This window comes from Aquila chrysaetos, chromosome 24 (genome assembly GCF_900496995.4).
Source record: "Aquila chrysaetos chrysaetos chromosome 24, bAquChr1.4, whole genome shotgun sequence".
Taxonomy (NCBI): domain Eukaryota; kingdom Metazoa; phylum Chordata; class Aves; order Accipitriformes; family Accipitridae; genus Aquila; species Aquila chrysaetos.
This window is the reverse complement of record NC_044027.1, coordinates 1848686-2131794: the sequence shown is the minus strand read 5'-3', so window position 1 is coordinate 2131794 and position 283109 is coordinate 1848686. Positions and strand designations below refer to the sequence as shown.

The following is a 283109-nucleotide window of genomic DNA, read 5'->3' as shown; positions in this document are numbered from 1 at the left end:
CAGATAATCTCATTTACATCTGTTACGACAAATCAAAACACCAGCAAATTAAATGGATCTGAAGGCTAAGATTAAAGACTTAGAATTAAAACACCTGTGAAGTGCCGGTAATGCAAATAGTTGTAAAAATAATTTTTTCTGGGGGATGGAAAAGCCCTACACAGATCCTGCTCCAGACTGGTACGGCACAGGACTTCAGCGGGACTGGCTGGAGGAAGCCGAGGGCACTGCCAGTTCCCAGGCTCGGGTGGCAGGGATGTGCCCTGGCTCCACCGACACTGCTTTGCCAGCTTCTTCTCCATCAGCCACCTGAAGCGTAACACAGGACGTTATCAGAGCCTGCCTGGGTTTCTGCGTTCCCTGTGCTTGGATCGAAAAGCCTGAGTGGCCTTGCAGCAGATGGTGCAGCAAATATTGTAGAACTCCCACACGAGTTTTGCAGGATCAGGCATCGAACAAGCAGATGGGAAGCGGATTGATGGGAAATTCATTTTAGAAATTTCATTTTAGATGTTCCCCATTCCTAGAATATGAGCTTCAAAGCCCACTGTACGTATTAGTTCTTTCATAATTTCATGTTACTGTGTTAGCCTCTTGGCTGGATTGCCGGCCCCCCGGGGTGCAGCAGGGGACTGTGGTGGAGCAGGATGCTTCTTCAGGTGCTGCTTCTGACTGGGCACCATTACCTGAGTACCAGCTGCCCTCTAGAGCAAAGTATTAAATGTTTTAGCAAAGCACAGCCAGCAGATAGCAGCATTGTTATGTATAATATACCCTAGACTATTTCTGCTGTGGTTTCAAAAGTCCTGCAGAAACCTTGGTGCATCTAAGTGTGAGGCCATGACCCCCCCCCATTTTTGTGCAGCGGGCGGTGGGTACGCTGGGCACCGAGCTCCCGCTCAGCTGGGCTGCAGCCTGTGCTGCAGAGGTGAACACTTACCTCTTATAATTAAAGAGAAGTAGTATTTCTGTAGCCTCTAAGCTAAACTGCATCAAGCAAAATTTCACAGGGGGTGAAAATTCCACAGCACAACACGGCATGCAAGGCATCTACCCTTAAACTGAAATTTTAGCACAATGCTTAAGTAAATCTGTCCCAGCAGATCTGGAGCACGGCGAGCACCAGGCGAGCTCATCTTTTTCTTGAGGGGCTCCAAGGCACAGCACAATGCAAAACGCTGGTATTGTCGAAGGGCCACGAGCAGGAATTGGGTGTCTTGCTGCTTGTGCAAGACTGATCCTGCTGCTGAGGGATCTTGGGCATCGGAGCCGCTCTTCCCAGCGCTAAATCAATGAAAAAGAAATTAACAACCAGCAAACAGAGAAAGGAGCTACTTTTCTCTGACCTGGGACGTGCTGTTTTACTGTGAAGGGCTTGTGATATTGCAGGGCGGGAGTTTTCTCACCTGGAAGGGTTGTGCTGGTTTTATTATGAAAAGGATGGAAGATCCACTGAGGGACATAGTTAATAAGACTTAATTAAAACTTGTTTGTTCTGATAAATTTGATTGGTTTCAGCAATGTGCAGAGCAAGCCGCCTTTAACTCACAGTAGCATTTTATGGCTGTTCAGACAGGAAGGTATTCCTTCATTTCTGAAAAAGTCTTTGATTTCAACCTGCAGAAGGATTCGGGGGCTGCCTGGATGGGTGTCAGAGCTCCTGCTTCTGTTTCAGGCTGGGACATGGACATGTTATTTAATGGCTGTGTCACATTTACATTTATATTTAACACCTGGTATATGTATTTGCCACCATTCTTCCCCAGAGGATGCTTTCATGCCGATTATTTTCATCAGGGCATTTCACGCCGCTGTAAGCGTCCTCACCAGCTAAACAGACTATATACGCACTGTATGCGAGCAGGACATGAGATCATGAACCAGGCAAGAGCCCTTGCATGAACCTTGAACCATGTTTATAGGAAAGCAGGTCGCTGTTGGAAGCTGAGATGGATTTAGCCCCCCAAAATCCCCCAAAAGTGGCCCAAAAGCAGCTGCAAGCCCGCAGGCAGCACAGGATGGCGAGAGGGGGAGGCTGCCTGGCAGACGCTGGGGCCGGCAAGGAAGGAATGCAAGGCGTTTGATAAGGAAGGAATAATAAAATAACCTTTTTGGCTGGGCCAGAGCTGAGCCTGCCTGTGTTTACACACAGGCAAAAAACTTCCTGAGCTGGAAGCGCAGCCTTTTCCGCTGGCTCGGCACTGTCCCTGCTCGGCCACTGCCGCTCTCGGCATTTCCCTCCATCAGGATGTTTTAGAGAAAGCTTTTGTTTTGCCAAAGCAGTTGACTGTAACTTTATTGTCTCTGCTTGGCTGTAGGACATACCCTGAGCTGTGAAAAATGCACCTGATGTTTGATTAGATCTCCTACTTTTGACACAGCGAGTAGTGCTGATTAGATAAACAACTGCCAAAAAAAAAAAAGCCAACCCCAGCTCCCTGGCCTACCCGGCAGTGCAAATCAAGCCTCTGGGAGAGCTTCCTCTGCGCTCTCCAGCGGCCAGAGCTCTTGGGAGAGAAAGTAATTCCATTTTCCTGCATCTGTTCCCCTTGCAGCCAGGCTTTTGGAGGTCAGATTTACCCCAACTACAACCAAACTGGCAGCAGTGGTCTCTTGCCGTACTCAGCACCCCTCAAGAAGTACCGGCTGTGCCTCTCTCCAGGAAAAAAGCACTAGGAAGGGTCGGGCATCCCAGAGAGGAGGGGGCCGGGTCAGTAAAGATCCCCAGCCCCAAACCTCCTGCTTTCAGTAGAGCTCGAGCATCTCCACAAGAACAGGCACTAAAGGACTGCCGTGCATTGCCCTGCAAATTCTTTGAGGCAGGAACTGTTGCTGGTTATTGCGCAGTGCACAGCGTGAGGAAGCCTTCATCTTCGTCTTCATCTTCATGCACACGTGCACACACCACCCCCCCCCCCCCCCCCCCCCCCCCGCTGTCGGGTCAGACCCCAGCCCTGCGGATCACTCCATGAGACTGGAGTCTCATTTATTTATGCAGGAATTAGCTGGGCATCTTAAACATCAGAAAATCAAACAAACGAGGTTTAACAGTGTGCTGTACGTCACTTGTCTTGCAAATGTGTTTGTTGAAAGACAGGGAAAATGTGCTCAGAACAAGCAACAGCATTTAGTCATAGCATTTCTGCTGGGAAACAACCTCTCTGCGAGGCGTTGTCCTCTCATCGCGCTGGCACATGGTGCTGCAGCCAGAGCCACGCGTCCCGGTGGGATAAACACACTGTTGTTCCAAGGACACTACAGAGAAGTTGATTTTTAATACTCAATTTTTTTTCAACTGGGATTATTTACAATGAGATTTGGGAGAAGCAGTTCACACCAAAACAAACAAAACCTGAAATACTTTAAACCGTGTTTAAATGACTCTTGCACCCATGAAAACAGCCCCAGATCATGATGGGCGTTGCTATCATTCCTTCAAGCATTGTACCAAAAAAAAAGCCTTCCCCTCAGGTGTTCAGCACCAAGAAAAGGTTGCAATAAATTCACTAGTGAGAGGGTAGATTAGCTTCAAGGGCCATTTTTGTCCTTATCTGGGATGTGGAGGTCACTGCTGGTGCCTGCAGAGACTGTGGTATGAGTAACGTCTGCTGAACTGCAGCTTCTCGTGGTCTTACACCATCAGCACCGGGCTTGCATGACAACAGCTTTGGCTCCCTAAAAATGAGCTGCACTTGCTGGGGACTGAGCACAAACCCGCCCCGGTCCCTGGCTCTCACCGAGCTGCACGTAGCTCGTCCTCAGCGATGCAGCTTGCAGCACCGCTTGCCTCGGGGGCAGGATGAGTGCAGAGCTAGGCAAGACCTGCTCCTGCTGTTGGGATTTTGGTGTTGGCCTTCACTTAACCAAAGCGAAAATACTTCTTTTTGTTCATGTACCCACTGCTGATGCAGAGGAAGAAACACCCGTAGCAGAGCCAGGTTTCTGTCCAGCACTTGTCCCACTGGGAGCCCTTTGGCATCTTTTATTCGCAAAGTCCTACCCCAGGCACGAGCCCCCGCGTGTCGGGAGGGAGGGTGGTGGGACTGCCAGCCCCAGGCGTCTGCAGAGCCATCTACAGCCGTATCAAGTGTTCTCCATCTCACTCGGGTGACTGATTGATGGCTCTGCCTCGTCAAACACCATCTCCAGTCCCTGACATGAAGAGACTGGGGAAGATTTTTTACTCTAAAACAACTACCTGCGTACTGGTAGGGTTGAAAAAGAAACAAGTCTGAGGTCTATTCACATTTCAGCCTTCGGTTCCATGTGGAAAGTTTTACACAGCTTCAGCAAATTCTGCTGGAGTAGGAAATACTAAAGACGACCTAAAGCACAAGAAGGGGGATTAAATACCTGTTGTTCTTAAAAGAGGAAGAAATCCTGCACTTAAACATGAAGATGGGATAAAAAACAACTCTGTTAACCAAAATTATCTGAAACCTGAGAGGTTTTTGTCACTGAAATCCCAACTTAACTATTTTAATCAGCCTAACACAGTGCCACCAAAAATTTGGCCTGTTTGGAGTCTGGCTCAAGGCTTCTGTAGCTTCAGTCTGCCGCTGCTTAAAAGTTGTTCAGGGCTAAGGGCACTTGCATTTCTCATTATGTTCTTCTAACAACAAAAGCAGAGAACAGCTGCGAAAAAGTGTCTTGTGTGGTCAATGGGAGAAGTAGGAGGAGGCAGAGAAGCAGGTCTTTGGCAGCTCTGGTGCTTAATGTGCTTTAGGCTGATTTTGAAGTTCTTCACAGAAATAATAATAACAAAAAAAAAAGGTCTGCAATTCCCTAACTGTCCATAGAAAACTCTCGCCCTCCCTTGTCTCTCCGCTCCCCTCTTAGTTCGCGCTAAGGATGCATTTCTCTGCCCGGTTCACATTTCGGTGTCGGCGGGGCTGTGCTGCTTGGCTGAGTGGCCGTTTTTGGAGGACGCTTGGCCAGTCCCGTTCTCCTGAGTCCCACCGTTGAGGTTTGGCTTCTCCTGCAGCTCAGGTTGCTCTTGGGGGGACATCATCAACATCGTGTTTCCCTGGCTACCGTTTTCTGTGTAATATGGGTCTTCAGCCTAAACAGGTACATAAATAACAAAGGCAGAGTTAGGGAAGGGAAAGGGCTGACAGCAACCGGCTTTGATTGCAGGCAGCGGCTTGGCGGGCTGCCTGCGCTTCCTGGACAGGAGGTACAAACAACTGCAGGCATGGGAACCTGCTCTCGCTGATGAGAAGGGGAACAGGGGGCCTGAACCATGCCGTGGCAAGATGAAGCAAGGAAACCAGCCAGGAACGGCATTTTTTTTCCCCTGGACCTGAAAAGAGAAGTCGTCAGGTTTTGTGGTTTTTCTCATAACCAGGTTTTGGAGCTGACCCTGCCTTGGGTTTGCAAAGCTACCCCGTGACAGGCCACCTCTGCTTTCCACTTTGGCCCAGTAAGAAGCACCATTGAATGAAAGGTATGGAAATTGCCTCTTTCTTTCCCTGTCCTTCTTTCTTTCAGCCTGTAAATAGATATACAGCTCGCAGCCAGGTAGCGGAAATGCAGGACTGCACTCCGGCAAATGCAAACCCATGCTGTGTGGCTTGTTACCGCTATTGCTATAAGGAGCAGATGCCTCTGGAGGACCCAGAGCAATAGCAGAGCTGCCTCCATCCCCTGCCACGATAACCCCACCGACGTGTCGGACCGTGGCAGGTCTGACAGCAATGCAACGGGTGCTGGTGGTCCCGGGCTGCGGGCGGAGATCACCAGCCGGTACCAGATACGAGAGCAGGGAGGCAGGCGCCAGCCCCGCTCCTTGTTTGCCCAGTGGCATCCAGCAGCACAGCAGGCTGCTGAGCATCCAGCCTGCCCCATCGTTTCATTAATTCCTCGTCTCTTCCCCAGCCAGGTTAAACACAGCACCCGGGCACCGCTCGGCCCCTTTGCTGACACCCTTGTCTGCACTGGACACATCTCACCTAGAAACTGGATTGACACTGCCATGCATTTACATGGGCAGCTCCCAGCCACGCATTTACATTGCCTTTCACTCGCTGCCAGCATCCAGGAGACGGTACCCGGAGGCAGCAGGCTCGACAGCCCAAGCTGCAATGTCCCTGCCTCCAACACATGCACCTGACTTCCCATCTGCATGTTTTGAGAGCATCCTTTCTGGCAGTGAAATAATCTAATGGCTTCCCAGGACACAACTGTTCACGTGCCCACGAGCAGCGATAGGGGAAAGCATGGCCCGTCCTCACTTTACAGAGGGCTCACGTCCCTGAAAGGGATGTCACTGGTAGGGAAGAGTCCTCAGTGGTCAGCCTGCCTGGAAAGGGGAAAATGGAAATAGGAAATTTCTTTCTCTTTCTTTCTTGATATATTTTATTACCATCACTTGTTAAGTGAGGGGAGAAATAGCCTTTATTACAGCATCGGTACAAGACAGACATATAACTCAAATGCAGCGAATGGAAAGTTAAAGTGTGTCACTTTTAATGACAAATTCATAAGGTTTCGGGGTCTCTGGAGGGGTCTTGCTGGATGAGTTCTTACTGCTGAGCAAAAATAAGTGTTAGACCTAGAAGCACGAGCGAGAAAGGGGCGGTTTTCCCATGGGAGCAATCAGCTAAGAGTTAATTTTAGAAGGCAAGAGAGGTTTCCCTTCACCCTGTACCATCTGGCCTCCCTCGCTCCTGCCCTTCGCCTTGCCCAGGCGGACCCAGCCCCGGGTCACAACGCCCCGCGTGCCGGCCGAGCCGTCCCGTCGACCTGGGGACACACACACACAGGCTGAGGGTACCGAGCCCCAGGGTGCGGAGCAGCCCCCTCCTCTCCCACCCGGGCACCCCCCAGCTCCTCTCTACCTGCTCTTCTGCCATCTATAAGCACTGACCAGCCTCTCTCCCGCGGGGCTCCAGCTCCGCCGCTTCATCAGGAAATATCCAGCCAAGCCCAGGAACGCCAGCATGAGTCCAGATGTGACCAAGGCGATCAGGGTCTTCTGAGAAAAGTCCTGGTGGTTCCTCACTCTCCCCCGTTTAAGGGATTTTATTCCAAACTGGAAAAAACACCAAAGAGAGCCGGGAGTCCGACAAACAGGAAACATGTGCATCTGCTGAACAGGCACCAGGCTTAAAACAATGCTGCTCTTCACCTCCTTGTTAGACTTCGCGTAAACAAAGCTGGGCTTTGCTAGCCCAGCTCCTGAGCTTTGCACGTGCCCTGTGAGCTCTCGTTGTCTCATTTCCATCCTAGCATCTTCTGTGGCACAGGGCAATTTTCTCCCTTGGAGCGGAGTGCTCAGGCCCTGAGATTTAGAGCGTGCATCTGCACGGCTGAAATATCTCTGTGCGCTGCTGTTGCAGCTCTGTTGGCTGCCATTTATATAGGCACCTGGAGCTCAGCTTTATAAGCTGACGGCAGCCTCACTGGAGTGTTGAGAGGAGGAATTAATTAATGTCAGCGTGGTACTTTGAAGAAGCAGAGTGCCAATTACATCCTAAGAGTTATTGTTGGGATCTAGGCCTTTTTAAAGAAAATACTACAGAATTTTACAGTAACTTTTTCAAGATTTTCTGCCTCCAGTGGTTGTATTGGTTCTCTTACGGTGCACCGCCGCCTCGCTGCATGTCTGGTGGTTGGCTCCAACCACCTCATGTGCCAAGGCTCAGCAAGCACCTCCGAGACGGATGCAGGTTCAGGTCTCAGCCACCTGCCCCAGCCTCAACTGACCGTCTAAAAATCTCCTTTCTCCAGCCACTCAGGCCACCCATTTTTTCCAGCTGAGTTTGCTTAAGGAATTTACCTTTTCCCAGTGAGACTCCTGTAGTATATCTGTAGCAGGATCTGCAAGGTTTAAAACAGAAGAGGCACATTACATAGAGGGTCACGCTGCAGCTAATGTCAGCATCGAAGAGCCTGGCCGTTGCTGAACACGGAGGATCCGTGAGCCCCTTTGCTGCTCTGGAGGCAACGTCCTGGCTCCGTGGATCGAGCAAGACCCCAGAGAAAAGAGCAGTAGTTGGAGAGAGGAGTGTCCTCCCAGGTTGTATCCGAAGATTTGTGTCCCACAGCCTCTCCCCACAAATAGTCCCCTCTCCCGTTGCCCACATCAAGGTCATTATCCAGCGGTATCAATGACAGCCAAAAAGGAATTAGCTCAACTGACCTGTCTCACCGACGAGGATGAGGAGCATGCAGTCATGGTCCACCTCAGATTTAGCAAGTTTAATTTGGCAGGGGGAGGAAATGGGGCGGGTTTTTTCTTCACATATTGCACTCCACAAGTCCGATCCCTTCATCTCTAAAAAATGTTTCTGCAAAATTTAAAAAAAACCAGCCATTGAACAAACCAAACCAGCTAATTGTCCATCATCTCCGCTATGCTGATGATACTACTGGTAGCGTTGTGCATTCACCCTTTGTGTTCTGGTGGCTTATCTGTGGCGTGCAAAGCTGAGCAGAAGCAACAAGAAGTGACAAACAGCGCTGGGCCGGGTGTCAGCCCTTCACCTCCCACTTCACCACTGCTTTGGGCCCCAATACCAACACCTAGAAAAAGGAGATGCTTATTTCTTGTTTCTTCACTTAATGAGAATAAATTAAATGAAGATATTATTAGCAACTCTTGCAAATGGCATTTAAACAAAGCTAAATTTAGGATCTGAACTGCATTGCAAGTCTCTCCAATTTTTGGACTGAAACAGCCGCCTGAAGAGCCCTATTGTTTCGGAGTCCCAGGCAGGGGCTGGGAAAGGAGGGAAATAACAAAGAAGCATTGAGCCTTCCTGTTTAGGAAATGTCTTCAATGTTTTTGCTAAGTTGCTGATCAAAGGCTAGGCAAAAAAATACAAATTTCTCACATTTTAGAGCTGAACCGACTCTCGGGTGGAAGAGGAAGAGGAGTGAGGAGCTGCAGCCTTTCCCTTCTGCAGGCCAATTTCTGTATCAGACAGGATAGGCTTTCTCCTCAGGTCTATTTTCAGCCACAGTCAGGCTTGGAGACAGAGCCCACAGTTGCTAAAAGACGTTATCAGCTTCCCTAACATCCTCCCAGCTGGGAACATCATCTGAGCTGTGGCCGTGCCCACCCCCTCGAGACAGAGACCGGCTCCAGCTGAATCCCCCGTCCTGCCCCTGCCCTCCACTCGCTCCCTGGGACGTGCCCACCGACGTGGGGCTGCGAAAGAGGAGAAAACCCTCTTGTCCTGCAGTGCTGTGTGGAGCCGGGCAGCTCAGTGCCTTCCTCTCTTTGCCTTAGAATTTCCTCCGTATTGCACTCGGGTCACCACATCCTCTTAGCATAAAAAAATGCAGAAACTTATCCATGAGAGAATAACAAACAAATCATTTTCAGCTGTTTCTGTAGAGCTTGGCTTGGGGTGAGAAAGGCCAAGATGGAACAAGAGACCCAAGTGTGTATTTTCCTTTCTCTGCTGTGGAAAGAACTCATCGGAGTGTCAGAATTTCCCTTTGCAATTAGCAGCACTGGGTGCCAGCTTATTGCTCATTTGCTTTGGGAAAGGCCAGCAGGAAAGCGAGACACAGCCCGGTCCCTCCTATCTGCTCTCCTCGCAGACGTTCTTATCTGGTTCCCAGGTTCAGCAGCTGCTGAGCCTGAGCTGGTTTTTCCCTCTCGATGATGCTGAGGTGGAGGCACGGGAGAGGTCTGCTGTGGGCTGAGAGCTCCCAGAAAACCACGGTTGGAAGTGGGGCGGTTTGACTCGTTTCACATGGAGGGAGGGCTAAGAGTATGTGCAATTAGATACAACTCTCTAGGATGTTCTGTATGCTATATATGCATCCATTTCTGTATGGGCAGGTATGTAATGTGTGCGTAATGTGTATAAACGCTGGGCCCAGGAGGTGCCGGTCCCCACTAGATGGCATCTGGGATCAGAATCGCTCCCTCCCGGAGGAGTTTCCATGTGAATTCTCGCTAAAGTGCAGTCCTTGTAAACAGGAGCGAGTCTAAACGCCATTTAATGGCCAATTTGCAGAGAAAAGCCAAGTAAGAATTCACTCATCCAAAGCGGTGGCAGTATGGCTGACCAGCAGAAGTAAAATTTGTCGTTGTCATCTTATACCCAGGGCATTGCCAAGTCTGCTGTCCCACAAGGTCCAGCACCATCTGCTCCCTGTCGCAGGTTGTACCTCCAGTGTGAAAGGTTTCTTGCCTCCCACCCACAATAGTGTCTCAGCCGGACCCTCTTCTGCTTTTATAAATGCTTCATTTTTGGTGCACAAGGCCAAGGGCGGTTACAGAGAGCCTGGGATTCCCTTAGGAGTTGGTACAGATGGGGACACTGAGCAGCACCCGTGCTCCTTCAGATGCCCTGATTTCTTTCCTAGGGCAGCTGGCAAGACAAAAAAAGGCGCTCGCATTTCCAACAGGGAAGAGGAAGAACAAAGGCAATTTCCCGTTAAACATGGTGGGAGATACTTTAGAAGTTAACTGACCCCAGATCTTAATTATGAAAAGGGAGGTTTTATGAAACCAGGAGGTTGCATTTCCCCTGCGACTGCTGTGATCATCCCTTTGGGATCCTCCTGGGACTTCTGTGATCATCCCCACCTCTGCCAGTTTGGCACAGCTCAGATGCTCTGCCCTAGGGATAACGGTGTGAGCTCCCCACCCTAAAGTGACTCCCCAGCTATGGTGGGTGACCCAGTTGCTGCAAGCCTGAGAGCGCTGCAGAACCTGCCCTTGGCTGTTTTCTTGCAGCCCCCCTCCTTCTGCATGTCCCCCCCCTTGGAGACGTGCGGCCACCCAGGGCTGCAACTCACGCAAGTGCTGGACTCGTTGAGCTGCAAGCAGATGGCTCCGGTGTCACTCACTTCTTTGACATTGTGGCATGTGATGTTCTGGAAGGGAAAAAACACAGCGGTGGTATCAGTGAACTGTCAGGGGGTTGTGAGACAAGTCCAGCCTCCTCGTGGTCCCACAGCCCGCCGTGCCCAGCCAAATCCTCACCTTCGGGCTATCCCTGACTGTGGGCAGTGGCGTGGTGGTAGCCGGGACAGAAGGATGCCCCGCAGTGACAGGAGAGCTCGTCATAGCCGGCGTGGATCCTGGGGTTTCTTCCATCGTCCTGGGTTGTGTGGCTGGGCTCTTGGTTGTGGGGACCCCTTGGCTCGTGTGGTCTGGGTCCGAGGTGCCCGAGGGGATGCCCAGCGTCGGCGTGGGGTCTCGGCTGAGCTGCGGGCTCGTCCGCTCGCTGCTGAGCCCCGGGGAGGTGGGGCTGGCTTCTGGGGACCTGGCTGCAGCTTCAGTTTTGAAGAAATGCAATGAAAAGGATACATGAGAAAGCTTAAGTCCTCTAAAATCAATGCGTGGCATTGCGATGACTGAAGTACAATATTGATTTGTCATAGCCAGTAGTACCAGAACATGTTATTGGCTGTATAAGAAATGCCCATTAGGCTTGCTTCAGTTACCTAATTGTTACATGCGCTTCATAATCTGTTGACAATGGACTAACTTCCTGGGCACACACTGCACCACAGCAAGGATGCCATTGCCTGACCTCCCCTCCATCACCCTGATCTCTCCCTTGACCCAGAGTCTTCAAAAAGATGTACGGATTTCAAACAGCATAAGAGAAAGGCACCGTACATCTGTGCAAGGGTCCCTGCTTCAAAGCTCTTTGGAGCCTCGGCCTCTTACCAGAAAGGCTGGCAGACCTCTTATGGGTGCCATTTGCTGAGCAAAGAACAGGTATGCTGAGATAAAAGATTAATGAGCATTTTGTCCCATCATCACTTGGCTGTTTTGAAAAGGATGGGTCTAAGCTGCCTGTCCTGAAGACAGCAGTGTTAGGTTGCCCCAGGTGGCATTTTTTGGCCAGGATTAAAGCTTTTGACCATACTATCAGGCTCTTTTCTGAGAGCACGACCCAGGCACCAACTGTGTGGTTTCTTAGGGCAAGCCTGTGCACTTAATAAATCTGATTATTAATGCAAATGCTACCAGGAATCAGGGGGGAGCGATTACCGGACGTCTCTGGCGTTGGCTTGGCACTGCTGGGGGCTCCGGTGGCTCCGGTGGCTGCCGTGCTGCTGATGCCTTTCATTCCCGTGGCCACGGCTGTCGGTGGGGTGGGGGATGTTGGGCTCCCAGAAGCGTTGCCTGGGGGGCAGAGGAAGGTGTTAGGGGCTGCCGTCCCCCCACCCCAGCCCCGAGCCCCGAGGGTCCCTGCGGGCAGGGCAGGGAAGGGTTAGCTGCTTTCACAAATTCACTTTCTTCTCGCCCCCAAATAGCAGGCTGCCTTAGAGTTCAGATGGGAGAAGCTCAGAGGCTGAACGGTTCAGCTGGGTGAGTACCGAACTTTGGTGCAGCCCTTGCGGAGGGTCCTGGAGCGGCGCTGGAGGCGGACAGGCTCGTTTCTGCCCTCATCCTGCCCGATCCTCGGGCTTAACGAGGGATGCACAAAGCTCTGCACAAAGCTGGATTTCATAGTAGTTTGGGTTTATAATCCTTGGAGGAAAGACTCGGGCCTTGGAAGAGATCACTTATGCGCCTCAGGAAAAATAAGCTGGATTTGCATTTGCAGGCACAATCTCAAAGTAAATAGAAACATTCCCACTGGCTTGGGATCAGGTCTGACTCATGAGCAAAAACAGCTTTGGAGGTAAAACTGAATGTTTGGAGAATGGTTTGCTGTTCTAACTTAAAGTTTATATATCGCTTCCTGGTATGTTACGAAGATGACACTTCCAGCTTTTCCTTCTGAAATGAACTATATGAGTCAATGCAAATGCATTTCTTCCCATTTCTTAACCTTTTCTATTCTTAAGATCTATTTCCACTTTTAACAAACAGCTTCAGTCTCTACTCCAGGGCTGTTGCTGTTTAAGATTCTTATCCAGACACTAAAGAGAAAATCATACAAAATACATTTTTTCTTTTGTATTTCTGCCCAGGGGACCCTGAGCTCCAAGAAAAGTTACTTCATCCTTCCAAACAACCCTTGGAGATGGAGCAGCACTGACAGGTCCTGAGCAGCCGCCCGGCGCCAGCATCAGGGCAGCATCCGCTGCCAGTTAAACATGCATTTATGTACTGTGCACCGCAGTATCGTGCACTTCAGTATTGTCCCGGCAGGAATTTTTCTATGATGTCGGGATGTCAGTACTTTGCTGGATCAGGTCCAGAGAACCTGGATGGTTTATGAAAAGCAAAGACCGAGACCACTGAAGTTTATTTTGGCAATGGCTGGCAGCAGGCAGAGCTGCTCGGCTGTTCCTGCAGCCGGTGGGTGGCTGTACCGGAGGGTGCTGAGGGGGGAGCGCACCCCAGCCTGGCCCCACAGGGCCACCCGTGCTGGCGCATCCCATCCCATCCCATCCCGTCCCGTCCCGTCCCGTCCCGTCCCGGCTGCAGCTGCTCTGGGCGCGGGAGCACCGGGGGAGGCAGGGGCCCTGCCGAGGGCTCGGCGCAGGTGTCTGGAGCTGGGATTTAGGTTCTGGCACAGCTTTTATTTAAGGGAGAAGTTTCTTCTCTCCAAGACAATTCAGTTCCAACTGGTTAAATCACCAAGTTTTTCTGATGAATTTTAACAAATCAAAAGCAGGAGGCATGACTGCGTGCCCAGAATAATGAGTAGCACAAAGTTAAATCCACGCTTTGCATACAGCTTTGTATTTGCACGGACATTAGCAGGAAACTTTACATCACTAGAACAATGTAGCGCCTGGACTTGACCTCCCCAAGTGCCACAGCCACCCAAGCACCTTTGAACTATTCCAGATGTTTGTAAAGCACCAGAGGTATTTCTAATCAAAGTCTTTTCACCACTGAATGTCATAAATTGAAGCCTGGCTTATTGCTCAGTGTAATTTGCAAGAAGACCTGTCATGTAGTATTTCTTTTTCTTCCCTTTATTGTAGCGTATGCAGGCGCGTTTATAGAAAACATGGCTAAGTTTTTTGAAACCTTAGGACTCATGAGATAAATAATGATCCAGATGTGAGATGGATAATCCACATGGTGCTCAGCTAAAGTGGGTCATTTATTGCACCATACATTTTTACTAGCTTTGCTAAACTTTGTCAATTTGTTAGTATTAAGGGCCTGAGAGTTTAAGCCAAGCCATTTATTAACCTTGGAGAAATCTTCACCTGGCAGCGCTAGCACATGCAAGAGCAAAAGCATTCAGATATGTGAACGAAAACTGTATTTCACAGTACCTACTGTATTTACCTATCTAGCTTTTCAAAAGTAAACGCCTCTGATTTTTAAAGATATTTTAATAATGGGGCTTAGGAAGTAGCTCAGCTCATGTCAAATAAAAAAAGCAACAATATAAATGTTAAAGTAGTGACTTGGTCCAACGCTCATCCCTGAGCACTACACCAGGACCACAGAAGGCAAAACTCTGCAGTGGCAAAGGCTCAGGAACCAGGAGAAAAGTTTACGTAATTTGTGCCCTACTCTGCACCCGCAGCAAATTAAACACGGGGGTTTCTCCCCTGCTCGTCCATCCCTGCATGGTGGAAGGTGCAACCCACAGGGGATTCCCAGACAGTAATTGCACCTCCTATGCTGATACACGAATCTCTTGGCAAACCTTTTGCTAAGTGGGTGCCTACTTGAGTGCTCTGACACAGAAACCCTGTGCCAGGATAGTTTCTCGAACTCTTCTGTGTGTTTAACAAAGTCTTTTTCCAAGCTCGGCTAGCACTCTAGAAGCTGCAAGGGCTGCGGCTGAGCTATGGCAAAGCGCTGCAAGTGAGCCGGCACTCATGGTACCGCCGGCACGCACGGTACCGCCGGCACTCACGGTACCGCCAGAACTCACGGTACCGCCAGAACTCACGGTACCGCCGGCACGCACGGTACCGCCGGCACGCACGGTACCGCCAGCGCTCGTGGTCCCGCCGGTACCGGCGGCTGCAGAAGCAGCGGGTGAGGCACCGTGGGACACGGAGCCGTGGAGCTGCAGCCAGCCCAGGCTTCCCGCAGCAGCTCCTCCGAGGGCTCCAGCCTGCATTACTCACGCCTTTCCACTTTTACTGCTCTCAGCCATGTGGCAGGAATTCAAGCGGGTGGAGCCCTCTTCCCTCTGGAAATATCTGATAAAAACCCCTTCCCTCCCCCTTTTCCTCCTCCCAGACAGGATACGGGTGTGGGGCCGCAGTCACGCAGGGGGCAGGGGGCTGCGGGACCCCCCCGAGCCGCCTTCCCAAAGCCCAGCTGCTGGACCAAGGGTTTCCTTGGGCTTGGGGCCTCTCCGGCAGCCGGGTGCTGCTTGGGAGCCCGGCACCTTCCCAGGGACCGAGATTGCTGCTGGCTTGAGCAGTTATGATGTGCAGCCCTTTAAAAGACATTAAACCCAAGTGGCTGTGGGTTTTAAAGCTCCTTTTTCCTTCCCTGATTTTTAGAACTTTTCTAGGTCTTGCAAGAAGAATGAAGGAAAGGAAGAATGCTTTAAAATGACAAGAGATTTTTTTTAAAAATCAGGTTTGGCAGAGATGAATAAAAAAGATATAAAAAGGAAACATAAAAGATTAAAAAAAAAAAGAAAGCGTTTGTATTAGGTACAAATAGAACATATGCTCTCTTCTCTATGTACGTTCTGAGACAAGCACAGGACAGCTCTCCACGTAGTTTATCAATAACCAATTTTGTCACCATGAACCTCTCGCAGCATCGTACTGCTGTGCCGGCAGAGTGTTCCCGAGCGGCCCCGGAGCACCGGCCTGCTCTGCAGACCAGGGATGGGCATAAACCTCTCCCACGCTCATTGCAACTCAGCGGTTCCCCAAAGGATCGGGCAAAGCCCAGAACTGAACATTGCATATGGGATTGGCTCCCCGCGAGGCTGCACGAGGCTGCTCGTTGCTCTGGAGTCAGGCTGCGGTTTGCAGATACTTGGTACCCGGCCTCCATCCTCCCCACACCGCATCCACATGTGGCATTTGTAGAAGACCTGCGCCTGGCCCAGCATGGCGTGGGGCTTTTTTTTCCCCCTGCAAATCATGTGGCTTTAGCTGAAGGGTGTCCTGGGGGGCACGTGGAGGCCGGTCATCCCACCCTTGGCAGTGCTGCCAGGAGCCAACGTGAGCACAACCCCCCCCGAATTGGGATTTCCATCGGGAGCTGCACAACTAAAACCTTTGCTTAATTTACTCGGCCTCCCCAAAGAGATGAAGAGCACGCAGAGCCCCAAGGGTGAGCTCCCTAGTTTTTCTCCCCTCTGCCCAGCAGCTACATTGAACAGAAATAATCGCCCTCTACCTTCCAGCAAGAGCTGATAAAGCACTGTAATATCCTGCAGAAATGTGGAGCAGTGGCTGTGCCAGCAAAAGGAATGACATTTTGCAGCATTAAACCCCCTGTCGCCCGGTAGCTTTGTCTTTACAAAGGCAAAGCTTTTTATCACTTTTGTATCATTTTTGCTTTGTACTACAAGGAACTCAGGTTTCGCATTTCAGATAAACACTTTTGTCTTACACCCTCGCTCGCCGCTCACTTCAGCCCAACCAGACAGTCCTGAATTTTATTTCTCTCAAATAAAATTGTCTTTTTTTCCTTCCTGTTAAATTAACATAGACTGGAGGGTCAGGCACAACGGCTCGCGTGAGCAATATGCCTTGGCAGCAAAGGGAAAATGAAAGGAGCACCATGAAACAGAAGAACAAAATACAGCAAATTCTTTCAATAGATCTAGTTGCTCACATTCATGTGAGTAAGGAAAAATTACATTTGAGGAGACACCCGCAGGTTCCTGGCTCCTGTCCCAGCATACTATGCAGCACACAGAATGCTTCTTCACTGTTTTTTAATCCCTTTTTGTTACTTCATGGTTGTTGGGTTTGGGACAAAAATGATAATATTTCCCTAAACTACAACCCTTTAAAAAGTACTACCTAGAGAAAATCTCTGTATTATTATTCACTTTCTCATGTGATGAATATTTGAAGAGCTGGAATAGTAGATTTTAATATTTATGGACATTCATTTGATTTTCGGAAAATGTTTAGTTCCTACCACAAAACAAAAGTAAGGCTAATTTACCCCAATGCAGACTGAGAAACGACTTGAACTGTGGCTGCACTCTACAGCCTTGCATGCTGCAATGCATGCCCTTGTGTTATCTGTAATATTATAGGGAGCTCTCATATCCTGATTCCCTTCCTTTTCAAACCAGCAGCATTTTCTGTTTGCAGCACATCGCTGCAAATATGTTGGCCAAGGTGCCTGATGCAGTGCTGTTCTGTAAAATGTTCTTTACGTGAAATTGCAATCTCCACTAAACGCTCATTACAATGCATCCCCCCAAGCTGCTCTTTCAGAAGTTGTAACGAAGTTGCCCCATGCACTAGTCTCACGCTGCTTTATTGCTCAGTGCGTGTAACCCTGGTATTTGCTGCAGTCAATACTCACCAGACAACTCCACAACACAGAGCGCAATCCAGAAAAGCTGCCTCCACTTCATTATTTTTAAACTTCCCAAGCACAGCATTCCTGCTCGCAGCTCCCACTAAAACTGGATCTGGCTGTGACAGCTCTTGGGTTTTCAGTCCTGCAGCAGCTCTGAGCTCATGTAGTTTGGTTTTAGTTCAAGCCTTTGAGATCACTCAGTTGTGGGGTGGGTTTCTCTTCAGGGGTTGTGCTTATGGTTCAAGACTGCGAGGTGGAGTTTCTCCGATTTGATTTCACAGTTTTATATAGTTCGTGGCAACTTCACTATCACTTAGGTAATTTTCTCCTCCCCACTTTCCTGCCAGCGCTTCAAAACAAACAAAAGAGCAACCCTCTCCCCAGCAAAGGATCCCAAAGCCTCGCTGGGCTTAACTCTTTCCTGAGAGCTGCTTGCTTTCCCGTTAAAGTGAAGGCAGGGATACAACGTGCTCCAGCTGGAAGGAAGGATTACAGTGAAGCCTGCTGCTAAACTTCCCTCAAAGCAAAGTAAACGCAATGCGATGAGAGCAGAGAAGTGGAGAAACCTCAGGTCCAGCCACCGCCGGCGAGCCCCCTGCACGGTCCCAGGGCTGTGCTGTGGCCAGTGCCGTGGAAAGGTGCGAAACTCTGAAAACTGACTTCAGAATCGGAAATTTTCCCAGCAAATTAAGCAAGGAACTCAAGGATGTGAAATCATCACTGACCTGAAGAGAAGTGACTCCATTAGCTTCACTAAATTGACTTTGGTCAAACACAGAGGACGAATGAAATGGTTTAAAGAAGGTCTGGGGGAGAGAAAAACCCACAGGCAAAGACTTCGGCATAAAACCTGGAGCAGAAGAGGAACTCGAGACTAATAAATAACTTCCTGGAGCTCACTTCCATTAATAACGCATTATAGAAATATTAAAAACTGTCAGAAATACTGACTTCAGTTTTATTACCAGGCTGAACTTTACCAAGTGGGAATGGTTGGCCCTGGCTCTCTGGTTCTCCAGTGGCTGCACCAGAGGCGCATGTGGGACCAGCTCTGGAACCGGCAGCACGAGGGATGCTCTGCAGCAGGCAGCAAGCAGGACTGAGTCAATGCATCCTAACATGGCCTTAAAGAAACATGAGTATCGCCAAAAGTATTGATTTTTAAAAAATAAAAATTAAATTTAAATTTTAAAATAAATATGTATTTATATTTTATAATATTATACTATTATATATAATTTATTATTTATAATATAATTTTTATAATTTAAAATAAAAATTAAATTAAATTGAAAAATACTTTGGTGTTTCCATTTCTTGATTTTTATGTTGGGGACACCAAAGACAACAGAAAAGTCTTAGTAATAATTTTGGCCTTTGGGGATAAAACAAAAAAAGATACGATCACTTGGGAAGCTAAACTCCAGTTAAGTCTGGGTTCTTCCTTTCCTTTTACAGCTACATGATGCAGTCACTAAAGGAGTCATTGCTAACAGGAAATCAAAAATGAGGTGGCCAGGAAAATATCCATGGAGGGAAGGACAATGAAGTACCTGCTCAACGTGGTGTCTTTTTGGGGATGCTCCCATTACACTTCCACAGCCATATGGCCACAGTCAGCAGAAGGATTAAAAGGCAGAAAAAAAGATAGGGTAGTATTATGTGCAAAGAAATCCCCAAATGGCATTTCCAGTATACACATTTATTGGTATGACAGAATTCCAGTAGCTTTTGGTTTTAGCATAGGACAGGGATTGGACGAGATGATGTTTAAAGGTCCCTTCCAACCCAAACCATTCTGTGATTCTATGACAGGAAAATGTCTCTTGGAAGGAAATATCTGTAGCTAAGAAATGTGCTCCAACATCTATATAAAGATTTCTATTATGTTCACTAATCTATTACTGAATGACAGAGCTATACAGCTCTATTAAAGACCAGAATGTCCCGGTAAAATATGGCCTACAACCTGGTATAAAACCTGAGTGTGGACACAGCCCGGCTGTCTCCAACAGCTCCCACCAAGCATTTTCTCTTTTTTTCCTCTCTCAAACACATGCACATACACTGGGAAACGCATGACTAAGTACATCACACAGGTTTGCATGCCTATCAGTTTAGAAAATATATTCAAAAGATGAAATGAGAAAAGTAGAGTGAGACAAAGGTCCTATTTAAATAACAGATTTTATTTTTTTTTCTATTGAAGTGAGAATTTGGGCTGAATAACACAACTAAAAATAAAAAGTTGAAATTTTGAAGTACCAGCCACTAGGAAGAGAGACCATCTGGTGAGGACCAGCATCCCATCACACTGAAAGGCATCAAGCAAAGCTGCTGAACTCCCTCTGGCAGGGCAGGGCTCGGGACCACTCTTGGACAGTGAAGGCAAAAAAAATCTTCGAAATGCTTAGAAATTTCATTTCGGTCCTAAAAACAAGTGAACTGTGGGAAAAGAATAAAACAAAGCAGCTCATGCCGAGCCCCTTGTTCGCACGGGAGTTGCGGGGGAGCTCTGCGCCATGAGCTGGTGCAGCCCCATGGGGGGGTCCCTGATGGCAGCCGGTCCCCCGGCCCCCAGCCCCCCGGGGGTCTCGCCCCTCCGCCCTGCCGGGTTTCCTGCCATTCTCCTCCAGCGCTGCTCCGGGCTCCTGAATGAAAGAAACCAACAGAATCATCCGGGTTTGGCTGCCGGTTTTGCTTCACCTTTCAAAAACAGACTAAAAATAGAGAGCTGGGCTAAAAATAGACAATGACCGGGTCTGCCAGACACTGAGCATGGGAAGCTCGTGGGTTTGGTTTCCAGTGGAAGTCAGGCTGCATTTAAATGACATTCCGTGTCAAAGATGTAGGGTTTCATTAACACTTATGCCCACTGTGTGCACTGTCTGAGTATGTCGGACCAAGCCTTACAACTCATTTTAGGGTAGTGACTCAGCTAAGCATGGCACAACAGGTAAATCTAACATAACCTCAAAAGAAGAACCAAAAAAATCCCCCAATCAGTTGCTTATTAAAATCATCCTTCAATCGAAAGCGCTGCCTTCAGAGGATTTTTGGAGAGAGACCTAGAGATGCTTCTACCCATCCAACCGCTCCGCTTTTCGAGCCTCAGCCGTTCCTCGAGCGCAGGCATCGCCGCGCTCCCCACCGGGGGACGCGTGGGAGGGGGTGGTGGCAGTGGGACCCTGCCTGCCCCCCCCACAGCCCCACCAGCGACGGGGCTTAAACAAGGCTGACCCAGCCTAACCGGGAGCAGGTCGGGCTCTGGTGTCCGACGTCCATTCGCAATCAGGTTTCAGAGGTGCTGTGAAGTGGGCAAGCTCTTCGGTTGGGGGGGCTGGGTGTATATGTGTGCATACACACCTCCAAGCATATTCCAAATATTCAGAATATCCAGCTGGAACCAGGTTCTTCACTTATTTCCGTATGTTTATTCAATGAGCGGAAGATAAGACCTTTTCTCATTGATATGACTCTCCATTTAAACCTCTGTTTAAAGTGACTTGAGCACATTGCCAATGAATGCTGTAGAATTCTTTCCTCCTTTCAGACCCCTACCAGGTTTTTATAGTTCAAAATTTAAAGACCAAAATAAGAAACATGCACTTGAATTATCTCAAAGCAGTCTGTATCAGCTGTATAAGGTTAACAACGGCTGAGCCAATTTCAACTAACCATTTACAGGATCAAGTGTCCAAATTCAAACAGCACAGTGATGAAGGCTTGTTCGCATAGACTGGGAATTTGTCCAAGTATTTAAGGGTGATTTAATTTAATTGTGAATGATGCAATAGACATATGGCTAGGAAGTTATATGCCAGGAAACATGTTTTCTATAAGTATTTTAGCAGGCAGATGGCATACAATAGTTTTGGTGTAGTCATTTCCTCACCTCTTAAAAGTTGCTATTTTGAAGAGATGAAATAATTAGATTCCCACCATCCTCCCAAGACACCACCACTGCTGACCCAGAGGATGTGCAACATTAGAGGACTATTTCTGTACAAAATCCCATCAAGTAAATCAAACCTTACACTCACCTATCAATTGCCATTCAAGAGTTTCAAAGCATTTTAATAACTTGCCCACTTAAATCGAAAGTGAGTGAGTATTAATGCTTTACAGCACTCTCATGGCACAGGCGGGAACAGAGGCACGTGGAAGCGCTTGGAGCAATGCCACACCACAACTGAATCCCAAAAGCCAAAAGTTTTGTGTCTCAATCCTCAGCCTTAGCAACCAAACCCCACCACTTCCCAGACAGACCAATGCTTTCTGGAAATTACAACCGATCTCTTGCGTCCACCGCGCTCGGGCCTCCGAAGAACTGCTGATCCAGAGATCCAGCTTTCGGGAGCAGTACGAGCATCCTTACGCCTGTACGGAGTGGGACAGCCAGAGCAGAGCATGAAGCTGCAAATGAAATGGCATGTGAGTGAAGCTTGGGTTATTTCTCCTGGTCAAGCTTCTAAGATGCTGTTGGGACGACATCTCCTTTGTGTTAACAGGAGGCACAGGGCCAAATCCTGACCGGGGCTGAGCGAGGGGAACTCCGGTGCACTGCTAACGCAGGACACACGCTGTCTGCTCCGAGCAGACGGCTCCTGAGGAATGGACTGATCGTGATTCATCTAAGAAAGGGCAAAGAGCTCAAAAGCTTCCCTAATATTATCATCCTTGTCGCGATTTCCTTAAGAACTTGTCACCTATCTGTTTTATTGTGTTTGGTTTTGCATGTTATTACATTTATATTGTAACTCTTGGGGCAGGAAATGCTTCCTTTATTAATGCTTCAGAAACTACATCCTGAGACTCCTATCAAGGCATCCTTTGTGCGAAGGCTGTTCTGGAGAGATTACTGCCCTGATAATTTCTACATCAGAGCTTCTCCGAAGCCGCCTGCTTCTCCCAGCCCTGGGAGAGCCGCTCACCCCTGAAGGAACATCCCTGCGTGTGCGGTGGGCACCCTGCCCGCCATTTCAGGAGGATGCTGGATGAGACCTCTCTTGGCCCTTCACCTCACCTTTACCCACCACTTTAAATGAAGGTTCTCCCTCTCCTCCCTTCTTTGTGATCTCAGAGGAAAACCTCCTGCTTCAGCAAGAAGTATGCAACTTGTCTGGGTTCTTAAATTTACTTCCAAACTGAGTGCACAGAGCCTTTAATAACCATCATTTATGAAAGAACGCTGCCTTTCTACACCACTATTTATCTAGGTGTTTGTATTCTTTTTCTAAGTCTTATTTAAATATAGTTCTCAGAATTAAAGACCAAATATATATATATTTTTTTTTAACTTGGGCAAAGTTTTGCCTCTTCATAATCCTTGCAACTCCATTTAACTGGTGCTTGCTATTTATTACGCCCTTGCACAGCTACTGCTTATTCATTTACACTCAGCAGAGTCATTCCTGAGAGAGAAACAGCTGAAAAAACCCAAGAATATCAGACTTTTGATCTGTAGATCATATATTTTATTTTAAAAAGCTTTTGGAACTCTTAAAAAAAAGATGCATGGTTGTTGCAACTATAACATTCTGTTAATAAAAGTGGTATATTAAAACAAATTGCTTAGTATGATTATTCCACTAAAATCAATATCTTCAAATAATAAAGCAAATATGAAGCATACACATGACTACATTCAAGCAAACCATATGGTGGATAGATTGCTGAACAGTTTCACGCTTTAAACTTTTACTTCAAGATTGTTGGTTCAAATCTAATCAAGGCTGTGCTCATTTACTACCTTCTGTCTGTTCAGTGCTTTGTGGGATATTACTAGGTCTTTAATCTAGTTTTAAGGGGCAGGCTACAATGTAAATCAAGTCACTTAAGCATTTTTCCATGAAACTGTTCCCCAGATGCATATTTTCCGCAGCAATACCGGAGGTTGAACGAGTCAGACGGAATTGCCTTGAAAAACAAGGCAAGAATTGGCAAAACGAGAAGCCTACAAAAAGCAGTAGAAGTTGCAAGAAACGGGGCTAAAATGTGAAGAAAGAAACTCTGGCACAGGACAGGCAAAAAGCCAGAAGATGCTCGGCCGGAGCTGCTGGTGTGACCTGGAAACAGTTTGCAGCACATTGAACACCGCAGGCAGGAAACCGCGCCAACCGCCCCAGCACAAGTGCTAAATAAAAACCTTTGTTGTCTTTGAAAGTAATTCCTCCTGGCTTTGTGACGGAAAGAATGAGATCCATGGAGATGATATCTCACCACCGACCGGACAGAGACAGCAATGTCAGGGAGCTCTGCAGCACCGGGGCATCCATCGCACCTTCCCTTCACAGGAAAAGGGCCGGCGGCTAGGGAGCCTACAGCTCACGTCAGAGGGAACAAGAAAAGCCAGCAACAGCAGTGAAACCTAGCTGAAAACTCTTTCAAATAGTGTTTTGGTCAGCGTGAGAGAACTGGCGCTCACTAAAGTCATGATAATGCTTCGGAAAGAGCAAGCAAGCTAATCACACGCCTCTGTCGGATGCGGCCGTATCACTTCTGTCTGCACTAGGTCCAGTTGAACACACAGAAGTGTGATTTTAGATGGCGACTGTTGGTGCGTGGAGGTGATGAGATGCCCTCACAATCTGTTTTTTTGTTTTTTCTGGAATTCTGCACATTTGGTTGAACATACAGAGAATGACAAGTAGCTGCAGCAATGTAAGAAAATGAACAGGAGAGGACAGAGATGAACTAGTCATATTTCTGCTACTATCCATCAGTACTTTTGGACTGTATCAGAGTCTCATTAACCTGGCTGATTTCATTGACTGCTTTTCATTGCTGCACCGTCCAAAGTACTTAACTGTAATAAACAGCAGCACCACAAAACACCAATAAAAATCATTAAAGCATAAGTCTCGTAATTTAGTACAAAGATTAGCTTTCTCCATCCAGATCTGCAGACTGCTGATTGCAATTTATTTCTCCCATTTATGGATGTCATATGAACATGCAAGCTGGATTCATTGCCTGGGCTTTCCATCCATCACCAGGACTGCAGCAAGTCCATCTTGTTGCTACACCAAGCGAACAGTACCTGAGATATACGAGATGCTTAATTTGAACTTTAATTCCAAATAAATGCTATTTGCAATACTATGCATTTTAAATGTGATGGAATCATAGAATCATTTAGGTGGGAGAAGAGCTTTAAGATCAGTGAGTCCACCTGTAAAAGGTAGCACTGCCAAGTCCACCACTAAAGGGTGTTGTCCCTAAGCGCCATGCCTACATGTCTTTTAAACACCTCCAGGGATGGGCACTCCACCGGTTCCAGTGCTCCACAGCCCTTTCGGCGAAGACCTTTTTCCTGCCGGCTGTTCCTTCTATTTTCAATTTGTTGTGTTCGCAAATAACGCTTTCAATAGAGCCACCTAATTGGGGTGCCCTGTCTATTCCAAGTTCACACGCCGTGGGCTGGGCACGGTCCTTGCCAAAATCCTGACGGGCTCCAGCCCAGCATCGCCCCCGCCCGGGGGGCTGCGGGAGCAGCGCGGAGGAGCAGCGCGGAGGAGCAGCGCGGAGGAGCAGCGCGGAGCGCGGAGCAGCGCGGAGGAGCAGCGCGGAGGAGCAGCGCGGAGCGTGGAGCAGCGCGGAGGAGCAGCGCGGAGGACCGCGGAGCGCGGAGCGCGGAGCAGCGCGGAGGAGCGCGGAGGAGCAGCGCCCCTGGGCAGCCCCGCTCGCCCCCCCCCCGCAGCCCCGCTGGCGGCCCAGGCAAGGGGCTGAAGGAGAAAACATCCCGAAAGCTGAGCAGCCGCGGGTGGTAGGAGCTGCTGCCGGTAGGTGCAAGGGGTCGTTGGTGAAGCAACACTGACCAAGATTAGGGGGGGAAAAAAAAAAAAAAGAAAAAAGAAAAAAAAAAAAAATCTACATTGCCTTTATTTCCAGGGAGAACACCCCCTTCAGCTGTAATTTACGTAAAGTAAGTACCGCCTAAAAACTATGGAGGGATTTCTCAGAGAGAAACCAAAACTGTAATTAGGAAATAAAGGAATGGCTTTCTCTCTGAGTAAATATCAGGTTAGCACCAGGTGTTACTGAAGCATCAGATGAGATGTAAAACTCATCAGTGGCAGCAGTGAAAGGCGTCTTTAAAAGCACCAGGGGAAAAGGACTGGAAAGGGCTCTCATCTCCACCCTGGCAATTGCTGATAATAAAGTGCTGCTGTTTTCTACCTGGGAAATGAGGTCCCAGAGGTACGAGTCTTTCCATTTTTTCAAAGGAGGGTTTGTTCAAATACACAGACAAGAGCATCCTCAGTCATTAGCAACTCCTGCTGCTACTGACCCACTGCACTGGAAACTGTAACGGCCTGCATTCGAAATATCCTCTTGTTTTGAGTTTAAAGTCATGTCCTTGGTCTTAGAGCATAAATAAAATGAAATCAAAATCTAAGAGCCACTTCTTTGGTTGTCTTCTGAAGAGAAGGATGCAACAGCAAAACTATTTCAACTGCAGTGCTAGATGACCTGAAAAAATGACAGGGCTCTGCTAACAGTTATGAGCACACAGCTAAATTCAGACACCACTTATTTATTGATGTGTTTGTACAATAGGAGTGGCTGGGAAGGCTGCAGACTCCCAGGTACCTTCTGATGGCACATAATAAGCACAGACAACACAGACCTACAGTGAATAATAGAACAAAACCTTCTGGTATCACTGAAAATCAAAGTGCATATGCAAGCAGATGATATCCAGTTAAACCTCCTGGGAAGGGGAGTGAGGGGCATCTCACAAGCCTCACTCTTGCCATGAAGGAGGCAGGTATTACAGGACAGTTGCATTAAAATATAAACATCCAACAGTATTAGTGTTTAAAATTATAGTGCTCTTTTATCATGCAAATTATAATGTATCATCTCATATAGTGCTATTGATAAGGTCCAGCTAAAGAAGCAGCATAAGACAGACATCCAAATTGTGGACACAATCCCAAACCTATATTCTCAGTACTATGAGGATCTGGGGGGGGGGGGGATGATATCTATTTATGACATAATAAAAGATGCATTAGAAATGACCAAGATGAATAAACTAACCACAGCGACAGAGAATTAATGATTCTGGTTTTTCCCAGAGCTGCAGGAAGGATTTCAGGCCCCAGCAGAGCTTTCCAGGCAGAGCACCTTTGTCCTCGCCGTGCTCAGGATGGCACCTCCTCAGCCACAGCAGGGTCACGGGCAGCCCACGGGCCCAGGCGCAGCGGGGATGGACCCAACACTGCCGGGCCTCTCTGCCCTGTCCCCTCCAAGGGGTGCAGCCAGACCAGGCACCGCGCTGTGGTTAAACCCTCCCATTTCTGATCTGGAAATACAAGCAATTATTTTACACAGAGGGAATCCAAAGCTGACGAGAAAAAAAAAAAAGCTTGTTATTTCCAGTCCCTCTGCAGACTCCAGACCTCCACGTACCCACATTACTCTCTCCATTTCCATGTACGAGCGGTGTTCCAGCAGGTCCACGTGCTCGCTGCATGGCGGCTGCACTGCGACCTGGCGCGCTCGCTGTGAGCCCGGGCACGGGGTGCCTGCCTCCCAGCGCCGGCATCCCCAGGCAGCAGCCCTGAGACACGGCCACCCTTCCACCGCTCCCCTTTGCCCACTATTAATAAACACTCCGGTTTCTCCAATTACAGTTTTCTTTCAGATATTTTTCTTCTTAGCTCCATCAAATGCATTTTCCCCCTGCGGTACCACACCAGAATTACAGCTGCGGAAGGTCCTGACACGATGCAGAACAGCCTCCCTCAGCTGTTTTCCAAAGAGCAGAACTCTCCGATATGGGAATGTTTCTGGCTTGTGCTTTTAGAAAAATCTTTTCTGCAAGGATCTCAAGCAATTACGATGAACAAAGAGCACCTTAATTTTATACAGACAGAACCCAGGGATCCATTAAGAGGGGAATAAGGGGAGGCCCAGGGGGATGCTGCAGAATGGAGCTGGGACAGATGCCGCAATGGGGATTGAGGGGAGCAGCTCCATACATGCGCGCACATGGGTGCACAAGAGCAAACAGCAGCTGCCTGAGAAGGCTGGCAGTGTGCAGCCTTTGCTGTAACAGGAGTTGTGTCTTCCCATGATATCCCACGCAGAAGGAGAATTGCAGTGGACACAGCTTTTAGTGCTGCTCAGGTGACTTTGGCCGGGGCAGTCAGAGGACTGAGGGAATTTGCACTGTAAGTTTGGGATGAAGAACAGTACAAACTGACTGTTTTTTCCACCTCCAGGAACTTTTTCCTCTGACCTTTTGGGACACATCCCTTCTCAGCAGCATTTGTAATCTCAGGGAGAGCTCGGTGATGAGAAGTGACGCTGCATCATTTAGCTAAAGCGCTCTGGTGACACAGGGCACACAATCGATACGTGGAGGCTGAGGCTCCATTACTTATAAGAAGTGCTTCAGAGAGCGCTTTGGAAACGCAAGCCCTCTCCTGGGACCTCTCCTAGATGGTTTCAGATTAATTGTTGCAGGTTTGTTGGTTTGTTTTTATGGAAGAAAGAAGATTTGTTTGCTTTTTTTCCCTCTGGAGTTTTACCATCATCTTTTCTCATTAGGATGGTGGCAGGAGGTCAATAGAGTCCCCTGTCTGAGCGAGATTCCTCCATAATTCGGAAAGGAAACTTTCAGAGCTGCAGCGTTCAGGGTACCTTCCCCGGTGTGTTGCTCTGTGTTTCAGAGCAAACTATGGAACACACAACCACCTCCCCACTACCAGCTTCTTCATTAAACACTAAAGCTTTATAATTACTACCAAGCCATCAGAGACAAGTTGTGGCTCTGCTATTCTCCAGGCTCAGACTTGCTGGCTCAGTGGTCTCCCAGCCATGCTTCTGGTGGCATTTTATTACCACGCACAGGAACAAAGCAGAGCAGAAAATCGCTGCAGCCCGGGCTGCTTTGCTGAGGTTAGTCAGTCCTTCCTACCCAGAGGACAGGTCGAGAGCTGCCTCCCCTCCCTCTGCCCATCCTCCTTGTCACCATTCTCTCTGGTTTTTGGTTTTCTTAATTATTTTGGAATCTAGAGAATAATCTGTCGTCAAATCCTGCAGAACAAATTGAACATCAGGTTTTTCAAACCATTCTAATAAAGCAGATGGTATCACAAGCCTGTAAATCTCCTCCCAACTTCAATGCATCTAAACGCTGACAGATTATCCATTAATGGGCAGATTAATCCTGAACAGCAAAAACAGTAGGAAGGAAAATACATGCTTTTGTCTCCATAACAGGGAAAATGAACACGCTAATATGTACAACTCACAGGAGAGGTGCAGTTACATCCATTACAAGCACATGGAGTGACTGGCAGAGCCCAGAGGCGCTGGAAGACGCGCGCAGCCGCTGAGCACAAGGCGACGGCTTCCTCCGGCTGCCCAGTGCCTCGCTGGGACCAGGAAAAGAAAAATAACTTGACGATGGAAGGGGCAGGGCTGACTGTCCTCGTGTTTGAGTCTACTTCTCAAACAGACCAAGTTATTCTCAGCACTTCTGATTATTTCCCTTCCTTTCCTTTCCTGCCGGGCTGGGACAGAGCCTTCCCGCAGACCCTCTCCCTAACAAGAGCTATTTTGCTGATGTCCCTTTTGGCCAACTCCTCTTTGTCAGGCTCAACCATAGCAAGTGCTACTTCCCTGGACGTTGTACAGCCAAGTAAAGGATTTTTGGTTTTCTGTGCTGCAAGCGGCGGCCCCCCCAGCGCAGCATCCCCTTTTCAATGCCATCCTCTCCTCTCCCCGCTGCTGATTTGCTTGGCAGGTGTGAAATATTAATTGCCTCACATGGGAGCTTGGCTCACTGTCTGTCGCATTTGACTGAAATATCATTCTCTGCTGCAAATATAATTACTGGGGGTCTGCATTTTTAAAAATAGCCTCTTGCCTGTCTGTTAATTAGGAGCCATGCTCTGCTACACAACGAGATATTTTGGTTAATTATAAAAGAGAAAAGGACAAATTTGTCACGTCTTTTGTTTTCGTTCCACTGTGTCTCCCGGTGACAGCAGTGCCGAGCCGTGATGGACTGCTCAGCTGACAGCACCAGATGCTCCCTCCCAAAACGGGGAGGGGGTCAGCGCTGGCTGGGATCTCAGCGCTGGGGGGGGGGGGGGTGCTCCCGCCTCCCCTCACCATGGAGAAGTTTAAACAAAGGAAGGAAAATTTCAGTCAAAACCTAGATCTTCACTCCAGTGCTTCCCCCGTCAAATGTTTAAGGATTCCCTGATTCGAAGCACCGATACATTCTTATGAACTCTGCCAGCGGTGCTGACTGGAGGCATCCTGGGCTGCCGCTCCAGCATCCAGTAGACCCTCTCCTGTCCGTCCTCTGCTTGGGCTGGCAACAGGGCAGACGTGGCACTAGCACATCCTTCCCTCACCATTCCCAAATTAAGACCACCTATCTTTTCAGGCTTGCTGAATGCTCACACCGATATTCATACACATTTCGGGTTTGTTTCTTACAGAGAAGAAAAGAGCCATTTAATAGGTGCCAGTGCAAATAGAGGAGAGTGATGACAAGTTTGGAAATGGCAGATGAAAGTGCTAACCAACCTCCCCTTGGCCTCATGTGCTAATTAATAATGTGTTAATAAACCTCCAGAAGAACAAAGATCAATAGAGCTGTTGCATTCCCAAGCCCTGCTTGAAACCTGCCAGGCAGCAGCAGCAGATGCAGCCCAGGAGCGTGAAGGGCCAAGCGTGGCTTTATCGGTCATGAGATTCCTGGTTGTGGAAAGCAGCACCTACCCTTGGCACACACCAGATACAAGACACTGTTCTGATTAAGCAAACTCATTTTAACAGGAGTCATGGAAATAACCAGACGATCCCGTGGTTTTAAGGATGCGCTGTGCCATCGGGGCATGAGGAGGATGCGGAGGAGCCGACCGGCGCCCGGAGCGCCCAGCCAGCGCCCCAGCCTGCGGACGGGGACCCGCACAGCCTGCCACATCCCTGCCACATCCCTGCCACATCCCTGCCACATCCCTGCCAGCCACATCCCTGCCGCGTTCCTGCCACCCAGGATGCCCGGCCATCGCTAGCAGAGCTCTCTACATTGCAGTAAGGGGTTTGGTACGCTGCTCTGAATCCTCATCCTCATGGCCAGCTTCAGAGAAAAGTACCAGATCACCCCAATTAATGGTTCGATTCGATGCCCAAGAACCTCTGCAGCTGAAAAGAAATTTTCAGCAACCTGCAGGTGAAGGAGCCTCAGCCAGCTCTTGTCCATGGACCTGGGCAGCAGCAAGTAAGAAACCAAAAGGAGAGAGAAGGGAAGCAAGAGAGGTGGTGACAGTTTATTTCTTTGTCTGACAGTTGAATTGCCTGATATTCAGGTACGTGCATAGGGAAACAACCTATTCACCATGGTGCCATGGATTCCCTCTTCCTTTCACAAATGCAATTTTTAGCTCTGTGTTCATAAAAGATCAGCAGCAATACTTTGCACTAAGATGCATTGATAGAATGTTTCATATTTATTCATGTAATTATCCAGCATTTCAAAGAACCCATGATAACAGCTTAAACTGATGTATTAAACAGGCATAACAATTATTCCAACAATACTGAATGCTGTTCTGTCAAATAATCATTTCATATATATGAAGAAAGCTTTCAGAAATAGCACCATAATTCAAGATGTTACCAGATTAATGACACAAAAATTCCATATCCTTTTCCTGAAGACAGACAGAACTTTGTATATGGAAAATTAAATATATATGTACAGAGCATATATGGAAGTATCATACATCAGAACCAGTAAGAAACAATAGAAAAGGGAGAGAAAAACATGTCATTTCTTTAGCCTACAATAATTGTGCAAGGATTACACTGCTTCACAAATTTCTCCAGGTAACAAAGTAATCAGGAATAGAAAATGTTGTCTCTAAACTAACAACCTGGATGGTATGTTTGTGGCCTAAATTCCATCCCAAGCCAAGTCCATATTGTCCTCCTAGTCTTAGTCTTCCCCCAGTGGTAGCTACTGCTACTACTACTACTACTACTACTACTACTACTACTAATAATAATAATAATTTAGAAAGTTTCCAGTACAGGATAAGAAAATCCCACTAAATGGACTGCAGCAAATCTGTGCTTGCCTTGTCCTTCTGCTGATACTTCAGTAACACTTAGAAGAGAGTGGCACAAATTTTATAACCTTGTGATAAAGATTAAAAAATAAAGCCCAGTAAAAATCTTTGTGAATTATTGAAACTGTAGCTCATTATAATGGAAGAAGTGAGCTTTTATTTTCAGTAAGTGACATGGGAGCAGAAAAATGGCAGGATAATGATGCCGAGGCAGAACAATTATTTCATTGTGATAGAGAAACATAAAGTTCATCACTTCGATTACTACCCTGATTTTTTTGCGCACCCAATTTAGAGACCAACAAATCAGGAGGGCATCTGATGCTCCATGTCTGCTGCTGGAACCTGCTCCCTGCTCAGGCACAGAAAGCTGACCTGCTGGGGCGGGTGCTTGGTGCTCCATCACATTGCTGCATCCTCTGCCCGGCATCTTGTGCCCTTTCCTGCCTAAAGCACTGAATTTGTAGCAGCTCCTGTTCCTCATTTCGCAATACAGAACTTTGACACAAAAATTTTGAGCTTGGACAAAAGGCAAGCTCAGGATCTACAAGGGTCCCACCCTTGGACACATCCAAGCTGAGGGTGTGATACTGTTGATAATGATCAAAACCAGCTGGTAACTGCCTAAGGCAGAGCAGAAAAAGGAATTTGTTTTTTCTTGCTTGTGGGAAAATGGACAAAAAAAAACCCTGCAGCAGGCACAAGCTTTCTCCCCAGACCTCTGACGAGCACCTTTCAGGAGGAACCTACCGCAGTGGCCATCACCCAGGAAGCAGGAGGGGCTTGCACTGGCGAGAGCTGCAAGCCCTGAGCAGGGAGCTGGTTACACCCCGCCTGCTGCTCCTGCAGCACTGCTGTTTACGCTGGCATTTCTGCTCTCCTTTGGGTATGTTTGCGTGACACTTTGCCCATAAAACATGTCACTGTGATGCACTGTGTAAGAGTGACATAACTTTTATCAAGGGGAAATTTAAGGCTTAAGTGCCTTTAAAATGCTGGCATCACTCACCATATGTGCTAGCTCTTTTTGAATATTACACCCATTATATGTAATTCTTTTTCCTCTTGGAGAAATATTAGCATGTACTTTTCTCCTCGTCAATCACTTTTTTTTGACCTTTGCATCATCAGCCGTCTTTAAGAGGGTCACATTTCTTCTGATGTCTGTGCCTTCCAGAGCCTCTGCTAACAACACCACAAAGCCAGACTGGAAATAAGATTCTTGTACATTTATACAGCATGTTCCCTTCAGGGAATTCAAGCTGTTTTCAACTCAATGCGGAAGGTCCCGTCACTCACTAGAGAAAAGCAGCCATCGCGAGGGCAGAGACAAGCTGAACGATCCCTGTGCTCATGCGTGCGCAGAGCGGCCCATGGAGACCCTCTTGCTGAAAAACACTTTTATCCCACTCACTTAACAAGTCTCACTTCTGCTCAGTCCTTGCAGAGTCATGGCTATAGCCCTGTGCTCCGGAGGGGCTCCCAGCCCGTCTGGAGCAGGGTCATCTCTCACAGCACTCCAATATTCTCAGCAGGGGCTGCCCCTTGCGGGTTATATGCCCAGCTCCTGATATTGCAGGGTGCAGAGCATCAGGGTGACTGAAAGGACCGATCGAAAGTCTCTAGAGCGTTTTGGGGTAAGGACCACACCGCAGAACCTCTAAACTGGGCACTGAGTTTGTAAGTTCTCACTTCTCTTTGCACTTTTTTCAAATGAGGCAATAACCCCAAAGCTCAGAAGCAGAAAAACACAGAGCTATGTCCCAGCCCCCAGTTTAGCATTACAACCAGGACAAGCTTTTCAGATACTTTTAAAGCCAGCCCATTTACAATCCACTGCCTCTACATATAGATTGGGATTTTTTTGTTGTTGTTTACCATTTGCCCTGCTTCATAGCTACAAATCAGCATACTGGATCACAACCATCTTGCAAAGACAGGACATCATCTCAGATAATTAGTCGGGCTAGACTCCTTGTTCTTGAGTTCATCACTGACATCTTAACTGGAAAAGATTGCATTTCATTGTCTGTGTGCACAGGGTCAGGAACATATTCAAGGCACGAACAACGAAAAGCTGAACCAGACGAGATACAGAAAAGTGCTTCACAAATAAAGGTCCGATCTCACTCCCCACCAAGTGCTAATCCTGTGCAATCTGCTGTTGCCTTATGTCCCTCTGATCCCTCCAAGCCCTGGCCAGCACTTCACTTCTACCCCATCTCGGAAGTGATCTGCAGCGCCGGAGGAACTGCGCCGGGAGCTGGGCATCCAGCAAAAAAAAAAAAAAAAAAAAAAAAAAAAAAAAAGAGCTGGAAAAGCCACTAGATGGCAGACAGACCGCCGGGAGCTGGAGCATCCCCCCCCGCCCCAGCAACCCCGCACGGAGCATCCCCCCCTCCACCCCCCAGCCCCGCACCTCTCCTGCTCTGCCTTGCTCCCCTGTTCCCTCGCATGAACACTCTCCCGGTGGCGGTGCCCGGTGGGTGTCCGTGTCCCCCCCCACCTTCCCCCGAGCTCTGGTTCTGCCCCTCGGGGCGATGGGGAACCGGGGACCAGCAGCAAGCAAGCTCCGCTATCATCAATTGCGTGCATAAATTATCCCCGTAATTACACCATATGCACAAATTGTACCATATTAATCGCTATAGAATGCTAATGACGCTGCCCCGGGGGGAGCCTCCCCCCCCCCGAGGTTTCACCGCTGAATGAGCCGGGGCTGCTCCGTCCCCCGGGTTTGCCGCGGGGACGGGCCGGGTGCGAGGGAGCCGCGCTCTCCCCCCCGGCGGTAATTAACCCAGCCGCAGGGGGTTGTTAACTGAGCAATCCCCGTCATTTCCCTGACGGGGAGGCGTCGGGGCGAGCCATTTGTTTCAATAAGGCTTTTCTGTGCGGGTGCGTGCGCGTTCGGTGACTGTTGCTGTGGGTTTGGGGTTGTAATTGTGGTAACAGATGCTGGAGGAGAGAAGTTTCAGTCCTGGACCTCTTGTCCTGCTCATTACTGCCTCGGTGAGCTGCCAGTTACACCCCAAAGCTGCTGTTTAATGAGCCTCACTCAGCAGCAAGAATCAATTAATACTCAAGCACCTTGGCTCAGTCTTGGTAAACGCTAAGCCATTGAGTTAAAGCAAAAATAAGTGGAGAGCAAACCCTCGCGTAATCCTGCGCCGCGGGGCAGCTGCAACAAACCTGGGCTCTGCCGTTAGGCGAAACGTGTGTTATCCATGTTGCAGGCTCGGCTCCATCCTCCCCCCAGTATCCCACACCCCGCTCCCCGTCCCAGACATCTGCAATATTTCAGATGGTTTATTCGCGAAACATGCGGTGAGAAGGAAATTAAAAGCCCTACTGTATGTAAATGGGAACCTGCACAAATGTGCTCGGGAGCTCTGAGGAAGGAGCAGCTGCGGTTTGCCAAGCCAACCAGAAAATGAAAAAGATTGTTTTACAAACGCGCAGAGGGCACATGCATGTGCGCCCACACGTGTGCAAGGGTGGCCCCGGCTTCGGGCAGAGCCGTGGGTCCCCTTCGCTCCTCGCAGGGTGGGAGCGGTGCTTGCCTGCACCGGAGCGAGGGCAGCGGCGGCAGGAAAGGCTTTGCAGTCCCTCGCTTCTCAAATCGCCTCTGCCGAAGACCGCTTTCATCCTGAGAGCAGTGAAAGGCAATTGAGAGGGACGCGATCTGTAGCTTTGAGCTGCAGGGGAGGTAATAAGGCAGTTGAAAGTCTCCTTCCCTTCTAGGTCAGTGCTTTCCAGACAGGTCAGGGATCCATCTTTATGTTTAACCCCCTTTTGAAGTGAGGAGGACACCCTTGTTTTCAGGGCTCAGCAGAGATGGGAAAACTCAGTCCACTTCAGAACATCGCAGGAACCCCACACCTGAGGTGCACAGTAGATGCTTTTGCTCGAGGCTCATTCTGCAGCTGAACTGAGTTCACTGAAGGTAACACAGCTGCAGAGAAGTGACTCGTGTCTGCGTGACCACAGTTAGGAGCTGTGCTGGAGGGCGGCAGCTCCGAAGACGGCGGTGAAGGAGATGGCAGCGAAACGCCTGCGAGCAGTGCCTGGGTGCAGGGTTACGTGCCAGGCTGGGCTGGCCCATGGCAGCTGTAAGACACATTCCCAGAGGCTCTCCGGGGATCTTCTTGCATTCTTCACCCACTAGGCCTGAATATATTTCTTGCTGTGGGTTATAAGAATTCACTCTTACAGTCTAATTTAATGAGGTGTCTTAAATGTGGATTTAATCACAGCATTAAGGTAACGGTCACTGCATTCAAACTGGTGAGTGCGAACATCTTTCCTGAGCAGACAGCTCTGCTGCATCCTTATTAATCCAAAAATCATATCCATATTAATCACTCCACAGATTATTACTCAACCCATATTCATTACCAACCTGCTAATCCTCCAGCCCATGCACTGGGGTATCAGCTTCCCCACCAGCCGGCTCCTCGCTGCTCCTCTGCAGATGGAGAAAGAGATTCTGCCTTGTTTCAGAGGTGCATCCTTGGGAGCGAGAGCCCCGCAGAGCTCCCCACTTAACAGCTCCGTATCAAAAGGCAGTCAATTTATTAGAGTGTGTGTGTAAATGAGGTATTTGTTTGAGACCTGCAATTAGTACAGTGCTGAGACCACTGTGGATGCATTCTCTACAGCTTTGCCATGCCAGCATGCACTGAGCCCCCACAGTGCCCTGCCGCTCCGGCTCCTGCTTCGGTGGGAGGAATACTGCTCTTGTGTACCAGACAAGGAATTACAGCATCTCCGGAAGGTGATTTAGCTGAGCTGGGGTGACTTAGCTTCTAGAAACACTGATCTCTTTTATATATCTGTAGTGGGAGAGGTGAAGCTCACCCATTAGCATGATAGGAGCTGCTGGCCAGGGCCATTATTTTGCTGCTAGCGTCACAGCCAGCAGAGCATATAATCCTTCTGGAAGTATTGGGCCATCCTCCCGCTTGTACCTGTATAGGCAAAAAGGTCAGGCCATGCACAGAGCAATACTTTGAGTTCCCTCCCAAAGTGGATTTGAGTTTTTTTCTGGTGCTTGATCTATTTGTTTGGTGTATTTGTTCTGTGTGACTAGCCTTGAGCCACTTCCCTCCCGGGCAGGGTGCTGGCGCTCTGACCTGTGCTTGTCAAAGGCTAAAATGCTATTTGAGCACATATAAAATATGCGTGAGGTCTGTGACCTAGTCTATAAACTCCTGTACAGCCTGAGGCAATGCCTTTGTGGCGAGCTCAGAGAGATTGCAGGTTCCCGCTGCAAAAATCAAATGAACGTCAAAAGGATGCTTAAAAACTCATGCAAGAGCAACTCTCCCCCCTGAGATCATCCCAACACTTCCCTTTGTGGAAGCTGAACACGGCAAAAAAAAAAAAAAAAGAACTTTTAGGCATTTATATCTTCTCCTCAAAGCTCAGCCTAATTGAGTGCTAACAAAAGAGAAAATGCTTTCTCCTCTCCAGGCGGGCAGCAGCGGCTGGAGCAGAATGACAATGTGGCGGCGCAGAGCCAGCCGGCTCGGTGCAGCCCTGCCCTGCATCCCGGCGGCTCCTCGGCCGCCCGCTGCCGCCTTAGCACGAAGGGTGCATGTGTCCAGAGCCAACCCCGGCGCTCAGCGGGGACTCGGCTAATGAATGTATTAGTCTCCGGTGTTTGTGCAGTGCCTTTCATCTGAGGCTCTCAAAATATAATTAAATCTCCCAACAACTGCGTAAGGGATGGGGAGTGGCTCTGTTGTATTCTTCAGAGGGGAAAGAGGCAGGCAGGCAGGTTGCTCACATGGCAAGGCAGCAGCAAAGCTGGGAGCGAACCACAGGGGAGAATAATTCTCCCCACTGCAGGAGTAAATGGAGGATATTTATTGCTTTGAAACACTGGGAGGCTGCGGTTTCTCCAGCTTTTTTGTCTATGGAGCTGGAGGACCCGGTACTGGGCTCTTTGCTTTAGCCGGTAGCTGCCGGCGGTGGCCCGCCGAAGGTGGCAGGGAGCCGGGGGGGCTGGAGGGGGTCTGCAGCCCCAGGGCAACCCCCCCTTCCCCTCCCCGCGGGGCCGGTGCTGCCGGGGAGCCAGCTCTGCGCACCAGGGGATGGAGGTGAGCTCCTGGTCATCGCGAGGAGAACGGCAAATCCCCGTGCCTCTTGGTGAGGGCTGAGCAAAGCAAAGCAACCATGGCAAAGGATAGTTTCCAAATTATAATTATCATTGCTGATTTTGCTTTAAGGGAGCTACAAAGCAGAAACCCCATGTTTTGTATTTCATACTGCTAAGAGAGCCTCCTGCTCCCTTCCCAGCCTCCTCCAAAACAGAGATGGTATGAGATAAGCTCGAAGCATCGAGGAAGGACACATGCACAACCCCATGTGGACCCAATTACGGAGCTCCAAAATTTGCCTTGAAGAAAGTCTGGACGAACGGGATCTATTTATAAACCCGCAAACATTATTCCTGGTGCTCAGGCCATAGACAAGCTTATTTCCAGGAGCAATAAGGGCGAAATGGCAGTCATAAAGCTCCAGTAATCAAATGTGAAAAGAACAGCCCAATTCATTAATACCCAGACAAGCTGATAGAGACATTCTTAATTATCAAATATTACCATAGAGTTAATTTTTACCTGAGTTATTTAAGCCTGGCTATCCTCCTTCCATTTTCTCAGACATTTTGCCATAGGGCAGCATTGAACATTTGTAATTAGATTCCTTCACTGGAGTTAATTATGAAGCGACAATAAAGCCTGAGTGCTTTCCATTTTCATAAGTATTATTTTGAACTAAAACCAAATCCTTTGTTTTGGCATCAATATTTGTAATTTTAAGTTTAACATGAACCCTGGGGTGTACTCTTGATACAAATAGATATAGACACATTCACGTTGTATTATGCTGTACATCTATTTTATATTGTGTTATAATACTTTCACATTATTTTATATACACTTGTCTGCACAAACATATCTATATACTGGAGCAGATACAAGATTTCTCTTCTGGAAGAGCTCTAAATTAATTAGCTACTTTTCATCCCATTAATGTCAGATCAGTAGCCCCCGCTAGCAACATTAATACCCGGCACCTGGGGAAATGTGCCACCATAGCAGGCATGGTGAGGGGGCCTGAGTGTCCCACGAAACAATTCGGGATTAGGGAGGAGGAGTTTTAGCATGGTTATTAGTGATGTGCTCCATTTTAAGCAGTGAAGTGTCCACTCAACACTAAGCTAAATTTCCATTACAAATGAGTTAGCCACTTACATGTAACAAGACCATGCGTGCTTATCGGAATAAAAAGCAAGAGATTTTTGTGGTTTTTATTGCCAGTTTAAGATAACTGTCTGATCACATACAATTATATGTCACCCTCTAGCCAAGCATTCACTAGAATTCTCTAAGAAGAGAAAAGATGCTGGAATTTAAACAGGTCAAAATTAATGCCATGATTGTATTTGATAATTGAAAGTGTCACCTCCATTAGCTCACCCTGATGACCAGGCTTGAAAAGCCAGCACCAGGATGTCCAAAACTCTTTCCACTATTTACAGAGCGATGGTGATTAAGCAACCAGGCAATCTCATATATTCAGAAGGTGAAATAAAAGCTGACCTAGGGGATGCAGAGGGTGAGCGCAGACAAAGCTAAAATGGGGGGATGGAGGGTAAACTCAAAGCTGTTTTGCCGCTGTTTCAGAGAGAAAAATTGCCCCAGGTGGTCTGCAGAGCTGCGGTACCGCAGCTCAACGCCGTTACAGCAGCCTTTTGGAGGGACATTTGCCGGGACCCACAACCTTACCCAAGTAAGGTCCAAACCTGCTGTTTTAGTGATGCCTTCCGAAGCGTGTTTGTGCCTCTTCACTCTTCTGCACTGGACATCGGAAATGATAGAGGAATCTAAGCCATCTGCATTTTATATAACCATTATTAAGCATCACTTGACCTTGTCAGTGCCAATAAAGCCCTGTGAAGTGCATGCCAGATAAAATGTAATTTTTAGTTGAGTATACTTATTATATTAAATATATTAACAAGGTGCAGATGAATACAAATGACCCCATGGTCAATGCTGTCAATTCACGTTGAAATTTCTTTTCCCTTTACTGAGCTGGAGGAGTCAATAACCTCTCAAAGGTGGCACATGGAGTACAAATGCTTCCTGCCAGCAGCTGTCCTGCTGCCTGACTCCAGCATCTCTACTACAACTCAATGGCCACAAGCAAGTCAGCACAGGGATCAGCATCTCCGGAGGTCCCTTGTAAAATACCATACCCTCTCCTCCAGCCCTCAGGAAACCTCTGGGAACCTCAGTTCAGTTCATATTTTATTCTTGGTATAAATTTAGGCTAACCCAAGGCACAAGTGAAAAACAATCACCTCCTCTTCTGTTCCCTAACTTCACAAATCATGTGAAAATTCACTCAATATTGGGTTGACACACCCCGGTTCAGCACTGGAATGATTACAGGACCGCCAGCAACAGAGCTGAGAGAGCCCATGGGATCGATCTGCCAGGGTTAAAATCTACTGGTTTAAAGTGGGAGATGGCAGGATGTGGCCCAACTGCCTTTCTAAGGTTCATGTCAAGCTTTGCTCTCAATTTGAGGAAAATAAGATAAAATGACCTGCCGGAGGAGCAGACTGCCGCACTGACATGATATATTTGCATTAGCTTCAAACAGGAGTAGCTTCCCATCACCCTATTAGCACTACACTAAAACAAGCGAACTTGGTGTCAAATGTCTGTATAAAAACTACATCTTGGGGCAGCACTGAACTCCCTGCTGTGATCCACAGTGTGCCATGCCTTCCCCTTCTGGGTTAGATTTATCCTTTTTAGTACCTCATTTAGAAAGAAAAAAACCCTAAGATCTGTCAGAAAAAGCAGTAAGACCTCTTGTTCCAGATCCCCATGTTTCTTTTTTAATGCTTCCTTAAGGGTCTCCATTTTTCTGTCACTTATCATCATCCAGAGTAATTTTGGGCTGTTAGAGAAAGTTCATTGCTGTAATTGCAACCATATTGGTCATTAAAGTTGACAGACAGCTGCTGAAGAAGTCACTTGCTGATTCCTACTACTCAGCAGATGCCTCTCAGCGTTTGCTAAAATGTTAGCTTGAATTTATGAAATGGAAGCAAATGCATTTTACCTTAAGGACTGATAATTTCAAGGAGGGAAAACCATGAAGAACTCTTCCAGGCTTTTTATTTGTAAACAGCATTTGCCTGCTCCTTCCCTAACTGGAGTGGAAGTGCCCAGTATTTCCCGCAGCCGGTAAGGCTGCCTGCGTGCCCTCTCCTGCCTGCAAGGACCGCTGCTCCTCGGAGAGACAGCTCAGCCCTTCGACCCCTTTGTCTGAGATGATGAACTAGCACATCTCACGGGACATTTCTGAGCTTGAGGCCATTTAGCAACGATGCTAAAACTCTGCACTGACAGCTCTCGAAGAGCAGAGGCCAGCGAGGACGGCAACAGCCTCACCTGCCCCGCTCTGCAGGAGAGGTAGCCGAGGAGCAGCATCGCTCACTCCCTCAGAGCTTCCCTGCATCCACCGCATTTTGCTTTTCATTTACTACTGGAAAAACTTTCCCTGCTGCAAAGGTAGAAGTTGCTTTTCAAAGGCTGGAGGCCAGGGGCAATCCCAGACCCCCATCCAGCCCAGCTGCACCCCTGGCTTTGCTAGGCAGGCGTTATTTCCAGATTTCCACTTACCCATTTATTGCTGGTGTGATTCAGTGAGTAAATATTTCTCACCAGTATACTCAGCTTCTACAATAAATGCCACACACCACTTGTTAGAAAATAAGGACCCACACAGGAGGGCTTTTTTAACCAGTAAACTTTATTTATATATAACAACAGTACAAAGTGAGTCCTTGGCTTGCAAAATAGGAGTGTTTCATATTTACAATAGGTACACAATAATATATTAGAATAATAACAAAACCCCCTTTTTCCTTGGAACATTTTTAAATACTTAAACTTTCTTACATTTTTTCCACAACACTTGTAAAAACAACAAAAAACAGACAATCATCTTAAAAAAAAATATAATACAGAACTCCAGTGTGTCAAGTATAACGGGGAGGAGCCAGAGAACGATACGGTGGAATGGGTACGGATACAAATCAATTCATTATTCCTGCCAATACACAAATCCCCTAAAACTGGCATGTGTTTATTTTAAGGAGAGGGGCAGAAGAAATCAGAATCTGTTTCATGGCTGATACCTCTACATTCTGTGACATTTTTGGGGACTCCAGAAGCTTTAGTACCTGTACATTCTCTTCCCCTTGTTGCTTCCCACCGCTTCTCGTAACGGCCCCCAAAGTGCCATTAACACAGAAACACTCATCAATAAGAGAAGGACATCCTACCGCAGTATCTTCTGAAGCTATGAAATAATGTGGCAAAATCAGCTCATCAGCTAATTTCCTTTCTGACAGCTCCTCTTGCAGGTGCACCTTTCTGCTGCTCAGTCCATGAGATGGGAACATCTGATGGAGAAGCTGTTGCATAAACTTCCAAGCTTATTTAAAATAGAGGTATTAAAAATCTCAAAGGAAAGGCCATACGGGAGATCTCGTATTTGATTCAGCAGCCTCAGGAGGCCCAGAGAGTTTGGGATATTGTCCGTGCAATTGGATGGACCCTGCAGGTCTTTTGAGCATGTTCTCATGCGCTGCAGGAACAGTATTATATTCCACTTTTACAAAGAAAGGAGGAGAGGAATGGGTAACACAGGGGCAAACGGAGATCTGAAAGAACAAGCACACAGACACCGCCGTGCTCACTGCACGGCCAAAACACCTCCAGCTGCATTTGAGCCGCTCCCGGTGCAACCGCAGCGGCAACGTCAGCGCAGACGCCCAGGCGAGACGAGGAGCTGCTTTTCCAGCACGGGAGCAGTCGGTCTCTGCTGTCCCGTGCTGCCCCGCTGCCTTCGCCTCCCCACCTCCCACCCCCCGGCACGGCCCCCGGCACCCAGCGAAGCACCCCGGGCTGCAGGATGCGTGCCGGAGACCCAGAGTTTTCTGCTAGGAGCCAGGAAGGCAATAGGTACCGCCTGCGGCTGGGATGCTGGCCTCTGTGCCGTGCCTTACCCAGAACAGGACCTCCGCCTGAAGCTGGGGATTTTTCATAGTGAACAGAGGCTTTGCGCAAAGCCTTCCAGGCAGCAAAAATTGGTTCGAAGACTCCCATCCTCTTCCCCTTCAAAACTAATCTGGCTGACCTACATTTAAATTGCACATTCAGGGTTGCTCAGCTCAGCGGCTCCTGAATGGCACCTTCTTCGCAGTGCGCATTGGCATCTTTTACTCTGATTATTTCCCACAGAATGTCTAATTAAAAAAAAAAAAAACACCATCCCATCCATAGGGGTGTTGGGTGGCCTCATAGCTGTCACCAGTGCTTTGCCTCCAGCCTCTGACCCACCGGTCTCAGTGGCCTCGGGCGAAGGCTGGGAGGAGGCTGGGGCGATGCGGGCGTTTTCACCGAAGACACATTCACTAAACAGACGGGACTGCTCACCTAGCTCTACCTAGTACGCAACTATATACAACGTCGCAGCTCCCTGCGTTATTGGCTTGCGGTTTATGGTACAAATGCGATTCTGAAATAGGATGGCTGAATGCTTTGTGGCATTTTAATGCATCTTTGATGTCAGTTATTTATCCTTCTCTGAACACTTTTTCTTCTCTCCAGGGTACAGTCTCTCGTGAGCTTTCCCTGATGTCCCAGCTTATTCAAGTCAGTCTATTTTAGTTTCATTTAGTTTGGCGAGCTGAGTCCCCGTGACAGGTGAGCTCTGACAGCACTGCAAACTGGATGGAGAAGAGCCAGCGACCGGCGAGAACGTGGCTGGGCTGCTGCCAGGGAACAGGTTCGAGGCACAGGCTGGGACAGGAGCTTCACAGGGACCGTGCTGGGAGCTGCTCTGCCCTTTGCCAACCTGCTGCCCGGGGGACAGCGAGGGCAGCGGGCAGGTCGGCGCTCCTCATCCCCGCTGGCTGCGTGGGACTTCTGGAAAGAAGACAAGACCTCATTTGTAGGTCGTGCCCACCGGAGGAGGGAAGCGCTCCGACCCTTTCCAGGCAGACTTAGACGACTCACACCGAGGCGCTCAGAGTCAGCAGCGTGCAGGAACGCAACCCCAGAGCTTTAAGCCCTCTTGCTTTTGTCCTCCACGCGCCCACCCAACTTGTTTCCTACATTACGACATTTTTGGTGAAGTCCAGTTGAAGGTAGGAGAGAGAACTTACGTGGGGACGGGCCGTGAGGATTTTAAGACAGTGTGTTGAAGGCACTGCTGTGATGAAGGTCTCTGTTGCCACCGCGTCGAGCGGCTGCCCTCGCCGTCCCCACTGTGTCACAGCACCGAGACTCTGCGGGAAGGCACTGCCGTCCGGCACGGCCACGTCCAGCCGCTTTTGGGGAGAAACCTCCCCGCCACGCGTGCTGCCGGCGATGCTGCTGCCCACCAGCAGCGAGGCCGTGGCTGCGGTTTTATTTCTCAGCGCTGGTTCCTGTGGTGGGTCTTCATGCAGTTGCGGACTGGTCCGTGCTGGATCCCACTGGGGCTCCAGCACTTTGGCCGTGCTGATCTCTCCTGCCTTCCTTTAAACATAAATTCATCCTTTATGGCAAAGCGTGGACCACTTGACGTCCACACCCTCTGTACTTTGGTGGGCTGCAGCGTTGTGGTGCTCCACAGCAGGGCTCATGCGGAGACAAGCTTGCCTATAAGTTAGACTCTTGTATATGGGTTTTTAATAAAGGCTTTCAAGGTGGAGAAGCGTTTGATTAGCACCTTGCTCCCCCTTGGAGTGGGTGCTTTGATAGCTCATGAGCAGAAGATTAAATGGAATTATTTAAGCAGTGACACCAGGCAGAGAGATTCCGGGAAGTGACGTCTCCCACTTTGATGTCAAAATACCTGAAACAAAGTGAACCGGAGAATCAAAACACCAACTGGCCTTGCAGGAGGAAGGGGGCAATGAGAGGGATGTGAAATCGTTTCATCTAAGGCAAAGTCACTGCCCCCTCCTGACCAAACCTTGAGTCCAGTTTGCTGCAAGTGCGAAGAAAATGCCATTTTGAGATCTGAGGCTTCCTCTTCCCAAAGGAGTAACTGAAAAGTTGGATGCAAACAGGGCAATAGATTACAAGCACTTTGCCCCAAGGGGATATGTTGCTTCATTCTGTATAATTGCCTGTAAAGATCCGTAATTCATGTTGACCACCACAAGTAGACGCTTGGCAGATTATTTATAGGCCACCCCTTCCAGTCAGCACCATGCTGTTCCCTATGCCATCCTCCTAAAGCCTTTTCAGATGATGGCAGAAGAGATGTTTCTGCTGCTTCGCTCAGAAGTCAGTCAAAAGTGTAATAGCTTACTGCTTTGCAAAGTGCTCCTGCTGCTTTCCCTTTTCTCCTCTGCTCACCTTCCTTCCACAGCACAGAAAATAAACTGTTGTCCCCTTCTCCCCTTGGCGCGCTGGTGTATTCATGGAATACAGACCCCGCGTTTAGCCAGCATGGACACGTTGGATTCTTTTAATCCTTGCTCACAGACCAATCCCTCTGGGCTCTGCAATCCTTTTTCTTTTCCCCCCTCATCTTTATCTTCCAGGATAATCCCAGTTTACGGGCCCTTTCCCAGGCTCCTGCCAGGGGAAGGGGGAGAGGCTGTTAAAGGGCAAACCAGCCAAGCAGCCAAGACGTGGAAGAGACTGGTCACCGGCATCGCTGGCATCGCGGCTGGGTCGCTGCAGCACCCACCCTCAGCACTGCTCGGCAAACCCCTTGCCAGGGTACCCAGGGGATGCTTGGGGACCTCCGTCTTTGCTGAGAAAATACTGGGGAGGGGGGAGTGACAAAATGTTTGTTTATGGGATGCTCCTGGCCAGAAGGTAGAGAGCAGGAGGAGGAAAGTAGGCTTAAAAGCAGCTACGCAAAAGCCTCTCCAATAGATGTGAAGAAAAGAGGACCACGAGGGCCTGACGCGGGCTGTAGGGCAAGCACACATTCACCAGCACCCAGGTGATGAAAAGCCAGGTCTTTGCTTTGGGCAGCACTCATATTTTGTGAATCCTGCAGACATAACTATTCAGACTAATATTTAGAAGTGTTTGGAAACCATCTCGAAGCCATTTGGAATGCTTTCTTTGGGTTTCAGAGTACCATAAGAATTTGGTGAACGATCTGAATACCCAAAACAATGACCACAACTAGAATATAGATCTGGAAATCACCCACATAAGCTTCATGCCGGATCACTGTGAAAAGCAGTAACAGAAACCCGTAAAAAATGAGCCCTGGAGGATTTCAAAACCTGACACTCTGCAATCCCCTGTAAGACCAGCAGCAAAGAGCAGGGCAGGCTGGCGGCTGCCACAATGACGGCTCATTCACCACGTCCGCGGCGCTGGGCTCCGGGATGCCAGACTTTAATAGGACAACGCGGACATTTGCACATTTTCTGTCTGTGAAATTAGATTCACTGCACAGGAGAAGGATCCCTGGGAAGGGAACTCTCCCGACAACAGGCAGTACGAATCCTGCTCTGCTTTCAGTTTCTCTGTTTCTGCCAGCTCTCTCCATGTCTCAGTAAATCCAAGCCCTCCAGTTAAAAGGCTCAGGCTGTTGTAAATGTCAAGAACTTATTGCACAATGTTGATCATTATCATTAGTATTTTCTTCCAGAGTATTAATAGGGCCCAGTGAAACTCACAAAAGTGGATTACCAAAAGAAAGCGGACTCGGCATGGCTTTTACTGAACGGTCATTAAAACAACAAGTTTCCTGAGTATTTCTCTACATGCTTCTCCCCTCCCCTGTTGCTGGCTCCCCTTAGAACTGTGTCTTGAGACCAAAAGCCAGCAGCTCTCCCGGTGCACGGGGAGCCCGCGGTGACCCTCCCGGGCTCCTCTGGGCAGGAACGGTGGAGGAAGGGGATGGATATGAAAATGGATTTTCCTTCGACACACACCAGCTGCAAACTAAGGTCCCAGGCCGGCATGGCACTGCCCGGGCAGGGCTGAGCAGAAGCTGGGAGCTATTTTGCTGCCACTGCCAAGCTCATGCAGTCAATACTTGTATTTCCATTAGACCTAACCACCCTGTCCTCCCCACTGCAGCCTGCACAAATATCAATATTTATTACAGAGAGAAATATTTACAGCATTCCTTCCCCTCCTGGCACTCTACAAAGGGACACACATAAGCTTTGGTGTCTTTGAAAGAAATAACACTCACAAACATTTGCCTGTCACTGGCCACAAGAACATGTGCCTGTCGGGGCCAGCAAGGAACCAAATATCACAACGAGACGCCGAGACAGAGACAAGACGACAGCGCTAGCTGGCCTGTGGAGTGCTGGTTAAGGTCTTCCCTTGCCTAGAGCAAAGATTTCTTTCCCCTCCCCAGTGGAAATACAAGTCCTGCGCCTGACCCCGGGCAACACCACGAATGCTGGCAGAGAAACTCAAAGGGATCCTGTGCTGATCAACTCTGCAAGCCAAACAGAAAAGCAATAAATATCTCATCTCGCTACGTCGAGTCTTTTCAAGTATCGCTCACTGTAAACATTGGGGGTTTGTTGGTTTTTACTGCAAGAAATCAGAGGCGGCTGCCAGAAACTACCACCAAAACGCAACCAAGGAGGCTTCACCCCAGCTCTGCCCGATGGGGAGAGGGCAGCCGGTCGCTTCTGCGCAAATTGTACCTGCAGAAACCGGCAACGCGCCGACGGCGGCCGGGCACCACCGCGGCCACACCGCCGCGCGGGGTGCTGCCGGATCACCGCAGCGGCACCGGCGTCCGGCGAGGCGGAATGGGGGTGGAAAAGGGGAAAGCATTTAAAACCAGATCTTTCCTTGTTCAACAGTAAATGGGATTTAAAAAAAATATAGATATATTGACACTATATAAATACATAGATAAAGCTGGATTTCAAGACAGGTCGGATGATCTGATGGTTTTGCAATTCAGGTAAAGTTCCTTCTAGTGCCTATAAGTTACTCAGCCACTGAACTATTTTCTGGCTAAACTGCTATTTTACTTGTGTAAAAAGGTGTGGTGCAAACTTGTGCTCATATTCTTTATAAGATCCCAAAAAGAAGAAAATTTCGGTTTTCCAAACTTTCCAATTGGTGTAAGAGTCCGTTCGCAGAATGCTTGAGCCGCGTCCTCAGGAGTCTCTTGAGGACAGGATTCAGAGCTGAACCTTGTTGCCAGGATTATCTCTGTGGCCTCTGTGGTTTTTGCTCTATTTCTTTTTTTTTTTTTCCTTTTTTTTTTTCCTTTTTTTTTAAAAAAACCCTTTAAATAAAGTTTTATTTTCTAATATACATCAAACAATTTTCATGCAAAGCAGCAGTCATGGAGACATCCAGACTTTCCAGGTTCCTTCTTTCTATGTATGCTCGAAAAAATGATCCATCTTGATTTGACTTTGATTGAGATGCTTTCTCTTTTTCTCTTCCTGCCTTTTCAAACCAGATCCTATACGATTTTGAACACAGTCAGTCCTTGGGCCAGTCTCTGCTCCCCCGAGAAGAGCCTTGGTATTTATATGTGTCCAGTGCCTTTCTTGCTTGTTCTCCCTCTTAATTCCCGAGAGTCCGTGCAATCCTCTGCCCTTTGCCGTCCGTGAGCACCGCAACCTTTCTTCAGCTCTCAATAGACATGGCACCAATAAGTTGCTCTACTTTGTATGCCAGACGCTGCCTACGTGCCTGTTCATCCTGCTCCAAAGCCCCAATGAGCTGGTATAGAAAAAATAAAAAGGGAGAAAAAAAGAGAAAGAAGTCAGTGTGCGAGAGGGGGTGGTAGAGGTGGGTGGGCAGCAAGATGTGAGCAACTTGAAATGCGGATGTGTGAAACTTAAATAACAAATGGCAACGCAACGCGACGAGCGCTTCGCCATGCCGCAGCCGTGCTCATTGATTTGTTGGACCGCTCAGTGCACGTTACCCACACAACACAATCATTCCCGCTCTTGTACCTTGGACTCCACATTTCTTGTCTCATTTAGCATGAAAGTTATGAGATTTTTAAGCCCTAATCGGAAAATAGCTGTAGCATTGTATCACAAATGCATACATGCAATTAAATGACAAAACCCTTCCTTTTAACGGACATAATTGCAAAATAGGTTCTTCTTACACTGAAATGAAGGGGTGGAACAGATGGCGAGAACTTGGTTTCAAGTGATGCATTCATTAAAGGAGCTCACGCTGCCAGGGATTCTTTGCAAACAGGAGTCTGCGTCACTGCAACATGGGATTTGTACCGCACTGTTCCCAAAAGACAGGGATGTTTCTGGGGAGCTTCACTGGGTCATGATGATTTTCCACTGCATTTAGGAGTGGGCTGCACTGGGCGTATGCCAAGGCTGAGGAATCCAGTTGCTTCCACAATATTTTAGCTCTCAATCCTCCTGGGAAGTATGCTACGGGCACGGCCAGGACCTGAACCTCTTTGTGCGTGAACAGAACAGAGCGGGACAGCAGCGGCGCGAGCTACGGTCGTGCCGCGTCGAGGACAAGGGAGGAGGAAGGAGCTCTGGGTGGCAGCGAGGGGGAAAAGGCTGCGTGACCCGCTGCCGCACAGAAGCGCGGCTCCTCTCCCGCGCCGCACGTGCGGCGGGCCGGCATCGCCTCCGCGCCCGCCCCAGGGGACACCCACCTCCTCGCTGTACTTGCTGACGTAGGAGTAGATCTCGTTGAGCGCGCTCAGCATGTTGAACTCGACGGAGTGCAGGCGCGACTGCTCGGCGAGGTAGGCGTTCATGTCCTGGTCGCTGATGGCGGGGAGCTTGGCGATGTCTGCGTAATACCTGCGGGAAGGAGAGGCCAAGGGAGGCCATGAGAAACACCGAGGCTCAAAATGCCCCTCTTCTCCTTGGGATTTAAACAAAGCTCTGCAGGTGATGTCAGATAGAGAAAATCCTGTTTTAAATTAAGTTAGTTAATCATTTTCAACTTCAGACAATTTTAATAATACCTAGAGAAGTAGCCAAGATCATTCTGGTTCTTTCTATTCTTCCTGATTGATGGTGCGTTCCTATTGGCAGGAAAAGGAACCATTGACCCAATACAGAGCGACTTAGCGGTCAAGGTGAGGAGGGGATACCTCCCCAAACGACCACCGAAGACCACCCGAGACCCCCGCGCATGCAGAGGAGGCGTTTGATGTGTCGTGGTTATATAATCCTATGCATACGCATTAGATAGTTTGAATATGTACTAGGTAGGAGTAGTTCAATAAATTAGATGCAATTGTTACTGTACAAAAGGGACACACCTGATGAATCTGGTGTGCTTGAATTTGTGGAAAGTCCACCGAGCACCCAGGCCCGAATAAAAAGCAGTATCTTTCCTGAGTGTGTGAGATTGGTCTATTGCACTCCGGGTAATGAATCCGCTTTTAGGACAACAAAGGGAAAAGGACATCATTTCGCTTTATGCTTACATCTAGCAAAACAGGATCCTGGTCTGTAACAAGTTGAAAATAAGAGCAGAGATGCTGAGTAGGGCTGAGCTGTGCCACCAGCTCGCTGCAAGAGCCACCCTGCTGCATCATCGGCTGCCGAGAGCAAAACTGCTCGGCGCAGGAGGTCGGGCAGGACCGGAGCACCCAGACCAGCCCGGCACCCACGCTGCTGCCGCTCACCTCTCCACCCAGCTCTTGTAGCTGGGGATGTCCTTGGCATACAGCAGCTTGTTGGAGGGGGAATCCTTGCCCAGGCGGTGCTCCGAGGTGGAGCAGGAATCCATGAAGGTCTGAGCCACAACAGAGAGGCAGGCGTCCGTGATGCTGCCTTTGTGGATATCAAACACGAACTGGGGGTTTTTGATTACGTTCACCCAGAATCGGAGAGGGAGGCTGGAGGGAAATCAAGAAACAAAATTACATGTTAGACAAAGGCTAGGAAAGGACACTTGCTGCGGTTTGTGTTCCCAAGCAGAATACAAATGGTGGGAAGCAGCAATAATCTGACTAGGAGCTGGGCCAGGTCCCTCAAACACCAGTTAGCCCAGTCCTGCCTGGATTGCTTGTGACGGGTCCCGCGACGCCTGGGCTGGACGCCGCTGCCCTGCGCGCCCCGGGAGCCGCTCTGGGGTCTGATCCTGCACGGAAAGGCAAAGGTGGCGGCAGCCAGGCGGGCAGCAGGCGCCGAGGGCAGGCTGTCTGTGCCAGGGCAGAGCTAGGCAGCGTTCGGCGGTGCTGGGCGAGCAGCTCCGCGAGGAGCCCATTAAACTGAGTTCGTTAGAGTGGGAGTCTGCGGCACGGGGCTGAGCCCGGGGCAGCGGCACTGCCGCCCCCGCGCTAATCAGCCGCTGCCCGGCCACTCCGCAGTCCATCATCTGCGAGCGGTGCAGCAGGCATCAGAGGCTTTGTCCCCAAATCCTGAGGCCTTTGCAATCAAAGGGGAATTATTATTCCTTTTTTCTTCGGCTGTATAGCAGGATCAAAAAAACAGCTGCTGCTTTCTATTACCTTTCAAGTCTCAGCTCTCTCTGTCTATCCAGCTAGCTGCACTGAAGACTTCAGCCTTAACTCTTGCTGCACTGCAGGCAAGCAGCTCAGCCGCGTCCCTGGCAGTGCCAGCTCCCCATTACCCCAGCTCTCCCTTCCAAGCCCCTGTTTGCTTTGACCTGCTCCAGTGGCACAAGCCTTCTCCCATCTCCCCACAAAAATCCGCTTTCTGGGAATGCTGCAGCCAAATAAAGTGCTCAGCAGAGCTGTTAGTTCAAGAGACCGAATTTTCGCCCTTCTCCCGAGCCCCCCAAGCCCTGGGGCAGAAGGAAGGACCAGGGCTCGTGTGGTCTGATGGCTCTGGCAGAGCAAACTCTGCTGGTCAGCACTTTCTTTTTTATTGCTTTAAGAAGTCTCATCTTTTTTTGTGATTCTAGAGTTTTTATCCTAATAACTCCTTTTTCTAAAGGCTTTCAATAAATTGTTTTTAGCTTCCCACAGCCTTAGCGGGGAACCCAGCTTTGGCAGCCGTGATGATTAGAGGCCTTTGAAACCACGAGGGAGTCGGGGGAAAATACAAAGTCTTCAGGGAGCAACCATTTGTTGTGCTTTTTTTTCCTTCCTCAGAGAGGTAAATTTCTAACCCACGGAGCTTTTAATCCTAAAATAACAGCAGAGGCAGAGACGTGAGAGTTCCCATTGTTCGGAGAAAGCTGAACCCGGCTGCAGTCCATGTTGGCCTCATGCGGGGCTGGTTCCTTCCCCCCTTGTCCCCTTCTCCCGCTGCCCAGCTGCTCCAGCTGCTGCCCAAAGCGATGGGGAAGGTGCAGCCGCTCGCCGAGCTCTCCCCTCCCGGCCTGCGCCGACATTCGTGCCACAGCACGGTTGCACGGGCAGGGTGGTGCAAGCACGGAGCCCTGCTTCCAGCTACCAGACCGGCTCTGCAAAGCCAGCGATTTCCAAAGTCCAGATGTGTGGATCTACGGCCTGAGGCTAGTGCCCAGCTCCCACCCGGGTAGGGGACTCGCAGATAGCCAGGGTCGTGGTTTAACACTGCACCGGGGTTTCAGCTCGCGTGTGCTCGGGGGTCAGCACGAACCAGGATCAAACCCGACTGCCACATCTGCACGGGGCGCTGGGGCGGCAGCCGAGCTGGTTGAAAAGCATCAGCGTGGCTTCGTGGTACACCTCATGCTTTGGAGCTACGGGACTTGGTTGTTCCCAGCCTTCCCAAAGCTCTTCCCCATCTCTGTTTTTCCCCAGGATGCGGAAAATTGCTCAATACTGAGGTTTGCCCCCCTTCCACCCTCCTCCTCCATTCTTACCAATTGCTCTTCCATGTGTGCCTCACATCTGTGTCATGGATGCCGTGCTTATCTGCCTGCTCATCCAAGAAATCGAACATATACTTGATGGCCAGTGGGAGCGCGCTGCCGCGGTGCACGGTGCTGAACAGCGTCTCAAACAAGTCGTCCACAAATTTCTGCAGCGTACCCTAATGGGAGCAGCAACCGAGAAGGTGAAGGGAGGGACGGGGACACGCTTGGCTAAGCAGCGGTGGTAGGAGGGGATGCCAGATGGTATTGCCAGCTCTGCACAGCCCCGCAAAGCGCTGCCACGGACCCCGCAGGAATAAGTCAGGTCGGGGTCTTTACGAACACTGACTGCGCTGCTGGAGGACCCCAGGGGAACGCTCCAGCCTGCAGCTACTCACGCCCGCGCTTACTCTTTATTACTAACCTGAAACAATTTCTTTTGCTTTCAAAAGCAAATCTGCATTATCTACAGTGATGAACACATGGTGAAAGGCAGGAAAACTCTCTCTGGCCAAGGAAACCAGTTAAGTATTTACAGGCAGTGCTGCGTCTCTCCAACTCTTTGTGTTTTAAAACCATGCAGAAGAATCAAGTATTGCAGCAATCACCTTGCAGTGTCAGGAAATCTGGGCTCTGCTTCTGTTGCTGCTCCAGGAGCCACCCAACCCCTGGGGCCCAGGAAAGCCTGGCAGGGACAGTCCCCTCACGCCCTGGGAGCTGAGCATCATTAGGGACTGCACAGGACACCCGGCAAGTGTGTCTAAAGGGACCTCCCCATGCATTTCCCAAGGGAATTTCATGCATGGCAGTTACCTTTGTAGCTAATAGCCTCGTCAGGTAGATCTCAGACACCATCTTACTGCCCCGGTCTCCTTCCTTCTGGTCTCCATGGTCATGGTTTTTGACCAAGTGCCAGACCTTGACTCCGCTCTCCAGGTCGGGGGTGATCATGGGGGCCCGGGAGCGCAGGCTGTCGGGGCTGCCGGTGTAGCGGAAGGTGGAGTCTGTATGATGGGAAGAGAAGTCGGTCACGCTCAAAGCAAACCCCTTTTTCATTTCCCTGTCTCTTCTGAGTGATGCCGCTGTGTTCACTAATGCCAAAATCATCTGCACTGGCTTTTTTATGGAGTAATGAAATGTAATACAACCTAGGCACCAACAAAATTTGGCGTTTGCCAAAGATATGTGTTGGTCTTCTCTGAATACAGTTCCTCAGACTCAAGCCTTTCTGTTTTCACACTCAGACATGGGACTGTTCTGCTCCATTCACCTCTTTTACTTATGTGAACTCAGTAATGTAGGTCGATACAAGATTTCTCCATGAGTTACAGCTCACGCACATTAACCCTGGGCACCAATTCCTGCAGCACTGGAGCCCCGATATCAGTATTTTGTAAATAATAACAAGCTGTCTGGCAGAACTAGCACAAAGGGCAGAAGAAACTGCTGTTCTTGTTCTTGAGGTTTTCATTAGAGCAGAAAGGGCTTGAGCTGAGCACCGACTGCAGAGCCCGAGGCCAATCCTGCATCCCGGCCGTGCCGCCCGCGGGGCTGAGCGGGTCCGGCCTCCCTGCTGTCCCTGCTGCTGCCCTCCTCCCGGCAGGGAAAGGGGAGCTCGAAGGGGAGCAGACAAAGGTTTTTCCCTTAATTGCTTGGAAACCACGGAGGGATATATTTAACTTCCCAAAGAATGTGCCTCCCTGGATCCCATCCACGGTGTCTTCAAGCCGAGATATGGGGCTGAATAGCACAACCATGTGTTGTTGGGTTTTTCTTCCTCTTACTTAATTTCTTTGTTCTCTGGGAACCTTGTGCATTTTCTCAAGTTTAGCCTCTGATTCACAGCTCACCCTCCTCATCGAGAGTAAGGGGATCAATCATAAATCAGCCGAAGGAAATACGCAAGTCATTACCAAACTAGCTAGATTTTCATCCCTGATTAAGGCTTAGATAAATGAGTACTCCAACTGATATAATTAAGGAGACAGACAGGGGGACAGCTAGGAAAGCATCTAGTAATTCTATTTTTAAATATAGCTCTGTACTGATATATAATGGGGGAAGTAAATAAGTATCTCATTTAAATTCTGTCTGCACAATTAGAAGTATTAATCTTAACATGAGCAATGATAGTTCATATTGGTAGTTTGCAAAAGCTTTTCCATCTGACATAGATCAATGAGCACTGAGGACTCAGGCTGTGTGACCCAGCCTCGGTTTTTCCATCACGTGAAGCACAGGAAGTCAGGTGGACTACATCTCACCAGGAAAAATGCCTTTTCTCCTGGCTTTTGCCTAAGGACTCTCCTGTGGACAGCTCCTCAGAACCTTTGCTCGAGAAAAAACCCCATTATTTTGGCAGCTATAAACAAGAGAAGGAGATGGGCTTGTCAGGAGACCTCTCGTTTGTAAAACACTCTGTAAAATGAAAGATAACGAAAGATCAGTGCACTAGAGATTTTGCCACTGTTGCCTTTTATGGAAGTATATTATTACCATTATTGTGGATTTAGTGCTATAAACGCACACCTGGCACCTCGCAGACTCATTTACTCAGGCTGCAGTGTCTTCAGGGACCCTCTGTAAAGTGCCGAGCCCTGCTATTATGCAAATAATGAATTCCCAGGTGTGCACATCCAAGCACGCCGAGTTAAGATTGCCGTTACCCATTTTTGACCCATTAGCTAAGAATTCAGGATCCTCCACTTAAAGAAGAAATAGATGAACGAATCAGGCTTTTCTCTTGTGCAGTCTTGCTTGCAGGCAAGGGGCACAAAGCTGCTTTCCTGCAGCAGGAGCCCCATGGGTGCTCTGCAGCATCCAGCCCCTCTGAGCCAAAAGCCTTTCCCTGGGCTTTTCCAAGACCCACATTTCCAAAGGCTGCTCATGTGCTTGGCATTTCCTTTTCCCTCCTCTCAGCTTCTCTGGTCTTTTTGCTGTTCTGCTCATAGACGGAAAAGCCTTTGCAAAAAAACCAGCAGCCAAGGACATTTTTCTGTTTGGCACATGAACGTACTTTCATTTTGGCTGAGGTGGTGTGGTTCTTCGGGGGAAGATGCTGCTTTGTCCCCACCTAATTCCCTTAAGGTGTTGCCCTCCTGCAACAAAGGCAGCTTCAATACCAGCCCCATCAAGATACTTTCCTCAAGGAAAGCTGCAAGCTCCAGGCTGGCTCTAAAATGTTCAGTGCAGCAGGAGCAATGCCCAGTCACTATCTGTGAGCCATCGTTTCCCGGCCCTTAACTCTCCTTCTTACCGTATCTACTAATAGATGTCCGGGATATACTGGCAGAGGCAGGAATATTGTAGGAAGAGGTCTGTTTGGGAACGAGAGCCACAACTGAGCGGTCTGATACCTGGGGAGGCAAAGGAAGAGAAGAAAAGATCAGCGAGATCCACCGTCCACACTGCGATCACCAGCTGCTGATCCAGCAAACGCAGGTAACAGAAATCCCAGCCTGGGCAGGGAGCTGTCGGCACGGCACGGGGCTCCCGAGGGCACCGGGAGCAATCCTGCCGGCCAGCCCTTGCAGAGACGCGCTCCTGGTCGGGCTGAGCTCTGTGCTGGGTCGGCAGCAGCTCTACAGCAAGGGACTGAAGGAAAGGAGTGATAAATCAAAAGACGTATTGAAGATGTTTTTGGTTGTTCTGATTTAAGATTACGTTTTATCCAATAAAAATGAGAATCTCAAGAATTGTTGTGATCCAATTAAAGTAACAATGGAGACGGAATAAAACGGCTATAATAACGTTATGGACCATAAAACATTCCTATTAAACCATTTTTTATTTTAGCAATTTTTACGAACTTTAAAAGTTTGATTTACAGCTGAGCAAGTCATAAAGCCATCTTTCAGGGTGTTAAATTGTCAGTCCCTCTACTGCACCAGAGAAGGAATTAAATGCTGGGAAGTCAAACTATAAATGAACATTAGTGCTAACAAGATTTTGTTATAGCAGATTTTAGTAGCCATGTTTAATTTTATCCTCCCCATAAATCTAGTAGTCACTGGAAGTTTTTTAACTTATTTCCCTTAATTAAGAATCTGCAGGTTCCCAGGGAACGGGCCCGAGTGTCTTTTAATTTTGAACTCGTGGCCCATGGTGCAGCATGGCAAGGGAGCAGAGAGCGGACTCACCGCATCTCGCAGGCTGACGGACCCGCCGGGGCTCAGCCAACACATCCTTTAGAGGAGCTGCACAAAAGAAACGCCTCTTCATGCTGGAGAAATTGCTTTTGGGGCTAAGCCCTCCCTTATTTGCCCGGAGTCCTGTGAGGGACTCGGGACTGTCTCTACGCACAGGGAAGCTCCAGGGCAGCAGCTGGATTTTGCTCCCCCGGCGTCTCCCTGCACTGTCAGCAGAAGGGGTGTCTGTGCCTCGTCTGCCGCTGCGAGCTGAGCCGCACACAGCGATCTTCGCTGCCTTCAAGGCTTTGGGTTCCATTCAGATGAAAGGTTTCATGTAAATGCGAGTTGTTATTATTGCTAGTGACGGTGGAAATAATAGTCACTTGTGTTTCACAGTACAAAAGTGAGGTATTTCTAAGCAAAACACTTCAAACACCTCTGTTATTTCCTATTCTGCTCCTGCCTCCCTTCATCGAATTTATTAAGTCAATGGAAGGAACAATCAGTGGTGATATTATTTTCTCAGGCTGTTATTAGCTGCCACTTCAGTTCAATTCCACTAGGGAGAAACCTGAGTGTGCCGGCAGCCCCGGGTGCTCCCACGGAGGCAGCAGCTCCCCAGCCCCTGTGCCGGGATCTGTTTTCACCAGAGCTGTGGTTAACTGGGAAAGAGGCATTAAAAATTCCACACACACAGAGGACTCTCACTCTCTAAATTTTGGGTCGAATGGCTCTTGTCAGCTAAAAAATACCAGCGTGCAAATTAACATCAGATGTAACACACATTCATTTCCCATCTCGCTCTGCTGTTGCCACACTACTATAAAACCCCAGAGATGCCTGCAAAGCTGGCTGGCTGTTTTACAACTTTATAAATATTCTGAGTCTTCTACGAGCTGGAAACATGCTGCACAAAACACCTTAAAGAAAAGAAAAATAAAGCCTCGAGCAGGGAGAGCAGCTGTGCAGAAGCCCAGACAATAATACTGTGTTTGCTTGGGGTAGTGAGGTTGCAGTGAGGACGCTGGCTCCACATCCATGCCACCCATAGCTCCTGGGTCTCATTTTCCACACAAATCTTCCCTCTTTGCTTCTAATTTTTCATTTAAAATAGTTTTCTAGTCTCTCAGCCCTTCCAGACTCACAGTGGCTGACAGGTATTCATGCTCTGCTGCCTCAGAGTTAACCCTGCATGAGCCACTGTAAATCATTTGATATTAAATTCAGTGTTTCATTTTTCCTGAGTAAAGCCACACAGGGTGAGACTCTCCCATGGATTTTAATAGGCATGAAACCAAAAGGATACTACACAAATGTAATACAATTCCTTACAATATAGTTTAAAAGCTCCAGAGAATTTAACAAAGAATTATGCCTATTTAACCTATACATCTATTTTTATAAATGAAGAAATAAGCAGCAGGCATACAGTTCTCTATACAATTCTATAAAGTGGTTCAAAAATATTACAGAAAGATGAAAATTTCTTTTAAAATCCAATCTGGCTTTTACATGCAAAGGCTTCCCATGAAAAATACATTTTATCCGTTGATGCAGATATATACATTGTCTTTTTATCATCCTAAACATGTAGAAAACAAATGTAATGGTGTCAAAATCCAGCAGCCAAGTGCAGAGCTGAGAAACTCTTGGAATTAAATAACTGTCCCCTGCAGAGCCTCCCCACCCTGCCCCAGAGCACGGTGAGCAGGAGGCTGGTTTGGTCCCTGGCCGGAGTCCGCGTCCAGGAGCTGCAGGGAACGGGGCCCTGGAGCAAACGGACCCCAGGAATCAGGAGCAGGGGCAAGGCTGCGGGGAGCGGGCAGGTTCTGGTCCCTGCTTCAGCGCTTACTCCCAGGTAACAGCACCTCCGCAAAAGACCACAAAATGCCCGGTGTTATCGGATGGAAACAGGGGCTGTGCATCTCCAATTACTGTGTGCAAATCCAGAGATCACTTTGCCTTCAGATCAGAATGAAGACAGCACAGCTCTGAATAAAAGATGGAGAGAGCTTTACAGAGCTAGCTTTTGTTTTTTCTAGAAATTTAGAAATCGTCTTCACTAGTTCTCCAGAAGCTGGAGAAATCTAGATTTCATTTTTATGGCTTGAACCACACCTGTTTTATATGTAACACTCCTGTTAAAATGGTGAGACAGCAGCACTTGAAACTCAAATGATTTTATACCCTCTTCTAAGCTGTGCCTTTGCCCACATATTTGTTTTACTGTGTAGTCCTGGAGCATCTGTATTTTTGATACCTAATAAAAACATTTATTACTCAAACAGAAAAAAAACCTGGTAGGAATAAAAAAAAAAAAATATTGCTGTTTGTTTTTGGCAAAAGCCCTGCCTTGACAAGATTTCTGTTGCAGTGCAGAGAACTTGGCTTCTTTTTATGGCTGAAACAGCTCTGTCGGGCTGTGCAGAGCTTAGGCCAGAGCAGGGAGAGACATGTGCAATTGCTACCTGTTTGGATGTTTGGCAGCAAAATTCTACTTTGTTCCAGAACAAAACTGACATTCGAATGGCAGGAATAGCTGCAGCGTCTTGAGCGTTGCAAAGATTTTGTTTATTTTAAGGGTAAACTTGTGGCTCAGATTTTCCCACAGGCACTAAAACTGAAGTACTCCCTCCCCTCACACCCAACACACATCAGACAAACACGGATTTCACTTGTGACTTCCTTAAGATGACTTTTAAAGATCAAGGCATAATAAAGTCTTGCTGCTTCCCTGAGTATTGGTTAATCCCTTGCAACTGTCAGGTAAAACAGATTTTAGAAACAATGGAATTCATCTGCACAACTCTTATGACATTTTACAGTAATCTGTGTTTAAATCCTTCAGGCTGCTTGGAAAAGTTGACCCTCGAGGTGCTTTTTCACATGCACTTTGCATATTTATGCCATTCTCTCTGCCTCGCTCCTTGATTATATGGCTCCTGTCAATACTGGCTCACATTCAACTTACACAGCACGAGTCACGCTGATGGACTTGAGATGGTGTATAAACAGGGAAAGATGCCAGATTAAATACTAAACACTTCTGTGTAGGTAGTGATGGACAGTAGTAGGTTACAGGTCCCAATTAATGCAGTTACCCTCTGCTGCAGACAGGCTTTGAGTAAAAGCTTTTGATTCTCTTCAACCAAACCTTCCTCAGCTCCATCTTTACCTCTCTTTCCACCTTTCACATGCCATAAGAAGCCCCTTCCAACAGATGCATGCCTATCCAGGGAAGCCTGGGCTGGGCTGGAGCACGCAAGCTGCAAAAGCTAAAGATGGCAACAATTTCTTAGGTCACCTTGCCCACCCTGGCTGATGCACAATAGAGCATCTTCGCTGTCTAGCTTTGTTTTATGTGACTTTAGTGGCAGAACTCCTGTTACTTGGCTTGGAAGACTAGGTCTGGGATAAGGAGATTTGATGTCACTCTCTCAAGACGTAGCTCCTGATATTCACCTTTTCTTAATGTGGCCTCATCCTGTACCTTCCCACAGCACTCCCTCAACCCTCCCATGTCACAGTATTTTAAGTATTTGCTCTGTTTCCCTTCTTCACTCCTTGCACGATGCTCAAGAGTCAACATGTAGAAAGATCACGGATATGAGATGAGCTGCCGCAGCCCCCGCAATGGCAGCTCAGCCGTCTCCACTGTTCCCTCTATCTCACAAGCACGGCTGGTGGTTTTAATTTAGCCAATTTTCAACTCTGCTAGTTTCTTTAAGATCCATGTCAAGGTTGCTTTCCCGTCTAATGCGTAAGCACATTGAACCCTTCTGGTTTATCGTACAAATGTGACCTCCCTGTCTGTCTTGGTAGATGAGATACTTGGGAATTAAATTTCTGCTTTTCTTTTCTTCCCTCCTGGCAGCTTTCTGGGAGCTGTCTGCTGGGGCTGTTTTCCTACCTGATAATGCATCAAGGTGTTCAAGCGCTTCCAATCTCCTTCAATCTTGGTGGTGATGTCTTCATCTTGCAGGACCACACGAGCTATCCGGCCCTGCCGCCACTCTGCGGGAGAGGCAAAAACCAGGCAGACACGATGGTCAGAAAGAGAAAAGGTACTAACAGGCTCTACCCACTTCTGGCCCAAGTAACTACTGGACAGATGAGCCTGTAGAAAAGCCCATCTCCCAGGAAGAGGCACCCAGAGAAAGCTGAATTCTCAGCAGAGTGAAGGAGGCTTCAGGAATCATTTGGTCTGTGGTCAACGGACAATTAGCTGATCCCACAGAGCTCAAAACCCATCTGACAGGAGCAATGCCCATGCTTTCTAGGGGCAGAAACACGTACGGTGTTGTGTAGCCTCAGCTCTAGTTTTCGAGCTCTGCAAAACCCACCAAGAATCACTGATCAACCTCTCTGATCTTCCCCCTCCTATGAGGCCGGGAAGATCCTACCCAAGTCCATGTCAACAGCTCTTGGTCTTTGAGAATATGGGACGTTTTTGTATACTGCATCGAGGATCTTCTCTTTGACTTGAGTGATGGTATCACAGTTCAGCACCTTCACGGGGATCTCTGGACTGTTCTCATTATCCGGGTTCACACAGTTTAGGATCTGGAAGGGAAGGAGAACCACACCATGCTCCAAAGGGCTTCAGAAAAGCATCTGGGAGAACTGTAACCACATGTGTCACAACAACCCGTTCTCATAAAAAAACCACTGCATCCCTAATTGCATCATTGCTACTGCATCTAGTATATCTTTATAATGATTACTAAGATAGGAGTCCTGGATGTCCATTTTCATTTGCTAGATGGAGGGCAATGCTCAACGCACAGGGAGATAAAACACTCCCCTCAAACGCTGCTTTTCAAAATCTTAGCTCAGGCTATTTGTACCTGCAAATTAGGGACACACCTGACTTAGGCATGGGTCTAGCAGCACAAGGCTTTATTGCACTGGCAACACTTATTCTTCACGGTAGTGTCCTAATCACTGGTCACAAGGTCAGAACAGCTCACGTCCAGGTGGGGAGGACAGAAGCGATTCAGTGGCAGCTTCTACAGTGATCACTCACCAGAGTCTTGTACTCAATTTGCTGTCGGATCAGCTTGTCCTCACTGAGGGAGTAACGGGCTTCTCCTGTGATGGCATCAATTGGACCTTTCTCCATCTGTTGCTTGATGGCACAGTAGAGCATGAAGAGCGGCTCTCCAGCACATTCCTACACAACGAGACAGACAGCAAAACTAACACAGAGGTGAAGGTGCATCTCCTCCAGGACCGCTGGCCTGCACACAGGTTTTGCACATGGTCCATTTCAGCAGAGGCATAGTCCCATTGACTCAATCTTTAGCACACGTGCAATCCAGGCTCAGCTCCCAGCAGCTCCCGGAGAAAACAGCCAAAACCATGAGCTCCATTGCTCGATGGGCATGTTGTCTTTGGCTTGGTAAATCTCTACTGAATCTATATGGCTGTAAAAAAAGGAATTTGAAATCTTGATCTCATCATCCACGCCCATGAAGCACATTTTGTGGGGCTTCCAAAACCACAAATAAAGCTAAAAAATATGGAAGTCCAGGCACGGAGATGTAAGTGAGAATTTCTCCTAAGTACTAAGGAGTGCAACAGAAACTCTAGTACATGAGAACTACACCAGGCGATCTGAGGGTTGAAGGAAGCTGTGACAGCTTGACTCAGCCCATGTAACAGCAGCCCCACGTGTAGGCATCTCTGAGCAAATTTCTGCCTCCCCTGCCTCGCTACTACATCTTTTGACTTGTTTCAAGCCCAGATTTACCCCGGGGATGGCTGGCCGGTGAGACAGCAAAGCGGCAGCGGGGTCTCAGCTCCATCCCTCCTTACCTTGAGGAACTTGTGGAGGAGGAAGGCAAACCAGTTAGTCAGCATCTTCTCGGCCACCGACTCGGTCCTAGGGAAGCCAGGAGGACACGTATGTTACATACAAACCCAAACCACGCATCGAAGGCCCCCAAATGTCCCTGGGTGGCACCACCCGGCTGCACCCTGGCACAGCTCCCGCGGTGCTTTGAGCCGAGCCGTGGCCCCGGACCAGGCAGGCAGCAGGATTTGGCCAGCACTGTCCCCCCCAGCCCCCCCTGCACCGAGCTGACAGCAGCTTGCCCAGCTGACAGCCCGTCACAGCCCTGACGGGGCTGGTGACAGGGAGCCTGGTGACACTCGGCTCCTTGCACGTGGCGCAAATTACAGCCTGGCTCAGTAAATCACTGGGATTTGCAGCAGTTCCTGGCAATCAGGGACAGCAGAGCGACAATGGCAGGGAAATTGCAGCTTTCTCCCCAGTCCCACCCAGTGTCCTCTCCCCACATTGTGCCCAAGATTATCTCTAATTTAAATACAATGGCTCCTAATGATAGTTTTTAATGCTGGCTCTGCAGGACCGGGAGGCTTTCCTTAAAGCACCACAATCCCTTTTCCTGGGACAGGGACAGGATGGCGGTGCTGGTGGCGGGGTGTCTCACAGTCCACGCCTGAGCCCCGACCACGCAGCTCACGCTGGGGGGGCCGGCGAGGCTGCCAGCCTGCCCGTGACGCCGTGCGGGCGAGAGCTGCTCCGCCGCAGCCCAGCCAGCTGCCGACGTGACCCTGGGCAACGTGGCTCTCCGCACTACCAGCCTTCCCGTCGTGCCACATGCGCTACCAGGATCTGGTCCAAATTTCAGCAAGCGAAGAGGGATGGATCCGATACCTCGCCTTCTGCAGCACCCTTTCCTCTGGGAACCATCTGCCTTCACCGTGAGCCTGCAGCAAGGCAGCAGTCCCACCAGGTCTGGGCATCTCTCTGCGCCTTCAGCCCCTTGGCCAGCAGCTCTGCTCCCGGTGCTATTCCTGGCAACCGCCTTTTCGAGCACTGGGCCGCTCAGGAGATGCCCGGCGGGCACGGCAATGCACCGACCCTCTGCTTCCGCCCGTATCCTGACCTGGAGCGAGTCACCATCCCGCTCCGGACCCATTTTTCCCTATTCTCCTCCATCTGCTCTGCTGCCTTGAATTAGGAACTGCCTCTTGGTATGTATTCATACAGCATCCCGCATGTTTGAAAACCCTGGCATTTAATGAAAAACACACACTATAGAAGCAACAGGGTTGGATCCCAAAGTCAAGCAGATCAAGTATAAACCACAGATTTCAGCAAACAAAAACTGATGCCAGTCAGCAAGCAGACCTGGGGTCACGTTATCCATCATCTCTTAGGATCGCAACATCTGCCAGGAATTTGTGAAAATGTCTGCAGATCCCCAAAGAATTTAAGCCTGAATTGATTAAGTGCCTAAAAATTCATCCTACAAATTGACACACACATTGTTCTCCTGCTTAAAATATTTCAGTCACCCAATTAAGGAGGAGAAGCACTAGCACACTCCCACACCAGTGACTTACGGAAAATGGAGAGTCAGTGATACAAACTAAAGAATAGGTGAAAAACTCAGAAAATTATACATTCAGGACTTCAGGGTGAATATTAATTTAATAAACTACTTTGTTAATAGAATATTAAATTAAGAATTGGCAAGCCTCCCGATTAGCCCTACCAGTGAAGTAATGCTGTGTCCTGTCCCTGCTGGCTGCTCATGCCCTGACACCGACACCAGCAGCGTAAAAATAACTGAAATATGCAGTGACAGAGAAGTTGGGGCATGTTGTGTGGGAGAAGGGTATCGGATACTCCTGTGCCTAGCTGTTCCCTTTTATTTCTTTATCAGAAATACAAGATCAGCTGAATGGAACAGCAAAAAGAAACACCTCGGAGCATCTCTGTCAAACCCCATTTATCCTTACCTTCAAGCACTGAATCTCACTCTCATCTCAACACAGACTGACACCGTGAGATATTTGCAGCGCATCAGTCCCGGGGACGGCCAACAATTGAGTTAATCATCGCTGTCCTACCCTGGCTGAGGAAAGAGGCTGCTCATAGCCTTCATCGCTGCTGGGTGCAGCAGGAGCACTGTAGGCTCCTTGCAAACAAGTCTGCTGTGTATACTTTCCCTGGCCTCCTCTGCCTTTGAAATCGGATCGGTGGTGGATGGCTGGGTAAGCCATCCCTTAAACTCCCTCTGCCACCACGGGGCCTGACCCCTCTTTCTCTGCGCTATGCGGGGGGGGCTCTGCCGAGCCACAGCGATAGCTGCTGCCGGGCTTTGTGCTGCCCCTCGGCAGGCATCGCTCTTACGCCGTCGCTGGGCTGGTATCTGAAATGCTGTTATAGATCTGCCTTTAAAATAAAAAATAAGCTCCCGAAGATTAACGTGGCAGGGAAGGATCCCTAGACCTGGAGAAAAACCTTTGCATATTGACCACATAACAAGGGCAAAGCACGATCCAGAGATGACTTTCCAAAGGAGTCTGACGCCAGCAACCAGCGCCTTGGCTGCCCCTCCGACTTTCTGAGGCACCAGGAATAAAACAAAACTAAACAAAAAGAGCTGAGAGAACCCAAAAAATAAATATGTATTTTATTAATTTTCCCTGCTATATCTAGGTCTCTGAACTGCTGCGTGCTGCGCTCTGTGCCAGGAACCAGAGCAGCTATTTGATTTAATGTCAACTTTCTTGCTGTCTCCCGTGAGGGGTAGTCATGGAAGAAAGAGAGAGGGGGAAACAAGGAAGAAAGAGAGAAAGAACTGAGTGCCAATTATCAACTGCTGCCACCAGAGAGCTCAAAAAATAAAAAAAACGTATCTCACTTTGTGGCTGATCGCTCTTTATTAAGTCAGAGCAAGACGTTCCAGCCCAGACTGTTTTGTGCACCAACACCACCCGAGAGCCCACGGGGCACAGGGCTGGGACAGGGCTCCAGCCGTAGGTTTAATAGGGCCTGTAGCGATAGGACAAGGGGAAACGGTTTTAAACTAAAAGAGGGGAGATTCAGACTGGATATAAGGAAGACATTTTTTACAATGAGGGTGGTGAAACACTGGACCAGAGAGGTGGTAGATGCCCCATCCCTGGAAACATTCAAGGTCAGGTTTCCCGTGAAATGGCTAAATCCTGGCACAGGACAGCCAGCCTCGACGCTGCTGGTGTTGCCCATAGCCCTGTCTCTTTGCTGGGTGCTGCGGGGAGGAGGGGGCATGACTCTGATCACCAGCCGTGTATTTTTTGGAGCACCACGAAAAGTCATTATTGATGGCTGAGGCAGAAGATGCCTTCCCAGCAACTCGTCAAACCACGGGGGAAATTAAGACGGCTTCCTTTTCCGAGATGAGTTATTGCCTCCGCAAACACAGCCAGATTTAAAGCAATTTCCTGTCAAGTATATTCATTACGGCTGGAGGAATCCCTGCAATTTTCCTAGAGCTGTGAAATCCTCTCCTCTCCTTCATCCTCCCGCTCCAGCAAGATGCCGGTGGAGCCGCAGGCGCAGCCAACGGGGCAGCCACGTTCCTGCCGCCGGCCAAGGCTCTGCAGCACAGCCAGGACCCAAAGGGACGTGGGACAGAGATGGCTCAGGACATGGAGAACAGGAGTAGTCTTTTACTTGTGGCTGCTGATCTGGCCTTCATTAATGGGCTCTTTTCCCCTTTTTCTTTCTCCCATTTCCCAACATGATCTTGGGCGAGTTGCTTAATCCATTCTTGAGCTCCTTCCCCCAGCTGTGAAACACAAACGCTGCTGCTCCATCCAGGCAGACATGGATCCCGCGAGGATAAAGCCCACAAATACCTGCGAGGTAGCTCAGACGCATGAGGGTGAAGGACACAGAAGCAGCCTGGCTGCAGAGGATGGGCTGCCATCAGGAGGGAGACCTAGCCTTGCTGGGCAGCCTGCTTTTCCCTGATGGCTCCCGGGGCAATTCATGGCATTGCCCATCTGAGAGGTACTTTTCTTCACTAGGTCTTTAATGCTCTACTCATCAGGATAATACCACAGCTCGTGGGAGACAAGGACCCTAAGGACTCTACAGAGATGTAAGAAATCAGGCTCCTGTCCTTAAGAGCCTGAAGCCCAGTAAGACGGCTGAAAGAGCTGCATCTCTGCTCCTCCAGACCCTGCTGTACCTGAGCTAGCGTCTCCTTTTCCCTGCCCGGAGGCACAGGGCACTGCTTGGTACCAGCAACGTGCAGGTGAGGGTGAGCTCCAGATTTTGTGCCATTCACCTCCCTGCCACGATGCTGCCCTGAGGACCGGCAGTGGGGGCTAAACCCCTTTGCTGAACTGCTCGGACATCTCCACACACACAGGCGAGAGAGGCAGGAGCTCGCTCAGGCGGGTGCAGGCAGGGCAGGGCAGGCAGGAGGCAGCTGGATGGCAGAGGTGACAGTGCTGGCATCATCACCTGCTCTCAGCCAAGCCAGGGTAGGCGGGACTGCGGGGGCAAGGTAGGAGATTATGAGTGAGAGAGACACGCAGCAGAGGTAATAGCTCTCTTGGATCCAATTTAAGACCCTGTTCAGCCATCTGTGAAATCACGGAATAGAGTTAACCCCGTGTCCTGGAGACAGGTGAAGAAATGGACCGGTCACCCAAAGTCCCCCATGAAGAGCAGCGTTTTCCTTCTGACACCAGCACCCTGGTCCCGCAGATCCACCAGATGCCACCAGCGGTGTGGCTGTGCCAGCCCGGCGAACCACGCTGACCTGCCCGCAGCCCCGTCCCCTCCCCGTCCCCCTGCGTTACCTGCGCAGGAGCAGTTTGGGGTGGTTCTTGTTTTCCAGGTTCTTCTCGATGAGGTCGGAGAGCAGCTGCTTCAGCACGTCAGTGGCGTACTCCAGCTTGCCCTGCAGACCCGTCATGATGAGCGAGGCCACGTTGCCGCGATCGCGCATGGAGAAGCTGCGCTGCAGCTCCAGCGTTCGGATGAAGGTCAGCAGGAAGACTTTGTTGTTGATCAACTGAGCAAAGAGCTTCAAGGCCTTCTCCACGCTCTGCTGCCCGTTCCCTTGGACCTGTGGTGGAGGAGAGGATGCCATCAGTCAAGGCACGGGAGGACAAGGGACCGGTGGGCAGCCCTGCACCACTGCGGGGTCACTCTGCCATCACTAGGGTTGGGGTGAATGGTTTAACCCTGGGTGCAAAAGCCAGCACCCCACCTCTCAAGGCCTCAGCATCCCCGAACATGGTCTCTGGCCAGTCCTGAACAAGCGTCACCCTTTCTGTCCTCCCCCAGCACTTCAGGACGGCTCGCCTTAATCGTTGCTCCAAGCTGCACCCTCTGCATGCCATATAGCTCTTGCTTTAAGGCTAACGGCCCTATAAATGACACACAGTTTTGCTTGTTGTGCACAAAAAGTGACACTCTTGTAAGTAAATTAAATACTAATTCAGACTATTGCTTTACTATGGGACAAGTGTAAAAGTTAATTGAGGCTTTCAGCCAGTTGCAGATTCAAGTAATTCATTACAAGTGAAAATGATGAACTACATTAAGCAACTCTTTACCAAACATCTTGGAGACTTATGTATTGGTTTTACTAACGTTACATAATTAAGCAACTGTGTAATTGGCAACACATTTATCACTTCTGCAATTCTGTTTTTCATGAGTAAAACAAATAAAAAGCATTCATATTTGTTTGCTAGAGCATCAGCTTATTTGGCAATTTAAACAGTGAACATAATGTGTGGGAGTGGAAAACTCAGGGCATGGGAATGGGCTGGGAGAGGCTGGTACAAAGCCTGTGTGAGTTTTACCAACACCACGGCAACTGCTCAGTGCTGGTGGCCCACTGGAGAGGAATCTAAATTGATGCACTAATGCTAAGTAGTGCTTGCCTGGAAAAGCAATGCAGCCGTATGGAGCACAAGCAATCAAGAATTCTTCCTCTTACATCTCTGGCTGAAGATTTGGGCCACCCCCTGGTCTGTGTGAAGGCAATAGGACTTTCAGGATTTACTGGAGCAATGCCAGTCTCCGAGAGGGAGCGCTGAGCCCGGTACCTCTGGGCATCCCTGATGAAGGACGGCAGCCCCAAGCTCGGTAGCCGATAATGTTTCTTGAAGCATCATCACTTTTTTTTTTGGCACTCTCACAGGTGAGCAGGGCCCATCTGCAGGGTGATCTGATGGACCCTTTTATGTTACCAATTTTTCTGAATCCTCAGTGAAAATCTTCTACATATATATATATATATGGGTTTTTTGTTTGGTTTTTTTTTTTTTTTTTGCACATACTGGTAAAAACCAGGGAGATGCGAGTGCTTGCTCCCAGCCGGGCAGGAGGCCGGCCGTGCCTGGGCACGGCGCTTGCCCTCCTGTGGACACGCCATGCAACAGCAGCAGCAGCAGCAGGATGCTCCAGGCAGGATGCTCCCAGGCGCACTGCCTTCCCCTGCACCGTAAGGTGATTAAGGGGACTTTAAAAGGACACCGATAACTTATCTGGCATGCTTTGCTGCCGGCCTGTAGCAATATAAAAACCCATAAAATAAAACTAAAGCAACACCCGGGAGAAGAAACCGAAAGGAATCAAGCAATGTGCAATGGAGATAAACCACCAGCTTCTTAGTTAAAACTAACTCGGGGCTCATCCTGCTAACCTCAGTGCCTCTAATAAGAAATGTATATATATGTGTGTGTGTATATATATATATATAAGGCATAAAGGGGCTTCGGGGTTTCATGCTGGCTTCCCTGAGGGCTCAGGGAAACTTCGAAGGGCTGGAGCACAGACTTCTCCTTACCTCCAGCTCCCGCAAGACAGGATGGTCCTCGATGCCGGGGAAAAGGACCCTCATGGCATACGTCCGATAGTCGAGGTACGGGATCCCGGAGCGATCCAGGTCGCTGGTTAATTCATTTATGTCTGTCTGCAGCTCTGCAAAAGCTATTTGGGGAGAAGAGAACAAGACAGAGAAACACACGTGAGCTCTGGGAGCCAAGGCTGAGGCTTTGGGGAGGGCTGGCTGGCTGCTCTCCTTGGGCGCACGGCAGCAACCGTAAATGGTCCGGCTCAGGAAACCGATTCGGAGGAGACCTTGCCACATAGCTCAGACAGACCCTCACCCTTGGAGGCTCTGTCTCAGCAGCTGAGAGCAAGAGAGTACAGACTGCACAGAACAGATGCCGAGAACAAAAGATGCTTATTAATTTGTATGCAGTTCACACCTGTGTATACACACCTAAAACACCTTTAAAGGCTGCAGATAGAAATGAGGATCTATTTTCATAACTTGGTGCCTCCCATATTTTCCTTTCTTCTTCTCCTCCTCCTCTATCAACAGTTGCCAAAATAATCAAATCTGATGCAGATCAAATCCAAGCAAGAACTGCTTGCTGCAGGAGTCAGGAAGGAATTCTTCCTCTCACAACATAACATCACCATGTTATACAGCTGTATGTGTGTCCCTGTGTTCATTCTCCAAAGTATGAAATGCTGGCTCAGAAAGGTCTCTGTACCCCAGCTAGGCTGTGCCCGTGACGAAGCTGTGGTCTCTCCTGAACATATCTCATTCTTTGTCCTGTGCTTTCAAGGCTATCCTTTAAAAATCAGCTGAACAAATCCAATGCAACTCCCTACATATACAGAGGTCACACTATGAAATTTGCAGCTTTCTATTTATTTTTCTTTGATTCACTAAGCTCCCTTCCAGCTGGAAGGATGTATGAAACAAGACTGCTTCTTGTCTCAACCCACCAGCTACAGAAAGGACTGCCCACGTCCACCTTCGCTCCCCTGCGGAGAGTCCAGGCTCAGCCACCTCATTGCAAGGGACAAGACTCGTCTGTGTTGAAATCCGCAAGCGGCAGGTCTAGCTAGTCCAAATAACACACAAGATTTCCCAGAAGCAAATGCTTGAGGAGCTTCCTCCTATCCCTCAGACCTACTCTTGCTGCTCTGGGCTCACATCTTATAGACTGGAGGAAGGACTGGACCAGCTTTCCAGCCCTCCTGCCTTCCACTTGGCATACACGCTGTTTCTTGGGGGTCTGAATCTCCTCTGCTCCTTATCTCTGTGCCTTTTTACTTTTAAAAGCCCTTCACTAAAAGGTCATTAGACAAGGGGGCATATTGTGCTGGGCACCCTGGGGCTCGCGCCGTCCTCGCAATGCGATCCAGGCATGTCGCTTAAGCAGGATCAAGCTCTAATCCTATTCTCTGCACATCAGGCAGCAGAGCCGTGTCTGCCGCTGACACACTTGTTGCTGCCCACCCTCCCGCAGCGGGGCAGGCGTGCAAACCTCGCGGGGGCACGCACCCCGCTCCTCGCTGCAAAAATCAGGTGACTGGGGTGGCTCCGGTGGGGAAAGCTGGGGACAAGAGCGTGGGGCCGCAGCACACGGAGAGAGCCCGGTCCCGGGCAGTACTGACCCTCCTTGCACTCCAGGGCCACCCGGGACTCCAGATTGTCCATCTGCATCTGCAGCCTCTTGAGAGTCAGGTCGTTCTCTCGGGATTTGCGCTTGTAGGCGATGAGGACGATGATGACGATGATAAGGAGCAGGCTGCCTCCGGCGGCGATGCTGACGATGGCCGGCAGGGTCAGGAGGCTGTCTGAGATGATGCTCACCGAACCAGGGGAGAAGATGATACCACCAACACGCACCTACAAAGCACAACGGAGGTAACCAGCAGGTTCGGGTAAGGGTGTCAGCCTGTCCCAAAGCCCCGTCCTTCCTGGCCAGGGTACACACCACATGGGCTGTACAGACCCCTGAGGAAGCCCTGAAGTGCCTCTGATTCAGCCAAGACTATAGCAACTCCGATCGCCTTCAAACACAGAGGGTGCAGCTTATGCGAGCACAAGGAGGCTTCAAGTCATGATAAATGTGCCAGCCCTTCACTATCTGGGCTTTGTTCTTATTATCTGATGGCTCCATTTGACTTTCATTTTATAAGCTTTCAACTCCCTTTTGTAAGCCATGGACATTAGCAACCCAGTGATAATTTCCCTGACAAGAAACCAGAGCGACTGGAAAGAGAGAACAGAGAAGGGAAGAGAAAGCCCGATGTGAAAGCTACAGAGCAAACACGCTGGAGGTTAATGCTGGGACAGGCTTTTCTTGGATGTGCCCTGGCCACAGATGCAAGCAGCTCTCAGCCAGGCTGCGCTTCTGTGAATCACACTGTGATAATCTGAATATGTTTTGGAGGCTAAACTTAAAGGGAAATAAATCACAGTTACAATCTCATTTGGGCTCTACTCAAGCACTTCAGCAGCTGCGTGCTTGGTCTGCGAGTGGATTTGAGGAAGCAGCAATGCCCAAAACCAAAGCAGAGGAAGACACCAACTGTTATCCTGGATGAGGCTGTTGATCCAACCCGTCCAGTGTTCAGATGCCCCTGGCTGCTTCTGCTTCGGGAAAAAGCAAAACCTTTCCATCCGCTTAGCAGATCAGATATGGTACAAGGACTGATAAAATCCCTACAGGAGGGAGAACACAGCCCACTGAAAACAGTCTCACCTACTGAAGGAAGAACAAGCAGCACCAGAGAAAGGATGGTACCGGGTGCTGAAGGCACTGCTAGAAAGATTTGTTCTTTCTAGAAGGCTCTGATAGTAGATGGTGAATCTCAGGGAGGGAATAAGAAGTTTCTCTGTGCTAATCCACATCAATATTTTAAGCTTCCAATTAGACAGCCATAAAGATCTGAAATCCTACCGATCCTTGGACATGAAATTGCACTCAATATCTGAGCAAGTCAGGGAGCTGGAGGAGGAGGAGAAAGGATGGGGAGGGAGGGAAGGGATGCTGACAGCAGCGTTTGGTCCCTCACCATCACTTTGTGCTGTCCGGTGAGATTTGGTGGCTCACACAGCAGCTGGGTCTCAGAGATGGTGACAGCGCAGGGTGTTTCTCCGATCAGCACGGTGTAGTTGAGCTTTGCTCCTCCAGGAGCGGGTGGGCACAGGTTTCTGCCCTAGGGATAAGGGGAGAGAAGACTGTACAAAGATGCAGTGCATTTCTCCAGTTTTCATCTCATTCCTAGATTGTGCAAATGATGGGACTCTGCCTAGTGTACCCCATTCTCCAAAGGGGGTATAAAACTCCTCTCTCTGGGATTTTTTTTGCCTCTTCCCACAGGGCAAGTAAGGGTCTCCTTACCTTCAGGATGATGGGTGACCCCGGCTTCTGCTCCAGCACCCCAGTCGGGCTCAGGAGTTCAAACGTCGGGTTGGGGTAGTATATGAACTTGGTGTCGTTGTAGACCAAGAGGGACTGCACGTTGTTAAAGATAAACCCAAACTCGTCTGGCCGCTCGACGGCGTCCAGGCCAGGCCGGTACTCGGGGGTGAGGGGGGGTGCGAGGCAGGCCAGCGCCGTGGCGTTCACCACCTTGCAGACCTGCGGGGAAGGCAATGCTTTGAAAGACGGCAGGGAAAAACTTATCCCAACCTGGACAATGATGTTCTGATTCCTTAAATACTCCCTGAAAAGCCCAGCGGATTCAAGTTTAGCTGGCAATATTTAATCCAGGCTTCATGCATTGCAGCCATAGTTTGGGGGAATTTGCTTCCCCTCCTGCCAGTGCAAAGGCACTGGTGCAGAGATGGAGAGTGAGCTTCAAAATGAGCAGTGTTTTAAAGGAGCTAGAGGCTTGCATAGTGGATCACTAAGCCCTTTCTCTTTATTTTTTTTTTTCTTTCCAGTTGCATCCTCTTCCGCAATGCTAGCTTTGAAACACACCCATAGCGAATACCTGGTCCCTGCTACAAATGGGTGATTAGAGGCAATTCCCAAATGCCAGCGAGGGAGAGGAACGATCATCTGACACTCATGGGCTGGAGGTAACACGAAGGTCATCTCCTGCCAGGCTGAGGACACCCACAGCTCCTCCAGCCCTGGAAGCGGGAAGCTGGCTGATTTATGAGACTCTTGCCTTATAAAGCAGCAAGAGCCCAGCCATTTGGCCTCCCTCCGTAAGTGGAAGATTTAATTTCACTCAATTTTGTGTCTTCAGAATTATTTTTGTAGCACTATAACTGCAACTGCTAGCAACAAAATTAGATGTCTTTTTAAAAAGAGCTCAGATGAAAAAGGTCTTCAGAGGGGAAGGAAGAAAGGGAATAGGAAAAGGCTGCGAAGTGATTTGCCCTTTCCAAGATAATACAGATTCAGTCAGAAAGATCACTGCATAGAAACAATATATTTCAGTTTTACGTGGTCAAAATAATTCCTGCGGGTCCTGGAGGTACAATTCTTATTTGTAGCATACAAGAACATCTTAGTTCCTGTTTAGCTGAGGATTCATTTCAGTTTCTCACTCTTGGACTGAAAAAATACAGATAGGGGAAGGAGGTGGCATTTCAGATCAACCCCAAACTCTGCTACCAACTCCTTGCTTTGGGAACATCAGGGTGATAGATGGGAGGAGGGGAAGGAGGCAGAAAAACAACACCCAGCTTCACCAAAATACCCAAAGCCCCACGGCCAGCATCCTTTGCATGGCGAGGAGGGCACAGGGAAGCAGCACCTGGCCCTACCGTGGTGATCTAGCTGCAAAAGTGGCCTGAAAGCTTCTTGTTCAGAAGCGGTTCCCCTCTCTCCTTCCCTCCCTGGGCTGGTACAGGCTTGCGGGGCCCAGAGCTGCAGCAATAGGAGGTTTATTTATAGAGAGGCAGCTAGGGAGAGCCTAGTTAAACATAGCAGCCTCGTAGCTGGCAGGTCTCAGCGCCTAGCTCTGGGCTTTTACAGAAAGAGCAGGACTAAAATGGGAAGTGTGGAGCAGCTGGGAATGATGGGGACAGCTACACTTGGACTTTCCATTGTAATGTGCCGGTAGAGCTGAGCTAGGTACTGGAAATGGAAGGATGCTGGGGAGAGGAGGGCTCCTGGGGCTCAGGGGCTCTGACAAAAGGGGGAATTTCAGGAGTGAAACAAGTTTATCAGACCCAAGACAGAAACTTAGGAGATGACCTAAACTGGAGTCCTCCACTTCTAGCTTTAAAAACTCCTTGGCAGTTACTGTGTTGCTGACGAAGTAATTTCCCATTTCTGTGTGTCAGAACCCCTCTTGCCAGGGTCCCCAATTTGGATAAGTCTAGGGAAATACCCCCAGAGCAGCTTTTGCCACGGCAAGTCTCACCACGCAGAGAGCACTGGCACCATTAACCGCACGCGTGCATCTGGTTGGGGGGGACCCGCCGTGCGGCAGCGTACGGGGATGCTCCCAGCCACAGCCCGGCACCACTGCGCTGACAGCAGCTACTTACGTTGACGAACTCCTTGCCGTTGTACTTGACGCGGATCCTCGGCTCCTGGATCACGTCCAGGTTGGAGCCGGTGATGGTCAGAGGCGTGTATCCGCTGCGGAGAACAAGGAGACACCTGATTAACGCATCTGGCAGGAGGGGCTGGGGCTGTGCAGAGAGACTGTGCTTGACAATAAGGATGCTCGTTGATCTCAGAAAGATGTTTTCTGCAGACACTTCAGGCATCAGGTGACAGCATGGATTAATACCCGCTCCCTGAGTCACTGAGGAGTGGTGTCTCAAGTTAGCTAGATTTTCTACTCTCAGCTGCACCCTCTCCCACCTAACAGCACTGCAAGGCAGCAGGATGAGAAATGGGACCAAAGAAATCAACTGAGCTGAGACTAAATACATAAGACAATAAATTAGTCACAGTGTTTAATGATTTACATAGTGATGTTTTTAAGGAACACGACAAATGGTACGTGCAGTGAAGGAACTGACGTGCACTTGCATCTGGACTGCAGACACAGCAAGTTGTCTCACGGAGCAGGGGAGGGATGAAGAGCACCCGGTGCCATCAGGGCCAGGGAGGACACAGCCCCCCGGGCTACAGTACCCCCATTCTCCTACAGCCAGTGCCCCTGAGCAAAGTCTTTCACTCTTGGCTTCTTCTCTCATGTGTTAACTGGAGCAGCACAGCCCAGATTCACCCGAGTCTCCAGCACCTCTACAGCAGAGCCCAGCTGTTCCCTTTAGAGCACCTCTGTTAGCAGTCCTGACCGTCAAACCCATCTCACCCGAAACCAGACACGATCTTGAATTTGGACACAAAGCAAACATCTTGCAGAGCCTGCTGCGAGACACTTATTTCTTTCAAGGGCAATTTTAAAAAATAATTGGAATTTGAAATGAATAGCTGTGTTACAGCGCTTGTGAGCACAACCATTAAAGTAACACCAGGGGACAAGTATGGCCCAGGGTTTTCAGCAGCGACAACGTCACGGTGATGTGACAGTGCTGGCTGCCCCTTTCCTAGCAGTGAAGCTGGTATAAACAGTACATTTTGATTAGCATCAGCTTTTTCCTTTCTTGGTGGTTGCTGGTTTTGTTTTATTCCAGGACTACAAGAAGGAGCCTTTAATGAGCAATTGTGCACTTCTTCAGCAGATGGAAGTGATCTTGGCTTTATTCGTGCTTCCAGTATCTCAGTGCAGACTGCTACTGCTGTAATTGCCTGGGTAATCACAACTACTGTAGTAACTCTGGACCTGATTTTCGGTAAATGCTAATGCCGCAGACGCCCAGCCCTGACAAATCCAGTACGCTGGGTGCGACGTGCATTTCCAAATAGACCCTCTTTTGGCCTCACTGAGCGTATGCTGAGAGACAAGACCCAGACCAGGCGAGCTGGCTTCTCTCGCGCTGCCAAGGACCCGCTGCCAGAGCCTTGCCGTTACCTGGCGATGCTCCACTCGGGTTCGATGTGCTGCACCTTCGGATCGTCGATGTACTCAAACAGCAAGGTCCGCTCCAGCTGAGCCCGGTCGACGCTGACGGAGACGTGAACAGCCCCCAGGCCGTGGGCTGACGGGGCAGACATGCAGACGATCTCGTTCATGGACCGCCTGTGCAAGAGAGAAGCCGGGGAAGCGTTAACGGGCGGTCGCAGCGTGGGGGCAAAAAATGACCCTTTGTCCTGGGGCTGTCCCGCAGCTGCAGCGAAGCAGCTCACTAAAAGGCTGAGCCGTCAGTCAGCCCCGGACTCTGACACCTGCGAAGGGGATGAGCTCCCGAGACGGGCAGGAGGGCTTCGCTGGCACGGGAGGGAGGGAACGGAGCTCTGTGCGGGAGGGGACTCAGCCTACCCACCAAAAGCGAAGCGCAGGCTCCCTGAAATTACTCTTTGTGCCAAACTGCAGCCTCCCACATCCCTCTGTGAACCCGCTGCCTTCTGTTGGGCGTGTGAAAACAGATGGCTGCTTTTTAAATGGGACGCATAAGCTCACTCAAAAGCCAAATTCTTCCCCTCCCCACCCCACCGCACACACGGGCCCTTGTGAGCAGCATAATGGAGCCCGCGAAGCCCCCGCCTGGGAAGGCCGATGCCACCGTCGCCGCTGCCTTCCAGCTTTGTCTCCCCGTCAGAGCAGGGGTGACCTCGGCCTCGGCGCTGGCTGGCCGGACACAACAGACCATCTGCTTCCACCGGAGCCCCGGAGAAGGTCGAGGCGGCAGGGTAGCGAGGCGCTGTCAAAGCACAAAGGGGCCGGTGGATGGATGGATGGATGGATGGATGGAGAAGGGGAACGAGATCCGAGCGGTGCCGCTCCTGCTGCCGGGGCAGAGCTGCCAGGAACCGCACAGCTCTGCGGCAAGCCGGGATGCTGCTCCCAAGAGAAGGGCCAGACTGATGTCCCTGGATGGCCAGTGCCCCTGCGTGGCCACCCGTGGGCTGTCCCGCTTGCCCAAACCTGCCCCCGGCTCGCCAAAAAGGCCGTGCTGCTTCCGCGGCTCATTTATTTTCGGTTTCTCACAAGGGAGAGGGCAGGCAGGTCTTCAGCACCTCGCTGCCGGTTTAGCACTTAAATCAAAAACTCCTCAACGTCCAGCCTTTGCTGCCCTGGTCCTCCTCAGAGGCTGTGCAACTCGTGGAGGTGCCTGAACGGCTGAGGCTCCAGCGCAGCCGTGCCCCTGCTCTGCTTCCAGCAAAGCTCCCGTTTCTCTGCCTGGGCAAGGGGACGCTGTGTGGTCCCCTTTTCGGGGCCCTTACAGACACCCGCTCTCCCTAAGGAGCGTGGGCACATCATTCGGAACGGGGCATTTCAGTGGGGTATGGAACAGCGGGTACCACAATGTTCCCAGCTCACACCTTGGCACGCTCATCCACCACAACCGAGGGAACAGAAACAACCTCCTAAAATACCTGAAACAAATTGGACTTGACTGTTTCTATTGATGCAATTGCACGTCTACCCCTTCCCACTCTCCTCCTCCCTCCCTCATCTTATTCTCAGTCTCCACCTAGGTTTAATTTAACCATGAAGGCATCCTTGTGCGAGGAGCGCATTTCTCCACCCTCCTTGCTGATTCTCAGAGTGTTTCCGTGCACAACCGTGCAGCTGAAGAGCTGCCTGCCTGCTGCCTGCTCTGCTGCCCTGCGCCGGCGCAGCCGCCCAGACTCCACCGCGCCTGCTTAGCTCTGGCGTGAGATCCAGAGTGACGCATCGCTGCTGGCAGAGCTGCTCTCAGCTCCCTGTGATCAGTTAATTAGCTTTCTGTGCTATTATTATGTCGTCATGGTGAATCTACCCACTCCTCCGATCAGAGAGGGGAGAATGGGGGAAGCTGTAATTAGAGTGAATCTCATTAGAAACTGCTTCATCTAATCAGGCTCCCCCACACCCTCGAGTACAATTGAAGTTCATTGCCTCAAAACAGTCCAAGCAAAACAAAGTGCACAGCGTGACCCCACATGAAGGATGGTGCCATTCATGTACTGCCGCTTGCTTTGTTTAAGTTTCTGCTTGCCTGCTGTAATTAGAACATACAGAGAATTCAAAACTCTTCCAGGTTTTGCAGGTCAGTATCTGCAGGTTGCCTGAATATAATCATATATTTAAGGAATTATATTACAGGGCTGATCCTGCTCTCAGGCCAGCTTGCAGGCTGCTTCTGCTGGTGGTAACGCCATTACCCGTGTGCATCTGAGGATGCAATCTGGCATCTCTGCTTCGGATATGGGAAGAAATGTTGATGGATCGGTTACAGTGCTTAGCACTTGGAGAATTGATCTGCACTTGAAGGTCCAGACCTCCTGAAGCACCACTCTAGGATGGACATAGAATAAGCACTGCTAATATCCCAACATGGTCCCACGTCTGAACGCCCACAGCTCCCGTATTGGAGAACCTCTCAGTCTTCTAGATGAGAAATTCACCTCCACGGGTCTTTACTTTCCCAGAAACTTCCTTGGTTCCTCCTGGGAAGCCTGAGCGAGGATCTGGCAGGCAGAATCCCTTTGCACATCACACCACTTTGCTTAGGTTCCCGCATAGGCTGCACCCACGCTATGAAATGCATACTGCCAGCTGCCTCAGGGCACCTATGTACGTTTGGTACGGGGCACGGATGTGTACGTGATGCACACAGATGTATACTGCATGTATCTTTTTTTAACTAAGCCCCAAGAAAACCCATTAAACCCTGCAAATGTCAACTCTGTGTTTACACTGCTGGGTAAAAAGCAAATTTGCCATAGAAATCCCAGAGGAGATTGACGGCTGCACAAGTTTCTCAGCAGAAGGCGTGTGCAGATCCTGGCTTTGCTTTGCCACGCAGAAGCCCACCCCTCGCTCAGGCCATTTCTAGGAGTTTGAGGTACCTGCAGCAGTGGCTGCAATAAAAGTAATGCAAGCTGTTGATCTGTGAAAAGAGAAACTAGACGTTTCTTATAAATGTTACATTTTCTTCAGATCAGCTGGGCTGGGGGCAGGTACTGATGACTACTATGAACATCTTACAATCGCAGTGATGTGTGCCTCAGATTTTTGGACCAGTTAACATTGTAACGGCATTAAAATGAAATAACGGACAGCGCTAATACTGATGCAATCCCTCCCTTGCCAAGCAAGGCTCAGTCACAGTAAGAGAGAAGATGGTTTCCTGTAATAAAAGAGGGAATGAGAGCCTTCAGGTGTTCCCAGGTGAATTTTTGCCATGGCTGCATGTTCAGCTACAGCAGATAGACGGTGGTGCAGCCCTGATAACCGGGACATGCATGGCAGGAGCCTGCGCTGGCCCAGCTCGGTCCCTTACCCATAGAATTCGCAGGTCTGGTTTCCCAGGAGCACCGACACACGGCTGCCGGCTCCCAGGTAGTGCCCAGAGATGGTCACCATCGTCCCTCCTGACTCTGGACCGCGACTGGGATTCAGGAAACTCACCGCTGGAGTCTGGAGAAAGAAAAGGACAAACTCAGCGCTCCTGCCTGCTGCGAGGGGAGCTGTCAGCAAGCCGTGCCAGCCGGAGAACCACCGTCCCCAGAGCATCTTCATGCTTTGGCTGAGTGGGGATATCCTTTTTAAAATGGAAAAGCAAAACAGGGATGTGTCCTGGACATCTGACAAATCTCCTGCTAAACTTTCAAACCCAGCTCTGAAAGAGACATGTCCCTTAACAAAACAATCGCAAATTTAGCCTCGGCAAAATTATGTATTTACCTTCAGCTTTGTTCTTAAACAAAGGTAAGCTGTTTGCACCGCAGTTTCAAAAAACCAAATATATCCCAAGCCAAGCAAACTGCCACAATGGAAATTCGAACCCAAATGTTTAAAGTTTGCCAATGTGTTAAAGCATCAAAAAACCCCACCAGGGTCTGGTATGGGGAAATACTGCACAACTTTAACAAAAGGCACTACCATCAGCTCCAGCTTAATATGAACCACGAGCGATAGTATTGTGGGGGCAGACCCTGTTTCCCGTTGCTGATGGAAAGACATCCTTGGTGGGCAAACTTAGATCCCACTTGACATTTTATTGGTGATATTATTGCAGCAATATCATGTCTTTATCCTGCCTTCCACCAGGATAGCTATTTATCCCCCTTAATAGAATTTGCAGAAAGCAGGTACCTTTTTATTTGTTTTCAATCAGTGGATATTACCAAATTGTTTTACTAATGCTTTCACATTACCCTCTTTATGACTCTCATCTGCAAAGGCTGGCAGCCTCCCAGCTTCACTCCCCTGGTACCACCTGCTTGGCAGCTCGGTGCGTTTGTCCTGTTTTCTCTACTGTTTTCACAATGCAATATGTGTTTTCTGGGTGCCACAGCATTTGCCAAAGCAGCTTAGACCAAAAGCCTGTTTGACCCTGCTTTCTGAATAGACCAGAGAAAAAACCACAATCCAGCCTGTTGTGGGTAATTATGGAATAATATTACAGGAGGGAAGGACTTGTACTTCAACTGCTCATGGTCAGCTCACAGCTCTTATTCTAGCTGGGGTCAGGAGTCGGACTCGATGATCCTCATGGGTCCCTTCCAACTCAGGATATTCTATCATTACCCCAGCTAGTGACAATACTAGACAATCTGAATGGTAATAGCAATGGTTACGCTAAGTAGGCTTGGGAGCATTTCACACAACCAAGAGGAGCGATTCCAAAGTGCAAAAAAACCTCCAAAGCACGTTCAATGTGTGATTGCCCATCAAAAACCTCCTTCAGTCTCCAGCCCAACCCTGGCGGCTGTTCCCAAGGTGTATTAGGAGCAAGCTGCACCGCTGTGAACACTCCAGATGGCGAGAGCCCACTATCAGCCACCCTCCTCCTCCAGCCCCATCCCCGGTGCCAGCCTGCTCGTGGAAGCCCGGGGACAGAAAGGAGCAGTTATTTAGCACGTCCGTGAGGTCCAGCAGTTCCCATACACACACCAGTGACAGAGCTGCATGCATACTGGAAGGCACAGCACTCCTCTGCATTCAAAATCAATTATAAGCACCTCCTGGCTACGAGCATCTGACGTTTCTGGTGCGAGCACCACCTTGTCTAAGCATTGCAATCCTTGGAAATTCAAACCATTGCCAAAAATAGAAACTCAGGCTGTAGCCCCCAGCAGTCATTCTTGTAAACAAGGAGAAGACAGGAGAGCTGAGGGTCCATCCTAGAGACCTGCAAAAACTCCCAAGGCTAGGGTGAGGCCAGCCTTGGATGAGGGCCTGAAAGCTGAATAAGAATTTTCCATCTTCAACTCATGATTTGGTGATAATTATGACAGATTTACAGATCCAAAGTAGCTCCAAGGTTTCACCTCCCCAGATAAAACGGGTGTAATTAAGGTGACAGCATCGCTCCTGCATGGTGTCAGGCACCAGATGAGCTCACTAAGGCATGAACCCTCTCAGGGTCAGAACAGAGCTCTGCTTTAAGGTACCAATCAATTTTACTACTGACTTTAATGGCATAAACCAGCTGTAATGGAATTTGTGCCGGCGCTAAAGAGAAAAATAGAGGCCAACTAACAAAAGGGAATGATGTGCTAGAAGTTTTAGATGCCTGAGAAAAAGACACGATATAATCAGCGTAAGTGCTGGAAATCAGAAGTAACAATGCAAAGGATGATAACGCTCGGCATATGCTCACCAGCTTGCTGCACGGTACTACTCCAAGATTCATCTCTGCAATTACCTTCCACTGGCTCCTGGTTATTATTTAACACAAAGCAAGAGAGCATCTTCCTTGTGTCACTTGGGAACCTGCCATTCAATAATGGCAAATCTGGGGACTACACTGGCAGTGCCCTGTGATGATCAGAGGGGTTTCTGGCATATTTGAGCAAAATGTGGTGATATTTTGCACCCCTGCTATGTTGTTGAATAAATGAAACCCCAGGGGAGGGTGTTGCTTACACCACCAATAGGGTGGCAGGGGCTAGCCTGATTTATCTCTCAATTAGTTTACAAATTGTGGACCATTGGTAAGTGCTGGCATTTCCCTGCATACAGATTCCACTAAGCACAAAATCAATGTGGCTGGATGAAGTGCCCTGTTTAGGCAAAACTGGAGATATGAGAAACCCCAGCTGTGGCTTTTAAGTTTATTAATCAAAAGGCTGCTAATTAAACAACTGAAAGAAATGACCTACTCAACCAATGGAAGCCCACCAGCCCAGAGAGCAGCTCTCCATTAAGCAGATAGAGAAAGCCTACACTGAACCAGCATCCTTGGAGGGGGAAAAAAAAATCCCTGAATATTTGGATGCAGAATTACCCTTCCATCCCGAAGGGCATCATGGTGAAAAAATTAAATCTATAGACACAGAAACTAACTCAGATATGTTCAGGTTTCACAGGAAGTTGATTACGTTTCTAGCAGGACCTCAGTTCCTGAGCTGCAGAAGGATGGACTCTGGTGCTTGCTCTCCTGTTGGTGTTTCTGTGTTCATGCAAAAAGGCCTATGAGTGCCTGTACGTGTGTACATATGTATGTGTAGAAACATCTTCAAAACCAGCAAGAAGCAGCACCCTAGATTCATCCCCATTAACTAAGCACCAAAGTAACAATGTCCATTACAAACAAAGGAAAATTTTTAGTGCTGACTCCAACTCCTTGACAATTCCTCATGCACAGAAAGTCCTCAGGTACAGAACAAAGTTACACTTTGTGTAACGCTCCTGCTGGGGTTACAACAATGCACTTTGCAAGGAGTAACCGAGCCTAGCAATTCAGAAGGTTATCACTATTTTGGAGGTGCAAAGCTGAAACCAAATGCTGTGGGAACGCTGGGTTTAGGTTCCCACATACATCCTGTTTATTCTGTAGGACTGTGCGAGCTCAAGATCCTGAAAACTGCGCTCGTTGACTGGACTACCAAGAAATTGTGCAATGCCATGGGGAAAGCATCAGAAAAGGATGGCAATTTTGGGATTGTCTTCTGGTGTTGAACCCCCTCCATCTGACACGTGCACTCGTAGAGCATGGCTGTTCCCACGGGGGGGGACGCGTGCTGCCGCCCTCCTCCCCGCCTCGGCAGGACACTCACCACGAACATGTACTGCTGCGTGGACTTGGCCGTGAACTCCGGCTTGCACTCTCCGATGCACAGGAGCACTGGGCCGGAGCTGATCCCTGGAAGCGCCTGCCCCATTTCACAGACGATCCTGGAAGCAGAAATGCCACAGTAAGGCTTTGGGAGGAGGTGCCAACAGTGCCCTGTGCAGCTCCACGCAGGGCTGGCTTTCCCCCCCACCTTTAACTTTGATATCTGTCTCTTTAGAAGAAGTTAATTACAGAGTCTATTTTTACCCCATGTAGTAATTTGAAGAAAAAAATCAAAATTAGACATAATTATTACAAGCTGTAAACTCCAGAGCAAAGCAGAGCACTAATGGCAATATATTAGCCAGTAGCAAAGTGAGTGCAAAGTCCTCAGAGTAACAGATGAGTTCATTAAGGGAACAGCTCACACTGCAGTCTCCCAGTTAATCAAAAATGAAGAAACCTGCTGCGACGGATGCAGTAGACCCCTTAACCAAAGTAGCCGTAATTTGGTACAGGCTCTGAAGGAGGTAAAGGCCTGAGCCACAGCTGGGCCAGGAACTTCTCTAGTTTCAATCTGTTCTCTGAAAACCCACAAAGGAGCAGAGTGACCCAGTGAGCATCGATGCACGTGAGCTTGGAACACTGATCACGCGATTAACACTTTTATCAAGGAACAAAGCAAGCTGTGGGCACAAGGAGTCTCATGCGTATCTTTCCCATCACATGTAATTTGACTACAAGCCAACAACTTTATTCCATAAATACGATAGCCTAAGTGAGCCTTCTGTGCGCTCTCCCTGCATGGCAGCGTGGCTGCGTGGCGGTGATCTCCCCTTGAGCTGGGATGCCTCTCAAGGTTCCTCCTCCAGGCAGAGAGACCTTCTACCACCAGCAGATCTCTGGTAAGCGACTGCTATCACGCATAACCTTGTAGTATGGTAACCTTGATTTGTGCCTTGGTAACTTTGATTTGTGCCTTGGTAACTTTGATTTTGGTAACTTTGATTTCTGCCTTGGTAACTTTGATTTTGGTAACTTTGATTTGACTTGGTAACTTTTATTTGTGTCTTGACAGTTTTGAATCACTGTTCAAATGACTGTGCTCTACAGTAAGAGAGTGAACCTTGCCAGCGAACTTTGTTAAGTTGCACTACTACAACATCATATTAAAACCACTTTTGCTAACACCTTTGACAGTGGTCCTTCCAGCAGTCTAAATCACCCATTCATGACACCTGCTCTGGGATGACAGAGGCAGCCGTGGAGAGCAGCCTTTACAAGGGAGACGGGGCTGGCTAACACAGAACGTACTGATGCTCATAAAAGGGGTTAATGGCACCGAAAGACACCGATCTCATGCTCCTCGTGTGGCCCAGCTCAGCCCCGTGGGCACATCCCGAGGCAGGGGAAGCCGTAAGGACAGGAGAGCTGCTGGGGTTAACCACAGCAGCCCAGGCTGGAAGTTGAGGAACCCCTCATTACACACCCTGTGGGTGTGTAATCCAAAAATCCCAGGGCACTGGGAATGCACAATGTCTACTGGAGATGAGACCAAGAAAATGCCTGCCATGCCAGCAGGTCTGAGAGAGGTTTTCAAAGGCATGTCAGCTGGCAGGGCTCTCTAGCTGTACCTAAAGGGGATGGATGCTGCTTGGTCTCGCAGCAACACTGGAAAGACAAATTCAAGAGCATCCTGCCAGGCACTGGGAACCTCAGGGCAGGAGTAACCTGCCTGGGGGCAGGGGCTGCAGTAATGCTGGTGCTGAGACAGACACGTGTTGGTGTCTGGCCCTGAGAGGAGACCAGAGAAAAAGCCAGAGCATCCGTCCCCCGGTGAGGCTGAAGGTGCTTTTGCAGAGCGGCAGGGGAAACGCTCGCTCGTCTGCTGATCACGTGCAAATGCATAAAAGGCTCCGGTCTGTGAAGGCAGCGTTTCAGCTGCCTTCAGCGGCATTAAATTCACTACAAATAAAATAAAATAAAAAGACTAAAGGAAAAAAGAACCTGCAGACAGCATGCACAGGTGATGCCAGGAGGCCTAATGAAATACATACATGCTAGTAAAGAGCTCTAATGTGAAAGTCCTTATTGCTGCACATCAAAACGGGTTGCCTAGAAAGACTCTGCCTTTGGAGAACAGGAATTGAAGCATCTCAGCTGTGCGCCTTAATCTGCCACGCGTTCCTCTCTCTGCCTTTCAACCAGACATTGCCCATGCACCTCTCTCCTCTGCCTGCTATTTCGTTACTTCTCCTGCAAACCGGCAGCGGGGCCAGGAGGCAGGGTTTCTGTGCTGCCGGGCTGTGGGCTAGGGTGGAGGGCTCGTATTTGGGAGCAGCAACCTCTGCTCCTGTCAGCCCACAGGCAAAGAAAGCAATGTGAAGTGATTCCTGACACCCCACGGGCAGGAGAGGAGAGTGGAGGTTTTCTCCCACAAGAGGAAAGGATACACCAAGTGCTATATACAGGGGGACACACCAAATACTCAACTATTTGCCAGTAAAGCAGCAGCTGCCGTACAGTACCAGGCACGGAGGGGGCACTGGACGGGGCACAAGCGCCCTGGTACACCTGATCCCGATTCCTGATAAAAGCCAAATTCCCAGCAGGTACCTTGTTACAAAATGATGCATTCGGCAGAGCTGTAGGGTGCTGATTGCTGGGCTAAGTGGCCCTTTCACCAACATTAACCTAATTGCTGGCTGATAGATTGCGTGGCTGGAGCATATGGTGAGTCATTACAGTCTTGGAATTCAGTCTGCCCACAGAACCCTTAAGAGGGTCCTTTTATCTGTATTCATCTTTAAAAGGCAGCTCTCATGCTAACGCTTGCTGTTATCTGCCCAGGGTAAATGTTTTAATGATGTTAACAAACTTTGAAAGCTCAAGAGCCATAATTAGAGTCATGATTATAAAATCAGGGTTTCATACCATCAAAGGAGGATAATTTTATAATCTTCCATCCTTTATTTGAAAAATAAAATAAAACAAAATACTGCTCAGCAGAACAGCCCAAACCACTAGCAGTGACAGTACTATTGGTGCAGCGCTTGGAGCCGTTCCTGCACTAACACCAGCGATGCTTTGCACGCCCATAGCGTCCTTCATCCAGTGATTGCATCATATACTGATACACTGCACACATCCTCGCTGTTCCTAAGGGGGGATTAATGTCATTTCTGTCTTACAGATGGGGAAACAAAGACAAGGAGTGAGCAAAAACCAAACCAACACCAAGATGGTGACTGGTCCTTCCACTGTGCTGGGGATCAGACTGGGACCCATCAAATGCATTTCACTACCAGAGGACAACTGCTTTCAGCTGCTCCTGAAGCTGGGGCAGATCCGTGCTGCCGGGACCACTCACGGGGCCTGGGCTCCCCACCACTCACCGCAAGCAGCCACGGCCCTACTACACAGGACACCATCCGGGTTCCCAGCAGGAGAGATTAGACAACCCAAGCGGAGACATCACACGTTGCTCCTCTCCTGCCCTGCACAAATGACCCCCAACGCACCCCTCAGCACCCACACCGGAACAACCCCCCCCAGACAGCACCAGGAGCACAATGACACTTTGGGAGGTTTATTCGCCCATCCTCTGTTACATGCCTATTTTCTAATTTTTGGTTGACATTTTTCTTAGTGAAATAAATGAATTGACTCCAGTGGAGGCCCACTTGGATTAAGCGGCTGTCACTGCCTCACCCGCCTAACAAATGGCTGCGTGCAGCCAGCAGCGCCGGCTGAATTTCAAGTGCGATGGGGAGCAGAGGGGGCAGAGAGGCTCAGCATCAACAGCAAGGTGCTCATCAGAAAAGTTGCTTAGCAAAGCAGGAACCACGGTGTGGAAGGCAACAAAACACTTAATGAAAGCTTAAAGGGCTGCTTAACCCCCCCCCCCCCCGAGAGCATCCCCTTCTGGTGTAGGAATGGCATGCGCTGGTCCAGGCACCATCCACCTCCAGACCCCTTCCTGCAGGGTTGGAAAGGGTGGAGAGACGATGCCTGGAGTCTGGATGAGTTATTGGCCTCCCGTGCATTTGCCGGAGGGCAGGGAAGAGGCTTTGTGCAGGCTGACCAGCCCTGGGGACCCACGGTGGGGATGGGTGAGGTCCACGAGGCCACTCACTGTTCTGCGACGACGTACTGCTCGGGCAGGGGTGAGCACTGCACCCCAGCAACCTGCACCCCGTGGGCGATCTCGGAGAAATCCAGGCCCAGGTTCACGCCACGGATGGTCACCCTCGTCCCTCCTTCTGGGGGACCTGAGACTGTCAGGATCTAGAGGGAAACAAAACACAGGAAAGTTGAGCTGGTATCCCCACAACACTCGTGCTTCTTCAACCCCATTTCTGGCTTGGAAACAGACTTTTGCTTTGCAGGCTGCTGAGTGCTGCAACCTCCACCTGCTCCTACTGCCAAACCCAGGCCAGTGCCACCTCCTCATGACTCCTCTGGATGTCTTGGAGAAGCCCAAGGATGCTGAAATCCATCTGTGCTGTGCTCCGAGAGAGGACTTCAAGGTCCCTGAGCTGGCCAAGAGGCGTGGGCAATGCCATCCCCCAGAAAGCCTTGCAGAAGGATAAGACTGGCTCCTTTTTTATATATACAGAAGGTAGTAAGTCACCTTCCAGAAGTAGCCTGCTGCTTTGGAGAACTCTAACTTCTGCCTTGGCTGTTCTCTGAACGTTAATGTCACATTTTATTAGTAAGTTGGCACCTTAAATGACTTACAAATGTTAAAGGGTGAGGTGTGTGCTTTAAAGCTGCCTGTTTATAGCCTGCCTCAGCCATAATCATCTCTGCTTCTATAGACTTTCATTAAGGACAATATCCTCTTCAATTAGGAGTATAAATTACAATAATGTACAGTCACAAAATTTGGACCCAAGACTCTCAAACAGTTGTTCTGAATCTGCCACCGGTCTGTTGTTGCTCTTGCATGAGTTACTAATCTTCCCCATGCTACAGCTGTTATTAATAAATAAACATAATCCATAATAATGCAATTTAATTAATTTAATGGATAAATCTTGTTTACGCTTGTTTGTTCCACCCTTGTCTTTGGCAAAAGAGTTGAGCACTTCAAAACCTTTTCCTTAGCGTTTCCGGTTGGATGGCTGCTTTTCTGTCACCTTCTTAAGAGCTTGCTGTTCCCTGGACATGAGCAGGTTAGGCAAAACACCAGTCCCATCAGAAGAGCACACCCCGGCAACCTGCCGCAGCGCAGGCTGAGTGCACCCCAAAGCAGCTCCTGTGGGACCCCCAGCACTTTCCAGTGCCACGAGGCGCATCTCCCCCTTCCCACCCAATGCAAACTGCTAACGCCATCAGGACACCCCTGCTCCCCATCACTTCTGTGGCTCCAAGTTCCCCTCAGCATCTCCCTGCATTTCAAATCCCAGCTGAAGCCGTTTTCCTTCTCCCTTGCTTAGACCTCTTAATTTCTTGCTCTCCACCTCTGCTCCCATTTAAGGTGCTGCTATTGAATTTGGCCACAGACGCTGGGGTTCAGCCTGCTCCACGCACCCAGCAGAGCCATGAGCTGTCCCATACATCAAACCACCAGCTCCTTCCTCTGTGTGTGCTTTAATTTCCACCTCCCTCTCCCCTCGACTGCACAACTGAGGTTTCTAATTTATTCGCCATACACTGTCTGTTGTGCTGCTGTTTTCTGTAACTCGTACGGCGTAGCACGTCTTGTATCATTGAGCTCCGTGAAGAACTATGTGCCCATAAAAGACACTACAAAATCAAGTTGTATTGCATTACACCGAGTCCTGAAGGCCTGCACTGGTAATGTTTACATTGCTAGTTGGGAATCATCTGAACTTGGCAGTTCATGTACTTGACAGTTACAACTGTCCTTTGCAGCTCTAGATTATGTTAAAATGCATTTGCTGGAGCACTTACACCGCCGGGCTCATTGTCTCATCACTGTTCAGAAAAAGTCACAGTTTGCCATTTCCCAACCTTACCACAACCAGCGGAGCAAACCGGCCTCGCCGAACAAAGCAGAGCTGATTCTGTATTTTGAAAACGTCCTGACCTGGAAAATCCCCAATATGGAGCTCCACTCGACCTAGATTTTAGTGGCCGCTAATTGAACAGTTTTGAAGTAACTGTGCCATAAAGCAGCCCCAGGGTTAGAACAGATGCATTCAATTAATTACAGCTGGAGAGATTCAGTCAAAATCACAGAAAGAAGATAAGTCTTAAAGGTCCCGTTGCACGGAGCACGGGCGACCCCTCCAAGCAGCATCCCCGGGTCACCTCGCTGCGTTGCAGACGCGCGGCCGAGGCACTTCCAGCAAACGCAGCCCGGGGCAGGTGCTGACAGCGTGGTCTGCCTTAACCCCCCAGCACGGTTGTGCTGGGGAGCTGCTCAGGCCGCAGGACCGGCTGCAATGACAGTCCAGATTTCTGGTCTGAGACAGACAGGATTAGGAAGCAATATTCCCCAATTTCAAGAAATATACTTTAGCGTTTCACTCAGAGGTCTGTGGAGGATCAAAAGAACCTGCAAAGGGCAGCTAAGGAAAAACAAGGCCATTACCAGGAATTGTACACTTACTGTTTAGGGGTCTGCACCTCTGCTGGAAGTTTTTTAGGTTGTTTGCAAAACTGAAGCAGTGTGAAAGTCACTGAGATCTAGAGCAGGGTGCGGGATGCGGGGCCCTTGGTTTTGCTGATCTCCCAGATTATTCGGAGCAGGTCACCTCTCCCCTCTGCACCAGCCTCGCCTTGCATGAAACCAATCAGCAATCCACCGCCTCTAATAAAACATGTTCCTGCTGCTCAGGGAAAGGATTTATGCAAGTGTGAAGCGTTGTATTATTCACAGAAAGGATCCAAATACAGAGATGAAGTGGGTGGTGGCAGGAGCTTGGTTACCCTGACACCCTGCCCTTATACCATGTAAGGGATGCAGATGCACCACTGCATTTCTGTTGTTGCTGCTTCTTACTCGAAACCAAGGTAGGGACCCCAGGGATCCCCAAGGTTGGAATCCAAGGGATCCCAGGGATCCAGGAGCCCCGACACAGTGCTAGCACACTTCCCTCCCCAGCCTGCAGAAGACACTGCTATAACGATGCAGGATAAATGTTCTCAGCCTTACGTCTTGCCGGTTGCATGGTTCAGCGTTTCTGACATAAAGCAATATTTAGCCTCCAGAAGAAGTCTGTGCATGAGACAGGGAGACCCAGGACTGGCTGTGAGTCGGATGGGGCTTTCCTTCTGGAGCTGGAGGCAAGCCGCGAGCCTAAGACCGTTCTGTGCAAAAACCACTTGGCATCTGTTAGGGTGCGGAGAGCACGCCCGGCTTGCAGAATAAATGGTATAACCCCTGCCCCCTCCCAAAATGTCATCTACCTTCATTCTCTTTGTCTTTTTTCATCCTGCTCTAAGCTAGCTGGATCCCAGCTGATGAGCCCAGCAGGGAACCAGCACATAAGCATTGTCATCCCGGCATGATCCCTCCTTGTCTCTGCCTTAGCTGATAGCACATTCAAAACCTAATTGTTATCTCAGCAGAGCAACTCCATTATTCAGCCTGACACTGCCCCCCCTTCAGCTGTTTGTTGCACTGATGTTATATTAATGAGCCCTGCAAATAAATGAATAGGAGATCAGAGTGCCGCTTGTTCGCAAGAAAACTGATTTTTATTTATTTATTGCTAAGACCACAGACCGTGTGGAAGCTTTACGCTGTTCAAGGGACACTGTTGGTGATGGCTGGGCCTCTCACCAGAAAAAGAAAAGGGCTGCGTATATCCTACTGCTCATTTACTTTTATGACTATTAAAACACAGTCTCTTCTTACTAGTTATGCATCCCCCAAAGGCACTGGCACCTGGGAGCCAGGACCTTGACCTCTGGCTTGACAGAAAGAGTGAACTTGCACAGATGAAGCAAAAGGAGCGGAAAACAGCCCGTACTAAAGGCTCTTTTAGTCTGAGTGATCCAGGCTGCAATGCAAGCCCCAGTATGAGACCAAACACTGCTCCCCAGTCGAGTCCGTCAATGCCGGTTCATGCAGGATGGAGAACGTGTCACCAGTGCCTGCTTCCAACCTGCCAGGAGCAGGTCGGTCCCAGCAGGGCAGAGCGGTCACTTCCCAGCTGTCAGTGCACAGCTCTGCAGCACTGGACATTGCAAAATGGTACCCAAAATACTGAAAAAACTCAGATGCCAGTAAAAAGGACCCAACAGCAATGAAGCCTGTAAGGGTCTCATGCTCTGCAAGACAATCTCATACACTTTTCTAGAGGGGAAGAGGGATGAGAGAAGTTAACCTGTGCTGTTGAAAGGTTGGGGTTTAGGAATATTGACCCTGCAGAGTTTCTGCCGGGGCTTTGCCATTTTCTATAGACCTGCTCAATAACTTAGCAAAATTCCATGAGAGTTTTTAGCCCTATACAGTGCCTTTCCCATCAGTGGGTCTCAAAGCACACAAAAAAGGCCACTAGTTCCCTCTGCTTTCCCCCTTCTTTTTCTACAACAGTGAAAACTGCAAAGTTGACTTTCATGAAAAAAAAATAAAAGCTGTGAATTCATAAGGAGAAGGATGGGAGGTGGAGTTCAAGGAAAAACACCAAACACTGCAAGACCTGTGATAAAATCACAACAGCTCACAGCACTGCCAGAGTCAGCAGAGGCCATGGGACAATATATCCCCCTGACACCTGTGTTTTCTATCGCTGACCCTCAGTGTGGAATAAGCCAATCTGCCAATGAAAGCACAGACATTTCCTACTCAATTCTCTCATCTCCAAATCCACTCAGGGAAATCTCCTGAGACTCAAAACATCCCCTGGCGAGGCACCCCGCACTTCCCGCTTTGAAGGCTGAGACACAGACCTGGTTATGGAGACAAGAAATCTGTAACAGCAAAGCTCTGCTCTTTTCTCCTTGGACAGAGACCAAAAGTACTGCTTTCAAGTTGGACAGTGATAAAACACTCAGTGGCAGCGCCATGCCCACAGCCAGCCACGAGAGCCTGCCAGTGCTTAGATGCAAGTCACTTGGTGGCTGGAGCAGAGTGTTTTTCCCCTTCTCTGCTGAGCTCAAGGAGGGGTAAATAAATAAATCTAAGACTCCTTCAATGTTATAACTGTCTGAACGGTTTATGGTGAAGAAGATCTCAGGCAAAAGCTGTTTTGCTTCTTGCATCTTGTAGCATAACCTTGCGTAAGAAGAACAGCACTCAGGTAAGAAAACTTTGGTTTCTGACTACTGGCAGGGCAAGGGAAATATCCAGGCAAGCCTTTAAGGCTCATTTTATCTCTCTGTAAAGACAGCTATGATTTGCCAAACAAACAAATCAACCAAAGAAGGAAAGGACAGACTCTCAACATTTCTTAACGCTTTCACATCTCTGCACAGCCGGCACCACCACCACCTCTGCTCCTCAGCAGCCTCACAAGCTCCACTCTGCAGTTTACAAAACACTGCACAAGAGAAATACCTGCCCATCAAAGGTATAATGTCGCCAGGCAGAAGGTCTAAGAAAGAAATACCAAAGGCCTGGTAACGTCCCTGCGGAATGGATGGACCCTCCTCAGCAACACCCTCCTCCAGTCAGCCCCAGCCCTAACACAGCACCACCAGCCTCTGCCTTTTCCTCCCCTCCGCCACAAAGAGGAGGCTGATGCCTTCTTCCCAGGGGGTCTGAGCATGAGCCAGTTTAGCTGAGCTGGTGTAGAAAGTAATCTGAGTTAAGAGGAAACTTCCGCATGTACTGGGGTCCTTATTCAGCTGGCAGAAGTTTGTGTGCTGAGAAGCCCTGCTCTTGCCTGGCCAAGAGCATTAGTGCAACAGGCTACTTTGATCCAACACTGTTTTACGCCCATGCCCTCCGCCTTCTGCAGTATGGACTCATGCTCAGGGCAAGGGAGGCTTTTTGGGGGGAGTTAATTAAGTGAGAAACCAAAATCTTCTTCCATTCCCACCTGATATGAGCGTCACTCCTAATAGTAATGTTAACAGACCGAGTGCAGTTTTACTGGTAAAAATGCTCCTGGGAGACATTTTGCATCCCTCAGTGGTCTGAACAGAAACATCAGAAGCATCAACTATAGACTAATTAGCTCCCTAGTTTAATTAGCATTCTTGCAACAATCCGTAGCGGTCACCCCAATGCTGGTAGCATCGCTGGCGACTGACAGCTGCACGGCGGGGCAGTGGGCTGCACACCCTGGCCACGTGCCGGCGGATCTGCACATTAATTCCACAGAAAGTAGCGGAGCATTTTATTCCCTGTTCTTCAGCGCCGGATGGACAACGGTGGATTTTCAGATGAGAGGGAGACAGAGGCAAATCCGCTTTGGAAGGAGTGAGGAGAAGGGGCCGGAGACGCGCGCTCTTACCTCGGTGATGCGAGGGTTGGAGCACTTGACGTTCCTGCTGGACCAGTCGAGCCAGGGCTGGGCGGAGGGCGAGCTGCAGTGCGGCCGCAGCGTGCATTTGGCCTCGCCGCTGCACCAGCCGCATTCGAACTTGGGGTCGGCTTTCAGGCAGAGCCCGCAGCTCTCGCGCTGGGCTGCGCACTTGTAGAGGTGCACTGCAGGGAAGAGGGGACGGGCAGTCAGGACGAAGTCAAGAATTGAAATATTCGTACGGACTACAGCTGCTCTTGGACTTACAAGCAAAGGCACACGTTGAGTTTTGGCTTAATGAGCCGCGGAGCAGGCTTGCCCTTGTGGTTTCCAAAGCCAAGGCTGTATCGGCGGTGCTCAGTGAGCACCACTGTCAGTGGAGCAAAGCGAGTTGCCTTCATCCAAAGCAGGATCCACCGGGACCACAACGTCACTGCCTGTAGCCGCAGGGACGGCAGCTAATGCCGTTCTGCCCCAACAGCCACTTTCCAGCCCCATGGCCGCCCTCCTTCCTGTGACCTGAAAGCCAACTCAAGCAGACATTACCTTTCAGATCCTCCGGGTTGTCAATAACAAAGTTCCCATTCCAAACCACAGCAAAGTCCACTGCTAAGTTGCTGATGTCCATCCCATCATAGAGATACTGAAGGAGAAGATGGAGAATGAAATGCTTGGGAGGACATATCAGAGACACTAACAGGAAAAGATTTTTTTAAAGCAACCGTGATTATTCTCTGCTTAAAAACATGTGCTGATGTCTGAACCACCACACTTCTACACTTCATCTCCAGGGTGCTGCCTTGACTCCCTCCTCACCAGGAAGAGATAATTAAATCAGATCTAGTCCTTGTGAGAGGTAATAGATTAATTATTCCACTCACAGTGGTTGCTCTTGTCACTCAGTCTCTAGCTTATCAATACAGCCCCTCCAGTTAATCAGACTGGAAGGACTGCTGCCTTCAGGCTATCTTCTTATACAGTCACCATGCACCCTAGTGTGACTGGGAGCTTAAAAATCATGCTGCACAGCTTTGGCTGATGAAATAGGCAACAGCTGAGAAAAAATAGATGGTGCAGAGAGGTCCTTTCCCAGTCTCTGCTTCAGCCTAGTCTAGGACAGCACTAGCTTGAATTATTCACCTCATGGACATCCTGGGGACCGTGGCTGAGTGAATCTGGATGCGTTAGGTGAATTCCCAGTGTATTCTGAAATTCCCATTATCACAATTAGCACCAGTGAGGCCTCATTCTGGTGCTCTCTTTAAGTCAACCAAGAGCTGCTGAAAAGACTTAAAAAGGTGAGTGAACATTGCCATCCTCTTTGGGATGAGGGAATGATGATTAAAGCAAACCAGACTGTTTTGACTGTCCCTGTGCAATAGTTGTACAGTTTTAACTTAGCTTTGGTTGTACTGATTCACCTTGCTTGCATTTTACTAAGTTGGTGTGAAACTAGATCTTCTGTACAAGTGATGGAGCTGTGAGTACAGAATTGCCCTTACATTCTCTACCCACCACTTCCTATTAGCCCAACAGGAATAAACGTGCTTCTCTAATGTTTATAAATTGCTTTGGATAGTAAAAGTACTATCTAGTATTAATACATTTATTATCCACCAAGCTGCAAGGCCCAAAGACAGCCAGTGATATATAAATATCCAGTGAAATTTTTAAAAATTCAAAACTTCATTAACAATTTAAGACCATCTGCACTGAATATTAAAGGAGACCCTGTTCTGCTGCCTAAAACAAACTGAATATGCCCTGTTTGCCCGTGGACCTCTTTGAATGCACAGCAAGGAGGGGAAGGACCATGTTCTTCCCTGTCCGTCCTCCAGCTGAAGTGTGCCACACGAGACCCAAACGTGGGCTGCGGCTCGGAGGGTGGCCTGCATTTGCCGTATGTGTTTTGGCATCCACGAGTACCTGCCATGGTGATTTTGGGTGTTCTGGGGTAAAATCCTGCCAGATCCATTGGCAGGGCTATGCCCCGTCCTACGGAGGAGAGCTATCCTCCCCTGCCTGCTTCTCCAGCAGCATCGTTCAGATAATTTTCCTCTCTCTGCTGCGCTGTGCTCTCTCCCCTGGCAGTTTTCCTTTCCCCCTCCTTCCCTGCACCACGCTGTTTTTCAGCATTACTGTATTCATCCAGCTACCGTGACCTGGAATTTGACAGCTCCCCGATAAGGGGTCTGTGATTCGCCTTATCTCCCCCGTGTGAATTAGCCTGCCTTAACACCTTCATCGCATACCCTCCTCCTCCCCTTCCCCTCGCTGACCCCCCACAGTCAGACAGGGAATCGCCAGATAAAGGATCTTCTCCCGGCCGGTGCTATAATGAAACACCTTGCATGCCCACGGCAGGTTCCCACCTGGAATTCAGGATTAGTTTAACTCCAGGATTTTTCACTCTCCCCGTGGCTGAGCCCATCCCCTTTCGCAGCTCTTTGGAGCCGACACTCATTTTGGGCACCTTTTTGCCACGTTCCCCTGCCGGTGCCTCACCGAGCTGTTCTGGCACTGGACGCTGGAGCTGTTGAAGCGCAGGGCGGGCACGCGGTGGATCACACCCTGGATGCTCAGGACACACTCGTACCCACGCTGGCCGGACTGGGGCTGGGGCAGGTTTCTCGCCTTCAGCGTGATGGGTTTCACCTCTCCCACCGGGATCAGGATCTCCTCTGTGGGGAAGAGCTGGGGACAGTCCTGAGGGGCAATAAAAGAGAGGGGGAGGTTACAGGGGTGATGGTGTGTCCGCAGGTCTGGCCAGGTCTCAGCCCGGTGGCAGGGCTGATGTCCCAGCACATCGCCAGTGCGCAGTACCAGCCGCTTCTCGGTCCATCCATGCAACTGCAGGTTAAATAAAGAAACCACCATTACAGTCCCCCTGCTCTGGGACTGGCACTGATTTTCTCACCGCGGTCGCAGAAGAAGGAATGCTGCTACTCGGGGAATAAATCGAAGGCATCCTCCCCGCTCTGAGCTTGCCGTGCATTTTATCTGCGGAGACACAAGCTCTCGCCCTGCCCTCCCGCAGCAGCGGCAGTGTGTTATCAGCTGCTCCAGCTCCTCCTGAGCCCTGCTGCTCCAGGAGGGCGATGGGCTGCTCCCAGCCACACGCCGCATTCCCTGGGCCTCCTCCTAATCCCATTTCACTCCTTACACCCCTCGGCTGCATCCTGCTTCAGAGCGAGACTGATCAGCATGGGATGTGCTTCCCCCTCGCTCCCAGGTACTGTTCCGCTCTGCTTTATCTGAGTAAAATTACGCCAGCATGCCATTAATTTCTGAGGCGACGTTAATTTCTGCTCTATCTGCTCTCACCCCTTACCACACTCTGGCCTTTCTGACACACTCACTGCAATGTTCCCACGCTGCTGCTCGCACAGCTTTTTCCTTAGCTGGGGGCTGCCCGGGTGGGATGTGTGTCTCTGCCGGCCGGGTGGGCAAGGCATCGGGACCTGAACTGCCCTTTCTATCTCTAAAGCAACGCTCTTCCCTGCTCTGTGCTTCTGGGAGGTGGAGGACGTCCAAGGACGGAAGGATTTGGTTTCAGTCAGTATCCAGAAGAGTAGAGATGGGGTTTTCACAGATGGGATTAAGCACCCTAATCCTGATCTCCCTGGGCCTTCTGAAATTCTGTCTAGTCTGCAAAACTGGCCTTTTAGGAATCGTAGCAAAGGGTTTGGCATGTGCAATAAACTCAGAGCCTCTTCCAGCAAACAGCATTTGTAAAGGTCTTACGGCTTTCAAAAATGTGCCCATCCTTGGATCTGAAGAGCTAATACTGAGGAGGGATCTCTGACAGAGGAGGGAGGACTGAAACAAAATCTAATTTGTGTACAACGGTCTCTCAGTACGTATCAGTGGGGTGGATGCTGAGCTGTGACCGGGAGTGCCACACATTAAATTTTTGCTGTTTTCACTTCATGCACAGTGAAAACAGCAAAATTACCAACAAGCAGTGGCACCTGCAGATCTCCTGCCTCTGGAGAGCCCATCGGGCGAGGAGGAAGGCCAGCCCAAAGGATGCCAAACAAGCTCTGATGCCCCTGGGGTCTGAGGCACTGGGTCTCTGCCGTCTTCACAGCACCCTCGGGGCTTCAAAACCTTAAGCCTCCAACTCTTCTGGACGCAGGCCCTTCAGGCACCCTAAGCCTTTTTACACCAGCCTGGAAAAAGCAAAGCCAGCCTGCCAGCCCGCACAGGGATCCTGCCAGCCCCACGGGCAGGAGGAAGGTGATGTCCCAGCCGAGCTCAGTGATCCAAACAAAGGGGCAGCAGCAGCAGCGGCTCTTGCTGCAGATTAAAGTCTTTCTGCACCTCCAGGATGCACTCGGGTGCCACTCCAGGAATGCATTTTTCTGAGTCAAATGCAAATTCAGAAGTATATTACAGCCAGAGCCTTACAGTACTATCAATCACCCTGCCGGGCCAGAGCAAAGGCGTTTTGGGAGACAACCAGAAAAAGCGAGGGATGCTGAGCTCCAGGAGCAGGGAGAGGCTGCTCAGTGGGAGTCCAGAGGAGGAAAAGGGAGTGAGTGAGGGCTGAGACAAAACAGCACAAAGAAATTTCACTTCAGGCCTTTCCTGATTAGAAACTGAAGCCTCTTGCATAAAAGAGGAGATTAAACAGGTCCTGCTCGTGTAACACCAGGCACGAGGCTTGCTGACAACCACCAGCATAGCTGCAAATGAACCCTCCTACAGTATGAGGCCAGCGTGAAAGGAGCTTTACCATCCACTGCGGGAATGAAACGGACTCCTTCCTGAACCCCAGAGGCTTCCAAAACTGACCTAAGGGCATTAAATAAAGGTGACACTAAATAAAGAATTGTATTTCATCCTTGATGGTCATTTTATAAACAAGTTAAGGCTCAGGAGTTCTCTGCTCGAGGCCGTGGAAAAATGTGTAAGGATAGTTCCTCGGTCGCTGAAAACAGCCTGATTTTTGAGGGTACAAAATACCATGAAACTGGAAGCAGTCTATTAAATTTTCCATTGAAAACTATGTGAAAATATTTCAAACATCTGTGTGATTGCAATAAAGGAACAAAGAAAAGAGCAAAACACTGCTGCCTCCAAAACTATGTAGTCTGAAAACTAAGCACAGCAATTAAAACATTAAGTACGGAGAAGTGTGATTTGCTTCCACTTCTGCCACTATCTGGACAAAATAATGCAATTGTAAATTAATAGCAAGCTTTAATATTGCAGTAGCTCAAGACTTTGCTATGCAAGATGCTGTATACGAAATAAAAGGAAACTCTCCCTGCAAACATCATCCTACAGAGGAGCACATCTCCAGTTCCCCGCGAGCACGAACTAGATGTCTAAATGATACTCTGAGATGAAGTGCAAAAAAAGACCTACCAGTGCCTGGTAATTGTATGACATTCCTCCCATAAGATCTCAATGTCCTAAACATTATCTCTTCATAACACACTGGGAGATACGGTTTTTCCTCAATTTATATACTGGGAACTGCAACACGCAGAGACAAAGGCTCTGACCATCAGAAGTATTTACATTCTGTTTAGCTCTAATTTGCTTTGATCTAATGGAACTAGGTACCTAAGTACCTGTAAGTATCTGACACTAAATGATTAATCCTAAGCTAAACTAGAAGTTTTAGAAAAAAATGGACTGTCGTCTCCCGTCCCTCTGCCAAATCCCAGACTGGCATCCCAAGGCCTTTGCCACCCTGCCTAGCAATTAAAGTAAATCATCCGGATGGTGATGCAATGAGAGCTGTCCTTACCAGGCTCCCGCTAGGACTGTGTATCCAGGGAGAAAATCCCCATCTCTCACTAATGACCATTAAGCACGCCAAGCCGCGCTCCCTCTCCAGCTCACAGCCAGACTGATGGGATGTTGTTTCGCTACTGGCTCAGGCAAGTTGTAAATGAGAAACAGATGCTACCCCAGTTTGGAGAAGCCAGTAGCTTAAACTGCTGCCTCATAAACCTTTTTAGTGGCACTTTTCCTTATATATTTTTTATTTTACTTCTAACAGGGACTTTCACGGATTAACAGCCAAGAGTGATTTTAAACTCCAACAGCCAGAAAGCGGGCTGTGCTGGGAAGGAAAGAAAAGCCCTTTTCTGCAGTGGAGCAGGTTTACAGGCTGGAAGGGGATGCCACCGTGAAGCTCAGCTCTGAGGTTCCCCCAGACCCTGGTATCACAGATCCAACCCCCAGCTCAGCCTTTACACTACCACCAGCAAACTCCTAAGATTCATGGTGGTTTCCATCCAACTCTTCCGAGCTGACTTTGCACGCACGTTCCTTCCTCCTCATTATGCACCGCACACCTGTACCACCTTCTACTCAAGGTCTGGCTGTATTTAAGGTTTTGCATTTAACCTCAAAGTCATATCGAAGACCAACGGGAGACAAATGGCTCCACTCCAGAGAGGTCCCAAGCTCTGTGGAAAGCCCGTGTTTGGGAGGAAAGGCATCCTGGAGCAGCAGAATCTTTTATCGCATTATGATTGAAAACAAAAAATCTCCAGTCACATCACCAGTGGGAGAACCTCAGTGCACAGTCCTGAAAATAATGAATATGTTATGGACCATTATCCTTCCTGGCCACTGCTATTCGTGAGATGACTGTTAAAGAAACGCTTCTTCCTTTAGAGACATGGGAGAGGACTTACATTTTCAAATCTGCTCTCTAGTGCTTAAAATGCTGGTAGCAAAAATTGTTCTGCCGTCATTAGAGATGAGTAGGACATAATAGATTTTCTTTCCTTTGGTTTCAGCAAGAGAAAAATGTCATATTGGGATTCTGGTGAAAAAAAGGCATGCTGCCTGTGAGTGCACGCCGCTCGGGGAAACACCGAGAAAGGCAGTCCCTCTGTGCTGGCTGACAGCTACAGTGATCACACTAATAAGTGGATACACATTTTGGGACGGAGCGATACGTTGGAAGATGCCACACTACCGAAAGCCCAGGGCACTCGTGGGGAGCCACATTGCTGCTGGCGGTTGCTGCTGAATTTATCAGATGAGCGAGTGAAGCCGCAAAAGCCGCAGGGGCTTGCCGAGGGTGCGGGGCTTGCTCGGACGCTGCACGCCTTGCAGAAGCGCTGCTGGAAGCCTTCTCCTCCCTCTTTGTGCTATTTGCCCACCCAGGCTCATTGTTCAGCTTTCAGGTCTTTTTTTTAATTTGTTTGTTAACTCGCTGCCGCAGCGATGTACACCGGCGTCCCTGCACGCGCAAGCCTTCCCGTGGAGCGTGCGCGAGTGGGGACGGGTCTCCCGTGGGTGCTGCCGCAGTAGCACCTCGGTCCCACACGGCACACGCAGGGCTGAAGCGGGGTGATGCCCTACGAAAGCAGGCCTGGCAGATTGGTTTGTCCGTTCACCACCTCTTCTACCTGCCACCTGATCTAAAAGCCAGTCAGTCCTAACATAAATTATTTGTCAGGGGTATATCGGCAGCTTCAGCAATGCCTCTGTTGATGCTTATTCACTTAATGGGAATTTCCTGATGAACTGGGAAGCGGTTGGCAGCACCAGTCCTGCTGCTGGGATTGGAGCCGTGCGGCTGTGGCAAAGGTCCCCTCGTGGTGGTAAATGATGAGACCATCCCCGGTTCGTAGGGCTCAGGGCTGGGTGCTCGATTCTGCACTTCCCTGTGCTAGTGCCAGAAAATACAGAATAAGAGGGAAAACTGCAGCCTGTGGAATATACAATTTGTTCCATAATCAGTTTACTTTGTTTTTTAATTCATGAGAAGTAAATCCTGCAGTGAGTTATAAAGGCCATTATTGCCTCCTCTCGCTAAACAAACACACGCTGAATCCTCTCATTATCCTTCTTGACTTCTGTATACCAGAATAAACACAAATCAGAAGATCTGCTAGAGAAAGACAAGACTCCAACATATGAGTGGCACAGACTCTCGGGGAATATTCTGCGTATGAAGTATCAACGCACACAATTTACAAAGACATTTTATGCTTCTCCAACGCTTTTTAGCCTCAAAGATTCCAAGGTCTGTAAATACCTTAAAGACCCGCAATATGCATCTGTCTCTGGAGGAGAACAGAGCACCCATGGTTATTATTTGTGTTTAACAGAGCAGTTTTAGTAGGTCAAATCTTCTTGCTCTTATCTGGAAAAAAATGCCTAGAAATGGCAGGCATTTCTTTTGACTATGGGATTTAGCCCAAATGGAAGAAAATATAATGTTTTCATATTTTTCATCTGAACCCGCCCCCCTCCACAAATGTTAACTTGCTACACACATTTTAAAGTTATAAACATAAATGAATCTGGCACATGAATGTAAACCCCTGGCTCACAGTTGTGTTCCCAATGATATAAATTACAGTCCCCGTCACTCATGGAAACACATTATTCTTCATTTATGCTACTGGAAAGGAGAGCAGACCTTGCTCCTTAGAAACCAAACATGAAAAGAAAGGCAACTGAAGCGAGACTTTTCTCACTGGTAAATTCCTACCCAATGCCCTTTTGTCCTGAGCTCTGTGCTGCATGCACGTGCTGTAACCCGGGTCTTTGCCATTAATTTACGAAGTACTGTGATATTTACAGCCATGCAAAACACGGAAGGCCGGAGAGCCTATTTCTCACCCACAAACAACCCTTTGTGTACCAGAGGTGAGGATAGGAGCAATTCCCTTGGACGCGGCCAGGTTACGGGTGGGAACATCTCCCTCCAGCTCCCTGCAGCGCTCCCGTCCCCAGCAGCCCTGTAGAGCACTTTCCTGCGTGGCTCTTTGCCCCTCCAAACACCAAACACTGTAGGTTATACACACCATAAATCTACTGCTGAAAAAAGTGTTGCCAATAAGCTCAAACCAATCTTCTCAAACAGAGATGAGTTAATCTTGCTGCAGCTGGGCTTTTTGTTACTATTGGTAACAAAAACAGACACATCTCTCCAGAAGTTAGATGTGACCCAACAAAGTCATTTGCTGACTTTGGTGGACTTAGATGTGGCCCTGAGTGATCTCCTACACATCATAGTTCCCATTCAGGTATTCAACAGTGGGGACTGTAAGGACAGGTATGAGGAAGGTTTGATTTTGTTTTATTTCCTTCAAGGCGCATCAGGCAGCACTCAGCATCCAAGGGCACAGCCGGGGGCAAAGGTGTTGCTCTAAAAGCAATGAGAATTTAAAGGAGTCAGAGCAGAGCCAAAATTTGTCTCTGCACTAAACTCCCAGAATCTGAAATGCTCCGTCCCCCTGATTCAGCATCTCACACGTGGAAATGGCATTATCTGCACGCAGTGGACATCAAAGAGGGATGGGATCCCACATTCTGGGAAACTAATAGGATTTATTTGATTCTAGCTCTCCACTGGGATGGGGTGTAAGAATATATTTATGTATCTACATTCCTCTTCATCTGCATGTTTTATACATTCAGAGAGAGGCATCTTATAGCCTCACACACACACAAACCCAACCACCTCAGACACATTAAAATGATATCATAGGCCTGATCTGAAGCTTTGTAAAGCGAGACAATCAGTGTCACACACCCGTGCGGCCTCTTCCTGGAGAAACCCTGCTTTTGTGGGTGCAAGCCAGCCCCAGGCCTTTGCCTTCCCATTGCTCTTTGGATAGCAATGTCTAAGCAGGCACCTTCTGCGGACAAATGACACCTCAGGCTGAGAAAAGGCTGAGAAAATAGAGTTGCTTATCTAATTATTAACTCCTAGCAAACTGGCCACCTGGAAACAGAGGCCTCAAAAGAGTTGGGCTTACCCCATGTCAGAAACTTCCCACCAGGTGAGGATATCAAGAACAGCCAGCTCAGTCCTGGAAGACATCTCTGCCTTAAAGGCTGTGAAGGCTTCTGTATTTATCCACCAACGACGGCAAACCAAACGTGCCTCGCACACAAACAATACGTTTTCACTTTTGCAAATGTAACAGCATGATGCAAGACAGAGATCTGACACTCAGGGTGCATCTCTTCCCAAGCGTCACAAATGTCTGCGGTTATCACTTACCGATGGCTTCACTCGCTACCCCTGTGACAAAGCACCGACCCATCTTCGGAGGCTGTCCTCTCCATCACCCGCGTCTACTGCTGAGCTCTGCCCTTAGATTTTAGTAAACAATTCCTGTTGACAGGGCAGGCGGAGAGACAGAAAAAGCTTGGTCTCTCATTTGTACTTTCATGGAAAGCAGGGCAAAAAGGCAGCATTTAGCTCTGTCAATACAGCCAGAAGATTGCAAGGAGCAAGTGTACAGCTCATGAAGAAAGGCCTTCTTTCCCCCATCACCTTGTAAAGTGGCTGAGACTTTGAGCTCTTTTCCCTTCTCAAGACAGACGACTCCTAGGAGCATCAAAGGGAGTTCGTTACACATCGAATCCCACTGGGACACAAATTCTGATGGGCCAGGAGTAAAAGGGAATATTCAAGATATTTTCTCTTAAATTAAATATAAAGGCATGAGAAAATTTCCAACCCCGTGTGAACACGTGTGCAAATCTTATGTGAGAAGAGGCACATGGGACTGAAAGTAGGGCAGCACACGCCGGCGCTGCTCCCTCCGCGGCGGAGGCACCGCCACGGTTATCACCGCAGCGCCGGCAGCACTGCTCCGGCTCCAAGCGCAACCAACTTTCTGCTAGGAAGGGAGCGACGTTGGTAAGCACAAACTTTTTGCTAATACATCAGGCCATGACACAATGAGAACATCGTGATCTGAATTGTTTTAAGAGAGGAAACCCTTTATGAGGCATTTATTTCATGTCTTGTGTTAGCCGGAGTGAAATGCCCGTAATAAAGGTATTAGCACTGCACTGTGTATGCAAGTGGCAATTCATTTGCCTTAAATGAGCAAACAAATTAGGTTTTGGTGGCTGGTTGTGCCTGTATGTTCAGAGGTTTGGAGAAGTCATGATGAACAGCGGAGCATTTGTATCGTTACCATCAGCCCTTATCAAAAGTAATCACCAGGAAGGTGTTAGATATCACCTAACATCCCCTGGTAAGAAACAACCTCTACAAGATGAAGACGACAGAGGAAGTTCTTTGGAGACACGACAGTCCTGTGATCCCAGCAGGCACTGGCAGAGATACCAACTCCTCCACTCGCTCCCTCTGTGTGATCTCAGGCAAGTCCTGTGCATTCCCAGGAGAAAAACAGAGATAATGGGATTGTCCTACTTTACCAGAGACTTGTCAAACACTTCTGAGATCATGGGGTTGAAGACCTATAAAACTGAGAACTACAACTGTAAAGCCTGGCAATACAGTGATGCTTTGACTGTGAAGGAGAAAAACCCCCACATCACTCGAGAGAAGGAAAAGCAAAGGTTTTTGCTTTCTCTTGTTATGTTGAAAGGAAGTTTCTTGACTTTGAACTGGACTGAGAAAGCTTTTGGTTTGTCCCCAGGGTGGATGCTTGTCCTTGGGCATTCGTTCCTTTTGCCGCATGGGGCAGCTCTTTGAGGCTGCTACGTGAGCCCCTCTTCTCCTCCCTTGAAGGTGGCAGGAGGCAGCGCCTGCTCCCAGTTACACTGCCCACCCCTTGGCTCTTGCAGACTCCCACCGAGGTATGTACGCACGCAGTTCAGTAACGTTTCTTGCCTTCTATCTCTGTGCCTCCTGCCAGCATTTTAACCAGAAAGACCCGTGAGTTAAGTTTCAAGTTTACTATTGGTTTAGCAGCAGTCTGGCAGCTTCAGTCACTTCTTTTTAACGGCTCAGTGTTTTACTCTACTGACTGATCTCTTCTGCTTTTCTCTATCTCCATTACTCACTGATAAGGGTTTGTCTTGATGCTGGCTAACCTTACTCTCCTTTCTTTTTCTAATATTTGTGTATGTCCTCACTGCTGCCTTTCCCGCTTTCCAAGACACTTGGGATTTTCAAAGCACCTTTTAAACCCTTTTTCTTCCTTGCAGCTTTAGGACCTGCACCCATTTCAGGTGCTATAAAGCTACGTGTAAGGGCAGTAAGGGCGAAGACCAAGACCCTACCAGCGTCAGAGGCTGTATCTGCTCTGTACTTGGTGAATCTGACGCAGACAGCAGCATGGGAATCCGACCAGCCAACGGGTGCGGAAACCCCAGATGAAGGGGTTGGTGGTAACCTTTGATCAGGAATTTGTGCTAACAAACTCCTTTCCTCCACGGATTCCTCTGCCTCAGGTCATACAGAAGATCTGGCAGAGACGTTAATGGGCAACTGTTAAAGCTATTTTTGGACTTGAGCTCCATACCTTTTATTAACTGCTAAGAGAGATGGCTCCTAGTACACAGCGCTGGAACTGGAATCAATTCTCTTCTCCAAAGTCTGGGGCTGTTCACATCTGTAATTCCCTTCTTAATCAGTTTACAGTCAGGCTCCTGCCATAAATTTCAGAGCTGCCAACACAACCCACTGAATGAGTCCCACCAAGAGCTGTGCATTTGACTTGCTGCTTGCCGTCGGGCAAATCCCTGCACGCCTTGCATGTAAAGTGGAGTTGCTGAAACGCGCTGGTCTTTGAGGAGTCTTTGAGACCCCTGAAGGAAAGCACTACAGCAATTACAGTTATTACTGAACCTGAGCATACCCACGTATCAGAGGTGGGATCAGCTTTGGCGTTCACGTCAAGACACATCACTTTAGCTAGACTGACTCCTCTAAAGCTGCATCTACACTTTTCGATGCCAGCCAAGAGAGGAGCCCTGATGCACGGAAAGTCAAAAAACTTCACATAAGCATTGGTTATGCTAATTGTGCCATAGAAAAGCAAAGAAGAAAGAGCTGAAACCCTGGCCCGGTACCTCAGAGACGTTGATCCGTCCCTCCTGAAAGGAGCATGTGGTGGGGTCGTGGGTGCAGAGGTTCCGGTACTTGCACCAGTGGCAGCGGAAAGCACTGTTCACACAAGACAGGCACCTGGGGGGAGAAAGGAGGAGTTACGGAGGAGGTTATCACCTTGGGAGCTCTGTACGGTAATAGACAGGCCTAGACAGAAGTCCAGGCTCAGGGTCCTTCATGGGAAAATATCTTTGGAGGGATGTTTTGATACAACAAAAGTAACAAACAGCTTTGGGAAAACGCACATTCAAAAGACAGTCTTTAAGCAACCTCACAATTCATTCAGTAATAAAGTACAAGCTGGGATTTATTGCACATCATTGCATTGGCGTAAAATAAAGCACAATATTGCACAGACACCAGACTTGATTTTTAGTTTCTAGAAAGTGGAAAACAAGGCAAGCCTGGCAAAAATTGGATCAGTTGTTTTACAAGTCAGGAATGCTTCAAGTCAACGGTAACACTTCTGTTTGGCCTTGGAGTGCAAAGAGTCCAGCAAGCACTTTCGATTCATGTTGGAAGAAATTAACTGTTTATGAAATGTTTTTGAAAAAACACAGACCCTTTTCAGACATGAGGTGGCCCAGCTGCCAGCGAACTGGCTGGGTGGTTTTTATTCTACACTAACTGGCTGCCAGTTAGATGCACGGTCCGTGACAGCTGCTAATATTTGCAGGAACCACCTCCTCCATCTCTGAGGCCAACCCTCCGTGCCACGTGGCAGCGTTTTGGTGACCGTCTGCTGGCATAAGTATAAGTTGTGCCCATGGGATTCAGCCCTGTAACCTGCGGCTCCAGAGACCGTGGTGCTGCCTGGAGCGGGCAGTGCCCGGGGCAGGGATGCGCTGGAGCGAGCCCAGGGTCAGCACAGACAGACGAGCATCACCAGCGAAGCGGGAGCACGGCCTTAGGCAGGAAACTCTGGAAAACGAGGAAAACGGGTCTCCGGGCAGAGGCTCTCTTGCCAGCTGGGCAGAGGTGCCAGGGCAATGCCTCTCGCGGGCTGCTGCCACGAGAATGCGTGTTTTAGTAACCCAGTTGTATTTTCCTTCTGATGCATTCGTAGTGACCTTAACAGCCAAGGAAGCTTATTCTCATCATGCACATGCAAATCTGGGGAAGAATATCAAGTGCTGCAAGCTTATTTAATTACGCGTTCGTTTGACCTATTTCTGTCTCTGTTTCGGTCTGTAGCACTTCTCTCACCCACCCTCACCTGGCCTGGCCCTGGCCTCCAGCTTTCCCATCTGGTGTTGGTGGAGCTCTCTGCTCCCCCCAGCACCGCTGGGTCCGAGGGAGGAGGACCTCTCTGATCACCCAGGCCAAGGGCTTGGTTCGGCACCTCTCTCTGTACCGTGGTTTTCTGGGTGCTGCTTTCAGCTCTGCTCAGCCCTGGCTGAGCGGGGCGAGGGGCTCCCGGCAGGATCCTGAGCACTCAGACACTGACACCAGGTCACCGCCTTTGCTCTTTCATCCCGATTCAGCTTTCTCAAGGACCACTGCCTTTCTTTTGCTTCGGAAAGTCCACCTCTCCACCTCATCTGTTCCTTATCAAAAGGGACTTAACACAGAAGCCACCACCACATTCCCTGACCCACCTGCAGCTCCTTGGGGACCCAGGAATTCATGCACCTGAGCGCTGAACCATCTCAGCCCATGGGTTCACAACAGTTGGATCCAGCACAGGAGGGTTCACAGAATTAGTCTGCAAAAGCAGCATGTTCCTGTCCAGCCCCAAACCCCCCCTGCCCCTCTTAGCGTAATGCCACCTCCCAAGGGGTACGTGCTTCATACACCACAACCACTTCTTGTGCTGCCGCACAGCCACAAAGGGCACAGCTGCTCTCCTGCTCTCTCTAGACGCCCTCGCCGTTGCAATGAAGAGTCTCAGGATCAATAGGTCCCTCTTCTCCGCTGGCTGAGACCTGTATTCCTTCCTCCTTTTTGCATGCTGTGATTCATTCCTGCCAGGCTGGCTCCTGCCCTTGTTGAACTCACTGATAAGGAATCCGGTATGATGTAAGTGCTGCAGAATTTACCACCGCGTTAGCACTTTATCTCCAAACACAAGCTGGTAGAAAGGCATGGTCACATGAAGCCAAATGACAGGCCAGAAAAGACCCATTGCCTCTCCTGATTCAAACCTCAGCTCCTAAGTGAAAACAGGGGTCCCTGGGATGCCATCCCTCATGCAAATTCAAAACCACGAGAATGCAGAGGAACTGCTGGAGGGACTGCAAGTGCTTGCAGCTGGAGGAGAGGCTGGCGCTGTACAGCCTGACTGAGGGACAAGGACGTAAGGACCGAGTTGTGCACGAGTGGTAGCACAACAGGAGGCAGGGATCATTGGGGTAATGGATACAGACCACCATGAGAGGCAGCATGGGGGGGACTGAAGGACTCTCAGGGCTCCATTTATCCGGGTACCTCTGCTCTGTGCTATGGCTCAAAACAAAATTAAAAAAAAAAAAAAGAATGCATGCTTAGAAAAACTGCAGGCCAGTCAAGCCCATCAGCGCATGCAACCCTCTTCCAAGTGCAGCAGGGAAAGCCCCGTAGCTCGAGGCTTCAAATCCAGTGCAGAAAGATTGGAAGTGACCCTGTGCTGGCACTTCTTGACTCCCACCAGCCAGCTCGAGCAATGGATCACGCTCCCGGAGCAAAGGCGGCAGCTGAGCCCTGCCACAGCAGATGCCGCCCAGCCCCACGGGTCAGGCCTGCTGCTCACTATCCAATCTCTGGCAGGTCCTGCCCACGTTTCGTTTTGGTGCTTTGGGGCTTGCTTTGTTTCCAGAGAGAAATCTATAAACGCTTCAGGTTTGTAAATGTGTTTTCAAGGCCAGCCAGCTGCGTGCACCATGGGCAGATGTGCCCACGGGGGATACGCTTCCATGATGCTCAGCAGCGCTGAGCCCCCCAGCCCTCTGCGGAGCAGCCCACTGCGCCTGCCACACGCTTGGGCTGCTGCATCGGGCTCTCAGGGCTGCTCTGCCCGACTCTGAGGGCAGCTCCTGCTGCCAGCGCTCTCAGTTGCCCCATCTAAAACACAACCACAGTCCTCAGACCCCAGGGCTGGACACTTCCCAGCCAGTCCCTCCGGCGGTCATGCCCTCCTCTCTCGCCCCGTGGAGCATCCTCGCAGTAGCCAGCACCCTGCTCTCCCGGCCGGTGCGGTGCGGAAGGGCTCTGCCTCCTCCGGCTGCCCGCAGCCCCCCTCCCCGCTGCCTGCAGCCCCCCTGCCCTGACCCTCTGCTCTGCCTTCGCCAGCTGCCCGTGGAGCCGCATCCGAGTTCACAGTTGCGGGATCGCGCAGCTTGGGGGCACCAGCAGGTTGAGGTTTTTTTTTCAGGCTCACTCCGCCTGCGTCTCACAAGGCGGAGAAAGCTCCACATGCACCCAGAGAAGTTTAGAGAAGACGGGGACCGGTGGGCTCCCCTTTTACCGCACGCGTCTGCTGGCTGAACCAAGCAGCCTGATAACCCCCCCAGGGCTGGTGGCGGAGCCCAGCATCCTTTTCCCAGCCCTTTCTCTTTTTTCAGGCGGTGTTTGGCTTCTCTCGGGGACGGGCAGGGAGCACTCACAGCTGGTGGGCACTGCAGTTGTAGAACTTGAACTCCGTGCTGACAAACGTCCTCCCCGTCTCCCGCGACTTCAGCTGCAGCACCACGCCGAACCAGTCTGGGGACGCAAACCAGAGCCCGTCAGTCCCGGCAGCAGTAACGAAGGAAGCAACAGCAGACGCGGGGGCACCCGCTCCCCGCCTGCCAGCGTGCTGAGCCATCTGCTTCTGGGGTAGAAGGTGGAAGTCAGGTTGCTTTTGTCTCCCTACTCCCCCAGGCATCAGGCCCCCCACCCGCGGTGAGCCTGCCACAGTTTTCCCCAAGCTGGGGGCTGAGCATCCCCCTGGCCGGACCCTGCCCTCGAGCACCCTAGGGTGCCAGGCTGGCTGTCTCCAGCAATGCCTCCAAACCAAATCAGGCTTGATGGCAATATGCGTTGGAGACACAGGGTCTAAACGCTGCCTTGGGTCACAGTGAAATGATTTTGGAATCCCATCCTGTTCCCTAAAGGATTCTGTCTCCAGTATAAAAACACTAATTCAGTCTACTCTGAGAAGCAGCCCAAGACTAGAGCAGGAGACAATGCTGGAAACGAGGGCATTAGGGAAGCTCTTTAGGAGCCTCAGCACTGGGTTAATTAAGAGCAGATTGCTCTTCCAGAGCTGCTGTGGGTAAGTCTATGCTAGCCCTGCTACAACTGCGGCTCTCGGCCCCCAGCGTTCACCAAGTCTCAGGCTCCATATAATGCCTTAGAAATACAAAGATATCAGCAGGGAAGCACAGTTGACACCTGGAAGGATGCCAAGGAGAAAATGAGTTTTAAGCAAGTAGCATTTTGGTTATGGGAAGAGAAAATATGACAGCAGTGACATTAATGAAGAAACAACCCAAAGATCAGGACCAAAGAATAGAAACTGCATCCACCTACTCGTGGGTGCTGAGCCAGGCCGAGGGGAGGGCTCCGGCTCTCCAGATCCACGTGGCAAGGCTGCGAGCCCCTGCCCCACTCATGAGCCCCCCGGGGGGGACAGACGGCTCCTGTCCTGTCTTGGGGAGCTGCCTGGCAGCGCAGGGAGGGTGCAAGGACAGGGCAAGCACATGGTGCTGCCTGCTCCCAGCCTGTCTTTCCCTGTGTGGGATGCATTTCTTAAGGATGAAGCATATTTAGCTTCCTGGGTTCAATGGTGTTTGACAGGAGCATGAATTTCTCCAGCAGCATCCCCAAAGGGTCTGCTCCAGCCGGCAGATACTTCCAAACCTACACCGCACTTTCTGGTGGCACAGATGTCATATTGCTGTCCAGAAGTCAGCTACTTACCCTGATCCACAGGTATGGCAGGAACATCTTTTGCTGCTGGTGAGACACACACAACCCGGCTGCCTGAAACCTGCCCTTCCACCTCCGTCAGGTTTCCGAAGAGGCAGGTGACTCCAGCCGTCAGGTCCGGAGCATCGCTCACCAGCAGGCTGAGCTGCAGCCGGGGAGAGGAGGGGCAGAGGGGAAACAAAACACGGCCAGCAACCTGTTAGCAGGCAGAGCGCCTGAGTTTCCTTTGTATTTTCAGTACCTGCTGTTTTCCCATTCAAAACTGACCCCCTTCAATTACCCGTCCACCCACAGGAGGTGGCCAGCTGCCCTTTCATGGGAAGCAGAGGAGGAAAAAGCAAGCCAAGCATGCAGGTTCTTTACCAGTACAAAAACACCTTGCTGAGCTTTTGGGTACTGCAGTTCAGGAGAGGTGGCAATGGTAGCTTTTTGTCCCCCCGGTTGCTCTACAGAAGCATTGCCACCCTCGACGCCCTCGTTCCTGACCTGGGACAGCAGTAGCAGCAGCGCATTGCCTCTCATGCACGAGAGCGGCAGCGACTGCCCCGACAACCCTCCGCACTGTCGTGGTTTAACCAGGACATCCACGCACACCAGCTCCAACAACCTCCCCCCGCCACGACCGCCCCACGGCACGCACGGGAGGGACAGCCCTGCCCCGGCCACGCGTGGCCATCAGAGACGAGCAAGTCCCCACTGACCCCATCCCAAATGGGGACCGTCCCTGTGGCAAACCGGTGCCCGAAGGGGTGAGTGGCCTCCCAACAGCCCCGTGCCGCTTCGACGCTGAGCGCAGGCGGGGGCAGCCGGCCCCGGGGGGGGGGAGCTGGAAGGGGCTGCAGCAAGGCCAGCTGCCACGGGGGTGCTGGGGGGCTCGGAGAGCAACAGCTGGGATGCTTCAGAGAGCCAGGCCTGAGCACAGCTCGCAGATGAGGTTTTTGGGAAACAAAGCCTTTCCTTTCAACAGCTAATGAAACCGGACCAAGAGAAATGTGAGCTGAGGCCCAAGGGGAAGGGGAATTTGTTTCTGCCATCCCCACCCCCTTCTTCCCCGGCTCGGATGACCCCTTTCCTCCCCAGTCCCTCTGCGAGCCTGGCTTCATGAGAAAACATTTGTGCCGATGGGAAGGGAGAAAGGCTGGAGAACGGACTGTCCACTGCGAACCTGGAAAGCGCTGGAAGTGCCTCTCCCCGTCAGGTCTACCCCTCCCCGCTTGCCGGCAGCACCTACCGGGAGGCTGTGCTCGGAGACGGAGATGCTGCTGGGCTGCACGGTGACGCTCATGCACTGGCTGATGCTGCCTGCAAATCGGTACGGCTCGTCTGCTCGCTCGCAGCTGTCCCTCGGGGAGCACCTGCCACACATGAGCACACATCAGAGCACAGACAGAACCCGGGGAAGATGTCCAACAGCACAAGGTGCTACAGCTGACCAGGGGTGAGCTAACCAGGAGGGCAGAGCCTCCACCAGGGGAAGGGGGAGTTATCAGCAGGACCGGGGGCAATGCTCCGCACCGGCACCAGGTAGCGGGCACAAACTCCAGGTTAGGATCAAAGGGCACTGAAAAATATTCTGTCATCGGAGGAAGGACAAACCACGAGTATCTCAGGAGCAATTCCCAGTCCCGCCCGCACTGGACAGCGGGCGCTGTGGGTGCGGGGTGAGCCAGACACTCTGCCGCTGCTCGGCCAGGGCCCCTGCAAGCCATAAATTCATAATCTGCACAGAAACTAAACCGTAGAGCAGTAACAGGCAGTAACAAGATGATGCCTCCATTCTAATTAAAACAAAAACACATAGTTCATTAATCGTCTCCTCCTGGAGCTGAGGAGTGCGGCAGGGCCAGGAACGGGACTTTCCTCTCCGGCGGCTGCCGGCTGCGCTTTGGCCGCTTTGCACACCTTGGGCTCCCAGGTCTCCCCCATTCCCACCATCAGGAATGCAAGCCTCCTAGCATGCCGTGTGCCCCAGGATGGCTCGTTATCCCTGTTTTTCTATTGCAGGTATCCTTGGAGTGGAGTGAAATTAAGTTACTTCCAGCAGGTAGAGGAGCGCCCACCGGGAAACCAAGGAAGAATTATCAGCATTTCAAACCAGATATCAGAGACAGCAGCACAGCACTGGCATCCCTCACTGATTTTCTATTTTATGTCATTTGGGGAAAATCCTTTTCTTCCAACCCCCCTCCCTGGGCACAGACGACATATTGGCCTTTTGGTGTTAATGGGCTTAATAAGCTATCAGCAAACTTTATCACTTTGCACTCATTGCTGATCTTGGACCCTATTTCAAATGGTGGCACAAAGGTCAGAGGATCGAGATGCTGTCACCAGCCCCACATGCCACCAGCAAGTTCCTTTCTGACAGTTACTTGCATGTTTATGTTACTTGAATTAACAAGGTGCTGCTGTCAGACTGCTTGTTTCCCTGGTTCCCTATGGAGCAGCTCGGGCAGTCCCAGACACACACATGCATCAGCAGAAACACCTCCTGCCCACGCAGAGGCTGAATTTTGCCATGCACATCTAGCTCTGACCAGCTGACAAGTGCCTGGCAAAACCAGGGCTTCCCGCTCTGAAAGAGTGGACTATCATCCTCCCCGTGAGGCTCTTTGCTTTCGATTAAGAAAAGCGGAGACTTTCCCTTTCCAAACCACCCGTGTGATCCCCGGCAAACACTGGTGCTGTTCTCCTCACCCTCTTGCTTTTTTTAGCTTTTTTTTGAGGAGTATAATGGAGCTAAATATGAATGCTGCCAAAGGAAGAATTATTGAGGTTTAAGTGAATCTGTAAGATAGCTTTAAAGTGAGCTCTTGACTGGAGCCTTTATCTCATTGACTCACTGGAATGGCTCTTTTTTATCATACTATTTATGGCAACAGCCCTAACAGAGATAAATAGGTCTGTAGACAATAACGCACTTGCAGAGAGCAGCATATGGAAGTCTTGCAGGTTTCAAATCCCACTGGGCTGAAGAAACTCTTTAACAATCTCCTTGAGGCCTCTGCTTGCTCCCAAAGAGCGCCGTTCCGTTCGCAGAAGAGGAGGAGCAAAGGATCCTGCTCTCGCTTGCAGAGGATGAACTTGCGTGGCGAGCAAACCCCCGGCTGGGAGGACACAGCGGAGGTGCTGGGCAGAGCCGGGCTGCTCGGCCATCGCGCTGCTGCTCCAGCATCCCCGGGTGAGCAGAGGAGTTCTGCAGAAGGACGAGCACCTTTCCCTTCCTGCTGCTTTTCAGCACCTTCTCAAACGTCCCGGGTCCAGGATTCCTCAAAGCCCGGTGCAAGGCGTGCGCTGCCCATGGCCGGCGGGATCAAGTTGATCGCTAGAGCTACCCCGGTCAGCCTGCACTGCCAGCATGACCGACTCCTGCTTCCAGAGCTCACCGATTTAATCCTCGCAGATAGCTCATTCATGAGCATCACTACTATCACTACCCTTAAATTCTCAGTACGCACACATGCATGCAAGCACCCTACTGGGCAACAGAGCCTTAAGCCCTGACTCAGGCCTCTAAGAGACGGTAATACATAACGAGCACACAAGGAAAAGTTTACATAATTTTGGATAATGAAAACTTATCCCAGGACAACTCAGATCCTTTTACTTTTCCTTTATTATCCCTCTCTGGCTGGTGGCGTGGAAGGCAGGACACACTGCCTGATGCCACCTGGAATGGGGCAGTGGTCCGTCTGTCTATCTCACGTCCGTACCTGTTCAGACATCCAACACACCATTTAAAATTCTGGGTTTTCTTCTGGCTCCCTGATAGCTCAGCACCTGCGTGTCCACGCTCTCAGCTAAGCCTCCGGCAACAGCAAAGCTGGATGCCAAGTGCCCAGAGAGGAGCTGCCTTACGGGCTGGCCTGCCCTGCTCCTCCGCAGGGCACAGCTCTTGCACAGAGATTCCCGGAGCTGCCTGGGAGTCTTGGTACCCCCAGAACACAGACCCCAAACCCGAGGAGTAAAACCCCACAACGAGCAGTGGGGAGAAACAACTGGATTTCAATACCCAACCGAGACTCAGTGCTGGTGTTTACCATACCCATGCTTGCTCAGGTGGCCAGCCACTCTCTTGCTCTTTCAAGGACGAAACTGTCTCCTCTTCTGCCCCTCACCCTTTTTACCAGCCCTCAGAAACCACAGCGTGAGCATCACACCCTGACCTGCAACCCTTCCACTGAGCAACGGAGCAGCTGGTCCATCTGGCAGAGGGACATGTAAGAATTAGAGGAGAGAGATGACAAATTAAATACAAACAGTCCAGCGCTTGGGGCCTCCAAACAAATATGACAGGCTTCAGGAACAGCAAGATAAACTCAATTATTTACAGCCTAAGACAAAAGCTAAAAAAATGATCATTGCTCCAAGCAGGCCAGGAAACCGCAGATGCTCAAAGGGAGAGTTGAGAAATACCATTAGGGAAGAAACTCTTGCTGGTAATAGGTTAATGCCGAAATGTCACAGCCAAAAGGGCAGAGGAAATGACACTTTTCTCTCCTCTTGACATTGAGGGTTTTCTCTCTGCAAAATGAAGATAACAACCTTTACCTGCTTCCCAGGTGGTTTATGAAGATTCAGTTCATTAGCATTAGGAAAGCACTCAGTGATCCTTGCAGAGGAGCTGCTGCAGGAGTCTGAGGAGCAACACCAAACACACACACCTATAGATACTCGATGCAGCCATCCCCTCCTGCTGCCCAGCTCAGCAGCACCAGGCACTACAAGGCCACTGTCCCCAGGTGAGTGGATGCTCCTGTACCCCTACAGCTGGCTCCTGGGAGCACCTACAGACCTGCAGCTTGGGCCACATGCTGAGTAGAGCACGTCCCTTTTCCTCCCTTCCTCTACCCCTCAAAAGGCTGTGGTGGCTTTTGTCCCAACTGCTGGAAAGGCACACGGGGATGGCTGCCCCGAGGGAAGAGCCAAAGGGATGGGAATCACCGGGAATGGAAATCACTTCCTTCTGACAAAGCTGCTGTGACAGTAAAGACTTTTGGACACAACTGCACATATGGTGGCTTAGCTGTAGGACTGGACAGGCTCGTCTGAAAGGAAAAAAGCTAGAAAAAAAAGATGCCAGGGACGCCTGTGCCCCACGTTGCCGTGCTGCTGGCGGGGGCTGCTCTGCCACTGCCCCCAGCCCCTGCCCGTGTGCAGCCTGCGGGATGCTCAGGGCCAGCGGCTGCAGTGGTTCTCCTGCATCTCCCCAAGCGCGGCAACGACTCTTTGCAAACCCGGCAAGCCGTGGGGAGCCAGTTTGCACCCCAAAGCCTGCAGGTCCCGAATCCAGGCCGGATTTACGGAGAAGCCTGCCATTCCCTGCTCCCCCTCCAGCACCTGCTCCTCAGGCAAGTGGCCAAGAGCTGCTGTGTGGGTCCCTGAACTCTGCCTCCGCCCCGATTTCCATGCATTTAACGGGGCTGCTCTGCAAGCTGGCACATGGCCGGAGGGATTTCTATTCCTCTCCTCCAGCCTCCTCGAGGCTTTCCCCTCCTCCCCCGATCTGCCTCTGCCTGGTGGTCCCTCTTCCGCCTTAGGAAGTGATCGTTATTATGGCAGGGGAGAGAAAGGAAGGACACAGACACCTCCTGAATGCAGAGAGTGTTTCCTGGAGCTCCCCTGAAAAAAAAAAAAACAACCCTTAGCCCTTTGTGCCTGTTGATGTGCGTGAGGAGCTGCCAGCTCCCAGCCCTGCGCTGCCGGCTCTGCCCCCTCGGGGACGGTGGGAGCACAGATCTGCCGACCTTTCATTGCTGAATTTAAATACCTCTTCCCGATATATTTAATAGGGCTTGGTGCTCTGCTCTGTTCCAGTGCTGTAACCTCTCTGAAAGCGAAGTCCCACTCATTTAATCAAGTCTACTATTGCCTTTAAAAATTCCCCATTAATTGGGAGGGACTTGCAGCTTGGGCAAGCAGGAGTGTGCAAAACACGAGGCCTTCATTCCCACCGGTTCAAATTCTGATTTCCCATCGTGTCCATGGCACCCTCTCTGTGTGGTGTGCAACCCACCACTCCTAAACCAAGAATTTGTTTTCCTTTACCTCTTCACAGGAGCTCAGGGATTTTCGACGGCATTCATGCTGCAATGCAGGGAATGTCCAGGGAAGGGAAGAATGAATTTAAGGAACTTCAACCTAATTCATTTTTGCAAAGATTGCATGGAAGACGCTTGGTGGCTTTGAAAGGTGCTTTTATCATCACCACCAGCAGCTCAAACGAAATGGCCAAGGCTGGACTTACACGTGGTGGAGCGTGCACCAGCCGCAGTGGGGGTCTCCCGAGCTCAGGCACTCCCCGCAGGTCGTGTACTGCTCGCAGGACTCCACGGGCACCCGGGACACCTGCAAAGGAAGCAAACACACGGGTTCAGTGCTCCTCTCCGCACAGCGGGCAAGCAAAACGAGAGCAGCTCCAGGTCCTGCTTCACCAGTGAGTCAAGTAACACAAGAGCGATGCACAAACTTAAATGAATTTGTTCCAACATCCGCGCAGAAATCGGCCAAGAATAGGAAATACTGGGGACCGAGTCTTGAAGTCACTCCGTCCCTCGGGCGCAGCCATGCCATGAATCACGGGCACAGCAGAGCCCCAGCCGGGAGCCCAGACGGCTTCCCACCGCCGGCGCCAGCTTGCCAGAAACCCTCCTGACCTCCCTGCCCAGAGGTGCTCCCGTGGTGAAAGCAGCGTCCTCTCCTCCCTGATTTACAGTTTGCTATCTTACACTTGCCGCGGGGGAAGCTGCTTCAGGAAGGAAAGCTGGCAGGGAATAAAATTCATTGGGATTTTGCAGGTTGGCAGCTTATTTAGCCTACGTGGGTATTTCACTACTTGAATTCTCCTTGGCCACCCCGAGCCCTTCCAGCACTAGCATGGAATTGGCCGCCCCAGGCACGACCCCCCCGGGGCTGCCGGCCTCTCCCAGGCAAGAGATGCCAGAGCAGAAGAGAGAGGGAAGCGCACAAGGGAACACCAACCCAGATCGCTGCTGCAAAACCCCTCTTGCACTTATCACACACGCGAAAGGTCCCTGCGCGATGCTGAGGTGTAGCACGGTCCTGACCTGTTTATCAGCACTGAAAACCCCAAAGGCTCCAAAATGACACCAAGCTTTAACCATGGGTTGTTGCTTGACTCCAGTGAAGAAATTCCGCTTTAACCTTTCCGACCCATGCCTTGCCACTGCCGGCGGGCGTGGAACGTTTCCATCTCCTGTCCCGACGCCGCAGCGCGGTGCTCCTGCACCGCTCCTGCCGGTGCCCATTCCTCTTCAATGTACTTACATTTCTGTTATCAAATACTGTAAATAATTATTGCTGTCCCTGGCACCGCCGCCCTGCAGCGCCGGCCGCTCCCCTCGGGCCCCAGGAGCGATGCCTGCAACTGGCTGAAAATTAAAACAACTGTCGGCATTGCACTCGCTCTGTCCGTCAAAACAGCGCCCGGCTCCCAGCAGCTGGGGCGCGCGGGGTGAAAGGAGCAGTGTCTCACCAAACAACGGCCACTTTCACGCCAAGTGCTGTTGACACAGTGAGAACCCAGTTCCTCTCTAAACACGACACCAATAGGGCTGCTATTCTTCTTGTTTCCTCAGCCCTACTTAACAGCTTTTCCTAAAACAAAAATTGCGTGTGGATCTGCGGGGCTGGGCATTTTTTTCGCCGAGATGAAGTCCGCGGGACAGGCACAGGGCTCAGCTTGGGGTATGCTAAGAGCAAAGCAGCCCTGGAGCTGGAACCGAGGGGTGCGAGAGGCAGAGCCAGGTACGCCAGGCATGCAATTCGCCTGCGATGGCTGTGAAGATCTTCAGCAATGGAGAAGAGAAATGCAGGGTGATGGAATAGCACAGAGGTGTAAAGAAAGGGCTTGGGTTTGATCCTTGGCTGCAAACGGCACCCGGGGTGCCCTCTCAGGGTCTCGTCTGTGACTTGGGTGGCCGCACGTGACACGATTTTACCTGCTTTGCTTCTTCCCTCTCGGGACCGGGGCGGCCGATCCCGGGCTCGGACGGCGTGTGCCGCGCTCCTGCGCCCTGCCCGGCGCTGCGGCCGTGCCCGCACCCACCCCATCCCCAGTAACGACCCGCCATTTCCCAGCGCAGACCAGAGATGCAGACGTTGCACTGCTCCTGGATGGGAGCCTAGGAGCAAAGGCATGTTTTTCAAACCAAACGAGCAGCCCACGGAGCCGCGGTGGCTCTCGGCAGCCCCCACGGGAGTCACCAGCCGCCGCAGGATACGGCGAGGGAGGTCACTGGGTTTCCCCTAAAAGCTGCCCGGCACGCTGAGCTGTGCTGGTGGGATGGCTCTCACCCACCCCGGAGGTCAGGACAGCCCCAAAATCATCGGGCACTGCTGATCCCCTGCCTCTTACCCACAGTGTGAGGCTTGACAGGATCTGTCCCTGTGATTTATATGCAGCTCAGGGCTTGTTTCATGTTTGTGAGGAGCTGGATGCTCTCACAGCACTCTATAAATAACAGAGGATTTGAATTATATGAATAACAGTTCGTTACAGATAATTTTATGTTAGGCATTTGGGTTCTTTTTCTGCTCAGAAGCTGTGGCTTCTCCACATGATAATTCTTTAAAAATTACACAGAAATTTTGAACAATGCCTAGAGTCACAGGTTTCTAGCCCAAGTAGGACCATTCAATCCTTTCTTTGTAATGCCTGCAAAATGCAGGGCAGAGAACTTCACCCGTTCTCCTCTTTGCAGCATTCAGTGTTCGGTGACCGAAGCAGACCTGGCAGAGGCGCGTGGGGGGGCTGGCACTGGCTGAGCTGGGGTACCTGGTCCAACCAAGCACAGTATTAGGGCAGCAGAGTCCCGAGGGTGCCTCTGGGTCAGCACTTCTGTAGCCCCGACTGCTTGGATATGCCCTGTGGTCCCCGGCTGGAGGAAGGTCTAAGACTTCGGAGGAGAATAAACCATCTGCTTTTCCTCCAATACTTATGCCCGTGACTTTGAAATTCACCCTTCATAAAAATTAATGCTAGAAAACCCGCATTGCTCCAATACTCAAGTAGATGTTTAAATGAAGAAGTTAAAAAAGATTATGAACAGAAGGCATTTAAATGGAACAGGTTGCCCAGAGAGGTTGTGGCTGCCCCATCCCTGGAAGTGTTCAAGGCCAGGTTGGATGGGGCTTGGAGCAACCTGGTCTAGTGGAAGGTGTTGGAACTAGATGAACTTTAAGGTCCCGCCCAACCCAAACCATTCTGTGAGTCTACAATCCTATGAAATATTTGCATGCATGGAAAAGGTTGGGGGGTTTTGCAGTATTTGCCCAGCTCTCACAGCACTAACGCATAGTCAACCACCCTTACCATCCACGATCCAAATACTGAAAATACTCCAACCCTCGAAAGAGTATGTTTAATTTTAATGGAAAAACAAGAGAAATCCCATTAAAATTAGGACATATCCATATGTTATCCCATACGTATTGCAAACACAGAAGACTGAAAGCTATATTTCCTTCAGAGACAGTACAGAAGTAAAGCTCAGATGCCCTTACTCTTCCTGATGGCAGGCTGGAAACACTTCTTGGCTTTACATATTTTTAAACTGTTCTCTGCCAGACTAATTATCATCATGAGACCAAAGCATTTGTGTGTGTGAACTGCTGCACTGGGGAGGGAAGACAAGGAACACCAGTACCTGCAGATGGAAGGAAAAACAACACAGATCGGGGCAGGGAACAAACAGCAGACTCCCAAGTCCAAGAACTTCCCCCCATGCCCTCCTCAGCCACGGACTGCCATCAAGGAAAAGGAAAAAGAGAGGGTGGAGGCAAAGAAGCAGCTGAATAGGAAGGAAATAGTAAGAAAATGAGACAGAAAAGCACTGAAAGGAAAACCAGAAGGGAAAATAAAAGAGAAGACGGCAGAGGGATTGCTGATGGTCTCTGGTACGGCAGCGGCCATCGCTGTCACAAGCGCAGCCACCCGCATCCCTGGCCGTCAAGCATCACGGCAGCACGCCGACATTCCTGACGATGGGAGCGGATCCTGCTCAGCCTCGTAGGAGCCCCTGCCTGCACACCCTCCCGCTCCCCGCGCCGGCAGCTCAGCTCCGCAGCGAAGGGGGAACGAGGATTCAGAGGATCAGCCTCGGCGGATTTTACAGCCACAGGTGGCTCAAGCAAGGAACGGAATGTTTCTGTCGGTAACCAGATACAGCGGAACCAGTGAAGTCTGGAGCAGTTTGCTGCCCGCAGCTGTGAGGTGGTTGCCCACGGCAAGGCGGCGGAGAGGGCAGGGAGGGAGAAAGGAGAGATCCTGCCTGCCAGCTGTGCGGGGCCGGCTCTGCGGGTCCACGGCTTTCCGAAGGCAGAGGAGTGGGTGCAGTCATCAGGCACCCACTCAGTAACCCCAAATTGTGGCCACCGCCGGGTCCCGCCTGCCCAGCCCTGCTCCGATGGCCACAGGCACTCGCGGCATCCTCATCCCGGCATCCCCATCCCAGCGGGCACCAGCACCTCGCAGCTATGCATAACCAATGTGACTCCCATCTGTCACAGCTTGGTCTATTTGCTCTCTCATCCTCGCCAGCCCCTGGGGCGGCTCTGTGTGCAGCAGAATGGTTTATTTGGAAAGGGCTTTGGTTTTCAGTATTTAGTTTTTAAATGCAAATACTTTTCTTTGTTTACATTAGAGAAGATAGGTCAGAGGAATGCTCCTGGCACTCAGAGCAAACATCTGAGAAGGTCTATCACCACTTCAGGAGTGTATTCCCCACCCCAGACTAAGCCCCTAGAAAGCTGTTGCCTGAGCTGATGAACTTATCCGCAGAGCAGGAGCACGAGGCCCTGCAGCACCCAGAGAGCACAGCTCCCGACTCCAGCCCCCATCCTGGAGCGCTAGCAGACCTCACAGCCGAGCTTGAGCTTCAAAAGCAGATGCCAATTGTGGATGCCTTGAGATTTCTGCTCCAGCTCCCAGAAACATGAGGTGAGAGGTCCTGAAGCCAAGCAGAGGCATGCAGGAATTTTCCAAATGCGGCCTCAAATCCTGCACCTCCTCGCCTGCAAGATCGCTGCTCCCCTGCAGAGCCCCGAGACACCCGTGAGGCCACGATACCTCTGCTGAAGCAGACAGCAAGTCATTTCGGGGATAAGAAAAGTGACGGGCACTCCACATCAGTGTGGTCACAGCAAATGCAAAGCAATAAAGCGATCCATCAGAGCTGAGGAGCACCAGCGTAAAGGACAACAGCCAAGAAAAGAACACTCCTGGGGAATTTCCTTACTCCTGAGGGCAGAGCCCTCCTCCCTCCAGCCCAATTGCTACCTCTCTTCCTTCTGTCCATGCTGAAACTCTGCTGCTGAGTTTTTCAGTTCCCTATTTATGAACCTGCTTCTCAATAATTAAATGATAAAGTCTCATTACTGCTTTCCTTGACTGCCTGACCCATAACATCAGCAAAAAAAAATAAAAATCAATACAGACTCTCCAAAACACATGACCTCAAACTTTGTCAGCCCCCAGAGAAAATAAAATAAGTGCGAGAATCCAGTTCCAAATAAATAAATACATAAAATAAACAAACAAAGCAAAGTTTCCATAGCTTACGCCTGCTACCAGCACAGGCCTCTGACCTCCCTGGCTGGAGACAGCCCCCAGGGTGTCCCACCGCCACGGCACACTGCCTGCAGACCCCTCAGGGTGCTGGAGTTCAAACAGAAAATCTATTTTTAATGACTTTGGGGAGTGTAGTAGAGATGCCAACTAGTTCAATGTAATTAAAGCTATCTATCACTCAGTGAGCAGGAGCCCAAAGTTGATGAACTTTCCAATGAGATTTTATTCTTCCCTTCATTCATGAAAAAACACCACTTTGTGCTGCTGCAGGAGACATGAAGAAGTGTGGGAAGGAGCAAGGACGACTCATCAGTTCCAGCTGTTAACGTGTCAGGGTGACAGAGCTGGGGAAAATAAAGTCAAACTTTCTCAGAGGCTTGTAAAAAGTTTGACAGGCTCTTCTTCCCACTGTTTCTCCTCCCTGTGTCTTCATGCAGAACTGTTCAACTGTGATACTGCTTCTGCCAAGGAAAAAACCAGCGCGCAGGGCTGTGGAGTGCTTGTTGTGGGTCCAATCTGCCACAGGCTGCGTGAAAAGTCCTACCTGGAAGTGACTTATTCTTGACTCGAGCAGAGCTGGTGGAGGTCTCAGACACGCTAAGACTGACGCCCGCAGCGAGCACGGGAGACCCAGCAGTGAGTGGGATGCAGCCGGTGCATTGCACTGGGCAGCAGCCAGGACACAGGGAAAGGCGGCAAAGGGGGAGCGTTTTAACTGAAAAGCCTTGAGGAGCATCCTCAAAGTGCTGCTGAGCCTCCGAAGGCAGGAATACCTGCTCCATCAGGGACTAAGCCATTAGTCCCTGTAACAGATGAAGGTATGCACCCAGGGAAGGAGCGGATGAGGGGGAGTTCTCCTGACAGGTACAGCAGCTACTGGAGGACCCGTCTCTCTTCTCCCACGCCGCTCAGCAGAGAAAGGATTATCAGAGCTACCAAAGGGCTGTCAGAACCAAATCAACGCCTGTAACTTTTGGCAGAAAAGCAGCGAGTGGGAGAGGACACAGAGACAATGTTTCCATGGCTACAAAGGGATTATTTAATTACAGTGCTGCAGATGCATACAGAGAAAGCCCCTTAAACTCTGATCCAAGCAACCTCTTCAATGAGTTTGGCTTTACTGCTATAAGAACCTCATTAGCATCTTATGAGGACAAGATGTGTTTGAGCAGAGGAGTCCGGCTGGCTTTCTTAGCAAGTAATCAGACCTTCTCCAAGTGTACCTGTCTCCTTGACTCCCCACTACCCTCCATGTACAGTGCTAGGCTCCTGAGGGAGGTGATGAAAGTAAGGGCAGCCTCCTCCGGAAAGCAAGAAAGAGTGAAAAAACAGCAAATACCCCAAAGTAAGACTCGATCAAGCTGTAAAATCATCCTCAAGCCAGAGTTTCCTCCATCCAACCCGGCAGGAGTCGGGCTCGGAGCAGACTCATGTTCTGGCACGCAGGCTCCTGCAGACAAATGCTTTCCTGTGGTTTACCACAACTCGAGTTAGTCATTGCATCAGTATGAAATATCTGAGCGAGATTTGTTGGAATAACGAAGCGCCAGGCAGAGATCCCATCCCCACTCCCAGCAGCAGCACAGTGTCATGTAAACCTGGAGGAGGAGAAATGGGTTTTCATCTCCAACACGGGCCGCCCGCGACCGTTCACCGACTGCTCGGTCTGTTCAATCTGGCAGCTCCTCCTCTGCCCTCGGCAGGCGACGATGCCGCTTGCTCGCTGCAGAGCGGACTCGTGCAGGAGGTGGTAGAGGGGCAGGGTACCACCCGCCTGGCACGGGCGCTGACCAGGTTGGGTGTCCCCGTCCCTCGCCCTCCCTCAGACCCCGGCTGTGCATCGCCTGCAGCCCTCGGGGCCGTGCACAGTGTTTGGGATCCTGCGCTTGCCGTTCACGTGCCCACCCCATGCTCGGAGTTAGCCCCGAGCACGCCAGCGCCAGCGTCCGTGGGACAGCCACCGCTCCAAAGCGGCTTGGCAGTTTCAGCTCTCCCTTTTGTTTTGCACGGACCATCTGCATCTGGAAAGCGAGGGGCAGGGCATGCACAGCCGTGCTGCTGCCTCTATCAGCTACACGTGTCCACCGCTACCGGAGAGCAGGCCAGCAGGGAAACCTTGTGCATCTGCAAGATTAGGAAGCGAATCTTTCGTCTCCAGTGTAGAAATAAAAACACTGGCTGAAGTATTTACACAGGTTTCTGGAACCAGCAAACGCAGCAAAATTTATGGATTGAATAATTAGGTCAAACCCAACCACAGAGGTGCAGCCACACGCTCGCTCCTGCCCAGCTCCCCCGCGGCGGCCGTGTCCCGCGCTGCTCCTGCCCCGCACGGTGCTGGCTGGGGACCCCGGTGCCCCCCCACGCACACGGCGTGCACCGCAGCTGGGGAGTACAGGATCCTTAGCAGAGCGTCTGTCTCATCTGGGACACTAAGCTGCTCTGTTCTCCCACAGAACTGACCCACAGAAACTCCACTTGACAAGAAAAGGGGGTAATGTGATAAATGTTTACACACTAATAAAGAGGAATGAGATGCTAAAGGTCCCCACCACAAAAACCTGGTTATGCCGCAATACAACCACGCGTTTCCTCCCCTGGAAAACCACCACGCCTCAGGGGAGCTGCGTTTTTGTTCCTGACTGCAAAAAAAAAGTTCAAGTGAGTTTCTGGAAATCAGGCTCTTTCCAGGCATGCCACACAGCGCTGCCACTGAGCAGCTCCGTCCGGGCGGGAGATCCTCCGCAGCAGCTCTGTGTGCTGCTGGCACCGGCCAGGGTGACAAAACCTTCCCGCTGTCCGTGGGAGGTCCCTCTAGGCTTGCTCCGGATTTCAGGGCGAGGGGGGGACGCGCCTGGCGCGGCCGCGTGGCACGTCCAAGCATCCCTGCCAGGGGACGTCACCGCTGCCATCAGAAGTGGCTTCTTGAAGCGTTGGCACCGTCTTCTGACGCTGCTCAGCGAGACCACCCTGCCACGGCCACCCAGCCAATGAGCAGTGTCCTCGGCAGCACTGATTAGTCCAGGCCTCAGGGGAACTAATTAATAAGGATAAAAGGGGAGCAGCTTTCCAAAATTTCTGGGCTCAGGTGGGGATCAATCCAACACAGTAAACTTTTATCTCGCATCAGTTCACGGCCTCTGCGTTCAGTGCTTTGCCTTGCTGCCATGTAACTCATAGCGCACTCCCTGCAGCCATTTAAAAGTTTTAACAGAAGCTCAGAAAATTAATTAAGGTGAATAATTATAAAATGCGCTCTTCTTTCCCTATCTGTTTTGCAAGGAAGTGGCAAAAATAGAATTCGGAATAATTTTGGAGTTATAACCGATGTAATTAGGTGTTCAACGAACACTTGCAATTGGGCTGCGCTTATTAAAATTACTGTTTTAGTAAGAACATTGCCAGAGAGTCATTAACAGCACAATGGTTCGATTCCCCGGGACTCTAATTAAGAGTTGGACGCCGTGCAGCGCAGGGGATGCCCGGCTCCGCTGCCCGCTCGGCACTACAGGTGATGCCCGGCAGCACCGCAGGGACCCCGCCAAGGCTTCCTGGGCACTTCCCAGCCCCGGGGCGTGAGGACCCGGCCAGGAGGAGAGCTAGGACGGGGACAGAGCCCCCAGCACCAGGCGGTGGGAAGAGGTTGCTCTGCGACATGAAACGCCCCGATCACAGCTCTGACTCCGTGCTTACTTTTGTCTGCAGCGGTCACGCCGGCCGGCACACGCAGGGGCATCTCGGGCGTTGCTGTTTCCTCCTCAGAGCGGATCTCAGTTCACTTTGTAGAAATCCCTTTACTTCCTCTGTGCAATGCTCTGCTGGCCTTTAGGCAGAAAAAGGCCAGGTTTGCTTTAACTCTGTCCCTAGACCATGCAAGCTTGGACAGCAAACGGCCATGCCGTCCATAGGGCTGAAGCTGGCACGGTCGGGAGATGTCCAGCTGGGAATATCTGCAACATGAGCTACAGCAGGACAAATCTGCCCTCCTGCTGCCTGCAGCAAACAGCCATCCCTCCGGGCCTGTCTCCTGCGGGGTGTTCGCTCCCCGGGCAGCAGTGCCACGCTGGTGGGTACCAGCCGCACCGATGCAGCTTGCTCCACCTTGAAATCAAAGGCTGCGCTGCTCGGAGTTTGCCCCAGCACAGATGTTCTGGGGGGTTGACATTTCAGCGTGCGACCCCGCAGCCCTCATCAGCACTGCCCGGGTGTTGGTGTTAAGGAGCACCCGCGATGTGGTAATGACTGGAAGTGGGGATACTTTGGAGGGAACGATAGCGTCCGTCTGGAAACACCGCGAGCGTTTATAAACAACGGCCCTGCTCCAAGCAGCTTCTTATATTGGGTTGGAAACGATGGAGGCTTCAAAGCAGGTGTCAATGCACTCCCTGTGTCAGAGAAGGGAGCTCCATGCTCTGAAACGCAGACATCGAGATCTGTTATGAAAGACCTAAATCTCAGTGGTGTGTATCACAGGAAAGCTCAGTGCCTGCTGCTTGCAATTGCCTTCAGCCGTCTGTTTTTCCTCTCTCCCCATAAAAACCACATGCTAGACAGCAGAGGCCCCTTCCCCCAAGCTGCTAGCCTAGAACTCATGAATTCAGTTAAGTTGTTAAAAAGGATTGTGGCAGGCTAAGATAAAACAGAGGAGTTTAAAATGACAAACAGACTCCTAAATGGGATTAGAGTCTTAATGAAAACAGTAATGAATGAATGAGGCAACCAAATATTACCCATTAATATTAGACAGATAGATTAGATCCCTAGGCGCTGCATTTAAAAACGACATGAAATTACTTCAATTACTCTGCATTGATAAATAACAAGGCCATATTTACTGTTAAAACACATTTCCTCCACCCTCCCCCATGCTTGCTTTGGCTTCTGCTTCCCAAGAGGGAGAGCAGACCATCGAGAGGCTGAAAAAATGCACCAGGCTGGAAGCTTCCACCGCTCCCCTCCTTTCTGCAGGAGACCCAGGCTAGCCAGCATCCACCGCACACGTATTCCAGGGCACCTGCTGCAGAGGACTAGTCCCATTAGTCTCAATTACTTCCATCAACGCCGCTATTTCAGCCTTTGCATTTCTGTGTTAGAGCCAAAGCAATCACTGCCGATTCCCTTAAAACCTGATGCTTGCAGCATCCTTCCTTCTCAGAAATTCACTCTACCTTTACTTGCTGGTGGATACAGCTGCTCAGCATCCTCCTTTCCACACGGGGAAAGTGAGATTAACCTGATCAGAGGCCTCTTCTAATGAAGAGATCATAGACGGATAATTCCTGGGTGCTTGGTGGCATTTACATGCTAATGATGAAAGACACTCTGGTAAAGGTAATGTCAACAAGAGTCCCTTGTCCTTGCATCCCAGCCTCCAGCCCAGCCATCTGTTCTCTGGGTTCAAGAAAGCCCTGGAGGACAGGCTGCTGTTAGGAGAGCTGCAAAACATCCTTTCCAGCTCTGCCGCCTTGGCTTGCAAACCTTCGTGCCTGGATGAAGTCTTCTCTACGTGACTAGGGACGCTTCTCGGTAGATGCTGTGCTCAGAGCTGGATGGCCAGCCTAGCTGATAGGATAAACAGAGCACGACTGTAAGCACACCGATGTTGGTGTGTCAAATCACTGATGCTTTGCTGCTATGGGACCTTAAATACCTTTGCAAAAAACCCTCATTCCACCTCATAACATATCAGTAAACAAGAAAAACATAAAATATCTCATTTCAGAGATACAAGAGGAGCAGCCTGCAGAAAGAGTGCAGAGCGAATCACTAGCACCACAGCAAGCCAGAGAACCTGAGCCCAAACTCCAGGTCCTTGCTGCAGTCATCAGAGACGTCATCTAATGTTTTCTCAGGGAGAGGAATGGAATAACCCTCCTGCTTCCCCTCAGCTGGGATGCAATCCCTTGGGGAAAGGCTGCACAGCCATTGAACAGGGCTCCTGGTTACTCCAGCTGAAATACTGCTGAGCAGGGAGGATTCATTAAGTGTGGGAATGAGGGGCAGGAGGGCTGAGGGGGTTGTGTGTACCATGCAGATATAAATTAACTTTCCAGGAAGGCAACAAAACCCAGCCTTTGTGATTTCCCACCCCGAAACAAGGGGTAAAGCAGGAAAGTGAAGAGGGAGGAATGCGCAGAGCTCTTCCCACAGCTCGGGGGATGGATGACCTTTCCAATACTATACCTGTATAAATCTTATTTAATGAAATAATAAAAAAAAGAATAAATGAAGGTTAAATCATTCCCTGCAGCAGATTTACATCGAAAACAAAGTCTGTTCAGACAGCGGTTGGTTTACACAACAGGCCTTTAACATTCCTTTCCTAACTACTAGGGCGACTCCTGACCAGCTAACCACAAGATGAGTGATAGGAGCCCTCGAAGCCAAAGGCAACTTGCCAAGACAGAGGCAAAAGGAACAGCGCTAGTCTGGGGTTTACTTTAAACACACAATTAGGGGTTTCGGTGGGTCACAAGTCACAACATGGTGGTTTTCACCCATCAAACCTTCCCCACAACATTCCCATCCTTTGGGACATGACTTCATTTCCAGCGCCACCACCAAGTCAGCACTTTAAACACCCACTTCCCCTCCCTTTGCACACCGCAGAGCAAACACCGCTGCCTGCGGCTTGGAAGTGCCCCTGGGAAAATGGGAAAACTAACCAAGGGCCTCCCATTATCTGAAATAAAAGCTGGAAAGGCTTTTGTAGCCAGAGAAGGTTGGGCAAAGAGTTTAGCTTTCATCTTTACCTGCTTTTCCTTGGGCTGCTGTTTTGCTGCATGGGAGAAGTGGAATCAAAGAGCAGCTCTGGGGCTATGGCATTGCTTTGATGAAAGGCAGAGGTGATATAAGCTCAGAGCTTATACATAAACTTCGAAATTGCTGCATTAATGCTCCCAGTGCTGCAATGCTAAGTCACTTGTCCCTAGAAGCCATATCAGCTCCTGCTGTAAACAGTTACTTTGACATCAGCTTCTCACTGTCTGGATACAGCACTCAAAACTGTGGCATTTTGGGCAAATAATGCCATGAAACTATTTCTGCTCCATCAGAGCCTGAGGAACTTCTGCATATATTTCCATAAATATCACTGGCGTCAGTACAGCAATAGACCCAACAGACTGCGAGGGGGATCCTGCAGACTGCTGCTGAGTCTACCTACAGACTGACTCTAGGAAAAGCTATGAGGTTGAAAGGACTTTGACTGAAACCACAAAATAAACTGGCTTGTGTGAAAATTGGTAGCCCTCAGTTTCTAGGGAGGCTGGAAACGAGGGCGAAGGTCCTCCCAGCTATGGAAACGTCCAACTCGTTGCCTGAGGAGGCTGAAAGTAGATGGCATTGAACAGCCTTGCAGAAGATCAGTTCATTAAGGTCAACTCGGGAATGCCAAAAATCTGTGAGGATGCACTAGGAGAAGGACTGGTGGATATATGACCTGCTTTCACTCTCCTGCCTCTGGCAGGGTACAGGGCACAGGGAACCACCACGGTGGTTCTTATTGCCATATGAGAGAGATGAGTCTACCAACACTCCTAGACAAAATTCAGTCCCTAGCGTTGTGTTTTTCAGCCGCAAACCTTCCATGGGAGGCGAATCCCCACCGGTGCGTGGGGCAGCGGAGGTGGAAGGGGATCTTCCCTCCCCTCAGCTGCCTTCCTGCTGGAAGCCCGTACCAGAGCAGCTGCTCCAAGGGCATTTCTCTGCAGGGTAGCTGGCAAGGGACAGGGTTAATAGGCCCACTCCATGCGTGACCTCTCTTCCCTCTCTGTGAGAGCTTCTAATTACGAAGCTAAAGAAAGAGGGGCAGCCGGCGGCATCAGCCAGACCCCACCGCCCGCGCCTGCCCTCGCTGATCTGATCGATCGCAGCCTGCCGGCGAAGGGAAGGGCTTCACCCCGGGGTAGAGGCTGAGGTCTCCGGGAAAGGCAGCTTCTCCCATCCCACCCGCACATGGAGTGAGCTAACCGAGGCCAAAGCCACCCTGGAAAAAACAGGAGCATCAGCAGGTCCCTTCTTCCAAAAAGGAGAGCAGTTTGGGAGGGCCATGAATAAATAATGCTGCTAATGAAAAGATGCCTGCGCAGCCCCGGCGCGGTGGAGGAAGCAGACCGATGACTCTATTTCTGATGCCCCGGCAGCCTGACAATTGGCAAATGAACCTCTGCAGTTATATGTTTCCCCTCTTTATTCTTTTCTCATAAAACTGGCAGGAACAGGGGTAGGAAAGAGATGCTGGCGGCAGCTGTGTTCAGTATGAAAAATGAGCAGCATATGTATGGGAGGCAGCTGGAGCCCAGCGCTCGCTGCAGAGCGAGGGACCCCACGGCTCCCTCCCGCTCCCCTGCCACACTGGTTATTTCCCTCTCTCCAGCGGGGCCCCGTGCTTAACCCTTGCCTTCCTCCGTTGCTGCATGTACCGCGATGGAGCAAATCGGCCAAACCCACAGGGACCTGAGGCTGCACCTGACGGTCACCAACACCCGGTGCCCCTGAACGGCAGCGCGTTCCCTGCGGTTCTGGCGTGCCCAGGAGCTTCAAGAGAAGTTGTAGTCCTGCTAGAATGGGCAACACATGTATGCACAAAGTAATAGACCACAGCTGCTCCCAGAAGCAGATGAAACATTATCCTCCGTTTACAGATGAGGGACTAGCACTGGTGAGAGCAGCGAAATGGGGCACAGCACGAGGGCTGCAGCCCAGCCCGAGCAGCACCATGTGCCCATTCCCGGGCTGCCTCAACGAACCGCTGCCGCTGTTCCTCCAGAGCCTGCTCGGCACTTTCTAGAGGCACACAGACAAGCTCCGCTGCAACTTGCCCAAAAACGCTTGGGGCACCCTGTGTCAGGGCCAGTGTCCCCATGCCGACCCGCTCCTGCCCGCCACGGAGGCAGGGCTGGGGTTCCCTCTGCCGTACGGCTTCTCGCCACCCCTGCCCTTACAGCATCCCCCCTCAAGTGCCTGGCCACTTGCCACCCCTGGCACGCACGGGGACACAGAGGCCACATTTTGTTTACCCTCCTTGCTCAGGAGAAAGCCCAGGGCTGCACGGGAGGACATGTCTCGCCACCCACCTTGAAAGGGACCCCACGTGGCCAACTGGCCGCGGCACAGCAGGGTGGGCAACCCCGCATCTGCCCGCTCCGAACAGACTCGCAGGCTGTGCTCCGCGACAATGCGGGCTTTGTTCCCGGCTCTGGCACGTCCGAGGGTGTCAATGACACTGAAAAGCTTTGACTGGCCCTTTCTGTTTGTTTTCTTGGCACACGCAAGTATCATTTAAATAGCCCAACCTCAGCTCTGCCCTGCACCTCGCGTGTGACTGACATTATTATTCAACAGCAGCTTTGCCCAGAGAATGGGCTGAGCAGAAAACGACGGCTTCCAGCCCCTCCGGCTCCTACGATGCCTGCTTTCCCGGGACAGCATCACACACCCCAGGCTGGGCAAGCGGGAGCCTGGCTGGGAGGGCTGCGGGGCTCATCCCTCGGACGCCCACATCCCATGGGACGTTGCCTTTCCAAGGGGACGGTAAGCTCTGGGGCAGTGTCGGGGGACATTCAGTACAGCCATCCCAGACCCTGCTCGGCTCTTCTCCATAGCCGGTCATGAAGGTCTGCTGCACGCTGCAAGGCAGGCACACGAGCAACCCTTGATTCCCTGTTTTGTGAACCATTTCAGGGTTCTTCAAATTGTTTAAATACTGCAGAAACCTAGGAGGAAAGTCACAGGCATGACCAGTTTGTGTAATTCTATAGAGCCTTGAAAATCCAAAGCATCCGAATGCCCTAAGTAGCTTTAAAGGTCACAGAGTCGTATCATTACCTTTTTCACGGCCTGACCGTGGTCCTACTACTCGTTTGCTCCAGGAACACTGCCGTAGTCTCCACGGCTTTTTACTAAGTATTGCTCTCTAACTACATTACGCTGTCCTTGCCAGTCAATTTTCTGCTACTCCATCACTTTCCCATTTGTATATCATTACATACGGCTGTCAAAAATAATTTAGGAACCTGACCACCAGTGTGAGAAATGAACCCTCCTAAGTATATCCCAAACTCTCTAATTCTGAAAGAAAATGAGCTTTAAGCCTTTTCCCCCAAAGAAGAAAAGCACTGTCCCATGGCAGTTGTAGCATGCCGGCCCCGTTATCGCACACAGGCACGCCGGCGAGGCGGGTGATTACCAAAAAGAACATCTCCGGAGACAACACAGCAAAGCGTCAGGGACCACATCGAAACAGAGGAAAACAAAGAGCTGTGGAAACACACAGTTTGCTCTATGTGATGTGATTCTAAGGTGTCACGTTTGTTCCCACCAGGAGCCAGGCGCGGCCAGCACGGCAGGTACCCCTGCCGCCCCTGCACACCCTCTGCCCAGACCACCGCCAGACCAGGCTGGGCTGGAGTTTAAGATATTGTTTGCATTGAAGGCTCAAGACAACACACGTGGATTATCCCAATTTACTACTCCGAACAAGGCATTTTACTTTTCCCATAGGGTTGCACACAAAGCACCAGCCGCCCTGGGGACTGCCCCTGCCCATGTTCAGTTGCTGGTAACCTTGGGTGTCTCGCTTTAAAGCAAGGCGCCAGACTTGCTCTCTCAAGGCGAGAGAGGAGCCCTGAAGTAATAGTTTAGACTCGAAGAGCAAATTTAGACAAACAGGAACATCACCACTCCTCTGTCTTGATTCCCAGGCTGTGAAAGGCTAGGGAGGACTGCTCTGCGTCGCCGGGCGGCTGGGAAGGAGGAGGTGTGCTGCAGGCAGCGTGGGAGGGAGCCACGCACGCAGGGAAAGGGCAGAAAGCGCGAGGGATGCACCTCTGCCCAGAGACACACCGAGCAAAGGACAGGGGCATGATAGCACAGAGTCCGCGGAGGAAACCCCACGTAGCAAGGAGGAGGAGATGGGGTGATGGCACAGAGTGAGGTTCAGGTCAGCCCTCATGTCCTGAAAAAGTCAAATCGTCGGTTTTGGGTCCCACAGAAGAGCCGCACGCAACACCAGGCACGGCCTCCAGCTCCTGGAGGCGGTCAGCTCTCGTGGCAGAGACTGAGCCTGGAGCACCAGCCCTGCACGGGCTGCAGGGCTGCTCAGCCTCGGAGCAAGCAGTCCGGCATGGATCCTTTTCCTTCCCTCTCTGAACACGCACACACACACACACACACACACTTCTGGCAGTGCAGCACACGCCATTAATTAGCTGTTTCATCACAGGCCAGCATTAATGCTATAGCTCTCCAAGATGCAGATCAAACCCCTGTATCCTCGCCAAGTACAAAGGACACCCATTAGGCAGAAGCGGGCAGCTTCTCCTTTTGCAACAAGTTACAAGAAAATTTGTCATTATTGTAATACATTTACTTTTGTATAGCACTCATCTCTTCCTCCTGTAACAGAAGGTGTCGCCAAGGACCTTAATGTCCATGACGAACACGAACAGACGGACACAGCGTTGCTGCGGCTTCCATTCTTTGGAGGCTTTTCCACCATCACCGAGTGTCTCCCCGTCACTCGAAAGACTCCCTGGTTGTTGGAGAAACCTGCCGACGGCGGGATAGAGACAGGCTGGTGCTTCCTGCCCGTATGTACCAAACAGAGCGCCTGCAAACGCCCCGCATGTCCCCGAGATGATCAGACTGAGCCATGTCACCTAACTCTCCTTGAGTTACCACAGGCAGCTCTTGGCTTCCCACCCTTCCCAGCACTGGCAGCTTTTCATGCCCCAAAAATGTGTGGGAGAGACTCACTCTCTGCCGTGCACTGGGAGCTGAAGAGGTGAGATGTCAGCGCTGTCAGCACTGCAGCACAAATCGACCCCAGAGATTTCGTATGAAAACCCAGAGCTGTTCACATTAGTAGCTGCAATAAGGAGACATTCACGGTGGCTTTCACTGACAGCTATGGTCGCTCTGATTTCTTCCAGCATTCTTGGACGCCATGGGACAAATTTGCTGCTGGTGTAATACTTTAATTCATTTCAATAGATTTATGCTGAGACTAAATTTGGCCTTGCATATTTTACTCCCAAGCCTAGTAATCAGTAGTGGAATAATTTGCTATTGGCTGCTCTGATGTTTCCATCTTTTGTGCATATCGAAATGACAAAGACATCAGGCCCTCAAAGTCCGATTGAAGAATAATTGGAAATCCAAAATGGCACTAAATGTTATTTTCTAAATAAAATGCATTCAATTACAGAACATGAGGCTGTAAAGCATTAAAAAAGATTAGTTAGAGTAGGAAAGAAAAAAAGTATTCAAATCTTCAGAGACTTCATTATATGCACAGGATACCCTCTATTCTTTGGGACAGGCAGGAGATAAAGCGAATGCAAAACAACGCAAACATTTCCAGCAGCCCCTGCTGCCCCAGAAGGGCCTGGATGCTTCTGCACTGCTGGATTTCCATCTCAGCTGTTGCGTATAGTCCCTACTGAGGGTTATATCTTTCCCCACTTCCATGACAGGCAGGCACAGCTGATTTTGCTTCCACAGCACCTTTTGTTATACAAACGAATTTCCCAGGTTGTTTTCAAACACGGAAAGTTTGTTTCATTAAAGCAAGCATGTATTTACCAAACACTGATGGCCTGAAACACTCCATAGACTCCTTTGGCAGTCCCTGTGCCTGCCCACAGCGAGGGAGTCCTACGGCAACCCCCCTTGTGCTGCCCAAACGCCCGGGGTGCCGTGGTCTGTGCAGGGACGTCCCCATCAGACTCGGCCGGAGCTTTGCTCTCAGCAGCAAAAGCAGACAGACACTCGGAGGACGTGCAGCAAACCCTGAGCAAGGTCTAGACCAGTTAGACATGGAGGGGGAAAAGCTTCCCTGTGTCTGAATGCATTAGGCAAGGCAGGGGAGAAAAAACAGATGAAACAAGAAAAAACTGAGAACAGAGCAATAAACACTCCTGCTTCAGTGTCTGCAGCGAGATGCTGCGCAGGAAGAGAAGGCACGGTACAAGGATGGGCTCGAACTCGAGGGATCAGAGATCTCTGCAGGTATGTGGATGGCAGCGGGCTCTGGATGTTGGGGTCTCCAAATTGCCCCCATAACTTGCAGAGGAGGAACACGTCCGGGCACACATCCTGGAGCTAAAAGCCAGAGTCTGCGTTATGAGGTGTCTGCTACGTCTTTATATTAATAAGACCAATGATACAACAGATGCAGTCAAAACTTCAGCAAACACCATAATGGCCATCAAGCAAAGGAAGACAAAGACAATCGTATTTCACACAGTAGGAGCTGGTAAACCCATGCTTAGAGCAACAGAGTCGCAGCCAAACAAACATGACCCCAAGTGGGATCTATGGCTCTGGCAGGCACATTCTCAGCCTACACAAACAGGGAAAGATGAGATGCATTTATCTCGGATACTTCGTTTCAACAGCTTTCCTTAACAGCTCTGGCCTCTTGAATTAATACATACTGCCAAGCAAGCTGCAGAGCGGGCTCGCAGTGGGGGAGGTGTAATTATTTACATGTCTCTTCACCGTTTCCATAGAAGGATTAAAGACCAGGTGAGATTTCTTTGCACACTACTTTTTATTATGTTTTTTTTTTTAAGAGAAGATAATTGTCACTTGAAATCATTCAGGTGCAGATGCAACAAATTGCTGACCTGCGGCTGATCTCAAACGACGACGATGATATCTCGGCTCCACCAATAAATACACACTCGCAATGGGGGAGAGGGGAGAACAGCCTACACATAACTGAAGATGGATTTATTCCAGCCTTTGCTATAAGGCTGAAGGCTGGGAAGCCAAATCCCTCTCTCCCAGGGTTTCATTAGCTGGGAATGGCTTTCTAACGAGATTTACACAATCTAGCCTGGAGCCTACACATTTTGCTCTGCACCCAAAGACAGTAACAACAGGGAGCTAAGGAGATGCCTTCTTTTTCTCTGGTCACCCATAATTCAAGACTGTTATACCGCTGCCATCAATGTGATTACACAGAGTGCAAAAATAAAATAAAAACCTGCCTTTCTATAGCATTAAGTCTCCAATTTCAACTGACCCAAGCCAGGAAAATTTGTAGTTATGGGGACCACATTCAGTCCATTAGGAAAGGATAGGAAATTGCCAGCTGGGATCTAAATGACATTCTCACCTCTCCCTCCACCGGCCGGCAGCCCAGCTGGGGCGAGCAGCACCGCTCCCGTTCACTGCTGCCGTCCCCCATCCCTGCGGACATCACAGAAGGGGACCGGGGGCTATTTCAGGGGGGGTCTCTCTGCATGTGGGGTGGTGGCAGGTGGAACCGTGGTCCCAAGCCCCACTGCACCCCTGTGAGGACAGGGAGAGCCCTCAGCCAGCCATCCCTTTATGCACTTTGATGGATCAAGGTCCTTCGTTGGACGGGATGCAGTTTTTCTGGAATGGCGCATCCTCTGCTGCAGCAAACCCACAGCTAGACAAAGCCTAAACCCAGACGCCCCGATGCCATGCTGCTGCCTTACAGGGATGCTTCTCCCACAAGTACAACGCTTTCTCCAGCACCCTGCTTGGACGAGATGATAGGGACTGAGCTGGGTCCCAGGCCACCAGCCTGGACCATGCACACTGAAAGCAAAGACCTAAAATGGAAAAATCCAGCCTTTGACTAACAACTGGAGTTTGCACGCTCCTCTCCGCAGTCACAGTAATGCTGTTTCTGGCACAGTTTCTCCAACAACGCTATTCTAGTGTGGTCAGCTCTTTTTGGACAGAAGGATTTTAAGCAAATTCTTTTTGTGGGCGGGACTGTCGGCTCGCTCACACAAAGGCCCAGCCACACAAGGAGGAGTTATTTTTTAACACCCATCCTCCCCTCTGATTCCTCCCCAAATAAAAAAAATACTTATCATCATGTTCTTGTGGAGATATTAATAGCACCCAAGACACTGACAGTTGCCTGCCTGTGAGTCACTTCTTAAAGGGATGGGAAAAAGCTTGCAACAACTGCGGCTTGTTAGGAGACAATGAAAATATCATTCATGAACAGTAGTGCTAAATACCATCCTTATTATGGCAGGTTCGATGGGAGATGTTCACGTGTGTAGTGCATGTCCAGCGCAGCTGGGTCTAGCAGGGGCTGACTCCATTACACAGCCTTTGCCCAGACAACCACCAAGAGAAGAAGCTGGCAGCTGGGCAGGCAGCAAGCCTTTACCAAATTCTACCTTAAATGTCAGTTGACTTTGGCCATTTTGGTTTTGATTTCTATCACGGTAGCGCCCTGGAGTCCACAGCACTGACCAGGATCGTTAAGCATGTCACTAACGGAGCAAAAGGCACGTCCCTGCCTCCGACTGTCTTCTGGGTCATTGAGACCCCGGGCTGAGGCAGCACGGAGCCCACCAACGCTTCCAACCATCTCAGCTGCTAAGAGACCCGCAGTGCTTGGGTCTTGTTTCTGGGCCCCTCTACTACTCAAATCTTCTTATTTCTCCACTGCTGGTATGGGATTCCAAATGGGTCTTTAAATTCAATTATTTGAAAGCATCCCTGATGTCTTGACAACCTAATTTGGTCTCCTCCAGGTCTTTCAATACCACGTGCGGGAGAGCAGCAGGCACCATCCTGCCCACGTGATGCGCTCGCAACGCAAGTCGCTCCAGCTCTCTGAGCACTCAGCTCAATTTCTATTTGAAAGGAAACATGAATGCTAATTAAACAGCCATAAGGGCACAGAGCAGATAAATATGTGTTGCAAGAGAAACGGGAGAGACACTCTCTGAAGTGAAGCCAGGGAGGAGAGGAGGCAATGTGTCATTGTTTTTGGTGGCACAACTTCAGAATAGCGCTCATCACTTAAAATACTCCTATAACCAAACCTGGTCTTACATCAGCGTGATGGACTTCCTCACTGCCTTAAAACCTTCCTCCTCCTCCACTGTGATATCCATGGCTGCCTTGACTTCAGTAATACACATTTGAAACAATATTTTGCTCCATCTGAAGAAGGCTGGGTAAAGCAGTATTTACATGCCAGCTTCCAGCACGCTCCAAAATGCCTGTGCCAACTCCTCTGCAACTGAGCAGCCCTCTGGGCTGCAGTCAGCAGACTGGAAGGATAACGATCATCTGAAGTGTAATCTTTTCCTGCCACCTCTTAGATTAAAAAAAAACCCAACACCTCCAATTTTTGTCTAAGAAAGGAGAGCAGTCATGGGAGGAAGACTGGATTATAGAGAGCGGTGCTGCCGCTCTGTTCAGCCCTTTACAAACACAGCAGAAATCTACTGGTTGAGCCCCTACTCAGGTTAGTTTTAAGCACAAAATACTCTACCCTGCTTTGTCTGCACAGACAAGGAGCAGCTGGAATCGGTGATGCTGTATGTACTTGGGAAGGACAGAGCTATGGACATGCTCTGTATAACATAGGCACTTCAAGACAGAAATGGCAAAATCCCACTTGAGCTTTGGTTTTTGCCATCAAAACCAGCAGTTTGGCCCTGCCAGAGTTCAAGGAGGTTCGGAGGAAAAAGTTCCCAGCCCGGGAAGAAGAAAAACCCAGAATCTATTAATATTCACAGGTGTAGCTTGGCAGCAACAATGCACACAAAGTCTCATTTGAAACTCGAGGGCTGCCACGACCGATCAACCTATTGCTCAGTCAACCCTGGAAACATGCCGCCGGCTACGGCCACTTCCAGCTGCTTTGCCGGGACGGGAACACGCTCCCCAAGGTCCCGAGGAGCCGGCCAGCTGCACGGCACCATGGCCTCCACCGCACTGGCATCGCCTTCAAGGAGCACCCCCCTTCGTGACAGGCACTTGGGGATTTACTGATGAAGGTTAAATGCTTTCAAAGTGATTTTGTGCACTGAAATCACCTGTTCATGAAGATTTATTTTTTTTAAAGGTACATTTCTAAGAGTCCCTATGACTAACTGCAGCTGGGAAGGTGATGCTCACATTGATGAAGACTTTGTAAACTATTTGTCACTGCGAACCATGACCAGTGCCTTCTCTTCCTATATTCACCTCGCTGTGACTATGGAGCACCGAACTGAACAGCGATGAAATGAAGAATGGTCCTTTGTTATGGGACTAAGGATTTGGGAGGTTTCAGTTCAATCTCTTCCTCTGCCATAGATTTCCTATGTGACTTAGGATAGGTCACGTAGCATCTCTATGCTTCAATTCCTCATCTAAAAAATGATATTGCTGCTCCATCTCATAGGGCTTTGGGGAGGATAAATCTGTTAGCGGATAGCAAAATGTTCACAGGCTGGTGGTGGTTGCCGCAAAGAAGCCGGTGAAAATTAGGCAGCTGTGATAAGTGAACAGGCAGGTAGGCGCAGAGGAAAAAGAAAGAGGGAAAACAACAATCTCCCTGTGCAATGAGCACGTTCTAAGCTTGATTACAATGAAAATGATTTCTTTTACACCCGCACAGAAACCTTTGGGACCCCACTGTCATTTCCCCTCGCGCAGCCCCCTCCAGCTCTGACGAACGCCGTGCTCCTCTCGGTCTGACCCCCAGCACACTTGGCAGGGGCCGGTGCCGAGCACAGCCCTGGGCACGGCTGGGGCTGGCACGCAGCCCCCCAGCCCCGCGGCGCAGAGAGGAGGCCAGAGTGTTTAGTCTGCCGGGCACATTCCTGTGCGCTGCTAAAATAAATAGAAGATTATTAATGGAGCTCCCTTTTCCTCACTAGCATTGGCCAGAAATACCAGAGTTATCAAGTGGCTCCCGAGGACGGCGCAGGGACGGGGCTGGAGGGACCCTCGGGGCTGGGGGGGGGGTCTTGCTTAGACAGCTCTGGCCAGGAGCTGCGCCGGGTTTGGTGCTCAGGATTTTCTTCTGGGATGCTGAACTTGCGTGCTCTCCAGAAATGTCCCAGGCTTCCCAGGGAAACCCCTGTACCTTCCTCCATACCCGTGGTCTGGCACGCTCTAGAAAACCTCAACATTTTTGCCACAGCAAAGTTTTAATGGGGGAAATATTTTGCCAGGGAAGGAGGAGGGAAAACAAGAGCAAACCCCACAAACAGTTGTTTTTCTGCTTTGCAACCAGCCTTAACTTTTGTATTTAGTCCCAGCTTGCAACACCATTACAGCCAGTTCCCCTGGGGCACATCCATCATTTTCAACCTATCTGGAATCTGCAGGAACTTTTTCCTGAATGTTTCTGAACTTTTCAAATAGTCTGGTGGGAATTTGGTTTTAAAGCTGAATACTTGTTTGCATTAAAGCTGTGCCAGTGGGACTGGCCTAAGGGTCCTACTGGCTGAGTGCATTCAGAGGTTTGGGCTGGGACTTAGACTGCATTTTTTAGCCCTGCTCATTTCAAAATTATCACAGGAATCTGTGTTTGTAGCTGTATTTCCCTCAACTGATCTGAAATGAAACAAAAAAAGAAACCAAAACCACTGAAAGCCAAAACCCAGTCCATCTGATTCTGCAGAACTTTTCAGAACCTCAAGGGGGAAAATAGAAAATGGCAAGGGATGCTCAGAGGTTAAGACTCAGGGTGGATCCAAACTCTCTTAAATCCTTCGGCCCTTGTGAGCCACAGAATTCAGTCTGATGCTGATACCGAGGTTCAAGGAAGAGCCAGAAGCCAAGCCTGGAGAGAAGACTGCTGGAGGGTGCTCTTAGCTGCTCCCCATCCCACTCAGAGCCACCAGAAAAGGTGCCACATTGTCCCGAGCCTTCCAGGCTTCGAGGTGCCCATGCAAAGCCTGGTTCCAAGGGCAGTGCTGCATGAGACAACTTGCCGTCCTTCCTTGCAGAGTCCTCAGGTCTGAGCTCATAGGGGAAAGATTCAGCGGGACAAGTGCCTGCACATCGCCCGTGCTTACTTCCTGCAAACTTCATAATAATAAAGTGATACTCTATACCGTATCCCTTTTTCCATTTCACCCTTCACTGGATCATTTTATGCATCTATTCCCATTGCTAATTCAAACTAATTAAAGTATAAAATAGAATAATTTGTGCAATTTCAGAGCTCCCCTCACCATATTGTGAGTTATGTTTCTTTTTTGTTAGTGCCCGGTGTGAACAATTCCCCTCCTCACCGGCTGAATAGCCGCCAAACTCATTTGCTGAGAAGACAAACTATTACAGCAGCATAGGAAGGGGGGAAGAAAAGAAGTTTAAAAAGCTCTAGTGGAGAGAAAGAGGAATCTGAGGTTTGCTTTTAAATTTCATAGCCGAGCACTGAGTGTGAAATTTCAGATTTATCCTTCAAGTAATTTTCTCTCTTGGGAATACAGTTCTCTCCCTCTCTCATTGCTCCTGTTAAGGACCAGAGACCTGTGTCTGTCTGTCCGTCCAAACATGCAAATCCTGCAGCAAACCCACAGCTCTGCAGCGTTCCCTGCATTGCTCAAACTCAGCCATGAACATTAGCATCATCCACAGAGATGCACCAGACACCTCAGCTTGCTTTCAAGATGGAGTAGGGGTGGGGGCATCAAATCTGGAGGGACGTTAAACCTTCGCGCAGCTATTGAGGATGTCAGCTGTGCCCTTACAAACACCCGATGCACTCGTGTGCTGAGAAGGAGGAGGTGTGGGGGTGTGTGTGTACGTGCACGTAAGGGAAGTTCTGGAAATATTTCAGGACTGCGGTTGCTTGCCTGAAAATTAAACAATAGGTCTCTGGAAGAGGAGGAATTGGAAAGGGAAGCAAATGCAGAAGCAAACACATGGGAACCCTGTGGCTGTGACTGGCAGGGGAAAAAATAGACTAATACAAAGAAAAAACAAAGCAAAACAAACAAACCCTGAAAGCAAACCTAGCAAGCACTTGAAAAAAACAGCCATATTAGCAATGTCTAAAATAAAACTCATTTAGAAAAAACAAACCCACTGACGCCGAAGGCAAATTTTTACGTGGGGGCATTTTTTACAACTTCTTCCAGGAAAGTTTATTTTTCAAGTATTCGTTACCTCAAAGACTTCTGCACTTAACTCCGCACCCTCGAATGCTTGAACTTTTTGTGCCTGTACATAAATCTCAGCAGGCTGCAGGGCTGGAGGAACGTACTGGAACCGGCCTGGACACCGACACATCAGCCCCACCGTAGCCAGAGCTCTGCACGCGTGACAAATGGACTGCCAGCAGGGCAGGAAAATGAGACAGCATGCTGTCCCACCTGGCTGGGCTGGGGTTTTTTTGGTCAATTGATGTTAATTAACACATCCTTCTTGTCAGGTAGATATTGTTAATGATCTCAGACAAGTTTTTAGCTGAATTTCTTAATTATTCCTAATTGACTACAGGGAGGAAAGTGGAAAAAACCTGCAGCAGCTCATGAATTTTAGGAGAGCGAAGCATGAGCAGGTGGTGGTGGAAGAGGAGGGCACCGAGCTGGCGCAAACCTCCCTGTGGAGCACAGCCCTTCCTCAAGGACAGCAGCTCTGCTGCGGCAAGGACCGCGCTGCTCCGGGGGGATTCCCTCCCCATCCTGAGCTCCCTCTTTCGTCCCCCTACTCTACTCCCTCTTTGCCCCAGCTTATGGCTATTTCATGCCTTTCTGGCAGCGGTCGTGGAAGAACACAAGTTGGGCAAGTGTGTTCCTGCACCCCAACGTGCTGGAGCAGCGGGAGGTCCCGGCCAGGCTGGTGACACCGAGGGTCGTAGCCAGCCCCCACCAGACAAGCCCTGCACGGGGCCCACGAGTCCCGCTGCACCCGCAGTTATCTGCACGGGCGCTGGTGCAGGATGGCTGGGAGGAGTAGTTCATGGGAGGCAAGATTTTGGACACCTCCGGTGGGATTCAGCTCAGCCATTTTCCCTGTCCCCGTGGTTCAAACTTTGCTAAGATTATGTCCCGCTAACTGGCTGTTCAACTAGCAGATAATGTAGTTAAAAATTTAATCAGTTCATTTTTTCCCTCTTGATGACTCCAGACCCTTTTATCCACATCTCTTGCATTTTTTATTTTGTTTTCTCAGTTCTTTTCAGGACACCATCAGTATTTACAGCCTCGCTACTCCAGAGTTGATGGACTCCTTGTTTTTCTCAGCCCTCACTCCAATTCCAACCTCTTCTAAATCATCCGGGCAGCCCCCGCCTGCCTCCCTCTCAATCAGCATCCAGAAAGTTCAGTCCAAAGCAAAGTGGTTTTCACAGGACTTAAACATCTCGGGGTTACAGGACAGGGAGCTGTGCAACAAATTATCCGCAGACACTCCTGCAGATCTGCAGCTCCTGACACAGGGGCATTTGCAAAGCAAATATTTCACAGCTAACAGAGCAGGCGAAAAGACAGTTTCTTTACCCAAAGCCACAATGATGTATACGGAAGAGGGAGGGGGGAACTTCTCTCGGTGGAAAAGCAACAGGTCTGAGCGAGCTCTGGCAGCGCTGCCTGCTCTCTCTGCCCTCCGCCAAGCGAGGGGCCAGGACCGCACGCCTGCGAGATGCTCGTAGCCGGGTCAATACTGGTCATACTGGTCAGTGCCCCCCAGCACTGACGCACGCACGGCAACGATGCCTCAAGCACTGCTCCTCACTGGTTAATAGATGAGGCTGGGATAAAGCGGCCGCAGGCACATAAAACGGCCCCTTCCACCTCTTCCATCCAAATAACCTTCAGCCTCCCCAGCGCAGCCCCGGCAGCGAGCGCTGGCCCCCTCCCAGCGCCCGGGGGCCATCGCTTACTGGCCACGGCTCTGCCTTCCCCGCTGCCGTGCCCTTCTCGCCACGGCGTGAGGGGAATGTTTAGGGGTTGGCATTAATCATCGCTGCCTCCCACCAAGCGACGGGCGGGAGCGCGGCTCCGCTCGTAACACTCTGCATAAGGGTCTCTGAACTACATCAGCCGGGTATAAAAATGTCACATCGGCCACGAGAAATCGCTCAGGTGCTCTAGTGAGTGCTCGCTTAAAACCCACAAAAAGTCAGCCTGCACCCTCTAAACCTTCCTTGCCTCCTCCTAAGGCAAGGTTACCCTGCAACGGGCACGGGGGGGCTCAGCATCATGCACGGCTCAGCACCACGCACGCAGGCAGACCGACCGCGGGGCATTTGGTACTCACTCGAGGAGCAAAGGATTCTTCAGTACATCTCAGGCTGCAGAGGTCCGTGGCCCTCTGAGCTCTGCCATGCTAATTGATGTTATCTGCATTTCACCGGGTGATTATGTGTTATTATTTCTACCACGGGAATGGTGAGGTTCCCAGTCAAGAGCAGGATGCTGCTCTCTTACATACTGTATAAAACCAGGATGAAATCATCCCCCTGTGGCAGAATTAACCACCGAAATAACTACGGATGAGCTGAGAGCAGCAGTGTTTCTGAGGCAATGAAATGTGCAAGGATTTTGGAGGATGCTTATGGAACATGAATTTTGCATTTGCAATGTCCTGGCCAGGTATCTCATTAGGAAGGTGCTGCTTCACCCATCAGGGAGCAGACCCACATCGCGTGACCTTAGCACTTCATCAAACTATTTTACGTGATTAGCACAAACAAGCGATAGATCATTAGCTGAAAAAAAGTGCTGGAAAAGAAAGAAGGAAAAATATGTCTCAGTATGGTGTGTCTGGACGTGGGGAAGAGGCAATGAGAGGAGGGAGAGTGCCTGCCCCGAGGTCCGGCTCCTCTGCCCGTGCCAGGATCCTGCACCCATCTCTGCCTCCTGCACCCTCTGCAGTCAGGGCTTACAGCTCTGCATTTGGGAAGAAGAGAGATCTGTCGGGCCACGTTTCTCTTCACTAGCGCAGGGATATTCCTTCCAACAAGCCCTGCAAGTATTTTGATCACGCTGTTTTAAATTCCATGTTTATAGCCCTTGATTAGGTGGTGAAATCTTTTGGAGACGGCAATCCCTGCCCTGGTGCCTGCCATGCGTTTGATTGAGCCTCCGCTCGCTCCCAGTTTAAAAATAACAAAATTTGTTCTTCTATCAAGAGCTGCAAAAATCTTTGGCCCCAATTTTGCTGATGCTTATATAATCTCCGTGCCGAAGTATGCCCACCATTTCTCACAGGGTTAGCTCGCGACTGCTGAAGGTGTACGTGGGAGCAAAGTGAAACCTGCTGCATGTGAAACCAGTGCTGCAACAGTTTGAACTTGCACAGAGAGCAGATACAGCGACTAAAAAGGGGTTGCAGCCTTGGAGTCATAAAATTCCTTTCGTCCTACAGGGCTTATTTAATTGAAATGCACTGAGCTTTCTTACATTAAAAAAACCTACCGTCTCCCTGACGCACAGACAATTAATGCTTCAGGACTGAATTATAAAGCTGCTTTTTCTCAATATAACCAGCACTTTTCCTGTAAGCCTCAGTCTTTCCCTCTGAAAGCCAGAAATCAGGGAAGATTTTCTGCACATGCAGAGGTTGTTGGTGTGGGCTCCATGACAGACTCACCATTAAAATGGGAAGATTTTAAATCTGGGGGCTTTGGTGGCCCCATGACATTTGTCACTGGTTTTGCCCTGCATTGCCATTAACCCCTCGCCTGCTGCTTGATCGCTGGGGGCTCCCAGCCCTGGGTGCAGCCTCACGTCTCTCCGTCTCAGCGGAGGTCAGCGAAGCAGGCGACGAGCCCGTCACGACAGCAAGGCTACCGATTCCACTTCAATATTTTATTTTGTGGGTTTTTTGCCTGATAGAAACTGTTAATGGAATTTGTCTGCCCATGAAAAACAAGCAGCAGCTCATGCTGGGCACCGGCTGAGAAAAGCCACGGTGCAAGTCCTCTCGCCACAGCTGTGCCGGTCCTTCCCAACGCCGACCCACCCGCAGCACCTACGGCTCTTTCGGTCGGAGGGCATGGCGTAACTGCCAACACCTGGCAGCCCCGATGCTATTCCCGTCCCGGCACCCCACACAGCTCCGCTAATGCAACACATCTCCATCTCAGCAGCATCTAGCGCTATCCAAGCCTTGCTCAGCTTGTGGGCAGAAATGGTGTTTGCTTGCTAGAGCAGTGCTGAGAAATGAATTTCTGCTTTAAACAGTCAGGGTCAGAATCATTTCTCTTTTGCTGTAAGAGCTATTTGAAACCAGGTGCAGTGGGAAGAGAGCCTGTAAAAGCTCCTAATACACACTCTTAAATCATGTGGTTAAAGAACTCAGAATAAGCGGCTGGAAGCAAAGTTTCTTTATCCTTCTCTCCCCCGGACTGGGCTGTGCAACTGTTGCTTCTGTGCTTTGTGGGAGTGAAATCAAATGTCAAATATTCTGCTTTGGAAGAAGTTGGCAATGAAACATGAAAGGCTCATGGAGAGCTCAAAAGGACTGCGGATAAATTGGAGCGAGGCACAGACAGAGCTGGGACAGGAGCCAGGGAGAGTGGGGAAGGACTGTGCCTACAACCACAACTCCAGATTTTAGGATGAAGCGACTACTTTCCCTAATGCATTTCAGCATAAAGCTGATCCTAGCTGCTGCTAGCACAGAAGGAAGATGGGCTTCATATCGAAATGTTACATCTACTCTTTGTTGGGAAGCATCCACGCATCTCAGTTTATTCAGCATAATCACAGTCCAACACAGAGCGTCACGTCTCATCGCGGGTCTATACCTAACACCACAGCCTCCAGAGCTCAAGACCTGCTACTGATCAGTATTAGGGAGCACATGTTTCTTAGCTTAATTCCACAAAAAAAACCCCATTTTTTGAAAGATGTGTTTTGACATATGCATGTATCCTGTTTCTTTCTCAGCAGATATTTAAAATCACAGGCTCTGGACAATCCTCCCCCAGCATAGTTAACATGCAGCAGATCAACGTTAAGAACAGCTGCTCTCTATGTCATTTTACTGTGGCAGAATTTCATTTTGTTCCAGATTTCCAGACTTCAGTAGACATTTTTACTGTATATTCTCAGTACTTCTGAGGGCACTTCCCACCATTTACAGCCTCAGCCCTCTGAAGCTGGTGGACCTTTCTCCTTCTCTTGGTACTGACCCCTTTTCAATCAGCAGACTCCTTTATATAGCACTCAGGAAAAAATATATTCTCCCCTCCACTTTGCTGAACTATCACATTGCCAGGATTAGGGCAGTGGGGTCACAGGAGCTGACGAAATCCATATGTAATGGCATGCCGGGATTTCTGGACCCAAAGCACGCGCCTCTACAAGGGCAAAAGGCAAATCCTACAGCGAGTCCTGCAAGTAATGAGGGACGGCGTCCCCCCGGTCCTGGAGTCTCCCCCAAGGCGAGTGCTTTGCCAGAGTCGTGGCTGGAAATGGAATTAACGTTCCAGGAATATTCTATTATTTGCTAATTCTCTTCACATCTTTTTGTTTCACAATTAAGCAAATTAGCACTTTGATGAATATTAAGACGCTCTTGCCTCATAAAAGATGAGTTGGAGGCATTCCCACTGGATTTTCCTCCTAAGGAAAACAGTTCCTAAACTGTTTGAGATACACATTGGATTGTTTCCTCCCTGGCATGAGCAGCACATGGCTCCTGGAGAAAATGACCACAACATTAGCATTTTATAAAATAATTCAATTTCAAACTTTGCATAGATCCTCATTATTACCATCTAAACCAAGTCCAAGCTGGAATGGGATCCTAAATTTGTGACTGTTCATGGCAGTTTCTATCACTGAGTTGCTGTAACAAGCATATAATGCCTTCTTTAACCACAGGGATTCATTCAGTTAAGTCTTTTAGCAGGGAAAAGACTTTGCAGTCTTCTAAAGTATTTATTCCCTGGCTTTAAATAACTTCATAGCCAAGGTAAGTATTTGCCAATTTTTTTGTTTTGCTACAGGTTAGCAAAACAGTTCTGCTGGCTTTGGGAGGAGCTGTAAGCTCCCTTGGGCAAGGCGAGCTGTTCCGATAGCTGCTCGCTCTCTACCTCCATCAGTAGATCTTTAAGTACTTCACACTGATACCTTTCCGTAGCATCTCTCTCAGAGCAGGTGGGAGGAAGGACAGATATTTGTTTACCAGCAGACGTAGAAAGCTCTTACTGACCAGAGGGTTAACTCAACACAGAACAATTTAATAGCATCCAGACATCTTCAGATGCAACCTTTCTCCTGTCTCCACCACCCACAAGGCACCAGCTCTATTAATCTGAATTACACAGTTGTGAGTAATAGCCGATAAAATGCTCAACAGAGTCAGTGAACCCTGAAGTCTGGCTTAATGGTGGGGACTTCATGTGTTTTCTTGTCTCAGAGAAGAACCGAAGGTCCCAGATTATTATTTACATTGTGCTGGCTCCCCTAAGCAACAGACTCTTGTGGACCATCCGCCATAAATTCCCATCATAATCATTTTGGCTATGCTTTTTTGGTGCCGGAGTTGGCACCACCTCCAGGACAGCAGCAGAACCGGCACAGCAATGGATGGCACAGCACAGACTCCGTGTTAATGTTGCTTGCAGAGCACATAACCACACCACACTTGGTCCCACCTCTGTGCACTAGCATCACTCACTTGCAACCACTTAAAATATACCAGTAAATAAATAAATAGATAAATAAAGCCATCATAAAGGATGCTCAGACAAAGCTATGCAAAACCACAGCCTGCCAGCCTTGCTGCAGGGAGTGAATTCGTAATGCTTGTGGCTCAGGATCTCGTTATCTAAGCAGGGGTGGTTCAGAGCCCCAAACCACATTTCCTCCGCAGCAGCTCAGCTCCGTTTCCAATGCCTGCAGACAAGAATAAGTGGGCACAACTCTCTCCCCTGTGCACTGACGACAATCTCTGGCCAGAGGCAGATAAAAACGAGCTTCTACTGGTGCTCCACCTACCCGGACACCGATCCCAGCACCATGGGGCTCAACACACAACCTCAGCTCCATGTACTCCAGCAACACACTCCTTGTGGAAGGAAGCCACAACCACGGAGGTACGGAAGCAGGTGCCTTACCTGTCGCTCCGACATGACATACAGATACTTCTGATCGATGGAGAAGGCCATGTCTCGAAGGACTGGGCTCCCGTCCTTGAAAACTGTCACCATTTCATACTGAATTCCACCATGGGGAGGACCATCTGCTCGGATCTGGAAGAAGCACAAACAGATTACAGGTGATTTCATAGCAGCCAAATTTCAATTTTATTTTTGGGGTGGGGGGGGGTGAGGGGAGGAGGACGAGGTAGGAAAAGGAATCTAATTCAAAATCTCAGCTCGCAATCTGGAGACAGAGCAAAGAGCTAGCAAGCAATGTGTGGGCACAGGAGTTAAAGCAAAGGTTCCTTCTCCACTGAAGCTGATGCAATTTCCCCAATCCTCTTTGGATTGGGGAAATAACAAGAAAGTTTTCCGGTCGCAAGGGGAGCACACAGACTGCCAGTGTGCTGTGACTGACCACAGGCATTCAAGAGTAACCAAGATCGTAAACTTTTTAGATTCTCTCTAAAATAAGCCTGAAAGACCACAAGACTCCACAGGCAGCACAACAAGACCAAGATACAGCAGAGATTTTTTTCTTCTCCAGACACATAAAGAATGAGACTTAGACAATCTCCATCACCTCTTCTTGCCGCAGAAGCCTCCTACAATACCATCTCTGCCTAAAAATTTGGAAATGCTGCTGCCATCCCGTTACTTTCAAATTTGCTGGATTCAGCAAGGTGAAACCAGTCCAGCCCATACCGCTGAGCGAGCAGAGAACTAACATGGCAGCCACACAGCCTGTTCAGTTTGACGGCCTCCCAGCATCCATCCACCCCACCAAACGACAACTCGCTGCTCCTGCAGGAAAACCTGCCCAAGCTGTGACAAATCCCATCCCTGCCAGGAGCGGCTGCTGTTGAGGATACGCCATCTCTTCCAAAAGTTAATAATTTATGGCCTTGGGGGCTGTGCAAGGGGAAGGGAGGAGGATAAACAAACAATTTACATTGTCTTTCCTACCAGGATTTGCATATTTGGATAGCCATTTGATTGCAACATGGTGTCTACATAGCTGAAAACACTGGCAGCCGTCAGGCAGGGAGACGAGAGCAGTCAGGCGAGCCAAGGGCTCAGTGGAGCCGCTGGCGGCCCCGTGGCTCACAGCAACAGCGATGCTCTTGGACGGGGCCAGGAACGCGTTCTGCACGCGGGGCGTTGTGCAGCACGTGCACGCTGCCCGGCGAGGAGAGGGACGCACGGGGGACTGCCCGTCCCTGGAAAAACCTTATCGCAAAGATGCCATCTGCTGCAGCCTCATGCCGAGCTGTCTTGCCGCATCCCGTTTTGCTGCTCGATTACTCCCTGCCTGGCTGCGGTATGGAGGAAGAGGCACGAAGAACCGGCTTTGGAGAAGTCTAAGCCTTCAGAAGAGGCAGGATGGAGCAGCGGAGAGGGACGTCTATTTTTTCTGGTTCACGCCCCCAGGAGGTAAGAGAGCAGGTTGTTAAGCATCTTAAGATTTATCTGAGAAATGTGCCGCCCCAGCTGGAAATACAAGGATATCTTCACACTCATAGAAGAGAGATGCTCCCCTGCACCCTCCTCCAAATAAATCCTCTTCTTGGAAAGAGCCCTGATGCCTCCTGCCATGTAAAGACATGCTGGGTATACAAACACATGTATTTTCTGGATTTCTCTCTTTTCTCCTTACCTTCTGAGTTTTTAGTGATATAAAAGAACATCAGGTGTGAATCTGAGTGGTCTGGGCTAACACCCATAGCCAGATGCAGGGAGCCTCTGCCAGGATTAAGCAGGCAGCCCAAGCCTGGCTCAAAAGCCCTAAACTTTCAGAAAGGAAAATCCAAAAAAAGGCACAGGGCCAAATCCTGCTTTAGTTGCACCTGTGCGAACTAAGATACTTCACTCCCTTTGTGAAATACTGAGAACTAGAGGCAGCTTGAGACCAGTATGAGACCAGTGCCTTCCTGGGTGTTGCAAACCCGACCAACCCGCTCCGGAGCCGCTGCCCACGCATGCACCACTCCCATCTCCCACACCAGCCTGCGCCACGGACAGAGGGACAAGGCTGCAAAATCACCTGAGGAATAAATGGCAGGGACACTGGGCTGTCAGGGACACACAACCGCTTCCATGCAAACACCTGATTAATGGCCAAACGGGAATGGAAACGCCGGACAAGAAGCATCAGCAGCCTTTGTGAAAAACAACTGTTTTTCAGAGTTCCCTTGGGGCACCGGCAGCTCGTTAAATTGAGCTTCTTTCTAGTAATGAGGTCAGACAGGGCTAATAAAGAGAGATACCACTGGACAAGCCTTGTGCAGGCCAATTCCAACCGGGAATTGCGGCTCTGGGCTGGAGACAGCACCATGTGCGTGATGGCTCCTCCAGCCTGGACAAGTGCTTGGAGCTGTGCCTGGCACAGGTGTCCTGGGACACAGCTGGAGCCCCGCACAGGGTGCTGGGTCCTGCCTGCACCCTCCTGCCTCCCTCATAAGGAGCAGCCTCGGGTGTCTCACCGAGCCTGTCAAGGTGAGATGGCTCCACGCTGCCCAGAGACCGCAGGACAGGAGGAGAGCAGAGCCCACCGCTCTCCCGTCCCGCACGCTGCGCTGTGTGTTGTACCCACCCGGGTACCCCACAGCACGGTGCCCGAGGTGCACCCACTGACACCAGGATGCTCTACTACATCTCTTCCTGAGGGTTTGGTTTCCATGACAACAAATGATGATGTCAGAGAAAAATGATGATTCCTGCGAACGCAGAAGAAGAAAGGTATCATCTCCACAGCAGGAAGCTTCTTGTTGATGTTTGGAGAGAAATAATTCCTCTGCCTAACTTATGGGTGCCCTTCCAGCGCCAAACAACTACCGATCCATCACTAGGACAGCGGCGTGGTACCAACCCTGCAAGTCCGGGGTCATCCCCGAGCCCAGGCTCCAGGCACAGCGATGCAGGAGAGGGGAGGAGCGGGACGGGGCTGGGCTGCTGCTGGTGGTCGTGTTTCTTTACGTCCCCCTAACTCTGCTGGGTTTTTTCCTCTCACAATGCAATGATGGGCATGGGAAGGGTTTAGGAGAAAGACACAGAGGGAAGCGGTGCAGGTCGGAATGGGGGGGAGTGCAGTGAAACAGGGAGCAGGTGGGTATGGGGAGAAGCACACTGGTGCAATGGAAACCAGAGGTGTCCGGGATCAGAGACGTGTTCGGCCACCTGAGAGACAGCGGAGAGCGGGAGGACAGATCGCTGGCTCGCACACTTGGACACGAATCGGAGAAGTCGTTCGGGACAGATACAGCGCTTTCCTCAATCGCTCTTGATGAATGTTTTTAAATATGGCTTGAAAAGTGCCTAACAACATAATCTGCAATTCCAAATACCATCCCTGGCTCAGAGGACGCCAGGCCAGAGAAACGCCCCACATGATGGAGCAGAATGCTGCTCAATTCAGGGAACTGCAGCACTTCAAAGGCACTGTGCAAATTTATGTGTCTAGTGCCCCCACAATACAGACTGCAGGCATAAGCTCCGCATTATATTAAGAGATTAGCAAAATACCATATTGTGTCCCGTATATGTTGCAGCGTAGCACCTGTGTATGAGCCATTCAGGGATCTAACACGACAAGAAGCTCCAACATACCTATTGTACTAAAGTTTCTCTTAGGTATTTTGCCCAGCCTATGCTAGAGCTAAGGTACATCTGGATTCCCTTCCAGTTCCTCCCAGCAGGCTCCCATTAGAAGACATTGAATCTTTTTGTAGGAACTTTCCATGATTAAATTACCTGTCTGTTTTCATTATGAGTGTTTCAATGAGGCTGACTCATGACGAAACACCTGCTGCCAGAAAAAACAGCTGAATAAGTCTATGCATGAAGGGACTGATTCCCCATCCCAGATCCCAGATGCAAGGCCACCCGTTAACTCCTCAAGAACTGCAGCTTCTCCCCACGTACGCAGGTGCCCGATGCGAGGTGGGTCCCAAGGCACCTCACTGCTGGCTGCCCCTCTCTGCCCGAAATGGCCGGTGGAGGCACGGGATGGGCTCCTGAAATGATGCCCTGGGTCAGGAGGCACAAGGCAGTGGCTGAACATGCTTATCTTTCTATGCAATGGTAGCGAAGTGAAAAGCCCAGTCAACCCTGGAGCTTTAGGACTGCTCCTTCCACGCTAGGATTTCTAGCCCTTCAGGGTGAATACTATCAAATAACATTGCATTTGTGTAAAACGGACGTTTCGAGTGGAACTGTATCAGCTCTGGGAATGCGCACTGGAGCGTTACTGCATCTACTGCCTGAAATAGAAACCAAAGACAACAAGGAGCAGCCTTCACTGCCAAGGTGCATCTTTGCAGAATTGCCACTTTTTTGCCATTTATGTCTGCACATCTCAGCTCTTGGGCATTTCCCATTAAAGCTTCCCATAAAGCTCTAGGATGGATTTCTTGCTTCAGTACTGGAAATTTAGCAGAAAGACTGTTACTGGCAGCAGGTTTCTGAATCAGGCTGGAGAGCAGTATAGTTTAAATAGCCTTTCCCTACCTCTTTCTGTCCATGGTTCTGTGGGGTCTTCCCTACCAAGACCTGGTACTAAAAGAAGTTTCCACAAGCAAGAGACCCAGCAATGCAAAAGCTCCCCAAAGACAGGACAAGATAAATAAATATCAGTCCAGATTTTCTGTGTGCGCTTCCGCCAAATAGTCTTTGCAGAAAGGATTTACTTTTACTAATCCAATTTAATTAAACTGAGCTATTCTACACTCACACCAGACTAAAAAGGAGGTGATATGCACGTGACGACCTGCCACTTTTGCTGTCCCCCTCACGAACACCCTTTCTCACAGTATCACTTTACAGGGTTACCCATGCTGGCACCTGCCTCCGGCAGCCAGAGACAAAAAAACATGGCAATCTTTAGGAGGGGAGAATCCAGAATAGAATTTGCAAATCTCTATACAAGAAGTTTCCAAGAGCCCTTCAGCCCCTATATGAAATTCTTCTGGGAGGAAAGTACCCCTTAGACTCCCTCAGAGCATTGCTAACATCAGCTACCTCTTGGTGCTCTGGGAGCTAGGTCGGACCCATTTGCAGGTCATTAATAAATGACAGGGAAGCTGGGTGGTTTGCTGAGGACCGTACAGCCAGTCCATAGCAGACCTAGGATCTGAATCTACTACTGCAGATGCATGGGGCCCTGTCTGAACCACTGGATAGCATTCCTCCCCACGTCTCCATGTGCAGGAGGAGAAACCCAGCCCTGAAGAACTGGCTTTCCCTGCACACACCTTCTGCAGGCAGGAACACCATGAGTGTGTTTTAGCTCACTGCTCTCCACGTGGGAAGTCTCCCTCCTGAAATTAAAGTGAAATAGTAATCCCATTAAGTATCTTTCCTTTAAATCATAGATATGTCCGTGGGTAAGTTAACGACAACCCTTACATGCACATTCAATTCAAATCAGCATATCCAATTAACTTCATTACCTGGAGGCTCCTTCATATCCCAGTCTCCTCCTCTCCTGTCACATTTTCTTCATGCATTTTTCCCAAACCAGGATAGAATACATCTGTCATGGTGGGCATCACCTTTATTTTTACCCCAGAGACAGCATGGGGAAGCCTCGATAGATGGGTTCACTCCAGAAAGTCATGATGCTGTCAGGCTGAGTGGCTTGTAGAAAAACAGCTCCTCAAGACCAAATGATCTGGTCTCTGAGGGAGGAGAAAATCCATCCTTTCCAGAATTACACTGTCTGACTAAACATTAAATACACTCACTAATCCCCACTGGGGTTGCCCTTACGAAACTCTACAGGATCAGCTGGGAAGAAAAAACAGTTTGGTAAAGAGCTCGTTGCAGTGAGGCCTGCTAGCCCACGGGCATTGGAGCTGCATTGCAACCAAGAGGGCTTTTCTCAAGCGTTGCCTACCAGTACTGTGACCATTCCTTAAATTTCGCAGACATAGATCTTTCTTTTACAAAGTGCCAGAGAGGGGCCTAGAGCAGGGCGGCTGCAGCCATCAGAGCGATGGGCAGCAGATCTGGCTGGGAAGAGAAAGAACCGGTGGGACCAGCGACAAGCAGCCTGGTGGCATCATATCAGCATCTCATCTCACGCTGCCCCTGGACACTGCTTGAAGACTCAATTTCAAGAGGCAATATCGAGCAGTGGGTAAGTCACTGGCACTTTGGTGCAAGCACCCAAACTCTCCCCACAGCTCCCCCGCCTCCCCTCCAGCGAGGGCCGCACAGGCAACGCTGCTCTGCAAAGTCCTGGTGTTCACATTTACTCTTCCTTTTGAACTTCAAAGAGACACGAAAGCCCCACCAAGCAAACCCAGCCTCACACCCCAACTTCTCCCTCCTGCTGCCAGGCACAATACAGACAAAGCATCGAGGCAACGCAAAGCCAAGACCGCCTTCTCTGCTCATGTTTTCTGAGTCCTAATCCACTTTTTCGGAGACATTTTCCTTCTCCATCCCCTCCCTGAACTTAAGGGAAGCTCCAGGTGCAAGGAGACAGACCTCCTCTGTCCCTGTCTTGCTCAGATCTTGCCTCTCCCAATAGATTAAATTGCTGGTACCCTCCACTCAGACGATCCCTCGTTTCCAGGATCTGCGAACACCTCCTGCTTGTGTGGCTGCATGCCTGAGGTTATACCTTCAAAAGGGGACAGGGAGAGGGAAGAAAGTGCCTTGCTGTGCCGCACGTCTGGGGAGCAGGAGGTAATGTGGGGTTGGCAGCCATACAGCCACGCACAGTGCGGGGGGAGGCAGGCTGGGTTCAAGCTCGAGTTTATTCTGATCAGGCTTCATGACCTGAAGTATTTATAGATCTGAGGTTTCTGCGAATTCAATACTCATGTCAAAAATGTCTCTGTGTATGTGTCTTTCACACCCACATGTGTTTCCCATCTCTTCTGCTTGGGAAATGTTAGCTAAGTGTTCAAAGTCACAATCTGGGAATCTGCAGCTCCCCAGAGGAACCACGAGTCAGAGGAACCACTGGGCTAATTGGGGAAGAGCACAGAGAAACCCCCCAGGGTCCCAGGCGGCTCCGCAGGGAGGGGGAGCTTGTAGTCTGCAGCACTGGCACCCACATATGCTGCTAAGCACAAAAATGCTGACCCAGCAAACAAACCAACCAACCCAAATTAACTCTCACTTCCCGCATCTCCAGCGCTAAGGCTGGAAAATTCTTCCTACAAGCAAGGCTTTCTTCCTAGCCCTGTGAGACAAGAAGGCTGCAAGTCTGCCAGAATCAGCACATGCAACTAAAACGAAGAGACCTGAACACTTCCAATCTTACCATTTCAAAGAGTTTGAACCCATCTACAGGGAAGGCAAGATAGGTTTAAAAAAACTAAACGAATTAAAAACCACCCTTCCTTCTGTGCTAAACCTCAAGCCACAGTCAACAAGCTATTATACCAAAGGTTTCAGCTGTTTCAGCAGCCCCACGTGTCCCCTGGCTAAGGGCAACTATTTGCGATACCAAAGTTCAAGGTGCTGCTTTGGGAGTGCACCTAGGAGGCTGGGCACCGGGATCTGCCGCATGGAGAAGAGCTTCCACGAACGCAGTCCTTCCCGTTCACAGGTGGAAAGAGGAGCTTAGGAGAGGGATCCCTTGCTGCCTCTCTGCTGGCTTCTGGAGGTGAAAGAAGCCAATTCCTGGGCTGAAGCTGCAGCTCAGACATCCTAACAGATAGCAGTACAAAACCTTAAGAGAAGATTGCCGCTGAAGCTGTTCTCTCTCTCTCTCCTAAGCCTTTATTTCCTTCTTCCACCCTTCTGCTCCCTCCACCCTTCTGCTCCATCCACTCTTTTGGAGAGCTGATCCTCCAAGATAAAACAGGGAGGATGGTACAGAGGCACCATGCAGAGACTAATCAGCAGCCCCCATGTCTTTAATTTATTACTGCATGAGAGGCTCGTTTAGAACAAAGCTGCCAGTTTGGAAGATCATTCCTTTAAAAGACTTTTTATTTGAAAAGCTGTCAGCTCACACCTTGTCACAGCTCTACTTGCAGCAGCAGAACTTTAATAATGTGCCACCTCATGCAAATGAGCTGCTAATTAATTAAGTAGTATTCTTCCAGGGATGGATTCATTAGAATCAAATCTGGGTAGGCTGGCTGGCTAGGTCATATTGCTTTGGACGGTGCTTTAAATCAGCAGCATTGCCTTTTCCTTGAGTCCCGGCACTCGGGTGGATTCCCACCAGGCGGGATGCTCTTTCCTGTCCCTGTGCCCTTGGGAAGGCTCAGCAAGCCCCAGCGAATCCATGCAAAGCCACGCTGCAACCCGACCACTTGCACGGCACAGACCAGACCCAGCTTAGCTAAGAACAGTAGTGAGATGAAAAAAATGATTGAATGAAGTGCCCAAAAGATTGCCTTCTCTCCTGTTCAGGAAAGCCAGTGTAGAAGAGGGCCCAATTGAAAAGCAGGAGGTAGAGACTATTAACTCGGAGGGCTCCAGGGATCAAGCTGCCAGGCAGGGAACACTGCAAAGGAGTAGCGCTCTTTTTTTGGAGCACTTGTTGCAAAGATACAATTGCTGGGGGTTCGGGGCTATCAGCCTTGCACCTTCCACCAGCATCAAAGTACAACCCATTAAAGGCGGAAACATCGAGAGCATCCTGTGGATTTACTCCCCGGAAGGAGGACAGCTCGGGGCATGTCTGCAGCATGGTACAAAACCTATTCACTTCTAATTTGTCCCCTAATAAAGAGCCACAATGTGCAATGACTTCCCTTTCCTTTTGTTCAGCAATAAGCACCCTTCTCCCTCTACATTCCCGTATTATTTTTAAAGAGATGGCTCAGTGCTTCTCTGGGAAATGGGAATCATTAAGTTAGCAGCACTTTGCTGCTTGCAGGCTTTACATTTTGGCACTGAGCAAGGAAATCATCAAAGAGACTAAGTATTGGCCTCCAAGAGAAAGGAACGAGGTAGGTGTTGCTATATCACAAGGCACTGCACGCTAACCTTTCTGCAATGTGCTCCTTCAGCCTCTGCCATTCTTTCCCTGACTTACCCCTGCTTCTCCCGCTCTGTGCAGCTTTAATCCGGCTCCTTCCCTTACAGCTGGGAAGTAAATGAAAGTACAGGCAAGCAAAGAGGAGGACAGCTCCAGGAACAGGCAGAGGTTTTTTTTTTTCCTAATGCGTCCTCTTCTACGTGGCACTAGCAGTCTTCCTCAGGGACACACAGCCGGGGTTAGCTGGGTGCAGCAGGAGCCCTGGTTGTGCAGAGAAGGACAGGCTGACCCCACTCTGCCCTTCAGCCCCTACAAATGCCTGGGTCATACCCTGGCTTTTCCTCCTCTTTGGTCTGAGCCCATAGCGGGGCTCAGCGTTAGCAGGCGCCCGAAGGGACTCACGAGCAAGGACAGAAGAGAGGCACGCCTCGTCGTTTGCTGCCTGCAGGACACAATTAGTGATGGAGGGAATCGCGAGTAGCATTTTGGGGAGGGGGCAATAGCCATAGCGAAGGAAAACAGGACACAGTGCTAAGCCTGTCTTCTGTGACCAACAGAAAACACGAGAGGAAGCATAGAGCTGGTATTATTTAGGGCGACGGAGGTACGGGGTATCTGCTCAGAATTGCTTGTCACATACCATTTGCAGCTCTTCGCCAAAGTCCCCAAAATAGCACTGTATCTGTGTTATCTATCCACACCTCACCTGTGCCCTTCCAGCTGAATAATCCTCCACAGCTCGGTGTCAAGCTCTCTCCCTGCGATCATCCTCCTACAGCAGTACATTTCACAGCTGAAGGGATTGGTCTTGCTTAGTTTGGTTTGTTGACCTTGAGTGGCCATGTAAAATGGAATAAAAAGCCACTTAGACAAGATTGTCTAACGTGCAGTTTGCTCTAAACGAGCAGCAGTGAGTCGCGATTCTCCCCAAGGAGGAAAAAACTAAACGACTGTCAAAAATTGTCACATGAAAACCCTGTTTCTCCCAAGTCACGGTTTCCAGCTGATCAGGTGGGAACCAGAAAGTTTCCTCAGGAAATATTATTCTCTTTCCTTTTCAAAAACATCACGTAACTAATATGCTTCAAATGACTTAGACTTCATGCCCAACAGCTCCCGGGAATGCTGCAACACAAGCCAGACTGTGAGCCACTAAAAGCCAAAACCCAGAAGGAAATAAAAGAATCTAAATTTTGTTATCTTTTGGTTTTACAAACTTGTGGAGAAATCCTGCCTGGTAGTTTTGCAATGCTTTAGGTCAGACGGGAGCATCAGGTGAACGAGGAGGCTGTGCATATTTTTGGTTTCACTTGTGCATGCAGAACCAGTCATGTGTTACTGATCAGATCTAACCTTGCTCGGGCAGAGGATGTGAGAAAATTACAGAGCACACAGCTTAGCTTAAATCCCAGGAAATGAGGCTCTCCAACAACTCCTGCTGCTCTATCCCAGGCATTGGCCAGCTGCAGGGAACATCACACACCTCTGGGTTACAACCCCTGCAGATGCGCAGTGGGCGGGCAGAGGTGCAGATAGGAAATGGGTATTTTCTAGGTAAGAAACGGGCCAGAGCACAAAGGAGTCAAAAGCTCTCACCAGCCAGTGGCTGACCCCGCTGTTTGCACAGAGGCTGAATTTTACTAAAGCAACAGCCTTGCAAGCGAGGTCACTTCAGGACAGGCAGAGCCGCAGCCAAACTGGCACTGCCCCACGGCTCCCGGGGGGCGGCCGTGCCGACAGAGCTGCCGGCTCTCTCCCCTTCCCTGGGCACCGCGGCAGCTTGGCCGATCGGTGTTTAGCTACCTACCAGGGGATACAGGCTTCGTGTCTGGGTCTTGCTCGTCACCGGGCGTACGGGAGCTGGACCAAATGTGGTTTCATCAGGGAAGGCAAGACGCAGAACCAAGACGCGTGATGAACAGCCGGGCTGGCGCCCTGCTCAAGGACATTTGCTTATACAGGGCCTGTATTGGAACCATTAAAGCCTCCTGATAGGACTCAAGTATAAATCCATGGGAGCCGAAGCTCTCCTTATGCTTTCCTGTCTGCTCATTCACACTCAGATCTCCCAGTCACCAGCAGACGGAGGCTTGAGGTAGCTCACGTTCCCTGCATGCGTGGCACATGCAGAGGAAGACCACTTTTGCCCCTGTGAGCTGCTTCCCAAATGCTATTCTGGGGCAGATCAAGGATTAAAAAAAAAAAAAAAACCAAACCAAAAAACTCTTCCATCCCTGCACTGTAACTCACTAAGCCTTCGGCATATGCCCTTTCCAGCATCTCAGAGTTAATCAGCAGATAAGCAGATGAACTGGCTCTGAATAATCTGTATATGGAACACATGTAATGCTGCTGAACTCTGCCTTGAACACAGCAGGGAGATTGCTGGGCTCAACACACACGTCTGTCCCCGTCCGTCCCCGTCTCAGGAGCGTTGGTGCAGCTACCGGGCACACATCGCAGACCTGGGACAGCATAAAGCACCCTGCTGCGCATCAGGCTAGAGAGGAAGAAAAGGAAGAAGCTGATGGATGGATCAACTCTCTGGTCCTCAAATGTCCAAATTCAGAGTTAAATTCAGTTCAAATTCAGCTGGGGAAGGAGAGGAACCTGAAGGAGCTTGGTGCTCCACCTGTAACCTCTGAAGCAGTCGGGATGGTGCTGGAATCAATACTCAGGAACTGCGTTTAACACTTGAAGCACTTTGCAGCTCCAAACCATGCTGCGAACGTGCAGTAACGCAGCCCTGCAGGGCAGCAGCGAGCCGCAGCCCCCCCGGCGCAAAGCCCCAGCCCAGTTCTGGCAGCAGCACCCAGGGACGGGTGGGCAAGGAGCTCTGGAGTTCCCTCTTCACCTCATCCACAGTGAAAAAAAAAATCACAAAAGAGGCGAGTGGACGTGCCCAAGGCCACGCTGCTTGATGCACGCAGTGTCCTTGGTGGCATTCCACGGGGTCACTTAAGCTGATGCCGCAGCTCTTCCTTGGAGGCCACAGATGCCATTGGCATGTGAACACCAGAGCAGCTACAGCACCGTGGTAACAGCACGGGGTGACCCAGGCAAATCATACCAGCAACATTAGACATCCCCAAACTGGGAGGAGGGAGAGAAAGAGGGGCCACGACTGAAGAAGACCGTTTCGGTGCATACGATCAGCACATCGCTCTGCAGAGCGACGCTGAACGCCTTAGTCCAGCGGGACCCAACCAGCCCGTGCCTGGTTTCATGCTGAAAGGTTTTGCTTGTAGTTTCCTCTGCACGATGAGGTGGAGCAGATCTGCCCTAGAGCTGTGAAACACCGCACTAGAAGGACCGAGGCAGCTCTTCCCCCAGGCCCCCGCTTTTGTTCGCACACCAGCCAGCACAGCTAATCCCTTATCGTGCCCATGGCCCAAAATCAACATCATGAGATAGGTTCAGGCTAGGGTCCACGGATGGGAGAGACAAAGCTACACCATTACTGCTTTCGCTTCCATAATTGACCTGTAGATAAACACATGGCTTCTGCCTTAATCCCCTGCAGCCTCATGAACATCAGCCGCGCTAAATTTTTCATGTAATTAAGAGAAAAACCCTAATCCAGTGTAATTAGCTTCCTGATTGCAAACGTCAGGCAGAAAAACACTGTTTGAACAGCAATTCAGGTCTAGCTGGTTAGGCAAATACTGTGTGTGTGGTTCAGTAATTTAACACTGAAACAACTCCTTCTCTGCCGTCCTTATAGGCTTGCTTTCCTAAAGAGTACTAAGTGGTTTCATGACTGCAATAGGCCTGATATCCCTGAAACTGCCATTCCACTAAGCTCCAGTTATGTCCCTGAAGAGCTGGTCATGAAACAAGCCAACTGGTTCCCTGAGAACCACACTAGTTGCTGATTTTGGAGCAGTCCCCCAACCTGATCTCCATCCTTAAGTGATCGCCACCAAGTTATTAAGTGCCACCACCCTTAACTGCCTAAACTCAGGATCTGATAGTCACAATTAAGACGCTGATGGAGAAAGAGTCTCCTTGCAAGTGATGCTCAGCACAGCTACCACAACGTGCCAGAGCTGGAGGCGATACCGACACCTACAAGGAGTTTTATGGTGTAGGTCAAAATTCATGCCAGCTACTGAGCCTTTATGGTTTACAGTGGTATTTTTCTTTTCCATTCATATACATGAAGGCAAAATTTTAACAGTAAAATGTTAGAAATTTGGGAAGCAGATGGGAGAGGAATAGAGAACGTGGATGTACATGCCAACAGGGAGGCAGGGAAACCAAGAAAGCACAGCTAGAAGATACCTTTGCTTAACCATTTAATCCATCCCCCAGCAAAAAGGAAAGGATCTGAGCTACTTAAGCCACTGTCAAATATTTCTGTTGTCTTTCTAAAACTCACCTGTGATAGAAATTACAGACTACTCCAGTTCTCAACTAGTTACATTTTTCATTTTCAGATTTAATATCAGACAGTCTCCCGAAATACAGCATTTGAAAGCAGTATTATTCTAGGAGCTATTTGTTGAGGTCTCTCTACGGAGAATTTTAATTCTCATCCTAGACTATGTTACAAAGGTTTTGTGGTTTTGCTTGGTCGTTTGTGGAAAAAGGCTTTAGTCTCTATTTTGCTAGTTTGGGTTAACGTTGCTGTGGAGGCCAAATTTCTGTGCCTGGGAGACTGCAAAACAACCAGCCCACCTTCTACCAGGAGAAAGCTGAAAAGCATTTCACAGCTTCAGCTTTGCAGACTGAATTCTTACAGAATACTTGTTTATATGCTGTGGCAGGCGAGAGCCAACCATATATGTTTTTGCAGCTATAACTCTTAATTCTGACAGAGGCCACAGGCTGATGAAAGGCGGGGGGTTGTGCCTGGCTTTGTCCATGTTTGGGCTCCAGGCTCTGGCCTCCCCAGCACTGCTCCTCTCTCCCCTCCTCATCACATGGATGGTCTGTAAACAAACCAGCAGCGAGCAGAGCAAGCTGCTCCTTTGTATCAAAGCCAGGGAGATTTCTTTATACAAAAATGAGCGAAAATTTATCAACTCAAAGCTCCTTTTAAAGAGAAGCCCCTAAGGAGAGCAAACCCAGATGCTTGCTTGCGTTGCATTGGTAAGCCAATTCCTCTTTCTCCGTCCCTTCAAACACACATTATTTTCCATGGAAGGCACTGTAGATGAACTATCGACTGCGAACAGAGCCTCCTGGTTGGATGGCAACACATCAATATGGATTTAAGCGAGCAGCAATCATATGGCACAGTTTGGTGCTTTGCCATCATTCCCTTTACATGGGAACAGCACTTCAAGCCAAGCAAACGACCTTCTGCTTAAAAAGCCTCCCAGAGGACCTCCAGCCAGCGAGCCCATGTCTCACAGGCGCCTGGTGACCATGCTTCAAAAGGCAGTGCTCGAAACTGCACGTCTCCCTCCTCTTTGCTCTGGCTCAGGAGGTGGGAACCTGCAGGCATGTCCTGAGTCACATTTACACCGCCCCAAACTGGCAATGTGCTCACCCCTTCCCTTTCTGACCATGCTTTCTGCACCAAGTCAAACACACGGATGGGGACGCTTTGGGTAATGCATTCCAGATGGGATAGCATGTTTGCACGCTGTGGTTGTCAGTGGTCGCAGCGATGCGGGTGTATTTCATTTTTCTGGCTCGTAGTAATTATTCCAGCTTTTAGTCAGCTTTGGGGAAATTATTCCTGCCAAAACGCCCAGTATCGAACGCCAGCGACACATGGGTCTGTGTGTTGACTGGTCTGTGGTCTCTTTGCCTTAGATCCAACACAAATTCTTCTCTCCATTGCCCATGCCTTCCCAAAGCAAGGCATCTTAAAGGTCTGTGGAGAGCTGCTAGCTGATGAGAAGAGCTGTATGCAGCTCGTTGGGGGCTGGCTGCTTTTTCTGCTCACTTTCCCCATTGCACATCCAGCAACGTACAACTGGGAACGCAGTCCCAGGTCGGCCTGGCAGGAAGCTGGGACTGAGACACTAGCTGGGTATATGCAACAGTCACCCCAGCATCTTCTGCTACCAGCTCATAGGCAATAAAGCTACATCAAAGCTACATCCCAGTGAGCTGGGTATTTTTGCAGCCACCATTTCGCCGGAGGATGGTGGAAGTGTCTCCAGACAGACCCAGGAGTCTCGGGATTCTTTGCATTCTTGTTAATGAGCACTGGCAGGAGATTTGCAGCTAGGCGGTAAGAAGTGTCAAGGGGTGGTGAAGGAGGCAGAAAGAGGTGTTGAAAGGAAAGGGAGCTGCTCAACTTCACCTATAGACAGCTTTTAAGTGACCTGAAGGACAACATTGGGTTACGAGGCTACCAGCTTCCACCCCTCCTACCCGCAGACGCTGAAGTTTCTAACAAGGTAAGTTATTTGAATTGCTCTCGCTAAAGAGACTAGGCATCAAAGGTTTCTAAAGCTTTTAGAGTAAGAGCTATAAACTGAGCCAAAACCCTCAAGAGACAGAACTGATATAGAAAGCTACCTTCCAGGACAGATTTCCCCAGTGACTGAGTGCTGGCAACTGCAGCAGCCTCTTTGCAACTATAGCATGATGCCGCTGTTTATTATCAGAGGAGCTGAGCTACTTCTTGCATTTCTCTTCCTATTGCACTGGAACTAACACAGTCCCCCCATACATCTGCATAATGTAATCTGCTAATGATTTCAGGCCTCATATTTTGTCAGTGTCATGATTTATTAGTTATGTCATGGTTTGCACTCAGCTGCAAAGAAATCTTTCAGTGACCTAAAACCATGAGACTTGAATTTTGCTGGTGTTGGATTCCTATGGCCTGGCAATTTCAACACATCAGGTATTTCACTGCCTGTTCCTGCAGTTTGTGTTTCTATGGGCACAGAGTGGGAAGCCTGGCTGGGAGCCGGGTCCTGTTCTCTACATCTGGAGTCCTGCGATTTGTGACTTAACCAAATGGCTGAGCCAACCTCCGAAGAGTCTGCTCCTGAGAGGTTTTATGCCTTGAAAATTTATTCTAAAGCAGCTTCAAAACGTCCAGTTTTCATTATTAATATGACTTCTTTCATCAGAGTCCACTTATCTTTTTGTTTTCTATTTCTGTCTCTACCCTTTTATTGTTTCCCCGAGCGCTTCTACGCAAATGCTACCGAAACTCAGACCAGGCGACTGCAGCATCTACCCGCTCTCTCCTTACCAGCATGAATTTATTTCCATCAAAGCTTACTTCTTGAATCAAGTTTTTTTCCTTTTTATTCCATCTGTATTTAATCCCAGACAAACACAAACAACAATCTTAGCTCCCTAAGGCCATCACTTTCTAAATCAGTTACAGCCAACTCCAATTAGCAGGCAAGCAACATGAGCAGCTTCGTACGCTCCTGTATCTTTGGGAATGAGCCAGCCCAGAAGGTCCGTTTCCCCAGACTGTCCCCTTTTTCCTTCTGAAGAACTTGCACCGTCATTAGTCGCAGGCTTTGCAAGATAAAACACACTCGCCTTTGCTTTTGCCATCACGGAAGAGCTGGGAAGGATGCTCCGCGGCCTCATTAACACTGTTTTGTGGTTCTGCGCTCCCACACCTGGAGGCTACCTGCACGCTTTGATTTATAAGAGGATCCAAAAGCCTCTACAAGCGCTAAAGGGATACTTTCTTGGTCGCTTTAGCTTCCCTCTTAACCTGCTCTTGAAACAGCTTCTTCACAGCCTCTCTAAGCCAGGCTGCCGGAGAAGCAGTGATGCCTCCTGCAGCGGTGCCAGGGCTGTGCAGGCAGAAGCCTCTCCCTTCTCGGGCCACGAGAGCATCTCTCGGACATACCCTGGAGAAGAAAGCACCAGCCCCCAGGGGAGCTCACCACGTTTGACAGAGGAAGCACAGCAGCTCACGGGGTTATTTGGCTTAACCTGATCGTGAATTCACCGTCTTCAAATGGCTTTTAACTTATTCTGGTGAGAAACGTCTGATCCCACAGGCTGGTCGGGTTTTGCCAAGACGTAGCCAGGCTCCGGCAGCGGGTGAGCACTCGCTCTTCAGAGCTCAGACCTGGCGGTGGCCCCGGCTCCGTCGCGGCTCTGCTCCCCCCTCGCCGGGGCAGCGGCGGAGCTCGGCCCCCGGACCCTCGTCTGAAGGGACGACTGCCCCAAGCGTGCCAGCAGGCAGGGGCAGGCTCGGCCCTTTAACTCAGCAGACAGTTCTCCCTCCATTAGTGAGCTATTTCGGGCAATGATTTCAAATGAAAATCTGTATTTTATTAATTACGTGTCTGCTTTGCTGCTGAACTCTTTAATGTGTTTCCCAGCTGTATCAATCTACAGCCATGAAGGAAGCCATTAAATCTAAATGCCTCGAGCGTGTCGCATTTCTGCTGGGACGCATCCGTCACCGGGGTTAGCCCGGAGGTGCGAGGCCCCGGCCAGAGCTGCCGTCTCCCCTCACCTGCGGGAACATCTCCCGTCTCACCTAGCGGGAGCAAAGCAAGGGACACTGTGGGACTGGAGTGGAGGACGTGCCCTGACAAACCCGCCAGGATTGTAAATGATTGCAAAGCAAAGTCCATCTGGTGACGCTGCCGGGTTTCTCCATCTTTCACACCGGCTGGCAAGGAATGCAAGGAGCCAGCCCCGGCGCTGCTGGGCTTCAGCTTAGCATGCTGCCAGCAGCTGTCAAAGAGAGAAGACGAGGATGGGAGCGAGAATCATTTGCATTGCTGCGAACTCTTCCTCCAGCCTTATTTGCTAACCTCAGTGTCCGGGCTAGCTCTGCACTGACGAGTCCCTTGTATTTCTCCGCTCATCTCCTGTTGCACGTACACAACTCTTCAGCAGCTGGGAAAAGGATTTCCCCAATACATGCCTTTCCTACCACGTAGGAAATATTAGAAAGAGCAGCGTCTGCAGGCAGGCAGATTTATTCACCTGTCCTAACTGGCAAAACTGATTAGACTTGATGGACATGCAGGGATGTGCAGATGCATTAATGACCAGTTTAGCATGGAAACTGGCAAAGCAATGCACCTCACAGATGTTATTAGGAGAAGTTTATTTAAAGCAAATTTTACGGCTGTAGAGAATGTCTTAGATCAGCAACCTCAAGAAAAAATCACTTCAGGCTCCTTCCCTAACAAATAAGTAAAAAATTGTAAAAATAAAACAGACCCCCCCCCCCCCCAAAAAAAAAAGTGCACCTCAGGTAATTTTACAAACCAAATTCTTTGTTGCAGAGATGACTTCCTCTCTTGAGTGAAAACTAAAGAGGTCACCATCACTCGGAAGCAGAAAGGGCTGAAATGCATCAACCGTACCCAGTCCAGCCCCGCACGCCCCGTCCGTGAGGATCCTCTGCTGGCGAATTGGCCATTCACGCGATCTGCCTTCCCCCACCAAGCGAGCCATTTAAATCGCATTATTTTAGAGCGTCCTTGAGACAGAGCAGCATTAATGGGCTCTACTGTCTGAAAACTGCTCTTGCTTAGATACCCGCAAAGCTGAGCAAGAGAGGCACAAGGCTAAAAAATGTTCCCTCTCAAGCAAAACAGACTTGCACTTGGATTGCACAGAAATTAAAGCAACAAAAGGTCTCTGAAGCCAATTGCAATATAACTGAGAAACAGGCTCGTCACTTTGTACATCCATCTGGCAAGGACATACTTTCCATTTCAGCAAGTGCGAGAATGGGTGGACAGCAAAGGGAAATGTGAAAACAGCAAAGAAACAAGAAGAATGAAAACCTGCGGGACAACACTGCTACCCTGTTATGAATACTGTACGTCTATTCATATGAAAATCCATACGGCTGCTACTGTTGCATGCACTCTTCTTACACAGCATGAAATTAAAATTCCTCTTCAGTATCATATTGCCAGCACTACAGAGCAACTTTAGAGTAAGCTAGCAGACAATTTATCCTTTGGCTTCCTCAGACGGGCTTGTGCTGGGATTGAAAGCCAGTGGGGTGAGGGAGACTAGTCTATTGCCCATGGTAAAAAATTCTGCTTCCAAAACAAATCCCAGAGAAATATTGCTGGCCTAGAGTCTGACTGTTGGTGCTAATTTCACAGTGCAGTTTCACATGCATAATTCCCCCCAAGGCCCCCCTGCCACTTTCCTTCTTATCTTCCCAGAACAAACTCAACATGCAGGCTAATTTCAAGGAGTGTTTCACCCAGAGTCCAGCCAAATGTCAGTGGATCTGCTGGAAATGCAAATTGAGACAATTATGTAAAAGAGGAGGGCTTATAGATTGTGCATAAGGGCAACAGAAGGCAAATAAAAGCTGACAGAAAGAGGTAGCAAGGAACATATCTCCCATCTCAAGTTGTTGATCATTTGCACATGTGCTCAGCAAGCAGAGATAGATTTCCAAAAAAATACAAGTCCCATTGATTTTCACCACTAAATTGTCTCTAAACCCCACATATCTCAAAGCTCCTAAATCAGCATTTTCCATTCATTCACACAATTCACATCCACTTCGCAGGGCTGCAGATGACAACAGAAGACACGAAGAAGCAGAGATCTGGTGCTGAACTGGGGAGACCAGGAGGGTTTTTGCAGTTTCCCAATTGCAAAGAGCCATTGAGTTGTCAAAAGCAATTGCAACTTTCACAGAAAGCATTTTATTTTGTGCTTTTAAGAAAGTTGGGATAACTGTGGCTCCCTGAGATCATCTGGGGACAAACCGAGGAAAAGATACTGGAGACGGGAACTTGATTAGCTCAAACCCAGCCACAAAATTTTCAGATACAAGCAAATTCATAAGAAGGTTTGCTCATTATGTATGCAAAGAAATAGCAAGCAAGAGGAGAGAATCTCTACTATGTGCCGTAACATGATATAGAATTAAGCCCCCTAGGTTACAAAATTCCTCATAAATCGCAAATGGGACGATATCTACTGTGTTATATTTTATCACGCTTTCTGTCAAAATATCCCCTGCAGGGAGCCTTTTCGAAGATGCTATCACAAGCAAAGCCTTATTTGGGGAGGAAGATTTGAACTAAACAGCAGCAAACTACCAATATGTTCCTTGCGAGACTGCTAGATAGAAAAACCCTTAGAGCAGTGTTAGCGGTGTCTAACGTAGTGAAGCTCTTTCTTAAATAACGCCGTCTTCTGGTTTTGCTCAGGCCCATATGGAGCATAAACGCTATTTAGTTTTATTAACGGCAATACTAATACAAGCCGGCTGCTACGCTTCAACATGCCGCTGAGTCCCCGAGGGACTGCAAAACACTTAACAAAAGCACGCGACGAGGAAAACTTTGCCACCTCTCAGGCGATACGGGGCGACGCGCGCGTTACGGGCTCCGACTTGCAAACCCCGCTCGCCATCGCTCTGCGGCGCGGAGCAAAGCGAGCGAGGGCTGAGCTCCGCGGCGGCACTGGGGGATGTGGAAGCTGGGCTCCTCCACCGCTGCCTTCGGTGAGGACGGCCAGCCTCGCCGTGCGGCCGGCTGAGCGCTTCCGCTTCGCTAGGCTCCGCGCTTTTGTAAGGCGCTCTGGCGTTTTTGGCAGCCGCTGAACTGGAAGGAAAAGGGTCTGATTATCTCCTCCACCACCTCGGTGGCGACCCAGACCAGTGACCCCTTTTCTGTCACTCTACATTTGCTCTGGATGTCTTACACAGGGAAGGGGCAAAGCCTTCCCAATTGATCCAGGCTGCATCCATAGGCTCCGGCTTCTGCACGTGGCGCGGAAGGCAGATGCTTTGTTTATCGCGTGGTTTCGGCTCCGTCTCTCGCGCGGGGGGTCGCGATCTGCGTGCCCGCGTTAGAGGAGTGATATGGAAGGCAACGCCGAGGCGGCAGCAGTGGGGTCAGTGGAGCAGGACCTGCTGACAGCCCGGCTCCGCTGCAGGCTTGGCAGCTTTCATCCAGAAAAAAGCTTCTTCACTTCCACCGCCTGCTTAAAAGCCAGCCAGATAATACAGCCTCCATTTTGCTTTCACTATCCAAAACACTGCCATGCTCAAAAATCTTTAAGTGCACCCTGAGTTGTTAAGCTACATAGCAACAGTGAAAACCAGCCAGCTGAGACAGGAGACATCCCACAGCCGGGTGGGGAGAGGAGAGGAGCCGAGCAGCGAGACCACCTCCTCCTTCCACAGCAAGCACCCAAAATCTTTAATGCCTACACAAGACTGTCTCCAGCTTCACAGTCTCATTGTAGACAACAACATGCAGCCTTTGTCTACAGACTTGTCTTGACCCACTGACAGCAGCTTTGTCACTTTAACATGAGCGTCCCTGAGTTAGGGACATCGATCAAGGCAACTGCCTATCAATCAGCTGGCACTAACCTACTCCGACAAGACACTTGGGAGGAGGCTCCCCGTACACCACAACCACCCTTAATTATTTACGTCTCTCTGACTTTTTCAATTACTTCTTCAGCAGGGAGGCAACGCACCCTGTTCTGCAGAGGGATGTTGATTACACGGGGGGGGGGGGGTAAGCAGGGCCAAGGGGGAGGTGAAAGGTGTCAATTAGCCCAAAGCACAGTGCACTCTTTTATTGGAAAAATAAAAGCAGCTCGACTGTTTGGAGGGGTGGACACTAGAAAGCCCTGTCTTGTCACATGTGTTGCACTGCTCCCCTGGGCAGCATCAGGACCCGTAGCATCAGGGCAGCCGTGGCTGGCAGCCATCCTGCACATCCTTCGCAGGGCAATGCCTCCCTGCCCGCACGTAGGGCGAAGGCATGGGGGAGCACGCCACAAGAAACTTCCCAGGACGTCCTGTCTGCCTTGGTCCAGCTTTGCCCGCACTCAGCCAGTGGCTCCAACCATTTTCAATAGTGCATTCAAGCCAAAGCCTTTGCCACAGATGCTGACATTGCTTCCAGGTAAAAAAATTGCACCGAGTTTGTATTACTTGAACACCGAAAACCGGCCCGAAATGACTCACTGCTGTTATCTGACATTAACCCTTACTCACAGCTTGGCCTGCAGCTTTATGGTAAAGCTGTCTGCAGCACCCATCCGTAAGGCATCCAAATCCCCCAAAGTTCCTCAGTCCTGCCTGATGCGAGCAGAGGTTTGCCAGCCCTTCCACACAGAGATGCACTCACCTCTAGCTGAGCCTAGCGTGACCAGATTGTGTGAAAAATGAAAAAGAGCCATCTGGATTCCCGTGGTGAAGACAGCCAGGAAGGTTTCTGGAGAAGGCACCATTCTGTGGGAATCTGCAGAAACGTCCCTGCAGGAGCAGCCGCCGGCTCCAGAGGAATGCAGGGGGTTGCGCAGCGCGGTGGATTGCGATACAAAGCCTTTGCCCGTGAAGCCGCTGGCTCCAGTCCAGTCCAGTCCAGACTGGAAGATGCTGCTGCTCTGACAGTGGTTTGGCAGTCTGTGTGATTTTGGGATGGGTTCATGTTTAAGCCCTTCCTGATGTTTCAGCCATGAGTCAAGCACAGAGGTCTTGTCAGGGATGGGAAGGGGACCTCTGGGCCACGACAGCCTTCCCCCTGCAACAGGAGAGAAGTGGGGGGCTACTACCTTCTATCCCAGCTCCAGCAACCTTCTTTGCATGCCCTTGGGCACGTCACTGTGTCCTCCTTTTCCAGCTGTAAAATGGACGTAAAGTTTATCCTCATTTCCATCCTAGTATATGCTTTTGGGGACTGTGTACAGGGAACAGCCAGCACAGTAGTGGTGGAGGGATTTGCTCTGTATTACTGCAGTATAAATAAATAATGCACAGGTCCCTGCTGATATCTGAGCAAAAAGCTTGAGTAGAAGGCGGCAAAAGGAGGCATGAAAGAGGAGCTTGCACAGGTGCCCTTTATGCTCTAGTAAAACTACAGTTCCTCGTACTGAATGCATTTGAAAATTAAGTAGCACTGGTCAGGCCCTGATCTTTCTTCCAAGAAGCTGTAGAGCCATTGGGAGATGCAGGAAGAAACCTGCACCTTTAAAGCCAGGGAGGCCAATAAAAGCAAACTGGACAGGAAACATACAGCAGTCCGGGAACGTTGCAGCTCCCAGATTATTACCCAGATGCTGTTTCAGCAGGTCACCAGAGCTCCGCTTGCTTTTCCCAGCCTAAATAGTTGCAGTGTTATCATCTCTCTATCCTGTTGTTGATGCTGCTGGGAAACCATTTAGGGGGCTCAGGGTACACGAGGCTGGGAGCGGAGCCACGCGAGTCAGGCACACGTGCTCGTGCAGGGGACCCGGGGCCACGGCAGGTACAGCTAAAGCCTGTCCCGTCCCAGCTGCGGGTGCCACCACGAAGGGACGCCGAGCAGTCCCCTGCAGCACAGAGCAATTCCTCGGGGCTTGGCCCCCGTGTTTCGCTCCAGCCCGTTTTCCCAGCTGCTGCCTGTCCCCGCAGCGAGCCAGAACACGGCACCCGCCTCTGCTGCGAGCCCGCGCCGCACTCGCAGCCGGGAACAACAACGCCAAGTTTCAAACAGACCGGCTGGGGCATCGGCACTGACGACAGAGCTCCCAGCAAGGAGAACGGAGCCTTGGGGGGGGGGACGGGGCAGCCCCCAGCGAGCTCTGGGCAGGGGGACGGGGATGGACAGCGGGCTGCGTGCTGATGCTGGTGGCACGGGCTCCCCACGGGCGCAGGGACCGGGACCCACCTGCTGTCTCACACGCCGCTGACGAAGAGAGGATCCAACGCCTCTTTAATAAATTCATCAAAGTATTTTTAAATTAACTCCGGCACACTTCGTATCGCCTGTGCTCCCACTCCCGGGAGCGGCTGTAACAGACCTGGGTTTTGGTATATAATTAAATATCAACACATGTATCCTGTGCTCAGCACAGTTTCTGTATTTGCTTGTGTTAATTGGGATGTGAGGTAAAGCGTCTCACAGCAGAATCCTACGTGCTTCCAGACTTATTTTCCTTAAAGATTTAGACAGTCAAATCCCATCTGTCCATGCTCCACCTTCCTCTCCAATTCCTTTCCCCCAAAAAAGATGCTGCCTGGCATTTCATTTCACCACCTCCTGCTCAAATTAACTCCCTTTTGATGGAGCACTATCATTTCTAACGTCCCCGTATCACACACGCCCTTCTCTTGGGTGCATCTTTTCTGCAGAAACCCACCCCCATGTCTCTCCCTCGCATGCTCGCCTGCTCCGAGCCATCTCTCCTGCCCACCGGTGAGGAGCACAGGGAACCACGCACGCCTATATACGTGCACATACACGCGTACTTGGTATGATAGGTGCAATTTTGAGCAATTTCCCTGCCAGTCTCTCTGCAATCTCATGTAATCTCCCCCCCCAAAGGGGATCAGAGATCCCATGGTGCCTTTGCTTGGCCATAAAGAATGCACATCACATCCCCCGATGGTTTTGAATAATGCAGACGAGAGCAGCCAGCAAAATCCAGGAAGGTGGGGTGTCTGCTCGCTGCTTGTTAGCTCACGTTTGTGGTTACCCTGGCTCCACGTTAGATCAGAGATGCACAAAGAACTTCAGCAGCAGCTGGGCAAGGGAAATAATTTGTTTAGACCGTCCAAACTGCCAGCTTCCTGCAGGTCCCATATTTAAAGCTGCTGGGGACCTGTCAAAAGGTGCCCTGTGGGGTTTCATATTCAAATGGTCTCACCAGAGCCGTGGATGACAACTCCTTGTGCTATCCGCGCTAGCACAGGAAAACAACCCTCAGCGGGCCAGGTTTGGGGTTTGTGCCCTGCAGGGACTGGCCCCGGCGGCTCAGAGGGAGATGCACAAAGGACAGTAATACGGAGTAAAGACTCCCCGGGCTGCATCTCACCCAGAGTACGTCCCCCTGCTCCCACCAGCACCAGCCCAGTGCACATCAGGCCAACCTGCCTCTTCCACATCTCATTTACCGGCATATCCCGGAGCCTGCAACTTAATGTACAGTTCTTGGGGGTGGAAGTACGGGAAGGTAAAACACGGGCTGCTTTTCTCCTGGCACTACCAAACACCAGCCAGAATTCAGCACTGCAAGTCCATGCATTAAAAATATCTCCTCCTCGTAACACAAACCGCAGCTATTTAACAGTCCAGTTGGCAATTTCACAAGAGCATTATAGCTCAAATGCTCCTCAGCCCTTGATTTAAGGTGGAGTTGAAATTCACGGCTATCACAGATGCACCTGAATGCTCCTAATGCTCCAGTTCTCAGCCCGGACCCTCAGACCTGCCAGCTGGGACATGGAGCTGAACCGACAACTGAACCTCTTGCTTCAAACCTTGTCTCTAACAAGCAGCACTAAGTCTCTAGCACTGAGCAACACCGCCAGGAAAAGCAAGCAATGGAAAAGGCAAATACAGAGAGGCAATGAAAATAAGGAGGGAGCGACCACTGATACATTTTACTTTATTATTACAAATGGGACCTGAACCGGGAGAAAGTTCCCAGAGGGCACACAAAACTTCTGCAAAACCATTTTTCCTTTTAGAAATCACACTCAGGCTGACAGAGCACTCCAGATTAAACAGAGATTTGCTCATTCTGGGATTTTGCTGTAATCCAAACCACAATTCCCTGATAAGCTGTTACCACATTTGTGAACTGATGTGTCCCAGATGCTCGGGCTGCCAGAAGAACCTACAAACCGGTTCCTCCTGGGACCGGTGGCCAATTCCCAGCACTGTCAATCTCCCTTTCATGGACAAAGCCAGTAGAAACGGCACAGCCAGGTAAGAACATGACAGCCCTGGGGTAACTGTCATGTACCAGAGCAAGTATGCAATATTTATCTGCCTGGGCACATGGGAAACGCGTGTGCCTGCACAGCTGTGAGCGCACGCATCCCCACATGCAGGTGGAGGTGATGGGGAGAAAACTGATTTGAGAGAGCAATCCTCAAACAAGCGCAGGGGCACAAATCTGGGCTACTTCTCCTAAACTAGCAAGCTCTTCTTTCCTAGAAGTTACTCCTTATATTTGGAAAACTATTCCTTTAAAGTGTATGCATACAATCTCATTTAAACTCCTCCTTCACCACAGCAGCACTCAAATAAAAAGCTCCCATCTTTCTGAAAACACATTCCCAAGAGGCATTTCCATCTGCTCCCAGACCTCAGATCAGAGCAGTGCGGCACAGTCCCTGCGAGCACAGACCCTCAGCCCTGACCCTGCGCCGCTGCCGGCCACAGCAGAGGGGAACCGAGTAGCACAAACGTGATGTTGCTCTGGGCTCAGACACATCAAGCACCGTGTACACGGGCACATGCGAAAAACACAACTGGAAGAGTGTGCTGGCAGTGACGTGCAAATGGCACAAGAGGAGCCTTCTGGGCAATGACATGCAGACCTACCTGCAAGAAATAAAGTGAAGGGAGCCACGGGGTGGAATAATATTTAATCAAAATACATCAAAATCAGCGGAAGGGCTTATTTTCCAGGACTGATGGGAAATAGACCTTGTTGCATATAAAGGAGTAACAGTAAGAGGTCCCTCGCCTCTCGCCGAGGCACTGCGCATGGTTCAGCTGCTCGTCTGAGCCCTGCTCAGACATGGCAACGCGTAACTGTCCCACGTTGTCCATGCCAACAGGTAAATTGTCCTCAGCCCTACAGGGCTGCCAGAGGCCGAGTCAAACCATCGCTTTAACAGCAAGCACGTCCCCTTATCTTCTCTCACTACCCATAGCTCCCTGCAGTGAATACTTTTTCAGTATCTCTTTTCTTTCCCTTAAAGGAAAAAACCACAGCCTTTACTTTCTACACGAGCCTCAAGAAAACACAAAACTAACTTTAAACAAATGCTGACATGTCTTGAAACAATTATTGCCCATCTAGGGGGAGAGGGAGGATTGGCTAGAGATTATTTTTAGAGATTAGGTCTAGAGTGACTGACAAACTGATATGCAACAGCATTTGGTTTTAATCTGAAACAGGTTTGGGATAGAATTTAAAAAAAAAACCAAAATACCGCAGCCACCCACCGACAAGAGCTCCTTGGAGGCAGGAAAGCTGCAACCAGCAATACTAATGCGTTTCTCAGTTACCAGCCACCCTCTCCTTCAAAGACGCTCTCAAACACGTTGCTGTTTCCAGCATCAGCGTGGGAATGCGCCCTCCCTCCCCAGGGCAGGGGGACGGACCCACGCACACCCACGGGAGAAGCCGTGCCGCGGCGGACCCTGCTCGGGGTCACGGGCTCGTGCTCGAGTCTCGCAGCGAGACCTGGCAGCTCAGCCCCCTCCTGCCAGGGGTGGCCGGGAGCACCGCGGGGGAGCGACGCAGGGTCCGGCGAGCCCAAACAGCAGCAATTCTGTCCAAAAGCCGCCGCTGAGCCGCGATGTGCCGTGCCTACCCTCGGCACTAAGCACAGAAACGACCGAAACAACACCGTCCTGGGGCTGTGCGTTGCACCTCGCGCTCGTCACCCAAGCTGGGGACCAGGGACAGACTGGCCCCTTCTGCCACGCAGATGCCAGTCAGGAGGAAGCCGTGATCCAGCCCGGGCTCCTGCCCTGCTCCAGCCCACCCTGCTGCTCCATCCCGGCCGCCCAGCCCTGGTTTCACATTCAGGCTTCCCTATTTTTAGACGCACTCAGAAAGGCCCCGGCCGATGCCAGCAGTGATGAGGATTACAGCCCAGCAGCTCCGCAGGGCCGTTCTCAAAGGGTCGTGTACCCCGCGCCGAGGGGCTGCGTCGCACGCTGGCAGCTCTATCGCATGCCAGTTAGTCCCTTTGATTGCACTGCAGCGATACCACAGGAGACCAGTCTTACACAAAGTCCACGCTGGAAAAACAGAAATAAAAATATATATTGCAGGCAGCGCAGGGGCGAGGAGGACAACTTTTGAACTCGTCCACTCCATCAAAGTCAAAATGTTTTCAATTATTATTAGAGTTTACAAATATTTTTTTTCGTTCCCATCCCAGCTGCCAGGGGTGGGCAGTGGCAGCAGGAGATGCCAGGGGAGCCCTGCGTGGCTGCACCCCGCAGCAGCCGGTCCACTGGGAGAACCGCAACCCAACGATTTCATGAGCTCCAACACTAGCCGGAGACTGAATTATGCCAATAAAAACACTAACAGATGAACAGGCATACACCAGCTGCATGAGAAGCTTGGGGTGAAGGCGGGGGGAATTAAATTAATCCCTTCATTATCAACCTGACCCCTGGAAAAATCTGAAGGAATGGCTGTGAAGGTTCACAGCGGAGCACTAAAGCCAGAAGATCAGCTAACACAGCATCTGCCAGCCCAGACGGGCTCTGCTCTAATCTCCACCGCTCCAGCTGGGACCGTGGTCGCTCGAGGCTGCCGAGAGCCAGGCGATCCCACCGGCGAGCTCATGCCATGCCACGCTGGCGGCTGCTTGGAGTGGAAAACCAGAGAACAGGGCTGCAGGGGAAAAGCACATGGAAAGGCAGAGCTAGCAATGCAGCCCTGCAGCAGCATTTCCTACAGGAGGACTTTGGAAATATGTACTTTACCTCCTAGGTAGGAAACAGCCCAAAGTACCCGAGCAGCAGGGCACGCTGCAGGACACGTGCCTTTCCTCTGGTCCTGGGGTGGCTTTTGCTTGCCTGTTTCCTAGCCCTTTAGGAAGAAATTCAGTGGTTTTTCTTTCGCTGCCTCTGGTACCTGCGTTATTAACAAAGAACTGGATTGGTACACATCAATGCATTATGCTATACTACTAAGTAAGTTAATGCCATAAGCCTATGTACAGATTTAAATATTAGGTGAGCTTTGGAGAAGCGGAGACAGGAGGCAGATGTGGCCCATCGGGAAGGGGAAAGGAGGTGAGGATGAGGTACTTGGGGATTTTAGGGAGGAAAGATCAGCCATCAAATGTAACTCCAGTGGACACCCTAAAACCTTGTTGTGTTATTGTATTTCTGGTCTTACAGCCACGCTTGTTGCTATCTTCACGGCCGACTCCCATAGACAGCTCTGCAAATGCCCCTAGATGCTGATCCCCCACCCCTGCAGCACTGCGGACCAAGGCAGGGGAAGATCTGACCTGCGCCCACGCTCCGAACCTGCCCAAATCTTCACCTCGAACCTGCCAAGTCCCAGGTCTGATGCGCAGCTGTGCCCGCCCCATCCTGGTGCTCTTCTAAGCTGAAGATGGCTCAGTACTAAGAGCAGCGGCCTTAGTTCATCTTTCATTTTTAATAAAGATCGAGAGGTTTAAAAAAAAAAACAAAAACCCCCAAACCACCCCAAAGAAACCCGAACAGCCGCAGCACACACACGCAGCATTGTCGGTGCTTCTTGCACCGAGAGAAGAGCGCGGAGCAGAGGAGGCTCAGGCAGCGACGGGTGCGACAGGCATCGTCTCCGGCCGGGGCAGGGAACAGGCAGTGCTCCAAAGGCAGATGCCACATGGCAGAATAAAACCGAACGCACAGTGTGGAGGGATTTCTGCTGCTGCAACCCAATCCCCTCCACTGAACTGCTTGCCAAGTGCCCTCCCGGCCCCGCTGCTGCAGAGCGGCTGCTGCCAACAGATACTTAGGTAAAGTTGGGGGGGGGGAGGGAGGAGGGGAGGAAGAAAAAAAAAAAGAAAAAAAAAAAGAAGAAACCCCTCTCCTTCCTGGGATTAGTATCTCAAATGAATTTCATTTTGAAGAAGAATAACTGAGGAGCTAAAGGCAGAGAGCGTGAGCCCCCGGCTCAGCTCCGCGCCCCCCGAGCAGCGCACGGTCCCAGACGGGGTGGAAGAGGCACCATACCTGTGGGGGGGGGGATTAACGCAGCGGGCTGCTGCACACCATTCCCATTCCCAGCACAGAAAGGCAGCTGAAAGCAGATTTATCTGCTGGATAATAAAGGCAAAAGATTCTCAAAAGGGACAAGTTTCAAGCCAAATTGCTAGGCTCCTCCACTTCTCTTTTAATCCCTCTCAAAACTGTCAGTATTATACGTGGGGGGGAAGGGGGAGGATGGGGGGGATCCTCACCCAAAAAGCAAAAGAGCAGAAGCTACTGAAACACGGTATGCCAGCCAAGCACTGCAGAGGTGTCTCAGAGGCACAAAGAGGAGATTAAGGCTGAAAGGCTACAGCATTGAGCCAGGCAAGGAGTCTGCTGGAAAGGATGGGAAGAGCACATGGGAAATATTTTGGATGCCTGACAAGGAGATGCAGAGACCATCTGGGTGAGGGGAGGAAGGGCAGGGTGCCAAGGAGAGCCATGGGAAGGATCGGCCCAGCCAGGGGAAGGCAGGTCTTCCCAGCTGCATCTGCAGGACCCGCTCCCACCCTCCTCTTCCTCTCCTAAAGAAAGCGAAGCAACAGGTTGGAGCTCAGAGAGAGTCAGACAGGCATGCTGGCTTAGTATGGAGGACCCGGCTGGTTGCACAGCCGTTCTTCCACCCATGGGAGGTCTCTGATGGGAAGTGCAGGTTTGCTTCCTTTGACACGTTTTTGTGAACCCAGGAAGATCCAGGGACGGTTAAAGCACAGCGTTCCCTGCATGCGGGTGGGGAGCACCATGCTGGCACCCACGGGAAGTCCCAGCCGGTGGCCAACACGACTTGGGAGCAGGCACGTGCCTCACTCCTTGCTTTGTCCACCAAGCCAGCACTGGGGTCAGGGCTGGGTCCTATTGCTTGAGAGATGAGCTCTCAGCTTCTTTCCACAGTCCATAAAATTCCCACCCGATCTGCCTTCCAGCTTGCTCTAAAGGCACCCTTCAGGGTGTAGCCACTATTAAAGGAGGGTAACATGAGAAAAATGGCATTATACTAATACGGTTTTACTCTTCCTTTACTCTTTTATCCTGGAAATGTAAGCACAGTACAGAGAGCATCCATTCTGCGCTGAGACACCGTGACCTCCAACAACTCACCTCACCCCCTGCAAGCGCAGCCTCCTCGTCCCTCGCAGGGGGACAGCAAGGCTTTACCTCTTCTGAACCAATTTGGGATGTGCCGATAGGAAAAGCTGCACAAGCCTAGAGTATGGTTAACAGGTATTGTTTGATGACAGAGTCCAGCTGGTCTTTCACTCACCTACTCAAGGCCATCAGAGATAGCGGTGACAGCAGCTTTTTGGGATATGGATGCCTGCCCATGTTGGGAACAGGACCAGGACCCAGTGACTCATTTTTCACAGAGCACTGAGCAGCCATTAGATGTTAACGACTTTTGGCAACTACTGACCTGGGTCAGATTCAAGCCAATGACCCAAAAGGGAGAGGTTTTGCTTACCCCATCAGCGGCCCCTGGGAGCCATCCTCCACTGCGCTGCCTCTGAAAAAAGGAGCTTAGAAAGGAAAGCCAAAAAGGTCCTCGGCTCTGGGGCAGGGTAACCCTATCAACATGCGCTGCAGATACAGGCGGCTTTTTCCCCTGGAGGAATCAAAGCCTCATTGATACGTGAATTATGAATGAAACCTTAAGCTTTTAAACTTTTAACCTGTGCATTTCTAAGAAAGTCTTAATTTAGCCAGAGACACGGCAGGAAAGAACAATGGTTCAGTGGAAGGTACTGGATTTTCTGGGCTTTTAAAATACACCCTTGTTTAAGATGAATATTTCATTTACTGAGCCATTCCCAGGGGAAAAAGGAAATCCTGATCCATGCTGACCAAAGATGTGGACTGAAATCTGTGTCACAATGAAACTCGTGGATGAGACTGACTTACAGTGACATCAATTCCATGGAGCTCCTTCAATTCCAGCTCCAGTCCCTTCCTCGGCAGCGCCCAGGGCTTCTGCTTCTTGCTCCTCCTCTCACCCACCTTTCCAATTTCAAGGCACACTACGAAAGGCTTTAGTGACGAACAAACCGCCGAACATGTTCCACTGCCCGATGCCAGGGTGGACGCAGCGTCCCGGAGCCTGGCTGCCACCCACCCACCTCCCAGGAGTGGGAACCACCACACCACTCCACGCTCTACGCTGCACCTCTGAGCATGTTTTAGGCTGAGCCTTGCACTGTCCCGCTCAGCGCGGCTGCTGAGACAAGCTCAGGGATGGGCTTTATCCGCTCCTGTTTGTGAATTTATCCGCAGCCAAAGGCATTGAAAGCCAGGGCCAGGAGAAAGGTCTGGGAAAGGCAGCAAAGCAGTAACAGCGATTCAGTGCGACAGAGGTCAGGCCACCTCACACCAAAGAAAATCAGGATGGGTCAGTTCCGTGGAAGTAACACTCATTAGAAGAATAAACTATATAATGAAGAGGGTGGGGGGTGCTTTGCTCGGGTCTGGTGAAGCACTGTTAGACCTTATACCATCAATTGAAATCCTTTCCAGCTTCCACTCCGCTGGAATTCACCCAAAAAATTGCCTTGCTGACCAGTGCTGAATGAGATTTTGTTTATTTTCTAGACAACTGCGGGCACATTGCTTCCATCAGCAGCAGAGCTGGCACAGATCTGGGATGTGAGCAAAGCCAGGAACAAAATGAGCCAGAGACTCTTCTGCTGCCCTACAACTGAGCATTCTCCAGGACAAGTGTGCAGCGAATTGCCTGCGTAGAAAGGCTGTGCAAAACCCAAACCCAGCCCGGAAAGGACACAGAGGATACAGGTGTCAGAGGAAGCATGTGGCAGGAGAGATCACCTCCAAAGAAAACAGCTGTATGCAGCACCATGTCCCTCCATCAGTACATATCGGTTGACAATGTTATCTGCACACGGATAATTAGGTGCATTTGTATTTGAAGCCTTTCACAGTTCAGAGCTTCATTCGCCCACACCTTCCCCTAAATTTTAGGTGTTCAGATCTTCGAAAACACCGCATTTCTTCTGGCTGCCCAACACCCACTGGCTATCCGACTACTTCAGCACCCCAAATGAAAGGCAGCTTTGAAAACATAGGCCCAATTACGATATTCTGCAACTGAATTAGCCGTTAGACCTCCCAAACCTGGTGGGTCCGTGGATCAGCACTTTAACAAATGAGCAAATTCTGCTGATGTGCTTCAAGAGGTTACAATCCCCGGCTCCGAGCCCAGAGGCATTAGCAGAAGGGATATATCTCTGTTTCAACAGCCCAGGACAAAGCCTGTTACATCAATTTAAATCACTGGTGGAGGTTTGAAGCAAAGCAGACAACTAGGTGACACAGTCTTAAATCACCACATGAGGGTCCTCCAGAACATGGAGGTCCAAGCCCTGAGGGAAGGACCCGTTACAGATTGGGATGGAGCAGCACTGAGCGCAAAAATGCAGCTAAGGCAGGACTGAGAGAAGGAGATGCGGTGGGTCAGCCTTGGGTCCATCCCCGGGACACGTGCCCAAGGCTGACCCACTGCATCTCCTTCTGGGTGGGAGAAGATGTTGCTGCTCAGGAGGAGGAACCGGGCAGAATCAGGGCAGGAAAGGCAGAGGGGAGGCAATGCTGCCCTTGGGTCTGCAAGGATTAGACTCGGCCACATCATGAGCTAGCAAAGCTCCTTGTTTCCAGAAGAGGGAAGGAGAAAAAAAAAAAAAGTTAAAAAAAAAAAAAAAAATCAATCAGCCACAAATTATGAATAAAAGAGATGAAAGTTAAGAGTGAAACTAAACAAAGCCCCAGGTGGCCCTCTGCCTGGGGCACTTCTGCTAATTTTAGTTTCTCTGTTCTTCCCTGAGCCCTTTCGTTCGCTCACTGCGTGGGTTTAGAGCATTTACGTTACCGCAACTGCCTAAAACGTTACACGCTGGGATGGTCCAACCTGGGCATCAGCGCGAAAGGGGAAGGCAAGGAAGAGCTGCTTGGGACCCATCCCGCCGTGACAAAGCCACCGGGTCTGGGTCCCTGAGGTGGTCCGGGTCGGCCGAAGGGCCGGTTGCCGGCCATGCCATCGCGAGCACAGGCCAACGCATCCACAGTCGGCGGGGACGGCGGGTCCGTGCCACCGTGGACGCGCACAAACCCGCGGTCCCTTCCAGCGCCGGGTGCGCACCGTGCCTCCTGCTCGCCCCTCTCCTGGGCTCCCCTCGCACGGGCCCCCCGCACCCTCTCCAGAGGCTGAGCGACGCTCTCGCAGCCCACCAGCACCTCTCCCATCGCACGCCTCCGCGCCCTGCCGAAAACGCCGCGGCTCTGCTGGGTGCTGGGAGGGGGGGTTGGCCGGGAAGAGCCGTTTCGCAGCCTCCACATTTATTCCACAGAGAGAAAAGGCAGCAGCCTCACAGAAGCATCCTATACAGCAGAATGTATTTAAATACCTAATGAAGGAATAAATCTGCGAGAGGGAGACATTTACTGCATACTTATTCACACAGAGCCTTTGTGCAGGCGGGGGCAGCGGGGGGGGCGGCGGGGCTGCGCACTGCACCTGCGCTCCTGGCCGACAGCCGCTTTGCCAGGGTAATGAATATGGCAGGATCCTATTAAATGCGACTCTACCTGTCAGGGAGGATATTGAGCGCTCCCAGCCTCCGCATCCATTCCGGAGGACTCGTCTCTGCTACAACAAGATGCAGCACCTTATCGACAGGGACCTTCCCAGGGGTCTCGGAGAGCAAACAATGCGCTGGGGGGGACAGAGACAGATTGGGCCACTTTACAGCACCCGTTTGCCTCTGCATAAGGCAGCAGGGCTTTTTCTTTTTTTTTTTTAACCCCCCCCCGGCAATATGTCAGAGGGTAGAAGTCATGAACTGGCAGCTCAACCCATAGCACAGGCAGGGCTGAAGGCCACGGGCTGTGCCGAAGCGGAGCCCCAGACCAAAGGGTGCAGGTGAAGGTCCCAGGAGGATAATTAAGCCCTACTTGTGCCCTCAGGCCCTGGAAATGTGCTTCCTTCAGCCCAGGCAGAGCCTGGGTCCTCTGCCATTTTACTGCAGGTGAAAAAGCCCATTTTGCTTTTGTCGTTCTAAAGGGGTGAGAACAACCTGCTGCTGCGACAGAGCGGGAAGGAGCAGCCCAAGGCCACACAGAAGCAAGCTCAGATGGGATGCCGGTACCAAGCATATCGCATTTGCCTGGGTTCAGATGCAGAAACACCGTAGCCCATCGAGGCTGAGCTGTACCCTGCATCCCCAGCACTTGCTGCCTGAGAAGACACAGAGCAAAAGCTGCCACGAACCTGCGCATTTAAAGCCAAATGCCACAAGCATCATGCAGTTCTCCCTGCCTCGTGCTATCAGAGCCATCGCCCCGCACCACCAGCAACCCACCGTGGGTTTGCCACTTCCCTGCAGGGCAGGACTGCTTGGCAGGGCAATAAGGGTAAGCACAGGGTGGTGGTGATGAAATACAAGAGCTCAGCCATTTGCTTGCATTTTATGTTTCAGGGAACTAAATGCACGGGCAAGTATTCAAGACGGATGCGATGTGATAGAGCAGCAGCTCCCGTCCCAGCAACCCCACACTCGCACGCAGCACCCCACAGCATCCTTACTCCTCCAGCCACCGCTCAGCTTTCAGCTTTACCTCCCCCACCTCCCGAATACAGCCAACCTCATCTTGCCCTTTGCTTGCCCTCCTGCCTGCCCTCCCTCCCCCATGATACAAAAGGTCAGTTTTGAAATTCAGGGGTCAGGAGGAAGAAATGTAGCGGGGTCAGGGGTGAGAGAAGCAGAGAGGGGAGGAATTTCACCTCTCCAACCATTTGCTTCCATGAATCAGCAGCCGCGGAGCTCCTGCCAGGTGCAGGGGTGCTGGCCTCGACCGGGGCAGTGCGGCGGGGGCTGGTGGGGACAGAGGAGGGTGCTCCCCATCCCGCAGCACCAGGCAGAGCGGCACAGCAGCCCCCGCTCTCCTGTGAGCTTCTCTCCTTTTTTGGGTTATCCCAAGCTTATCAAGATGCCAGCAAAAATGCACCTAAATGCCAAACCCCCAAAGCTACAGCAAACACAGAGCAAGAAGAAATTAAAGATGTGCTGAACGCATCTGGAGTTTACATTTTCCATCTGCTGAGCTGAGTGAGGCACTCGGAGAAAGCAAAGGTCCTTCAGGTCCCTCTCCAGGTGCCTGCTAAGGGGAGGGGGTTTGGGTCACGCTGCCTCTTTGCAAGCCGGGTCTGGGTTGAATAAATATATCATCCCACATTGCTTATGTCATCACTTATGCCCTAAGCACTAACTTTTGGGTTTTTTCTTTAATCTACATTATCACATATACTCACTATCTGCCAGACATCTCCATTTGCTCTCCTTTTCAAAACCGCTTCTCCTGCTGCCTAAAGCTCTACAGCCAGAGCCAGCCACTTTGGGAAACCCTGAGAGGATTCCTCCCTGCTCAGGGATTTCACACCGGCCTCTCTCTGCTGAAAAGGTACAAACAACAACTGCGCACAACAGGAGGAAACGAACGCACTGAGCATCCCAACCAACTTACAAGATGGCTTAAAGAGAGCAAGGGATGAACACGGCTGTGTAACATCCCTCTCTGGAGCATGGGGGCACAGCGGCTGCCTCACTTGGAGATGAGCTGTCCCCATATGTGTGTCCCTGAGCCAGTGCTGATGCAATCGCACCCAGGAGAGAGGGCAGCCCCATTTCAAGGGAAGGTAGAGATCTCTGGTGAGGAAGTGCAGCTGCAATTGGAGAATATGCTGCGAGAGCAAAAAACGCTGTTTTCATGTAAATGTCCCTAATAATAAAAGAGTGAATGAAGAAAGCAACACATACAAACAAGAAATAGTACATTTGTGCTAGAGAAGCAGAAATGATTCTAAAAAGAGAGCTTTATCAACATTTTCCAGAAGGCATTGGCTGTTCTTTAATGCTCCTCAAGGAATAACACATTGATCCTGCTGAACCTGGGCTGCCTGGTGCCTCTGATCACAGGTTTCTTAACAAGCCCAGTCTCGATGCAGCACACTTGAAAAACATATAAGCTTGTTTGTTTTCTCAAACAAATATTGAGCCACTATTCTCACACCCCATAACTGGCATTCTGTGCTGTTTGCCCTGTATCTGCACACAGTTTCTGCAGCCGTTGCTGCTGCATTTCCATGGCAATCCAGACTCTGAAGCTGCTGGTATCAGCCTAACACCAGTCAAACCCCACCAGTGGCAATAGGGTTTCCCCTGTACACGGAGGATTTGATTGCTCTCTCAGCTACCAATATTGAACACTTTGCTTTTATTAGTTAGGTGGATACTTTCCTCTCTGACCACACTGTAATCATTTAAGCCTCACAGCTTTTCTAAAGGTCAGTGCTTCACTCTTGCAGGGAGGGGTAAATCCAGTCCAAACTGCTGAAAATAAGTCCACAGTTATGTCTTTGGAGTTTACAGCTGGTAAGTCCCCAGTCGTGCTCCTAAACAGCTTCCTGGAGTAAGAAAAGGAGCTCAGGGCCCTCAGTCCCTTCCCCACACAGCAGCATCCCACTTGCCGAGTTTAACAAGCAGCAGGGAGACGGGAGACGATGTCTGTTGTCCCTTGATTAAATTTTCTACGAGTTCAATGGGAAAAGTGCTGAAAACACGGGGTCAGCTCTCGCAGCAGCTGGGCTGAAGCAAGCCGAGGGAATTTCCACTTTAGCTTTTAACTAATAAGTGCAAGCTCCAGGACACAGCTCCAGCAGAAAACAAAAAGGCTGCAAGAAACTCTCCAACAGCTTCTCAGAGGAACAGCATCATGACTGAAACACCAGTGTTGTGCCAGTGCTGGGAAAACAGTGGCACAGCAACTGTCTCACCGTTAGTCCCGTGCCTGCAGCCCGGCATGGCAGTGCTCCATTAAAGCTGGCAGCCTTGTAAAAATCAAGGGCAAGTATTAGCTGTGCCCTATGCAGAGGGATGTGTTTTGTTCCAAAATACAGGGCATTTAAACATATTTATCAGTTGATTACTAACAGTGAAGCTCAGTATTTATCTTGTTGTCTTTGCACTTTGGATTACAAAGTAATTTTCAGACAAACTCCCTGAAGAGTTAGAAAGTGATGTTATCCCCTTTCCTGGTGGGAAAACTGCAGGCAGAAAGCAGCCCGCATGTCTTTCAGACTTCTTGGTCTCTCTTCCACTACACCTGTCCCTCAGCCTGTACCTTCCAGACTATTCTAATTATTTATTTATCAATAACAAGACCAAGTTCCCAGTGTGAAAGGCTCTGCACAAAGAAAGCATGAAAAGAAAACCAGAGAGGGTCAGCCTGCTGTCCTTTGGCTTCAAAGCTCTGCAGAATGATTTAGCCCAAACATACCTCAAGAGGTGCAATTGGTCTGAGAGTCAAAGGAAAGGAGAAGATGGGAGGAGGGGACTCTGGTTTTATTCCAACTCTGCTATTCACTAATTTAAGCATATAAGACCAGGATAGCCCCTTCACTTCTGCGTGCTCACTTGCATTTGTGGTACAAAGTCTCTCAGAGTGGGAAGCTTTAAGAGCATCAGGCAAAAAGCATCAAAGGAACTCGGAACTGAAAGCAGGCAAAAGGATGCTCTGTTTTTCCACTAATAAGCCACTGGCTGCAGGATGACTAGCAAAAGCAAACATCGCATTAGTCAGCCAAATGTTAACTCAGAGCTGCGAGGTTGGAGACTGCGAACACTCCCAGCCGCTCGGGAAGGTAAGTGCTCCCAGCTGGAGGTGCAGCGCTGTTTATTTGAGAGACCTTGTTTTACCCCAGTGTCTCTTCTCACCCTTTTTACTTTGAGCAGCTCAAGGGACCAACTCTTGTTCTTTCCGACTAACGGGGATCTCAGGATTGGCATCCTCTCCCAGCAGCAAATGCAAATCACTCTCTAAGTTAGTGGCAATGACCAACTTAACAGGCCCCACTGCTTTTAACGAGCTGATGAGGGGGAGGAAGAGGCTGAAGCAAGACGAACAATTACCACCTACAGTCATGGCAGCGCTTTGTGCTGCCTGACTTGCGCGCTTTGGAGGATGCTCAGGCTGGTTTGCGTAAGGCCTGCAGGCAGGTTTATGAGATTAAAGCCCAGCACACAATAAATAATTTAGCACCGTACCACAAAAAAATACCGCACTGTATAATAGCTAGGCTGTATGATGTGTACATTCATTTTAAATGCACATCACTTTCATCTACATGTATCTATTTGATGCAAAGACATGTAACCAAGGGAGAAGGAACAACCGGGAAAGGTGACAGGGTCCTCGGCTGAGGCGCAGGCAGGGCATGACGGGACAAATGCTGCTGAAGCCACTTACTAATTATTCCAAGCCTCCCCGTGCTGCTGCCTGCACTCTCCTGTTTGCATGCGTGTGTCGGAGGCATCATAAACCCTTGCTCAGCCAATTATTCCTCCACCGTCCTCCGCCGGTCCCAGCAGGCTGCCCAGTACGGACCAGCAGTGGCTGGTGGCAGCTGCCCTCGGCTCGGCACTGCCCGGCAGCGCGATGCAAAGCCCCGTGCAAACCCCACGGGGCTGACAGCTTTCGGTCAGCAGCTTCTGCCCCGCCAGCCATCGTCTCCCTCTTTCGGTGGCATGGGACGGCGTTTGCGGTGCGGCAGCACCTCAAGGCTGGCAGCAGGTCCCAGAGCACAGGGCTGGGAAAAGGTTTATAATTTTATAGACAGGGAAATGGAGACACAGGGAAACCTGCCCGTAAGGGAGAACTGCCTGACAGATGGGAATCGCTGCCCTGTCTCCTCGGTCCCAGGCCAGACCTTTCTGTGCCCAGACTGCAGATCCCTTTCTGTGTCCTTAGGGCTCACGGAGCCCCAGGTGGGATACGGCCACGTACCGGGGTGTAAATCACCATGTGCAAATTCAAGTTACAGAGCAGAAAATTGCAAGCTTAAGTTACATATTCAATGTCAGCTCCATAAAACTAGTGGCTAACATGAGAAGAATGCAAGCATCCTTACCCTCACAGTACCACCACGTTTCTCTCCCCCAGCCACTAGATGTGGCTCCCTCCCTGCCCGATTAGCATCATCTGAGATCTCTTTGAGACACACCTAATGAATGACCATAATCTTCCAACCTACCGTTGACAGTGGGGAAAAAAACCCCACAACCAAAACCTAAATGCATGGAAGGACTGAAGGGGTCAGACCCTCAGACAGTGTACATGCAGGGGGTTGGCTGGGAGGACAGCTAGGAGATGCTACCATTGCTGGTAATAAGCAGCAGTCACATTTAGACTTAGTGTTTTGTTCTTTTTGCCCAAGTCGCAGCCAGGAAAGTCTCTGGCCCCACCGCAGACCCTGGGGAACGTCTCCGGTGCAAAATTCCCCTGGGCGCTGCACTCCCCAGCCCCGGGAGCTCCCTATGGCGGGCAGGGGTTTATCTCCCTCCTTTATTGCTCAGGCTGGGCTGCCTGCAAAGAGCTCCCCAAAGGCCTGAGAAATGTAGGCATCTGCCTGTCCATGCATCTCTGCAGAAATGAAAAGAGGGTAATAAAAGGCAGGGGGAGGTGGGGACACTATGCATCATAACAGGCGTAATGGACTAATGCTAATATAGAGACTGGCCACATCCAATCCATGCCTTCCTGGCACATCCATAAATATCGGGCAGACGTTCAGGTGATGGATTTGCCTTCGCAAACCGTGCAGTATTTTACAGCCCCGCTAACGCTGTCATTGCCCTGGCCGGCAGCAAAAAGCAACCGTAACAACAATGGGTAGTAAACTTGATTGTGGGATTGAGGAAATATTAAAGGCAGCATCAGTCAGATGCACAAGGGAAAGCCTAACAGCAAGTCTCAGCACAAACCATGGCGGTACTGCTTTTGCATGGCATTTCACTCCCTGATTGTCCCCAAATCCCAACCTTTTTGCAGCAGCAGTGGCAGCTCAGGGGCCGTGGCAGTGCACAGGACTCTTCCTGCAGATTCCCCCGTCTCCTGGCACGTTTGTGTTTTTCACATTCCTTTTTTTGCCTCAAGGAGGCATTTATAGAAGCAACACAGCATGGTCTTCTCACAGTATTTCTTGCCACCCAGGGATTTAAGATCTTACAAATGGACCAAAACCCATGTTATTTTGACCTCTGAGGATTTTAAAAGCCTGCAGAAAAAAATATATATAGTAAAGAAAGCATGAACTTCTTGACTCACGAATAGAAAGGCAGGAGTCTAACATTGCCCTACCCCCCAAAAAACAAACAACATCCAGAACACAGCAACTTCTTCAGATTTATACTCAGAGGAAAGCAGGGGACAGTCAGAAAAACTAACATGAATTCACAAAATAGTTTGGTATTTCCTGATACTTTTCACCAAGATTACTTCGAGAAGAAATGCATTATTGAACTAGAAAAAAATGTAGCTCTGCTTCTAGCATGAAACGGAGGAGGAGTAACTTCTGCCTCACTTCATACTCATAAAGGAGATAATGCCTCTTTTTATAAAAGGTGTGGGGATTAATTAGCTTCTAAATATGTTAAAGAAAAAAAAACCCCAACCTTATGTGCACAAGGGGGAAAAACACTCTTTTTGGTAACTAGTCCCAAAGTACATGGACTGATGCACCTAAAACTCCCTTTACCCTCACAAGTGCTGCTCCAAGCTTTATTCCTGCCTGCATAAAAACCTCAAGAGCACTGGGAAAAGTGAGACTTGAGGAGGCACCGAGAGAGACTTCATGTCAAACCTCCCGGGACCCCGCCAGTGCTGAGGGCAGCGCGGGAGCAGGAGGCAGAAGCTGCAGGGAAAGCCCAGCGGAGCCACGGGGTCCTCCTGCTCCTTTCCCAAGAGCACAAAACCTCCCGCCGACATCGCCAGCAGAACTGGTCCTACACTTGCGATGTTTAAGACGATCAGTAAGAGCATTTGAGAGGGAGTGCCAGGACCAAACCCCAGAGATCAATTGACACAAAGAGCTCTTCAAGAGAAACCCCTTTCAGCACGTGGAGCCCCTTGCCTGCGGGGTGCTGGGTGCTGCTGGTGCAGCTGGTGAGATCTCTGGTGAGCCTTGCGAAGGAGGACTTGGGGGTACCGGTGGAGGAAAAGCTGGACATGAGCCGGCAACGTGCCCTCACAGCCCAGCAAGCCAACCGTATCCTGGGCTGCATCCAAAGCAGCGTGGGCAGCAGGTCGAGGGAGGGGATTCTGCCCCTCTGCTCTGGTGAGACCCCCCTGCAGTACTGCATTCAGCTCTGGGGTCCTTGGCACAGGAGAGACATGGACCTGTTGGAGCGGGTCCAGGGGAGGGCCACAAAGATGATCTGAGGGCTGGAACATCTCTCCTGTGAGGACAGGCTGAGAGAGTTGGGGTTGTTCAGCCTGGAGAAGAGAAGGCTCCGGGAACACCTTATCACAGCCTTTCAATACTTAAAGGGGGTATATGAGAAAGGTGGGGACAGACTTCTTAGTAGGGCTGTTGTGACAGGACAAGGGGAAATGGTTTTAAACTAAGAGGGGAGATTGAGACTAGAAATAAGGAAGAAATTTTTTACGAGGGTGGTAAAACCCTGGCCCAGGTTGCCCACAGAGGTGGTTGATGCCCCATCCCTGGAAACATTCAAGGTCAGGTTGGACGGGGCTCTGAGCAACCTGATCTAGTTGAAGATGTCCCTGCTCATTGCAGGGGGGTTGGACCAGATGACCTTGGAAGGTCCCTTCCAACCCAAACCATTCTATGATCTCTGAGGCAGGCTGGTTTTCATGCATAAGGCTGTCCAGCCACTTGCAGCCTTTACTAGCTCCACTTCGTTTAGAAACGAATAAAATGTAATTGTTGCACTCAAAAATTTCAAGCTGATTTTTCAAGGTGCCTGAACCTGAGTAAGAGCCAGAGTCATTGCCATCTCATGAGCCAAGAAACAGATTAAAGCAGACTCTGAGCCCACCTGGCTCAATTTCACATACATAGCATTTCCTGAACAGCTGCCCCTTAGCTCTCCAGCAGCTATAAAAATACATCCCAACTTCTCTTTTTTTCTTATTTTACTTGCTCTGCCAGGCAACAGATAACAGAACTAGAGAAGTAATGTTGGGAGAAGAGGAGGCCAATTTCATGCCTTTAAGAGGTGGCAGGGACATTCCTGAACTGCTGAAACCCAGAGTCCAGAGGGACTTGGCAGCTCTTCCCATGAGACACGCATGATAGTGCTCTCCTTTGGCTTCGGTCACTTTTCATACTCCCTTGCACAAATTCCAATTAATAAGTAAGACTCCAACTTCTGGCTGCTAACAATAACAAATGTAAGGGACCATTGGGCATTTTGGGGACGCATTTCTGGGGTCAGTTGGTTAGCACCCTTTTGACGGAGATGGAAGCAAAGGGGAATTACTGTCTAAGGCTGGAAAATCCTTGTTTAGGGAGAAAAAGAATCCCAGTTTCTCTGACCACACCAGAGCAAATCACCAGCAATACAGTACCAAATAAATACCCCCTTATTTCATGTCCTAGGGCAAGAAACAGAGACCTGTTTCTCAGACCTTTCAATTAAACAACTTCTTCAGTCAAGCAAGAATCGTCTGCCATTTTACACCTTTGCCGGGACAGAGGTCTGTGGTCCAAAGGTAATGGATTGATCACTAAGTCAGCAAAGCACCCGACCTTCCAACCTACAGCTGAAACTAGGCATCTCCTTTGGAAGGCATCTGCAAATGGATGATCCTCGTCTGTTCAATAACAGCCTGATGTCCTCTTGGCTTCTCTACACACTGATGCAACTGACTTTTTCCTAAAGTGCTATGGAATGCGCGCGGGGGCGATAATTAAGGATAAATTAAAAGGATGAGATAACCATCCATAGAATGAAGTCAGATAAGGACAGGTTCGGACGTATATTTCATTGTGAAAGACCTATTTTATTCCCACTAATGGAACAAATTAAATCAGCCAAGCTGAATAAAACTATCACGTACCAAGACGTAACAACACACTTAAAGTTTGCCTTTCCCCTGACTGCGTAATCCAATCAGTTATCACTGTCCCTTGCAAAAGTGGAGGTTTGCCTTCATTGAAAGCAAGGACAGACCTTACGCACCATGCATTCAGGCATTCAACAGGTAAACAGGAATGTGTTTCCAATCATGAAAACTAGTTACAGCACTACGTATTTTTCTGTAGCACTTCTCCAGACAGATCCCAAGCACCTCTTCACAGGTGACCTTGCATGCCAGAATTGTTTCAAACCATGTACAGCACAGCTGCCATTGGGACAGCACGTTACAGGAGTTCAGAACAATGTCTCATGCCCATCTATCCAGGAGGATTGGGTGTGAATCCTTCACCTCAAGGCATCTGAAATTACCAAACCTGGGTTCTTGCCTGTAGCACCAAAGTTTGCACTGAAGACAACACAGAGCACTTTCAGTTTCCTTTGTAGAAGCAACCCCTGGATGCAGAGCCCAGCCGTCAGACCTAGCCTGGATAGCTCTAATACACCAGCACCGAGAAGCATGCCCCACATCTACAAGCATCTTCAAGCACACCGATCAAAGCCTTATCACCACTGGAGTGACTCAGGGCTGGATGAAAACCAGGTACAACGTCACCATTACTGCTTTTCCCTGGGAGCCATCGCATGTGCCACCCAGGAGCGTACCTAGCTCATCTGAACGTAGGCAAGGGATGGCAAGGTTCCAGACTTCCACTGCAGGAACTGCATTTTTCCTACAGCAGGCATAAACAGCATGACGGTAAAATAATACATAGACAGTGCACTGTCAGACATAGAAGAGACATTTATTTATTCCTGATCACAAACAATGTCCTCCATTGACAAGCTGAATGAAGGGCACTTCACTGATTTATTAGATCTAATAAGAAACAGACCTCTTGGGATGAAATACAAGATTGATTTTTAGTGGTGAGCCATGCTGCTATCCCAGCCACTGTGCTCAGCCTGATGAGATGAAACCAGGCATGCACAGGGACAGAGAGAGTTGAAACAGCATTGGGTAGAAGAAATAAATGAAAAGATTTGGACAAGGAAGGGGAGATGAAATGGAAACAACGCTTGCAGTAGCAGCCCTTCAAACTGAGGGTTACTCTTTTCTTCCTGAAATCCTTCTTTCTCCAACTAAGTCTACATATCTTAACAGAAGAGCAGCAAACTGCTAGGAAGTTTAAGGGCAACTCTAGTACAGTTCTGGGGAAACCTCCGAGTCAGACCCTTCCCATGCATCTGCTTTTCAGAGGAGCCCCTCTAAATATAGCAAGTATAATTTTCACATCAGTCTCAGCATCTACCAGGCAAACCACATTAGCTGAGTTCCGTGGATGCCGTTTTCCATCAGGAAAAAGACAACTAGCACAGCAGTGCTTAGCTTGAGGCCCTATTAATAGCAGTCCTAATTATATGGCTGCAAATTTAATTCATAGCAATGATTAGTGTCAAAATCAAAGGCATCACACATCAATATTGATGGAATTGTATGAAGCCCATAAACAGAACAAGCAAGCCGACACATCTCCCCCCAGCAGTTAGTTGCTGTTAACTGTTGCATTAATGTCTCTCTTAATTTTGCTCGATGAAAATTGTTTTATTGCAGGAATCCACAATTCTAAATGATTACATCTCTAACATGATCCCCTTCCCCCTTACATCCCCTGTCACAAAGCTCAGATGCTTTGGAAGGAGAGCTGGACCACCAAGCCGCAGGGAGAACCGCATCCCACGTACCTGTGCTTTATCCGAAAGGTCACAGCACCATCAGCACATTTGCTTTTCACCCACTTAGAGAAAACTGCTGAGGAGCAGTAGTTCTCAACACCAGCGGGCTGCCAGGCAGCAGGTGGGGAGCATCACGGGGCTGCAGCCATTTCGTACGGTACGTGCACCGAGCGCACGGCGAGTCCCCCGGCCCGAGGCATGCCCCACGTACAGGCAGGTTGTAACGGGAGGCAGCGGGCTGGCGGAGCCAGCGCTATGCGAGAAAATTCCTCCTTCAGCACTGGGTTTTAATGGAGAATAGACCCATCAGCTCATCCTTCTGCCTTCAGCGGTTACTGAGGACGGACGAAGCACAAACCCGTATCACCAGCTGTGCGAGGAGCAGCTGCCCAGGCTGGGGCAGCCACAGCAGGTACGAGCACACCCTCCGCCCTGAACTGAAATCCTGACCCCGGCAAATGCTCTGGTTCCCTGCAGGAAAGATGCCAAGTTCATTGTCAATTGACTTATCTGATATTATTGACTTATTTGTCAGCAGCTCTGGTATGAACACCCCTCCGGTGCAGCATGGCTACGCCAAACCCGCAGCCGGGCTGTGCGGACTCCGTGGGCGACCTGCCCAGGCTGCCCACGTCGGCTGGACCCCGCGCGGCTCCGAAACCTGCAAAGCCAGCGGCGAGCTCAACCTGGGAAAGCTGCCAGCCTTGCCACAGGGCTCTGCGCTGCTCCCGAGCAGACAGAAAACTTCTCTCCTTCCTTTACATGTCGGCCAGTGCTGGCTGCTGAAAGGAGCAGAAAGGGACGTCAAATGCACCCAGGAAACAGAGAAAGGAGTAGAGCTAGACAACACGGGGCTGTACCGAAGCGTGCAGGGAGGGATGTCAGGGCGGGCAGGGGCTTGGGGACATTCAGCATTCAGCTCCTTCGGAGGAGAAAGGCTGAAGCAGCGGCAGCCGCTCTCCTAGGGAACTCGCACGAGGCAGTTAGGTGAATAGCTAATGGGAAGAAGGACATCAGTGAGATAACGCAGCATTTTCAGTAATGAATTCTCACTGGGGAAGCACAGACAAATTTGAAAGATTTCAGAGCTGGCTCCCTGACTTCTTTCCTCCAGCTACACAAAAGCGTCTTAGAAACCCCAGACTGAGCCACCAGCTTGTTTCCAAAGTAAATCAAGGGCTAGGGGAGAGGGAATAGGTGTGACATAGCTTTCAGACATTAATCGTGTAGGTAGATATGCAAGGTGGTGAGCTGGAGGAGATAAGGCATCTATCTGTAAATCTCTGGCACTTACAGAGGTGCGTACATTTTTACCAGCCTCATTTCACATATGGGGAAGAAGCAATATGGAAACGTTTACAGTCCTGAGCATCCAAGAGCACTTGCTGACTTCGAGACATGTCTGGTCTTGGAACACGCACAGAAACTGGAGACAACTTCCCACCAGGTCTGCAACGCCTCCTCTGCAGTGAGAGTCCCAAGAGCCCCACAGTTCAACGCAAAGCTGCTTCCTATGCTTCTCGTGGCCTCTCTTAGGCCGTGTAGAAGATAATCCCACATGTCAAATGAGGAAAGATTTATTAAAGGTGTGGACAGGACCACGAGATAAAGAACAACATCATCCTAAGCCCCATGCAGCGGAGGACGGGACAGCGATCGCTCCAGCTAATGATAACAGGAGGCATGAGTGTCGTCAACTGCAGACAACTCTGATACATGTTAAATAAGGGTGCTTGGCAGGTGCCATGAAAGGCTGACTGTAGTGAATGCCTAGAATGAATTTGCTCAAGAAATGAACCAGTTTTCTTAGTGCCTGGTTACCACTGCCTCAAACAACAGGTGAAGGATTCCTGCAGCCCTCCCTCCGGACAGTGGAGTGGATGTGCATGAATAGATTAACTTTGCATCAAAAAGGTAGGCGTTCAATGTAGAATAGCAGAAGGAATTAAACCTTGCTGGAGAGACGCTTCTTCTGTAATCCTACATAATTCATGGGACGGGACAGTAAATACCTAGTGTGCAGGCTCAAGCTGTTTGCCTTAACTGCCTCTAAATGAAGCACCTCCTCTAACCCGCCCAAACCACTGCAAACAGCAAGTACGAGGCAGCATGGCTGGCTTGCAGCTTGCTAGCATATGCATTTGCAATACGCTGAGGGTGCCTCTTCCATCCATTTAGCTAGAAAAATCCTGGCGCTCCCGTGTGCCACGGCAGGGGGGGCGGGCAGGGAGGAGAGGGGCTCGGCTTACAAGCCTGCTCTCCCCCACGTTCAAAATTGCCCCACTGACACTGGAGAGGCACCAGGGAGGCACCTAATTTACTACTACTCAGCACTTGTAAAGTGCTGAATGAATATTAATGAACTGATGTAATTAAAATGATGCAGACATTCAAGTGTAGTATCTGCCTGTCCTTGTATCTTCCTGGATAGATGAGGAAGAAATTCCCTGCTGCTTAAGGACACAAAAAATTAACAGCCTGCTGTTGATTACATTTGTTAACTCTTTCCCTGGTACAAAGAAGCAAGGTCTGCATTTAGCAGGTTAACCCAAAGCTGTCGTTTATATTTTAGGTTAATTTGAAGGATCTTGGCTTTCCAGAGCAGCATCTCTAAGGCTGGTTTTGCTGGAGCTGGATCAGACTTCTGCACCCACTGATGAGCTGGCTTCCAGTTGCAGCTCCAACCCTAAAGACCAACAAGCAGGGATTCCCCTCTGCTTACACACCCCAAGGCCATTTCCACATTCATTTTAAATATGGGACTCCGGAGAGAAGACTAGTGAGGACCACACAACAGATGTCTGTCTGGGCCTGACCAGCCTTTGCACCCCACTGACTGAAGAGCAGTTCAGCAAGGAAATCCCAGTTGGACTTCAAAATCCTAAAACTTACGGGAGCCCTGCCACCCCCTGCGCTGGGGGAGGAAACCAGCAGGAGCATCTCTTTGCCCTGGGCAACTAGCCTGAGCATTTGTGATGCAGAGGGTGAGGAATGTTATCTTCCAGGACTGATCAATCATCCAACTGTCAGAGGGAAGAGCAGGAGGCAAGAGGCAGAGAGCAGTAGGACTTTGCCCTGAGGCTTACTTTCCAAAAGCAGCCAAGTTAACCCATTCCTATCTCTCCACGACCAAACATCCTACCACCATCAGCGATTTTGCCATCACTGAAAGCTTTCTAACTCACGGTCTTCTACACAAGTTGCAGAAGGATTGCTGGGAAACAACTCAAAACTATTGCAAGATTTCCATCAGCGTGTGAAAAAGAAGGAAAGATCTGAGACCTTGGATACAGCTTGCTGAGGCTCACTCGTATTCAGAAATTGCAAGCCAGCTCCTCACTTTTCTCTAATCAGACTGGCGCATTATTGCCCTGATAACTGTGGGCATCAGCCCCACAAACACACACGCCATAGTTCACTGAATGACAGAACACAAAAAACCCGGACAAACAACGGGGTAACGCTGTAATATACAGGCAGGCAGTCCATGCAAGAGCTGGCATGGTGCTGAGACCTGTATTACCCTGCTGCTTAAGAAGTCGCTGGCTGGAAGCACAGGAAGGTGCCCTCAGCCCATGCAAGGGGATGCTCTAGAGCTGTAATGCCGCAGAGCGATGGGAACTGTGTGGCCTCATTTGGTCCCTTATCCAGGGACCACGCTGCAGCAGTTTCCACTGCACCTTTCCCAAGGCTTGGTACTTCTCTGCTTCAAAAGAAACCGCAGCAACACCACTCTGTACTAACAGTGCTGATGTATGAAGTTCGCCTCACCAAAGCAAAGCTCTCTGTGACCCAAACCCTGTGATTTTTGCTCCTGACTTGCTCCCAGTTTCACACTAGGAAACATCTGTAAGACACTGCAGCAGTTACATGCATCAGAATCTCCCAAGACAGAAGAAAAACGGATCCTGCCTCTCTGAAGCCACGGAAATAAGCTTACCTTCTTTAGCTTGCCAGTCTTAGTCCCCACGAACACCACGCTGTAGCCGTTGTAGACGTAGGAAGCAACAGAAGTCATCCGGTCCCGGCTCGAGGTGAAGAGCGTCACGCCATCCACCGGTGTCGAGCCTCCCAGGGGCTGGTTGATGTCGAGCCCGCAGAAATTGTCATCGATGGGGACTGGCTGGAAAAGACGAGGTTTGGGGCAGCCGTGAGCGAAACGCAAAGCACGGGGCAGCCCCCCACAGTCCGGCTCATGCGGAGGGGAGCAGGCGGTGCTGACAGCGGGGTGGGAGCCATCACCACAGAACCCCCCGCCCCGGGACCCTGCCAGCTTCAGCCACCTCTGCAATGGCTTGTTCCCTTTGCTGCCCAAGGCCTAGACACCCTGCAGCTGCTCCAAAACGTGTCTGGACAGGGCTGAGGAGGAACCCTAAGTCCAGCAGGCACTTCCACTCCTTTTCTAAATCTACTAGGTTTCCCATGGGTTTAGCCCTGCGGCGTGGCCGTGCCGGGACTCTCTCCTCCACTCATTTCACCTCCTCTCGGCCCCATTTCCAGAGGTGCCGAGTAGCATAAGCAGAAAGGTGCTCAGCATCCCCACATCAGCAAAGGCTTCCCTTGAAGGTCATACAAGCCCTGCTGCCGACAGCGCTGGCGCTGCCGTGCGCGGTGTGGGACAGGCTGAGGTCGGTCACCAGCCAGAGGATGGCTGGGCACGGCTGATCCCACGCCATGGGAGAGGAGAGGACGCTGCTGTTCACTCCTGTCCGGAGCAGCTGCTTTCCTCTGGCAGTAACGGCCCAGCTCCAGGGCAGAGTTAAACCTTCCCCACGCGAACACAGGGCTGGTGGAAACCACCAGACTGTCTGCCTGGAAAGGCAGGTGATCGCACAGGGAACGGGCTCTGGCAACCTAAAACACCCGAGTGCTAAGCAGGAAGATGCACTCTTGCTCCTTCCACCACCCAGCTGTGAGCTCTCCTACAAGCCACCTCGCTGTGCCTCGGTTTCCTTTCTACAACACGGGAAATACAGATGGTGTCTTTTCCCTGGAACACCGCTTGCCACGAGTAAAGGAAAATCATTCTGCCCGCAGCTAAGTATTATTAAGCTGTATCAGCTGAGATTGCTGGAGTGAACTCCTACGTGGCATAGGCAGAGGGGTGGTGACATGGGTGGCCACTTGCCATCATGCTGACTCCAATCCACTTATTTTCCACAAGGGACATTAGCTACCAAATGCTCAGGCACATCTAGTTGCAACTGCAATGGGATGACTCTCCCCTACGCAAGCCAGCGCTCAAGCTTCTCTTTGCCTTCCTTCTTTCATTTCATTTAACCCACGTTTATCTCTTCCCAGCAGCTAAACTTAATATGCTTGGCAAAAGAAGGCCCCAGGGATTCCCAAGTCAGCCCAGGAACAATCTGCATGTGAATCAAGATTAAAGAAATCAGCTGAATAAAAAATACAAAGGATGCAACTGTCATCTGTATTTATCTTGTTAGTTTGTTGATACCACCCTCCTGCTCGGGGAAGGGCGAGAGCCTTCCTCCGGCTTCCAGAGCTGCGGGTTGGGAACAGCAAAGACTTCCAGCAAGCTGCACACCTTTATTCATCTGCCTTAATACTATCCCTTCCTTTCATTGTCATCACCAACTGTCTGACAAGAACATGGATTAAAGGGGAAAAGCATGACTGCGTCTGTTCTGTGTTTAGGAAAACTGAGGCACAAAAAGATTGATCCTGTTCTGCAAGCTTGTACCCCATAGGCCCAGGCATTGACACCGGCTCTCGAGGGCTGCCACGGCCAACAGCCAGAGCATCCTTACCGCTTTAGTGCACTGGACGTCTTTCCCCAGGAGCCAGTTGAGCTCCAGGTTGCCTTCCCCCTGGTAGCAGGACTGCAGGCGCTCCTTGATCTGAGCGTTGATGGTGCGAATGGGGAAGGCACAGAGCGCAGAGTCATCGGGTGGCTGATGGTACTGCTTCTGTCCCTTGGAGAAAATGGCAAAGAGGACGTCCTCCTGGGCCGTGATGTTGAGGGACTTGGCCAGCACATCTCCTGGCTTGGAGAGGTACGCTGCTTGCAGGAGGCGGTACTCTGTGTCCCCCTTGACACAGCCAAAGGGCAGAGAGACATAGGAGTGGAACTTGGGGTCGTCTTTGCAGAGACGGACGATGCGAGACGTGTAAAAGAGATCACTGGCAGAGTTGATGGAGACACCCTCTGGGGTCTCTGGCTGGACAGTCAAAAAATAGACGAAGTTGCCGCTGGCAAAACCATAGATGTAGAAGATGTCGAAGTGCGAAACAAGGGCCAAGGTATCTGAGGGGATTTTGATGAGGGATGAGACAAAGTCACTGTGGAGCTCATAATCCAACATTGCTGATGACTCCGGGTCGCGGGGAAGTTTCCGGCTGGAGAGGGTGGGGAAGTAATCCTGCTTCCCATCCACTGCCGTGCCAATGAAGAGCTTCCCATCTTCACCTTCCGAGCGCACGATCACACCATACATCGTGCCTGTCTTGTTGACGCTGGAGAGGTAGTGCTCCTTTTTGTGCGAGGGTTCTACCAAGATGAAGAGGTCATCCAGGCGCAGCAGCTTGCAGACCCCCTGGTAGAGGCTGCCACAAGCCAGCAGCCGGTTCTCAGAGTAGTCAATGATCAGCAGCTTGTTGACATTGTTGGTTAGAGTAAGGATCTCGCTGCATGGCTGGACGATGAGGGGTGGGTAGCAGGATTTATTGTCCTCCTCAGGACCAGTTTTATGAGCCACCAAAATGGTCAGGTTACCCGAAAGCTTGTAAACCCTGTTGATAGCTCCAACGTAGACTGCTCCAGTGCCTTGGTGGACAGTCAGGTGGTTGAACGTCCAGTCCCGGTTCTCAGAGTGGAAAGTGCTGAACAAGGCATTGCTGGACACATTTCTGGAGAGCGATGCCAGGAAGAGACAGAGCAAAGCCACTGACCAGCCATCGGAGTCCAGTACCCGAGGCCAGGTCTTCCTCTGATCCATCCTGGGAAAGGCAAACTTCGTGTTCTCCGCGTGTGTCCTGTGCCCCAGCAATGTCCCTCACATGGTTCTGGGGAAAGAAAAGAAACACACAGAGCAAAGGATTAGATCCAGTGTGCCCTTCAGATAAAATTCAAAGGAGGCTTTCTAATTACACAGTCCTTGAGATAAAGTGAGGACGTCTCTAAGCCCAACAAGAATTAAGCAGGTCTCCTTATTGGTAAACAGTTCAGGCCTGATGTCTTGCCACTTGGTTCAGCCTCTGTGTGTTAATTTGTTATGTGGTTTAGCTGTTTATAACGTACTCTGCTCAGCCACGGAGGGGATAATAAGCTTCAGCCCAAGACAAAGCCTGCAGCTCATACACCCAACCATCAATCTGCAATCTTGGCTAAAAGGATGTCTCCTGCAGGGCATGTTGTTGGAAGCAACAGAGGAAATAAGAGGTGTTTTCTACCTTTAAATCCTCTATGATTTAATTTGGAAACCTGAGGAAGAAGTCTCATGCAGGCAAGTTCATTGAGCATGTACACAGCAAAGCCACCAGCATCTCCTCTCCACCCCTCCCCAGAGCCAGAAGTACCTCTGCAGGTGCTTTTCAGGCAGAAACTTCCCACTGCCTCCACAAGGTACTTTGCTGCTGAAAAGCAGCTGCCACCAGAGTGGGGGCACATGTGGTTAGATCAGCAACCAAATACCGCCAGCAGCACTCTGTGCAGGGGAGAAACTACCAAACTGGGAGCCTTGGACAGATCTCCTGCTCTAACAAAACTTGCAGGTGATGATTAAAACCTACACAAAGCGACAGCTTGGACACTGGGTCCAGAAGACCCGATGCCAACCAAATTGCTCATGTGCCCTTCCCAATAGCTCTATGGATAACAGCCAGAAGTAGAGTATCCTTCAACTGATATGTTTTCACCCATACGGACAAGGCAAGGTAAGACTCGAGCTGGAGACCTCTGGCCAAAAGCTATGTGGAAACGAGGCATGAAAGACAGACAGGTTTCTTTGTTTGTTTGTGTGTTTTGTTTTTGTGGGTGCTCCCAAAGCACCTAGACCTCATTTGGGCCCAAGGGACAGCTGGAGCTCCGCTGAACCCTGGCCCCGGCCCCATCCTCCCCACTCGCACGGGCAGCCGTCAGGCTGAATTAGGAATCACCAGGCTGGAATTTCCTTAGGAAGCAGGCGCTCGCCTCGGAGAGGCTCCGGCTGCGTGAGGCATGTTTACATCAGCGCTTTCCATCCGCCCTTCCGGACAGCACACACACGCAGGCAGACACAGTAGCTGTTGAAGAGGACCCTCACAAACCTCTGCCTGCTCCACCTCATCACCTAGCACCTCTGCTAAGGTGGCAGGCTCCCCTAGCAAAAATATGAACATTAAAGATAAGCCAAACTCACGCATTTCCATGTCTGTCTCACCTAAGGGGGGTCCGGCTTGGACCATCCTACGCAGGAGGTATCGGCTCGGTTCCCAGCTCAGCCCGACTTCCAGCACGACCTCAGGCTCCCACCGAGCTGCTGGAAGCGATGCCAGCTGAGCACCCTGCAAGGCAGCAAGGACCCAGCTCAGCAGAATGGGTCAGAGGAGCCGCGGGGCCAGCAGAACAACACTTCGAGGCAGGCACCATGTAAGGGCCCTGAGAGCATCCCTGCGCTGGGGCTCTGCGCATCCCATGTCACCACAGACATGCCTGGAGGTCACTGGATTGTGCCTCATCCTTGTTATCATCTCCAGAGCTGACCGTGACTTGTGCTCCTGGCTTGACCTCAGCCTTGCTCATCACCACAGATGTGTCTGACCACCTGGACTCAGAAAACCATCACAAAGTTCTCCTTTATCCCAAATTATGCATTCCTTACACACTCCAGGCTGGACGATCAAAGAAACCATTTCAGCTTGCCTGGGGGAGAGATGTTCTCCACCACCTCACAGCACTGCAGGGTCACACCCGCCCTGGGAAGAGGCTGAGGACGAGCCACCATTCCACCTGCCCTCTCTGCACCAAAGTCCCCTCACCTCCCACCACCGCCACGTAAGCCCCAAGCACACACACTGGGGAGAAATTTGCACTCTTTGCCGATTTGACTCTCCTCCCCAGCCCTGTGTGCAAATGCAGGAGGCTGTTCCCTAGCACAGCCCACGCTCAGCTGTCCTCACCTGCGGGCAGCCACCGATTTGATTGATGCTGATCTCCGTTTTGGTATTTAAAATAATTCATGCTGCTGAAAACCTACACTGAGCTCATAAGCGAGTGTCACCGAATGGCCGCTCTTTAGGCTTGTTAACGCCGGGAGCTGGAGACGGGTGTTTCTGAAAGGTGACAAAGGAGCTCTGTCCCTGGGCTGCACGTCTCTGTGTCACTGACAAGACAGGAGAAAGAGAGCGGTAATGGGTTTCTCATTCTGCTCAGGGATACATTTCCCCGGCTGCTTGCTTCTTATTTCCAGTCTCTTAATTTCCACCTTTGGCTGCAGCAGTTTCTCTCTCTCCCAGCTAGGATGCAGACACTGCTGCATTCTTATTATTGTTTGGATGATTGTGGCAGAAAGCAGATGCCCGTGCTGTGGACCCGAACGTGCCACAACAGCACCAGTGTGACCTTCCCCAGTTCTTCTCATTAAATTTCTGAGTGAACATCCCCAAACTATTCTCTGAATCTAGAATCTTTCAAAAGGGCACAAATCAAACCGTTCCCGAGGACCTGCTCAGAGGAAGGCTCTCCACGCTGCCCACCCACGCGAGGGCTGCTGGTGACCCGCGGCGGGCACCGGCGACCTGACCACGGGCACCGGGATCTCAGAGCAGCTTTGCTCTTGGATAACGTGGCAGTGCAGCCTGAGCCACCGAGAAGTCCGCGTGTGTCACTGGCAGGGAGATGCCAGCCGGCAGCGCGGTGCCTTCTTGTAAACACACAGGGAGCCCTGCACCATGGAAGAGCTCGAGAGGAGCCCAGGAAAGGTGGCATGAGAGCTGCAGATACGGGAGTCCCGTGGAACGGCTGAGTCAGTAGCAGAGCATGTCCGGATCAACGCACAAGAAACCGCGAGCACTGAGGTGCCCCAGGCGAGTGCTCCGACATGGCAACCCAACTCCTCTTGCCTTGGGGAGGGCACAGAGCTGGTGGCTGCAGCACCGAAGGGCACAGAGAAAGCTGGCTCTGCCCTGGGCAGCACAAACGGGCTTTCCTCCAAGGCCAAAGCATCCCTCGCTAACAGGAGACCAAAAATGAAGCCTACCTCAGTTTCTCATTCCCTGAGAAGAAGCGATGCTTCTGGGGCAGAGGGCTCTGGTTCAAGGGAAGTCCAGAAAGTGAAAGAGATTCTGCAGAGAATGGGGAGGCTCCGCTGTAAAGCTGAGCACACAACAGTTTTCCTGCTCGGCAGCTTTCCAATTTTTAAAAAGTTGTTCCATTGCAATGCAAGAAAAGAACAGTGCAAGCTAGAAATTAATAAATTTAATTATTTAGATTTTATATACATATATACGTATGGGACAACAGAAGCTCTTCACTTAGACCACAGCAGTTTTGTACCTTTTCCAGCAACGTCTTCACTCAGAAACTGTACAAAAGCCAGAGCCAGTCTGGAGCTGTTGTGCAGCAGAGCTGTCAGCTGAAACCCAACTTCTACGCGGTGCCTTACAGTGAAGGTTTTGCAGAGTATTTGTGAACAGTCACTGCCAAAGGCAAGAGAGATCATCCAGGAAGAAGAATCTGCGCTTTCAAACATTATTTGAAGATGACAGAGCATTGCCGTGAACTGACATCCTACCCAAATGAGCCAGGGGACGATGATCCATCCCCGGCTCCATGTCACCGCCACGGGAGCAGCTCCTGCCAGCTCCCCACTACCCGGGGCCAGGGGGGGCAAGATGTGGGGGCAGGACACAGATTAAGCAGTGTTCAGTGATACAGATATCAAACATCAACAGAAACCCATTGCATGCCCGACAGAGGGGTTTGGGGATGGCCAAGTACAGCTGGGGAGTTAAACACCAGGGAAACAGGAGAGTGGGCAATTTTAACTCTGATTCTTAATACTATTTGACCACTAATTTTTCCTCTTTTTTTGGAAGCAAGTTTAAAATATGGCCTTAAAAGCAATCTGAAGCTATTAGTAACGCAAGGTGAAAGAGAGAGTAAATTCAGGGACACAATATAAACCCAAGCAGCTGAAAGGCCTCAATTAGGCTGAAAGGAGTTATCTGGTATTTAAATAATTATTAGATTGAAGGAATAATCACAGGTCTGAGCCGATTTTTTTCCCCCACTGTCATCCTAATGGAGACTATAATATTATTATTCAAATGCCCATGATTCTCATTGAGGGGGGAAGAAAAAAGGGCTCATTTAATCTCCATGCGACAGGGCTTCAGGAGGCCCGATTAGTCATTTCTCTTATTTCAGCTGTCACTCATTCATGGGCACCATGGTTTGTCATTAGTGATATTTTATGCACACAGAGAAAAAAAAAGAGTGAAAAAGGAAAATTAAAGCAAAACCAAAAAGAGAATCTCCTGTGGAAAATGACGGATCAAAGGAACAATTTTGATGTCACCAGCGCAGCAGCTGCGTTTGCTTTGCGGTGCCGGTATCTTTTCTTTTGGGGTAGGGTTGGTCTCGTGAGCAGTGATTTATACACAGCCCTATGCTAGCACTGCTCTGCCCTCACCGATCGCCTCTGCTCCGTTGGGTCCTGCACTCCTGGGACGCTCCGTCCCCTCCGGAGGATGCAGCTCCTACAGCCCCGGCACCTCCAAGACACAGCAAACGCATCTGCACCGACCCCCAGCTCTCAGCATCCCAGTGCCATTTCCTTTTCCCAGGCTGTCCCTGCATCGTTCCCAGCCCAGAGGCCACCGGGGTCCCCAGCCACCCTGCAAAGGGGGAGCAAAGTGGGCGATAAAACCCACTATGGTTTTTCTCCTACGGCCACATGGGTTTGGGGAGTTGCCTCACAGAAGGAAGCCTCCTGAGAAATAACTGAGCTTGCGGGGAGGGGGTCAGCGGGCCCGTGATTGCTTTCTAAGCTGGAGGTAGATTCTGCCCTTTTTGCTTTTTATAGTCAAATAAGATTCATTGCTGTGAGGCCGGGAGCAGGGAGACCGGCCGGCTCACGCTGCTGACCTCCCCTGCAGGTCACCGGGCTGTCAGAAATCCCCCAGAATTATCGAAAGGGTCACCAAAAGGGCAGGCTACACTATATAAACTAAAATACAAGAACAAACCATTTGGAACAACCTCACCCTTGCACCAGCGTGACCCTTTCTCTTTGCATCGGCTCCATATCGTATCTGCCAACTGGAATGAAGGAAAAAAGCTGAGAGTTTGGCCATTTCTTCATAGCAAGTGAGAACAGGCGTGCCGGGTCTGCATCCCTCCTGGAGCCCATCGGGAATTTTTCTGTGAAACCTTTCCAACCGTTAAAGCTGCCATAGTGATTTATCCCCTTTGAAGAAGTGATATTCAGGACGCATTTGTCAGCTATGGAGGAAGACCTTACAGTAATTAATAGGGTTTTGGTTTGTTTTAATTAGACAAAAGCTCTGAGCCAAACTGTCTGATCTAACCATCTCTGAGCTCTGGGACGTTCCCAGTCCCGATCAGAGTTCTGGGTCTCAGTCCTGCCTCCTCAGCCAAGCCACCGCAGCCAGATGAGCCCCGCGCTGCTGAATCCCCTCTTACCCAGCAGAAACCTGCACACCCACTCGCACAAGTCCCTTCCCTGCTCTCGGTGTCTTCGCCTCTTTCTCCAGCAAGAGAAGCCTTAGCACATTTGAGCCCCAAGCAGAGGATTTTCCCAGGAGCAGGACTGCTGGGAGCCTCAGCACCCATCGCACACCGCAGCAGCACCGAGGAAGCCCGAGGTGCAGCAACAGTGCATTTTAAACCCAGGTAGCGTGCAGCAGCCAGCTCAATTGTTTGCTTCAGAGTTTGACACCAACTGAAGTTATCGGCGGCTTGATGTGAAGTAATTACAGTTTTGTAATACAAAGCAATGAGGAGGGCTCCTAGCACCTTTTCTTTGTTTTTTAAGAATATTTTGACTCTGACAACAATAAGAGCAAGTAGCAAATCACCAGTGAGGTGCCTGGCATCAGGTCCGAGGTTTCGGCAGAGGTTACTGAACCACAGGGACGACAAATACCAAACCTTTCCTAAAGCATAACTTGCAACACTGAACCCTTTGGGTTTCAGGCTGAAAACCACCTCTACGCCTCACCCTTCTGCTTCGCTGTCCCTTGGCAGTGCCTGTCACCCGCTCCGCAGGGCTGTGCTGGCAGCCGCAGGCAGGAACCACACCAGGAGCTACGTCCCCACTTCCCTGGAGCTGCTTATTCACAGGGATGGTATTTCACAGGCTGGTCAGCTTTCTGAGAAAGAGTTAAGAGGCCAAAATACAGTATTGTGATTATTGCTTCCTCCAGCCCTGGGACAAGGAAGAGGAGGGGAAGAACGAAACCCAGCCATGAAAAGGCATTTCCCTGATAACAAACACGATTGCATGAATTATGCACAAAATTTGTTCATATTGTCCAGACTTCAGATATTGTTTATACAATGCATACCGGATAAGCCACCTCTCCCCACCATCTCCCTCTTGAGCACACACATCCCAACAGGACTGGGGGAAAAAGAAACAGAAAATCCCAGAGACCTGCTGTAAGCCCCATATTTGCAACTGCATTTTGGAGAGCACGGTGCAGCACCCTGACCTGACCTGACCTTACCCCGGCTTTGTCCCAGACTTGCTGAATAGACCTGGGCAAATCGTGTTACTCAGCCTCAGTTGTTCCCCCTGTGAAACGGGGATAATGCTCCCATACATGAGGCACTCAGATGTTCAATCGATAGAAAACTCCAAAGGGACTTACCAGGCATAAACCGCTGTAGTAAAGTATGTGGAAGGGACTGGTTTAGTGCTTCTTGGTGTGCCTCTGTTCATACTCTTTGATCAGAGATTGTTCAGCAGAGCAGGGCTACTCTCCCCTGGCAGTGGTGACAAGCAAACATAAGCACGGCTACCTCTGACCCCCAAAGGTGCTGAGACATCCCTGCGACCCAGCAAGGAGGCATTTCTTTAACATTGACAAAATCATCACCATCTCCAAGGGAGCACTGGCTCCTCTGGCAAAACTAAAGCAGGACCGCAGCTGTGGCTCCGGTGTGGCATACACCCAGCTGTGCATTGCAGCTGGAGACATTTAACCCCCCAACCCCAAAAGAAGTCCAGAAAAATTCATAATCAACCTAGGACACCTAGGTGGCAGAAATTAAACACCTTTTTCTTTCCCTGTGCTGATACTTGACACCTGCTATCTGAGAAACCACAGCTGGCAGCTATTGAGCTTCAAGTACACTGCTGCGAAATAGCTTATAAATTACCTTGCATCAAGAGAGGAGCTGGGAAAAGAGGACTTTATTCACCATGCAGTCCCTGAGGACAGACCCAAGACTGGCAACAACACCATGCACTGGAGCATGGAGCAGAACAGACCCTTATTTTCCTGGTTGCCTTGAAGTATGAGACGAAGAGAAAATTTAACACTTCTTAAGTTTCATAGCTGGTTTATGCAAGTTTGGGGAAGTCTCAGTTTCATCCAAACCTGTGTAAACAGGTCAATGGCTTTGGATAACATTAAATCATACAAATTTGTGGTCAGAAAGATGTGATTCTCTAATCCAGTCTCCTGCTGCAAGGACCAGCTATAATCATAATTCAAGAGATGTCTCTCTAAACCATCCTTAAGGACCTCCAGAAACAGAGTCCACAACCCCTCCAGGCAATCTAGGTCAGTATATCCCTTAGAAAGTGTTTTTTCTAGTTTCTTACCCAAGTCCTGATGGACTGAGGTTTATTCACCCCTCTTCACTGGTGCACCTGAACATCATTTGATTATTCATGGACTTTATTCCCAACAAAATAGAATTTAATGGATGGTGACCTTAGGTGCAAGCAGATTAAACGATTAAATGATTTGCCCAAGGCTAGTCAAAAGGTCCCAGTGGCAAAGCTAGGAGTTTTATCTCCTGAGCCTCGGCCCAGCCCTCTCTCCCCAAGTGACATCCAGCTGCAGTTTATTACAAGAGAACATTACAGTGCAGCACAAGGGAAGATCACAGAGCGGCCACCGAACTGGAGGAGAAAAATAAGCAGCAGCTTCTCCTGGCCTCACTCCAAGTGCACCACAGGCAAGTGAAGAACCCCAGCTTCAAATTAAATGGGTCCCCAGCCACTCCATTAAACAGAAATCCTGAAACAGAAATCCTTTGGCTGTGCCAGCCCTGTACAGCGAGTGGTGTTCGTTATCCCCAACACTCCCTACGGCAGCCAGATGTATTTACACAGTAGCCACAGTGCTGTTACCTAAGTAAACCAGGAAATTGTACATTTGTTAAAATTAGGTTCTGAGATGCTGAATCCCCAACTGTGCAGCTATAGATTTCACTCAGCCAGCAGCGCTGAAATTATTAAGAGCACACCACTGCCTGCGTGCACATTCAGGCACGTTTCCCCATTCGAGGGGTGTTTACTGGTTATGATGCTCCATGCCACTCCAGAACAGGATTATCTTTTCAGATTATGAGCAATAACCAGCAAGGCAAACCTACATCGTGCTGTCCATCACTGCGCTTTCCCCCACCACACCGGGAGGGTACGGGTGGTACAGCACCAAACCGGGGCAGGAGCCGTCGGGATGAGAAGCGGAGGAACATACGAAGGCAGAGGTTCATCATCGCTGCTGCGTGACCAGCACCATCGGCTCACTGCTTTGCTACAGATTTCAGCTGCCAGTCACAATTCTGGCATTCCCACCACAGAAGTGGGAGAAATTATGATCCAGGTACCACTGTGGGATCACAAGGATTTGGAAAGAACACAACTGCAAAAGCCCTTAAATTAAGAACAAAACTGAAGCAGACAGGTTGATGCAGGAGAGAGCCACACAGCACTGAAGAACCCTTCAGGGACCATTAACCAGCCCTCATCAGGCCTGTCTTAGTGGAAGTATGTGCTATGAACTGCAATCAACACCAGCTTTATCAACGACACGAAGGAAGTGCCTTTACCTCTCCAAGCCTCTTTACACAGGGCTGCCTGCCCTTTTAAGTGCATCACGGGGGTGCTTGATGCAGTTTTTGAAAGTGTTTCGAGGTGCCTGAATCCTGGGAAATATAAAGCATCTTCATTCCCTGCCCAGTCTGCTTCACCAAGCACGACGAGCAGCGACCGTCGCAGAGCTCGCAGCCACGCAGACAGCGGCCGGTTGCTGGCAGGATCCCAGCAGGTCTTGCCCATCAGTGCCCGGGGGGCTCCCAGTGCCGGCAGCCAGGAGCCCCCAGCCTTGCGTTCTGAGGTCCGGCCAAGGACCCCTAAGCCTGGAGCCATCTCACCTCCGTCCCACCACCAGCTGAACATCATCTCCTCTCCTACAGCGTTTGGACATCAACGTCTACTCAGAAAGTGGCTTCTTCCCACTCATCTGCTCCATGCTCCTCTGCCCTGCTTTTCAATTTCAGAACTCTGGCAGATCACTGATTAATTCAAGCCTGTTTAATAACCCTTCTGTTTAGATGAAACAAGCTGTCTTGTTTTCTTTATTTTTACCACTAACTCTTGTTTCTTTGCTAAGGATCTTTCTGTCATTTAAAAACTTCTCTCTTTCCAACCAAGCTGGTAATAGGATGGAGAAAGCATCTGCTTACGTCTACATCTGACATCAGCCAGAAGTTACAGCACAAGGCTAAAGAGGGACTGGACACCTTGATGGGTAAGAGGTCCCAAAAGCCTGAGCTTGTCTTGCAAAATCATTAGCTATACAAATCCCTGCATAGCTCAGACCAGAGTGCAAACACCGGGAACCACGGGGCCAGCTCCCGCCAACACGGGCGAGAGGAAAGGAGATGGGAGCTGGAGCACCAAACTCCTCGCACGGCTCATCTGCAAGAAGGGTCTCTGCGCTTCTGCACCCTGTTGTGGGTGGGAAATACGCCTTAGAAAAACCTGAAAAATGTCACGCTGCCGCAAGCTCTGCCCCACGCCATGCCCCCGGCACAGCAATCGACTGGCAATGGTCAGGCGGGCGCGGAGCCCACCAGCTGCTCCCACCAGCACGGACTGGCCTCGCAGCAGCACCGGCAGCCCTCTCCCCTCCGCCGGCCCCGGCTTCTCTTGCCGTCACCTGCTCTCCCGTGGCGTCGGAGGGTTTTGGGGATCGGCTGGTTCGCAGCGTGACCGCTGCCCAGCGGAGCCTCCTCCCTCCCCACCCGCTGCCCCATCCCGGCTGCAACCCCCAAGTGCTGTGCACAAAGAATAACAGACACAGAGGGACCCGACTCCCGATGGGAATGAGTTGGAGCCTCTCAGCTGTCTCCTGCCTCTTTGAATTTCAAAGCTGCACTTGTCTGTAGAGCAACTGAGTCATTTCCTTCCTATATCCAGCCTATCGGACTGGATCCAGCAGTGCCCGGAAAACAATAAATCCTTCAAGGACTTGTAAGGCCATATTTCACAGGAATGCAGCAAGCCTGCCTGCTTGGAGAGCTCCTCGCACACCCTTTAATTCAACACTCCTCTGTGGAAGCTGTCTCGCCCTGGCCCCGGTCCCATCCGAGCAGAGCAGCGGTCCCCATCCCTGCCGCGGTCCCCATCCCTGCCGCGGTCCCCATCCCAGGGCACACTGGGGCACTGCAGGAGCCCAAGGGTGGACCAGCACTTGCGACCCACGCAGATTAACACCACCTCATCACCCCCGACCAGATGCATCACCGAGGGGCTGATGTGGTAAGAACTGATAATGAAATTTCCTTGATTCCACAAAACATATGGAGGATCTAGGTGGGAGAGAAGCTACAGCTTAATTTGTTGCAGGACTTCACCAATAGATACTTTGGCAGACCAAAGGAAGGCTGCAGCCGCAAAGGAGGTTGCTCTACAAAATACAGCGGAGCAAAGCAACATGTGAGAACCAGGGCAGGTCGTAAGAATGCTTTCAGCTGGTTCAATTTTGTAAGCGTCTCCTTTACAACCACAAATTGGTCCTCCAGATCCACAAAACATTTCTATCAAGCTCATGAGGACTGGGGAGGGCAAAGACAAAACTCAATGATTTGAGCTATCTGTGGCCTGAAAGCTGCAGAACTTCCACTGAAATGACAGGGTTAAGATGCTTGGTCAAAAAGAAACTCCCGAGTTTGAGTTGCCATGCAGCTCTGAGGAAAACTGGTGCATGCTCCAGGATCACTTCAGTACCACTCCTGTTGTCTTTGCAGATGTCAGAAGCAAAGCCCAACTGACTTACATTAAGATTCATAACACTGTTAACCAAATAATCCCACATACATGAGAAAAACTAAATGACAAGGAAATTAATATTACATCCTCTTCAGTAACAAGATGGCTAAAGCAGATAATCTGGCAAAGCGTCGTGTTTATAATGGAAATTTGCAGAGAATGTAACAGGAATTGTCAGGGATGAACAAATGAGTCAATATTTTGCTTTTTCTCATGTTAAAATTTGCCTTGTTTGTGCAAAAAACACTTTTTTTTTTTTTTTTTTTTTTAATCTTGGGAGGAGGAGGAAATTAAGCCAAAACTATTTGGTTTTCAATAGGTCTTTGCAGCTCATGTAAAGGACAGTGTGAGAGCAGGCACTGGTGGGGAAGGTGAGCCACTCAAAGCCCTGTGCCGGCAGGACTCACACCCAGGGAGACTGTACCTTTACTTAAAAGTAAATTAGATCTCATATCAAGAATAGGATTGACATACAGTTCATTTCGTACAAGTCTGCAAGGAAGTGAATGTTTAAAAAAATGTATTGCTAAATTCACACTCACAAGTGAAAAACTCCATCTGCAAAGTCAGTCCAATTGCACCCAACTTGTCACTCCTGAGGTTAAGCCTTCCAGTGACCCAGTACCCTGGGCAGGGCTTATTTTTTTTAAACAAGTTATACATCATCCTTGGAAGTCCTTAAAAGAGTCTCTGCTTTTGTTTCTTTCTGAGAATTTGTTCTAGCACTTCTCAGCTCAGGCCAAGACAAGTTGTGGCCACCTCCAAGTCAGAAAATTTATTTGGTGGAACCGATGGAACAGATTTGCCCCTGCCACACAATTTATGCCTTGAAAAGCCAAGTTACGCAAGCACTTGTACCAGCACCTTATTATATCCAGTGGACAAGCAAAGGGGCTCCTGGCTCTTTCTTTCAGTGAACTCTGGAGTGCTTGCCCATGCTCCTTGGTTGCTATGAGATTTTAAAGACAGTCTAAACCTGTTACCACCAAACGGGCCTTTAACACAACTCCTGCTCCATAAGGCTCCTCATCTGCCAGTCAGGCCAAACGCACCACAGTCCGCTGATCAGAGAAGGGCTCATCGCTGCTGCTGCAATTAACTCCTTGCAAACTGCAGAGAAAACTTTTCAACAACTAGGAGAGAAATAGCCTGCAGTGAACCTTTTGCTGCTGCATCATGTCTCAGCCAAACAGATTACTTGCTGTGGATGTTTTTCATCTGGCCCTTCCAGCTTCTGTAACACGATGGATGATGCCTCCGTAATGTTAAATTGATTTGGAAATACAGAGGGGCAGACATCAAAGGTAGAATTTTTAGAAGGTTTTGGGCAAACATAGCAGCATTTCTCATTCCAGGGTGGACTTTGAGAAGCTCTTGCTCCCAATTTGCTTACTCCAGATTTTGAGAAGAGCTCCCCCCCCAACCCCGTAAGTACATAAGCAGCGTCTCTGGAAAGCACTCAATACGCCACAAACCGACTCAGAAAAAACACAAAGAAAAACCAGCCCTCACCTGGCAGTCTGACCACGGCAAGCAGTCCTGCCTTTCTGGCTGCCCTACATCTCCCAGAGTCAATGGCGGAATGAAGGAAGGGATTTAGGCATCTTTGGTCTTACTTGTGCCCCACCCTCAGCGTCGACACTTAATAAAATGAAAACAGCAGAAGAAATGTTCAGGGCCCTGCAGTAGTACAGGTGCGGTTTGTATCCGAGTACATTGACAAACCAGCGCTCTCCTGTGCCCACGTCAATTTTGATAAAGCAGGTGTCTACTACATCCACACAGTCACTCCTCATCAAAGCCCAGGATAACCGAGATGCTTAGAGCATGCAGCAGAGTCACACCCAGCTGTGCCCTGAATCACACAGAATAACCAGCCATAGCTTAGCAGGAGCGAAACTCCGAGCTGGGGGTTTTGCTGCTGGGACCTCACTGTGCTCCTACAGCACAGCCAGAGCTGCAACACCCCAACCACACTCGGCCCCTCTCGACACCCAGGAGAGCAGGAGCTCCCATGTTTTAGCTTCAGTGCAGAGTTAAAACCTGTGAGATGGCAAATCTTCAGCATAAGAATAATTTCCCCGTTAGGAAACCTACAGGCATGCTCCCTTTTCCTCCCCGCCCCACCTCTTCGCACTTCCATTAAAAATGAAACGGAAATTCACAGGCTTTTTTTTTTTGTTTAAATAACATTACAGGCTGTGACATAAACCAGCAAAGGCAGGAAATATGATCATGAGGGCAGTGCTCCATCCTCTGCTCCTGTCACTGCGACTTTTTGGGGACTTGGCAAATGAATGAGTAAAGGAGACAGCCTGCGTGTTTTATGGAGTTGAACTGTAACATCCCTGTTAAGCAGCCAACTTACCATTTCTCTGCTCTGACATCAATAAATCTACCCAGCCACAGGGAACAAAGCTCTTCACATGAACTGGCTACATGTGAATCCCTTGTATTTGGCTACCTGGGCAAGCAACCAGCCCGCTGTGCTCTGCTGCACTTGCTGCTGCTTTCGTAATATTCTCAAAGAAGTGGGAAATTGCCTTTGCAGTAACATGACTTGGGAAGTTTTAACCCTGCTACCGACACACGCGTGTTCACTACAGCACCTGCTTTTACAACAGCCAATTCCCAGAACCTCAGCTTCCCACTCGTGGGGAGGGAAACGGCCACTTTGGGCTATAAAGAAAATCTTGACAAGGCAAACTCTGAAAGCCCAGCAATCAGGAAGCAAATAAAAAGAATTCAAAGCCTCATTTTAAGTATCACAATTAATCTCAAAACCTTAGAGCTCAAACTCACTTTTTGGAAGCTCATTCCCGGGTTAACAAACCAAAGTGGCGTTATGCATGAACCCCTGCACGCCTCCAGATTTCTGCCCTTCTCTTGCTGGACGCCCAGTTTCCTCCACCACCTCCAGCGCACCGTGCCGCACACGAGGGATCGCTCCGAGCTCTCTCTTACTGGTGACATGAAACCACTACGGAGGAAAAACTACACATAAATCTCTCCGGAAGGCATTTGTTCCCAGGCTCACTGAGCCTGGAAATAACACGAGGAACTTATTCCACGCTGAGTCAGGGTCTGACAGCGGCTCCTGGACCCGCCGTGGTGGATCCGCTTCCTTCCCGGCGCGCGTCACGGGCGGCAGAGCGAGCGAGCAACAGCCCAGCGCTGCCCCAGAGGTTTCCTGTTTTCCCCAGTGCCGCGCAGCTTCCCGAGACACGGTACAGGGAAACGGGGCTCCGGAGCCTGACACCGAGCTGCCGCAGCAATTAAAACTGCTGTTTTCCAAATGCTGTTAAGGGCCAGCCAGGAGCTGAAGGCAAAGTAAGCTGTTTCCTTTAACATTCCCTGATATACGCAGGGAATGGCCTCTCCAAGGACTACCGCTCCCCCGTCCAACCATCCCTTCACTGGGAAGACGGAGTAAGATTTGCCTCCGCATCCCACGGGCTTCCCCCCACACACCCTGGCACTCCCATCCTGAGCCCCATGCCCGAGTCGAGGCCACGGCAGGCGGGAGACACCGGTCCAGCCCCGGGGAGCCCTCCCGGCCCCTCCAAGTCACCGCGGAGAGGCAGAGGCCGGGTCCATGCTCGGCTCCTCCTGCCTGCGCCCACTCCCCTGAACAGTAGTGTCCTGCTCACGCGGGTTTTTGCTGGTGTTAACTGTTCACGCAGAGGCTTCTGCTAGAGCAGCAACACCCTAAGGCATCACCTCCCCTTGCTCCCACCAGCACCGGCGGCCGCGACCGAGCCGCGAGCGCAGCTACGGCGTTACGCGGCACCGGCACCCACCGGGAGAGCCCACGCCGCTGCCCGCCGAGCCCGAGCAAAGGCTGATCTTACGTCCGCTTACCGCGCTCGGGAGGAGGCTCAGCCTCGGCGACAGCCAGGAAGGAGACTGCCCTTCCCGTCCAGCTCCCGGCCGCGAGGCGCCGGGCTCGTGCTCCAGCACCGAGTCCCTGCCGCGCTCGGAGCGCAGCGCTGAGCCCCCTCCTCGGCGGCACAGCCCCGGGTCAGCCGGTGGCTCCGTTAATGAGCCCTGAGAAAGGAGCAGCGGGAGGAGGTGAGGTGAGAGGTCAGCGTAATATTTACTCAGACGTCACCTTTCACTTTTCTGAAGCGGGGAAGTGGTGCCGGAGCAGGAAAAGGGCTGCGAGGGACGTTCCTGCCTGGGAAACCGCTGGAACACCGAGCGCAACACACAGCCGGCTCCAGAGAGCCAGGGCCTGACAGGGGCAGGAGCCGTCCATCGGACCCTCAGACCCCAAAAACCACACGGGGCTGGGGACGGGCTCTGGGCTCTTCCCACCATCGCTGCCATCTGCGCCATCAGAGGGGCAGAGGGAATGGCTGGGGTAGGCAGGACCTCCGAAGAGCAGAGAGCCTCTCCAGGTCCCCCGTGCTTCAGGAGATCCCCAGCCAGAGAGCAGCCCATCACACAACGGGGCTGTCCCTCCACACTGTGATTTTAAGGAACCCACAGGAGACACAGCACAGTCCCTACGGTGCAGGGAGCTACCATAGAAATGCATCAGCTGGTAACAAAATTTCCCCGGTGGACCCGTTTCTTGGAAGAACCATCTCTTCTGCCACGTGGCGAGATGGTACCAAGCGTGCCTCACTGCATGGAGCTTTGTCGACGCAGCCCCACGCTGCGGGCAGGGCTGGTCCCGGGGCAGGATCGGTGCAGGGCAGCGCTGGCCCCGCTGCCAGGCAGGGAGGAGCAGCACTCGCTGCTGCCCTGGCACAGCCGGGGCCCTGGCTCGCAGGGCTCTCCCAGGCTTGCTATCGCTCTCCCTTTTGAGATGATCTGGACTTTTTTTTTTATAATGTGACTCTGACGCCTTTTATCTCCCGCTCTGAATGTAATTTTAGCCCAGGCAAAGCAGGATTAAATTTTCATAATATGATACATTTATCTCACTTTTCATTCCCCCCCCGTCACCGTCTCCGAGTTCAATTTCAACCAAACAGAAGCAGCGATTACAGGGAGAAACACGAGATGGACTCTACCCGATAACGGAGGGGAGGGCACCTCTTTCCCAGCACCCTGTCCCTGGCAGCCCCCCACCACGCAGCTGCCAGCATGCCAGTAGCCGACGCCAGGCTGACAGCGTTGCTTGGGCCCTCTGAAATACACAGATGGATCGCAATTCCGACTCAAAACCCAGCAGAGAACACACAGCAGATTAGGTACATCACTGACATATGTTGCACTCGTGTGTTTGGTAAACTTGTGCTTTCTCGGTGAAGTCCTGCTAGAGCAGCCTCCCCCCCACCCCAGCAGCTCCCAGCACTTGGGCTCGGACCACAGCAGGCAGAGGAGCCACAAGCCATGCCGGGGAGCCACGCTTTCCTGGACAAGGAACAGGGAGAGGCAGCCACAGCCAGCCTGTCTCGGCCGGGAACGTCTCAAAAGCACCAAAATCCTCCTGTCCCCGCCAAGTGCTGTGTCCAGCAAAGCGCCGGGTCAGACTCCCAGCACCCGAAACTCGTCCTCCCCTCCGAGGGACCGGGGCTCACCCACCAGCCAGCAGCTGCATCTCTGTGCAGCTTTGCCAGTTGCTGGTTTTATGTTCATTTTTTCAGCTGGGCTCCACCAGCCTGATCCGGAGGATCCCCTCTAGTGGGATGCGGAGGTATTTCAAGCCCACATCCCACTCCCATCTCCTCCCCAGCTCTCCCTGCACCAGCCGCCGGCCAGCCCCACGGCCCAGGCTGGGCAGTGGGCTGCAGCGGGGAGCCGGCTCACAAATTACTCGCCCCGTTTTGCCAGAGCCATTTGGGGCGAAGTCAAAGCCAGGCTGGAAAGGCAGATGCCGGGGAGGCGGCACGGACGGGAAGGACCAGAGGAAGGAGGAAGACGACAGCAGACATCGAGGGTAAATCCCCTTCAGCAAAGAGGGGATGATGTCCACCAGCAAAACATCTACCTTTGACAATAACGTGCCACCCAGACCATACGCTTCACCACCAAGCCTGGGTGCTCGCTGCAGAAAGCGGGCTGGCAGCATCCCGGCCGCCCTGCGATGGTTGGCACAGCGGCACGTGGGGACCCGGCCCGAGGCACCCACCGGGTGTGCTCGCAGCCCATCTCCCTCGCTGGCACTAAACCACGCAGTAAATACATATATTTTCACTGCAGAGAAAGAACCTGAACACGAGCCCCGGGCGGCTGCCTCTGCTGCCCAAGGACAGCACGCTGCCCTCAATTCTGCTTTTGTTCCCGCTTTGCTTTTCATCCCGGGGGCTCCCTCTGCACCACTTTTGCAGACAAAGAGCTTGTGGCCTCCTCAGACCAAAACGCTGTCAAGTCTCGCACGGCCGAGCCGTGCCCTCACCCCGGCCCAGGAGGGAAGGTGGCACCCAATTAGCAGAACTACGGGGTTTGCGCCCAGGATGCTCTTGGCGGTGCAGACACGTCGGAAGAACTTGGTAGCACCTTTTCCCCCTTGGCTCCCCCTTGCCCTCCCCTTTCCTGTTGTGGCGGTGGCCTCCCAGCCAAGCTGGTTAAGAGATTAACACTCTAAAAACCACATTTACTCTAATTAGCCATGAAATCTTTGTAACTAAGTGAAAAAATGTTTCCCTTGAGGGATTTTTGTCCATTCATCACTGTTTGAATTGCCAGGGAGAGCGAGGGGGAAAAAAAAGAGAAAAGAGGGGGGAAGAGAGAAAAAACCCTCAGATCTAATGAATTAATAGCAGAATGCCCTGGGGGAGCAGCAGGCTCCTACAAAACACGGGCACCTCAAAGGGGGCTTTTCACAGGCTCGCCGAGGGGACGCTTCTGAATTATTTGGAGTTAACAGACTGTAACACAATGCTCCGCTCCCTGTACGAGCTGGGCAGCTTGGCCAGTGCGCTGCGCTCCTCCCTTCCCTTCCGCAGGGACGGACAGACGGACGCTGTGCCCGGCTGCGTGTGCAGACAGCTGGGTGCCCCTGTCCTGCAGGCAGCTGGGGGGGACGGGGCTCTGCTGCCACCATGGCCAGCACCCTCAGTTACTATTTTACTGGGAAAAACATTTCAGAGTTCGGTGGGAGGGGGGCAGAGAATCTTGCCACAACTTAGGCCTATAAATATTTCATATCGCTGGAATAAGAACGATTATATTCCTGCCAGCACTTTTCTTGTGTATTTTAAATGTGTCACCGCCTTCTACTTTCTCCCCCGTTTGTGTTTCTTGTAACAGGCCCATGAAATAAAGATTAGCTGAATAATCAAGAGTGTTTAGAAATGTGAAGGGGCCTGTCTCAGGAGCACTGCATGCTCAGGTTCATCTTTTTTTTTTTTTTTTTTTTTTCTTTTTAAGGATGCCAAACACAGATGGGGGAGTGCAATTTTCACACAGTGTAAGAGACGGGCTGGAGCGGGAGTGAGCGCGGCGCCCGAGCGTGCAGGGACGAGGCAAGCAGAGAGCACACGCTTCCCCGTCAAAAATGACAGCCTCAACGCCACGCGGAAGAGGGGGGCACTCTCCCCCATTACATATTTATTGTTCAAACTGCAGAGGGGCCAATTAAGACAGCTTGATCACTGCCACGTTCAAACAGACGCGTACATGCTCAGAGAAGCGGGATGAGAGAAGCAGGTGTACGCTTTCCTGTTGCAATACAGTGCAGTCTGCTCCTCTGAGAGTCACCAAAACAACCTCAGCTGAACAAAGGTACTTCTGAGACGCAGTCCAGCTCCCACAGGAAAGCATCGTGTTGGCACCCAACAGCAAGCCCAGCTTTCCACCTTAAGCCTTCTTGCCACATGCCCCATGCAATTTCTGCATGTTAGCTTTTGCTTTCTTTCCTAGTTCAGTTCTTCATATAAGCTGTCTATGGCATGAGAGAGTCTGCACCTACAGCTGCCCTAGCTTTTGGGCAATTACTCCAAGACATGCTCTAGACTCCCACATTTAGCTGCAACAAGAGTTCCCAAAGTAAGTTCTGGAAAGCCTTGTAGTGGTAGCTAAATTGGAGATCTCGGGAAGATACTGTAAATCACATGTTTCCCCGAGACACCACAGGGTCTGCACAGCAAACTGCTCCAAATGTCATTTCCATTTAGCTGCTTCGCAAGCCAATTTGTCACATACTAATGCAATTTGCTGAAGAGAGTTAAAGAGCACGGGGCGGTAGCAGTCACCTCTTCTCCAGGCTCCCATAGCCAGCCTGGATCTGCATTTTCCCTTTTGCATCCAGCTGAAGTTCCCTTTTGCTGAGAGGCAGGGGAAGCTCAGGGTTAACGTGACGAGCAAGACCAAGTGTGGCAAGAGCACGGGAAAAGCTGTTTCTGTCATATTAGTGGATTGTATGCAGATCTTATGCAGCATCTGTTACCTGTTTCCACCGCGCAAACTTGTTATAAGCCGGGGGGAAACTCCACAATTAATTACATCAAACAACACTATAAAGACAATGAAGAGTAAATTGGGTTACTTTATCTTCCTGCAACAAGCACTGTGGAGATGGTTAGAAGAGTTGAGAAAGATGACTGGTTTGCTAGATAAGCCATTTCACAACAGCAGTTGTGCATTCACGTTACTCATTGCTTGCACCAAGTTTCGTAAATCACAGCTACTTTATCTGCTTCCCTGCACCACCCCAAAATATCACAGTTAAGCTTTGAGGGTCCTCAAAGTGACAACAAATGGCAAAAGGACAACAATAAAGAGAAAAAACCATTGCATTTTAAAGGATCTAACACCTCTGTGTCAAAGGAAAAAAGCTAAACATCTGTTCCGAAGATGGCACAGATTTCTTCTGAGGCATCTGTCTTTCAGCTGTAAAGTGGGTCATTTGATTTAACTTTTAGACACCGTACCAATGAAGCCATCCAGAGAAGGAGAGACAAGACCATCTCCCAAAGTCAGCTGAGATCTATTAAACACGTTCAAGCCACCAGTAAAGCATCAAGTGCTTAGCAAGTAACAGGGGAAACCCTGTCAGCAGTAGGTTTTTACATCATGGTACTCTGCTAACTTCACCTTCCCTCACCTCCAAGCCAGTATCTTGAACTGTAGGTCACAGATGTACCGTTTTTTTCCTCTACCACTTACTATTCACCTCACTTAATATTAACCTATTGACTTTCTGATACCCCTTAGAACACAGATTAATTGAACATCATTCACTTCACCTCCAGGAACGTGAAAGTATTGGCCATAGCTCGAATGGAGACAAAGCCTGTAATGCCTGACCGTGCCAGGTTAAACGGAGGTCACAACAAGGGAGGACAGCGTGGCATCTCCAGCGCTCGCACAGAGCAGCTTCTGCCGGGATCGACACACACCATCCCAACAGCTGCGGGGCTGGAGAAGACTTGGACCATCACACCGAAGTTCGGATTTCCCTGAAGGGAGCACAAGCGCATTTGCCTCCCCTCCCCTCGTCACCTTTCCGAATGGGTCTTGCGAGGGTTTGGGAAAGTTTTAGTGGGGATTTTCCCCAAGATTCAGGGGCATTTTCAGAAAAGTCGCTCCTCACCAACAGTAACTTTTTACGGAAATGACTTTATTCTGGTGCATCGACTGCTCCCGACCGTGACTGAGCGGTAACAAATGCCAACAGAATTAACGAGAAAACGCGGACCGGTATAACGTGTACACGCGTGTAAAACCGACCGGAGAGGGAGGGAGGGAGGTGACCAGGAGGAGGGGAGCTCGGAGGGATTTCTTTATGCCCCCCCCCCCGCCCCGCGAGCACCCCCGGGTGCCGCTGCCCCGGGCACGGCCGGGTACCGGCGCCGCCGAGCACCGACCGCGGGCTGCAGCCCCCGGGACCACCCGGCGCAGGCGGCCGCGGGCAAGGGGCCGCGGCGGGCACGGGGGGGCGAGCCCAAACCTCCTCCCCGCACCTTCCCACCCGCCGGCAGGACCGCGGCAGCGGGGATGCCCGGGGGAGCCCCAACCCCGGGGACGCCCCGCACCCCCAGAGGATGCCCGGGGACAGAAGCTCCCCCCCCCCCGCCGCCTTCGCCAGCCTCGGCCACTCACCAAACCTCGCAGTTCCGGTGCCTCCCGACCTCCTCGGGGGTGCCGGCTCCCCGCTTCACGGCGGGGTAATCCACACGGCCCCCGGCACCATGGAAATCCGGGGCCGGGCTCCCGCCGCTACTCCTACCGCCTTCCCGCAACCCCTCAACCTCCCCCGGCGCGGCTCAGCCCCGCCGGTCCCTCATACCTCCGCAGCCCCTGCCCGACTACGGCGGCGAGCCCCGGCTCCCCTCCGCCCCGGCATCCGCCCGCCGCCGAGCCCGGGCGCGCTCCCCGCCGAGCCCCGAGCCCGGGCGCGCTCCCCGCCCGCCGCCGCCGCCGCCCGCCCCCGCGCCGCCCCCGCTCCCCGCGCTTAACCCTTCCCCAGCCTCGGCGCCGGGGAGCGGGGCTCAGCCCGCCCGCCCGCAGAAATAGCGGTGCGGGGAAGGGCGTCCGTCCCCCGCCCCGTCCTCCCCCCCCCCCCAGCGCCGAGGGGAGCGGGCTGCTCGGGGAAGCGGCACCGCGCCGAAACAAAGCCCTGGACGCGAAACCGGGGCGGGGGGAGCGGTGCTGCCTCCCACCTCGAAAGGCTGCGCGCCTCTCCGCACCGGTACGCCCGGGCCGGCGGCGGAGGTGAAGGCTCCCGCAGCCGTGCCCTCAGCTGTCCCGCATTTCTTGGGCCACAGCCTCCCATCGGCTCTGGGAGGGAGGGGAATGGAGGCTGCTGGTTTCTGTTCCCCCAGCGCACCCCTCCCACACAGTTCTGGTGCGGAGAGTGACACTTGAGCTCTCCCTTCCTCAGTTTCCCCAGCTGCGACACGGAGCCAACAGTTCAGTCTTCTGCCAAAGCCGCGTCACCTCCAGCAGAGCAAAGGCTGCGTGTGTGCCGCGGAGCCCCCAAAGCCACCCACCTCCACACCTCCTGGCCTGCCAAAACCACGGTGGCCACGGCCAGCTGGGACAGGGAACCACCCACTGCCGGGAACCAGGGGATCCCTCCTCGGGATCCAGTGGCTCACCACAGAGCCACCACCAGGCCTCTCGCGCAGGCCTAGCACAAGCATTTGAACAAACACCTGGAAGCTGTAGGGCACCCAAAGCGAGGAACACCTTCAACCACCCCTGAGCCACCCTGGTTACCTGCATTGGCCTACAAGGGCTTGGGAACACAGGCAAACAGGGAGGCAAAGCCAGCCCCAGTGCCGCAGCAGGACAGCGCGGCCACGCTGCTCCGAAAACCCAGAAGCACCGCGGTCCAGCTAAGCCTGCCCCAGCGAGGCAGCACGAGAGCAATTTTGAGGAGTGCAACTGGTGGAGGGAATCAATAACGTGATGGATGATTGCTGTTTTCCATTTCTTGTCATCAAGAATTTTTTAACAATTTATTTATTACGTGTTGGAATATTTGCGAGAGAAAGTTATCGCCATCATCCTGGGCCTCTTCCACAATAAACCTAAGTGACTAAACCAACCCAATCTACTTTGGGAAAGCAGCACACAGGACAGTTTCCCCCAGCCCCGCTCACCCCCACTGCTGTTAGCATGGCTGCAGAAGCGGCCTCGCTGCATCTTCCCCAGCTCATCTCATGGAGGGACACACCTGATGCAGCACTTGGCACGGGTTAGCAGGACCCTGCAAGAGCAGTTTTGGTGGAGAAGAAGACACAATTGCTGTTAGTTTTGCTGTCTGCCCCGTGCACAGGGTTTAGGAGCCTCTTGCACGGGAGTCCGGCAGGGAATGTTTTTGCATCCCACTGTGCAGCTCCGGATCCTGCGCTTTTCCCGGCTCCTGGGAGGGCTGTAACCAGAGCCTGCACTGCTCCCTCTCCAGGGAGAAAATGACAGGTTAGCTTGCCTGTGTTTCTCCCCATCCTCACCACATTTACCATCCTTCAGAAAAGATTTCCTTTCCAATAGTGCCTGTATAACCATCAGTGGAGCACGGGCATATCTCCCTACACATCACAGTCAAGCGCCCAGCCCCACTCCCACGGAAAGGGTCCCCTCCACTTCACTGGAAGCTCTAGAGCAGGGGATTTTGACATCCTGGAAAGATACATAGGTTGTAGCTGTTTAGCTCAGGAGAGGAAACAGAAGACACTCAGTGGATGGCAGCATTGGTTCCTTAGCAAGCTTTTCTCTTTCGCCATTCTGTCCCTAATACATTTACTGTGTCATACATTCACAGCGAATGGTACTAAATCCTATTACAAATACCATCCTTGGTTAAACGTGCATCCCACTAATGCAATTTCTCCTTTTGCAGAAAGCCATACAGGGCAGGTCAGAGTGTCTCAACCACCGTTTCTCTCCTCTTTGCAGGTCTGTCTGCATCCTGTCTTCTGTTTATTATTTATTGATGGTCAATTATGTTCCTGTATGGAGAGTCTGTCTCAAGCTAATTACAGGATTGCTCAGCTGGGGAGCAGCCCCGAGACTCACAGAGCAGCTCACACACAGGGTGTACGAGCAAAGGGCTGTTCCAGCATGTGGGGAGCGAAGCAAAACAGGTGGAGTTTCACCTGGGTTTGCTCAGGTGATGGATGTGCTGCTGGGCTAATGAGTTGTATGTATGATTTAAATATTAGCAAGCTCTGTGCTGAAACAACTGCTGGAGTAATCCTTCTGTGGATATTTGCATTCACCTCTTCCTGAAAAGGGTGATAGGCGTAAGCCTTGGAATCAAAGTCTGGAGCTGTAACAGAAGAAAGGACCTGCCTCTAATTCAATCAAATACATATGGTGATAAATGTATAGAGGTGCACATACACATAAGCGTACAATCCTATGTCCATAAAACTCCACACAACCTCTGCACATGTGCATATTTATGCACACTCACAGTATCGCCACACAGAGACACAAACTAAATAGCCAGGAGTGCAAATATTGGTCCACGCCTGACACTCCCCATCACCATATGCATCTGAGCACCCGGCACGGGGGGGACAGAAAGGGCCCTTGGACCGTGCTGGGATCCAGCAGCGTGGGATCCAGCAGCGTGGGATCCAGCAGCGTGGGATCCAGCCGGGTGCCAGCAGCCACGTCCTCAGCAGCAGGGTCACCGACACACGCACCCACGGCTTTGCCAAAGAAACCATGGGCAGCGCCGGTGCGGGTGCAGAGCCCCTCAGCCCATCTCCCAGAGAGCTCCGAGCTGTGCTCTGAAGCGAACCAGGAGCTCAGCAACCACTGGCCAAGCAGGGAAGATCAGCCATAAAGCCATCTTTAAACTCTTGGCATGCAACTTCTCGTCCCCGTTTCCTCTGACATAGGGAGCTATGCCGAGCGCTCCGTTTCTGCAGGGCAGGATCCGGACCGCAGATGACAAAGCAGTCTTTAAGCAGCTGGTGAAGCAAGGCATCGGTGAAAGATTGGTTTCTGTTTCTAGCCTGTGTATTCGCAATTTCTCTCTGTCCTCATCTTTGATAAACTCCCTTGCTTCAGAGCACAGGGGTCATGAATCTGTCTGAGCTGTGTGAAGCGATGAGCCTTTGAATCCTTCCAGCACCCAGCTCTTCACATTCTCTAAAAGTCCTGGATAACGTGGCTTTATACATTGCCTCTGGCACTTCTCTGCATGCCCGCAGACGCATCAGGATCTGACATCGGTATTTGCTCTGCATTTGCCATTCCCAGGGTAATAAAATAGATTCTGCTATTTCTAATTTCTAAAGCAGGAAAATATCCTTTTTTTTTTCCTTCCCTGGGTCCATTTAGGACAAGCCGCTGAGTCAGGAAAGCACAGTCCAGGCCTGTGCTCCCCAGCTAGGACTGCCTTCGAGCGGCTGCTGAAGCTGTGCGAGGGGAAGAGCACCATCTATAGGCACCAGCTATAGGCACGGGACAGCCGGCTGCTCGCCCGCGGAGCATCCGTCGATCGCGCAGATGCCAGCGGCTGACAGCCCCTAGTTACTCGCATCATATCTATCCATGCAATATTCAGCAGAGCTAATAATTATTCAGCACTAATCACTACAATAGAAGAATCATAGGCAGTTATTTAGAAATGATTGTTTCCACTCAGTTATTACCTATGACAGTGAAAGGAAATATCAAATAGTCAAACCCACATGTATATGGGAAGCTGAGTGAAAGATCAATGGGAATTTAACCAGCACTTTATGCTATTCTTCCTCTTTAGAAGAACCTTGTCAAGTAATTTTTTTTTCTCTCTCTACTGTTCATAATACCTTCTTGGAAAATGAAAAGGATTTTTCTTTTCCTAATGCACCTTATCCTTTCCCCTCCTCAGATTTTCTCATAAATGTGAGCTTCGGTTCCTGTCTCTGTATCCCCTGGTTTGAACTGAGCTGAAATTAACTCAGAAAGGTTTTTTTCTTTCCAAGACAAACTCTGTTTTCATTAAGTGCAAGGGCAGGAGAACAGAAAGTCTCCGAATCCTGAGTTACAGAGTGTCTCGTTACTGTCAAAAACACAATTGCTGACAATGTCTGTGCTGAGGTTGTGTCAGAAATTCAAGGTGCAGACAATATGCCATTTTTAATCGTCTTCCTACAGCTAAGAATTGCCTCAGCTGAAATAAAGGGGATGTTACAGGGAAGAGCACAAAAGTACCCCTGCAAAGATACTAGTAATATCCAGAGATTTTAAAAAAACACAACAGGAAAACATTGGTCGTCTTGGCCCCTACCCAGAAAGTAACGGGGATCACCTTTTCCTAGCCCTTCCTTTGGCTCTGTGGTGTGACCACCCAAGGTCTACACACCGTGCAGCTCCCATCTCTTGTTTTAAATCAATATTCTGCTCCACACAGAGCTGGACAGAGGCATCGGGACAGACGCCGGGACTGGTGGGTGCCCAGGAACGGGGAGCAGGGTCCTTTGCCAGAGATGAGCTGTGGGACTGGGCATCCATCCATCACTTTTGGAAACATTACCTGCCCCAGCTGCTGACCCACAATCCAGCTGCGCCGCCTTGGCCCCCCAAGCCGCCCCTCCAGCTGCAGAAGTGACACTCGAGGCTGGGAGCTGCTTTGCTGGAGCCTCGCAGGGCTGGGCTGCACCTCCACCCCGGACCGTGACTGAGCAGGGCGAGCAATTACAGCCCATCGAGTCAATTATTGACCCTCTAACGAAGGAATCTCCTCACAGCCTTTGACATGAAACAGAAGACCAGCGCTACTCTGGCCTGTCACGTCGAGAATTTACAGCTTAATGATTTCCTAAGGGCCAAATCCTGTACTGACATGAGCGCGCCTGCTTCGCCATCGATCAGAGGCATGTTCTGCAGCGAGGAAGGGACGTTTCCCTGCTCGTGGGGTTGCTTCTGAGCGGCACACCAGTACCAGCCGCACCTGCTCCGTCTCCAACTTGCTCACATTCAGTGGCTGAAGCAGATACAGCAAGAAAGACCGTGGGTCTTCCTGTCATTGGTTTGTCTACATTATTAATTATTGACTAATGACACAGTTACAAACAAACCCACTGCGCTGGAGGCGGCCTTCGAAGATTTCCCGTCTGTGTTTGTTCCAGTAACAGGGGAAAAAGTCTTTATTGCTCTGAACTTGACACACGCAGGCCAAGGCACATCACCAGCGTTATTCCAAGATGTTGGTGATCAATACGGTCCCATTTCCTGCCACCTCCATCCCAGGCTGTTGCTGGCAAGCCCTCAGGGCAGCTTTCAATGTTCCTAGCACTCACAGCTAGAAGATTTGAAGAAATGCTCAAAAATTGCAGCAGGGCCCATTGCGACACAAACGGCCAGTTTTTAAGAGATGGGTATCCAAAAGGGAAGGCTTTTAACAGCAAGCTGTAACCGTAGTTTACCAAAAACTCTGCTGTAAATATCTGCATCTGAATTTCCTCCGGACTGCTGAAGTTTGTCTGCGGGGCTCACTGAAGGGGTGTCTTGGGGAAGAAGCATCTATACAACTTAGTTACTTGCATTGTGAAGCCTGAAAGGTGGTCGCTGTGATTAACAAGCTGTTTGAGCAATAAATCTCCCCAGCACGCTCATTGCAGCATGTTCATTGGAAATCTTTAGTTCCTTCATCATAAAGAAATGAGTATTTCAGGCTCCCTGTCCTAATGAACATAAAATACAGAGCATATTGTCAAACATGCTGTGGCTCTGCCTTTTATTCTACAATAATCTTTCTAATTTTTCCATAGGCCATGGGTATTACTGACAATGCAAAACTAAATTAATTGCAAAACTAAATTATTTTAAACCCTAATTTAATCTCTTTTTTCCCTCTTGTCTGAGAAGATTGAGATTTTTTTCCCTGCATAATGGGTGGGAGGGGGGTGGAGCTGGAAATCCTTTGATTTGTGGGTCTGTGAGCGTTAATCTGCTGCTGCGAATTCTGCAAAGCATTTTGTAAGTGACTGAAGAATGCGGAGCCTGAAGTCCGCTTATCGTTTCATACTCTTTTTGGTATTTCTTAGGACTTTTTTCAGGAAAGATAGGGGAGGGAGATGTTTGTAGTCAAATGCAAACTCAGAAGTTTATAGAAACTCCTGTCTCTTCAGGGAGTTCAGCCAAAGTCAGAGAAAGGCAGAAAAGGTACAGGTTGATTTTAAATATTCTTATTATCAATCTTGATGCAATCGCGAAGAATACAGATAGCCAAAGTCAAAAAAGAAAAAAAAAAAAAAAAGATTACTTCAAGAGCATCAACCTTTTAATTTACCTCCTAATTAGGCAGGACACCTTTCCATCTAACCTGCTTCCCCACAATCTCTTCTAGCTCTCTCGGTACGCTTGTGCGTACGTGCATTGGGCAGGGCTGTGAGGAAAACACAGTTTCATACCTCCAGGGAGATGTTCTGCTGGAGACCAGGCTGGCCAGGCACTGAGCATGAACCAGGGCTCCCTGCTCCTGCCTTCCCCCGTCGCATCTCCTCTGCAGAGAAGTCTGCCCTGAGTCAGAAAAGATGTATCATACAGAGTCATTTATTTCATGTGTATAAGTGATTATTGCAGAAAGGTCTTCAGCTTAATTGATGTATTGGATCATGTATGATAAGTGTATCCAGGGAGTTTTCACATCACAGGCAGATGTATAGAGAGGGACCTCCTCTGGTTCCTTTCTTTGCCTCAATACCCAGCAAGGGGCCCAGGAATATTGGGGGATTAATGTCACAACAGAGGGAAAAAGTCTGCCATTCAATCTATTTAAACATTTTATTTCACCAGTGCACCAATTAAACATTCCCTGTCTGAAGAGACCACAGATTAAAGCAATAGTGATGCTGAAAAAAAATAATAATCTCTTTGGAGATCTGTCTATGGACAGATCTTTTCTCTCAAATGATCAAGGAAAATATATGAAATTGAAAAAAAAAAAAAAAAAAAGACCTCTTAGAAGTAAACTTTAGGGCTATGCGAATAATTTCTTCCTTCCTTGTCTGTGCTCCCTTTCATGAGTTTCTTTTACTTTCACTGGCACCTTCTCCCTTGCAGCCCATTTGCATTGCGTTAATTAAAGGGAGCTGGCAGCGACGGCAGCTCTGCAGACGGCCGCCTACTGCCCTCCGTGGGGTCTGGATGAAGCATTTCAGATGCTGAGCCCAAGCGCTCAGGTCTGGGAAAAGTGGATGAAACCACGCTCCGCTCCTGTGTGGACAGTCCTAGCTCACGCTGGGATCAAACCAATGCCCACAAACCAAGGAGATCCAATTCAGCTTACACCAAGACCAGGAGAAAACACTGGGTTTCCTCCAGTGAGAGCCCCAAGAGCTCTCCCAGGCGGTCTCTGCTGAGCTGCTGCTGTCTTAGCAAGCTGGTCTGGTTTTAAGAAGTTTCCTTCTCACTAAAGAAGGACCAAAAGCACAATTTTTTTCTCCCAAAAGGCCACTTGAGGTGGTGGCAGTGGCACCTCCCCAGTGCCAGCCTGGTGGGCAGCGTACCCCTGCTGACTGGGATCTGTGATGAAGTACTGGGGAATAAAAAAAGAATAAAATGCCTGTCCAAACCCCTGTGTTACTCTTACTCCATGACTGACACCAGAAACAATACCATGTGGTTTGCAAGCTGTGCACCTGCTGGTCATCTATTTAAGCAAAGCAATTCACGATTTCAAAATGATAGGAATGGACTAGATCAAAAAAAAGGAGACCAAGTGTATTATTTTTCCCAACTCCATGGATGTGCCAAGACCTACTTCCAGCTCCTCTCTCTTTATTTGGATAAGTAGAAGGTTTAAAAGAGAAAGTTTTCCTTGGCAAATATGTACTGGCAGCAGCATTGGACCAGTTAAATATACCCAGCCTAGACAAAAGGAAAAGACTGTTTCTAATTATGAATGCTCGTATTTTTCTGTTCCATGATTTCTGATGTTGCCTGGGCCAGAGGTTTAACTCGGGGAGAGAGGAAAAGGGGCAGAGGGAAACCAAATACACAGATTTGCCAATATCTGATCGACACCTCTGAACTCCTCGGCACCGCTGGTGCCGCAGCATCCTCAGGCTCCACCTCCCATGCCATTTTCAGGGCTTGAATCATTTCAAGTTATTCACAGTGACTCCAAAAACAAGCCTTAGAACCCATTTCTCTGCCGGATGGGGTAATTCCCAGGCAAGCAGAGCCCTCGCCTTGTGTTTGACCATCGGGGAGCCGGTCCGGGAGCCCTTGCACCCCTCGCAGGTGGCACCAGCAGGTTTCCCTGAGGGTATGACCCTTCCCTCTCTCATCTCTCAGGATGCAGAGAGGAACAGAACTTCTTTGCAGACCTCCTTAGCCTAGCAGTAATTCAAACTAAATTTAAATAAGACGACACCTGAACAAACTATAATATGTATATCAAATATCTTAGTTTAAGATTATTTTATTATTTGTTTCTTCTGTGGCGTTGGACACCAATTGTGGGAGATACTGGGTATCTATTTAGCAGTTATGGCACTTTCAGTGGACACATAAGAATTTACTTTCTGTGAAAGAGGCTTTAGAAAAATCACCCCAACATGCTGCAGTGAATATTTCATTGAAGAATCCCAGCTAGGTCTATATTCTGCATTGATAAGCTCTGGGCTGTATTTCATTACAAGGTATTTCTTAGTGAAAAGCAGAAGAGACTACAACGCCGTCCCTTGCAAACAATAAAGAAACATAAGTCATTAACAAATCTAAACAAAAATAATAAAACAGAGCTAGAAAAACTGAATGTGCTTAACACTGAAGAACAAAAGAAACGGGAACCATTTGTTACCTAATAAAGGAACTGGAAAAGAAAGTCTTTGACGGTAAGGGAGGACGATTTGCTCTCATGGGCCAGTGAACATCCAAATATATACAAGCTGTTCGCAGCAGACTGATTGCAGCTAGGCCATAATGCTATTGTACATGCTCTTAAAAAAAAAAAAAAAAAAAAAAAAAAAAAGAGAGGGGGGGGGGGGGGGAAAAACACCACCACAGAGAGGTACTTCAGAAATAGATCATGGTCTATTCATTAAAACAGATTATTTTAGAGAAATCTATTTTTCCCCTCTCTTTATTGCCATGTTTTCTTTTATGTTAATTTTGTGTCTGTTTAAAGTTGAATTCCTTGATCTGCAACATCTTTAGCTTTAATTTTTTTCTCTTCTCCTCTTACCAGTGAAATGAATTCAAATCATTTGCATTTATTGCAGAGAACATTCAGCCTCATCTGTAGCCTTTAGTCTGACTGAATTGCTTTTCTGCTTCACAAGGCACATAGTGTAAGCTGGAGCATGCCCCCTCACCACTCTGCTACAACCAGAAATAATCTAGTTGGCACTTCCATGTTTCTGTAATATTTATCATATTGATCATATATAAAATAAATAAGCAAAATTATATTATTGGAAGCAATGATCTGATGAACCTATGAACCAAATCAATCACTTGGCAGAGACTTAAAAAAAAGCAGCAGCTTGCTCTCAACCATTTCCAAAGTCAATTTTCCTTACAAATAGGTTTCTCATCAATGTAAGCACCCTAGAGAGACAACGTGTCCTTCCACTAGACCTGCTTTGAAACTAGGTGTATTATATATGGATGCTATGCCAAATCTAACTTCTAAAGAAGTACAGACTTCCATTTCTTTAATTAACTTTAAAATCTTCTTTAAAAAATACTGTATTCGTTTCATGGATTTAGCTTAAAGAGACCTGAAATACTCAGAGGGAATCACGACACACAAAAACAGAGCTGGCTTCAGACTAGGCCTATTTTTTTACTTAAATTTGTAAAAACTATGGATATAAATACAGAGAATTCACACAGCTTGCATTACATTGTCATCTCTTGTGCTACAGGAATAATATTCTTCCTGCAATCCTATATGGCAAAGGGATAACTGCTGGAGCCAGGGGAAGGAAATTGGAGACCCCGATTCAGACAATTTGAAAACTGACCTCAGCAAATACATCATTAAAACACTAAGCTTGTTCCAAGCGGTTCTCTGCAGCTCGAAACCCCCCAGTGCTCCATTTCTCCACCAACTTCCAGCTCCGCAGTCTCTTCCTTGGAGAAACTGGCTCTGGAGCAGAGAAGATGAAAATCACGAGGAGAGATTTAAATGGACAGCAGGGGAACCCTGACGTGGTGGTGGATCCCCAAAGAGAAAACACACAAAAGCGTGCGCCTATATTTAAGCACAGGCATTCTGTTATCTCCAACAGATGCTACATGGCCTTGGTAAATAGAGATGGACCTGAGCACACGCCTGAGCGCACTGCAATTCGGGTCAAAAAGGAGAGGTCGAGGCACACGAGGTGGGTGACGATTGCTCCGGAGCATTGCCACTAGCCGGGACCCAGCGGACGGCCGACGCCATCGAGTGGGCAGCGCACAGGCTGAGGCTGATCCTTTCCCAATTCTTCTAGCAGCTTTATCAGCAGCAGCAGATGCTGCTGCAGTCAGATGGAAACAACACAAGGAACTTTCCACATGGCGTCTAGTCAAAGAGAAAAAAGAGGATCTGCTAGAAGCTGGCTGGGGATACAGGGGAATCTTACTGTGGGAAGCAGACGCAGCTATTTTCAGGTCAAGCTTTCCCCGCTGCAGTGCCACGTACACCATGGTCCCAAAGCACTTTGGGTGTAGTACGATGTCCTGGTTGTACCTCCCCAGCCGAGAACTGTTGTATCATTTTGTTGACAGAGAAGCGAAAGATTGAGGCAGGGAAGTGACAGCAGGAGGAGACGCAGACAGGAGAAAATCTGAAAATCTTGGCAATAATCTCATTGCATATTCTGTACTTGTAATCTGTCTAATGCCATGGGAATGCACATTTCCTATAACTTCCAAGTTGACATGTTTAGAATTCCCATTCACAATACCTCAAGTGGCAATATCTTGGTCTTAATCCTTCTTTCCTATCTGTCCCTTTAAACCTGGAGCATCAGCCAGTGAACCATGCCAGACCCTTTACAGTGTCACCGAGATCCAAACCTCTCCCCTGGTGTCAAACTCCCACTAATGATCTCGGTTCTCTTTTCATACAGTTCACAGTGAAGGAGAAGAATTCCATGAGAAATCAGCATGATTGGGGGAAGAATCAAACCTACTGGTTCCAGTATCAGATGTACGCAATAGCTGTAATTAAACACCATGTAGGCTGCATACTGGTTGTCTGCCCTTGGGTTTATTCCATGAATAAACTGCAGACAGACAGACTGCTCCCCCAGTTGTGACTGCAGTCTTGTGGAGTATGGATAAATTAATCAAGCTTACCTCTCTTTGCAAGAAAGCCAATCAAGCTGGCTTTTTTAAGTATAACTGCTATAAGCCCCGCATAAAAAGGGAAAAAATACAGCTGGGACATACACATAGGCTTTTTAACAGCTGTTTGTAAATATGTCTAATAATTTATCCTGTCAACATGCTCACTTTTCCATTACAAGGAAATATTCATAAATGGTATTCCCAGTGCTGATGGATCCATTTCCTTAATGAAATACACATAGTTTACTTTACAAAGTTTAATTGCTCAAAGAATGGGTGTCAAGTTTCTTTATTCGACCTGTGGTACAGAAATCCTTCCAGCTCACATGTACAACAAGTAAAGAAGTTAATGGAGCTTTTGCAGCAGTAGCTTAGTAGCTAAGCCACCTTTAAGCAATAATCCCAGCAAATATAGATGGAGATGCTGGAATCTCCTGCCTTCTAGGAGTATAGATGTTAAGTAATACAAAATTCAGTCCTACTAATTGACTGAGCAGGGGATTTCTATAGGGAATGCCTATAGCATTGAAATCAAGTCATTGATTATATTTCTTAGATACATCTGCCTGCAGCAGGACCGCGCAGCAAGAAACACTGAGCTGGAAAAGGAACAAACTGGATGAGAACTCATCAGGACCACGCAGGGATTGGATAACAGCATTCTAAGGAGTTATGTGGGCTAAACTGTCATATCAGTAACACACGCGCCAAATTTCTGATCTTTGTCAACTTCCATCTTTTATCCATTAAATGTGTGATAAACAGAAGTCTGAAATTACTGGAGTGTCTCTGTAGCCTTGACTCTGAGTTACCAGAGGAGAACCCTGCGTTTTCCCACCAGCAAGTTGCCTGAATCTCATCAGGGATCTCAGACCATGTAAAACCATCCCCAAATGGGGCAAAGCACAGACCGGTGTTTTAGGCAGTGCCTGTGCAGGCACCATGCACAGGACCTGCACACTGCAAAGCTCATTTCTGTTAGCAATTCTGGCTAACATGGTCCTGAGTGTGTGCATCTTCCCGAAGATGGAAATGGTAAGCTATGTGCACACACTACTAATGATCTAATCTGACCCCAAACAAGTGGAGAGACATTTAAATCAAAGCCTGAAATAAATTGCTCAGCCAATAGTGGTGGTGTGATTTTTAGAGACAGTAAAAAATGTTACTGAAAGCTAAACAAACTCATTTAAACACGATCTCTCTCCTGTATGCTAATATGGAAAATGGAAAGTAGCCTACGAAATATTGTATGCTCTCAACAGCAGGCAGGAAGGTTAGCTAGATGCCAATACTTAAACATGATCAATCATTTCTAAGAGTAGTCCAAGCGTGTAAGCCAATCTCCCTGCATGCCACAGCAGCTCTACATTACTGAAGTTCTTCCAGTTACATAAAACTAAGCTAAAGACTTACTACTGACATAGTCTGTGAGGTGTATGAGGGAAGCATGGGTACAACAGATTCCTCATCAAAATGAAATATTATGCATTAAATCAAATCCCAACCACAACATTTCCTGGTCCTGTTCATGACTTGTTAGCTGGACTCCTGGTTAGTTTTTAGATCATGTAGAGATGTTGCTCCATGAAGTTCCAACTACAGTCAGAAGAAAGCATGGTGGGGTTTTTTTTCCTGAATTTTTGTAAAGTATTGTTGTTTCATGATATTTCACATTGGAAATAACTATTGTCAGAATAGGTCCAAAAACATGCTGGGATCTTGCAGGACAAAGAACGATACAGAAATAGAAGTTGGCTCTTTCCCACAGACTGCACGTCCCCCGTTTCCACCTTGGGGTGGGCTTGGGAAGGGATGAAAGCCAAAAGGCACATCCATGTTCCTCTCGTCCTCTGCGTCGGGCAGGGTCCGTCTCCTGCTCCTGGATCAGGGCAGTCTGTGTTGTGGTTCCCCTCCTGCAGCAAGACCCGGAGAGCCTCGCTGTACAGTGACAACCATGAAGCGCCTAAGTAGCCATAGATTAGTTACAGTATTTAATCAATTTGTGTAACGTTCACAGAGCTGTGAAAAGCCTCAATGAAGCTCTTGGGCACGCGAGCAGTTTTAACATACTTCTCAGCTAAACACAAGGGTTAGTGACAGAGGCTGCCCGACGAGCAAGCTCGCTGGACGCAATGGTGGAGAAGTGTTTCCTCTGGCCCTGGCTGCTGGGGGAGGAGGAAGGTGTCCCACAGCACGTCAGTTTGTCACGTAGGTAAGTTTAGCACAGGGTTGCCTATACTCTAAGTACACGGGATGTTCCTGTTCTAGCAAATAAATACCCGTGTGCCGGAACTGCGGTCCTGGGGCACGTTCCCCTCACACGGTTGAGGAGCAGCTCCCCCCGAGCCCCGCGCAGACCCTGCCGAGGAGCGACTGTGCCCCTGACGAGGTCCAGCCACATCGTCCCCCTGCTCACCACCGCCTGCGTTGCGTGGGTCCGGTCCTTACGCACGAGGAGGAAGGTGATCGACGAGCATCCCCGAGGGGCAGCCCCACAGCACAGCCTGGGGACTCGCTGCTAAGGGGCTCGGCAGCAGGCGGGGAAGGGCTCGAAGCCTCCGCAGGAAAAAAGGCCGGAGGACTGTGTATTAACCTGCACAGCAGTTGTATTGGAGAATAGAGGTCTGTTTGGTTTTACTTCTGTCTGACTCCAGCAAAGCAGAAGCTGATCATATGTGAAAGAGCCAGGATTTGAACAAGATCTCAGACAATAAAAAGGGCAAGGCAGAGGACCCTGCAGGAGGAAGACTGATGCGGTTTTATTCCCAGATGCCCAAATGGAGGCATTCTCTACTGCTTCAGATGTTAAGGTCAGAAGAGGACAGATAACTGAATCCCCTTTTAAACCTCATAAGGTGAGTGACCCCCATGTAGTCCCTCTCTGAAGGGGACAGACTATTTTTCTACAAGCCCTCATAGAAGTACACAGCAGAAGCAAGGCTTCATCCTTTCGAAAAAACAAACTGCAAAGGCTGGCTCTGCTCAGGTTTCCAAAAAAGGGGTATGGGATTTTCCCAGGACCTGGCTTCCAGCCTGCCACAGCAAAGCTGGCTGCAAAGCAGGGTGCTGCTCACAACACTCCGGTCCCACAGCCCAGATGCTCCGGCTACAGCCTAAAATAAAGGATCCAGCTCACATATTTTGGAAAAAAAAAAAAAAAAAAAAAAAAAAGTGCTGTTTAATACAACCAGCACAGGAGGCAACCTTGGCTGAAGGAACCGAGCAATCCTCCACCACCGACTGCAGCGACAGATGCTGGTTGCTCTACCTCCTTGCAACGGTTTGTACAAACCGGCGCGGGAGCTCCTGCCTGCCAGGGCCCGCACACACGCAGCCCGGGGGGCAGCTGGAGAGGAAGGAGCCGGCTGTGGGGATCGTTGGAGTGGCCATCTACGAGAGCCACCTGCAGCCAGCTGAGCGTGGGCACGGGGCAGCGCGGAGCCGGCCGGGCTGCTCTGCTTTGGTGTCGGGCTGCTGAGCTGCCGGGGAACTGCCCAGCGTGGTTCCACTCGCCTCTTGGCATGAGAGGGCTTTGCACAGCTCTCCAGGCTCTCTCACAAGTGCTCAGGGCCATGCTAGGGCTTTGCTTTAATAAGAAAAACAACCTGCTTCCCTCTCCCCCTGCTCTTACCTTTTTGTCCCATTCCTCTCTGCTAAAGTGACACCAATCTGCAGAAATAAAGCACATCTGATGATTTACAGAGCAGTAGGGGAAAAAAAACCCCACAAGTACTCTCCAGTTTGGGCTCCCAGATCATCACGCAATGCAGCCACAAAGATAAACACATGCTAATGCTTGACTGGGTAAGAGCATCTGACAAGATGGGTTTTTAAGCCAAAAAGTGTATCTGTTCACATAAATCCTGTTGGCTCTGCGTGATCCTCAGAGCCCCTCCTCAGACAGGCTGCCCATACCAAGCAGGGCAGCAGGAGGTCACTCAGCCCCACAGCATCCACATCCCCAGAGCCAGGCTCCACAAGCCCAAGGACTCTATCTGCCACTGGAGCAGAGAGTCACGATTCAGTTACACATGAAAACAGGCTTTCAGGCTCCGATCTGATCTTCAGGCTCATTCTGATGCAAAAGACAAAGGGCTGGAATAACAGAGACTGATCATTTTTTGCCTTCATTAGGTGGGCACCTAAAGCTTCGTTAGGTTTACACAGGGAGTTAGTAAAGCCTTCCAAGTGTCTGAATACTTTTGTCGATCTGTCCCCAAATATCAGACTCCGCTGTAGGCAAATGCTGCAACTTCCCAAGGAACCTTTTCATCAATTTTTTATATGGCTCACTTTCTTCAAAGGCAGACTGGGGCTTGATGTGAGAAGGGAAACTAATATTTCACTTTCATTTTGTTGCATTTCAATACTGAAGTTTGGCACCTGGCTGAATGCTGCCCCAGTTTGCCAGGGCAGACATCAGGAGCCAGTGGGTAACTGAGATCACAGTCATTAGTACAGAAGAGGACAGAATTTAGTTAACTATATTAAAGGCTATTCAATTTTTTTTCCTTTTTATTTTAAAATCAAGCTTGCTGTTTGATCCTTCCCATATCATCAAGTAGTTGTCCCAGCTGAACAAGGCAGGTGGTTAATTAAGAGCTATTTTGTTTTACCAAATAATGCTCTTCAGGGAAGAAAGAATGAACTGAGCACTGAAATGTTTAAAATGGTGGTCCCCAACATTTACACAATTTATCTTAATTTCTTTGGGACTTTAGCAGGGCTGACAGATGACTAGTCTCCACCAGGAAAGTGTTGCTCTATGGTAAAACAAGGATAACGCTCGTAGTAGGTTTTATCGTTTTGGCTCTGGTTCCGTACAAATCATTGTTCAGTCTGAGCAAAGCTTGCCTTGGTGGCATCATAGCATATCAAAAGACAGACACGGCGAGCACACTACCCAAACAGAGGATTATTACCGTGGTGACTGGCAATGCAGCTTGGCAAGCTGCAGGCACACAGTCCTGCTCAGCGCCTGCACATCAGCTGCGCCGTGGGTCTTGGTTACAATATACCCGTGCCTTTGCAAATGCCTCTGGCATCCGATAGCACGTGCACGTCGGCCTCACAGCAAAACTAACAACGAGATCCTCGCTGGCTGCGGGCAATCCAGCTCCGCTGACTTCAGCAGAGCTAGGAGTATTTATGCCAACTGAGGATCTGTCCCTATGGGAGCAAACCCGGGAGCAGCCAAACACCCTCGCTCCAGAGATGCCTGGGCTCAGGCTGCAGCGTGCACTGCTGCTGCTGGCAGGGAAAAGGTGGATTTGATGTGAGGGATTAAAAAGTTTACGGGGTGCTTCTATGAGTCTTGCAGCTCTGTTACAGGTTTTCCACTTTCCCTCTTGGAAAGCTGGGTGTCTCCATCAAGACAGTGTTTAATCAAAACAAAACCTCACCAGAAAAGTTCAATCCCAAGAGGATACAGAAGTTAATTACAGTTTTGGTCAATCTGCAACTTTTTTCCCCTAATATAATTTTATTAATTCCATGCAGACTTTCAGTTATGGGTAGTATGTCAGTCTGGGAGGATATCTTCTAGCAGATAAGCTATTTCATCATTAAAAAAATTGACTTTGTTTCTGGCTTGTGTCACAGTTTAGATTAATGTCCTATCTCTTCAGTTCAGGAACCTCAATTTAAGCCCTTTCCTGTTCAACTTGATCAAGAAAGAATCCAGTCTGGTCCTGCTACAGAAATTAGTCTATGTTGTTAAAAATTAATTTTACCTGATGGCTCCTCAAAGCCAAGTGAAACACAGCCGGGAGTTGTGCTGAGCCCTCCTCCCTATCTCTACCTTCCTCTGCTCTCACGTTTCTTTTCTCATCTTCATCATTTCTCATTTCTGTTAATTTATTTTAAAATGTTTTTGTTTTAATTAAATCCATAAACAGGTACAAATAAACAAGAAGAAAGATTAGATTCTGTTATCTACCAAGTATAGTCCATATGAGATATTTCAGATAAATGAACAGAGCACAGCATATCTACAGAGCTCATCATACTGTAATTAATTCAGCAACGGGGTTACACCCCATGTGGGTTTTCACATTGGGCTTTTCTTCACGGCACAAATTTGTTACCTCCTTCTGCCTTCACAAAGAACCTCATCGACTTCAACTCCGAGCAAAAATAAATCTTACTTGACCCAAGCGTGGTTTTCACCTTTGTGCAGAATTTCTCTCTCCTGCCTTTCTGATCAGCATCACCACAGGTTTCAAGCATGCAGCTGGGAATCCACATTCTCTTTTTTTTATTGCTCCCTCCATCCCTGACATCTGACTTATGATGGGCCAAGAGTGACTTCTCCATTCTCATCCTCAGCTTGTTCCCTTGCAAAATGAATCCTAATTAATAAATGTCGGTATGTCAGCTTGAGTTCCTCAGACAGAAGGCAGTAAAGATCTACAAGGTGTCATTAATTTAGAATTAGTTTCAGAGACATCATTTCTTTAACTTTATAACTGTCTATCCCTTCACCAATTCATCTCTACACAATTTTACATCATGATCATTTACCAAAATATCCTAGAGGCTGTTATATTTTAAGCCTTTTCCATTTTTCTTTGTGGTTGCTCTGATTTAGGATGTGGACTCTTGGGAAAGACTGATTTGCCAGGCAGTGAATGGACTCGCTGTCAGGCAAGAGGTTATCTTCCTTAACCCTTCAGGGGCCACAGCAAGATACAGTCCTGGGCAACCAGACAGCATACAGTGATTGTTGTTTTTATCAAAATCTTCAACTATAATTCATCTTCAGATGCTTTCCCTCCTTATCACTCCCCTTACGCATCCCTCTGAGAACACCACAACATGTGTATTTCATTGGGGAACTGGAGAAGTGCTCACGTTCAAGGTGAATAACTTTAAAGAACAGAGGACAAGAAAACCAAAGCACACAAAGTTCTTGCACTTATCTCCCAGACTTGCCTAAACCAAAGCAATAGGATGGGAAATCATCACGCTACTGCAAACAAAATCCCAACAAAAGTTACTAATGTTAGGCAGGTAAAATAGTGGCAGTAGGGGGCTGTTGTAGCTATTCCCTGTTATAGGAGATTACAGTGACTGTCTCAGAGCCTACATTGCTACTGTTTCCCCTGCTTTTGAACGTGACCTTCTGTTTGTTTTTAATAAAAGTGGTTTAGGAAAATAAAAAAATATTTCATAGAAATGTACATATGCTCATGTATTAAAAAAATGCTGATTTATTGATTGCAAATTGGTCAATCTTCTTGCAGAAAGCCACCCAACTCTCCAACATTCTCTCTCTGCCCCCAGCTAATTGGAAATGCCTTTTGTTGAGTTAATACTGAGATTCAGAATCCTTTTTTTTTTCTTTTTTTTTAAGTGACACCCTCTCCCTCTAGTTCCTAGACAAACTGTTTGTTGGAATTGGCAAATTTCTGCAAAACATTTAAATTAAGTCCCCTCACCCCCCCAAACCACTGACCCCTCTGCAAGGCGCTGCTCAAGCCAGCGCTAGGGGTGGGGGGGGGTGTTTTCAAAACTCTGAACAAGCAAAGAAGTCTGCAAGCAGGACTGGAGGAGAAGCCAGGGGACCTGGAGAAGACGGGAAGTGGTTTGGAAGGGAAAAATTACAACACAAACCCCTTCACAGAGCACCCCGACATACTGACATGAAACCAGGAGTTCCCAAAGCCACCCTACACTCTGTGTTCGGTCCCAGCCACGCCGACGGGGACACATCAGCCTTCCCACGGGATCCCCCGTCACGGCCATCCTTCCCACCCCGGCTATCGAGCGGATCCCGGGGCTGGCCCGCCGCCGCTCCTGCTCAGAGCGGGTCTGCAGCCAAGCGAGGGACACGAGCAGGACCCCGCGCACGGCGGCTTTGCCAGGAGCCGATCTCAGAGGAGAGCTCAGCAAAACCCAGCAGTCTCGGGATGTCTCAGTTCATTTTTGTTTTTCTTTTTGCATGTTTATTTCCCTTTGGCAAAGCAGTTTGAGACAGCTGCAGGCCGTGGAACACCTCACACACAGCCGTGCTCCATCCTGCCACGGGGAGGACGACCTTCGGGGAACCGCGCGGCACAAGCCTCCGAGCGGTTCTGTTTAATGAGAGAAAAATTGACGCTCTCATGTCTCTTCAGTTGAGAGCTCTCCTCAGGGGGTTTCATCTCCGCTTCTCCAGGAAGAAAATCAGAAGAGTGGGAGGGGTGGTGGGGATACACGTACTCCTGCTGCTATTCAGAGCTTACAAAAATCCGTACAAGAGAAAATGCCCAAAGCACTTGTCCTCACTGTGTGGCAGGGACAGCAACACCTCCTCTGCCCTACCCCTCATTTTTATCTTTTTTCCTATTCTTTTTCTGTCTCACTTTCCCCTCTATCCTTTCTCCCTACCACTATCTCCCTTCCTCCTACAGTCACAAACACAAAATTTTTCTCCTTGCCAATTCTGGAGATTAAGTTTCCCAGCCAACTCCCAGGGAGAGAGGGAAATGGGAAACGCACCCAACAGGGATGTGACAATGTTAATAGGAAGACAAGTCACTCACGCAGTCTGCCGCCAGCGCTCTGCCACACTGCCCTTTCGTGCTTGACCCTATCTCATCTTCAGAATTTAAAACAACTTAAGACCATGTAGCATAAATGTATGCCTAATCTCATTACACTAATAATTCATAGGTCTTGATCTGCAGGAGTTTTGCAGATAAATGGGGAGAGTTTTATAAAAGTGCCCATCATCTTTAAGAAGTCGCATTTGGAACGTGTCTGCTGGATCACCCTTCCAGCAACGATGGCTCTTAACCCATGCCACAGGGTTTCATCCTTTCAAATGTCACACTTGACAAACCCCCTTGAACTAAAGCAGCAATCAGGCAGCACCTGGGTTTGCGTGTTGGCAAGAGCTGCACACAGCTGTGCAGGGTGAGACCCAGGGCTTCCTCGGGATGCTCGGAGGAGTTTTGCTCACACTTTGTAGTACATTTTATTCCCAAGTTCTCTATTCTCTAACTTTGTTTTAGGAAACGGATTATTACCACATCAAAAATTACCTACATAAGGAAAACAGTGATCTTTATTGTATGTTTCTCATGATTTCTGCGTTGAAAACCAGGCAAAAATTCTCCAGCATGCAGTGAAACACTAGGCTTGGGATGAGGCACTTGGGACTCCTGGCTTGGCACCTGGCTAATTGCTGCTGGTCAGAGGTTTTTCTGTTACTGCAATTATACAAAAACACCTTAAGCCATTCAGGAAATGTGAGCATATGAATTTAAAAGGTTGAAACAAAACTGAAGGACACTCAGCATGTACAATACCTAGAGTGAGTTTTTTTGAAAGCTAATGTGTCTGCTGGGGCTTTTCCTCTATTGCAGTCCCCTGCTCAGACCCATTTATACTAGTGGGGGTGCATTTGCTTTGGTTGCACACCAAACACCTTTGAGACATAAGCGCTCTGTTTAGTTGAGCAATTTGAAACTTTCCTTGCTGCTCACGTGTGTTTGTGCTGCAATTACCACCCAGTCAGGGAGGACAGTTATGGGGGGCTGTAACATGCTCCGGGTTTGCTCCTGCAGACCAGCCTGACCCAGGAGGGCTGCTGCAAGGTTTCCTCAACACATTAGTCGGTTATTTGTTGGCTTTACAAAAGCAGGAGCTAAATCCTACTCTAACATTAGGACACACATGTAGGACAACTGGTGTCATGTAACTGCTGCACAGATAAGGTTAAATCTCAGCAATTATCCTGGCCTCAGCTGAGACCAGTCACCAATTGCAGAGTTACAGGATCCACGGTAATTTATGTTGACTGGAGATCTGGGAGTTTTGTCTGACTCAGAACCAGATAAATATTGAACAAACAGCTCAGGAATTGTCCCAGTAGGTGGGAATTATATTACAACCAAGCTCATAAAAATGTAGATATTAGCAATGGGAAAGCTGCTAGATTTTTTCCATTTTAGCCTTCCAGTCTTAGCGCCCTGGACAGTTTTCAAACACCTTCGGCTAGCACGATGCGTACGTCTGTACATGTACGTCCACTTCCCACACAAGCCATACAAATCCCAACTTGTGGGGACACACAAATACAAAAGCAGTCAATCTACCCAAAGAAACAATTAAAAACTAATGTTATTAGCCTACATTAAAACCGGGTAAGGCTCAGAAATGAAGGAGAAATTGCTTTGCATTAGTTTCTCTGCATGTCATCCTGTTCCTAGCAGGGTTTTAATAATAAGCATACTTATTTGAATAGTTTGCTGATCACACTCATCAATCCTAAAATGCAGACTCCTGCCAGAAGAATTTATAACCCTTTTAATACAATCTGACATTGGAACACATTCATTCACATGAGGAGAAACAGGTGGCAGTGCCCTGGGCAGAGGTCTTGGCTGCCACCACCACCACAGCCCCTGGGACACACAGTCCTCTTCCAACGGGAGAGAGAACAGGAGCCAGAGATGCTCATGAGGAACTGTGATGGTTACCTTCCAGGGGGCACCAACAGAGAAATGGAATAAATTGTTTGTAAAAAACCAAACCCAGATTTCTGTTGTTACTGGTTTTGAGAGTTTGCCTGTTTTCTTGGTGAAGACTTCAGAGGCAGCAGAACATTTTCAGGCTCTTTTTTTTTTTTTTTTTTTTTTTTTTTTTTTTTTACACACAAAATACTTCTGGGAAATAGATAAAAAAAAAAATATCTTTGCTCTTAAACTTTAGTTCCTTCTTAAATGATGCCAGTATAGCACAAAAATATAGGAGAATGACTGCAGATTTAGAAAGAAAAAAGTGGTTGTGTATAGACCTGGAAGCAGTCCCTGGCTCCATTGATAGCATAAGCATTATATCACCCCATCGCATATAGCCAGAGTTACTTGTCCCCACTGGCTTTTTTTTCCCCCCTCTTAATCCTTTTCTGCAGCTTTACTTTCTTTTTATTATTTCCGGGGGCTTAAGTCAAGTTTTCAGTCAGGCTTCAAAGGATCTTTTACTTTTCATGCCTGTAATTTCTGGACACCAACAAATGCCTGAATAAAGTTACTGGGACTCTGGAGGAGCCATTTGGAGGGGTCATTAGACATTCACAGCTGCAACTGATCCCAATCATGTTTCCAAATAGTTGCAAGGAAAAAACATGTTAATCCCCAGATGATTTGTATGTGCTGAGGTTCTATACCAAATTGAGATACTCACTCCTAAAGATATTGCTGTTGGAGAAGGATCTCACCTTAAACCTGATGAAGTCAGTAAGATCATTTTAATGAGCTTTCTGCTGCAGCGTCTATGCCATGGGAACATCTGCTCATGGCTCAGAAAGGTGCCTGGCTGGGCCAGATGCTATCAAATAACCCTGGGTTTAAATCACTGAAGAAGGTGCAGTAGGGTCTTCCTTAACCCAGCACTGCAGCAAATGCTTATTGTTAAATCCATGAGGTCCAGCGGCTCATTCAGGAGCAGGCACAACCGGCAGCCCCCTTCTCAGCAGCTGGCTGAGGTTAAACAGCAACAATGCCAACAAGCAGTGATACAGAGCAAGGCACTCGTGTCAATAAACATACTTAGTTATTCCTCAGGTGTTGCTGATTTTTTTAATTATTAAAGAAGATGCTCCATACAATGCCAGTAGGTACTCAAGAGCCTATATTGCAGCATGGCTGGAAGCCAGGTCTCTCAAGGACAGTGCTGCCTCCTCTTGTGTTTCTGCTCAAGAGAGGGAACAGACTATTGTTCTCCCTCTGATAACTTATGAGCTCAGTGAAATTTGTTTTTCATGTGTAATAAAGTTGCCAGTGGTGTGCAATTTGCATTTAAGTTGGTTATATGCACGCTGACTGGGACTTTTAAGTGTTGTTCACAGAGCTAAAATGACACAACGGTTATCTGTCATTTCAACCCCTTCTGAAAAGAATCCATGAGAAAATAATTTTAAATATAGTATCACCAACAGATCTTCTGTCTCATATTAGGTCCCCTTGATAGGGTTTAGAGCAACTCAGAAATTGTTAATAACAGGCAATCCCTATTTTGGGACCTGGGGAGAAGCACAAAAAGGGGCCGCAGCAGTGGAAGAATGAAAGAGTTGCTGCCTTTTTTGTGCTGCTGGATAATCTGGGACCGAACTGAACCAAACCTGCAACACAACCTGTGCCTGAGAGAGTGCAGCCACCCAAGAGCATCTCAGCCAAGGTCTGTTTGCAGAATCAGGAAGTGTAACACCACGTGGAGCCCCACAACAAACAGAAGAAAAGGGACCGACAGGTCTGAGAGCACCATTTTGCTCAGAATAATTATGTGCTCATATCAAAGAAAAACACCGTGGTCCAAGCCTGCAGAATAAGGTCAAGACACCAACGACTGTTTGAGTTAGTGTTCCTGGGAGAAACCATAACCCCTGCTGCTGCTGGAGAACATCACCCTGTCCTTCAGCTCCAACCACAACCAGCTGCCCTCATCTGAAAACAAATGAAACGGGGGAGAGATGCTCCCATCAAACCAGGCCAACAACCGAGAGGTTTCCTTTAACAAGAACCGGACCCCAACCCGCACACGGTGCTGCTTGCTGGAACTCTCTGCCCAGCCCTGTCTCTCCAAGCCCTGCCCTCTGAAACCATCTCCATTTCATTTGCAAGCTGATTTCATGATGGAGCAGAAACGCCAATCAATTGTACAGCCATCAGCACGAGAGCATCCCCAATCTGCATTAGCCAGCTGGGCAGCTTTCCAGAGCATCATCTACAACACATGAATTATTACCCAAACATTACTGCTGTCAGCACATTCCTCTCTATACAACTTCCTATTATTATTTTTTTGGCGGACAACCCTGGAATTTTAAACAGCTCAATCTTGCTAAAGTAATGCAACTGCCTACTGCCTCCAGGATGAACTTTTCACAAAAATCAACAATAATCCTTCTACTGAGAATAGCAACAAAACCCCCCAAACAATCCTTTTATTTTTTCTTTGTTTGTTTTGGTTTTGGTGTCTTTAGCAGCTCTGACTTACATTCTAATTTGCAATAACAGCCTTTTATTTGTCTTGCAGAGGAAAAAGAGACTTAAGGGATCCTTAAGCTTCAGTGACAGAGTATGAAGCAGCTTATAAATCAGGCCACAGACGGCAGGGTCAGCGGCGCTGCCGCTTGCATCTCAGCTCATTAAGAAAAATGCGCAGTGAGTACCATTTGCTTTGAAACTGCTAGTGCTGCAGAGAACGCCAAGAGTCCAAGAAGCACTAGAAATAGTCTTAAAAACCCTGAAAATAGGGTTGGTAAATTAGTTACTTAGTCATTACTACTCCTATCCATGACAACTGCAAAAAAACTAATGGTTGGAGTGAAAAACTGAACAGTGCAATGATGCAAGTACCGCACAGCGGCTCGGCAAGCCTTTCCTTTTGCCGTCTTTGGACAGATGTAAACACGTGCAGCGTCCCAGCCTTGGACTTGAAAGTTAAGTTCGGCATTTCAGTTGATATATAACATATATAAACAAAACAGAGCTTGAGAGCTTTTCAATACTACACCCACATCTCCCAGGCATTCCCAATCCCCTCTGAAGGATCATTCCTTACTTCCCATGTCTTGTTTATTTGAAAGGAGGAATTACAAAAGAATCCTGAAAGTTGTATTTACATAGAGATGAAGGTAGAGATCTTGCCATAATTACATGAATCAAAGCTTTCATTTAGTTTCAATAAGCAAATTACCTTGATAACTCTTCTGGTTACAAAAACAGATATATGTATTTCTTCCAGATCCTGAGCAGCATATGTGCTATTACATAATTAATAGATTGCACTTTTTTTTTAATCAATCATGGTTGAATTTACAATGCAAACTTCTAGCATAACAAAAAATGTGACCGATTATCCAAAAATATTTATTCAAGATTAAAAAACATGTAGCATATGAATATTTTAATAAATATTAAATATGTATGCCTCCTTTCCAAAGCTTCCATAACTGGGCTTTTAATTAATTTGTCATAAAAAAATTATAGAGCCAGGTAGACTTTTAAATGTAATTATCAAATGATACCTTTAAGCTTCAGGTATTCACTTGTTTCTTGTGCCAGCATGGAGCAGGATGAGCTCCAGCAATGCCAGGGAGGCTGCACCAGCACAAACAGGTTCTGCTGCAGGCCCAGAACAGACAAAAACACCTTCCCAGCCTCTTTCACAGCAGTTTGTGAATTGTGATACACTGGATTAATTAGTCTTTGCATTTCCCTACAGCACGGAAACACCAGCTGAAAGCAGGAGGCCCTGTTTACCGGGAGATGCGCACGCTTGGGAAGAGGTGGAGGCGGAACGGCCGCAGTGAACGCTGGGGAGGGCACGGGTCGGAGCAGCAGCCCAAGGCTGGGACACGTTCCCCCCCACAGCTCTTCCATCTCTCCCATACAGGGAGTGCTTCAGTGCCTCCTCCCCCGCCGCATAACCTTCTCCCACCTCACAGAAAAGGTGAGCTCCAGGGACCGATGCAGGATCTGGGATGCATTCCCAAATTAATTTTTTAAGGAGCAAGGAGTTCACACTGGCTATGCTATCTAGGTCTCCAGCCTATAATACTGCTGCCAGCAGTGACTTTGCAGCACTGCCCCGGCTCTCAGCCTGCTCCAGAGCACCAGGGCCGGGGCCCTCCGGGAGCCCGACGCAGAAAGGAGGAGAAACTCCGGTTTGGCAGCCCTCCCCAGCACAGCCGGCCATCCCCAAGGACGGGTCAGAGCAATCTATTCCCTGCACATCCACAACATCTCACGTCGTAGAGATGTCTCTCTACTGTTACAGTCACAGATTGCGTTTGCTGGGACAGCGATGCCCCGATTTGGGCAGATGACAAGAAGCCCAAGCTGTCTACGTCTGCTTGATTGCACGGCGAGCTGGCACACACGAACCCTTCCTGCCGCCGAGCTCCAACACCACGCTGCCTGCCCAGGTTAAGTAGGGCACGTCCACCCTGCCTCGCGTGGGATGCTGGTCTCCACGCCAGCACGCTCCCCGCACCTCCCCAGCTCGGACATCAGGCTTCGCATGGATGCATTTCCCTTTTTGTAGCCCCCCCAACAGCTCCCGGCAGGCACAGCTCAGCACCAAAGGAAGGTCAGCCAGAGCCCAGCTCCGTGCCCAGGAATCCAAGGAGACAACGCCACGTCTCAGCTCAGCTTGGCAACGCCGTGTGTCGATACAGCCTTTCGCCGCTTGCTACAAACCTGCCTAAGTTTCTCCAGCAAGCTGCTGCAAGGAAAACAGAAGTCACCTTTCCTCAAATCACAACAAAGGACCACACTCCGCTCACTCTGTACTTATTTGACCCGCTGGCAGCCGCAGAGTTGAAGGAGAAAGAGATGGAGTCAAGAACTGAAATGCTGAAGCCCATTATTTTCAGGAAATTGTGCTACTGGAAGCCCTCGTAGCTTTTGTAATCACCTCCCTGTGCCACCAGGCGAACTCCATTCAGCAGCAAAAGGTGGTCACAGCCATGCTAGCAGATCCTGTGCTTTTTCAGGGGGATGCTGACTAAGACAGCAGCAGTTGGCCATCCTAAAAGAGGGGGAGACTGGGGTTTTTTAGTAAATTATTAGGAGACCTGCAGTCGGGTTTTCAGCATCTTCTATTAACTTTAGCTGGTGTTCATGTGACATTTTGGACAAGGACAGCATTCCTCATTTCCTTGCATTTTAAAAATCCTGTCATCTGTTACGGAAATGATGTCATGTAGCATCTGAGTGCCAGTGATGGACCTCCAGAAAATCCCAGACTCCAAATAAATAGGTTGGCCCCAGTAAGAGACTTTGGGTCAACCTACAGGGCTAACTACCCCATAACTAAGATCTTTTGGCCAAATGAGCACTGAGATAAATCCCTAATTGTACTGCCTGGCACATAGCTTAGCCATCTGGCAATACCACTGCCCTCGGAGGTGAGAAACAGATGCAGAGAGCCCAGATCCAGCTATGTGATCTCCCAGGAGCTCCACTGGTTTCCTCCTGTGGGATTGCAGCTAAACATTACATCAGCCTTCCACAAACTGGAGAAAACAGGACTTTGCATTCTTGGCTAATTGCAAAGCCACCAGGAAGTTTTTGTACAAGCAATCTAAGTCTATGTCCATCTCCACTGATTTGCCTGCATAGAAGCATTCCTCTTAAACCAGTATTCCTTGCCCTATGGAGGGGGTAGGATATCCAATTCTGTATGTATAGACGCTATACATACGGACCAGGAGGTGCATACCAGGAGGCAGCACCACAGGGTGGGGACCACCATGCACTGCATGGTCCAGCCTCCGCAGCCGGATGGGTTGCCCTCACCTCTCCAGCCCTGCTCCATGCTCACAGCCAGGCTGTGAGGAGGCAGCACAGAAATAACTCTAATGAGGTCAAAGCTGAAGTCCTCTGAGTTACACTGAAGGGCTGGGAATGGTTGAAGGAATCGCTGTTCACAGTGCTGCTCTTTTCCCCCTGCTCCTGCTTGCCCAGCAGCAGATAACCCTCAGTTAATTGTTCCTGGCTTAATTACCTCTTCCCAGAATAAAAGAAAGTTCACTTTACACAGCAACTATTGGAAGCTTCAGGGAGGGAAATGTTCTTGCCTTATGTACTGTGTACACCCTGCTGCCACTCCACAGAGGATCTGCATTTGGGGGGTGCTGGCTGAGGTTCCCAGCATGTTTCGTGAGGGCTGTCAGAGCAAGCCCTTCCTCCCCAGAGCACTGAACATGCCTGTACACCTGGGATGCTGCAAGCCAGCCCTCAGGGATCAAGCCCATCAGTGCCCTCCCTCACCTCTGCTGATGGCTGCAGTCCCCTGGCTGCCTTGGCTGCTGTCAGCACGCTCAGTACAGGCAGTCAAAACAGTTTGAATGCCTCTTCTTGAATGTGGCCGACACTGATTTTATGATATACTTAACACCCCATCCAATAGCTATTAGTTTTACTGTCAGGCACACAATGTATGCGATCCATCTTTCTTCTGAGGCGCACCACGTGTACCCTCTCAAATGACATTACTCTACAGCAGTCTTTATTTGTTACCGTGGGGTTTTTAAGCACTAGCATTAAAGCTCTTATCTTTTTGGTTTGTTTGTTATTAACGGCACATTTTATTTAATCAGGATCGGGCCGCGGTTCCTGTTCAGACACTGCAGCAAAGGGCTTCGATTTCCTCTTTGGCAAGCAAGGCTCTGCAACACGGAGCTCCTGCCACAGCACTGCCCTGCAAGAACAAGCCTTCTCGCTGTCTGCTTAGAGGGAACGATGCAGGGAACAGCCAAACCCTCCAAGATCCTACGCACAGGCTGGAACAACCTTATTGCTTTTGTCACTGTCAATCCTCTTTCTTTGTGCATCACTGCAATGGAGGGGCACATCACCATCTATGCCTTTCCCTGCAGCAGGCATTGGGCTGCACAAATCCTGCAAACCGCTTGCTCCTGGGCTGTCTGGAGGGGAGGTAACAAACTGCTCCGGTGCAGGCGAGAGCTGTGGCCTTCCATCATCCTGCATGGTGCTATTAGTAAAAACCACCTGTAGTGACAGCAAGTATGCCCCAATTTCAGGATTAGCCTGCATTGCTTTGTGCCACAATTCCCGGAGAGAAAGAGGCGCCAGGAAAGCAGGGCCTAGCAAACCAGCACGTAAAGCTTTTCCTACCCCAGGCCTAAATGAAGTTGTTTGCAGCGGGAATCACGCTGGTTCTGTTTACATGCAAAAGCATTCAAAGTTGTACAAATGTCCATCAAAGCTCAGTCTCAGACTCCATTAAACACTAGGGCTGTCAGCCAGAACATGACCACATCAAAAGCCTCCATGAATTATTTCAGAAGCATTAACAGAATAGTTTTTTTGCAAAAGTGTTCAGGCTCTCTGAAAACAGTATTAAGAGGCATGAAATCTCACCCTTGCAAAAGTAACAGTTAATGCTTGAGCTACCAGTCTTGCAATCCTATCTTCACTTAGTATTAGTCAACCAACAACATTAAGAGAGTTAAGACAATTTGCATCATAGGAGGAAGTGTTTATTATCCTCATTTATTTTGTTGTCCCATCTGAGTTTGTCTCCACTGAAGAGCTGCTCTACCATTGCCTGCATCAGAACACCGAGTAGCAACCAACATGATATGCTATAAAGACCAGCATACCTGTATATGCTATTGCACAGCCTCTCATTTGTGGATGCACACTTCTGTACCACAGACAAACTACGCTGCTTCAAAATCTTTTTACACGAAGGATGGTAGAACAAGCTTTGTATGGACAAAGTACTTGGATAGAATATTAAACTAAATAACAGCAATTAATTAGGCTTGTGTAAAGCTATTAACCTTCAAATCCCTATAGAAATAATAAGTAATGCTCAAATCCTCTGGGATGCACATGATATTACCCCATTCCATAGAAGAGGAAGCAGAGATCCAGAGCAGTGAAACGATTTTTGCCCAGGGCAATGCTGTAGCAGGGCGGGGGGAAGCTGTAATCATTTCCAGTTCCACGAACCATGCTGCTGCTTTTAGACCTCACTTGGGTGGGTGGGTACAAGTGATACCTACAAACACACATGTATTGAGCACCCCATTTTTAATTGTTTATTATATCCTGACACACTGTGTTTGCAGACTAGCATTTACATCATATGAAAGTGAGATTTTTCTGGAACAAGTGATCCCCATCATATTTTTCTTCTCTAATCCCCCCTGCAATCCTGTGCAGCTGATCACAACAATCTTTCTCCCCACCTCCTCCTCAGTGTTAGCATTGCACCCATGTGGAAAAAGAGAGATCTTAATCTTCTCCTAAGCACTCTTCCCGAATGCCTTCCTCAACTTCTATAGGGAACATATAATAAAAAAAGCTGAGCATCAGCTTAAACTCAGAAGTCTCTCCAGGGCATTACATCCACAGCACCAATAAATCTTGTAGGTTTTTTTGCATAGTGTCTCTACAATTCAGCCTTCCCTGGGGCACACAGCAAACCTTCTCCAGGTTTTCATCATCTTGTGGCCTAATTATTGCAACAACCACATCATTTTCAGCTTTGTTCAGAACACCAGTAGGTTTTGTTTGCATCACCCCTTCCCATGCATCATCACTCCACTGGCTCATCCCTCCTAATTGCATCAAACACAGGTTGCCTCAGTTTTCAGAGCCCTTCACAGCTTGTCCTCCCTTTCCCACCTTTTGTTCAGCTTGGCCCAGGGCACCAGGCTCTACTGCACACTGATTATGTTAAAAGCTGCCTATAAATACCCACAAAGCCACTTCAGTGCTCTGCTTCAAATCTTGTCTCAAACCTCACTTGCTGCAATGTGTGAAAAAGGCTTGAAAACAGTTAGATTGCCCGTGTCCTGAAAACATTAATTTTAATGTTGGCTCCTAGTGCCATTATTTTCTAGACTAGTTCTGTACTTACCTTCTCACGGATTATAAGCACACTTACAATTAAATTATGCCATTGCCCATTCTCTAGTTTGGATTTTGTGCAGCACTTACTGACACAACAGTACTCCAGCCTGCAACTGGGCTCCCCACACACTATTACATTAAACGGGAAATTAATAACAACACTCCCAAAAGCTTACAGTTTCCTGGGGTGGGATTGTCCCTCCAATAACACTAATGAATCCTGGGGTGGGCCCTCCTGCTGCTGTTTACATGGAAATTACAGCTCCCAGCTGCCTCCCTCCCATTACAGGGCAGGAGGAGCACTTTGCTGGGGTACCTTATTTGCCTTTTGTGGGGGCTCAATTCCCACCTGAAACACTGGTTCTTTCGTCAAAAAGTCTGTTCAAATCTACCACAAAAACCCTATAATTAGTTGGCATGATGGCTTCCAGAAGGAAGAAGAGACACAAAACACAGCTCAGGGCATCTTAACAAGGGGAAGACTCAGCTCTGAAAATCCTTGCTCTTCAGGGGTGCAAGATATCCTGCTTTACTGTAATGAAAGTCCTCTTGTCCAACGTCCTCCAACAATCTGCCTTTAATGGGGTTACTATTGCAGAGGTAAAGCATTTTATATGGAACCAGGTTTACATTATCCTGCTATTCGGAGATCTAGCTTGCAATGCTGTTCAAATCCTTTAATCCATAAATAGGATTCCAGCCAGAGCTGGGCTGCCTTCCAAAACTGTAATCTCCAGTATATGAATTATTACAAAAAGATTAGGGTGTTTCAAGTAATAACATTTCAAATAAATCAGCTTTCATGGAGGAACAACAAACTAATATCGGAAATAACAATATAAAGACATTTATATAGCCACTTGCTGGAATAACTTCACTAACCAGAGGGATTCTTTTCTCATTTGCATCATTTTTTTGAGAAACATACCTTTGCCTTTGTCCCTTCACTACTGGGCTCTGCTGCCGAGCAAACAAGGTGCTCTGTCTCATATATCAGCCCCTTCAAATCACCAGCTTTCTGTTATTCAGAGACAGAGAGGTATGCTGGTGTTACTGCAGATGATGCCATTCTCTCCAAGCCTTCAGCTTTACATAATGCTGCTATGGGGATGGTCAGATAATCCTGAGGGCCAGAAACATTCCCCTAACTCCATTTTAATAACGACAAGCTGTGAGTTTAATTATTATTCCTAGCGCATTTGCAAAAGCCCTCCCTTCCACATATACAACATGTACACACATGCAGGGAGAGCTAAATAACTATCCCTTCTTGATTATTTTCTGCTTCTTTTGGCAATACTGTTACATGACAAATTTACTGTCCTTTTCCTCCCTGCAAACTGTATTGACGCAGTACGGAACCATGTCTACAGAGTCCAAAACAGTAAGACGGAGAGAAATTAAGAGGCACAGGGTCTGGGCAGGTGGAAATGAGCAGAGCTAAAAGCACACTGTCCCTTGAGCTCCTGGGGGTCTGGGCAGGGGCAGAGGCTCGGTGGAGGACAGCAAAGCGCAAATCTCCTTTGGTCTGAAGGCAGAGGCTTGGGCTGGGAAAGCAAGGGGATGTGTGCTCAGCACCACTGCCAGCCGCGATGCTCCGGGTTGCTTAGTGACAGATCTGAAGTCCGAGGTGCCCATGGATTTATGGCGTTCCTCCCTGCCTTCCAAGCGCTATGAATAAATGACACATCTCAGTTCCTTATTTATCCATTTGTGAAGCTTAATGGGCAGTTGTAGAGAAGAGTATTGAGCCTTTTATGGTGTAGGGCAGGCTAGTTTCCTGATTTACACTTGCATCAATAGAGAGTGGAATATGGACTCCGCAAATCTTACTTAGCTTTTTAAAGAAAACAAAGAAATCCAAAGAAACACAGCAAAACTGTGCATCCTAAAAAAAATAAACTAAAACTGGTGCCAACTAGGAGCCTCTGGTTTGAATTCAGACCTGATAATACTATCAAAACAGCAAGAAAGCTGCTGCCAGATGCAGTCCCAGGCCAGCGAACAGGCTTGTTCCCTGCACAGACCCCACCGCACCATCGGGCTCCGAGGCACTGGCTGCAGTGTCCAAGGTCGCGGGGCAGAGACACCCCGGTAAAGACCTGCCGCTCAGACCGCACAGACACATCCAAGCACACACTCAGCTTTAACACCCTCATCTGCCTATTGGAGTCAATGGACCTGTTTTAAGAGGTGGAGTTAAATAATGCACATAAATGTTTTTCAAGATCTGGCACTAAAAGTTACAGGTGGTCCTTACACAGTACATGGACCACGTTACTGCCGAGCCGCACAGTGGCCAGTGGCCTGTGCAGGGCTGCGGGGATCGCTGCCTGCTGAGGTCTGTCCTGGGACAACCAAACATACAGATTAGCAGCTGTGGAAAGTTATCTTGGCAGCCCATTTTCATCAATTGTTCTTATTCTCATAAACTAACCCCCCTGAGACCTTCAAAATCCAATCACACCTGAAGCTCCTGAAATTAGATCTTTAATAAAAGATACCCAGTGTACTATCAGAAACAGCTCTCTTAGACATTTTATCATAAAAAAAAGGTTGATGGTCCCCATAATTTTTGGCAAGCTTCTTCAGATATTCAGTTGTGATTTACACAAGACATTTTGCTCTCATATGATAAATTACACCAGGACACAAAGGAGAGTGACTAGCAAGTGAATCAGTACACCTGATTTTCAAAGGTCCTATGACAAGGAAAATTAGAGCCAGAATTAATTTTTTTTTTTTTAAATGCTGTGGATTCAGGGAAAACATTAAATCATGCATGTGATTTTCAAAACAGCACTATTATAATGTTAGACTGCTAGATTCTTCTAGTGCAGAAGAATTCCCCTCCAAGTGGCAACACCAACATCAAAACTATTATTTTTGCAAGTATCTCAGTTATTCCAGTTTGAAATGCTTTCAGTGCAAGCCTAAAAACACCTAACAAAACCCGCAATGCCTTTTATCCTTTTTACTTCCTAATGGACAGTAATGCAAACAATCCATAATCACATGAAATACAACAGCTCTTTTTGCTAGCCTATAATTTTTTCTGCAGTGCACTAAGGTGGAGAGCAACACCTTGGTTAAAGACTGTCAGCACATCCACTACACAACCAGCATTATTTTTCCCCTGGAATTCATCTTTCAACCGTTTCAAATTGAGCTGAAACTTTGACATGCAGACTGTCAGTTCAGGGAAGAATTATTATTATTCCCAGAAAATTAAATAAATCAGGTCAAACTTTATGACCAGCTTTCCCACCCACTGTGCATAAAACTCCCTGTTCCTTCCCTCCCCCTATGCAGCCACTTCTGAACACCTTCAGTTTTAAATGAAGTACAAATGCTGTTTATTACCAATTGGGGTAGGGTCCTCCACACAAAGAACTGCAGTGCTCACTCAGGAGCTTGCCAGAAGGCTCAAGGCAGTGCATTTGCAGGGCACAGGCTGTACAGGTCCCTGCACAGGGCAGGCTTTATCCAGAGTCTGTACGGTCACTTTTCTGAATGCAAAATGCAACAGGAGCATTTCACAGCAAACAGGGTAATTCAAGCTAAGGAACTCAATAAAAAAAAACCCCAGACACCACCAAAACCCCAAAATAAGGAAGCATTAAGTATTTGTTGTTGCAATAGCACCAGCACAAGAAGTAAAGTTACCAGCATAGACTACTTACTAACACCCCAGCTACCTCAATCCTATTTCCTCCCAGCCCTCCAGCAACAGCCAGAGCAATTAACTCATGTAAGTCACCTCACAATTTTCCAGGTTAAACAAAAGACCATATGTTTGATTTAATCAACTCTAGACTACACATAGCAATGATTTCTTGCACTTCTGTATCTCATGCAATGAACTCCTGTGCCCATGCAGTGATTCACAGCATAATTTCTTTTTCGCATACTATTATTTCTCATACCTTTTTTTAGCTGAAGGAGATACGCTGCTACAACCTGCTCTTGAGCAACCCTCAAGCAAACCTCCATTTCTTCTTCCAAAAACATAATCTCACCAAGAAATACAGCTGGACTCTCTGAACAGAGCTGCAACGTGTGACCTGGCCTTTAAAGCAAAGCCCATTGCCAACACCTGGGCACCTGCTGGACCTCCCCAAAGGATTCCCTGATTCTCTCCAGCTGGGCTCAGCCCTGCTGAGGACACACAGCTGGGGAGCTCTCCTTAACTCTAGTTTGTTAACTCTTTCCTTGCAAAGCTTAGGGTGCTACCTCCTCTGTCGGGTGCTCAGGCTGCTGACGCCACGGCAATGGCATCTATTAATATCTCATGGGCAATGTGCAGGGCAGCATCCAGAGCCCCCGTCCTGTCCAGAGCATCCTGCCGTCACGCTGGTGCCCAGCCCCTGCTCCCCACTCTGTAGAGAAAATGCCCAGAGTTGTCCTTGGTGAATGTGAATAATGTTGTTTTACTGCATTTTTAATGCCAGCATTTTTAATGCCTATCATTATGTCCTGATTGAACTAGATTAAATAAAAGCCACCTTGCTCTGTTTCTCCTTACGACTGCAGCCTGTTTCCACCTGACTTAGACTGCTCAAGGAGTCAATGAGGCTTTTATGCATATGTTACATTTGGATATGGCATTCAGCAAAAATAATAACAACATCTGACAAAGTTTATTGTATTAAATAGAAGGTTGAGAATTCTTTTAACCTACAGTACGTGCAGGAGCTAGCTGCACAGAAACAACAGAAAGTAGCACAGATCGCTGTGAAATAATTTGCTATTCATTTAGCTGTCAGGTGTACTTTTGAACAGAAGTTCTAGCGCAATTCAGCTTTAATAAACAGATGCTTAAAATACACTTTGTACTATGTAACCGTCTCCTTGCATTAAACTTAAAAACTCAATCAATAATCCAGAAAAACTCAACCCAACAACAGGCTGTTTTCCTATTATTGAACCTTTTTGTCCAATAACCTAGACAACTAGATTAACTGTACAGTATGTGCAATGCAATAATTCTCTACTATGAATATTGCATTGCTGGGATCCATTAGCATTTTAGACAGGCTGTAATTAGGCACGATGGAACCATGTGGATTTTGGAGTTTAGGCTCATATCCAAAAATCCCAGGGTGAAATTTTTACTGAGTTCCAGAATTTTGATGTTAAATTACAAAAGGACCTGCACAAAGCCTGTTTTCCCAAAGGTGAGCCCTGCCCTGCTCCAAGCACTGGAACAGACTGTTTCGTCCTTGCTGGGAGGACCACCTCAAAAGCCTCAGCAGATGGTGCGTCCTGGGAGCAGAGCTGGAGGTGAAAGACGTGTCTGTGGGTGAACCTGCAAAATAATTAAGGGACAGGCCACAACCTAAAAATCACCCGTGGAATTGCTGCCAGATAATTAGTAAATCCCTGCCAGGGATCAATGCCCATTCTGGTTCTCAGTCCAAGATGGGTGAGGAAAAGTTTTTTTTCTTTATTCAACTTTTAGACACACTTCCAGGAAAATTAGGATTTTTTGAAACATTTTCTTTCCAAACACTAAGACTTTGGTTTGAGCTGAGTACTGAAAGCTGGGAAGGTTTGGAGGAGCAATGGTTGTCTGATCAGACCACGGAGCCCTTATTCCATCACCAATGCCCCGGCTCCGGCAGTCGGCTGCTGGCTTCAGTGCAATAGCTCTTCCGACTGCAAGTACAATCAGAAACATGCCCACTGCTCCTAATACTTTGTAGCTATGTGGTTGTTTTGAAACCTCTTCCAGCTTTTTGCTGCTGGGATTAAGATCTTGATTGCTTTTGAATCTTTTTTCCTCCTCTCCCTCTCCCGCTCTCTCTCTGATCTAATCTCGCGCTAGATGTTGGTACTGCAGCTGAGCACTAACCACGGGCACTTAGATTTATGTAGCCATACCTGCAGAACACATCAAGGTGAGATCAGCTGTTCTGTGAATTTTTCACAGCAAACTTTAGCTTTGCTCAATCTGGCAGGGCTTTTTTCTTTTCCTAACAACTGGGGACGCAGCACAGAGTCGAGAGAGAGATAAATGTACTTCATGATGATTTGGTTTTCCACTTTTTTGAAGGGGACAATATTCCAAGGACACAGCTTTCAAAATATTGTCCTGCTTGCCACCAAGGTTTCTGACTGATGTGTTGTATATTATCCAGTGCTGCAAAACCTATGCGAAGTGGATGAGTTAAAGTTATGATTATAGAATTTCTTGTGACCCTAAGTCAGTATTGAAAATGTCTACCTTTGTATTATCTAAACTCTCTTTTTATAGTCTTTCACTTTTGTTGTGCACATCAATCAATAAGACACATCATAACTCCGCTATCCCCCTCTTGGGCAGATTCTTCCCATTTTCAGTTAACACCAGTGCAAGGCGAAGCGCCAGTGAGAGCATGATATACGGCTCTGCTCTCAATTCCATCCCCAGGAGCTATTTGACATGGCGTGGCTCGGGTCTGAGGACTGAAAGCACAAGCCCAAACTTCATATTTTAATATTACACGATAACCTCGTAGAAGGATATGGTGTACTTAAGAAATGCACTCTGAATGCCATTGAGGAAATCAATGTCCAGTCCCCAAAATGAGCTCGAAAGGTCCAAACAGAAGATAAAGCATATGAACTATTTTCTGTAACAATAAACACAGCTCAGGGGGCCCTCTTGCTTAACATCACTTCTGGCTGGAGTGGTGGAAAAAAAAGCACCCACTAACTTTGATGTCAAGTTTGCAAAAAGCTGTGTTCATATTTATCCTCTCACTGACTCATGACAATTGTTAACACAGTATTTTCTGTGTGTATGCTTTGTGTATGTATGGGGCCGGGCGTATTTGTAGTGGAAAGATATATGTATAAACAGTGTGAGCACAGTCCAGGCCTCCGCACAGCAGAGATGTATTGTGTGGGAAGGGAACCCGTACCCAATAGATCCCAGTTCATGCAGGTTTTCAGGAGTGGGAAGCAGAGGCTGATGGATGACGAGTCAGACAGTAATGCACTCATGGGGTTGGTTTTCCTCTGCCTTACCCTGGTGTAAATCTGGAAGAAACACTCTTGTCTTCAGTGCAATTGATCTCTCTCCGAAATCCCCTCTTCCAAACGTTAATACTGGTAACGTATTGTTGTTTACCATCCAAAATCATTGAATTCCCTTCTCTGAATATTTCCTCCTGCAGTCACTGTGAATTACTTACCTTTTTCTCTTAAAAACTCTCTTAAGGAGTCGCTGCGGTACCTCCGCTGCCCCAGGCGCGGGCACAGGGCGAGGCGATGCGGGCAGGGGCAGCAGGCAGGTGGGCACTTCGCTGCGGTCCAGCCTCCTCCGAAGAACGCCCAGAGACACCCCAAACCCTTGCTTGGGACTGGAGGTTTTTGCTTGCCGGGCTCTGACACGGTGCTCCAGTGGAGCTGATGTCGAGGATACCGTCAGCCTTTTAATTTGTTGTTAAACGGAGACGATGTGTCACGCACTGGCAGACACGGGGCCGCCGTTTGCACCTTCCCGTGGGTGAGCTGTGTTTTCACAAGCCAAAGAGGTTCGGTGCATATCTGATCCAGCTTTGTGGCTTGCATTGGCCCAGCATGGGGGTAAAGGCCAGCAATCCCTTTTATTTTAGTAGATGTGTCTGAGCTTTCCGGATGTGCTTGCAACATTAAAACTGACTGCAGCAACCTGCTGTCATCCTCCAACCTGCTAACTGAATACTTGCCAGTTTTTTTCAGATGGTATCTTATGAACATCTGAAGTTCTTTTTGCCACTTTCATGCATTTTTTCAGTAACTTTTTTCATTACTTAGTCTTTTTTAATAGACTTCATTTTCTTTGATCCTCACAAATTTTTCTCCCAGTTCCTCTGATAATTTTTTAAAAGAAATCACGGTAACTTTGAAACGCCTTTCCCCACGTCCACGCTACACAGCATGGCTAAGTGAGATTCCTTCCAAACCTTTAAGAATTGTAAATGTGACCCTGCTAAGAAAATGCAAAAAGTGTCATCTCTTATAACATATAAGACGGTAAAAGACTGTAATTTATAATGCTAAGTACAAAGGGCTGTTTTTCTTTGAGCTAATTAACTGGAAGAAGAGCATAACTAATTAACTGGAGAGACACAGAAGGAAATACGAGGTTGTAGCAAAGCCCTGTGACTTTGGATGCTCCTTTTCATCTTGCGGATGGATTGCTGGGGATCGAGCTCTGCCAGGGGCTGGTGCGTGGCCCTTCCCTCTCCTCTGCTCTTCCCTGCAAACTGCTGGCCTCTTAGCTTGGCTCCTGAAACCCGCAGCCTGGGGTGCTGTCCTCACCCTCCCGAGGGGACAAGGTTTGAAACCATCGCAAGGGAGATTTGTTCCTCCCAAGACATGGTTGTAGTTAATTCCTATTCATGTCCAAATAATTCCAGTGATTCCTTGATACCTCCAAAATTCAAGCTGCTGTTATTTTAATAGTTCAGTACAGCACATGGCTAGGCACCAGGCTGTAGACTTTGGGGCATCATCTCTAGTGACAACACTAATTTGTGGAGCTGCTATGAGGGAAACTGAGGAATCTCAAGTGGTCAGTGTCTTCCCCTCCCTACCTCCCCTGGAAATCCATTAAAAGACACGTTATGGGGAATAGGCTTCAAAAATAAGTAACTAGTGTGCATGCACCTGATAAGACCTACAAAATTAATCACAATAAATGACACTGTTTAATGGAGAAAATGGTAACTGCTATGGCTGTTACCTAGAAAGGAAGCCATTCAATTAAAAGCTAGAGAGCTATTTAGGAATCTTCTAGGCAGATATAGTTTCTTGCTGGATTCCTCAATCTGGCTAGAGCTGTTAAAAGGGCAGTGGGAAAATCCCTGCAGGAAAAACCTCTTGTCCTAAAGAAAGAATAATTTTCTGTGTTGCTGACAGCGTGTATTTGCTTGGCATTATTACAGCGTGCACGGCGGTGCAGATGCAGCCTAGCCTCAGTGCTCACATGTCTTTTAATGCTGGTTTTGGATGATTCGGAATGACGCTGAGCCTCCAAGTAATGTGTTCCCAGTGCACTGCTGGGCCTCCAGCCACTGCCTTTCCTAGGAAAAATTCCAAATCTCATCAAACCCTCTGAACTTCTGGGCTACTGTTTGTTTTCAGCACCGGCTTGGCCGGGCGGCCTGTTAGTTAAATCCCCTCTCCCTCAGAATTGCTCTGTCAGTGTGACACGCCGCTGTGGCACCACAGTACAACGGAGAGGATTACGCTTTCCAATTTCAAGTTGAGCTCAACTCTAATCGGAATTTCTCACCTATGGATATAACGAATGACTCTTTCAATAATGTTGTGCTGTCCGGCATACGCACTGGATGTCAGGTGCCATAAAAGTAAGAGAAAACAATATGCAGCACAAACATATCTCATTATTTTATGCTAGCTGCTGCAATTATTTCTTCTGTAACGCTGGCAAAGAGTTCCATAAATTACACAGTTATCACCCATCTGATCTGCTTCTGAGTCTGCTCTGGACCTGCTTCCAGTACCAAACTGTCAGACAGCAGAGTGCTGAAATTTAATGTTTGCAGACACAGCCTGAGATGCCTGGGAGCAAAGCTGAGGCAGAAAGGTTGCTTGTTTAGAGACTGCTCTTTAGTTCCTCCAAGGATGCAGCTACATTAATATCTTTACCGTGACTAGGAATGTGCTTAATTTCATTAAATTCATTAAATTGCACAATTGCATTTGCTACTGAAGTAATCTTTAAGGGAGTCACAGCCCAAGCCATCTCTGGGGCAGCAAGGGCTCAAATCAAATCCCAGGACAGGTATTTTTTGTGATGTCTTTGTGAGATGTCTGAGAGAAAAATCTTGGGGAAGGGATACGATACACAAATCTGGACTGAGAAATGGTTGGAAATTTCTGATTTCCCCATTTCTTGGTGGGAAGGAAAAACAACCCAGGATCTCCCTGGGGAGGAGAAGAGGGAGATTTTCTCCTTTGCTGAGTGTTATGTCAGTTTGTTGAGAGTGATGCCACTCCTGGCCTCTCCCATCAGCCAGGGTCTTCTCTCGCTGCTAATGAGAGGCCAGGCGGAGTTGGCAGCTGTGCTCTGATCTCATCAGCTGCCCTCCTTCGGCAAGAACGACCTCATTTTCATCTACTCTGACATTTTTCTTTCCATTAGTATCCAGGGCCAGAAACAATTTGTCCAGGTGCTTTGCCTTTTCCTTTTTATTCCCACAGCAAAGTGAATCATAAAAATGACCAAAATTAAAGCAGGGAAAAGACCTTTTAGGCCGTTCCAGTCTTCCCTCAGGGGTAAATGCTGACAGGATTCCCACAGTACGTTTTCTAGTGCTTTAATCAGTTCAATTTTCATACCGTGGGTCACAGAGGATTAGACAAGAGGGAGGTCTAGGGAATCAGCTCATCCTTTGTTTTTATCAGCAAAATTCTGTTCTGGGCTAAACCTGTGGGAAACTTAAAGTATTTTGCTGAATGCTTGATAATTCAGAGTTCATATGCCAGGGAGATAGCAAAGAGGTGTCCTGAATCTGAAACACTTGTTTTAGTTTGATATTATGGCTACTACTAACAAGGACTGATCATTACCCATGTTTCCTGCAAGGTTCAACGTGACTGTCATCGCATGGTCCCCCTGCTATGCTGGCAGCTGTCCCTGTCCCAGAAAAGTCATTAAAATCACTACAAGATGGACTACGGGTAACTTTGCAAAAGATAACTAAAGGATTTAGAACCTAATTGCCTCTGTCTGTCAAAACCATGTAATATCTGTCACTCGTGAGCATGGGAACCATCCCCTGGATGTGCTCTGTGTTGACATGCTTACCAGTATTGGGGAGCAGACTTGGGTCCAGGCTGGACTACATCCCCAGCAGCTCCTCTAGCTCCTGGGGTTTTCAAAGCTACCCAGGATAATCAGCCCTAGAGTCATACGAGTTGTATCAAAACACTCTTTCCAAAGCCCAGCCTAAACTGTGTGTTAAAGAAAATGTATTACTGGAATTGCCTAAATAAGAAAAAGGAAAGCAATATGGACACACTAGTGAAAAAATTGCACCGAAGGGCTGGATCCAAAGTTCACTGAAGATCATGCAACTTCGTCTCCTGATTTGACTGAGCCTTTGTTTGACTCCTAAACTTCAGGACTGTATGTATACTGGTAGTGGGAACTGTGTAACTGCATAAGCCAGAGGAAGACCAGTTTCCTACCCAAAAATGCTGAAAGAGGGGAAGGTGCAGCGGGGAGAAGCTGTGCTTTGTGCCTGCTCAGTAGCAGTGTGAAGGCAGCAACGTGAGCCAGATCAGCAAGGCATAAAGCAAGGCTGAGTTTGGATTTGACAAGTATCAACACACACTAACAAGGGTTTATGAGTCCAGATGATAAACAATAATGAGAACAGCTGCATCCCAAATGAATCCTTCTCTTCTGAGAGAGAATATAGGAGATTTCAGCTTATTCAAGTAACATTAGCTTGGGGCAGGGTTAGATTGTTCTGCATTTTGACCTGATTTTGTAATTATCACTCCTTCATAGAAAGATGTGTTGTTTAAATATCCTCTAATTTGCTTTCAGAGATCATAAACCCCTCTTTATTATCTGCTGCGATGTATTACAGACAGATAATGACTGACTTTTGCCTTCTTTACTTGGAAAAGTGCATTTAATTTTGTGAAATAATGGAGGCGTTTGTTCATCTTTAATACTATTTTCTGTGCTTCATTCCCTTTTACCTAATAAAACAGCCTCCTTTGGAGGTCCACTCTGTGTGATTACTCCTAATGCAGCTACTGTATACAGCTGAGGGCACTGATGTGTTAGATATTCATCAAAAACATTGTACAAAACCGCTGCCAGAGTATCACACAGAATTGCCTAGTCTCAGGTTTAATCTGTTCCATTTAATGCACGCATAGCTATCAAGACTTTTTCCAAATTACTTGTAATTAAGGCGTTTGTCATTACAGAATGAGGGTGTCTTAGGCCAGCACCAAGTCCATATTTAGCAGAACAGGTGATGGCCAGGAGCTCTCTCTTACGCACCTCTGCCGATTGAAGGAAAAACCTTTCCCCAGCCCAGTAAAAAGAGCTCAAGTACTTAAACCCAGGGATCACTCCAGGTTCTGCACACTTACAACAGAAACCCTCCATCTACTGGTTTGTTATATGCAGTCACAGTTATTCCCATAAAAGAGCACTTCATTGCATCACTCTGAGCAGATTTTAGCTTTAGTATTATGCATGCACAGCACTTTTTCCTGGATATTTGCAAAGCTTTTAAAAATATGAAATAGTTACTGCTTGTGCTTTCTCAAATGTATCAATTATTTTTAATTTCTCAAAACTGCTACAGTAGCATACAAATAGAGTAGAAATGAGAAGGGCTTTCTTCCTCAAGAATAGGGTTTAAGCATCCCCAGACATATTCAAATGGGGGAAGAACTGTAACAGTAGCTTGTTCCCTACATATTTTCATCTGTTTTTAATGCAGTTTCTGTTTCTATATTCTATTATATGGCTAATTATTCATTCTCTCTCTGGCACTTTGAGATGCATTGTGTATTTTATTATTATTTGTATTGCAGCGTGATTGTTTAATGACTCTGCGGACACACAGCAAGAGCCGGATTTGCAGCCTTAGCAAGCCCTGGGCAGCAGCGGCTTTGGACTTAGAGCTGCTCTAAAGTGAATGTTCACGTGCAAACTTTTACTTGCGGTAAAGACAAGTTATTGGGAGGGAGCTTACCCCCCTGGGGAAAGAGGATTAAGGTCCCTTAAATTTAACGGGCTAATAACACGCATATATGCAGTTACCGTGGAGCAGCTGAGGCCCGTGCAGTCAGTCGTACCTTGCCTTGCCCGTGTGGCTGCACGCAGAGGTTGTACCCCAGGGCCCAGAACCTGCCCAAAGCCCCGGCTGGGGCAGGAGCCCGGGGGGACACCCCTGCCCCGTGGCCGGTGGATGGCGGGGCAGAAGGAGAGTGGGAAACCCACAGCCAGCCTCCCTGCAGCGCATTGCCAGCCGGATCACACCACCCACTTCATCTGCCTCCATTCCTAATTTTTTATTTATTTTGATGGCACCACACTTCAACAAGGCAACAGATAGTATCAGTCAAAAGACTACCACGTTATTGCCCATTATCTCCATGTTATTCGCTGACTGTCCCTTCCAGTGATTTATTCACTAGTAATGACACACAGCCCGGTTGTCTAAATGGCAAACGAGACAGAATCCCTGCATACAGGACCTAATTCCTCTGCATGTGGGAGACAGGTCTACCTGTCTGGAATCTCCATTACGGGTAGCAAAGACCTACAAACACAACCGTGGCGCAGCACACGCGGGCAGAGGGAAGAGGAAGCCCTCTGGGGTGCTTTTAAGAAAGACAACTCCTTACATGCATATAACAGAAACAATTCCCAACACTTCTGCCTAAGTGACCTAGCAATACAGCTAAGAACAGAGATAATATGTGATGTTCAAACGCAAGGATGGCATTTCCCATAACTGCACAGAAATATGGGACACTTTCCCTCATTTTACTGTATGTAATTGATATGAGGCCAGGAGCTGCTGGCAGATTAAATTTTACAACCCATGACACACCAAGGCCTTGACTCAAAAATTACTTGCACTCGACTCTAATTATTCACGTTCTACCAGTTCAGATGTTAGGGATATATGCCATTTATTCTGAAGGAAAACGATTTGCAAGCCCACAGCAGAACGCGACAGAAAAGCAGGGGCTTAAGCACCGTGGAGCTGCACAGCCAGCAATGCAGGAAGGTGCGAGGGAGCGAGAAAAGAGCAAATGAGCAAGTACTTGACGTGGGGAAAGCAACCAGGGCAATACAGTCTGCTAAAGCACGTACCAATGGGTCTGCATCACATGTTATCACCTCTGCTCTTGGAGGAGAAGCACGGGAAAAGTTTTAGCACACAAAAGCAATTACTGATGGACAGAGAGTAAAATATATTAATAATGAAGAAGCTTCTTGGTGCTTGCAGAGTCTTGCTCAGGAGTGAACAGAGAGGTTTGAGCAAAGATCAATCATGCCAGAACACCCATATGTTCAAAGATTTCCCATACAAGCACCCACTGAAATTTTGAACAAACACAAGCAAAAGCTGACTCAGCAGAATACAGTTTTCTATACAAAATTGTTCGGAACGCAACCAAGCTCCTATACGAACGGTTTTGCCGTGTTTTCCCTGAGCACGGGGAAGGCTGCCTCCCCGAGAGTCCTGTCAGACTCATGTTTTAAACCATGCTACAGGCCATATTGGAAATAATTCACAGCATGGCTCAGCTGGCTGGGTTCCTTGTTGTGTAAAAACACAGGATGGATGAGGCTGGCTTTCTTCTAAATGAAATTAGAAAAAAGAAACTATAATTATGCTAGGAGAACATTCATTTGCTTGTTAAGTGAAATTTGAAGGGGAAACTTTAATGATGTTAGGAACAAAATCAGATTCTCTTGTTAAACTAAATTCCAAGAGAACTCTGTGCATATGCTGGACAGTACGTTAAGCATCAAAGACTCATCAGTGATTCACAGAAGACTTTTTTATCAGCAACATGAATTATTTTCATGGGAAAAGATATGAAGATATCTTAGATGAAGACAAGGAGTGAATTTTTTTTTTATTTCTGTCCTTGGAAAACAGACAGTGTATAAATAAACCTTAAGCTTAAAGGCCATTTGAAAAAAACCCTCAACTTTATTTCTCATTACGTTAACACAGAAAAATAGGTTCTAATCCCTCAAATTCAACTCGGAATTGCAAATAGGTTGATCTGTTTTCAACTAAGCTAAGGGAAAATGAATATATAGTGCAAGTTTGTTTAGCTGTTTTCTCACTAACTCCTTTGCCCATTTGCCTACAGGATTGAGAACGTGCCTCCTTGGTTGGGTGGAATCTGCTGTCAGCGCCTGGACGCTGGTCAGGCTGCCCTCGGGTGCTGCTAATCGCTTCGTGACTTACAGGTACTAATCACCTATTCATATGAGTTCAGCTAAAATCAACACTGGTAGAATAATAATATTATTGTTACTAATAATCCTCTTTCTGAGGAAGGATCTTGAAATGTTAATTAGGCATGACATTAATAAATTAAGCCTGACTTCACAGCAGCATTAAAGTATTTACTTAACATTATATCACAAATAGGGACACTGAGGCAAGGAGAGCTAATCTACTTTCATTTACACACTCCTAATTCCAGAATAATTCCCTTGCAGTTACTAATATACTTTGGAAGAGTACACAGCAAGCATACATCAGATTTTGAAACCGTTAACCTGATTTTGAAGGTAAGTGAACACAAGTGAAATGCATTTCCATGGGAGCTGGCACATAGGGAAGGCAGAGAGCAGCGTGCGGATGCTGGGATTCAAGTCTTGCCTTTTCCTTTCACCCACAAGCTATTCCGAGGTGATTCTCCCTGCCTCCCAGTACCTTGTTTTCACTTCCCACCCTTGTCTCTCAGTTACGGATGCTCATGAGCTGCTCTGCTCTCTGTTTGCCCATTCCTCAGCAAAGCAGAGCTTCAATCTCAGAGGTGGATACTAACAATTACTATAATACAAATAATAACTCTAGGATGCTAATGAAGGATACAGTTAAAGGCAGTCAAGCATTTATTCCTGGAAACATACTCATAAATCCCATCATCCAGCTCAGACGAGGACCGTCCAGGCCGTACCCCGGGTCCGGCTCTGCAGCAGCAGATGCTCAGGAACGGCGAGGAGGGCTCCTTCTGCCCAGCTGCAGCCAAGCTCGGCAAACTAATACCAAATATCCACACTTAATTCATTAACTGACATTTAGAGGACAGTATAGTAGAAACATGACAAGTGAGCGTCAAATACAAAGGTATTTAGCTTTATCATATATCAGAGGTGCCTCGTACCATTAATTGTGGATACTGCGGTTGTGCTGCTATCAATCAATCACCAAATGTCCCCCTCTCCCTTTCTCTGTCATCCATCACCGGAGGTTTCCAACTATATATCCATCACCTTGCATTCCTCAGGAATGTCCATCATGCTGCTATCTGAGGACTGAACCATATGGGAGGAGGCGCAGCGTGAACTCCTGAGTGGGCAGATAAACCCTCTAGTATCTCTCCTCCCCTCCTCCTTTTTTTAGAAAGTGCAGGGTAGTCTTTAGAGGGCGATTTCTCTCTAACAGTCTTATTCTTCCCTTCCCCAGCCACCATCCCTCCTCCCACCCATGAGTTATTAGATGACATAACATTCACTTTGGCGAAATATATTATTCAAACTGAGTGGCTTAAAATTGAAATGCTTACATGGTCATGAACCCGGGCTGCAGTTAAAAATAAATCCCTTTATCTGTGCTGCATTCTCAGGCCTGCATTTTCCATGAAAAGTCCTTTAAAATACTCCGGACTCTGAGCCTGAACAAGATCAAATGTGACTTTTTAAAAATAGGATGCCTGGTCCTCTCTGCTTTCCTCCTTGGGTCGACAATGGGAGATAAATTTGCTCCGCAGGAACCTTTTGTGGGCCGTGCTGCTGAGGCAATTTGCAGTTTGCTGTGGAAAAGGCATCTTACGCTACATTTATCACCCCCTGCCGCTGGCTACAATTCAACCCACTTGGAGCCACTGAGCAGAGGTGCCGAGCAGAGCTCCTGCATTATTATTCTACATAATAATGGGTGTTCAGGGAAGCAGGAGACAAATATAGAGTATATTCCAGAAAGGCTCAGCTGGAGAACGGAGGTAAAAGGGCCAGGGGGTGGGCTGCAGGGAGGGAAGGCAGAAGGGAGGAAGGTTAGCAAAAAACCCGAATAAACTTGTTCATCAAACAAGGCCTTTCTCTTGCAGTGTTACAGAAATGCTTCTGCTTCACCTTGCGACGCTGGATGTCATTGTCTTACAGCGGGTGCCAGAGCTGCCCGCGTGGACACGAGCATCCTCAGTCACGGCGGCGTGGTCTATCTGCAGAGGTATTCCCTGAGTTCTTCCCAGGGAAGCTGGCATGCCCCCTTGGCCAATTTCAACCTCATGCAGGGGAGGAGAGGTGACAGAGCTCAGCCAGATGCGACAGTGATGGGCTTAAAATAAGGATGCGGACAGGAGATAACAGAACGACTGGTCACATTGGAGGTCAAGGCACTGAGAAGTTACTTAAGTGGCCTATAGGCATACTGTAAGTCACTAAGGAATCCAAAGTTTCTGCGTTTTAACTCTTGAAATTCAGCCTTCTACCACATACATATCGATCTATTTCCTCTACTGTAACACTAAAAGCCATCTAACGTATCCTATAAAGACAGTAGAAAAAGCTACATAACATGTAAGCAGATATAGATGATCAGAGGACAGTTCTGTACTTCAATATAGTTATTTTTTAAGGTTCAAAATCAAAAGCGGGATAGCTTTTCACTATATAGAGCTTACGGGCAGATATGCCTTTATTTTGCCACACTTGCAACCCAGAGCTTTGTTGAAAATCTTTGGTGAGTATTTTGGGTTGCAAATGTCGGTGAGGAGACATTCTGAGCACGTCAATTGCAGGAATTTTTCTCATATGCCTAAAAAAATGACATTCCTCTCGTGTTTCAGAATTTCACATCTGTGAGGATTTTATTTTTGAATACAAGAATGAAATACAGCCTCCTCTCTGAAGATGCTTCATCTTTGGTCCTTGTCAGTGCCCCTGTCTGACACCTGTCATTACCATTCCTCTGCACAGGTACCCCCTTTCCCCACTGTTCGCTTTTACAGTTACGGCGATACTAATTTTTCTTTTCCAGAGTAAGTTGGTTAATCAGATCATTGAAAGAAAACTTTCAGCTGGATATTTGTATGCAGCCCCTCGACAGAAATGCAGATTTAAGGAGACAGCCATATGCAAGCATGAAGGGAGCAGATGTTGTACAATCAAGGGTAATTTAAAAGAGAGGGGAAGGTGATAGAAGGACAACATGAATCCAAAGTCAAGAATTTTTTTGCTGTTGATACAAACACAGAAATGATGTTCTACTTTGCACCTTCAAGTCCCATGCTGAAAGCACTGGTTGTCTTCTGGGTCACTGCTACCACATGCCACCTCTCTTTTTTACAGATGTAATTTCAGAGCAGTGCTATTGTTTCTCTACACTGAACAGACAATTCATCCTGTGCATCTTTCCTTTCATCTTCCAGCCTCTTTGGAAGATGGAGAATTCCCTGCTTTGGAGCCATGAAGACTCCTGGCAAATACAATGCAAAGGGATCACATCACCACGTCTAGCAGTGGAAGCAAAGAGGAGTCAACCACGCTGTAATCTACCACCCAATTTAACCCCCATCATCTACCAATGAATTTAACCCCCATATTTGTTTTCTCCTCCCTCTAAAAAATATGAGCACTATCAGTCATGTCCTATGAAACACAATCTTGCAGAGGAACCTGTAGGGATGCTCGTGTGCTCCACAGTTCACTGCAGGGACCAGCCTTCTGCCAACAGCACCCGCTAACGCTGCTCTCCTGCAGGCACAATGGTCAATGTGGTTAAGCCATGACCATCCCTGCAGCCATGCGGGGGCACAGGAAAAGGCAAAACTCACTGAGAATTGCTGGGCCTTGCTTGCTGTGGCCAAAAAGCAAGCAGAGATAGGACTAGCTCCTGTGAAATCCAGAAAGGATGAACTCAGCAGGTCAGGATGAGGTGAGGGGCAGAGCTTTGTGTTGGCTCCAGAACCAAAAAGTCAAGGCTGCAGCTAGGACTTTGTCTCTTCACTGTACTTTTAGGGCTGTCAGCCTGCCACATCCATGGAGATCAAATTTTGCCTTCCTTCCATGAAAAGGGATTGAAAAAGGAAAATAAAAGTAATTTTTTTGTAATTCAATGCAATACTAATCAATTGTGACAGGATCTAGAGAATATTTTCACGGTGCCAATTACTTAAAGGGCAAAGATGCCATAGTACCATTAAAGTAATAGCACAGACAGCTCTCTAGGACATTGTGGAACAATGTACTAAATGTTGTTCAACTTGTTCAATGAAATAAAGTATTGGATCATTAACCTTACCAATGTCAATGTGTTGTCACTATCAAATTCAACTAAATGAGTGTCCAAGGTAATAGTTAGGAGCACACTTCCCACCGAGGAATGCATTAATACATTACTGGCTGCTAATAAAGAGAAACTGTAATGCAGTGTGAGGAACTTGGAAAAGAGCTATAAATGTGCATCAGAAAAGAGGGTCATCCTGGATGGGATAGACAGAAGCCTATAGGTATGGGTGGGTGTGCGCAAACAGATTTATGCACTCACACATGCATGTTTACAATCCATGAAATGACTAAATAGAAAATTTATGAAAGCAAACTCCAAAGCTGTAAACATGCATTACGGGAGCAAATGTTTGCAAACTTCCTTTGGAACAGGATTTCATATTTGTATATAAATATCTCTGACAAGTTGCTTGTGAAACTTGTCAGGAAGAGTCACTTTTTTTTAATTTCTCCGTCTGCAGTGCTGGTGGGGGGAGCTATGTTTTGTTGTGTTTCTCCAGAGAAAGAGAATGGCTCCATCGTTCCTGGTTGAGGTGGACGCTGTGGGAGCCAGTACACTGTCATGCAAAGCAATCAATTCAGGTATCGCTGCAGCTCAAAAACCTCTTGCAGTGACATGTGTGAAGAAGAAAAAACCATTCCCGAGTAAAATAAATACTGTTCCAAAGGAAAATGCTGGCACTAAGAAAAAAAATGATCAAAATACTTGGCCACTGTAACATTTCAGTATGAACCGAATTTTCAGGTAAAGGGAGCGGAAAAGGAAATTTTCCTTCCTGATCATTCATGGGAGCAGGGATAACAGTGTGAGTAGCCAACAGTTACCAGAGCAGATGTCCTTCGATACTTGCAATCCTATTTCAATTTTATAATGAAATGGAAGACAGAAAATACATAGATTTAAGATATGCAGAGGTGGAAAAACCACCAGGATACCAGGCACTACTGCCATTATTTCTGGGCCCATTTGTATTTCATAATTAATAACTTAAATGGGGTAATTTAAAATTGTTAATTCTTTTCACAGAGTCTGCACGAGCTCAGGTGATGTCAGACACGCTGTCACCAGGAAGGTTAAATACTCTTGGTAGTTGCTAATTACCTAATCACCATTACTATCTCATATTAATTCTACCCTAAGAACAGATTTCATTATGACTAACCCAAGTTATTAAAGAATGAGCTGTAAAGAAAACCCCTGTTGTTTGCATTCATTTAAAGGAGAGAAAAAAAGCCCCTAATAAGAGCATTTCTCCCTAGCATTAGGCAATCCTGAAAGGCAGCAAGCCCACTCCCCTCCTGGTGGTGTGCAGGCACAGAAGCTCTGCTCCACCATCTGCTCTGCATTCCTGCAGGCGCAGGAGCGGGCCCTTTGCAGGCTTCGATGCCCGGTACGCTCGAGCACAGCACACACACAGCTTCTTGTCACTCTGTGCACTCCAAGCATAAACATGGGGGGGCTTTAGCCTTGATCAGGTGTCACTTCTGTCTTCTAAACGCATATTTTATTGATTAGTTTGTGAATACCCTTGAAGATAAACCGTTGAATCCCTGGCTAGCGTGGAAGTGGGACTGAGTGGATCTTGTTTGCCACGTTATCCTCTTGTTCCCCTCCGCACATGAAGAATTCCCATTGTTCAGACTGCCTCTTAAGTATCCCCTTGACAACGTCAGAGATGGCTGATAAAATCTGAGGCACTGACTTAGCTCTGTTTTCAACATGGCCAAAACAGACATTGTTCCTGACTTTGGTGGGCCCAGAGTTGCAGAAACGATGGGTTTTGCTGAAAACCCTGTCGAGCAGCTCCTCCTGGGCTAATTCAGCACGTGTCTGCAACACGTGCACGGGAGGGAGACTATTGCTCTCCAAGACAAAGCTTCTATTTTACCATCTATACCTACAAGTACTCAAAGAAGGTTTGTGATGGGAAACTTCTTCATGCTTTTCCCGTGCAAGTAAGTCTATGTCTCGTGGCACTTATCTGGGGTGGAAAGCAGTTCCACGCAGTGAAGTCAGGTCTGTGCAGGGAGGTGAATGTCCCCTTCCTCTCACCCCATACTGAGGATGGCCGATGGCAGATGTGTCACGGATACGTGACTCGAGATTTTCATCTATTAGAGAGTTAGCAGGAACACTTCCAGGGCAGGTAGATTTTATGGCTGTTTTTAGTGCTGTGCTATTAATCCTTACATTTGATTCAAACTGTGTATTAGGCGATGGCAGCTACATAGTTGCAACCTTTTGAAATGCTAATTGTCAAACCAAAGTTTAGAAAGACTATTTCAAAGCAAAGTTGCCATTATTTGTAGGCTGTGCTCTAAATGCAAGAGCTCAATTATCTAGAGTGTCAAACTTCTGACACCTTTGCTGATCCATAAAAACAAGGGAGATTAAAGAGTTTTCTGGAGTAGAATCTCATTTTTATGCTCAAGGTTATTTACTGCATTATACACTGTGGCCAATCCCAAAGCCAGCTTAGTGATCAGGTCAAGATATTTATGGTTACCTATAGCACCCTAATGGGGAGATAGCATTCAGCTTGTAGAAACACTTTCATCGTTTTAATGGATTTTTTCTGAGCCAATAATCTGTTTTTAAGACCTAGAGAAGAGGAGCACTGGTGACTCTTTCAAGCTTTCGACTGTCTTTTTAGAGACAACAAAGGATTTCCTTTATTGTTCCCTTGACTTTCTTTGCTATTAGTGCATGGTAGAGACCATTAGTTTCTTAGAGGGACAGACACTGAGAGTTACGTAAAAGATGAAAGATACAGCATGAAAATGCAGTTTTGGTAGGAATTTGCATTTGCAATTCAACATTCTTCTGGGAAGCCGTGTCTGCCATATCTCCTAAGAGCAGAGCAAGATATCCTTGTTCCAGCGTGCAGTAAAGTTCCCTGGTCCTGCACTGGAAACTGATGCTCTCTGCTCGCTGACACTGTGCATGAACACGGACACAGCTCTGCCCTCCAGCCACAACTCTCCTCACCTTCCAGTACTTCGTCTGGAAAAGTAATGGCATGACATTTAAAAAAAAAAAAATACTTATCAGAGAATGTGAAGTGGAAAAGGTGTATCATAGACTCACAGAATGGTTTGGGTTGGGCGGGACCTTGAAGATCATCTAGTTCCAAGCCCCTGCCATGGGCAGGGACACCTTCCCCTAAACCAGGTTGCTGAAAGCCCCATCCAGCCTGACCTTGAACACTGCCAGGAATGGGGCATCTACAACTTCTCTGGGCAACCCGTTCCAGTGCCTCACCTCCCTCACCGTAAAGAATTTCTTTTTTACATCTAATCTAAATCTACCCTCTTTCAGTTTAAAGCCATTACCCCTTGTCCTCTCTCTACATGCCCTTGTAAAAAGTCCCTCTCCGGCTTTCCTATAGACCCCGTTTAGGTGCTGGCAGGCTGCTCTAAGGTCGCCCCGGAGCCTTCTCTTCTCCAGGCTGAACAACCCCAACACTCTCAGCCTGTCTTCATAGGAGAGGTGCATCCTCCTGTGTTAAGTTAAAACTTACTCATAAGTAACCTTACTGCTTTTGGTACTATCAGCTCTGAGATACTAATGAGAGATTCAGCCTAGTGCTAAGCTGGACTTCAGTGCTGTGCAGACTCTTTGCAGGGTGCTTCCAGCCTTCCTGCATACTTCTATGCTTCAGTCAAAACTACAATACTCTTATTCTACTTCTGACTCTCGCCCTAAAATTTCAGCTGAGTAGTAGCCAGCTGAATTATAAGCTTTGGCTCAACTTAATTTTACTTATTTCGAAGAAGAACATAGTATGATGTCCTAATGCAAAAGAATGTGGCGGGCTGTATTCTGGATCATTTGCAAGATGAAACACTACATTTTTGTCACATTCAGGGTATCACGTTACACTCTATAGCATCTAAAGATTCAAAAGCAGTTAAAGGTCATGAGCCACATCAGTGATCACATTGCTCATGCTTCAGTTCATCTAGAATTTGTATATTGTATTTTCGCTGGATGGTGCACGGGACATAATTTTTCAGAATGGGCTGTTTCATTTTTTGGTGTCCCTCTAGTGACGAGAGGGTTCCACTTATCATAGTGACCCCTTCTGAACACATGGCCTTCTGCCATTCCCCTTGTAGAGATTTTATCTGGATGGCAGAGCATCTTCTCATTTCACCCTCAGAGAATCACAGATCATTGATAAAACGGAGATTCCTTCGGCATGACATGCCACCTATCTGGGGACTGAGGCAGACTTTGCTGCTATCCACAAGGGCATGGAGAAGCCAGCGTAGGTGTAACCACTGTTTGACAGTTTATATCTGTGGGAGTCAGGGAACAGACACCGAAGAAGAACCGCAGAATAAAACCAACTTTCAGGGAAATTGCTAAAGGAGGTGAACACCCCAGAAAGCGCATCTGCCATGTACCAGTGCTACCCAGGCACCATTCACCAGTTCCACTGAACATATCACATATAACGTGTCCTGGTACTCCATCAATGTCAGCAGAAGCTTAATGGGTAACAGCAGAGTAGTTAAGTGTCAGGATTATTAATTAAGGGGTTAATATGCCTGGCTGAACTTTTGTCTCCATTGTTAAGAGGGTTGTAGATGCCAGGATTTGATTATCTGATTAAATGGACGTGCTGGGATACAGTTAGAGTACTCTTTCATCAGCTGGGTTACTCCCTGTTACAACAAATTTTACCCCTTTCCCAAAGCAGTAATGTGGGACGCAGCTCTCCAGCCAAACCCAACACAAATCCAGCCCTTTCAGATGAAAGAGAAAAGTTCAAATACAAACCCAACTTTGTTGGTTCTCTCGGCTCAGTAGCTCTCCAGCTGAATAAAGATTCAGCTACATCTTTATTGGCCTTTATCATCAATAGCTCTTTTCTTAATGGTGTCTTTAAGGTGGTTTTATCCTACTTGAAAAAAGACTGAAGGTGTCTTTCTCCATCTCTTTTCAGAATCCCTCCTCTGAAGCTCCTAAACAAGGCCAAGTGTCAACATTAGCTTTCAGCTCTAACTAACTCTGTGCTGCAGCCTGTTTCCTTTGCTTCCCCCTTCCTGACATCCTGACATCCACGCTGGAGAGCCCCACATAGGAGCTAGCTGTTCCAGAGAGCAAGCGGTGATTTCATCCCGCTGCGAGGAAAACGTGCATTTCTACATCCCAGCAAGCCTCGCTCAAAGTCACCTCTGCTGCAGTCATGTGCCAAAGCGAGGAGGAAGGAAAGCCAGGTGTAAGGTACGCTTGGAATTTAAATCTCCTCAGGTTTCAAAAGAAATCATAATAATTTCAGGGGAAGCTTGGGAGCTCCAAGTGTAACAAAAAGCTGCTATTTCCAAGGAAAGCTTAAAGTTTTCACCAAGCTGCACACTGGATTAGCAAATTGTCTCCCTTTCTGTTTTAAAATGCATAAACAGAGCTGATAGGTAACACTGAACAGCTTCAAGATTGCCAAGTAATGCTATAAATCAGTTCCATACAAGTTAAGGACTTGAGCCTTTGGCATATATAATTTAATAAAAAAAATACGCTAATGTTCTTCTGGAGCCAAGGCAGCAGAAGGACGTCAAATGGGGATGTACAATAGGGTTTGGAGTGCCAAGTTTAACGCATCTAAAATGAATAACCTGCTTCAAAGATCCAATCAAGGCTCTGAATGCCCCTTTGAAGCCCCATGGAGATGCTCCTTGTTCAGAGTAAGGTGGTCCAAACCAAGCAGGACTTGGCAGTGTCAGGCACGGGAGGCTGAGACCACTTTGTGGTTTGGAGTCATGCCACGTTGGATACCTCTAGCAAGGGGCATTAGTTTCAAATTAAAGTGTAGCCCTTTGCCTGGATTAAACCACCCCAACTCTCCAGGCATGACCCACAGAAAGGAGCTGGAGTCCCTGGTTTTAGCACCTATTGCCTTAACGAGTTCAGGCTAGGATACAGCTGCAGTCTGTAGTTATTGCTGTGTTCCAGTACATTTAACACCTCCTAAACGTGGATAAATGGAAAACCACATATACTACTGTGTTTTGCAAGTGAAATTTTTTTACGATTTTTTTTTTTAAACTTCAGTAGATAAACTGTGCAGTCCAAAAGAAAACCGATCAGTGCAATACCACTCTCAATATTCACGAGTTCATTTGCCCCGTTTATTACATCCCCTGGCATCTAACCTGCCTAGGAGCTGGGATGAATTGCAGCTGTGGCTCTTGGATGTGATTATTTGAGATGCCACGATAATGTGACCTTTGGCTGGTGAAAGAATATCTAGAAAAAAAAACAATTTGGGGGGGGGGGGGAAATAAACCACATGATCACCATCTGAGATCTTTGTTCCAAACCGTTGCCTCTCTGCTGGTGATCCCGCATGTGAAAAACAACTGGACAGCTGAGCGACTGCTTCTGCAGATAGCTACAAAACTCAGCGTTACTTTTTCCATTTCTAATGGACCCACTAGGCTATTCTACCACTGTTATTTTAAAGGGATATTTGTTTTCATTTGTAACTTAACAAAGCTTATTGTCTGGGGATGTGCAGTAAATCTTAAGGTGCTACGGGGAAACTCAAGAGTGCAGCCTTCTTTTCCAGCTGTGGGCTCTGCTGGTTATGAAAACCCATGGCAGGACTGCAGCACGTGGCTCTTGACTTCTGGTCCAGCACCAGGGCTGCGGGAGGTCACTGGCAAAATTCAGTTAGCAAAACTAAGCAAGACTGGAGGGCTGCCTCAGAAATCCCACGTGCGTCTCTCCACTGGCCTTGTGGAGTTATCTAATTCCTCACCACCTCCTCTGCAAAGTGCACTTCAAGAGCCTTGCACTTAATATAGCATTAGATGAACGCTATAACAACAGCGATAATAAAACAGACCATGGAAAATCAGGGGACAAAGGAACAAAACATTTTGAAATGAAGCTAGTGGCAGAAAGGAGCCCAAGGAGCTGTTCTGATGCTTTAAGATCTAATCCATCACCTTTTTTCCTTGCTGGCCTTTTAGTTTTTCGTTTGGGTTGTTGGTTGTTTTTTTTTTTTACAGGGCAATTTTATAAAATAGATTTGGCGCTTTGACGTTACAGTAAGTGCCCTGGGGAAAAGCAGATAAAAGGCAATAATACAACTAATGGAAATAAACTTTACAGCATTAACTGGTCAGGAGCACAGAAGAAACCACCAACCGGTGGGTACAAGATGTAATCTTTTTATTTTTACTTTTTTTTTTTTTCCTCGCATACTGCATCAGTGCATAAAACTCAAATGTAAGGACACAGGTTTCCAGGGTACAGATAAGAAAGTCAAAATGACTCATTTCGGAACAGCAATACGATAGCAAAGATGTATGCTGCAACCCTACTGATTTACTTCTCATGCTAAATAAAGTGCCAGATGTTGCTCTAGTTTAGATCGGTATCTGTTACTTTTGCTAGATTATGCCTACTTACAACATGGAAGCGCAAAGGCACCCAGACCTGAAGAACGAAAGCAACTTGTTCAGTAAGGGGAAAACCAAAAAATCTCACTTTGGATTTATTGGGTCACATTTACAGATTTATATGGGGCATCTTTATCGATTTCAGTGCATTTTCACCTACTACCTCAAGAGAGGATTTTTCTCTCTTTGCTTTCCAGCAGCAGCAATAACCTATTCAGCAGAAGTAGAGCAGAGAGGTTAATCTGAGGAAGCCCAATAGGAAGAGAAAAGAGAAAGCCTGGGGGGTTTGGACACCTGAGGTCACTTCATGAGACAGGAATTTGTGTTCCCTGTCCCTTTTCTCACAACACAGCCATCCTTTCCTTGCCCGTGTTGTCAAACACACACCGGGAAACAAAATATACATTAATTTTCAATGGTCCAAACACAGTTACTGTTAATTAGCAGGTACGTAGTGCTTTGGCTATCAAAGTGCTCTTCTAATATTAAATGATTAATCTTTGCAGAGCTTTCCTTGTGATGAATTAGGAGGTTGTTATCCTACAGAGGGTCAGAAGCAGATGAAATGGGGCATGGAGGAATGCGATTTCCAAGACTGCCACACTTCTGACTTCCATTAGGAAACAGAACTGTAAGCCTGTATTGTAACAGGGAGCTGGGGTCCGTGATGACCTTGTCAGTCTGTCGGTCATCTGTGTGTCTGTCCATCTGCCTATCCTCCTCCCTGTCCTCCCTCCAAGTGGTGGTTACAACATTCAACCAGGAGAGCAATTCAGAGAGTGGGAGGAAAGGAAAAACATCCACTTTGTCAAAGTGATAGATTTGATATAAAACTCTATGACTTAAACATTCAGCTTGCTCTGTTTCAATAGGGCTGTCAGCAGTGGATGGTTAGCTTAACTTATGAAAATCAAGAAAATGCCTTCTTGTTGCTTCATATATCATGATGAACAATAGTCTGACAGGAGAAACAAGCGCTGATTAAGAAAGGATTGCTTTTTGGGGCACGCCAGTAATGAAGTATGAAGGAAATCGAAGGCTTGCCGCTCACAGATATTAGTACAAATCCAGATGTCTTGGAATTATTTTTTCAACCACAATAGATAATTTTTGAATGATGTGCCTAACAGGGACGAATCCTGGAACCAAAGGAAGCCATCTATTAAATTAATAAATATATTTTCAATTCCTTCAAAACAGAACATAGTTCAATCAGATCTTCAAAGCCAGAACAGAAATGTTAAATGTCTTTCAGAAGCAGTTTCTGCAGAGGTGATCCTGGCAAAGGTGATCTGACAAAAGCATGTGCTGTAGCTCAGAACCTCTACTACAAACTGAAGAGCAGATTCTAATACTCAGGTTCACTTTTATTCTCACCTACTCAAGCAAGCTGCAAAGATTAAATTCACCCCTGTGTGAAGGTACAAACATGAGGCTGATGCAGCGCACACGTCCCAGAGAACTTAACAAAGTTCAGCCCAGAGTGCGTGCCTCTCCCATGGATGCTCAGATTCAGGCAGTTGCCTACACCTGCACTTTTCCTGCAAGCTCTGTCCTGAAGTTCCTAGCCGCTATTTTCTTATAGTCGGGCACAACTGCATTTGACTTTATGTCAGACTCCAACAACACTATAAGTCTTTTTTATTGCATTAAATTGCTGACCTCAGGCTGCGGGGTAAGGGGAGTGACCTGGAAGCAGCAGTTGAGCCATGGGCAGGGCACCCATGTCTTCACACGGTGCCACCACGCGCCCACGCAGCCGAGGGAGATGCTCAGCCTGTGCCTCTGCCTGTTCAATCTGGCAGCTGCTTCGCGTGGGCAGCCCCGCCGGCAGCTCTCACGGCCAAGAGTGTCGTGGAGTTTTGCTGGGTCAGATCCCAAATGACAAGTGAGGTTCCCACTGCAGCCCACCCACCCACCCACCCAGGGACATCAACGGGAACCAGACACACATGTGGTTTGTTGGCATGAGGACTAACCTGTATGGGAGGGTGCTTCTCTGGCCTGTTGAACCCAAACCGTAATTTTCCCTACAAGAAATTTGTTGTTATTCGGTCTCTTGCAGAGCTGTTCCCCCTCCCAGGTAAACGATGCTGCTGGAGTGGAAACTAGCTTAATCAGCACCAAGTTCTTTATAGAGGAGCGATGAAAACTGTTAGGGTTTTTTTCCCCATGTGTGATAGTTTGCAGCAAAGGGACCTGGGGCTGTCTGAGGGACCTTCTGACTGCCTCAGGCCTTGAGTTGGGCTGCCAGTGTGAAGGGCAGCCTGTCTGCTGAAGGACACCCTGGGACATGCACATGTGTAAAACACGCACGCGGGGAGAAGAGACCCAGCACAGGGAGCCATGAGGCAGAGGGCTCAGGGGTTTGTCTTGCGAAAGTCCATCAGTGGTGATCCCTCCTCTCCGGGTGGGACACAGCTCCACACGGCCAGCTCAGACCCTCACCAGCGTTACTGAACTCGGAGAGCCATGGCATGCCTTGTGTAGCATCATCTAGACCCAAATGGAGCACGTCATAGCCAGTCATCAAAAGTAATTATTCAAGGACGCCTGAGGCTATAACAATGGATTTAAATACAGAACAGCAAGCCGGGTTAGAGTCTGTGTAACTTAGTTTGTCATTTCCTTCAGCTCTTCTCTTTAAAAATGGATTTTTGTGCTCATGA

At 49.2% G+C, this 283109-nt stretch overlaps 2 protein-coding genes across 10 annotated transcripts; both read right to left on the bottom strand.

Annotated features, from left to right (window-relative positions):
- Positions 1–3256: 3256 nt before the first annotated feature.
- CD34 (CD34 molecule) lies at positions 3257–17615 on the bottom strand. 3 transcript variants are annotated; one of them, XM_029999979.1, is made up of 8 exons: positions 17363–17615; positions 11945–12103; positions 10949–11241; positions 10762–10839; positions 8144–8291; positions 7781–7821; positions 6869–7033; positions 3257–5062 (listed from the first exon to the last, which is right to left on the bottom strand). In XM_029999979.1, the coding sequence occupies exons 1-8, from the start codon at positions 17439–17441 to the stop codon at positions 4871–4873; spliced, it is 1155 nt and encodes a 384-aa protein (XP_029855839.1). In that variant the 5' UTR covers positions 17442–17615; the 3' UTR covers positions 3257–4870. The 3 variants fall into 3 exon arrangements, 2 of the variants coding, with proteins under 2 accessions (XP_029855839.1, XP_029855840.1); XM_029999980.1 differs by having other exon boundaries at positions 11969–12103; XR_003921323.1 differs by lacking the exon at positions 3257–5062 and adding an exon at positions 5079–6686 and having other exon boundaries at positions 6729–7033.
- A 27457-nt stretch (positions 17616–45072) lies between these two features.
- On the bottom strand, positions 45073–270889 carry PLXNA2 (plexin A2). 7 transcript variants are annotated; one of them, XM_030000303.2, is made up of 32 exons: positions 270871–270889; positions 200509–201763; positions 198678–198860; positions 149475–149609; positions 117323–117423; positions 112307–112430; positions 111067–111220; positions 109770–109866; positions 106152–106266; positions 95889–96089; positions 93930–94026; positions 93375–93568; positions 87134–87285; positions 83003–83120; positions 79279–79415; positions 75921–76088; positions 74482–74575; positions 72374–72613; positions 72045–72188; positions 70638–70872; positions 69010–69152; positions 67007–67275; positions 62210–62276; positions 61419–61565; positions 60796–60955; positions 60303–60406; positions 55519–55618; positions 53076–53266; positions 52272–52441; positions 50140–50352; positions 49153–49303; positions 45073–48230 (listed from the first exon to the last, which is right to left on the bottom strand). In XM_030000303.2, exons 2-32 carry the CDS (start codon positions 201694–201696, stop codon positions 48135–48137), a joined length of 5688 nt encoding a protein of 1895 aa, XP_029856163.1. In that variant the 5' UTR covers positions 201697–201763; positions 270871–270889; the 3' UTR covers positions 45073–48134. The 7 variants fall into 7 exon arrangements, with proteins under 7 accessions (XP_029856163.1, XP_029856158.1, XP_029856161.1 ...); XM_030000298.2 differs by lacking the exon at positions 270871–270889 and adding an exon at positions 229749–229853; XM_030000301.2 differs by lacking the exon at positions 270871–270889 and adding an exon at positions 223551–223569.
- Between the last annotated feature and the right edge of the window lie 12220 nt (positions 270890–283109).

Coding starts and splice junctions, on each gene's coding strand:
- CD34 (XM_029999979.1), bottom strand. CDS start 17,441: ATGCTGTGCTTGGGAAGTTTAAAAATAATGAAGTGGAGGCAGCTTTTC. Junction 12,104..17,362: donor CTGTGTTGTGGAGTTGTCTG/GTGAGTATTGAC, acceptor TCTGCCCCCCAG/GCAACGCTTCTGGGAGCCCA. Junction 7,822..8,143: donor CATCCTCGTCGGTGAGACAG/GTCAGTTGAGCT, acceptor TAAACCTTGCAG/ATCCTGCTACAGATATACTA.
- PLXNA2 (XM_030000303.2), bottom strand. CDS start 201,696: ATGGATCAGAGGAAGACCTGGCCTCGGGTACTGGACTCCGATGGCTGG. Junction 96,090..106,151: donor GACGGATCAACGTCTCTGAG/GTACCGGGCCAG, acceptor ATTGCCCCTCAG/GACTGTCCCCAGCTCTTCCC. Junction 50,353..52,271: donor CACACATGGAAGAGCAATTG/GTAAGAATGGAG, acceptor ATTTCCCTCCAG/CCTCCCTCTCCGATTCTGGG.